Source organism: Triplophysa rosa, linkage group LG5 (genome assembly GCF_024868665.1).
Source record: "Triplophysa rosa linkage group LG5, Trosa_1v2, whole genome shotgun sequence".
In the NCBI taxonomy this organism is placed as follows: Eukaryota; Metazoa; Chordata; class Actinopteri; order Cypriniformes; family Nemacheilidae; genus Triplophysa; species Triplophysa rosa.
Window position 1 is genome coordinate 11,575,068 of NC_079894.1, and position 230,127 is coordinate 11,805,194.

Genomic DNA, 230,127 nt, shown 5'->3' on the forward strand with positions numbered 1-230,127 from the left:
TTTAATCACACCCACATGTAATAGCAGAGTGCTGGCACGTAGTAATAGGAGAAATTGTAAAGTGGCCAACTCCTCGGCACAGTAGAGTTGAATCAGTGTCACCGGCGGGTTACGGGAACAGCGCGCCTCCATTTCCTGCACGAATTAGACCAGCGAGCTGCTCCGGTGAGCAACATTAACTCAAGATGCACGTTTGATAGTAATGATGAAAGTACAACTTTATTTATATAGCCTCTTTAAAAACTTGTGTACAAAGGGCTTTGCAGAATACATATATATCCCTCTGGTGCACATTATGAGCTAACGGTGGAATATTTTTCCCTGTTAGATTTTTTTTGTTACATAAAACAGCTCCAATCCACAATATTCCAAAAAAGCCTACTGCGGTTTTAAATACAACTGAGATTTCGGGATTTCAAAGCAAAAGTATTTCTTTTATACTTGTGATAGCATATGATGTACAGTATATAGATCTTATATTGCTAACTTTTATATATTTAACATTTGATAGTCAGTTGTTACAGGTGATATTTTTTGGGGGAGCTGCTCTTTGAATCAACTTCTTTATAATCTTGTTCATCTTAAATCCTCTTTATCTTTGTCATTTCGCATAAACTTATTTTTTTATACTGTTTAGCAGTTTCTGCTGTCTCTGGAATTGCGGCATTGTTAATATTCTTGATTTCATTTCCTTAAGCTTTAGTTTGAATTTTTCTATTTCTGTCACCTGGAAAAGCAACTTCTAAATAAATAAATGAATAAATGTACATTTATCAAAAATATACAGTACTCTAACTAGCTGTGTTGTCATTGCATTGCAAAGCGACGAAGAAAACCAAATTATGTATCTGTGCAAAAAATCTAGACATTTAACAGATTGGACACAGGTTATGCAATACATATGTGATAATACAATGTGAATATTAAATAAAACTGTTTTTGCACAACAACAAATAGAACAAAAAAATGGTGTTACATACAGTATACGTAGAATCATTGTTTGTCTAACATTGTTCTTAAAAATCTTGCAGTAGAGTTGCCATATGGCTATGTTCATATGTTCTCAAACTATGTAGATGCCAAGTGATTTGTGAGCATAGATTCATTTATTAAAGATGCAGCAAAATGATTTGGCTTATGCCTCAGTCCCTATTTCCTTTCATTGCATGTCAAAATTTTAGTTTAGTTTAGAGCTTTATTAATCCCCTTGGGGAAATTTAATTCAAACTGTCGTGGTGCTTCACATACACAACCAACATTTAACACTACAGTACAATACATATTAACATACAAAACCATACAAAACAAAGGAAAAAAATGTCAGCTACAATTTGTTACATAAACGTATCGCTTCAGGCACAAAAGTGAATTTATAACGATTCGTCGAACATCTAATTGCCCTTAGTCGTCGTCCATGGGGCAGCATCTCAAAAAGATAATGCAAAGGATGTGTCCCGTCTCCTATTATTCTATGAGCCATTCTCAGCAAATACCATCAATATTCATTAATTTCCCTTTTTTTTAAAATAAAAATTAGATAGATTGAAATAACATAAGGTATGGGTGAGCAGAACAAATGATGACAGGACTCTCTTTTTTAGGGGGGCGAACTGTCCCTTTAAGTGTCTGAGTGTGCGTAAAATGTGATTTCTCATTCTAGTACGAGTCAGCATTCTTGCAGCTGCGTTTTCAACTCTTTCGAAGTGTTTGATGGAGCCAAAACACTATTGCAGCAGTTGAGCATAGATGTAACAAATGCATGAATGATTTTTTTCACTGTCAGCAGAGGAGAGAACTTCACAGAGCACCTTAGAGATGTTTCAAATGTGATAATAGGCTGTTTCACAAACATTGCTAAAACTCCTAAATTATTTGTGTAATTATAAACCTTTAGAGATCTAGAGTTAGACATGGCATTGAAGAATTTCTGATGACAAATATCTCTGTCTTTACATAGTTGCAGAAGGATCTGTAACATTCACAAATAATGCTCTCTGTGCAGTCAGACAATGTGCTAATTGATTTGTGGCCATCTGTTGCAAGTGAAAATAGAGTTGGGTATTATCTGCGTACTGATGAACGGCGATGATATATTGATTAATTACACCAACTAATTCAAGCTCATATACGTGAAATAAAAGACTTAACTGAGGTTGAGATATTTATGATCAACATCCTCATGTGTAACCTTTTAAATGACACTGTTACTTCAGTGGAACACTTAAGTTTACTTTAAAATGTCACAATTCAATTCTAATCATGACAAACTAAGATATATCACTGGATATGTCTAAGCCTCTAAAATACACATTTGACTAGTTTATTTAATTATTAATTATGCAGATAACATAAATAGTCTAAAATAACTTCCCCAGAATCACTATTTAAGTGATTTTTTTTGCATAATCTGCAATAACCTGCCAAGTGTCTTCTTTCAATAGAGATTGATTTTTGATCTCTATTTCAAAGCATGCATGAAACCATTTAAATTTGGATTGTTGGCTTTTCATGTGTATTCTCAACACCTGTGGGTTAGTGTTAAAACCAATCCTGCAAGACAACTGCCAGCTACATTCAATTCAATTTTATTTATATAGCGCTTTTCACAGTGTGCATTGTTCCAAAGCAGCTTTACAGGAGAAAATAAGAAGCTTAACAAAAAAACACAGAAAAGATAAAACACAGTACAGTGCATGGTGTTTGTAGAACAAGCAAGATCATTATAACGAAGCGATGTTAACGGAATTTACCCAACATTTAAACTAATCTAATATCAGCAGTCTCCCGGTGAGCAAGCCAACACGGCCCAGCGGCAAGGAACCCAAACTCCAATGATAAAGAAAAAACCTCGGGAGAAACCAGTCTCAGTCGGGAGGGCCAGGTCCCATCTGACATGTCACAGCTGCACTCAGTGACGTTGATTAAAAGTTAATGAGTAAATGTTTATGAATAACAGGGAGAGCCTATTAGTTGTGATTTTGACCGGTTTGTAATTTTATCACTTAGGAATGCTGAAATTGCACGTTTTAGAAAAGGGTAGTGATGTTTTAGGTTATGGGTTAAGCATCCTGTCCACTGTGGAGAAGATTACTCTTTTTTTTAGATCTTCTAGGACACTTCGGCCCGGTTTCCCAGACACAGTTTATCTTAAGCCAGGACTATCCCTTAGTTGAATTAAGATATTTATGTCGCTTTTATAAAAATGCCTTAGAAGAATACATTACTGGTGTGCAACTCGAGACAAAACAATGGCACTGATATATTTTAAGATATTTCTGAGCAAGTTATATTCAGTTAAGACAGGTCACACATTCATTTTAGTCTGGGACTAGCCTTAAGCCTTGTCTGTGAAACCGGGCCTTCATCTCATTATTTAAGTCATCTCATGAGAACACATATTTTCCTTTCAGTTATGAGATAAGAGTTTGTTGTACGAGGCCAGAATGTAACTTTTTCAGAACTCTCCAAAGAAGACCAAAAAGAGCATTTATTAAAACTAATCTGCCCAGTTACCGTGAAGAAACAAGGAAAGAAGACAGAGATTTTTGCCTTTTTATAATGTGTCTTCAAAAAGAGGATGTATTTTTTCTTCAAATGCACAGCAGCAGAAAAAAAATAATTTTAATCATGTTGCAGTGGAAGGGTGGACAATCAGTGTGAAAGCATTGTAAAAATTACAAAAATTAAATTACCCTCATGTCTGTCAAAAAAAGTACATTTAAGAACAATACAAGCGTACTGGCATGAACTATTGAATATCTGGCGGAAGTAGATCCCCTGGTACACAACTTGCAGTGGCCATGTCTTCAGTCATATTTTTCAGTGAAGTGACAACCAGTCTGAGGGGTCACTCTGAGGTCTGCTGCCTGGTGTTGTGGGTACCGCAGCTGTTTTTGTTGCTGTTGTTATCAGAGCTGTCAGATAAGCTGTCAGATGAAAGCATTTGAACCCCAGCGACGTTCACATGAACCCTTCCATTTCACCCTTCCTATTCTCTGTTCCCAGAAAACGTAAAGTTTGAGCTTTTGGCCAGTGCATGTAGAGGATAGCTGTGTATTTGAAGTGTATATCTACAATAGCATATTTCTACAATTTTTACATTTCCTACAATTTGTAAATTTGTCCAGTATGTGTTTGCATTGTTCCTCTTTGCATCTGCAGGTTCTTCTGAAAAAAATATTTATAGATTTTGTTTAAAACATGATATGATATACAAGAAAAATCATTGTGTCTGCACTTGCAGTTGACCCAAAAATTGAAATTGACATAAAATTATTTCAAAATTATTTCCATTTCAAATCCATACTGTTATTTGAAGATTTCAAGTAAATAACCTAAAAGTGAACCACAATGAAATTATATTAAAGGTCCAGTGTGTCATTTTTTGGAGGATCTACTGTATTGACAGAAATGCAATATAATATTCATGTCTTCAGAGGTCTATAAAGACCTTACATGCCGAAGAGTTATGTTTTTATTACCTTAGAATGAGCTACAGTATTTCTGTCTACATACACGGGTCCCCTTACATGGAATTCGTCATGTTGTTTCTACAGTAGCCCTAAATGGACAAACTGCTCTACAGAACGCGCATAGTAAATACATTATCTCCTTCGGCAAAGAAGCGAAAACGTGACGACATCTTAGTCCTGTGTCAGCCACCGTAGTGCTTCGAAAGAGAGGGGAGGAGTGAACTAGATCACCGCTAGATGCTGCTAAATTTCATACACTGGACCTTTAAAAGCACAGGGCAACTATTCTTTCCATTCTGTTTGTTTTAGCCACTGAAGATAATGAATATGCACTAACATCTTATCTGGATGGTGTGTCACTGTTAGCTTAAAGGTCTGTTTATATATCTGTGCATATTTAACAGGTATGCAGTGCCGTGCAGAACCAGGACTTCACAGTGATTGAAGACTACTGTTTAGGCCTGAAGGCACTGCTCTATCTGAAGAGCATAGAAGAGCTGTGCGATTGGGACGGCCAGTCTCCTCCCACCGTACGCCACCAGAAGGGCAAACCTGTCCCCCGCGTAGAGGAGCTCGTCGGAAAGGTGAGCGGCTCAGTGGCTGGTTGCCTAAGGCTAGTCTCAGCAAATGAAACGTGGTGTTTGCCGGTTAACCTTCAGTGATTTGTGTCGCAATTAAGCAGGCAAAATAAGCCTGATGATGGAGATAATGCTTCTTTGAGTCATGAAGGATTTATAAGGTTGTGGATGTTAGTAACATAGCCGCAAGGATCATGCTAACAGTCGTAAAGTCATTTTCTCGATTGGCATGAAACAAGCTCCGGGCTACCTGAGACCATTCGGTGACCTCGTGACTATTTGACCAATGGTGGCCCTCAGCTAGACTCTGCAGGAGTAGATGTATTTGAAAGTGCAGAGATCTAAATCTAACAAATACTGCACGATCAATATCAAATAAGGTTTTTATTTTTTCATTTTTGGCTCTGGTTGTGAATTACATTACTCACCGAGAGTATGTTATAAATGTAAGGGTGCTGAAATGTTAGATAATCACAGCTGCCGTGTTTTCGATTGGAATTACCATATATTTATTTTTAATATCGCAAATTATTTCAATCGCGATCATGTTCGTTGGTCTCGCAGTTGTGGGCAAACTATATAAGCGCTATATTTTCCCCAACGCTACACCGCATTCACGCACCGAAGAAATGAAAACATACGAACATATGCAAATGTCTCTCTCTCCATAAACAGCTTTGTGCTTCAGTAAAAAGAAATAGAAGGGAAAGCAGTGTGAACTGATAAGTGCTATTTCTACACTACCACATGAATTGGAAAAACATGAGGGGCGAAATCGCTCTCTCTCTCTTTCTCTCTCTCGCTCTCTGTCTCTCTCATTCACATGCCAACAGGGTGTCTGTAGAGCTCTGTCCAGCAAAACAAGCATATGGCTGAAACTGGGGGGTAAGCTGTGCCACTTCAAGTTGTCCTCAAGTCCTCATATTGCATTCAGAATCTGCATTCACCCTTTGCAGTAGCAAAGTGGAAGAAAGGTTTTAAAACATTGATAGCTGTTCATACATATAATCTATATATTTGTAGAGACTAGTTTTTAGACTAGTACAGTGTTAGTCATTTTTGTTAGTTTTTTTAACTAAAGAACATTTCTAATCATAAATTATAAACTGAAGCCAAATTTGTGCGATATGTGTGAAAAACAAGTTCTTTCAGCATTATAGAATTTTGCCAGAGGGGTGGTGACCCTGGCCCGAAGCACGGGAGCATCCTTGCCTCTGACTGAGGTAAGAGGATGTCCCGAACTTGAGCGGGCGTCTGGTAAAAGTGCCCAAAGTTCCCACCACTCCCCCTAGAGACGGGGAGGAAGACCCAACCCCGGTTACGGATTTAACCTCAGTTCCCTGATGGAGGGAACGAGACGTTGTGTCCTTCTTGCCACAACGCTGGCCGCCTGCCGCAGCGGTCGAGGGATGCTCAGGCTCCTCAGACCAAAAGGTGAATGACTGCAGCACGCCGTCTCCCTTTTATTCCCGGATATCCGGGGGCGGAGTCCGGCATGCAAATTTCATTCGCCAATTTCATTGGCCTTTTCTAAACTAGTCAGAAGTTGATAGGTTCTCAAGAGCGAACCCCATCTGTCGGCTCGACACAATGTCGAGAGACTGACAGAAAGGGAACTGAGGTTACATCCGTAATCAAGACGTTACTGTGACACATTTAAGAGACATTTTTTGGATGAACTATCCCTTAAAGGAATAGTTCACCTTCTTCAAATTCTGTCATCCTTTACACACCCTGTTGTTATTTTAAACCTGTGATTTTCTTCTGCAAAACACAAATATATTTAGAAAAATTTTGGTAGCCAAAAACTATTGGTCCCTATTGACTTCTATTGTATGGACACCAAACCAATGCAAGTCAATGGGGACCAACGGTTCCCCTTCTGTCGGACGAGGAGATCCTGAGTGGCCTGCCACCTGCGGTCGCTGAGACTATCTCTCAGGCTAGGGCCCCAGCCACTAGACGTCTATACGCCTTTAAGTGGCGCCTCTTCTCGTCCTGGTGTGCTTCTCGAGGAGAAGCCCCGCAGAGATGTGCGATCGGAGTCGTGCTGTCCTTCCTCCAAGAGAGACTTGAAGACAATCTCTCCCCTTCCATGCTGAAAGTGTATGTAGCCGCCATTCCCGCTCATCACGATCCAGTCAGTGGTAAGTCACTCAGACAGCATGATCTGGTCATCAGGTTCCTCAGGGGTGCTAGGAGGTTGAATCCACCTTGACCGCGCCCCATACCCTCTTGGGACCTTAACGTGGTCTTTGAGGGCCGCCAAAGGCCCCCGTTCGAGTCCCTCGGGGAAGCCGATCTTCCTCACCTTACGATGAAGACGGCTCTCCTGGTGGCGCTCGCTTCAATCAAGAGGGTAGAGGACCTACAAGCACTCTCTGTGTCCAACGAGTGCCTGAGGTGGTGAATCTGCAGGCGCTCCCTGTTGGGTAGGAAGACCCAACCCCTTCCGTGTTGTGTCCAGTACATGCCTTGCACCTCTACTTGGACCGCACTCAGAGCTTTAAAAGCTCTAAGCAGCTCTTTGTCTGCTTTGGAGGTCAGCAGAAGGGGAGGGCTGTCTCCAAACAGAGGTTGGCGCACTGGATCGTGGACACCATCACTACAGCTTACCGATCTCAAGATCTCCCGTGCCCACCTGCAGGGAGAGCTCACTCTACTCTGGGTGTAGCCTCCTTGTGGGCACTGGCTCAGGGCGCCTCTCTGGCAGACATCTGCAGACCCGTGGGTTGGGCTACGCCCAATACATTGCACGATTCTACAACCTTTGTGTAGAGCCCGTGTCAGCCCGTGTCCTGCACTGTACCAACAGATAGACTGGAGGCCGGCTGGGCTTAAGCCTGCGAAAGCGCCTTCTCCTCTTCGGGTGAGTCAGTGCGCTATTCTAGCTTCCCTGCTTCCCCTCTCGGAGAAGCACAGGCATTCCATCCATCACTAAGCACTTCTCCGGCAGGGAGCCGGGCGGAGTGGCTTCCTGCCAGGCCTGGTTTCGGTAGAGTTTCCCTAGTCAGGTGAACCCCTTAATCTGCGCTGGTGCTCCATACGTAGTGACTCCCCTACTTGGGTCGTCAGGTATGATGTTTTCTCACTTTACGGTTCCCCCCATTGGTGAACCTGTGACCTCCCCTCGGTGGAACCTCCACCTGTGGTTGTGCACCCGTTAGAGTGGGCCGCTCGCCTTCTTCCCATGAGTTCTTCCCAATGGTGAGACCATGCTGGCATCTCCACAGATTCCCCCCCATGCGGTGGGATGTGGTCTCCAAAGCGTGCCTCTTCTGCAAGAGGAGGCAGCGCTTCCCAGTGTTCCTTACGGTATCGGGCGGCTATCTAGCTATAGAGAACAGAAGGCCTTTGCCCGTACGGCCGATGGTAAGATCCCTCAGACTTCGTTAGTCCTGATATCTTACCTTTCCCACTGGAAGGTCACGATTCGCGTTAGCACTCACTGGTGACACGCTGACGCCTGTCAGTGTCGCTCCGCTAGAAACGGTGACACGGCGGAAGCGCTGTGATGTGTCATATAGGGACCCCATTCTGTTTCGACACAACACAACGTTTTCTGTTGCCAACGGTTTTCAAAATATCTTCTTTTGTGTTCTGCAGAGTAAAGTCATACAGGTTTGAAATGACAAGAGGGCGTGTAAATAAGGACATAATTCTCATTTTTAAGGCAAACTATTCCTTTAAGCATTAATTCCATACGGTTTGCGCCGCGGACCAATCGTTCATTTGAACCAGTTCTTTCTTTTAAGTGAACCGGTCGAACCAGTTCACCTGAATTGTTCGCGATTAGCGTCTCTCGTAAAATTAATTCAGTTCTTCACTTTCTGGTGTGCATGACAGTCCCGAGGACCAATATACCGGAGTTATTTAGTTACATCAACAGCACACACTGAACTGCTGTGTGAAGAAAGAATTTATGAGCACGCTCGGCTCTCGTTCTTGAGTCGGCAACAGATTTCGGATCATTCGTTTTTGGATCACAAGAAGCATGCTTTATCAATGTTTTGTTTTGAAGGAGAAAAGAAAACATATATCGCTGGACTCGATCGAGACCGACTAGAACATTTGGCGAGACCAATGACCAAGTACGAGTGCAAATACCAACAAGTCCGAGACCATAAAAAAACGTCTCTAGTCCGGACTCGAGTACTACAGCACTAGTTTTTAGACCTGCAAACTTGCATGTATAATATATACATTTTCTACACTGCAGGTACAATGTATATATTATACATGCAAGTTTTATCATAAAAACAGTATTGTGTGCATCTCAAGATTAGCCCTTTGTAAATCTGTGATGATGGGACAGGACCAGTTGTGTACAACACAGGTCCCAGCACACACACAGACACATATACACCCATACTGGCATCTGACTGTTTGCTGCTGTTCAGAAATGGAGTGAGGACATTGAGAAAAAGTCTCCATTATTTTTGCACCCTGATGAGAGCAGGCACAAAGAGAGATGTGTGGTCTGTGCTACTACAGTATTTCTCTGCAAAACAAGAGCAAATTCACTGCCTGTAGCCAATTAAAGTGCAGAGATCAATGCCCACCATGATACTAGCGCTGAGCTCCTTACATTAACATGAGCTCGGGGGATTATTGTTTTGTCATTTTTATTCAGTGTTATTTAGTAGCATTATATAAGAGGATCCCGTAAATTGAAAATGCGGCAGTGAACAAAAAAAGCCAAGCAGTTTAGACTTTGCTAAACTTTAGTCAAGTAATAAATTGAAACTGGTTATAGGCCACATTTCAGGCATTGAGTGCATTTACATGCACAGTCTTACTCCGATTATGCTTAATAAGCTGATAACAAGTAGGTCATGTAAACACGTAAAACAGTATTATCGGGGAAAGCTCATAAACGGCGTAAGCAAAACCCACTCGGCAGAGGTAGTTTTGTGTCCATTACTCCAATTTCGTGCTGCATGTAAACGCCTTTACCGGTTTTCTCTCAGTTTTGTTTGTGCGCATGTCTGACAGCGCAATAGTAAAAGTCCCAAACGGAAGTAATAGTAAAATAACGCATTAAAAGTCCACTCTCGAATCATGCAGTTGATGTAGAAACGTCGAAATGAAGAACTATTGTTGCATATGCAGGTACATGAGAAGAGATATAAAAATACAGCTTCTGACCATTTTCCCGCTGCATTTTTAATTACTAAACAGACTATCGACGGTGACGTCACTGCACGCGAGAAACCCGGCAAGTCTCAAACTTCCATGTAAACGCGGTTTTATACATAGCCGGTTTATTACTATGCATGTAAACACGTGAAAACAGGTTTCTTAAGCTGATTTTTGATAGATATCCGTTTATTTTGTGCATGTAAACGCACTCATTGTTTGGCCTCGAAGTAAAAGCAGCATTGTGGGGTTTTGTAGAAGCTTTGTATTTGTGAATGAAACTGGAGCACAAGATGGAGTCGGTTATATCTTTATATGATAATTCTGTTAGTACTGCAGGTCAAACCTTTCACAGGTAATAAAATCGTCCGATGTCACGGTTCATGACGCCCCAACCGGACTTGACAGGTTTCTCATTTCACATCCGGACAGCAATCACAGTTTCAGTTGATGTCCTTTTGAAATAGCTTTTCAACAATGTCTCTGGCATTTCTTTAACATCTCAAGTGTATCTCCTTAAGAGTTCAATAATGAAAATGCTGTCATTGTTTGCTCGATTTTCACAATTGTTCCATAAAAACAAAAAGAGAAAAGCAAGCCTCACAAATTTGAAACAGAATTTTAATTTTTAGCTGATTTGTTCCGATTACCAACCATTACAAGGCAAGGACAAAGATGAACGCTTCTCTCGTCGAATCCCTTGGCAATCGACATGATGCAACACAACATACGAGGCTGGGTTTTCATTCTAATTCTCGTATAATTTAAATAACTCAGCCCACACTGACATAACGTGTGCTCCTTCCTCCACTGCACTCTTGATTTACAATCCAGAGGGGAGATGGGAGAATTGACAAGCTCCGTGTTTTGGAAAGCTCTGCAATGCATCTAATTAGCAGAGGCTTTCTGGTTGCCCGGGACATGAGATTTGGCAGTGCGTGTAGATCCACTCATTAAAACAGCACTCCTCGTGGAGTGGACCCGGGGAAAAAAAACGTTTCCTCTCATTTGAAAGAAAGAAATTCCTCTTCCACAGACACATTTGTACAACTGTTATTTAGCGCTGGCGCTTTTATACACAAGTATTCAACCTGTCTGTTTAGCAGCAGCCCAAATCAAATGCCATTTTCCTTCGCTCGCAATTTCTTTGTAGAAATTTCTTTGTGACAACTCCCGTCATTATATTTTTTCTTTTCCATTGTTAAAAGTATCGCTTTGTAGACTCTCCTTTGAATCCTTTGAATGATCTTAGAGCAAATTAGCATAAAGCAGATACGCTGTAGCCCGTCACTAAACAACAGATAGAGACTGGGAGAGAAAGCTTAACTAATAGGGTTGAATGGGGTTGCGGTGGGTTTGCCTGACTGCAGTTTGTGTCTCTGGAAGACATGAAGTTCTAATGGGCGTCTGGGATTTCCGCTGGTTGCCATTTAAGTGTTCTGCGCTTACTCAAGACTGCTGAAGGCAAAATGGTGGTCAGTCGCTTTGTATGTGGTTCTGGGGAGATCTGAGGCTTGTTCAAGGGTTTTTGGTCCTACTGCTGTTTCTTGACATGTGCCTGTGTGTATTGTAACAGGTGTTTGTCCTGTTGAAGACTGTCTACTGAAAGTCCTTGTAATTTTTGGACATCAGATTAGCTCATATTTTAAAGGGGTCATATGGCGTGAAAAATAAGAATAGACTATTGTAGTACAGGGTATGTGCTATATACAGCAGAATGAATGAAATATAATTTACAGAAAAAAGTTGTAAAAAAATAGATAGTGTATTATCTGGAGGAAATAATTAATATTGCACTTAATTATTATTGCACAGGGTTATTAATTGCACGGTGTGTAAAAACATTTAACTGTTCAAGAGGTAGATGGCCTGAGGGAAGAAGCTGTTTTTGTGTCTGGTTGTTTTGGTGCTCAGTGCTCTGTAGCGCCGACCAGACGGCAGCATTGTGAAGAGATGATGGCTTGGATGTGAGAGGTCCAGGGTGATTTTCTGAGCCCTTTTCCTCACTCTGGATGTATACAGTTCTTGGAGGGTGGGCAGGGGAGCACCAATGATCTTCTCAGCAGTCCGAACCGTCCTCTGTAGTCTTCTGATGTCTGATTTTGTGGCTGAGCCAAACCAGACAGTGATGGATGTGCAGAGGACAGACTCTATGACAGCTGAGTAAAACTGTTTTAATAGAGTTTGTGGTAGGTTGAACTTCTTCAGCTGATGTAAGAAGTACAACCTTTGCTGGGCTTTTTTAGCAATGGAGCCAATGTGATTGTCCCACTTCAGGTTCTGAGAGATGGTGGTGCCCAGGAACCTGAATGACTCCACTGCTGCCACAGTGCTGTTCATGATGGTGAGAGGGGGGAGTGCAGGGGGGTTTCTCCTGAAGTCCACAATCGTCTCCACTGTTTTAAGCGTGTTCAGCTCCAAGTTGTTATGACTGCACCAGACAGCCAGCTGCTCAGCCTCCTGTCTGTACGCAGACTCATCACCATCCTGGATGAGGCCAATGAGTGTGGTGTCGTCTGCGAACTTCAGAAGTCTGACAGAAGGGTCCTGGGCAGTGCAATCATTTGTGTACAGGGAGAAGAGCAGTGGGGAGAGAACGCACCCCTGGGGGGCGCCAGTGCTGATTGTGCGGGTGCTGGATGTGAGTTTCCCCATTCTCACTAACTGCTGCCTGTCTGTCAGAAAGCTGGTGATCCACTGACAGATAGAGCCAGGAACAGATAGCTGGGTTAACTTTGTCTGGAGCAGTGATGGGATGATGGTGTTGAAAGCGGAGCTGAAGTCCACAAACAGGATCCTCACATAGGTCCCTGGTCTATCCAGATGTTTCAGGACAAAATGCAGCCCCATGTTAACTGCATCCTCAACAGACCTGTTTGCTCTGTAGGCAAACTGCAGGGGGTCCAGTAAGGGTTCTGTGATGTCCTTCAGATAAGCCAGTACCAGTCTCTCGAATGACTTCATGACCACAGATGTGAGAGCGACGGGTCTGTAGTCATTCAGTCCTGTGATTTTGGGTTTCTTTGGGATGGGGATTATGGTGGAGCGCTTGAAACAGGAAGGAACTGTGCACAGCTCCAGTGATCTGTTGAAGATCTGTGAGAAGATGAAGGCCAGTTGAATAGCACAGCTTTTAAGACAGGCTGGGGAGATAACATCTGGGCCTGGTGCTTTTCTTGTCTTTTGTTTCCTAAAGACTCGGCACACATCCTCTTCACTGATCTGAAGTGCAGGAGGTAGGGTGACTGAAGGTGATAGGTGTTGTGTAGAGAGAATGTCAGAGTTGGTGTGAGGAGTAAAGTTAGCATTTTCAAATCTGCAGTAAAAGTAATTCAGATCATTGACCAGGTGTTGATTGCCTGCAAAATTGGGGGATGGTGGCTTGTAGTTGGTGATGTCTTTAAGGCCTTTCCACACAGACGCAGGGTCGTTGGCTGAAAACCGATTTTCCAACTTTTTAGAGTAGTTTCTCTTAGCCACTCTGATATCCTTTGTCAATGTGTTCCTAGCCTGCTTGTACAAGACTTTGTCCACTTTACTGTAGGCATCCTCCTTGGCTTGACGAATCTGTCTGAGTTTTGCTGAGAACCATGGTTTATCATTGTTGTATTTTAAGGAAGTCCTGGTAGGAATGCACAAATCCTCACAGAAACTGATGTATGATGTTACAGTCTCTGTGAGCTCGTCCAGATCGCTGGTAGCAGCTTCAAAAACACTCCAATCGGTGCACTCGAAACTATTTCGTTGGTCCATCTTTTAACAGTCCTTACCATAGGTTTGGCAGCTTTTAGTTTCTGCCTGTAGGCTGGGATAACGTGAACCAGGCAGTGATCAGACAGTCCTAAAGCTGCTCTAGGGACAGAGCGATATGCATTCTTTATTGTGGTGTAGCAATGGTCCAAAATATTTTTGTCTCTGGTAGGGCATGTGATGTGTTGTCTGTATTTTGGCAGCTCGAGTGTAAGTTTTGCCTGATTAAAGTCGCCAAGAATAATAATAACAGAGTCCGGATGTTGTTGCTCAGTGTCCGTGATGTGATCGGCGAGCTGTTGTAATGCCACGCTCACGTGCGCTTGCGGTGGAATGTAAACACACACGAGAATGAACGAGGAAAACTCTCGCGGCGAGTAAAAGGGCTTACAGTTAATGAAGAGTGCTTCTAGGTCGAGACAGCACATCTTCTTCATCACTGTTGTATCTGTACACCACTTTTCATTGATGTAGAAACATACCCCACCACCGCGCGATTTCCCCGTTGAGTCTGCGTCGCGGTCCGCTCTGAACAGCTGGTAGCCGGGCAGATGTAGCGCGCTGTCCGGGATGAAGTTATTTAGCCACGTTTCCACGAAACACAAAACAGCCGAGTTTGAAAAATCCTTATTTGTCCGGTAGAGTAGAAGTTCGTCCGTTTTGTTTGGCAGAGAGCGCAGATTTGCCAGATGTATGTTAGGCAGCGCAGTTTTAAAGCCGCGCTTTCTGAGTCTGATTAGCGAGCCGGCTCGCTTCCCACGCTTGCGTGTCCTGGAGCGCTTTGTTAGCGCCGCTGCGCCTCCGACTACGATGTTAAGTAAAATGTACGAATAATCAAAAACCGGTAAAAGATCAGATGGTGTGCACTGCCGAATGTTCAGCAGTTCATCTCTTGTGAAACTGTTTGTATGGGAAAAACATAAAACAGGACAAACTAACAAAAACACTAAAACAAACTGGAGAGCTCCAGACCGAGGCAGCCATCTGCGGCGCCATCTTGGATTATCAGTTTCTTCTGCAGAACACAAAAGAAGATATTTAGGTCTTCACCTTTACCCTCAGCTTCTTTAGCAAGGCAGTGGTCGTCTTGGGGGTGTGTTTGGGGTCGTTATCATGTTGGAATACTGCCCAGTCTCCGAAGGGAGGGGATCATGCTCTGCTTCAGTATGTCACAGTACATGTTGGCATTCATGGTTCCCTCAAAGAACTATAGCTCCCCAGTGCCGGCAGCACTCATGCAGACCATGACACTCCCACCACCATGCTTGACTGTAGGCAAGACACAGTTGTCTTTGTACTCCTCTCACCTGGTTGCTGCCACACACACTTGACACCATCTGAACCAAATAAGTTTATCTTGGTCTCATCAGACCACATGACATGGTTCCAGTAATTAATGTCCTTAGTCTGCTTGTCTTCAGCAAACTGTTTGCGGGCTTTCTTGTGCATCATATTTAGAAGAGGCTGTCCTGTGATGACAGTCATGCAGACCAATTTGATGCAGTGTGCGGCGTATGGTCTGAGCACTGACAGGCTGACCCCCCACCCCTTCAACCTCTGCAGCAATGCTGGCAGCACTCATACGTCTATTTCCCAAAGACAACCTCTGGATATGACGCTGAGCACGTGCACTCAACTTCTTTGGTCGACCATGGCGAGGCCTGTTCCGAGTGGAACCTGTCCTGTTAAACCGCTGTATGGTCTTGGCCACAGTGCTGCAGCTCAGTTTCAGGGTCTTGGCAATCTTCTTATAGCCTAGGCCATCTTTATGTAGAGCAACAATCCTTTTATTCAGATCCTCAGAGAGTTCTTTGCCATGAGGTGACATGCTGAACTTCCAGTGACCAGTATGAGAGAGTGAGAGCGATGACACCAAGTTTAATATACCTGCTCCAGGACCGTGGCCAGGACCAGGGCCGTGAGGGAACCAGCTACGCGTTCCACCGGTCTCGCATCTCTCACGGCAGAGCTCGGGAAGCATAAAAGGAGGAGCGACAGCAGTGAAGGACGAGAGAGAACCAGGCCTGGATTTTATTATGTTTTATTATGTTTGTGTGGCCGGCAGTCGACCTTGAGGGAGCTGTCGGCACTTTCGTTTTGTTGTTTGTTTATTTTATTAAAAGTTTGGTTTTACGTTCGCCAGTTCCCGCCTCCTTCCTTACTTACTTTGAACATTGTTACAGGGAGCCATTAGCAAAACAATCCCTTTTGCGTCACTCAACTTTACGTAATTACCCATCATACATTGTGATACAGTCTGGTTCGTTGAAAAGATGTGGCGTATCAAGCTTCTTTCTATTGGGCACACTTTTTGAATTTGCAGGTCAGGGTTTACCAAACTTGAACTTTGGAATGCAGCAAAAATTCTGGTCTTCCGCATTTGTATGCATATGAAAGGAAGTCAATGGAATGAAAAGTCTAGTGTGACTGCCCCATCAGCCTGTTGTTTATTATTGAAAAAAATGCATTATAACATTAACTATGAACAATTATGAGTAATCACAAATCAACCTCAAACAGAGGTTTCAACATCAAAAACAAACGTTATGTGGCCCAAACTTCACTTCCGGTAGACCTCCGCAAAGTATAAATAACCATTGAGTAGTTTTAATTCAATTTATACAATTAATAAGCAATAAAATATTAACATATATTCATATAAATTAAATAATAAATACATTTTATTCTAACCACACACATACTGGAAGTGAACTTCGGGCAAGGCATGTGCATCCGATGAAACCATCTATATATAAAATTAAAAAAAGTAGTAACTTGTCACCAAAGTATCATTGAAAGTTGCTGTGTAATCATGGTTCATGCGCAAGCTAGTGTTCTCTCAATTTATTTTGTGACTGATGCACTGTTAATGACTTATCTCTGTCTAGCCTGTGTGTTTTTATGTGTGTGAGAATGCGTGTGTGTGTGTGTGTGTGTGTGTTTATCTCCTCAGCCCCCGATTGGCTTCCACAGACTGTCTGCTGCAGGGCTGGAACGCTTGATTCATTAGACTGTCAGTCTGTGCCTAAGAGAGTAATGCTTTTATGCAGGATTAGAACAGGGCCACCAGTGTTAGCTCTACAGGGAAATAAATACATGGAGGATGCGCCCCCCTAAGCTAGCCATTAGTCCTGCAGTCAACACCGCCACCATAGATTTGTTTGTCTGATTCCTCTGATAGGTCCTGGCTTAGGAAAGGCTTCTCTCTCTCTCTCTCTCTCTCTCTCTCTCTCTCTCTCTCTCTCTCTCTCTCTCTCTCTCTGTCACTCTCTCTCTCTGTTACATTTTAAAGAAAAGAAGATACAAGTGTGAAGTTTGACATGGACTGCTAATAACCAAGACCTCTTTTGCCCTGTTTTGATTATTGTTATTTTTTTGAGTCGCAGTGGAGTTTCTTCTGTCTGGCCGTGGTGGAAATGAAGGGTTACAGGCGGGTTTTGGATAACAGCTTTGAGAAGATGTGTGACTGGGAAAACGCTAGACTAATTTAAATGTCCTCTCATCGGGACGAATGGATTTGCCGTGGTTGGAAAACTGAAAACTGTTGTTTCGCTGAGAGAAGGGAATTTCAAGAAAATTCGGTGTATCTTTGAAAGTTTCAAATTATGAATATGATAATTGCCCCTCATTCATGAAAGAGCATTTATTCAACTTGAAAATATCAGTTATTGGAAGCGGTGGCCATCAGCAACCCATAAGTCCATTTCCCTCAAATTACCATTCATTACCATTTTAGTGTCAAACCATTAGTTTGACCAGCTAATCCTCGCAATTACCGGTAGTATTATACTATTTCCTAACAATTCATTGCAGATTCTCTTTATGGCTCCATTAAAAGGATGGCTAATTTTGTGGCGAACTTGATTTCTCGTCAGCATAGCCGGCATTTCCTGTTGAAAGGTCTTTGGAGAGCGAAGACTCGAGGCTTGTTTTATGACCAGCTCTCAGGCTCAGTGCGTCGGTATGGAGGTGTGACTATGAATACGAATAGTCTCTTTAGCCCCGCTGCTCTGGAGGGTCACGCGTGTGCAGGAGACTTGGAGGCGCAGATAGAACTGCAATCACCTTTGTTTTAAATGGATGTGGGACGTGATCGCAGAAATGTTTTTAGCACACCTTCCATTATGTTTGTGTAAAAACAACATGTTTAGGGTTTATTTGGATATATGGATATGAATTCACTTTCAGTGTATGCTGTCATTACAGTGGACATACCAGTAATAAGACATGTCTACACAAAAAATATCTACAATTAGATATAAAAATGCGTCAAATTTTATGTTTTTTCCTAATAAAGTGTTAATTAAGGAGTTTACTAACAATCATTTGCAGTTTTTCTGTGATCTTTAAATTATAGAGAAATCTGAGCATTTCAAGGCTTTTATAAATAAACTTATTTAATAATACTGTCTCGAACACTTAATTCTGATTGGTCAGTTGCAGCAACCACTAAAACTAACTAACACAGTGTTATCTGGGTACTGCGAATCATCTTGACTTTACAAATAATTTACTTACAAATAAATTAAATATAAATATGCCTGATTAATAACATGACATTATATTACAAAGGAACAAACCACATCGCATGTTCGTCTTGTTGGAACTTTGTGTCTTGCCTTAAAGCCGAAATGAAAACATGTTTTGTCGCCGAAGGTTTGTATTTGTTACAAATGAGCTTATGAAATATTTTAAATCAATATTTCATCTCTACTTTGTGTCAGAGTCCTGATCTAAGGGTTTATTCTGCCACAACATACGACTTTCTGTACATTATTGCTTACATTAAACTGAAGAATTTCATCCTTCAACTACAAAGAACATCTCTAAACAAGAAGCATCTTTCTCCTGTAATCCTTCTGTCCAAAAGAGTTTGCCGAGCTTTGGACCATACATGGAGAAGAAAACTCAAGCCATAGCAAAGTACAAGAAGAGCCTGACGGACCCCAGCGACAGTGTGGCCACGGATGCTAATGCTGATAGAGTTTACGTCCCCAAAAAACCCATCCCCAGTGTCCAGGTAAGACTGCAACTTCACATCTCACCATTCTGCTTCAGAGGCTTTACAAATGTGCACCGTTTACACAATATTTAGTATTTAGGCTGTATTACCAAAACATACTTATGTGTTAAACTTGAAAAGACTGCCCTCGATTCATCTCTAAAGCTCTCTTGTAGCACATGGAGTGTTCCTCCTCATAACATTAAAAGGCTTTATTCCTCGGGGTGATTATGCTGTGAGGGATCTCGAGGAGGAAATGGAGATCACAAACTAGCAGTCAGACATCAAATCTGCTCCTTCTAGTGCTGATTTAATTACGCTAACTTAAGACTGGAACGCTACGTTTCAAATTGAGTCTTTCAGTTTTTCTCGCTGTTTAATCCCCGCCTCTCATATCCTTCAAGGATGTGATCGCCAGAGCGCTAAAGCACATTGGTGCGTACCAGGAGCTGGACAACCAAGAACAAGTGCAGGCCCTCATTGATCCGGAGATGTGCATCAACTGCGGAAAATGCTACATGACCTGCAACGACTCGGGCTACCAGGTAACAACACGCACATTATAGGAACTACAATCAGATAATTAGATGAAACGCTGCCTCGATTCATCCCATCACATTTTGTTTAGAGAATAAAAGAGGTTTGTTTTCCGATTATATGTTGTGTTTTGAGGTCAGTCTATAATAGAGTTCACCGCCATTCAGGTTGGTCCTTTATGTTTTCAGTACAGGGCCAGCGACTGAAATTAATCAGGCTTGGTAAGCAAAGACGAAGGCCAGCTATTTAAGAACGACACTGTTGTGCTGTCATTGTTGTTGCTTTTTTTCGCAGCCCTGAAAAGCTCTCCCAGGAGTGGGGAAATCCTCCTATGGAGAGTCGATAATTGCTCTAATGTAATAGCTTTTTCCCTCCCCTTTCTCTTCTTTTGCAGGCTATTAAGTTTGACCCAGAGACCCATCTTCCTGTAATCATGGACAGCTGCACCGGCTGTACTCTCTGCCTGAGCGTGTGCCCCATCATCGACTGCATCAAAATGGTTACCAGGACAACGCGGTACGTGCCCAAGAGGGGCCTGCCTGTTAATCCCGTTTGCTAAAGCACACTGTGGCTCCACCTGACCGGAGAAAAAAGAAAGCGAGGGGCAGACGTCTCATTCAGAGCATTCGATTCCACTTATAATTGCTGTGTGAAAAATTACCTTTATTATGAAAACGAGTAATTAGCCAGAGAAAATAATTGCTTCATATTCCCAAACCGGTTATGCTTGAATAATTGCGCTGGAACAAAAAGTGAGTTGCATTATTTCGAAACAATAGACTGCAATGTTGTTGTTTTTCGCTCCCCCTCTCTCTAAAGATCTAGCAATCAAAATTGAAATGGATTGATCGGGATGGCTAAGAGCTGTTGCTTCTTTGATATAAATAGATACCATTCCAGGTAGTTTACTAATGAACAATATTGAAATCAAGTGAAAAATGATTCTTTTGAAACAGCAATGAATTATGTGAATGAAAATTGTGAGTATGTAATAATTATGCTATAGGCATATGTGCTTGTGTAATGTTTCTTAGCGATTCATTATATACAGTGGCTTGCAAAAGTGTTCAACGTTCATTTTATTCACATTTTGTTATGCTGCTGCCTTATCTTAAACTACTTTAAATGATTATTTTTTTTACATTAATCTACACTCCATGCACAATAATGACAAAACAAAAAACTGATTTTTGACAGCTTTGCAAATTTATTAAAAATAAAAAACAAAAATAAGTACATTGCATATGTATTCACACCCTTTTCTGGGACACTTGAAATTTTGCTCAGAAGCATTAGTTTTGCTTGTTAATGTTTATACACTTCGAGTGGAGTTAACCTGTGCCAAATTCAATTGAATAAGTATGATTTGGAGCGGCACATACCTCTCTATAAAGGGTGCAACAGCTGAAAATGCATATCAAAGTAAAAACCAAGACATGAGGTCAAAAGAACTGCCAGTAGAGCTTTGAGACAGGATTGTATCAAGGCACAGATCTGGGGAAGACTTCTGAAAACAATCTGCTGTATTGAAGGTTCACAGAAGCATGTAGCCTCCATTTATCCTCAATGAAAGAGGTTTGGAACCATCAGATCTCTTACTTGAGCTGACCTCCTGTCCAAACTGAGCCATCGATGAGGAAGGGTCTTGGTTAGAGCGGTGACCAAGAAGCTGATGATCACTCTGGTTGAGCTCCATGATCATATATGGAGATGGGAGAAACTTACAGAAGGACAAACATCACTGCAACACTCCACCAATCTGGGCTTTATGGCTTAGTGGCCAGACTCAAACCTTTGCTCAGTGAAGACACATGGAAACTTAAAATATGCAAAAACGTACTTCAACGAATCTTTCAAACTGTCAGAAACAAGATATTCTGGTCTGATGAATCTCAGATTCATGCATCATGTCTGGAGAAAACCAAGCACTGCTCAACACCTGTACAATACCGTCTCAACAGTAAAGTGTAGTGGAAACAGCATCATGATGTGGGTGTTTTTCAGCTTCAGGGACTGTACACAAAATACGGAGATAATGATCATGAAAACCTAGCCCAGAACATTCAGAACCTCGGACAGGGCAGAAGGTTCATTCTCCAACATGACAATGATCCTAAGCACACAACTAAAACAATGCAAGAGTGGCTTATGGACAACTCTGTCTATGTCCTTGAGTGGCCCAGCTAGTGCTTGAACCCAACTGAACATCTCTGTAGAAACCTGAAAATGTCTGTCTACTGATGATCTCCATCCAACCTGACAGAGTTTGAGAGGATCTGAAGAGAAGAATGACAGAGAATTGCCAAATGTAAAGCTTTTCACATCATACCCAAAAAGATTTGAGTCTGTAAAGGCGCTATAACCATTTTCTGAGTTGAGGGTGTGAATACTTATGCAATGTACTTATTTTTGTTTTTTGTTTTTAATAAATTTGCAAAGCTGTCAAAAATCAGTTTTTTTGTTTTGTCATTATTGTGCATGGAGTGTAGATTAATGTAAAAAAAATCATTTAAAGTAGTTTAAGATAAGGCAGCAGCATAACAAAATGTGAATAAAATGAAGGGGGTTGAACACTTTTGCAAGCCACTGTATTTATACCTGAAGAATTTCTTTCTCATGATAAGCAAACAATCTTTAAAATAAACATGCTGTTTTAAATGCTTTCAACTGTGAGCCTTAATTCAATGTAATGAAATATTCCTGCAGTATAATTGTGAGTCTCAGTATTTTAGTTGCAGTTATATAATGTCTCATTGTTTTGACTTTAGAAAGAACAGCTTTACTTTTCGATACAGAGACAAACCAAACATTCAGATTGTATTTATCAGAATAGCACTTTTAATGTCTCAATTGATTTGTTTTGCCGAACAAATCATTCAATGCAGCTACTACGAACACAAGTCTGAGATATCTGAACACTCTCTGTTATGTTAATATGATGTTCTTGATTGATGATTGTTACATCTGCAAACAAACATCCGGCTGCGTAGACTGGAGCGGTCTGTAGATGGACTTAATTAAATTGCTAGCATTTTCATCTCGAAGATACAGAGCGTTTTGTGTTTGAAATGTTGGAAAGCGTTGCATTTGAAAAACAGTAGCCAAACGTGTCTCGAGTTATTTCATCATTTATTACAACAGCACAATAACAAGGGATTAGAAGGAAAATTGGTCGTCCATAAATCTAAAGTTTGCACTGGAGCTCCATTAATTTGGCCACGACTTAACATGCTTTGTAAAAATGTTTGCCTCTGAAAAATTAGCAGCCGGGCCAGGCGAAATGACAATGTTCAGCAAATTTACTAAACTCCCTTAAGCATGCTCATTATTGACTGCCAAAACCCCATTTCAACAACTGAAATCGTGCATGCTTTTCAAAGAGCAGAGTTTTGATCTATTAACACTAGCCTAGCCTTTCACTGATTGTTATTCAGTTGGACTGTTTTTATTCGCTACATGATGCCAATTAAAGGGACATGTTTACACAGAGCATCATTAGGTCAACAATGAAGCAAAGCTTGATGCTTATTACAGTAAGTCATTGGCTAGAGTTGCACCAACCCACCATTCATACGCCACCGTGCATCAGCCCACTTCCTCTCTCTGATTGCAATTAAGAAATGATGTGCCTGGACCATGGCCAGCCGTGCCAGGTTAAATTATTCATGATTGTTAATAAGACGAGCGAGAGCACTCCCTCTTTTCCTCCTCCTGCTCTCCCACATAAGTGCTGTATTAGAGAAATAATATTGACCTTTCCATAGGAACGCCCACATGCGACACCAGGAAGCTACTGCTCTATCCTAATTTCCATGTCGTTTCTGAAGGCACACAGAGCGAGACATGCTTTTCCTTTCGTACACACTGAGCAAAGAAAACGCATTTCTGGAACCTTAGAGTAGGTAAATATTGATGTCCATTAGGAAGCAATAATGGGCTCATTAGGTTAATTCACATGGGGCTTTCCCATGGCACGTACAATTTTTCCTTCAAAGAATCTCGAAAAGCAAAAAAATCACTTTAGAGGTGAAAATCTTTTATGGACTTTCTGATGTTAAAAGATGATTCTTTACATATTAAATTACGATTATACAGCATTTACTCATCCTCGTGTCATTTCAAACCTGTATGTTGAAGAATGTTGGTAACCAAACAACATCGGACCCCTTGACTTCATTCGTACGCAAAACCACTGAGACATTTCTCAAAATATCTTCTTTTGTGTTCAACAGAAGAATACAGTCATATACAGGTTTTGAATAAATGATGATTGAGGTTTTTATTGTTGTGTGAACTATCCCTTTAAGTGTAAGTTCTTAATGTTAACCAGTAGAGGGTACCATGCTATGACTGTTACACTGGCAAGCTATAACTGCAACTATGGTTTAATTTCACCTCAGTAACCCCATAACTGTGTTATATTAGACCCAATGGTCCAAGTTAAAAATCGTTTAAATTGTATTTACGTTGGCTATGTTATCTAAGGGCATTCGTCCAGCAGTGCTTCCAATATACCGATGCCACTAACATTCTACCAGCTTCCGCAATAACATTTTTTTCCAAATTCCCCCCATGCCAACCCTGTTCTCTACAGGTGTGAACTGTCCCTTGAAATGTTTTATTTGATGGTATACTCAGCGGCCGGTACCTCCAAAGTTGTAAATGTGAATGTGACTATAATCATTAAAGCTATTAGCAAGGCGAGAGCGAATTGGAGCCACCGGTGAGTGCACTATAGAGCTCATGACCTCTGACCTGGGCTAATTGGCATTGGCAGGAAGCTGGCAGAGAGCCTTTCATTTCACTCCACTATAAAAGCATGGAGAGGTGAGAGACAATAACACTGAGCCACAGCGGCCAATGATTAGGTGCTTCACTGTGGGCCTAGCATGAGTAGAGTGGAAAAAATCACAAAGCAAACGCGGTCACTGGTTATTTACTATGCTTTTCCTTTTAATTATTCTATAGTTTGCTTGTTTTCAACTAGCAGGTGTTTATTGTTCCGTAAATTCGCGCCGCACCGGTGTAATGCCGAGAAATGCACCCCTACCAGATTATGCACCCCCCTTCCCCACAATGGTTAGGGTTAGGTGTGGGGACAGGGGTTTGGATTAAGTGTGGGGCGGGATTAGAATTAGCCAATCGGAGAGCCATGTCATTGAGGGGGGTGCATAATATGGTGGGGGCAGTGGTGTAGTCTATATTTTTGTAGTGAGAATACTCTGATTTCCCCGTCCCAGCCTACTCACCCGTCCCAGATCGACACCCCATGAGCACCACCACACTCACACATGCATAAGTATGCATCTATATGTAATCAAGAGCATTATGAAAGATTTATTGCAAGCAAGATTTCAATAGCCAATGACAGCTGGGGGGGACATGCTGGTTTTGTTAATCACTGTCTAAATCAGCCAGTTAAGCACAGGTTTTATCAGCTGGCAATTTTCAATGCACATTTGTGATCCATGTGAAAACCCAGCTATAAAGTTACGTATTTGTGATATACTAGTTCTACATAAACCCACCCTGCTAAAAATAGTATTACATAAATTCTGGTGGTTTACATTAAAATACCATTATGAACCACACATTTTTCTAATGTGCTGAAATGCAAACTTGCTTCCGAGTTTTGAATACAAAAGTACATCATCTCTGCTAAATACTTTTAAAACGTTGCAGGCCAGGTCGTCGTTTTCCCACAAACGCGTACACGCACGTGCACAAGCAGGCGCATACAGGACAAAACAATTAATGGCCCTTGTTAGTGTTTTCAATACAGTGGCTTCCTCCCAGTCATAAAGATATAAACTCTTGTTTTCTGCTTTAATTAAATTAGACTGGTGGAGCTAGGATGTCTGTGGAACACTGGCCAATGCTAATCTCATTTCGTCAGCCATTATGTCGCAGCTCGGTCTTGGCCTGCTCTCCCCGTGCATGCCAGAGTTGGATCCAGAATGATTCCAAAATGCACCTCCCTGCCAAGCCTTGGCACACCCCTTCAGCTTCACAACCGCCGTTAAAGCCATCGCGATTCAGGCTTCGCACCATCTCCCACCCCGGCGGTAAGAGACCCACTAATATGTATTTCTTCAGTGGGCGAGAAGTTAACTACCTACTGTACTGTCAGTGTAATGAAGACTCGAAAGCTCCCTCTCTGACGCTGGTCAGTCTTTCCCTGTCTCCCAGCGCTTAGAACGGCAGAAAGCAGACGTTAAATGATGTTCCCTTGACAAATGCAATGATAGATGGCAATGGAGGTGATTACTTTAAAAGGGGATCAAATGGTCTCTAAGCTACAGCCTATCAGCAGTGCCGGCCAGAGCAAAGAAGCCCGCGAGCGTACCTCTATTGCTCTCTTTGAGCCTGGATTTCACCAAATCAATTGGATTTCGCAGTTCACGAAAGCAGATACGATCCGATGGCAATCCTCGCTCACCATCGATCCTTACTTTTACACTGGCTATGAAACAGATTTTACAGCACTATCAAAATGAGCCCAAAATGAGGAATAGCAAGAATCATGTGTTGATCAACTTAAATTGACTTTATAATTTAGCAGTCAGCATCGCCGCTAGGATATAGCGTTGAAGGTTTATTGTCGATCTTTAATCGGATCTGCATCGAATCGTGGGGTTCTCACCTGGTCGTTTTTATCATCAAACCTAAATGAAGCCTACGGAGGAGGCAAAGAGAAACTTGGTTTTGTGATATATTATGACACACAACAAGCCAAACTCGAAATTCTGTACAATTTTTCCCCTCAAATATTATTGAGGTGCAAACAATTCCGGTTCAATTTTCTAGCTTTCATTCTGTGATCCGAGTTTGCAACCCCCTGCCTCGCATTCCCCCTTTCATATACTGTATATATTTATTTCTTGTGCAGCCTTTTTGCTGTTCTCTTTCTAGTTCTGAGGCTTGTACAATGCAGAGGAGTCAAAGACAGAAACAATTGTATGAATCACATATGAGCATTATATGTCCTTGTTTGTGCTTCTGTACTTGTTACTTAAAACAACGCATTCTGGCTCTAAAGAAACATTGTTTTTTGGACTGAAGTCATATTATAAAATGCTGAGACTGTCTGCTGTACTGTGTACCAAACTACATAACAAAACTGAATAGAAGATTAAGCTGTCACTTAGAATGAAAAACAGTCCTGCGAAGCATCTCTCCTTTTCTTCGTGTATCAGGGTAGATGGATTGATAGTGAGATATTATATTATATCATCTGACAGACCAAATCTGCCTGATTTATTCTTAAGTGAATTTTAAAGTTGTCCTGCTGGAGCCATTCGAATATGCATGTATACTCCCATTCTTCTGATGAACTAAATCAAGCTGTTGTATGTTGCATTGTCTCCGTGGTATAATTCAATGATTTGGATAGTGAAATTGAAACATTGGTGAGCTCTTGTCCACTGTGAACGTTTTGCAGCTTACAGCCAACCTCCTGAGTTATAAATAAATGAAAGAAAGCCATCACATCATTTGCATATAGATAACAGCCGTTTGATATGGGAAATCACTGGGATCATGGGAGATTTGGCTTTAATCTGTGAATAAACTTCCCATTCACATTTTTCACTCTTTATTTTTGCAGCTCTAGATATGTCAGAGTGCGTAAAAAAGATGTCACTTTGCAGGCCAGACGGTCACATTTCTGCTGAGCCCCCGAGTCGAGCTGTGAATGTAATGCAGTCAATACCATGTTCTGTCCTCGGTGACTGAGCCATTCTGTCATACACTGTTCATATACAAGAATTCACCTCAATGTCTAAACAGGCTAACACAAACTCTGCTGTACATACTCAACATTGAGCTATAGTAGTTTTGCTATATAATTACGGCATGTACAAATCTTGGAGAATGAGCAAAATTGCCAAAGTGACACATCTCTCAACAGGAAGTGATTGAAGGTAAAATTAAGTAATAAATGGAGAACAGTTGGATATGTATTTAATATATGGTGAGCCATGGAGTGTGTTGACATTTGGGTCATAATTACGCTATGCTAATTAAATCTGCTGAGTATCAGAGAGCTGTTTAATAATTCAAAGCCAGTGCAACCTCTAATACCAATGGCAATTTCCCAAAGTAAAGACAGTGGAATGATCATACTTGTCTCGCTTAAATATTTAATTCTCTTTGGGAAATCATTTTGACACTCTGACCTACAATGGCTAAGAAGGGCAGGACAATGACACTATTTTTGTGCTTACGGTGGTAAAACTGCTCTCAACCAGAACGGGCATGTGGAAATGTGAACACTACTTAGCGCTGCATGAATTTCCATTGTAGACATCCACAATTCTGCTATATTTATATCAGATGCTGAAGATATCCACACCATTTGGTGTGTTAATCAATGCTATGAGGTTTTTTTGTTTCGAGTTTGTTCACAAATGCAAGATCGCTCATAGCGGGGAGAACAGCAGTCCTTTTCTGCAAGCGTGAACATTATTAAAGGCTACGGTGGAGTTACAGATGGCCTTGCAACAACACAATGAACAGAGTGGGCTTGGATTGCTCAGGGGAGCTTTGACATACCCATTTCACAACACAATAACAAGATCCCAACGCTTTAGAAAAAAGGTTCAATTCTAAAATTTAAATTAGCAAATGTTCCAATATGGTTTGGAGAATTAAGTAAGGGATAATGTACAGGCAGCCGGATGTTATTTCAGAAATAAGCGCCGACAGAGAATGTGATCTTGTATCACACTGTAGGGGCTTATTTCGCGATAACAGCCGGCTGCTTGTACATTATCCCGCTTATTACATGGCTACTGGACGTGAAATGTTCATTTGAAATATTTTATTAGCTCATTTTTACCGAATGCAGACCTTCCGTGAGGAAAAGCCATTTACTTACGGTTTTAAGGTAAGAAACCACGACGCTCAGATGTCACAAACAGGCAATTTGGTTTAATCAGTTGTAAATATAATGTCATATGTTATTAAAAGATATATTAACATTACATTTGTCAAAAAAAACTGCCAACATTATTTGCTGCATCCGGGTTACAGTGTGATGTTAGTTTTGAGAGGTTGTTGTCTGAGCTTAACGAACCTGCAAACATCGCGACCTGCCAATCAGAATCAAGCATTTCAACGTGCAATAATGCTTAATAAATCACTCTGGTTATTATTCTCAAAATGCTGAAATTACAATTTTGTCTCTAGTCTACAGTATAATCCAGATTGATATGCAGTACATTTGTTCAAAATTAGTAAATAAAATGCCATTGAAATGATAACACTATTGATTGCAGTATTATAGTCGTGGATGAGGTTCCAAAATACAGGCAGTTTGGTGCAGTCTTTACGTCCAAACTGCATAATTTATCTGACATAAAGGCTGCTTTCTTCCAACTGCTGTTTTTAGAGCTAGCGGGATGCATACTGCTACCGACCACTCCTGGTGGTTCTTGGGTTACTGTAATATAAGACATTTAACGTTGACAACCTTATTGTGTTGTTCATGTCAAAATCTGAAATGGCATTGTCTAATGATTTCATAATCTCAGGCAGCGACACAATTTATTTTCCTTTTAATAGTAACAACACTCTTAACAAAGATCTAAATTAATTTAATCTGTGCATAAAACACGACCTGTGTTCCTATAGCTCAATCGGCAAAACATTGTGTTAGAAACGCAAAGGAAAAATGCACGGAGTTGATTCGGATAAAGGTGTCTGCCAAATGTAATGTTAATGTAAACTGCAAATTTACAAAATTTCGTTGTGTGCAAAAATAAACGATGACAATCAAGGCTTTCTAAATAGTATTGTAGCACATAATTCCAATTTCCCTTTCACTGCATCTCGCACAAATCTGTCATCAAGGTCTTTGCTATTCAGACACCTCATTGTTTCCCATTCAATCAAATTTCTCAAACAACCCTCCCTAAGATGCTTGATGGGGATAAATATCCGTAAACTTTCTATATGTTCAGAAGATAAAAGTAGACAAGAGTGATCTGTAGTAGATCAAAATAACGAAAAATACAGAATGACTGAAGATACAGATGACAACAAAGTGGAAAATTGACAGACTGCAAGTGCAAATAAAATCAACTTTAACTTCGTTTTACTCTGTATCTTTTAAGGTATGTTTTTTTTCCCAGCCTAGACAGAGAGCATGAGAAAACAAAGCTAAGTGAGATACAGTGGACAGCAGAGGAAGAGAGAGACAGCAGAGAGGCAGAGGTGAATGCAGAGCGAGAAGAGTTTATTCAGCATGCTACAGTGTAAAGCACTACACCACACAGGGACCGTCAAGCACAATCTTGGTAGAAAAATGAACTTTTAATTTTGCCATGGAACTTTACATTCCTAAAGATGTAAAAACTCAATTCATGTAGAAAACGTACAGAATGCCCCCCCACCCCCTCTAGTTCCCAGGCTTAAATCACAAAAAGTAATTTTGCAAAAATAAGTGTTACAGAGAGGAGAGGTCATAAGTGAGGGATTCTCCTTCAAACGAGCACAAAGACAATTAAAGATCATTTAAGTGATGTCTGATTATTTTGTTCAATTCATAAAAATATTCCTGGTTGACTAAAACAGTTTTGTACAATGCAGAATAAAGTAAGACTAAAGGCACATTTACTTTGGTCCCAACAGTCCCAACAATAATGTGACATCACGACGTCAAACATGGTCAATCTGACACATGCAACTGCCCAGATCCATCAGCACATGCTTTGATAAAAATCTGATCTCCATTTAAAAAATGGGTCAACAAATTCACTGAAGCAAAGGTGAGTGGAAAAATATCAAAGCAGGTCCTACATATTACACACTATGTTCCCCACTGTCATTGTTTAATCACAAGTTTCAATCACAGAAAGTACTTTGGGTGCCAGATCAAACAAACTCACTAGTACGGCCCCAAATAAAACGAAAATATACAAAGGAAATGTACAACTTGGAGTATAGTCCATCACAATCTGTAACTTGTCTGCAAGCTCAATTCTGTAGATCATAAATAATTGAGCATTTGCCTTTCAATCAAAGCAAGCTAACTAGATCTCTTGGGTTGGATTTAAAAATGGCCATTGGTCAAGTTATCACTAATACTACTTTCAAAACAATGTGCCTCAACTTCTATTATCTAACAACAGGAGCAAAAAAGATGACCCTATTTTGCTAAGTAAGGCACGCTTTTTGTCAATCCTTCCTAAATCTACTGCCTTTTTCAGAACAACAGCTGGCCAAAATGAAAACATTAGGAGCAAATACAGAGCGAATGTTCCGTTTAACTGGTGTTTTGATATGGCATTAAGGAATGACTGGTAAAAACAAATTAAATTGAGGCTCCTGGGGGAAAGAACGAAAAGACAGCACCGGATGATCTTCAGATAGTGGACTTTGAGAAGGACACTCTCAGGCGATGACCACGACCCATATCATAGTTGTGAAGGTCGATGAGTGCCTGAATTGCCTCTTCCACTGTGGCCATTTGCAGCAGAGCCATTTTGCGATCCCTGCAATTAAAAGCAATAATGACTTGGTATTAATGGTAAAAATGGCTTTAATGCACAAAAGATAATGGTTTTACATTAACAAAGTGGCTCAGCAAGGAATGGGGAGGGTTCTTACTGGAAAAACTTGAACGCTTTCACTGTTCCGCCAGAGTTTGAGAAAAGCAGTCGTAAATCGTCCTCGGTCACATTCTCACTAGAGGGGAAAAAGTAGTTATTAGAAATTCCTCACAAAGTAACATATTGTCATGATACATGAACCAATATAACAAAAAAGACACTTGAACTGTAAGAAAAGGCTGACAATTAATTAAAAAACATGGCCAACAGTAAGTAAGATTTATGCCCGAATGATGCACAACATGTCTTAATACAATGACAAAGGCACCCCTCGCTCAGTTTTCACAGCCATTTTACAAGCGGTTCATCGTATGAATTTAGGTGGCATCATCAACGAAGTGTGCGCTTAATCTTGTTCTAGAAAATGTATCACGGTCTCCTACAAACTTACGGGATGTTAGAGAGATGGAGCGTAGCTGAGGGGGGGAAGATGTTTTGGAAATTCTTAGATCCAGGTTTCTTGAAGCGATGCAGAGGAGAACTGGTAAAGTCTTTGGTCAAACCCTGATCATCTAAACCCTCTCTGGGCAGCTGTACCGTCTGGTGTTTGGAGAGGGTCACTCGAATTATCTTGCCGTACATCTTCTGCCCATTCAGATGGCTCATTGCTAGACAAAAGAGATACAGAAAGTGATTTATGTAAGATTTGCTCGAATGACACAACCTTTCAGCATGTTGTTAAGAACGTGTCAGCCTTACCTAACTGGGCCTGGTTTCCATCGGACATCTGGATGAGGGCACTGTCCTTCTTATTGTAAAGGATCTTCACGCGCTGCACGTCACCATAGACACCTTTGGTTAAGCGAGAGGCAGATGGAAGAGGGAGGGAAGGCGGGAGGGAGGAGGAGTGAACCAGGAAGGACAAGTTAGTGCTTCAGAAGCTCCGTTTCTGACATGAAAGGTGAAGATGATATACAAATCTTCCAAATTATCTACACCAAAGAGTCCAAAACAGTGTTTCTAACAGACACAACTTATTCTGATACGCCCTCAAAAACAAGCTCATGGTATATGGCAAAGTTAAAACAAAAGCCTACATGCAAAAGAATCCACCATGCATTAATATAAGCTGTACATGAAGAGAGACAGATAGAGCAAGATAGAGACAGAGGCTTCAAAAGCCAAGGAAAAACAAATCAAAACTATTCCATTTTCAATTTGGCATATAACTAACAAATTCAACTGGAAAAATGTTACACTAGTGCCAGATTATGAACTAGCCCTTAAATCATAAATGAAAGAGAACAAAAAACTGAAATTAAATAAACAATAGAGAAACAAAAAAAGAGGTAGATTGCTAACGATAACATACCGAAGAGGGTAAACAGACTTTGGGGCGTAACCATCTTTAGAAGGAGAGAAGAGCAAGCAGCGTAAGACAGGAAGAGAGAAGAGTCGAGGTAGAGCGGAGATGAACAGATCATCCATAACGGAGGGTGGTTTCCCGTAGAATGGTGAGGTGGTCATGGAGCATGGGTCAAGGCAGTTAATTGGGGCAAGTTGGTCCGAGGAGGAACGTTTGTTTGGTTCAGGCACAAAGCATGAATGGGTGGAGGGTGGGGAGACAGGAAAAGGGATGAGAGAGGGCCAACCAATCACAGAGGAGCAACAAAAATGTAAAATAAAAAAGAGGGAGAATGACAGGGAGAGAGGGTTTGGAAGCAGTGTGGGGTAAAAAAACACACATACAAAGGAAAAAGTTGGAAGGGGGGACAAAAATAATATACAGGTCAGTACATAGGAAATGCAGGAGTTTGGTCAGAAAATGGCAGGGTTCTCTTTATCTGTTTCTTCTTACGACTATTTTTTTTTACTGTGCCAAGCGTAGTCACCCGAGACTCAATGTGGGCAGGGCACATTTACTCAGCCTAAATGCAGCACAGAAGTGGTGAGAGGAGTACAAAGCATGCAGAGCATGTGGAAGGCGTTAGTATGAGAAAGCGTTAGATAAAAAACTGCTTATAGCTGTGAAGGCGCGGAGCCATGCAGCATGAAAACCACCTTGCAGAGTTATGGCATCAATAGAGAGCACGTCATGTTGAAAACTCAACAAACCCACAAGTGTTTTGGGAAACAAAAACCATGATGGGTAAATTACTTGGACACTTCAAAAAGACATGAAATCATAGTGAGAGAGAGTTTGAGACATGAGAGAGGCGGGTGGGGCTACCACGTTTCATACCAACTTTGAATAGCTTAGAGAGAGGCAGTGGAGCATCAGGAGAAGAAGAGAGAGATACAGCTTAGAGAGAAAAGACAGTTAGATATTACTTCCAGACAGAGCGCTCAAGAAAAGGTGCAAGAGAGAGAGAGAGAGCGAGCGAGAGAGGGGAGATGGGGAGAGATAAAGAGAGAGGAGAGACAGTGATCAAAATTTGCACAGAATGCACAGAGGAGAGACTGCAGAGAGACCCTCCATTTTGACGAGAACCTTACTGAGAATGCTTTCAGTATATTTCTGCAAGTATAAATGTAAAAATAGAGAACACAGAGCTACAGGTTTCAATTCATTAACGACTTAACTGCAAATATACTGAAATAACATTGAACAGAATACACTGAGGATGAAAATGAGACACAGGTCAATTTGAGGTAATGTCAAGACAAGTCATCTGCTCATTGAATGCATCATCATCTTATCCATGTTATAAGTGTCCTGAAATTAGCATTCTGGATGTTTTTTATCACCACTTTGAGCAGTTAAACTCAAAATGACAAAGAGGATGTTCCTCCTCCTCCTCCTCCTCCTCCTCTATGAACTTTAAGGGACACGCAACAATTTTTTTTAGCATTAGCTTCAATTCATCCAGCAAGACAGTCAACAATGCAATGTTGTTTATACGGGAACACTGTTTTAGGTACATGATGATGTGTGTTTAATAGTTTTTTAAATGACCACTATCCATAAAACAGGGTGTCCCCAATGGCCAATATAACGCCAGTATGTAAAATACAATTGAATGACAGCATAGAGGGTGTTCACAAAATAGCCGAATTAAAAATACCACTTATTTTACACAAAATACTTTTCAAGTTTACTATAACATAACCAGAATAACATTCGACAGGCACGGTAATCTGCTATTGGTAATAATGTCAAAATGATACTAAATGTATAGGCGTGGCACATACTGTATAACTAACATGTAGATTTAAATAAAAAATAATATATCAGAAATAGTTCCGCTTTATGTTGTTTTAATGCATTTCACACTCCTGCTAAATGATGATAAAAAACACAGAGGTCCCCCAATGAACTCAAAAATGACGAGGACCAAACATACATAGTGTACCGGTGACCTGATTGATAAAATGAAAAGACAGTGAACAGAGAGAGCAGGGTGTGTGTGCTGGCTGTGTTATGAGAGTGTACTGACCTCCTCGTTGAGATTGCTGACCAGTAGCACACCGCCAGGTCCAGAATGCCCCGACAACGCCACCCTTCCGGCTGCTGCCGCCGCCGCTGCCGCCGCGCTCAGAGGGCTGATGGCCCCTACAGCGTGAGAGAGAAAAGGAGAAGGGAAGAACCGTGTCAGCCACACCGCTCAGAAAAGCCGACAGCTCAGCATCTCAGCTGGATCTGCCCTCTGGCCATGCAGTCTACCTGTCTGCACCAAGCACATCCCAGCCAAAAACCACACACGTCTGGCAAACCCACATTCCAGAGCCGATATCTGCCGTTAGGGGGATCGCTATCTGTGTGGATTTCACACAGACTGGCACTCCGGAGCCATATCCGAAAACAAAATTCTTGCTTTTCGGGCCCCTTTTGCTCGTTGTAGTCAGCCGCTCAATAGGCCGTTCAACTTTAGCTTGAGGAAACTGGTGTTTGTTAGTTTGGATTGCCAGTCTGTCTGAAATACGGCCTCCTAATTAGTGTGCATGTCAATCTATTACGTCAGGCCCATAATGCAGAATGGAAGGGCTTATTGTTGCAGCTTCAGATTTATGCTTTGACAAATAGAGACACTGTTTATGAATCCAGCATGTCAAGTCAGGACAAATGGTTGGGGTGGTTTCAACATGAAAGCCCTGCCAATTCTGACAGCACTGGAGAAGTCCCTGTCCTTCAGAGGGAAGTGCGCATACAAGTAGGGTTAGAAAACAAAAAGGACAAATAAAGTAAATGGAGACATAGGTACCTAGAGAAGATGGAAACCCTCCACCACTACTGTAGGAAGTTACCATTCCAGCTGGGGTACCTAAGGAGAATGCGTACAGTCAAAGTCTTACGGGATGAAACACAGACTGGGGGCCGTGGAGGCGGCAAAATCTTAAAGCAACGTGTTTGAATGGCACATCAATTAGATGGGATTGAGATTCAGGCACCATTGACCCATTTTCCACAAAGAACTATAAATCATAATAAAGGGAAAGCATTCACACCCCTACCCTGCTCTGAAACTGAAACTATGCAGGCAGAAGATGGTGATGTATGTCAGAGAACGACAGGGAAGATGGGTCTTAAAAGGTGAGACTGGGAAATGATTTTGTGAGTGGGACACACGAAAGTGTCATTTCCGCAAGGATCCTTACCGAGCAAGGAGGTGGAGTCTTTGCTAAGAGCTGCGGCCACAGATGGGTCCACAGGTGGCTGGCCGTCTCCTGCAGGAAGCTCGGGGCGGGTGTAATCCCGACTTTTGTCGTTGTTGTACTTTACGTTCAGGTTGACCAGCTTGGAGAAGTCAATGCGCAAAGTGCAGCAGGAATTGTATATGTTCTGGCCATCCAAGGACTTTATAGTGGGAAAAACAGAAAGACAAGAAATCATTTGTTATTCCATGACAGGAGTGAAAAAGAATAATTACGGCGCATAATGTAGGGCACTGGCTAAAAGTAATAAAATGCTCCTCTACAAGTAATGACAACAAAAGTCATTTTATCACATAAATGAAAGAACGGTTCTAAAGCAACATATGATTGGATCATAATTTGCCTGTGGTCATAACCATCAGATTAAAAATCTCATAACAGTGCTTTGGCACGTCATTATACATTTAGGGAGTTTGCAGTGGTTTCAATTCTCCCCTTACCAGTTTGGCCTGCTGGGCATTCACTGGATCACTGAACTGCAGAAGAGCCTGGAACTGATTATTTTTGGTAAATGTGATTATCTTCATGACTGTCCCAAACTTGGAGAAGATCTATGGGAAATCAGTACAAAGTCCCGTTAATTCAGAGGCACGAGAGTGTAAAACTAAATTTGGCTTGTTTTTTAAACTGTAGTTTATTCCAGATGGATGACTGCTGCGGACATTGACCTGCTGGAGGACATCCAGGGTGACTGGGTAGAACATGTTGTCGATGATTATTCGCAGCACTGGACTGGGTGCGGGCGTTAACACACTCTCGCCCGCCGTGTCTGAGCTTGGAGAGCCACCCTCCTGGACTGCTGACACTGCCTGCAGCACGGCCTGAGCCCGCTAAAGAAGAAAAGCAAGGGAAAAGATTAGAACTGGAAAAGGGCAGCAAGTGATGTGTTAGGGGCCATTCACATTTCGCGTCTAAAACCACGCGAAAAACGCACTGCTTTCTCCTTTTTTCCAAAGCGCCTAGGAGTTTGCACTCCCCCGGCGTCTGTCGTTGCTAAGCAACCATGGCCACGCTAGCCGTTGAGATGAGGAGGTATAAACAAAGCATATATGGATTATATGCGACTAGGGGTGTGACGAGATCTCGTTGTGAAAGAGGGTTAATGCAAATAATGGGAGATGGAAACTAGGGATGGGCATTTTTCAATAATTTCATATTCGAATATTTGAGCTCATAAAAAAACGAATATTCGAATATTGGTTTATTTAAATTAAGTTAATAATGAGGTAATTTGTTACGTTTTTATTTATTCACAATTTCACATCAAGCTTATAATTATCATTAAATATTCATAATGCATTAATATTATATCCTGTATATCGTTTTTTATGTTGAAAAAATAGAAAAATACATAAAAACTGCATTTAAACCTGCGCGGAACTGTAATACAAAAAGAAAAAAGACACAACAAAACGAACAAAACGCAACGTATATTGACAGTCTGTGATATATAGTTATCTTGTTTTTTTTGTTTTACATGTTCTTGATAAGAAAAGCAATATAGATCTATTTTACTCTGGTGAAAGTCTGTTCAACAAGCCGACAGTTAACAAGCCGACAGCAGAGAAAACACGCTCTTCTCTAACTCCCGGAAACAAAACCCAGATCTGACAAGAATATCTGGCTTTATTGTTTATAATGTTGATAATAAATAAAGTGAACGGACTTGATACCTCATGCCGACTGTTAAGATCCTAAAAAATACCCCGCAACAAAGACGGAGCCATACTGCTTGATTCCCTGATTACGTGACCGTCATCTGAGGAAGATATTCTGCTGATCAGCACACATATAAATATTGTTTTCTTTGTCGTTCACGGCCAGTGTCTGTCTTGTTTAGCTTTGCATTGGATTTGCGTCTATATAAGGTAGGCCTATTTATTTCAACTAAGGTAAGGAATTACAGCGCGTTTTAAAACAAACAAAAAAAGCATCCGTGCGAATTTATTTACAGGGTGTAACTTGAAGGCCCTATTTGAACTTCTAGAAGGAAAATTCTTGCTTTTAGGTATGGAAAAAGGTTTGTTGACAAAAAACATTTGTTGCAGTGAAATGTACATTTGCATGTTTCAAGTTGTTGAAATTAGAATTACTTAATATATTTTTAACGAACGAATATGAATTTACTAAGAACAACCGCTCCAAACAAGTAATGGTAATAAATGAATTATTGTTAATCATTTAATATTACGTTGATATTTTTATACCTAATGTAAGTAATGTTAACGAATTCTGTGGCTCACCAGTTTTGAAACATTTTAATATGGTGATGTGAGCCGAGCATAAAACGTGATCCGGGCATCCAGTGTGTAAACTTAAAATATTTAAACTACCTTGCGATCTGAGTGAACAAAGATTTAGGAACAAATACAAATTATTTTTTATATTTTCTGTACATTAAAAAATAATTACAGAAGAAGTGAAGAAGCGTTAAATAAGACGTGACAACTGTAAGGTCTTCTGTAACGGTAAATTAACCTTGTGGTGACGCAGTTTTATTCTTATGAAAAATAGGAATATTCGAATAGCATTTTTAATATTCGAATAGTTATTGCGGATCGAATATTCGAATATTCGTGCACATCCCTAATGGAAACGCATTTGCCGAATAAATTCCTCCAAAAAGTCACGTAACTGCACCATGAGACGGCGTAACCTGACTAAACAGAGTACTGATCTTGTTACACAGCAGCAGAAATGTTCTTATGGTCATTCTTAAATTCCTGAGCAAAGTCGTCAAAGTATTTCTGTAACTGCCTCTTAGAACTGTCACGACTCCCAAACAGCAGGCATCCACAAAAGCACCGCATTTATTGTGTTTTGTAATCGTCTGCTTGCGCAAGTATTATTCTATATGAAAATCATTATATTCAGTGGCTTCTCTTACTTTTCTTACTGATATTTAGTGGCAGTTTATTAGGAAGTGATGGTTGACTAGTTGGATGGAAACGGTGCTAAATTCACAACTTTGGATAGAAACACACGGGCTTATCGCAGCGCAGCACGAAGCTGTGTTTTAAAGGTTGGTAAGCGATCAAGTTTATTGAAGCGCTGTGTATTTTCGTGTTAATAGTTTTGATAAAGGTAATTTCAAGTTTAAACTGCATTTATTATCAGAAAACGCTATTCTCGCATCTGACCTTAAGTTTGGTGATTAGGACTCTTGCATTCATCCATGATTTAGCTAAAGACAAGTTTTCGTTTTTTGATTTACTAACGAACAAAACTTACTCGCTTAACTATATTTGTTTTCATAGCCAAATTAATTCAGATTTATTATAGATGTGTGTCATCACTATATGGCTTTTACGGCATTGTTTCTGCCTTTTGTTCACACAGGGCGCTTTCTGGGACTGATCCTGTTATTAGGTCCCCTTTCCGGAATCACTTTTTGGATCAATCCGGGATGCTTTGCGTTCACACAGAAGGCACTCTGGCAATTTTTTGGCAATTTTCTGGGATCAGCGGGCTGTGTGAATGAGGTTCTAGATTCTGGTTGGCCAAACGAACCCAGGTTCTGGACCAAAGACGTTTCAGACGCTTGAGAGTAGACGCCTAAGGCCCCCCACGGAAAAAAAACTCTTTGGATTTACACGACTCACATACAGTGAGGGAAATAAGTATTTGATCCCCTGCTGATTTTGTAAGTTTGCCTACTTACAAACAAATGAAGGGTCTATAATTTTTATGGTGGGTTTATTTTAACTGATAGACACAGAATATTAAAAAAAATCAGGGGAAAAAAATGTTATATAAAGGTTATAAATTGATTTGCATTTCAGTCAGTGAAATAAGTATTTGATCCCCAAGCAAAACATAACTTTGTACTTTGTGGAGAAACCCTTGTTGGCAAGCACAGAGGTCAGACATTTCTGATAGTTGGTCACCAGGTTTGCACATGTGTCCGGATACATTTAGTCCACTCCTCTGTCAATCTTTAAGGTTTCTTGGCTGTCGCTCAGCAAATTGGAGTTTTAGCCTCCTTCACAGAGGTTCTATAGGACTAGGGTCTAGAGACTGGCTAGGACATTTAATGTGCTTCTCCTTAAGCCACTATTTGGTTGTCTTGGCAATATGTTTTGCGTCTTTGTCATGTTAAAGGCTCATCCATGACCCATCTTCAGTGACCTAGTTAAGGGGAGGAGGTTCTCGTCCAAGATTTTACGGTACATGGGCCCGTCCCTCAGCCCCTCAATGCGGTGAAGTCATCCTGTATACCTGTAGCAGAGAAAAAGCCCTAAAGCAGAATGTTTCCAACACTGTGCTTCTCTGTAGACATGATGTTCTTGGGCTCATAGTCAGCATTTCTCTCCCTCCAAACACAGGAGTCCATTTTGGTCTCACAGCAGTGCCAGCACTTTCGCCAAAGCCTTTTCTGAATCATTTTTATGTTCATTGTCAAACTTAAGACGAGCCAGGCGGGCCTTCTTGGGCAGGAGGACCTTGCGGGTGCTTCAGGATTTCAGTCTACTGTGGCATAGCGTGTTACCAATGTGTTACCAATGTTTTGCTTGCTAACTGTGTTCCCAACTGTCTTGAAATCATTAACAGGCTTCTTCCGTGTAGTTCTGGGCTGATCTTTAACATTTCTCATGATCATCTTTACCCCATTGGGGAAATATTGCAGGGAGCTCCAGAACAAGGGCATTTGATAGTTATTTTGTATATCTTCTATTTCCAAATAATCACACCAACAGTTGTCTCCTTCTCACCAAGCTTCTGTCTGTAGCCTATTCAAGGTTTGTGCAGGTCTCCAATCTTGTCGCTGACATCCTTTAAAACCTATTTGGTCTGGACCATGGTGTTGGAGAGGTTGAACTGGAAGATACAGATTCTGTTGGCAGGCATCTTTTATATACATAACAAGCTGATTTAGGAGTACTTTCTTAAAGTGACAGGACTAATCTGTGGTCCATATAGGCACATAACCAATCTGTGGAGCCAGAATTCTTGCTAGTTGGTAGGGGATCAAATACTTATTTCACTGACTGAAATGCAAATCAATTTATAACCTTTATATAACATTTTTTCCCCCTGATTTTTTTAAATATTCTGTGTCTATCAGTTAAAATAAACCCACCATAAAAATTATAGACCCTTCATTTGTTTGTAAGTAGGCAAACTTACAAAATCAGCAGGGGATCAAATACTTATTTCCCTCACTGTAAATGACCTATTTTTGATTCAAAACGGCGAATTTTGCCAAAAAGCAACTAGTTTGCAGGTATGTACAGCTCTTTACAAAAAGCTGTTAAGAAAACAAAGCATCAATTTTGTGCAATTACTGCCTGTCATTTGAGTTTGTGACAAAATTTTTTGCAGTATTTACATATTGTTTATTACTGCATAATATAATTCATTAAAATAGAAGTTTAATGTGTTTCATATAGTACAAGATGATTTTATAATGCCTACATATTTCTTTGCATTTTGTGTTAAGGTGAATAAAATGTTTCCCTATATATCTCATCATTGAAGATTTCTTTAAAAAAAGTCTAAAGATCTCGTCTCGTGAACCCAGTCTCGTGTCTCGTCTCATGAGATAAGTCTCTCGTCACATCCCAAATATGCACTGAAATACCTTTCAATAACTCTGCTACTAGATTTACTTATCATTTGTCTCCATCTTCACTGAGCTTGTCTATATTGGTTGGTTCTTGTCACATGACCTGCGGTGCGCGTGCGGCATTCTGTAAAGTTGAAATATTTTCATCTTGATGTGGCGAAAAAAAAAATGTCGCGACCACGTTGCTCACTATTTGAAACGTGAATGGCCCCTTAAAAGGCATAAAAAAACATAAAAAAAGATAAGGAATGTCTTTCTAACCTGGTTGAGAGCACTGTCAGTCTTGAGTTCTTTGTGGTTGGAGTACTGAATGAACACTGGGACATTACGCACTTGTGGTGTAACAGCTGTGTAGTAGTTCACCATGGTAACAGCTGCTTCCTCTGTTCCAAGCTCCAAAAATGCCTAATTGATGGAATGAATCCAAAATGAGACAACATACCGAATGGATGAGCAAACCCTTGTTCATCCAATTTCCCAAAACGGCAACAATCATTTTAGGCAGCTGAATTGAATTTCAGAATCCCGCAACAAGGCCTGGGTTTAACATTCCACACATACCTGGTTTTTGCCTTTAAGCATCAGAATATTGGTGACCTTTCCAAAAGGCAAACCCAGGGCAATGACCTCAGTCTCGGAAACCTCATTTGGGAGTTTCCGGATATGAATGACTCGAGACGGCGGACTGTCCATGCTGTCCTCCACCCTCAGTTTCTTACTGTCATTTCCATTAGCTGTCAAATAAATTACATGCAGCATTCACATTTGTTTTAGCAGTGACAGATTTAGTTGACATAATATGAAATCATATGTAGTCGGTACTTTAAAAATGCTTTCAAATCCTATACATAAGCATTTTAACTGACACCACATTGACTTCTAATAAAGTTGAAAGACACACAGACCAGCGTTTAACATACAATGCATTTACTTGGGCGGTCCGCCCAGGTAAATTTATGGCCGCCCGAGTATATTTGGCGTCACATGTTTTTTTTAATCCATCCGTGCTAATGACAGGTATCTGAGATCGAATAAATAGTGGATAAACAGCGCTTCTCTCCTTCCTGACTTGTTTGGTGTGAGTCAAAGCATGTGTGTGAAGCGGAAATATTTCTCGCGGAGCGGAGAGCGCCTTTCTGAAAATTCCGCTCCGCTCGCTCAATATACGCTCAGTCGCTCGCTTGATACAGGCTCATTTCAGTTAAAAAAACATTATAACATTTATATTTATTTCTCTTAAGACGACATTGTGTCACTTACCCAATGTAACAATTGCTTTTCTGAAATAAAACCTGAATAAACCTCGATGTGATCTCCGGAGGACGCACGCAGCCTTCGAAGACGCAGCTACTTTGTCCAAGTTTCTAAAAGTACATTCTAAAATGCTGTTACGATTGAGGTTTGACGTTTTAAGACCGCATTTCCCCTTGTTTTGGTCTATTTTTCTTTAGAGCCTGTTTCTTTTATTAACCCCAGTAATAATAAAGGTGTTCATAGTGCATTTCATCTTTTGTGCGTTTATTTGGAATGTTGCACTATGGCAGCTAGCTATATGTTCACGTAAATAAAGTAACGAAAATCAAACATACTTTATCAGTTATTATACAGTTATTTTAGGCAATCTTTAAATAAAAAATGACTAAAAATATTGGCTGTAATGTCACAGAATGTCGGACTGAAACAAATGCTCTTTTTCATCCTACTACTTAAACTGAGACATTTATTCAAGAAGTTTATTATAAACTGAAAACAATTAGGCTTACTAGACACATTTTATGTCAGAGGGGGATCTGAGCGGGATTTGGTTTACCGGGATTTGGTTTATCGGTGAGCGTAATGTGAGCGGAGCGTTCGCTTGTCCCGTGAGCGACGGAGCGAAGCGCACAGTCATTGAGCGAAATATCGCACACATGCTCTGGTGTGTGAGTGGAGCGTGGCCGCGTGCGCGTCGTCATCTTCCGTGTTCGAATGCACACTCTTCCGATGAGCTACATGTGTGTGCGCGAGTCCTCGGCCTCTCGTATTTAACTGTCACTTGCATTTAAAATCAAAGAAGCGTTCATAATACAGCAACACATTGTCTAGAAAGGGCAATCAGCATATAGCAGCTCTTTAATGTAGATGTACTGTATTGTGATTTTGTCCGATGATGTTGCGTTTATAAATCAGGATTTTAGCAGCGGTTAAAGTGACTGCTGGTGGCATCCCGATGATCCCGTTGTAAAATATAGTATAACGTGACATAAGAGAGTAGAAGAAAAACAGATATGTCACAAATATGCTAATACACCAGCGCCACAAGTCTATGAAAATTTTATGGGAAACACTGCAGACTAACTGTTGATGTCCATATTGATATCTCTTACCAGTGACTGAAGAGTTCGGACTGTTGTAGAGACTGCCAGACAGCAATTCATCTGAGCTTCTCTAGAAATACACAGACATACACTGAACAATACTGTATTGTGCTGTAATTGATCGTTCACATAACAACTCATCACAGAATAATATGGGCACTAAGGGAGTTTGCTCTTATAAATTTGTCGCATAATTTGATCAAATTTGTCAAAGTATTAAAAGTATTAACTAGGAGTTAGAAAAAAGAAACGCTTACCTTCACACCAACTGCAACATCGCTTGCAATGCTGACAGGAGAAAATATTAAAATGCAGATTAATGGGTCGCAGTTTCACAAAACCTAAACGATACCGCTACTGTAATTAACGTTACACAGAATGTGCTCAGTACACAAAATACAGTTATTACAGTATACAGCCACAATAAATCAAAAATATTTTCAACAACTTTGTAAGTACGTATAGCCAGCAATGTCAGTAGTCTATAATAATAAATCGTATAACATTCACTTAAAAAACTGAACCCAAGTATTAAACATTTTATTCCGTGATTTCACACAATTAATAATATTCAGCTAGAGGATGGAGCGATTGACCCGTTATTCCACACAAAGGACATCTCCCGAGCCCGTAGCAACAACAACGTTAGCCGCAAAACCCACGTAACGTAACGTTAATTTACTTCAGAAAGCTTAGATTATTGCACGCTTCTCTTATTCATGCAGTTGTAAATAACACACATGTTGTCGTTACATCACTCTGCGTGTTGTTTTAATGTTCGGCTTATACATATCGAATTTATCCGTATGCTAACGGTACTTGTTTTTGTTAGCCGCTGCTGGCTGATTCATCACCGGTCTGCACGCGCGGCCTTGCACGAGACGCTTACGATAGAGAACTCGTTTCAAAATGAGGTTTTGCCACTCTCAAAACATCATATTTGCTCTTATTGTGTAAGAAACACATACTTACCCGTCCATTGCAGGGAAAGCGTTCTCCACGGCGTGATTCTGATGGCAGGAGCAGAGAAGCCTTCAACACACACACACGTTACTATGCAAAATGGAGGAGAGCCTTTTTCACGGAATAACCCGAACACGGCCGAACCGAACCACCGGCGATCTGACGAGAGGACGCTGGGTGGCTCTACAAGTTTCAAATGCTTTATTTCTAAGAAAAATGCTATTATATAAGAAGAATGTGAATAAATTTTAATGTCACACCTTTGTTTTGCAGACAAAAATATAATTGTGCGAAAATATTTATTTTATTATAAAACTTCAATTGTCTTTATTTATGACAGATCCAATACCCATTGGTTTATGTGGATAAGTATGTGACTTTGTAATATTATTTCTACATTTAATCTTAACTTGATTAACAGGACCTGCATTATTATAAATACCAGCATCATCATATCATTATGTAGTATATTATTTTAAACAGATCTTTATAGACGGTTTCATCAGACGCATGCGTCTGACCACGAAGGAAACTTCTAGTCTGTGTTTAGTTATCAGTCTGGCAGCTCTGACTAGTGATACAACAATTAATTTATTATTAAATTTATCTGAATTTATATTAGTATTTAATTGTATAATCATTTTATTAAATTAAACTAAAACTACTCAACATTGATTCTTTGCGGAACTTTGGGCCATGTAATGTTGAAACCATTTGTATGGCCAATTGCAGTATATGGTCCAAGACATTATGTGGTCTCACTATATTTTTTAAATCTTGCACTTTAGTGGATTGAACTATGTTTTGTAACCCTTTGAGATCAATTAATCATTAAAATAAGTGTGGGCGGGCACCTTATGCTCCAAAATCAGCTTGAGTGAAGCGTTGTGTTTTGCTCAACAGTCGCAGCTCAGTGACCCTTTAAACGCTGTTGAAGATTGCAGTGAGATCAGCACACTTCACTCTTCTGAGAGCCCACGGGGAAAATACAATCATAGGGTGCACAGAGGGGTCCAGGCGGCTCCGACTGACCAAAGATGAAAAGAAGTTTACTTCACATTTCTTCACCAAATGTAACAGCTTGTCCTGAGCATCATTATATACCCTGTATTGATTTCCAATACTCAGCACATGTGACTGTTGCCTCTGGGGCCTTGGTCACCAAGTGAATTGGGAGCTTGCAGTCCTTTGTCACTGAATCAGATTATTGATGAGAGAATTGGGCCTTATGGCTATAGTGTTTCATATAACCTTTAGCTGACCCTCCCTTCCCATGTCCAACACTAGTTTGGCCGTTTGCGGAAAATTGCCAAGCCTTGCAGGTGTCCACTGTTTCTGTGAGCCTTGCAGAAACTAAGCAGAGCTAATGCTATTGTTAAGAGGTCACATTGTGAATATACATGACTCTGTGGTTACTGCAAGGTTTGCTGCAGGGCTCAGTCTGCCATGGTTTCCTGATATAGCATTTGCTTAATTATTCAAACAGCGCTGCACATCTCATTTAGATTGAACTCAGGTGAACTGTTCGATATGATGCACCCGCAGACCCCGCTGTAATGACTGCAATCTGTTTGCCACTGTTGGTTAAAGCCTTTTACAGCTTTCTCATAAGGTCTGTATGGACCCAAAGGACCGGGAAGGGTAATAACAGCAAAACAGGACCATAAACTTGGAAATAGGACTTTTCTCAAGCCTCGTCTTTGTGGAAACGTGTGCGCCTTTCGTCAATATTCATTTCATATAAATAGAGAATGCTTCTTACCCCGGCCTTTTAAATAGTTCATATTTAAAAAATTAAGAGACCATTTCAAAATAATTTTCAGTTTTTCTGAATTTACTATTTATAGGTACTGTTTATGTGACGTGTTTAGGTTAAATTATCATTTTTGTTTCATTCTGTGAAGTACTACCAATATTTCTCCCAAATTTCAAATAAAAATATTGTTTCTTCTGTTTGCAGAAAATGAAAACTGGAGAAACAGGTAAAAATAACAGAAAAGATGCTCTGTATTTTTTCAGACCTCAAATACTGCAAAGAAAGTTCATATTCACTTTTAAGCAATACAACAGTAATATGTATTTAGGAACAGTGTTGGGTGTAACTAGTTACTAAGTAATTAGTTACTGTAATTTAATTACTTTTCCCTTGAAAAAGTAAAGTAACTATTATTTTTTCTGTAATTTAATTAAAGTTACTTCTTATGTAATTGAACTAAATAGTGTATAATATATTCAATAGTGGAAGTGACATAAAAATAATAAGTCTAACTTTAAAATGTATGCTTTAACGTATCCTTCTCACATTTGTATACTTTGGTCAGTTAATAAGAATAATTTATGTAGTTATTTATTATTTATTTGAATGAATTAAATAAGTCATTTCATGTCTATCCTTGAATCAATTTTAATCAAGGTTGATGTAGGATATAGAATGTAATTAGTAATAAGTAATTAAATACTTTTTGGAGAGAGTAATTTCTACAGTAATCTAATTACACCACTGAATATGTAATTAGTAACTAGTAAGTAATTACTTTTTCAGAGTAACTTACCCAACATTGTTTAGGAAATAGTAAATAATGCATTTAGGAAAATCTAAAAATATTTTTTTAATGTGATATAACCTCGATTTTAATCACAGTTTTTATGTGTCATGTCATGCTGTCAGTCTTTCACATTGCTGTTGGATGACTTATGTCTATCCTGGGGTTTGATTTAGTTGAAATTCAACAGACACTGAACTGGAACTGCCACAATACATCTAGAAATGCTGTTTAAAGGAAAATGAAAAATCTCTTAATTTTTTCTATAATTTTTTGTATATAGCTTTTATTTTTTTATCCTCTATTCGGATCCATAATCCAGGTATTTTTCATTCTTCTGTTTATAACGTTAAAGCACACTGTTAAATGTAATCAAACCCTTGTTATTTGTGAACCTGCTTTTTGAATGCGACATATATTATTAGCTCTGATGTGAATTGAATTGTAAATTGATCATTTGTAATTGCTGGGAGAATTAAAACTTAAAACTTTTTAGAAACTTGACAAGAAATTAGTACTCGCATTTAAGTGATGCACAATTACTTTTAACTTTGGATCAAATGATATCAAGCCAGGAAATTACTTATAGATGTTAATTAAAGATCTCATTAGAATGCTCAATAAAGGCTTAATAATAGTTCACTTTAAAGATTAAGTTGTATCCCGTGCCGTCATTCTTCCACGCTCCATATTGAATCGGGTCTCACAGAGCCGAGTAAATTAATCAATCCTTTATTCCAATTAGAGAATCCAGCTCCTTTGTTTTCTCACTTTCTCTTAGTTGTTGGGCCTGTAGTGTAGCATTTTCCCATTGTACTGTAAAACCAGAAAATGTTTATGGTCAGCACACCTTTTTCTGATGGAATCAGTAGAAAAAAACAATGTGCAATACACAGATATTACACTCACAGTCTTGTTTAGCTGAGGTGGCCTTTGGGAGTGATGACTTGTGATTTCAGACGTGTCTGTTGAAATGTCAGGGCACTTCACATTTCCGCCCTGCTTCCTTCAGCAGGCCGTCACCTCATCTTGCAGACAGGACAGTAGCGTTCAGATTTTCTCTGTTGGCATGCCACACACAAGGCCTTCTCCGCTGGGCTGTAATGGTCTATATCCACTATGTACTTTTCTTGACGAACGAAGGTTAATGTACAGTACTAGTACAGCTGCTGAGAAAATGTTCTTTTTTGTCAATGTCAGGCATAAAACAAATGCAATAATATTGACTGCTGCTGCATTTCCAGATATCGATTCATTGTTCCGGGGATGAGAAGTTCAGCAGATTTGTGCATTTGATACAAAAGCTTTTAGTGGCATTTTCTCTTTGAAATATTTAAAATGTTAAAAGGTCTAGGAAGATTTCTGGAAGAAATTAGGCTGTAATACAACCAGTGTATTAAGAGAATTGTGATTTGAGATTTTATTTTCAGCTATGTTTTGCTGTGGAAAATCCACACATTTCCAATTCATTTCAACAGACAATGATTTAACATGACTGAAATGTCTCCACAATTTGATCTTCCTCAGTCTTGCTCGCTTATTTCATGATAAATATAGTCCAGATTGTCTTAGTTGTGGTAGCCTCTGTTCAAATGACAAAATGATGAATTCAACAGCCTGTTTCGCAAACACTTTCTTGCACATTTTTAAAGTTACGTGAGGCGTGTCTTGTCTCATAATTTACAACATGTAAACACGTCTTTATCTCCATGGGTGCGTGACACTGAGGCAGTTTCCATGGAGACATTCCGAAAAAAAAAACGTCGTACAAATAAACCTCATTAACCTCTTCACCTCTGCCTAAGTCTCTGGAGAACGGTTCTTCACAAACAGGAGCGTGGTTTCTTCGTTCTGCCACACAAATTCATTTTAAGCGCATTGTAACCAGACAGGGTGTCACACGGGGCAAGTGCGGAGTGGCAGACAGCTGAATGGCACGCACGTGAACTGTGCTTGCCGGCATATGATGCCTAATGGACGTGGACTCAATTGAATGACTTCCCGTCTGTGCTTGTTTAAAAAAGAGGCATTTACAAGCTGCCATCCACTGAGGAGGCTATTTGAAGACTTTGAATTATTGTAATGTTGGGACAAAAGCTTGAAACAAAAATGCTCAAACTAAAAAGCTGCATGCTTAACACAAAGTGTTAACCACCACAAACACAACATAATAATTCAGACAAACATAGCACATTACGTAGAGAACCAGAGATGTTATGTTATGCTCACTTGAGTCCGAGTGCATGAATAATGGCTAATATAAAAAGATCTGATGTGTACTCGCATGCATGCTTGTGTTGACACGTTCGCTTGTGGCCCCCACACCTGAAGGTGGGTCACCGGCACCCCCCGGGGGATGGGGAGGTGGCATTGGGGGGTAGCTGCTTGAGCACTTCTTGTTATCCTGTTGTGGGAGAAAGAGTGTGACAGCCCCTTAATCCAGCCATCTTTGTGCCAGTGCCCCTGACACCATGCTAAATTGTGTTTGCTTGAGCAAGCTCTCGGAAGCATCCAGTCTCCGCCACATCTGTGACCTTCCTGAAACTTATAGAGCAAACACCACAGAGAGCGCGCTGATGGGAAGCTCTGCCATCTCTAACGCGGCCGGAGGCTCTTTTGTCATAATTCGTCCATTGATAGCTTATGACGTTCCATCTTCCACTTGAGATGGCAAAGCGCTGAACTCATTTCCCCTTCCGAGAGGGCCGGCACCGTGGATCTGATGCTTCCACGGTGTGATTACGTGTGAGAGCGCCTACCATGGGAGTCTGTGGAGCGGAACGCAATACACCGACGCTGAAGGACTGCTTAGACAGGGGCGCATATCTGAGAAGGAAGGGTAATTTTAGACTTGGGCATTGCCATGGAGAATATATTCCCCAAGAGGGAAACTTTAGCTTGTATGTGTGGGTTCATTTTGGGGTTTAATGTTCAAGAGAGAAAAAGAGTTTCTATGAGCTGATCAATATTGCTTCTGGGTTGTGCCAGAAGGTTGTTGTGCACAGGGTTTCTCAATATTTTTTGTCTTATATACACCCACAACCACATCAGCATTCTTTTTACTCAAATTTAAATGAATGTGTTCTACCATGATTATTAAAAAATATTAATTTTCTATTAAAACAGGACATTGGGGCGAGACAAGGTGACAAACAAAATCTTCTGAAGGTAAAAAAATATTTTGTTTTTTTGCTTTTTTTATGTATATATAAAAAATCGCGTACACGAGAGCACTTAGACGCATGCGTGTTCGGTGGGGGCAGACGCCGACGTTCACCCGTAAGTGCAACTCTGTGTTTACAAGCAGTATATAATGATGTATATAAGCTGATCTTAGCAAAATGTCTGATGATTTCGATATTGAGGAAGACTTGCCCTGCGTTCCAATTCGCCTACTTACACTAGCCCTAATAGTAGGTACTGTTTTTGTTAGGGATGCACCGATATGTACATTTTGGCCAATAAAGATAAATGATCATTCTTGAACACTGGAAGCCAATAACCGATATAATGGCCAATATACAGTACCTAAATATTAATATAACATTTTCTGAGACTGAACATTCTATTTTTCCCCTGAAAATCATGTACCAAGCCTACTTTACACTTATTAAAGATTCTTTAACTTTTAATCTTTTCTGGTATAATGTTTATTTAATAAACAAATTAAAGATGTTCTTCCAGAGCAACCCAGAAAAATGTTCTCAATAGCCACAAGTCTAGCAGGTCTCAAGACAGAAAGCGCAGCAGTCGGCTTCAAACAATATGTTTTTGTTCCTACAATTTACACAATCATAAATATCTACATACTAAATCAACAATGTTTTGCTAATAGCAGTAAGTAAATGATCATGACAGAAAGAAAGTACTGTATTGGATTTTAACTGTGAGCAGCATGCAGCTGTAGTGGTTCAACCAGAGGAAATTATTCATAATTTATCACCTAGTATATCGGCCTAAATTTTATTATTGGCCAATACAGATTTGGCCGATAATTTATCGTGCATCCCTAGTTTTTGTGTTGGAATAGTACTTTTGAGTGCATGGCAAAAGAGATTGCACACACTGGGACATACTAACAGGAAGCGGAAGTGGTGGTTGTTGCCTAGACAACATTGTGGCCAATAACTGTCACACACATCAAAATACAGCTCTTCTTTCCATTAAGGTATTTATTCATTCATTATTTCATATGTAATGTTTACTGTAAACTTACATTTTTTAATTTAGTGATGCATAAGCTAAATAATTTATTAATGCAGTCTACTCGCGGTGAGTTGTGGGTAATATCAGCCGATAGAGAGTGCATCATTCTACACTTCGAATTTCTACCGAAAGTAGTAGACCATCCGGGAATCTTTGAAATACTATTTTCAACATACTATGATTAGGGACATACTAATTCTACTTTCGAATACTATTAGGACGGATAGTATGCTGATTGGAACGCAGGGTTGCACTTTTTTGACCAACCTTACAAACCGTATGCGCATGCGTCGAAGTGCTGTCGTGAAGGCGCGCCATACACTGACAAGACAGAGGAGAATATATCGATTAAAGTCGGTATTTTGGATTGTTTTTCGCACATAAAGCATTCTCGTCACTTCAAAAAAATCTATTGAGCCACTATGAGCGGATGGACCAATTTAACAATGTCTTTAGTACTTTTCTGGACCTTGACAACAACTATAACCATGATGTCTATGAGGAGGCCTGGATGTCACCTAAAGATCTTTATTTGTGTTCCGAAGATGCCGGGAGGTCTTAAAACATGTTGAACGTCACGTGGGTGAGTAAAAAATAACACAATTTTGATATGAACTTTTACTTTAATGTAAAGGTCCATTTCCAAAAGCACAAACAAAGTTCTTTTAAAAGTTTTAATAACTGGTTGTAATGACTGTATACAGTTTGTAAAAATGAAAATATTAAATACAATTAGAGAATGTTAAAAATGGTAACTACAGTATTATTTGTCATATCTTTTCATATTTGTTATATTTTTGTAGTGTTATGGAATTTTGTGTTAAAGGGGTCATATGACACGGCTATAAATGAATATTATTGTTTGTTTTAGATGTAATGCAATGTGTATACACGATTTAAGGTTCAAAAATACTGTATTTTCACATACCGTGCATGTTTGTATCTCCTCTTTGCCCCGCCTCTCTGAAACGCATGGATTTTTTACAAAGCTCATGGCTCTGAAAAGCGAGGTGTGCTATGATTGGCCAGTTAACCAGTGCGTAGTGATTGGTTGGATACTGCAAGCGTGTGACGGAAATGTAACGCCTCTTACCATATTTGGAACATCAGGTTCCAAAACAAGTGTACTGACAGGTACGCCACCTTACTTGCGTATACATTTGGGCGGTCTTAGTCAAATCATACCACGAACTGACATGGATTTGTGGGGGTGTGGTTACACGAAGCGTTTCAGGCAGGTCTGGGTGAGCATTCGCTTTTAGATAGAATGCATCTTTTGTTCCGACACTTTAATATTTGCAATTTTACGTGTCTAATACATGCATGGGCAACGTATAACACACCAAAGACACAGAAAAACACGTTTTCATGCCATATGACCCCTTTATTGCTTGCAATACTGTTTTGACCATTTGCAATGGTTAGTAGTGACTATTTTCACAGTGGACTTTAAACTTTATTAAAACCAGTTATGTTCAGTTTGATCTGCAAACAATATTATACTATTGTAATTCATTGCAATAATACAAAAACTCATTATTAATTATTTGCAACAAAAAAAGACAAAAATGTTTTGTCCCCGTCTTTTGATTGATTGAATATAACAAATGAAATTTCAATGATATTTTGACCATTTAACTAGAAAATGTTTTACTTAAAAAATCTGGTCACCTTATTGTAACCCCCTGTTGAGAATCTCTGATCTAGCAGAAGACGTGGAAGTTTTACATATGCTGACCTAGAGAGAAAGAAAGTCTGAATGGAAAAGGGAAAAACATACAGTGATTGCTTTTTTCCGCAGGTTGGTTTCTACAAGCATTCACCGAGCCGCAGGCATGAGAGACACATGCAACCAACAGCACGAACACCACGGCGTCTGCAGAGATGCAGTGAGACATCTGGGAACTAATGAAGCCCCAGATGAGCTAAATGTTAATTAAAGTTTCTGTAATAAAAATCCATATGGTGGCCGACTGATTAGCACACTGACGATACACTCTGTGGGTTTCATTATACCAGTACAAGGATGTTACTGTGCTTTCTCTTCGCAAAAGCATGGGAGCCATTCAGGGAAAACTGTGATCTGAAGCTTCTGCTGTGGAGGGGGGTTTATATATCCTCATAAAACTTTTTAATGTTCAAATTCTCTTATAAAACATCAATGTACTTTAAGATGATAGCATTTGTTCTTGCTTAGAACAGCTGGAATAAACTTGTTGGAATTCTGGATTTTTTTCAGAGCTTGATAGGAGGAGGCATAATGTAGACGAATCTAAATGTAATTTAATCTTAAGTGTAGTTCATGAGTCCAAGTTCAAGACATGAGTCCTAAACTATGTAAGCTTTAGTGCAATATTATGGTGTCTATTTTGCTCCTTTGTGGTCACATTATGATGTACTGTAAATACAAATAGCAGAAACTTTTTTTCTTAAATAGAACGCTGATTATTTGCATGGAGGTTTATTTCACCAGCTGATGCTGACTAGGCAGCGATTCTCAGAACCACGGTTGTAATAGCATCCAGCATTATGAAATAATTTCTGTTTGCGCCTTTGTGCTCTGTTAATACTTTCATAATATTTTCTTAATAATGTTTTTTGTTTGCTTGGGTACACATTTCTAAAATTCACAGTACAAGAAGCTAAGCAACTAAGAAAAAACAGATTGTTGACGGTGTTTGATTTTGTAGGGCTATTTACTCAATTTGATATTTTATTGAATGTGATTTCCGGTTATATCTAAACAAGAAATTGGCTAAAAAATGAAGATAGAAGAAAATATATATGCATCCAATCAAACTTAGCTTACAATGGCATGATATGCACCTATGAAATCCATTCATTACAAATAGTGACACGGGCAGATGGCAACTGGTTTCATTTTTTTTCACCCTAGAATCCTAGGCAGTATCAGGTTCTCACCGAGGCAATCATACGCACTGAGGGATGGGATAATTGCCATTGATGGCAGCCAACCTTCCAGAGACAGACATCATAGTTTCACAAATAGCACAAACTGACTTCATGGTCAAGGACTCAGCCAAAGTTTCACACAACAATCTGGCTATGGAGGATCATTAGAAAATCCATGAATGATGTGCAAAGTCCAAAACATCAGGTTACCAATATATTGTATAAGCCTATGTATTTTACGTATATTATATTATATTACTAATTGAAAACACTACTAAAGGACCTTTATTGCAGATTCAGTCTGTTGCATCCACAAAGACCCAAATTGTGGCCCCCTAATAATTACAAACCCAAACTAAAAATTGGACCTCCAAGTCCTCAAGAGTTGCTTAAATGAAAGAAGATTCGCTTGACAGCTGTTTATCCCAGTTAGTTATGTTCTCACATGGACCCCCGGAGAGGTGTCAGGGAGGAATGGTGTAATTTCTCCTAACAGAGCAGAAACGACTCATTAAAATGCTGATGACATGGTAGTGATGAGTGCAAGGCAATGGTCCACTCTCTCCCAGAATGCCGAGTTGCAGTCATTAGCAGGGAGGTTGGGCAGGCTGAGGAATGAGGTCACTGTTTACTTGGCTTGAGCGGAGCAGAAGGAGGAGAGCCACTCTGGCCAGGACCATAATGAGCACATTCAATGGCTCTGTGTGCAGCCTTTCACACTCCCACACATACACCCCCACACACATAATTTTTTTTTTACTCAGGAACTGAGGGATCTGGAACTATTTTGATCTTTAAGTATTTAGAAAAATGTATTTGGTTTTAAATGGCAGCTTTAAGCACTTGCATGGATTTGTGGGGCGAGATATCGAGTCCACTGTACAAAAAGGTGAATTCTGTTCTACAGTATGTGACATTTTTCTAAGGTCATTCGTTGGCCTTTATACAGTAGAGTCAACCAGAATGCCTGTCTATAAGTGATGGGTTTGAAGCATATCATACTGCACTGAAAATGTTACATTTTTAATAGGGGGCAGGAAGTCAGCAAATAACTATTCAGAATCAGATTCTGGGAACAATGAAACCATATGATATACAAACCCACATCACTAGTCAAAACAGAAAACATATCTATTTAGAAAGCTCGTGAATGTGTTATTGAGTATTTGGGGAAAAGCAGAATTGATCAAACTCAAGATTTTGAGCAATAATACAGAAAGGCCTTTAGAATATTGGAATCCACTATATTTGTTTGGTTTGAGTGCATGCTGTCCTCATATCTGTCAGAGCCGCAAAACATTCAGAATCTTCATGAAGCACTGCTGAAACTAAACAATGCTGCATATTGAAAAGGGGTTTGCCGGGGCCTGATATAGGTTTGTTATCTTTTGTAGACCTGGATAAACAAGGCTGTCAATTAAAAGACCAAAAGATTTTACACAAACTAAATGTTAGGCCTACCTAAACATCCTAAAGTAAAAATAATTAAACATTTTGCTTTTATTTTGAAATATCATATATTTAAATAATACCTGCCATCATTTCATAAGTACTTCTTTGGATATGTTCAATAGATTCAGTTCATTTTAATTGTGCAGTGATTGTGCAAGATTGTCAAGTTTAGAATTTTGGGCACCAGCAAAAAAATGAGAAGGAAAAAGCACAGCTGTGCTGTTGATAGTCAATGCATGTTTTCCGCTCACTTGGAATATAGAGATGAAAAAAGTCATCTTTATACTATAAGGACATATGTCAAGATTACTATTCATTCTATATCAAACTAAACATTTTATATGCTTCAAAAAGATATTTGTCATGTTGATACACAGGAAAAAAAATTCTGGCAGCTGGGTCGGCAGAAAAATACCGTAAAATGTATTTTTTCACATAAAATTACATGTCTTTCAAGTTTGCAGTCTTTTTCTGTAATTTAACATTTTAAAAAATAATAAAAAAGATGTTCACAATTTTTTTTTCAAAAATACGTGAAAAATCTGTGAAATAAAATTCTATAAAGTTCTGTAGAATTACAGGGTTTTTTACATTATATAGTAAATCTATTCCAAATAATTACAGTTTTTACAGTAAACATATAAACAATATGAAATTTTAAATATGTGTTAACAAATAAAATGTAGTAAAAATATAAGGCTAGTATTTTTAGATAAAACTGTACCAGACATTGTACAGTAGACTGATAGGCAACATCAATCAAGGTTTTAAGCGTTTCAGCCGGTTGTTATAGCAGAAATAAGCCCCGACAGTGTGATCAGGACCCTACGCAAAGCGGCTGCTTCCGCGAGGAAAAGACGTTTACTTTCGGTTTTAAAGTAAGAAACGACGTTCAAACGTCACAAACAGGCAAACTGGTTTAATCATTTGTAAATATAATGTCATATGTTATTAAAAGACATATTTATAATTCATTTTTGTGTAATAGGCCTATTAAACTGCCCCTCTTAAAATGATTAACAGCATCCGGGTTACAGGGTGTTATTAGTTTTGAGCGGTTGTTATTTGAAAATAACAACCCTTGGAATGTCGCAACTGGCCAATCACAATCAAGCATTTAAATGAGCCGTGTAATAAGGATTAATGGCTATAGACATTCGTTTTTAAATCATTAAATTAATCTTTTTCATTTAAATAAACTAATCTTAAAGTTAAATGAACTTGTTTGCAGCATTGCTTCCTAGCCTAATACAATTACAGTGCACCACTAATAAGTTAAATGAGCTGACCAATCTGACTGAGGATTTTATTCATGTCTGATGAAGGCGAACTCAACAAATTACCACCCGATTAAAATCTACCAGCACTGACAAGGAGAAAAATGTTACTGAGAACCTCAGAATGTTGTGATGATTAAAGCAATGATGCTGTGACCTGGCATTCAGCATGTATGAAAAAGAAAAACGCATTCTGCAGATTTTATTGTGTCAATCACAAAGGGCTGAAGTGGATACACAGTCACAGGGGAGCATTTCAAAATCATAATGCTTTGTCTGATATGAGTAATTACACAAGAGAGATAGCAATTAAAGAATGTTATCTACCTTCTCTTCTTGCCTTTCTCTTCCTTAATCACATTTAATTGAAGTCAAGAGGTTTGCAAAGGAAGGTAAGAAAAATGAAAGAAAGGAGGTTAAGTGATTTTCCAATTGAGTTTAGAACAATTAAGAGTTCAATAACAGAATTGATTCCTAAGTGTATCGTTTTTTTCATTTCTTTCTCATTTTTATCATGTTTTGAAATGAAGAATTTGTCACTAAAAACCTCACTCTTCTTCCTAGCAGCCGGGGTGTCCCATTGTGAAATGATTGCCTGTATATGATTTCGCTTGCTGATTTTCAGGAAATTCAATGTAAAATGCATGAGATATTCATAATATGCAACATCATGTCCATTTGTGTTTACAAAATCAGAATACTATCTGCTGCCGCCTCTATCTGGTGTTGTGTTTAGGCAGCAGATAGCAGAGTGTCATAAGTGAGCTGTTTAGCTGGCTATGTATAATAGCTCTCCCCAGGTGAGGAGGTATTAATGCAGATTTACAGACAACGACGGAAATTCGCAGTAACCACCCACATCTGTGCTAGTGGCTGAAATATAAAGTGCAGACACCAGCCTTACTACGTGTGACATGCAATTCCTACAATAATGTTCCTATTAAGTTTTGACTAAGAATGGAATGGTGACAGCAATGTTTCACCCAAAAATAAAAACTGTCATCATTTATTCAGGTTAAGTATCGTATTGACTTTAAAGTTATTTTAATTACTTATAAAGCCCTAAAAGGTTTAGCCCCTAAAGCTTCTATCACACTACAACCCATCACGCTCTCTAAGATCTCAAAACTCTGGATTTTTGATAACACCTAACTAAATCCACCAAAGGGGGTAGAGCTTTCTCATACGTAGCACCTAAACTCTGGAATAGCCTTCCCGATACTATTCGAGGATCAGACACATTCTCCAAATTTAAATCTAGATTAAAGACACATCTTTTCAGACAAGCTTTCACTTAATGCATAATATGCTAAATAAACCACCGGGAGACTGCGTTTATTAGATATTATTTACTAGAATGATCTTGCTTGTTCTATAAACACCATGCACTGTGCTGTGTTTTACCTTTTTTGTGGATTTTTTACAACGCTATGCACATTGTGAAAAGCGCTATATAAATAAAATTTAATTTAATTTAATTCAAGTGTCGTTCAAAACCAGTATCAGTTTCTTTTTTTTAAGTGGAACACAAAAGACGATATTCTGAGAAATGTCTAAGTGTCTTGTGTCCATATACAATGGAAGTCAAAGGGGGTCGGTGTTGTTTGTTTATCATGGTCCTTCACATGGTCTATGTCCTTAAATCATACAGGTTTGACATGAAGGTGAATAAATGATGAACAAATTTCATTTTTGGGTGAACATTCATTTAGTGTTGTTTAGTAACAAATATAGAAAATGTAAAGCGCATAGCTTAACTGGTAGAGCATTGTGTTAGCAACATCAAGGTCACGGGTTTGATTTCAGAGGAAATGCATAAAAAAGCAAAAACACCTGTATGAACTGTAAGTTGCAATGGACTAATGCATAAAATGAATAACAAGAGTTAAAGTGGAAGTTCACCCCAAAATCAACTTTGTGTGATTTTCTGTGCATCCGTGCATAGTGGCTCAGTTTAAAAAAAAATTAAGCGACAAGAATGCTTTATGTGCGAAAAACAAACCAAAATACCGACTTTAATCGAATCTCCTCTGTCTTGTCAGTGTATGGCACGTGTTCACGAGAGCACTTCTTCGTCTTCTTGGACGAGAGCACTTCAAAAGTAGACAGGTTTGTGTGCCGAACGCCACATGGATGCCAGCGCTTTGACTCACAATGCGGAAGCGCAACTCTGTGTTTACATGCAGAAGACGAAGAAGTGCTCTCATGAACGCGCGCCATACACTGACAAGACAGAGGAGAATATTTCGATTAAAGTCGGTATTTTGGTTTGTTTTTCGCACATAAAGCATTCTCGTCGCTTCAAAAAAAATCAACTGAGCCACTATGCGCAGATGGACCAATTTAACGATGTCTTTATACTTTTCTGGACCTTGGCAAAAACTGACACGATGTCTATGAGGAGGCCTGGAAATCTCTCGGATGTCACCTAAATATCTCTATTTGTGTTTTGAAGATGCCGGAAGTTCTCTAAACATGTTTAACGTCATGTGGGTGAGTAAAAAATCACACAAAGTTGATTTTTGATTTTTAAACTTCCCCTTTAAAAGTATCACGAGTGCCAGTTTGTGTCATGGAAAGCAGGAAAAAAATACTGTTGAGTGACATTGACAGAAGCCCAGTACATTCTCCAAAAGCACTGGAAAGGTCAAAGAGCTCATGCCGCTGAGACACTGATCTAAGCCGAAGCCCCACAAGGTATACCGCAGGTGCACGTCGCTTCCTATTTTCCACTCACCACTTTATGTAGGTTGACCCACACAATGCTACTCTCTCTCCCTCTCTCTCTCTCTTTAACTGCTTGAACCTTTAAAGAAGTCCCATAATGGGAAGACAAAAACTTCAATAATTTGAGAACAGCTTGTCATTGGGAATTGAGTAAAGTGTTATTCAAATGTAGAAATGTTCCTGAGACAATTATTTTAAATTTCCAGGGAGCATCTGTCAGCATTGAGGTTGAATTTTCTTACAGTACTTGTCAAAATGCATTGAATCTCCCTGTGAAATCACAGTAAAAGTTCCCTTTCAGCAAAATCAATTCCTTTGAGGCAATTTTTTTGAAAAATGACTCACACCCTCGGACATAGCCTTGTGCTTTTATAGTAAAGATAGTGAATTCAAGCATTCAAAGGCACTTTTTAAATCAAATCACTGCTTACTAAATAAGGGATCATTTAAAACCTGGTTGTTATACTTGTAGGTTGGAATTAATGTGTATTTTTCTTCATGTCAGAATGCATTTTTCATTCTAACCCTTTGTTGGTTGTTTTCCCTAAAAAGTGTAAACATATTTTGCTGTGATACTATCAAAACATTGCTCTGTTCAAAGGAACAGTTCACCCAAAAAAAGAAAATTCTGTCTTCATTTACTCACAACTTTTTTGTTCTAATGAACACAGAGAAAGAGATTAGAAAGAACGCTTGTAACCAAATCGTTTTTGGCCACCATTAACCACCATAGTAGAAAAAAATGCTGTATGAATTTCTTTGTTCTGTTGAACACAAAAGAAGATATTTTGAAGAATGTAGGAAAGCAAACAGTTCTGGGGCACTTTTGATTACCGTTTTAATTCTTCTTATATGGTAGTCAATGGTGGTCAACAACTGTTTGGTTACAAGCATTTTTCCATTATATAATAATAATAATATATTAATATCTTATGTAATAATAATATCATTCTCTGTATTCATCAGAACAAAGAAATTCATACAGATTTGGAACAACTCGAGGGTGAGTGTGACAGAATTTTTATTTTTGGGTGAACTGTTGTTAAGAACCCAACACTGGCCTATTCTTAAAAAATTCTACATTTCTGTTTAAAGCAAATTATTTATTTCCTAGAAGGTGAATCAAACAAAAAAAGTGATTTTATCAAATATGAAAAGTCAAATGTATACCTTTCATATACAATAATAAATTACAGTATAATTCCTTATTTTTACGCTTAATTTTTCTCCCTGCATCCAACCAAGAACTGAGAGGAAAAGCGCCTCAGGCAGATAAATGGTTTCTATCAGTTTTCAGCGTCTGTGTGAGAATAGGACTCATCTTCATTCTGTCTCTCAGAGAGCTCATTGTCCCGTTGATCCTCAGATCAGCTCCCTCGTGCTGGTCTGGAGTCAGTCACAGTCTCACTATTGCTTCGGTTTAGGTCATAACTGTCTCCTGCAGACAGGAGTGACAGCGTCCCGAAATAGAAACCAGTCCTGGAGATTCTACCGTCAATTGGGCAGAAAATAGGAGATGACAGTGGAGGCTGCCCTGCCTGCTGAAATAGATCGGCTCCCCGATGACTTTAATGTCATTATTACCTCTCAGATGCACTGTGCAAAATGCATCAGCCAGCTTAGAAACGCCACAGCGCATTACAGAGCAGGTAGTACATGCCTACTGCTGCGTGATGACTTTGACAGGCGAGTCCAGGGAGGCAGATGGTTTTGTGCAGCGTGGGTTCTGGCAATATTACACTCTGGCCTTCGCTTTCTTTATTTCTCACTGTATTGGATACAAGGTTTAGTCTGCAAACTTCCCTTTACTCCCTTTACAACCTAGCACCAGACATGGACAGATATTTGTAGATCACTAAAAAAACAGGGCGAAATGCAGTTGTTTTAAATGTGAAACATGCAAAAAATAGATGTTTTAAATAGTGCTTGACAGCCTGCGTGGAAACAAGTTCACATTTTGTGTGTTTGTCAAAGGCAAAAATAACAACATACAGGTTGAGATTTTTGGGAGAATTATTCCTTTAGAATGCCAGAGTCCAATCACATGACCCTCATGACATATATAAATCTTTTGGGATGGGGGAATTGAGAAACATAACAGCAAGTCGGGTTTCGCCTCAGATCAAAGTGAAGTCACACTAGCTAAGGGGTCTTAAGTCTCAGCAAGAGGTTGATGGGCTCCTCAGGAGCTCTGAAAGTGAAACTGGCAGGAGAGGACGTCCATGGAGTGCATTGGTGTGATACACACTCTCCATCATGGGAAAAAGAGCTTTTCTCAGAGGGGCGCTAGGGTGGGGGTCCAATCAATGATGTGCAACAGATCTTCTCAATCCAAGATGTATAGAGTAAAAAGTCAATGTTTACAAATGATTTTCTATCATTATTTTTTACTAGTCCTTTCATACGGCACCAAAATACAGTTGTCACACCTGTATTTGAGTCCTTAATACGGTTGTGTTCACACGCAGTTCAGTTATTTACGGGTGTGACAACCGCATTCTATAACCAAACTCACACCTGTACATTTTCAGGACTCGCAGCCGTATTTACGGAGAAGCCCTGCTGTGTGAACGGGTTGTCTGTGACGTCACCATCATGTCATTGTGTTAATGTACAGAGCACGAAAATGACCGTGCTGCAGAATTACCTCATAATGTTATGCACAGTCGTCCTCTTACATTAAACAGCAGCGCTATAATGCGATATTAAATAGGCCTAAGCATTCATAGACACCAGAGTGAGTGTAATGTCAGCCCTCTTATGGCTGGAATACACTACGAGACTTTTAAAATCTGAACAGACTTTTTAAAAACTAGACATACACTTGCAGACTTTTTGAAAGTTTCAGATAGAACACACTAACTGATCAAATCTGCAGACTGCACTCAAAAAAATGATTCAAGCCCGTCTTTCATAAGAAACATTAAAATTATGTTGACTTAATTAAAAAAAAATATATTAATACATGAAAATATTTCTTTATTCTGACATAAAATGAATAAATAGTGTCATCTATGAGATTCATTCTAGTATGACCAACTCAAATTAATTGGGTTTTGGAGGCTATGTTTGCGCATGAGCAAAATAAACTCAAGGAACAAACTCGAATGTGTGGCCGCCATTTTTCTGCTGTGGGATGAGGAGGGATGAGGAGTTAGGACGGATTCTCTTGCTGTTTAATTCGTTATTGGTAAGTATACGATTTTTTGACTACTAAATACTGTCTATGTCGTAATTTTGAGTGAAATATACAATAGCGTTGAAAGATAAATTAGGTGAATTGTTCTCCTCAGTCTCACTGCCGCTGCTTGCTTCATGCACATTGTGGCATTCACGCCCTTTTATAACCTCCTAAATTAAAAACGTCGCATAGCACCAAATCTAGCGTGTTTTTTGATAAACCTCAGTTTACATCTAGTGGGAAATTGTCGTCAGTAGTACTGCCCCGCAAATCCGAGGTCTCGCTTTCCCGCCGCACGGATCTCTTTCTCGGCGTCTACTCTGTGCCGTGAGCGGTAGGGAGAAGTACCACATTCAGTTCACATTACGGTGGCGGACACGTGAATAATAGAGTACAAAACGGCGTTTTTAAAACATGTCACTGTTATCGATTGTTTGGATATATAAACATGAACACGGATCGTCTGTTAATAAGAACAGGTTTAGAGGCTGTGAACTGTGAAAGAATAGCCTATAACGTTAGCCAAAATCCCCGCTTATTAAGATGTGTTTAGTGATTTTGTCAGACGGTTATAAATCAGTACTGACAACAGAAACGGAAAGAATGTAAGAACATCTTTATTATGCAATAATCTGTATTAGATTACAGACCGCTCAGATAGTAGAGGCCAAAGGGGTGGGTCTGAAGTTGCAAACAGTAAAACTACGTGATGACGCGTCATCCAGCACCGCAGTTCCACAAAATCCTAGCGGAAGCACTGGAATACATCAGTTGGTAAATATCTGTGAAACACTATGTATGCATAGGAATGTACACTAGTACCCGAGTTTGTCTTTGAAAAAGGCTGAAATTTTACAGAATTGCATGATGAACCAGATCTAAAAGTTGTATTTATTGTTCCCAAACTTAATATACATCTCTTTCACATATTTAAGAAAATCACGAACTGAACATCAGCCTTCTAGTGATAGTAAGTCATATTTGATCAAACAATCTGATTTACTTATTTTAAATATCTAATTTTTAATATGAAATCTAAATAATACTTTTTATTCTTCTTTCAGGATTGTGAATGTGGCAGTGCAAAGAATGCTCCTGGGCCTCATCAAATATCACCATGTCCTAGGCTTGTCGAACGACTTGAGGGTGAGTAATTCATAACATAATTTTTCTTTAAATGAGTAGTTCACCTCGAAAATGAAAATTCTGTCATCATTTACTCACCTTCTTGACATTTTAAACCTGTATGATTTTTCTTCTTCTGCAGAACACAAAAGAAGCAATTTTGAAGAATGTTGGTAACAGAAAACCGTGGGTCCCCATTGACCTGTATTGGTTTTGTGTCCATCCAATAGAAGTGAATGGCGACAAACAGTTTTGATTCAGTTCCATTCTTCAAAATATATTATTTTGTGTTCTGCAGAAGACAGAAAGTCATACAGGTTTGAAATGGGAAAAAGGTGAGTAAATGATGACAGAATTTTCATTTTGAAGGTGAACTACTCCTTTAGTGGGGAAATCATACACTTATCGTTTATGAAGTGGTGCTGCATAATGTTGAAACAAAGCATAATATATTTTGAGCAATAAGTGGTGCTCTAATCGAAATTGGAGTTATTTGTTGTATCAAACGTAACCTTATGTCATGTAATCTTCTGTGTTTTGTCTAGGCCTCAGCCATTGAGGATGCAGAAAGTGGTATTGCAAGCACAGTCATGGGGATTTACACAATCTGAGGAGAAGGTTCTACAAAACCAGATGATGTAGGAATAGTGATCGAGGGCATCAAGGTTTTGAGTAACCTAGACTGTGAGATTTTTGAATTCATCATGCTGTACAGTCTAATTTATGCTCTTGACCAAAGCTTTACTGACAACCTCAAGAACACATTTTTTAGGAGTTTATCCAAAAAATCATAATGAACTTGGATGGACATAAGATGACTACAAAGATTCAGCATATTAAAATTAAGCTGTTTGCATGACATGCTCATTTTTTGGGACATTTGTATAAATTGAGGATTGATGAGGATTTCTATATCAATGTAAAAACACCTGTTACATCAAATAGCCAAGGGAGGATTTTATGTGCATCGATGTTATTGTTTGATGTTTTTCATATATCTTGACTTGAAGTACTTTACATGCTGATAGACTAAAAGACTACAGTAAAGACAATACATGTATTTCTAGTTGGGTATTCTAGTCTAGGAAGTCATTAGGCTTCAGAAATGTTTTGTTTAAATAATTCTCTCTGTAGTGGAAAATAAAAAAGATTTCCACACAATTTCCAGTGTTTTATTTTGAGTTTGGCAAGCATAAAGATCACAGATAAACATACATTTAATTTGACAAAATCGAGTTGGGTCAACCCAATTGCATTTCATTGTATAAGTCTTTAAGTTTTATCTAAACTGTATTTATTAAAATTGAGTTGGACCAACTCAATTAAATTTTATTGAACGAGTCTGTTTTTTTATGAGTTGGACCAACACATATTTATTGGATGGAAATCCTGCCCTCAATTAAATAGAGTTCAAACAATGAATTGTTTTGAGTGTGGCACAGACTTTCTGCAACAAGTCCAGACAGAAAATCTGGGCAAAATCTGAGCAAAAGTCTTGTAGTGCATTTTAGCCTTTATGTAAACATACTGCACGCAAATGAATATTGCGTTTGATATTTACATTACGGACAGAATCGCTTGAATTAAGTGAGATATATGAAGTATTGCATTACGAAAATATAAAACCTTAAAAGTGATATTAAACGTTTAGTGTTACGTGTACAATTAAGCGCTTAATATACTGTTCAGTGTATGATAAATGTGTTTATTACGGCTAGTTGGACAGCTTGATTCTGATTGGCCTGTCGCGACATTTGCAGGTTGGTTATTCCCAGATAACCTCTCAAAAATCATTTTGACAGGTTTGTTTGACAAATTGAATGTAAATATATCTTTTAATAACATATATGACATTATATTTACAAATGATTAAACCAAATTGCCTGTTCGTGACATTTGAGCAACGTCTTTTCCTCGCGGAAGGTCTGCATTCGGTAATAATGAGCTAATAAAATATCAAATTCACATTTCATGTCCAGTTTTTTTCTCATCTGGCAAGTAGCCATGTAATAAGCGGGATAATGTACAAGCAGCCGGCTGTTATCGCGAAATAAGCCCCTTCAGTGTGATACAAGATCACATTCTCTGTCGGGGCTTATTTCTGCGATATAACAACCGGCTGCCTGTACATTATCCCTTACTTAGAAAGGGAGTTGCTGTTGTTTCAGTTTAATTATTCACCTGTAGATGACGGCAGCGCCTCGCCAGTCATAAAACTTTACTCTTGTAAAATCTCGCATGTACTACATGGGACTTCCGGCGAGTGGTTGGCTTGGTAAAACGTGCGATTCCCGTCACTAATGTTACTTTTAATAATTTTGCCGATTAAAATAAACTTTAAACATGCAAATCCACTTGTAAAGTCTTCCTTGCACGATGGTAAGTGTTACATGCGTTTACTTTGTACACCGCTAAGTCATTGCAAAATTTATGCCGTGTCACTATGGTTACAGGCGTCAAGTGCCGATAGAATACTGGCGTGAGTTCAGTTGCTCGTTCATTCAGTCAGAGCCATTATGATAGACATAAACATATAAACTAGACGCCGCATTGGCCGCTTTGCTCCGCTGCTGCGATACGTCAATGGCGCCGCCTTATTGGTGAGGGCAACAGTGCACTGAAGGCCCACTGAACCCAATGGGAGAGCTGCACTTAACACATATTTCAATGGTTTATGATATACGTATAGAGTACAACTTTACCATGTCTATAGTTCCTTCGTGTCTCGATTATAGCTACTTTAAAATGAATGATTGTCATAAGGAAATGTGAAATCCATTATTTGTGCCTGTTATTCGTGAGAATCCACTAGATGGCACCATGTTCAGTGATATGTTGTTGACAAGGCAAGCAACAGAATAAATAACCACGTTGCAGTAGTCGAGAATAAAACAGACATGTAGAATAGAGGTTGTTTCTAAGATTTAGTTGAATCATGGAACAAAACACCCAAGTTAATATAGTTTAATTTACGTGTTATATAAAAACGAATGTTTTTCACTGTGGAAATGGCTTTTTCTGTAGTAATTTTAGACGATAAAAAGATAAAAGATGTTCTTCTATTTATCCGGTTAACCCATTATAGCAGTAAAACATGATGTATGTGATATAGTAAACAAATAACACTGCTGTGCATTGCAAGTATGAAATAGCAGTATATAGTCATATAGTACGAATTGTTTTGATTTTTCCCATGATTTTAAAGTGAATGAGCTGTGTTCTGGTCATGTGCATTTAATATACCTCAAATTATTTCAAATTAGCGATGTGTACACACTTATCAAGCCTAAACGATTGCTTGAGGAGCCTGAGTTTTCAGGGGTTTTCCTGGCTCAAAATGAGGCTGAGGTGGTGCCATCCTGATCTTGTACACACACACACGTAGGCCTACCGTACCTTTAAGTGGCTTAACCAAAGTGACTTTGAGTTTGACATATTAAAAGTTCTAATAAAATTAGATGACAATTATTAAGTTATATAAAACATTACTTTTATTCAACCAAACAGAAATGTTTTTTTTTAATCAAATAAAGCTTTTTATCATTTCAACTAACTTTTGAGCCCACTATAGCCAATTGAATTAACCAGTCGTACTAAAATGACTAAAATGAGCAAAGCTCATTCACATCTCGCAATCTCTGTGGTTCACTTTAAATGATTCAATGATCTCTTATATTCGCTAGTGACTGAAATGTTCAATAGCTTAAATGAATCGGTTCAAATGAGTCATTCGTGTGCGAGTCGTTCTGAACGCAATGTGCGTTCATACTGGCGAACTCGCTGTGTACAGTATACGCTGATTCAACGATCCAACTGCACAACTAAAGACATTACAATGATGTACGTCATGTTATTTTAAGACATTTCAAGAAATCAAACGTACTTGGATGCAAAACAAACAGCCGCGAAACACAGCTAGCTCTAGTTCGGCAACTCTTTTTAGAGCCTCAGTGTGCTGATAACGAAACAGCGCCTCCACTGTGGCGTAATGCCGCAACTGCAGTTACAAATGACAGTCTGTTAAATGCATGCAGCATTTCTTGTGAAGACACCCGACATAGTTTTGGCGAGAGTCTGAGGCGGCAGCACATTTGACGGAGGCGGCCGCCTCCAAATTCTCTATGCAGGAAAAACCCTAGTTTTAACAGTTCCATATGACAATAAATACATTTTCAAGTCTTACCATCTTTAACTGGAGCCAAAACGTTTCTGTACTCTACGTAAATAGAAAAATATTGAAATTGGTTGAGAAATGAAAATGATGTGTTTTTATCCAGATAACTGCAGCTCCACCATTCACTTGTATGTTTTCATAGTCGGCTTTGCCCTCACCAATATGGCAGTGGCGTTGACGTACGATCCAGCAGACAATGCGGCGTCTACAGTCGTGGCCAAAAGTTTTGAGAAAGACACAAATATTAATTTTCACTAAGTCTACTGCTTCAGTGATTTTTATATGTTTTTGTCAGATGTTACTATGGTATACTGAAGTATAATTACAAGCATTTCGTAAGTGTCAAAGGCTTTTATTGACAATTTTACGCAAAGACTCAATATTTGCAGCGTCAATATTTTCAAGACCTCTGCAATTCGCCCGGGTCATGCTGTCAATCAACTTCAGGCCCAAATCCTCACTGATGGCAGCCCGTTCTTGCATAATCAATGCTTGAGTTTGCCAGAATTTGTAGGTTTTTGTTTTGCTTGAGGATTGACCACAAGTTCTCAATGGGATTAAGGTCTGGGGAGTTTCCTGGCCATGGACCCAAAATGTTGATGTTTTGGTCCCGGAGCCACTTAGTTATTACTTTTGCCTTATGGCAAGGTGCTCCATCATGCTGGAAAAGGCATTGTTCATCACCAAACTGTTCTTGGATGGTTGGGAGAAGTTGCTGTCTGAGGATGTTTTTGTACCATTCTTTGTTCATGGCTGTGTTTTTAGGCAAAATTGTGAGTAAACCCACTGCCTTGGCCGAGAAGCAACCCCACACATGAATGGTCTCAGGATGCTTTACTGTTGGCATGACACGGGACTGATTGTAGCGCTCACCTTTTCTTCTCCAGACAATCTTTTTTCCGGATGCCCCAAACAATCGGAAAGGGGATTCATCAGAGAAAATGACTTTACCCCAGTCCTCAGCAGTCCAATCCCTGTACACTGTAAAAAATTCCTGTTAATTTACATGGAAATTTAACAGCAAAATGCTGTTTTCGTTTAATAGCAGTATGTTACTGTTTTATACAGTGCATTGTGGGAAGACTTGTTCACTACAGGTTAGTGGTCAAACAACCACAGTATGTCACTGTTATTTAACAGCATTATACCATATTTTCCTATCTGCGCAAATTTGGATTATCAGCATGAGGTACGTCTGCACCTTTATCTATGGTTGTAATATCTTTAAATTAAATGTTAGATCTTAAATATCCAGTGAAGTTTTTATCATTTAATAATATTTGCTGTTTTAATCAGGCAAAGTATTTCTGAAAACAACGCTAAGATATGCTGGTTAGCGGAAAACTTCTGAAACAGTGACTGGGTAGCGTTATCTTAAACAGGAGATTCAAATGCTCGTGACTAAAAGGTAAGAATTACCCTAAATTCAATCCAACCTGTACGTTTTACTAATATCTGTGTAAAAGATGAATCGGGAACGATCTAAATCAATTACTGTTTTTGTGTAGTTACACTTTTAATGTGCGCTTTCTGTCCATGTAGGTGAGAAATATTTTATATTGTCTGCAAATTTGCCTGATTTTTCGTGTTATCTTAAAATCCATTTAATATAGTATGTTACACACTGATTTATTATAGATCAGTGATGCTATCAAGTATGTCTACAAATACCGCTAAGTTATAAAGATTCGGTCAAGCTGTTGTAATACATGCTGGTAAGCTTTCCGTGTGCATGCATTGATGGTAAGATACATTAAACAGTTAGTTTATTAAATATTATGTTTTGGTAACTGGGAAGGCCTATATAAGTAAAATCCCTAAATATTGTCTGATTACTGTGCATTCAAAACCACTGCTGGCTTGATTGCCACCTATGTGACCAAAATATATATTTCTTTCCAAGGAGGAAGTCTAATGGCTCACTTTGCAGAGAAGCAAGAAAAAAAATTTCTTCAAAAAAAATGTAAGTTTTTCTTTAAATTAATTGTGGTTGTTAGTTCTTATATGAACAAATGCGTAGGAATGCTTCAATCAAATATGACATATTTATTACTCATATGATTCGTATGACCATAGAAATGATGTCTGTTTGTTTCGTCAACACAAGCAGGGTACCTTAAAACTCTAAAAAGGACACAAGGGAAACCATTAACTTAAGACTCTGGTGATTTTTTGTGGTCCAAAAGCAGTCTGATTCCATTTACAGAGGTGGCCAAAATTATAAGAACACTAGTTTTTTTACCAGCTAAAAAAGGGTTTTAAGTCAGTTATTTCTATCTTTCGCTGTAGTCTGTCAGTACGAAATATCAGTTTACTAAAAGTATTCATTTTGCCATTAATTGTAATAATCCAGTGAGATTTTTGTTTGCACAAGGAGTCTGACAACAACCAGTGCTCTACATAGAGATCTGATCTCATCATCATCATCATCATCCAGTCTGTCTGAAATGACATGAAGTACCAGAACAAACGGAGACAAAGTAAATCCAGAAGACCAGTGGCAACGTCTCCAAGATGCTTCAAGAAACCTACCTATTAACTGTTGTTTAACCGGCTTGTATGTTGTAGACCATGTTTTCATTTGTTTGTTAAAGTGAGTTCACCCAAAAATGAAAATTCTGTCATCATTTACTCACCCTCTTGTCATTGTAAAGCTGTATAACTTTCTTTTTTTCTGCAGAACACACAGGAAGACATTTTGAATAATGTTGGTAACTGGCCCCATTCACTTGCATTGGTTTTTTTGTCCATACAATAGATGTGATTGGGTGTCGACGCTGTTCGGTTACCAACTTTCTTCAAAATATCTTCTTTTGTATTCTACAGAAGAAAGAAAGTCATAAAAGTTTGAAATAACCAGAGGGTGAGCTAATGATGACAGAATTAAAAAAAATTGGCGAACTATCACTTTAAACCTTTTTGTTTTTTAATTGAATGATTTTTTTATTAACTTTTTTCGTTTTAGGTTAGTGACATTGATTTGAAGCTACATTTGTATTTTATGTTAAGGCATTTATAATGCCTTATTGTGTCTTATTTGTTTTTGTTTAGTTGCTTTACGAAAGCCATTTTTGTATTTTTATACGTTATGGGTGATTTTTTTGTTGCGCCATAGTTTGTGCATTAAATATTATAATGATGGCTTGTATTTTTGCCCATTTTATGGCGTAACAAACAAAGCATATAAAATCTGATGTTGGAATAAAGAAAAGATGAAAAAAGAATAAGTTGGCTTCATTTGTTTTTTATCCACAAATATAAAATGCAGGGTATAATTGCATTACAATTAAAATAAGTTGACTAGTAAGTAAATTAACAGCTGTATGCTGCTAAATAACATTAGTATGCAGTTCTTAAAACAGTATCAGGCTGCCAAATAACAGTTGTATGCTGTAGCTAATAAAACAGTATCATGCTGTTAATTCAAATAACAGTAACCCGCTGTTATTTAACAGCATAAAGCTGGCAACCACAGCTGCCAGTAGATTACCGTTTTTTTACAGAATGTTTTTTACAGTGTACCTTTTGCAGAATATCAGTCTGTCCCTGATGTTTTTCCTAGAGAGAAGTGGCTTCTTTGCTGCCCGTCTTGACACCAGGCCATCCTCAAAAAGTCTTCGCCTCACTGTGCGTGCAGATGCACTCACACCTGCCTGCTGCCATTCCTGAGCATGCTTTGCACTGGTGGTGCCCCGATCTCGCAGCTGAATCAACTGTAGAAGACGATCCTGGCGCTTGCTGGACTTTTTTGGGCGCCCTGAAGCCTTCTTCACAACAATTGAACCTCTCTCCTTGAAGTTTCTGATGATCCGATAAATGGTTGATGTAGGTGCAATCTTACCAGCAGCAATAGCCTTGCCTGTGAATCCCTTTTTGTGCACCGCAATGATGACTGCACGTGTTTCCTTGCAGGTAACCATGGTTAACAGAGGAAGAACAATGATTTCCAGCACCACCCTCCTTTTAAAGCTTCCAGTCTGTTATTCTAATTCAGTCAGCATTACAGAGTGATCTCCAGCCTTGTCCTCGTCAACACTCTCACCTGTGTTAGAGAGTCACTGACATGATGTCAGCTGGTCTTTTTGTGGCAGGGTTGAAATGGAATGTTCATGTTTTTTTGGACTAAGTTCATTTTCATGGCAAAGAGGGACTACACAATAAAATTCAATTAATCTGATCACTCTTCATAACATTCTGGAGTATATGCAATTCGCCATCATAAAAACTGAGGCAGCAGACTTTGTGTCATTGTCAAAACTTTTGGCCACGACTGTAGTTATATTGTCATGGTCCCACCTTCTTGTTTCTGAATTTCTAGTCGTGTGGCGGGATCGGGGCAGAGTCCTTAGGTTCTATGTGAGGAAACCATGAGATGTTTATGTTTTTGACATCTCATGTGTTTTCTCGTGTCTTGTCATTGGCCCCGCCCCTCTCGTTTCTTGTATTGTTTCCCGGCTGTGTCTGATTGTCTTCCACCTGCCCTGTGTTGTTATCCCTCGTTTGTGTTTCCCTTTAAAGCTTCCTCATGTTCATTGTCTTGTGTCGGTTCGTTATGGTTGTTACTTGTGGTTTCATGTCCCAACTTTACATTGAGGTATTGTGTTTATGCTCAGTTTATCACCCGTTGTGTTTACCCATGTTCTTGCCCATGTTTTCCTTCAATGTTAAGACGTTGTGTCGTGTTTTATTTAGTCTGTTTTTGCCCCACCGTGGGAAGTGTTTTGTTTCAGTTTTTTACCTTAGTTCACCCATGTCCTCTTGCCCCCTCGTGGGTTTTGCTTTGTCTCGTCTTTGTTTGAATTAAAATCCTTGTTAACCCCTTCATCACTGCCTGCCTGCGCTTGGGTTCTCTTCCTGCCACACTCGTGACATATATATAATGTCTATGGTCAGAGCCGTCGTAAGGGCTGTGCCAGGTGTGCAACCGCACAGGGCCTCGTGCCTGCCCTGAAAAAAATCATTTTAGTGTTGTTTTTTTTAGTTTCTCACCCAGCAAAATAAAATTTCTGATGTGTCTTCTATATATAATTTCAAAACACGTGAAAAAATATATATTATTAATTTCAATATGTACATACTGCGTGCTCACTCCATGGAGTGCTCGTTCTATGCACGTAGCTGCTTACTCTGAGGAAGAATAAAAAATGTCGGCTGCAGCACGAGAGCGTGATCGATTTCGTCAACACGAGTCAGGGGGCGAAAAAAGGAAAAGAAAGAGTTCCAGAAAAAAACGAAGAGAATCATTCGATAAATCTGTGAAACTAACGTTAGCCACCATGAAGATGCTACGATCAACACTTCTACTGTTGCTACCGTGGAGCCGCGAGAAGACCTAGTCCAGGGTGAGTAATAAGTGTTCGTTGAAAACATTTATGAAAAGGTTTGACATTTTTAGTTAAATTGAACCACGCAATTTTTTTTTCTTAAAACTTATTGGGAACTGCCGCGTTACAAAGTGTGTTGTCTAAAAAGGTTTTAAAGTAAATAAACAGTCTGACAAAATGACATTTGTTAATGTCAAATGTTTGAACATCTGAATAATATATATGAATATAGCCTAAATATTGAGCGACATTAAGGTATGAATAGTTTTTCATCCACACTGCATGTGAGGCTTAGCTCTTTTAAAAAACATTATGTGTGGGATCATGCCTCTCTTGTCTACAAAATTATGTAAGAAGATAAACATATCCCCCACTTGCTTGTAGGATTTTCGTGTTGGGCTTGAAAGAGCCTATTTAGAATTCACAGAGACCGCAAGTGTGGCACTCCCCTAAATCCACTTTGACAATCCATGGAAATGTGATTTACAGGCTAAGTCAAATCCTGAATTATTAGCTCGTCCAGTCTAGAATGAAGAGAGTGCAAATCATGAAATGAATAATTGATTTTTTTTCTTTTTCATTTTTATTGCTGTTGAACTGTCAAAAAGATTACATTGGTGTTAAATATGCAGTGCGTATATGCAGTCCTGGAGCTCATTCTTTTATTGCAGTGTTTGTGGGAAATGAGTGTGCAGGACAATAAATGACTGGAGCAAAAAGAGTTCAAGACCCAATGGCTGTTGTCTGAACTCTAGAGAACGTGGCTGGTGTGTTTTGGTGTCTCTCCCTCTCTCTCGCTAGTTAGGAGCCTCACAAGAGGCTATTTTCAAGTAGACAGATTCCTAGTTGTCTCTCATTCAGAATAGATCTCCGCGAATGTCTAACAGCTCCGCGGGCTGAATGTGGATGCCAATCAAACGACCCCTCTCTGTGAGTAAGATGAGCAAATAAAAAATTGGCCACGACAAGAGCACCGCCGCTTTAAAAACAAGATGCCATTAGCATGTTGGCTGTAAAATTGGGAATATAAAAGCAAAGTCTGCCGTAAGACCCCTTTGTGCACCGTATCGATCCAATTTTATCGACCACATGACTCTCAATGGTACTACATTTCCACAGTCTTGTCACAATCAACTGTTTTGACTCGTATTGACGCTATTGCTAGCAGCGAGTTTACAGAAAGGCTAAACTGGCCGGGAAAAAGAGCTCTCCAACTGTAAGCTTTCCTGAAAGCCTTATCTAATGATCTTTCTCTCCCAAACACACCACTCTCAATCAATATGTTTGTCTGGACTGACAAGAGAAAGCGCACACCAAGTGCGACACTTTGGAGTTAGATGGCTCAAAGAGCTCAAGGTCTCTTTACCATGGCTGACACCTTCACCAGCTTTCATTCTGTGCAGTCTATGGCTTCTATTGCTCACTGTGTCATCATCAGACCAAGGCGGTTCAGCACAGCGGTACATAATGTCAAAGAACTCACTGCGGTATACATGCCAGGTGACATTGACCTTCTCTTTTTTTAGTACAGTATATGGACAAAAATACTTTATATTAACCGTTATCTAACAATACGTCTATATTGTCTATGTCTTAATTTTTTATACCCATAGGCCCTTATTTAAATCATTGTGTACTGTATTCTATTGTGTTATGGTCTCTGTGTACTGTTGTTGCTGTTTCTGTGTTCTGGATGCTCCTGTCACCAAAGCAAATTCCTTGTATGTGCAAACACACTTGGCAATAAAGCTCTTTCTGATTCTGATATCTTACAAACCCGTGTGTAGTTATAGGTTCTTATGTGAATGCTTTAGCCCTCTAGTGCTCCTTGTTTATGGGTCACACTCATATTCCTCTCGGTCAAAAGTGACTGAACACTTCAGTTTCTTCAGTGAAATCAATTTAATACATTTTTCTTTAGAAAATGAAATGGTTTTATGTACTAGCCTATTTATGCAATAATTAGGATCTATTTTTTTTCATTAAATATAATATTGTTATACTATTTTTTAAATTCCTATTAATTTCCTATGGCAGTCAAGACTAAAATGTGACTTTTCTAGGACCATTTAAACCCATTATTGGTTTTTGTGTACATATAGCAAGTGCCACAAGTTGTGTACACATACCAAGTCACCACGTTTCGTACCATTCCGATAAAGTGAGAACTTTTAGATTTTCCAGTTTCCCCTTCATTTCCTATGGCGGACACAAGTGTGAATATTTTTTAGGATCATTTAGCCTTTTTGAATTGTGTCCATACATTTTTGTATGCATGGTCAGTGCCACAAAAGTCACCATGTTTCTTACCATTCTAGTAAAAAAAAATTAAACGTAAAATTTCTTGGTCAAAAAGTGGCCAAGGACTACCAGAGGATTAACATTTGATTACAAATGTTGTTGGGTAAGCAACACTGGTCATGCATTAAGACAAGTCAACATTTTAATAAAGGTTCAATTTACCCAAAAGAGGTTGAATTTTGTTAGCAGGACAAGAGTATTTGCATTCATTTGTTTAAAATGTCGCTGAAAAGATATTTTAAAGTCACGCGGTGAAAGCAACTTTTTTTTGCTTCAGATTCGCTTCAGGTATTTTTTCCCTCAAATCAGTGTCATTAAACAGCAGGTTTCCAGAGTGACAACTTACCCCATAGTGTGAAAATATGCCTCACTATAGAGTGTTCAATAAACCCTATCTTTTTCCTGGCCTAGGCTGCAAATGATGAAAAATCTTTTCTTTGGATTCAAAACTTCTAGGAATGTGTCTAGACCCAAATAGACTTTCCAAAATAGTCCCACCTTGCGAAAAACTCACCGGGGTAGAAGTGTGCTTAGTGGATGTGGGGTAGAGTGTGCTAAATAGCCCCAGTCCCCCCACTAAAAAGCAATGACCAATATAACAAACATGAAATAAAGATGAAATTATAAGTTGAATGTTGTGTGTCGGTGCCGACAGGTAATCTACGTGTTTACAAAGACGGTTGCAACAATGGCGCGTACGACAAACGGCTCCTCAAAGGCGGCAGACAGCACCCGTTTCTCACCATTTTTCACATCCATTTTTATTTCTTTCTCCATCTCGGTCTCTTTGCCCCGCAAGCCTCCCACAGCTTGTTAAATCACAACATGTCACGCTGCTTGATTGCAACAGTCAAGATCTAACATATGCCACCTGTGGGTGTGCTTTAAAGCCTGTAAATTATATTAAGCCTATAAAAAAGATCAGCTATCACAGGCCCGTGATGGACTGAAATAATTACGGCGGGTCTCACTTTGACTGTAAAGCTCACGTAAGACAAGGAGGCAGAGGGGAAGAATGATCGAATAAAAATGTGTATGTACCCCAAGGAGACGACGTGTGTGATTCATTGTCCCGGCTCACTGTACTGAGACAGACGCGCCTCGTCACACAACCATAAACAATGGCTATTATATCATACCGGCTATTATATCATAAAATATGTTGAAACTGACATGAATTTGTTAAACATCTTAAACTGTGCCGTGTGCGCATGAGCCGCGGTCATTTCTGTCTAAGTAAGAGCGATTTGTGACATGGGTGCGGTTTGTTTGGCAGATCCATGCAAAATATGGATGCATACAACAAGGCACAAACATTTACTGTACCACGTACAGCGGTAATTTAAGATCAATCACAAATCACTCCTTATTGAGGTGTGACTGTTACAGTAGTGACATGATTTAAGGGTCAGCTCTGCTAATTAACTCTCATGGCACAGATTTCATTACCCATAATGCTGCTGGCCTGATGCGTCTCACACTCACACACATATGCCCTGGATTGCCATTGAGGAGGTGTGCTGGTCAGTACCTAATGAAAGATGATACAAGTATATCTTACATGTTAAGCAGCTCTAAAGTTGAGCTCACCTTAGGTTAGACACGGTTTCTTACAGCATCTCGCGCATGCACTCATGTGTAGACATTTTTAAAGTTCATAAATCAGAAAATGAGAGGAATAGTTAAATGCACTTTAAATGATGTGCCTTTAGAAAAAATAGTCTCTGTGTCTTAAAGAAGTATTGCAAGAGACCAAACATATCCAGTCCTTCGTAGTAGCCAACATGCTTTCAACAAAGTTGACTCAACCGACCACAAATTGATGCTGAAAGAAAGCTTGTATGTCGCAATAGTGGCTTTTAAAGAAAAGTCGGAGAGCAAGGCTGTTTACAGTTATAGCTTAGTCAGAGCAAAATACTTAGTTGTCGTTTATTTGACTCTTTCATGTGAAGTAACTTGCAGTACACTAATTGCAGGCACAGTCCCTTTAGAGGAACCTGAGGTTAAGTGCTTTGCTCGGAGGCACAACGGTAAGATTGTTATCTCATTAATGCTTCGGTTTATAAGTCATCCTTATTTCACACAGAACCTAAAACTCGGGTGTATGGATTGTCAGTCGTGAGACCACCACCACTCCACACAGGTGGCTCTTTTAACCTGCATTAGCTTTTAGTTGACTTAAAGGTCCAATGTGTATCTATCTACATACACCGCGGGTCCCCTTACATGGAATTCTCCATGTTGTTTCTAAAGTAGCCCTACAGGGACAAACTGCTCTACAGAGCACGTTTCAGAAATATGATATCTCCTTCGACAAAGAAGCGGAAACATGACGAAAGAGATACGAAAGGGAGGGGAGGAGTGAGACGTTGGTTGCAATTCGCAACCTAACCGCTATTTCATACACTGGACCTTTAAAGGGATCGTTCACCAAAAACAAAATGCTGTCATTATTGTACTTACTATTAATCCATTAAGCAAGTTGGGTCTTCTGCTTCTCATTCTTTTTCCATTTCCCAAAAAGAACGCTTTAACTAGATAGTTCTAAGTTTCACAATTAGCTCAGTTCAATTTTGTTAATTTAAGTCTGTTGCCAGTGAACTTTTTATGTAACCAGTCACTGCAACATTTTGAGTTGAGACCTGATTTTTTTTACAGTGAATGTCAGCGGAGAGTATGACAGATTTTTCATTTTTGGACCAAACTATCCCTTTAAAAAGAAAACATATCTTTTATCTCCCAGACAGAAAGAAATCTTGCAATGAATACATCTAATGAACACAATTATCCCTCCATCGCTGTGTTGGTCTTCTCCCTTGTTCTAAAAAATTAAATAAGCCATTCAAAAGGCATTCTGTACACATCATGTGAACAAAAAGTCTTATGTGAGATAATGGCTAGCATAATTTACCTCGTTTATACCGTCCTTGAATAAACCTGTCAATCACTTTTTTATAGATGGAATTAAATCTAGGGGGCTGTTTGTAGATGATGATTAAAATTTAGGTATGCATCAGCGCTTTAGTCAAACATGTGGTTAACGCCTCCAGACGTCTGTGCTACCTGTTTTCACATTCAAACTCGTCTCTCCCAGACGGCCAAAAAACTCCTGAGCACACGACAAAGTGAAAAAGCATCATCTGTTCCTCACTTAGATCATCTGTTATTCAAATCTACACGTGCTGTCACCTACAGTATGAGCCAGAGACTTAGACATTAATGGACACTGCAGTCTGTTGTGGGATATTCAATATTCAAATGATGCTCAGGTCATGAGGTCCAACTCATTATGAGTAATGAGAAAAGCACATTTGCATCATGTGTACAGCATTTGTGTTGCTGTCATTCAACGTGTTGCATTTCGGGCCTGTCCGTAAAGGGCCAGTAATAATAAACAGCTGCCAGGTCTCTCAGTAATTGCATTGTTGCCATAATTGCAGTGATATTTCTGCATTATGAAATTATAGTAAGCGCATCCAGAAAGCCCAGCAAATAAAAGCCAGAAGCCATTGCTGTAAGAAAATATTTCATATGAGGTTCTGGTAGAAAATGTGCATTTTTAGAAATTTGCCACCTGTGAAATTTACTTTTAGTGAGTCACCTTCGTGTGCAATTTGCATTTCATATATTATATGTCTCTACAAAAAGTGTGTTCTTATTCAAAAAGTCAACAGTTTGTTGTCCCTTCATTTTAAGGCATAATGAAGTATACTTGAGGATGCTCAAAAAACACACACTACCCTCTTATTCCTAGAAAAGGAAGGGGGGGGAAATGTCTTTGTGTTTTATGGTATATTACTTTTTTGTATATTTAAGAAGTAAAGTAACTCTGACAACAGAGATTTTGGCTGGAATTGTTCTGTCTTTACATTTTGTAGGCTACTGTATGTACTGTTACATACTGTTAGTATTGCATCACAAATGTTCAAAAATGGACCTTATATGATAGTATAGACCAGTTTGCAAAATGTAAACAAACAATGGTCTAGAAGCACTTCCTGTTTCAATTTTTTAATATTAGCCTACTACAAAATAACCAACACAAGATTTAGAACTGAATAGAAATGTTAAATCTTTAGGACTTAATTACTTTTGTGAAATAAACAAAGAATGAAACAGGAAGCGCTTTTCACGTGTCATTGTTACACTGACGTCATGACTATACAAACCTGATTTAGATATCTGTTGAATGTGGCTTCCTCTTTATCTTGTTGAGTGAATTTTTATATTTAATATAATAATGCAAAAGCCAAAAAAGCAACTAAGTCTTATCTGACAATACTAAAGCAGTGGTTATTTGAGAGGTTTTCTAATATTTTTCATGGGTGGGGCAATATGGCCCATCCAAGTTTCGTGGTGCATTAAATCCAGCCCACAGACTTCTGCCAGATGGATACAAATCAAAGTTGCTACATTCCGACACCGACCCTGGCGCAGAAACGAAAAGTAATTGTTTCTGATCGAAATACGCGGATATTTAAGTTCTGCCTGCTATGCAATTTCAGCATGCTGACAAATTTGTGCGTATCTGAGCATCTCAAAGCGAGGAGGTGACACATGTGAAAATGTGCCATTAAGCTGGCAGGTGGCTCAATTATCCTCTTCCCAGCAATTAGGCAGCACCGTCATCTTCAAGGGCATTGGCAAATATGTTTTCTCACTTGTTTTCCAGCACGATGAGTCAGCCGCTGCCAGCATAATCTTCCCCCAATTGTTTCCAAGCCTGAGAATGACATTTTACAAAACTACAAACTTCCGGCGTCACCCCTAACAACTTGCAGAGAGCGGACTGGCTTTTTGTTCACACCCTGCCAACAGCAAATATCGGACAAAACTGCCTATTTGCACTTGGCAGAAGGAAAATGTTCACACCATCCCCCGCACACCATGCAGATCTAACAAACAGTAGTTTATAAAATGCAGCACTGCTAAACTAAGGCTCATTTTTCCTGTCTGATTTAATGATGTGTTATTGTGAGATGTGTATGCTGACCCAAGAGGAGCAGCGGAGGGAAAATGATGTTTGGAATGATGTTTGGGATCCACAACGACTGATCTCATCAGATTGTGGTGAGAAGGTCGCGTGCAGTTATCGCTGCTCACGGGCTGCAGTAACCACGCTCTTGAGTGCACCGACCGCAACTCTCTGAGCTGCTTTTGGGCCCTCACAGAAATAAACGGAAACCTCTCGAGATATACGCATACAGAAATAGTAGGCACTAAATATAAAGCGAAAAACTCTCTCTTCATGTGATCGAGTGGAAGCCCCGCTTCGCTTATTATCTCAGTCCCAATTGCACTGTAATTGACTTTATGACCAGGGCCTCCTCGGGAGACCTTCGTGGCTTTGACCTCCACAGTAATGGCAATATTCACCCAGCATACATGATGTGCAGAGAGCCACAGGCGTCAGTTCTGACCATCTGCACTGTCCAGCAGAGCATCCAGATTCTCATCAGCGTTAGAAGCAGGATAACAGAATCTCCTCATACAGTAGACCACCAATAGTTCATTCATAGTCCTATGCTATTGCACACAAACTGGAAAGCACTGGAAATCAGCCATGACTTAGAAATAAAAGCACTGCCAAACTACCACAATGGTGTACAAAGTTTGCAGGTTAGTGGCAAGTGGTTCTTGACAAAAAAAGCTTTAATGCGGACAAAACTTTAGCCAAAATTTAAATTCTGCCTGCTTGAGATCAGGTTTATGACTTTATAACTGTGAAACAGTTTGCAAAATTTGCCGATTCAACAACAGATACAGGTGTCCTGGAGAGTTATTGGCCGAAACATCCATTTTGATCTTCAGTGTGTCCTTGAATTACTGTATTTTGGTCGCTGTGAATATGTGAAATCCTCAAGGTGAAGAAGAGAGAGCTTTCCATTAAATACACCCTCTTCACACAAAAACAAAACACATACTGTCCACTCACACGGATATCTGAAAATCTCTTATAAATATGTGACCCTGTGTGTGACCCAGGGTGAGGTCTCAAAATCTACTCAAGATATAACAAGCAACAAAGGTTTAATTTCACTATGATTTCAACCTTTGGCATGGCCTTACTCAATCAAAGATATGTCCTTTACATTATGTAGAATGATTTCATGTAGAGAAAAAAAAGACTTTAGCTGGGTTTTCCCAGGCAGGGTCACATATGTAACGTTCAAATCTTGACTGAGGTTGCCATAAATTCATGCATGAAAGGGTTAAGGGGCAACATTAAACGCAACAAACACACATCAACAAGAACTGAACAGATTTCACCAGAAACGGACACATCTGATATTACACCTGTCAGATCCAGATGGAGAGATTTAAAGAATAAATGTAATTCTCTATATGCAGACAAACAGTAGCTGTTCCATTGGGGACATTTGCTTGGGACCCATCTGTGGCTCTCCACTGCATGGCTTGTCAGATCACTGTGATTTCCACACACGTCACCGGATTTGAGAAGGATAGCTGTAAATGACAACAACAAAGAGACGGTGGGCAGATGGGAAAGAAGGAGGGGCCAAAAATGAGATAACCTAACATCTACACATTTTGCAAATTTATCTTGAATGGTGGTCCGAAACCTCACCACAGTTTTATGCTCCTTTTTGTATTTTTTCCCTAACTTTCTGAGCAGCTTTCTGTCTTTGGGTTACATGTTTGTTACACTGAGGAATACCCGAAAGAAATCACATTTGATGTGCGTACACTTGTGTGCTCAATAGCACAACATCGCCCTCTGCTGTTCATCCACACCTCATGCAAGTTCACAGCAAACACATTTTTACTACACAAGTTACCTTTTGGTCTCATTTAGCATATTTTCGCATCTATTATCCTGGAGTTGTATCAGAGCTGTCTAAAGCAAAGACACAAACAGGTAAAAGTAAAATAGAGACAAACTTTAAATATTTACCCAGAAGTTTTAACCCAGCCCAAGACAATAACAGTTGCAGATATAAAACCTATTTCCCAAATCACCATGTTTAGCCTCCCCATGTGTTCGCACTAAAGCAAAGACACTTCTTTCTCTTTTGTTGAATTAATTAACAGCGGATTTATCGCTCACCAAAAAGCATCCAAGGTACTCCAGTTTAATTAAAAGCGGGGCTCGCATTCACGCGACACATTATTCCGGAGTGTGTCTCTGCATGCAAACAAGCCAGTGCATCTTAACTAGTATGATAATTGGGAATATGAGCTCAATAATGATAAATCCAAAACTAATGCCTGGTAAAGACAGATGTGCACCTCTGCAACCAGATGGCATCAGAGCATTAACACGAGTCAAAATAATGATCCATGAGAGTCAACCTGACGCACCCCAATCAATTATTATTAAGCAGCATCTATTTATTTGTCTTTCTTTTCATTCAAGCTGTATGGTCGTAAGGTGCGGTTGACATCAGATCATGCTGTCGAGTGCCTCAACAGGTCAGGGGTCATACTGCATTGACGTGGGTAGAGTTGAACACAGTGGGCCGTGCGGTCCGTCCGTCGTGCCTCTGCATTGATTTGGCCAATGGAAAGCAGCTGGACAGAATTCCAAATGGGTGCTTTTAGCGAGAACAGGGAAAGCAAGGAATAAAAGTTGCAATTTGCGCAATTAGAATGTCATTTGGCCAATAGGTTTTAAGTTCATCCGGCCCTTTGTTCGTTTTAATTGGCCATAATTAAAATATTCAACAGGTGACAGGCGCACAGGGTCGCTGAGCTTGGCCTCGCGGCCTAGGGAAGGTAGAAAAGTGTGCTTCTCTTGTGGATCAAAGCCCTGTTTTAAAGTAAATGCCACTGAGTGGATGACATTTAACAAGCAGTGTTGTTTTGTAAGAACATGTCAGGGAAAAGGTCAGGCAAGGTGAATTATAGTTCAGAGTGGATCATTGTAAAGGGCGAGAAGGTGATTTTCATTAAGCCTCGTTAATTACATTAAAAAAGTAATTTCATGTCAAATGCTCCTTCCTGTCAGGCAGTAGGTACAATACGCAAAACACAAGATGACAGACGTACACGTACACATATAGCATGTGGATGTGGGTGTATGAAACGCAGAACTAAAAACAGTCTTCTTAATTAAAGTTGAATTAAGAACCGAAACTCTGCGTGCTTACTTGCCTGACAAAAGTAACTATATAAATTAAATTAGGGCTTTTCATTTGTTTGACGTACAAAGCCAACCATTTAGGTCAGCGAGTGTGCCCGATTCAATTTACAAGTTTTATTTAAAGAACATCTTCACACCCACCACACTCCTTCAAAGATTTACTTTGTCTTTATTGTATGAAAGAAAGACACTATATATTCAGTGCTATTCTAAACATTAAGTAATGAGGAAAACTTTGTACTTAGTGCTTGTTCTTATATTAAGGAGGAGATAAGATCGATGATTTTGCCAGGGATAGTTCACCCAAAAACTCACCCTCAAGTCATTCCAAACCTGTATGAATTTCTTTGTTTGGTTGAACACAAAGAAAGATATTTGGAAGAATGTTAGCAACTGATATTTCTGGGGCACATTGACTACCATAGTAGAAAGAATACTTGTATATTTTTGTTATATATTTTGAAGAATTTAGGAAAACAATCAGTTCTGGGGCTACTTTGACAACCCTTTTAATGGTAGTCAATGGTGCCCCAGAAATCTCAGTAGCTAACATTCTTCCAAATATCTTTCTTTGTTATGAACACACAAAAAAATTATACAGATTTGGAATAACTTGATGTTGAGTAATTCATGACAGAACTTTTATTTTTGGGTGAACTATCCCTTTAAATGAACTGATGCTTTAACTATAGCTTGTGTTTGCCCCATAGAGCTTAAACTCTGCCATTGCAAATGGTGATGCCTATAGTACAATTTCTTCTATTTACCGTTCCTAACTAGGGTTCTTTAAATACAGTTTGAATCCACTTTGGTGGTATATATTCATTTTTTTACAACTGCATTTGAACCCATTTAATATTAATATATACATATCACTGTGAACTAAAAACAAAGTAAGAATCTGGAGGGCAACCTGTATACAAAGTAATAATAAAAATGTCCTATTAAACATTCGCTTTAGAGAGATTAACACAAAATAGTTTCTCTCACTATAAATTTGAATTTTTTTCCAAAGTTTCATACAACATGTGAATATTTCCCATTCTCTTCAAACGGACATGCTGTGTATGTTAGACCTTATATTAAGCAATACAGTATCATAGTTTAATTGACTGTACATCAAAATGTATACCTTACAAGCATCTGAAGAAAATAAATATGGAATTCCATCAAAGCTGTAGACAGATGTTTAGTCAAGCAACACACACACAGTGTAGTTTGCGTTGTACGCCTGCTGTTCCCTGTTAGATAAGTGAGGACACATACTGGTTGTAAAGCTCAGTTAAACCGACAAGATCAAATTCCCTTTTGAGTTCATCGAGTGATAAAATGTCTTTCACTTCAAATGTTGACATCCTGAAAAAAGAAAAGACACAATGCACAGTGGAGTATTTATAATGTTCTAAATCATACAAATTTCCAATGTAAAAAGTTGAAAAAGCATCCTGGGCCTTACAATATGTTCTCCTCTAATGGTGGAATCTCACAAAGGACGTTCATCATTTTCTCTTTACAGCGTTTCCCAGATGAATCAACATCAACTTTCACAGTCTTCTGAAGGTGGATGTATTCCTACAGAGAGTTAGATTTAGTATGGATTCTTGCATATCTTAAGTATGCGTGCAAACGTGAAACATCTGCAAGTGCTGTGGAACCAAAAACAATACAAACTCTGGCTAAATCATGTTTAACAAATGTGTTTTGAGGAAAATAGCAATAAAACTTGCAATTAGGATACATAAAAAAGTTGAGTGTAAGAAACACAAGTAGTAGTAATTTAGTAATAAATTTGTTTTTCTGTTGGTCAACTGGTGAGCTTTGTACTAGCAACTAAGTCATCGGTTTGATCAAGGGTAAGAAATCACGTTGAATCTATCTAATATGCAAAATGAATAAATATATATCTTGCATCTTGAATACAAATAACCTTAATGTTTACAAAGATTTATTATCAAAGCATACTCTTACTTTAATGTTTTCCTTTGTCCCTTGCAGCAGAATCAATATCAGCTTGCCCATAAAGAGTCTACCAGTGAGACACAAATCTGAGGTCCATTTTTCAATCAGTTTAATGTATTTTGCTTTGGATCTCATGTGATCTATATGACGTAAAGCCATCCAAGATTCATCTTTAATGTATGGTCTGATCTCAGCTGAATGACAGCTTGCTGTGTTGATTAAGTCAGAGAAGTTTTCCTGAAGCCACAGTATTAAGTCATGGATCATAGGCTCTGCTGGAAGTGACCGGGCTGTGTCCAGTAAACTGTTTCTCAGGTCATGGCACTGTTTCCTCGAGAGATGGCTGGAGCTGATACTGATATCTGGAGGATTGTTGGGGTAGCCGGGAGGGATGTGGAAAATAAGACTCAGTGGAGTTTTCTCGTTGTTTCTCTCTGTCATTGTATTTATGCGGTACACAAGTCCAGTCTCAACTGATGTTTTGACACGACATAAGAATAAAATAATTAAAATAATAAAACTAACTAATCAACATTCACTGCCTTATAATGCAAACTAAACGACAACATTCGAGAATCTTGATTCCCTTTGGCTAACAACAAATAGCAACAACAACAATTTATTGACAGTCAAATTATTTAACAGTAAAACGAACAAAACCGTTTAAGAAGCTTTCTCCGGTTATTTTTTAATTTACTATAGACACAATAACTATAATAGCTTTTACTATTACCATTGTAAGTTTTAATGTGTGTCTAAAATAAACTAAAATATGAAACTCACCAGACTCTTCGAGAAGCTGGAATTCATCCTGTTCGCAGTAGATGGCTGATAAAACCGAGATTTCATCAAGAGCCTCATTTGGCATTTCTGTATCCCTTGTAAAAAAATTTTTATGTATGTTTAAATGACAGAAATTGTATATTTCTGTTACATGATAAAAGAGGTTCACATATGGCAATGTTTGTGTACGACAAATTAAATGTCCGGCTAGAAAAACTGTTACAAAACAACTGTTCCGCCTGCGTGCAATTCAATTTCGACGCAGACATGCAGTTAAATCAGATTTAAGAACTGATGTAAGTTTATTGCATAGAAATCTGTAAATCAACTAGACAGCTCAACTAGGAAAATTATAGTAAAATAAAATTTAGAGCTGAACAGTTTTTGCTTTCTGGAGACTCTAATTTTTTGTATTGAATGAATTGAACATGAGATTGTTATTGGTTAAACATTTAAAGCCATAACAGACACAATGTTATTAAAATATCAAAAAAACAAAGTAGTAAAGAATTAAGAAAAGTAAATTAAGAAAACCCGACCGATTATTTACATTTATTTTTTAAATACAGTAGGGACAAAATTGAAAAACCAAGGCTCCTAACAATAAATCAAACTATCACTGTGGATAGTTAACACTGTGGATCTTTTAAAATCTAACAGAAGTTAGAGATCATATTGACTGATCATATTGAAAAATCACACGTTTGAATGGCCTCATAAAAATGCTTCTGTACATGTTTGCTACCTTTTTATTTAACAGATAGTTAAATGCATTATTCATCTGTAACAGCACACAGTGCCCCAATGACCTGCCTAGCTAACGTCATTGAAAGAGGTCTTGAGCATATACACATAATAATCAAGTATGTGACATATCGTATGTGAGGTCGTCAGTCCGTTTTTCACCCAAAAAAAAGGCTTTTATGTACTGAACTGTATATTTAGCAATAAATATCCTACAGATCATAAAAGAGTCATGTTCATGTTGAGGTCCATAGCCACCAGGCCACTTTCATACGGTCCCAAACAGCCCCTAAGGAATCAAAAGCGGGACGCACATCTAGGATGGTGTGCTTGGGCAACTGGCTACCATCGTAGTAGTCTATTACATATCTGACCTCTTTTCCACACCGATCAACAATCCAGTCATGCCTGTCAAATGGTAAATCATGCCTACAAAACAAAAGACAAAAAAGACCTTATGATGATATCTGACATAATATTGTATAAAGCTCGTGATTTACTAGCTTTATTCTGGCAAATTTTGGGAGTACCATAATGTCATTATTAGGATTCATTCTGTTTGGTGCTTCAAGTGAAACAGAAATGACATGTTTGAAGTATAGCATCACTTACCCCATCCAGTGGCGAAACCTGGCTCTGGGTGAAAAGTCTTTTGCTTTTCCACCAAACCTTAAAAGAGCAGGTCCACACGGGCACTCTCTGTGAAGAACAACAGCAGCAAATCATAAATGATCTAATAAGCGGCAACTGAAGACAGTTGTATTTGGCATGTAACTTACTTGGAATGGAGTCTCTCCCATCTCAGGATTTCCTGCCATGCTTGTTCATTATTCTGGTTGTGAATCTTAATTATGTCTTTCATGTCCTTCTGGTTGATGTCATCTTTGTTCCAGTGCCATCTGTTGAGAATATAAGAGTCATGATGAGTAACCATCCATTACAGTTCATGATGCTATTTTGTTCCTAATCATCAATCGTGTCTAACAGACAGAGCAGAACACAAGAGAAACTCACCCTTTTCTCAGCATAGCATTCCAGAACATCTGCTCCGAAGGATAAACCCAATTCTGCTCAGATCCAGCGCGAGGAATGTTGGATTCCTCTCTTCCAACACACAAGGGAAACGGCTGACCGGGTGAAGTTTGCTGATTAGGTGGCGGCATCTATACAGGACAGTGCAGATGTTGTGTTATTCTACACACGAGTTATAAAACTGAATGGTAACTGAAGCTATTATAATCATACAAAAATATATTTTGGATGAATAATCCCTTCAAAGGTCACACATACCATATTTGCAGGATTAATGTCTGATATAGTAGGTTTGACTCCACTGGCAGCTCTCATAGGACACTCTACAAATTCATAAGCCCTGTCCTGATGTGCTGGTACATCTGGTGTCGTCTTCAGCTGATCATGGGCAGATGCAGACACCTGATGCATTGGACATTCTGATGGAGGAGCATCTGTTGCAGATGTTAATGACAAGATGCACATCTTTACATTACTGATCAGAATTAAGTGTTAACCAATCTTCCAAACTAAATAAATTATTATCTCAGTTACTGAAGTGATGAAGTCTCACTTTTTTTAACATCTGGATGCATGGGACAGCCCTGTGGCGGTGCATTGCCAGATATCATGATGCCTTCTGCCTTAATGGTACCCGTCGGGATGGACATGGTGCCTCCCATCAGCTTCCCATACGCAAAGAGGGATTTAAAGTCACCTGTTTTTTATTTGCATGTTATCGTTGACATACACAATGGTTATTATAATGCATAAAATAAAATGTTCTCTTGAAAATGCATGTCATAAACATTGCTGTACATGTTTTAAACTTAACTTGACATTCATTGCTGTCACTGTCACAATAAATTAAAAATATGACAACCAAGTGTCTTCCTTTAACGATGATCCCAGTACAAGGGTCTTAAGATTAAACGTTAAGTTCTGCATTATTTACTAGAAAAGAGTATTTATTTAAAGCTATAAAAACACGTGGTACACATGTCTCCACTCATACAAGCAGAATAAGCACGAATCTCTGTACATATAGCGTAAAAAATGATCAAGTTATTGTGTTTTTTATCTGCATCCACACGCTACATGTGCCAGACACTGTTGGTCAAAGATTAAACGATATCTAATTAAACAAAAGTAAACACTTACCTTCCACCTCTACTGTCAATGTCGCGCACTAGAAACTAGTGATGGGTCGTTCTTGAACGAACGAATCTTTAATGTGACACGGGAAGAACGAGTCGTCTTAGGGAGTGATTCGTTCAGTCGCGCATGCGCATTGCGCAACATTCTATGGGTCCTGTACTGGAATTCAAGAAGAACGAACGATTCAAACCCGAAGACTCGAGAGGTGAACTAATCAATTCTCTTTCCGGCTCTGACTGCATTGGTTTAGCTTACGACGCTGTCACGTGATGAACGAAGGAGTCAAACCCAAGGACTTGTCAGATAAGAGGTGTGGTGAGCTAATCATAGACTAAAGACCCAGGTAAACAATGAATTAATCTTTTCTGTTTCTTATAGCATTATAGTTTTGTATTGTTTGTAATGTGATCAACGTTTGCATAAGTAGTAGATGTGTTAGGAAAGTAACATGTAACATTTTAATTATATTTTGCTAAAATGAAGGAAATGAACGATATGACTCGAAAAAAGATTCGTTCATTTTGCTGAACGAGACTCAAAGATCCCAGTCAGTAAAATGATCCGAACTTCCCATCACTACTAGAAACATCCCTCATATCCCATAATGCTCTGGGTCTAACATCACACTCTGTGTGTGGCGCGCTCAGGGAGTCTGCCCCTAGAGCACTGGAGAGTTGTAGTTTTACCTAGTTTTGTTGTATTCGTTTTTAATTAATTGTAATCATTCATAAATATAGTAATAAATAATTTACTTATTACAATTACAAAACAGCCACGTCACCACGTGAGGGCAAACCACACAGACAAAACGTATTGCTTCTATATATCAAATGTTATATAGTATCAGAAAGACAGCACCACGTGGGAAAAAAAAATTCAGAATGAAAAATTATTTGTCACCCCACAGAAAACTCGAGTAGGTCTATTTAAACAATATTTATATAAATTGTTTATTTTAACGCCAAAGGTTTAAGGAACATATAGGCAAAGTATTGATTGACATCATTAATTGCTCCATAGTACATAAGATTATGTAAATAGTGATAAATACCTGAAATCTTATTGAAGCTTATAGGCTATTATAAACATTGTCGTTATTTTCAACCATCCAACAACATTTTACAAGCAAATTGTTTATACATGCTCAGCAAAATCGGCAGTGTTAAAAAATGTCAAATTAACACTCACACTGTATATATAATCAACACTTTGAGAGTGTGGATTATATATACACTGTGAGAGTTAATTTGACCTTTTTTAACACTGACAATTTTGCTGTGTGGCTGCTAAGATTTCAAGAAACATATAGCCTACCATTGTGTATAACCTGATGATTTCCATTCAAGACATACATTATTTTCTCCATACATAGTATATTTAAAATGGACATGGTTTCTTGAGTACACTGACCTTTTACACTTCTAAGAACACCCAGCATAGTTTACCCATACATGTAAACCATATCTTTACAAACGTTATATGGGCCATTATAGTTTTGATAGGCACATCACTGTATTTATCAACTATTACAGTCAGTACTGGTTAACAATGTTTTAAAGTTGTGTATCATGGGCTCCAAACACAGTGTGCATCTTAGTGGAATAGAAGATGTGGTGTTGCTTTGTCGATTGCATTCATAAAGGCAAGTTGGTTGATCTTAATAGCAGCTTCATAATATTTAGTGCAACCACAAATATAGTCCTGATTGTAGTACATATATAGTCAGTCTCACGCCTCTTAATCACCTGATTTCATACAACTGACACACTATGTGTGTCTATGATATAATTCCAGTAGAAAGCCCATATTTGAAGAATAAAACTAAAGAAACTATTGAAGTAAAGTAAAGTACTTGTATACTTACAGATAAGGATGTCAATAAATTACAGAACGTTAGACTAAAACTCACAGATATTTGACAGCTGCTCTGCAGCAACAGGATGAATATGATGATGAATATGATAAAGAAAGGAAAGTTTGTGCACTGATGTATTTGCATTTCCATCCGTCTCTTCACGTCAGTCTGTTTTTTTACTTTCCATCTCAGTTCCTGCGTTTCTCAACCAGGCATACCGAAGGACTTTCAGACATCCCCGGACGATTCTGCGCATCCACATGATGTTCATGATGTCCAGTGACACACTGGAAATAAGCCAGGCACAGCAGGCCCCCAAAGGTAACCGGTAAAAGTCTTCTGTCCCAAAGACAGAGTACATATGGCTGTAGTACGCTGGAATGACTGCAATCCTCACCAAGAAGAACATAGATGCCATAGCAATCCCGTTAAGTAGACTTGGTTTGGAAAGTTTGGGATAACCTAACGTATGAAGAAACCAACTGCAAAACAAACAAAAGAATTATATTAGACAATTACATTTTCTCTGGAGAAAACAGCATATAAAGAGTTTTGTTCCAAAATGAGATTTAAAAATGAAAAATGTTCAAAAATCATGTTTTTTATTATGTTATCATGTTTTTATTGTGTTAGTTAGCTGTATTTTTGAGTTAAAAATGCAGTTTGATTGATATTCAAAATTCACAGAAATTCAAATTTGTTGAAGCATTTTAGCAGGATTGTATGCTTTTACATGCTATAGATTTTTTGCATATACTACTTACCGCTGGTTCACAAAAGGAGTAGAGAATTCTGAGAGCAGGCGGAAGTTAGCAAAGTAAGGCAATATCCCTTGACTCTACACAAGAAAATAAAAGCACCACAAAATCCTCTTGAAAATCTTAAAAGTAAATGTGAATCATACTTACTAAATACACAACTTATTTTAGAACTCACTAGCACATAGTAGTATGCATAAAGAGCAGCAAGGTGGTGTAAGACAAAATATTTCTCTCCAATTGACTCCCATGAAGTAAACATGAGCAGAAGATCTGAAACGGCAAAAACATCTGTGGTGATAACTGGTAATATAGACAGAATTCAGTCAAAATGTCTGGAAAGAAGTCTAAAATCTCTGCTCTCACCTGAGAGGAGGTAACCTGTCGTAACGGCCACATTTAATTTGACCAGTGTGGCATCTCCCCTGTTATAAAAAATCTAAGTTAGAGAAGACATGCACTGTATTTCACAGTTTTAGAATTGTTCAAAATTTTTAAACATAAATTATTTCAAATAATTAAACTATAATAAAATATATAATAAAAGCTGAAAAGAATCATTTCTGCCTCTTCTGTGCTAATATCACTTCTAAATATAACTGCAAAATAAAATAAAATTAAATGAAATAAAATGTTCATGTTCTGACAGTGACGTTGAATCTTTGTCTTCAAGTGAAAACTTCATTTCTACCCTTAAGTAGTTCAAATTGTTCCAGAACATCAATAATGGAATGCATCTTTAAATCCTCACCAGACCGGGTCTTTCTGGATAGGTTCATCAAATATGTATGTGTAGAGACAGAACAGTCCCACAACCATGGCGTGGACTGTGGAGACAGCCCTTAAAAAAAAGAAAAATCATACAGAACATATATATATTGACTCGTTCACAGGCACATCAATAAAGACATTTAAGAAGACGAGACTGCTTTTAAAAGACGAGACTCAACTCAACTCAACTTTATTTATATAGCGCTTTTACAATTTTCATTGTTACAAAGCAGCTGTACAGGAGACACATTGACTACAAGCAAAACAATCAAAGTTGTACCTGCAAAAACAAGAAAAGGTTGAAAACACAGAAGACAGACACACCCACACACAAAACACTCCACACACACAACACGCACCAACACACACAGACACAGACACACACACACACACACACACACACACACACACACACACAACACACACACACACGTACGTACACGGACAAGTACGCACACACGCTCAGTGAGAGCACACATTTAGGATAAGGAGAGAGAAGCACAGGTCAAATATAACAGACTATAAATTCCTATATGCAATATTAATTAAGTAAAACTTTAAGATTCTAAAGCAGCCCCCCCGGTCAGGCAGATAGTGCAAAAACAGTATGCAAACGGTGGCGAGGAACCCAAAACTCTAATCGAGAAAAAAAACCTCAGGAGAACCCAGGCCCAACCAGGGGATTCCAGTTCCCCTCTGGCAAAAGCTGCTGCCTCTGCACAAGCTCCAGAGAACTTGCACAACAAGGCTAAATAAAATAAATAAACTTAATAATAAAATAAATCATAGTTTAAGATTATCATTAATAATCTAATAGCATTTGAAGTTTTGTGGTGAAGACATGTCAAGAGACCGCGTCCTTCTTTATCCAGCTCTATCATCTCAGCTCTTGTCAGGTCCCCACTTCCCATTCTCCGCTCTACCATCAGGTCAGGCCATGAACTGCATCCTGCTCGCTGTGGTAACCTTGGAACAATGAGACAAGACTGGCTGAGAGTAGAGTACTGTTCTGTACTCTTTGATGCAACAAGTACATCAGTTGTGTTTTTGGTTCCGGTTGATCTAACTAATGCAGCCTAAACCCTCAGAAGATTTATATTATGGAAGAGTAGTGTATGCAAGATTAAAAAGATGCGTCTTTAGTCTAGATTTAAACTGACAGAGTGTGTCTGCCTCCCGGACAGTGCAGGGAAGACTATTCCAAAGTTTAGGCGCTAGATAGGAAAAGGATCTACCACCTGCACTTGATTTTGAAATTCTAGGTATTACCAACTGACAGGACGCCTGAGAGCGTAATGCACGTGAAGGACTGTAATACAAAAGGAGTTCATTCAAGTACTGAGGAGCTAAACCATGAGACTGGCACCTGGAGTTCCATTCTGTCCTTTGAGTGAGGTTGAGCTTGAGGAAGCCTTTGCAGAAGAGCTGAGATACCCCAGGGCTACCTCTGTGGAACATCCACTGGAACCCAAGAAAGCTACCTGTTACAACCACCAGCACCTGCAGGCTGAGAGGCTCCATGCCTACTGAGCCCTGGAGAAGAAAAGAGAGATGGAAAGAGACATTTCTATTTAAATGTTCCTTATTTTACCTTGGCACATCATCACATCCACTCTTCAACCAAATCAAGTGTTTCTCACTCCAGACCAGTTGCAAGCACAAAAGCCCCAGTCATCACCTGTGTTGCCGCAGTACCTCTCCACTGCCAAATCGCCCCGTATACAGAACCATTTGCATATGTGCTGACACAGCCGCACAGCCATCCAGAGGTCAGCCGACTCAAACGCGTCTCGGATTGCTTTATCTGTGATTTATAGCAGAACGCGTGGCTTGTGCAGGCTGTAATGCATCCGTGTTGAATAAGTAAGAGAAGATTGAGTGGATTTGTGTTGCATATGCAAACTCTATCCAATGCAGAGCAAATAACGGTCGAGAGCATTTACATATGGTAAATACTATAAACGTTTACAGAATGGATACCATACGAAGTGAACCAGCAGAAAAGAAATGGGTGTGATCAATGTAGCATTGCCCTGCTCCATAGGGACAAGACCACACCTCTACTTTGCCCTCATACCCTTGAAAAAAGAATCAAGCTTCAATGTGTTTAGTATTTGATATCTTGGTAGGAAGTCAAGCCGGTATGACCTTGTCACATCTGAATTTCACTGCATCAGTAATGATCACTGCTCATCAGTCAAACAAAGAAGTGCTACCACATGCAGTCTTTATATTGTACTTTGAATATGATGGTTCAAACAAGTCTTTTTCAACAAACCTTGCAACAAATACTATTATTTCTTAACAAAACAAACAGAAAAATCCCATGCTTTGGTGACTGAAATTACTGGATGCTTAGTATACCACAAAATACCGTCAAATATCACACTTGCTATAAGTAGACTTACCCTGTCCGTTTTGAAAGAGCCATGTTGAACGGTCCATGGAGAGTACGCATGAACACAGCTGAATTCAAGAAATCAATGCAGAAATAATGAGAGTACAAGACATCTGTAAAGCTCAGATGTTTAGTTAGGCATGCATTGGGCACTAAGTGATTGGTAATGAAAATTCAATCCCTCTCTCTCCCTCCACTCTTCACAGTGTGCTTTCTCTCCTATGCAGTTGTCCAATGTCATTTTATATCTTTGAATCCTAAATTAGCGCTATTGCATAGATGAACCACTAGATGGAGTGAGACATCCAAATGAAACAGTTATGTTGCTTTTTCATCTAAGTTGTTTTTGTCTTTGGTAACAAACGAACTCTGGGCCCGGTTGCATAAAGCACCTTAAGTGTAATTTTCCCTTAAGTGTGTACTTAAGTGGCAGAAATGTTGCATGAGAGTTGCATGAGATAGTCTACTTTCCAAACAGTGACACTATAGCTGAACTTTGTTTATTTTGCAGGGGCAGTACTTTTTTTTCAATTTCCTGACTCTTAATCCTATCCCAAATATTAGCCAGAGCAAACAAAATAAACCCTAACCTTATTTAAACTCTCACGAGCGGTATTCTAGTATTTAGAGCAGTGATGGAGCTCTGATGCCAGAGGAATGCATCATTTTGCTAAAGAGGAATGCTAAAATTTAAAAGCTGTTAAAGTTCTGTCCTTCAGCTTCAGGTAATATCCCATATTGTAATTGAGTCTGTCTGCATGTTGTGCCTCAGGGATGAAACAACAAGACATTACTGTTTGATGAACCGTTCATGCCTAAAACATGCTGCTCATATGTGAAAATTAAAATATGTCACATCTTAGGGACATCAAAGGGATACTTCACCCAAAAATGAAAATTCTGTCATCATTTACTCACCTTTGAGTTGTTCCAAATCTGTATACATTTCTTTGCTCTGATGAACACAGAGAAAGATATTAGGAAGAATGCTTATAACCAAACAGTTTCTCCCCCCCCCCCATAGTAGGAAAAAATACTTTTTGAAGAATGTAGGACAGCAAACAGTTCTGGTGCCCTTTTTTTGACTACCATTGTATTTTTTCCTACTATGGTAGTCAATGGGGGGCTAAATCTGTCTGGTTATAAGCAGAAGTACGATATATTCTGGGTTACATAACAGGACACATAAGACCATTTGCCTGCTGTAGACAATGACAATGAAATAAAAACTCGAGACAGAATTACTGGAGACACAGGAACATGTGGAAATTCTGGGGCAGACCAACATTTCTTCTCACACCTTTTTGAATGAAATATTAATTGGTTTATGTAACTTGTTGATTTATTAGACAGTAGGCACTGCACAGGAAAATAATAAAAATCCAATCAGTTCTCAGGTCCACTTTTGTGTGGTGGAAATGGGTCTTGGGCTTGTAAAGGGATTCTTATCTTAGTCCAAATGTCTGGTAACAATCTTTTGAATAGGAAACACACCTTGTTTTCCAGCATTTTATTTGTTTCATCACTATAGTGATGGGCTAAACACAAACTTACTATATCATTAGAATGCAGGTTTTGGCTTGTCTTTAATTAATTCCACGTCTAGAAGCATGATGGTACTTTTCATTTTGTTGGTAAATCAAAGGGACTGAACACAGTTCTGTATGTCTGTAATGACGTGACATATTTCAGAATGTGTATGCATGCCAGGAAAAAGTGATGATAACATTCATTATAGCATCGCATAACCTGGCATGAATGCTGAAAATACCAGTTGAAAAGAAGAGAGAATGGCACTGAACACTCCTCTAGAAATATGTCATCTGGATTGATGGCACTGATTCTTTCTAGCGACAAGTCCTTATTTTTGACATTTACATTTAGTCATTTAGCAGACGCTTTTATCCAAAGCGACTTACAAATGAGGTAAGCAACAGAAGCAATTGGAACAACACAAGGACAACAAAAAGCGTAAGTACAGTAAAACTGGTCTCATATAGCCTACCGCAGTATACAAAGCTAAGGGTTTTTTTAAGGATGGAAAGAGTAGAAAAGAAACAGAAGTCAGTACTAATCAGTTGAGTTGCTGTTAAAGGGATACTTCACCCAAAAATTCTGTCATCATTTACTCCTTCGAGTTGTTCCAAATCTGTATAAATTTCTTTGTTCTGATTAACACAGAGAATGATATTTGATAGAATGTTTATAACCGAACAGACCTTGCCCCCCATTGACTCCCATAGTAGGAAAAATTACTTTTGAACTGTTGAACACAAAAGAAGATATTTTGAAGAATGTAGGACAGCAAACAGTTCTGGGGCACTTTTGACTACCATATGTTTTCCTACTATGGTAGTCATGGGGGGACAAAATCTGTCTGGTTATAAGCATTCTTCCAAATATCTTTCTCTGTGTTCATCAGAACAAAGAAATGTATACAGATTTGGAACAACTCGAAGGTGAGTAAATGATGACAGAATTTTCATTTTTAGGTGAAGTATCCCTTTAATGAACAGGATTATGCAAGGATCACCAAATACATGGTAGGAGTGTGGCCTGAGATGTGCTGTCTCAGTGGAGAATTTTTTTTTTCAAAGAAAAGATGCTCAATCATCAAAAAGGGGAGGTGCAACCACAAATCAAAAATACATACTTAATGAAAAAATGGTGCAACACTCACTCTTTTTAGAAAAAGTATACATTTTATTAGTTAAAAATCAATGAAGTTTCGGCCACTATCCAGGCCTTCTTCAGACATCCATTATAAAATGTGATACTTTTTCTAAAAAGAGGGAGTGTTGTAATCATTTTTTCATTCAGAGGGGAAAAATCATCGAACCTCCATTTATTTTAGCATTAGTGTCACAGCTTAAAGATTGCAAACATGACATTTCTGGTCCCTTTTGAAATGAAAAGCACTAGCACTTAGATTAGTCAGTGACAAAACATTAAATTGCAAAAGCTATAATGCCATTAAAATATCATGTTTTGCTTTAAATAAATAAGAGTCATAAATAAGAGTCAGTTATTTAATCAACAGTATTACTTTATTTATTTTTTTAAATCTCCAAAGGTTGGATCCGTGTCGTAAGACGTGTCTGTGTCAATTATGTGCAAATATTACGAATCATACAATGGCGAAGGATTAGCTAGTGAATATTAAATTAGGCATCCGATGTTGCTTGGTAACCTTGTAGCGTCAAGCGCGCAAACTAATTAATATTTATAACCACATTACCTCAGCCAATCAAGTAGGCGCAGCGAGTAACGTCACGCAATCTTATTAATATTCACAAGCCGTGTTTTCAGCATAGTAGGATTTGTGAATTTGCTCCCGCTCGGGTCAGCGTTTGCTTCTGCTACTTTTTAATTGCTCTGCTGAACAGAGGGAGTCTAGTGCATCCTCTGATCTGGGGCAAGTGGCAGTCAAATTTGACTAGCCAAAACTCGCCGATTTGTTGTTTCCTTGAATTGTGCATCTTTCCCAAAAAAGAAGGAACAAGTAAGGAATTTTGCACTCTTTGGTGCAAATCGAGGCGATGACTCAGTTCAACAAGGGCCCTGCATATGGTTTATCTGCAGAAGTGAGAAGTAAGGTAAGATTTTATGATAAAGGTGTTTATTTGCACGGAACGCGTTTTCAAGCGGCTAAAAGTATCAGGACACAATTTTGGATGTTTAAATCAAGCTGTTGTGCAGCAAAATGTTGTTTATGCCTTTATACTGATCGTGGTGTCTTGTATTTTTCTCTCACAGAGTACAAAAAGCACGCTCGGTTGTAATGCTTTTTATAAAATACCCAGATGCTTTATACTTTTGCAAATAAAAATCTGTCGTTTTTCAGGTTGCGTAACATACTTCTCAATGAATGAACTTTTTTACTCGAGCGACGACGTGTCTGTGTCTGTTTCTCATGCAGGTCGAGGTAATGCTTTGTAAGATAGGTTACACAACTTGACATATTTTTTACTGATTTTTTTTCTTCTGAAAATTTAAAATCTTTGCGTCATTTTTTTCGTCATTTGTGGTTTGCAAAGCTTGCCTGCGAGCTGTGTTCGTGGTCTTCTTTTGTTGAATTCAGGGTGGAGCTCCAGTTTGAGAGAAAGAAACGAGGTCGCAGATATCATACAGAGTCGAAAATGTTACTAAAATAATTGAAAAAGATGGACATTGTACCATAAGTAAGAGTCAGTTTGTATATGATAAAGATTTTGTTGGTATAATTTCTTTAATGTTTTTGCGGGAATGTTTTTGGAAACTTTGGTCAAGCTTGATATCTGTTCAGCTTTTTTCTTGAAAAATATTTCATAGTTTTCAAAAAGCCAGTTTGAGTGTTTTGCAACTGTTTTATGAGACAATAAGATGGTCAAAACTTCCTTGCAGTGTCTGGGGATGTTGTGCATTATTTTAGGACCTCTGTTTGTCTCTTCCTGTGTCAGCATTCAGTGATGTTCACAAATCTGCATCAGACATTGCAGAAATTGCACAAAACTGAAAACTAAGTAGACCCCAAATAAATAGCCTAGTTGATGGCTGTAATTTTATAGCACTAGCTAGCATTTCTTTTATACAGAAGTGACCCACACTAATGACAGTCCATCTGGTGCACCTGGGATTAATTGCTTTGCCAAAGGGCATGAATTACACCTCACTCACCTGAGTTTGAACCTGCAACGTGTGTAGTAGCCAAAACCGGACACTTACCTCAAACTGACTTATTAGCACTTGAATGGAGCTGTGCAAACATTTAGGAATAATGTTTGGAGTGCCAAACAGAGGCCCTGATACTTAAAGCAAAATCCAAGATTTATTTATCTGGAAACGTTGCATATGAACTGCTGCTGCTGCTAACCAAATTCATGGATTTATTGATTTGAGTTAAAACATTTTTTTTCGAGATTGTAATTCAAGAGGTGTAAACCTTGAAATTTAAAATCTTCGCGCGAGACAATGGTCAGTGCAAAAGTTTTTTCGAATGAATGAGTCCTAAGAGCCATGTAATGATTCATAATATGCACGTTTTTGCACTGCAACTGCAGTTTTTTTAAGCAGAATTTCTCGTGCATCGAGTTTTCGAAATGACCGTTATCTGTGGTAATTATCATGTGAATCAGTTGTTATGCAAACCGCTCTCTTTGCCTGTATAAACAGACCTTGCTCCCACGTTATTTTGTCTGCTTGACATTTACAAAAAACAAGATAGATTACTCGGCAGAAGCACCTGTGCTTCTTTTGCAGTATATGATCTTTATAAGAGTTCTTATCCAGCAAAGGTATTTTAGTCAGGACCAGTGCAGCTGCCTAATAGGTCTGGCTTAATTCCTCAAGTACTTTCTGTAAGTGTTCCATTTTTCATTCTCCTCAGTCTTTTACTCCCCACGCGATGAGTTTTGTGCACGAGGCAGCCCAACTCCAACATGTCCTTCTCACAGGGCCAAATACAGATGTTCTCCCTGTTTTCTATGAGTACAGGAAGTTCACTGGGCGCTCTGGGCCGAGCAGCAGTGAGGGTCTCTGTCTGGAAGTCAAACAATAAATCAATACACTCCTGCTTATTTTTACCCTTTCCCTTAAATGCACTAGTTTCAGGAACAAAAGCTCTATTGTATGGCAAGCAAACAGCATGTGAAGACACTATGTGAATGTGGTAGTTGCTATGCGGTAAATAACACCCTGAGATAACAGTCTGAGGGAATGTTAGACAGAGGAGTTTTGGGGGCTCCTCTCATTTGCCTTTATCTGGTGTGTGTGGTATTTGAACCCTGTTTTGGGCCTCTCCTTATTGTTGGTCTTTTATATCAGAGGGGCTTTTAAAGGTAAGAGCTAGTGGAATGAACCTTTGTTTTTTTTAGGTGAGTTTGTTTACGGTTGCGCTTCTCAATCTTTTTCAAGTAGTAGAAGTGAAACAAAAATGAACAGCTAAATGACATACCAGATCCCATTTGGGGGTCTCTCCTTTTCTTAATTTGCTAGATTGCACTTTTGTTATCATTTAATTTAATTTAATTTAATTTAAAGTGATAGTTCGCCCAATAATGAAAATTCTTTCATCATTTACTCACACTCATGTTTTTACAAACCTGTATGACTTTCTTCTGCAGAACACAAAATATATTTTTAAGAGCATTTTATAACCAAACAACATTGGCCACTATTGGCTTCCATTGCGTGGATATACATACTCATATAGATGTTTTGCAACATGATAAGGGGGAAAAATATATAATCACACAGCTTGTGGTGTATATATTTTGAGTAATGTAAACACATTTTCTCAAAGATAAGAGAAAATATTCTCAAATGAATTTTAGTCTAGTTTTTTTCATTTGAATGATCTAGTTTTGTTCCATCTAGTTTTTTGTTGTTGTTTAGTACTCAGACACTGTCTTACCTCTTGAGGTTACTGGATGTTGGTTTTTATTGTCTCTGGAGTGAAGAGTGTTGATGTCTGAAGAGACGGGGAGGGCGTCCTTGTGTTTATGCTCTCTTGTTGAACGATGTCCACATTGTTAACCATGGAAAAACACCCATGGCTTTCTGTGACAAGTGAAATGTTTTTGTATGTGTGTGTGCGTAAGGTACACTATACAACAATAGGAAGTTTATAATACACATTTAAATTCTGCTTGCCATGCATCTGTCTTGCACTCGCATTAACTCGGAGACCTTGAGAAGCAATGGCTGTACTCATGGCGTCACATGTACAGCTCTGCTGTCTGCATGTTTTACAGACTCATTTCCTACTATCCTAATGCTGACACACAGCTGGAGAAGACGTGAGTACAATAGGATACAGGAACAGGGTTGTATTTCCTCCATAGAAAGATTGATTTTTGTTTATGGACAATATATAAACCTATGAGAACAGACTGCCCATGAGTGTCAAGGTTGTTAAACTATATGCTTTATAAAGACGCATCCTCATCAGTGTAATTTCAGTGTGATTAGAAAAAAATCACAATGATGAACTGCACTACGCATAGTATTTGTTAAATGTCAACACAAAGTTGTGTGTCATTGAATTGTTTGAAAAGTCAGATTTTCTTTGTGGAGATGTCAAGGGGCTTGAATAAACTGTTTATTTAAAGGGGAACTCCGACCAAAAATGAAAATTCTGCCATTAATTACTCGCCCTCAAGTAGTTTAACATCTGGCGCAAATTAAGGTAGTTTTTGAAGCTTTCTGACTCCTAAGATCGCAACACAACCAATCTTCAAAGTGCTGAAAACTGCGTAAAGACATCGTAAAAGTCTATGCGACTCCGGTGGTTCAGTATACATTAATATGATGCGACGAGGATAGTTTTTGTGCGCAAACAAACAAAACTAACTACTATATTCAAAAACTTCCTGATTTGAGTGTTCGTTTCCAGCGCGCGTTCCCGAGAGCCACACGAAAGTGCATCCGGTGTCAGCATCGCTCGATGCATGCGCGTTCTGACGTAGTCATAGGGATGCAACAATACAGCTCACCCACTGTTCAATACGTACCTCGGTTTTTTACCCACGATTTTCGGTTCGGTTTTGATGGCTTGGCACATTAAAGTGTATTTTTATTATTCTATGCATATGTGACAGGAACAGTAAAAAGTTAAGAAAAATTTATATTTTATTGCAATTCTCTTTATTTTACTTATTATTGTCTTTAAAGGGGCAATGAATTAAGACCTCAATTTTAACCTGAGCTTTTGTTATATAAGAGGGAATCATATTCAAGCGAACATCCTGTAAGTGTCAGAACTGAAAACGCCCTTGTTACTGAAATTACAACTGTTATTGACACCAGGCCCAGCGAACGCCAGGTCCTGGAATGCACTTATCTATGACGTCATTGATAGGTTGAACACCACCTCCACAGAAAAATATCAACGACTACTTCTCTAGCCCCGCCCACTGGTTTGCGCATGACAGTACTGAAGTAACACAAGTTGCGCGGAACCAGATAGAGCGAGCAAGCAATAAACATGCTGTTAAAGATCGCAAAATATTGTGGAGTCAGTCCCTGGTTGTGGAAGAACACAGTCGCTGCATAACCTTCCTTCGGATTCCGACATTAGTAATGTGTGGTTGAAGTTTATCTTTAGAGGTTCCAGCTCACGTGGGTAAAACATTACCGCGGATTCCTTTGTGAACAAGGCACAGGTTGACGATGGATTTGAGGAGAGACTAAAATTAAAAAGCAGTGCTGTGCCGTCAATATTGGATCCGATAGAAAAGGAGCAGCAATCTTATGTGAGTACAACATTTTTGAACATTGCGTCACTATTGCTTTGTTAGAGATTGCTTGATATGCCCTGTGTAACCTAACATTACGTCTCTAACCAAATTCACAGCAGGCTCCAACTAAGTTTACTACGCAAACTGCTATCCAATCATAGCAGTGGGCGTTTACTTCCAAGTCTTCATGGCAGAACGCCCATTCAAACCGATCGTTTGTCAAGCCGGCCTCAAAACCCGGGTAGAAAATAGCCTATTACTTATTGATTTTGATGTTTTTGAATGCAAAAATCACGCGAAAGTCATAAGTAGACCTCATACAACAGTATAAAACAATAAACAAGCCCAGTTCATCACACCTTTAAGCAAAAATCTAATAAATGTAAAGATTTACACTGGCAGCTCACAGCAGTACTTGGTTTACTTTTCAAGAAACAACATTCTACATTTTGCTGCATATTCAGCTGGTTTATCAAAAAGTGTTTTAACATAAAAAAACACACATTTAACCTATAAAGACAAAAAGAGTTCTCGATTTCTATTTTTTTGGTCTGTAGATTGCTCAGAAGTATGACCCACAGAAGGAGGAAGAGCTGCGGTACTGGATCGAGGATGTTACTGGCATGTTGATTGGAGAAAACTTTCAGCTGGGTCTGAAAGATGGAATCATACTGTGCGAGTGAGTCTTCATTGTTATGTACATTGAGCATGATGGAAATCATTATGTGTGTTTAGATATAACTCTATGGAGCACAAAACTGTTAGGCTGAGTGTTTGTTTGGCTCTAAATAATAACTTGTCTTGTTTTTTACTTTAATTACACAAATTAAAAGGTGGTTATATACTTCAGGCTTGGGAACCAAAATGTCACGGCATGCTTGCCAAAACCATCTTTTGCTCTTATTTATTTTAACCACCTAGTCTGGCTTTCACACCTTCCAAGTCTGTCGCCCTTAAAGGGACAGTTCACCCAAAAATGAAAATTCTGTCATCATTTAATCAACCTCGAGTTGTTCCAAATCTGTATAAATTACTTTGTTCTGATGAACACAGAGAAAGATATTTGGAACAATAGTAGCAATTTTCAGTTCTTGGACATCATTGACTACCATAGGGAAAAGCTAAAATGGTAGTCTATGGTGCCCCAGAACTGTTTGCTTTCCTAAATTTTTCAAAATATCTCATTTTGTGTTCAACAGAACAAAACAAAAAAATACATTTTTTTTACTATGGTAATGAATGATGTCCCAGAACTGATTTCTTTAATTTATACAGATTTGAAACAATTTGAGGGTGAGTAATGATGACAGAATTTAAATGTTTGGGTTAATTGCTCCTTTAAGGAAACTTGCTTGAATAAATTGTTTTCTTTGCAGCAAAACAAAAGTTGAGTTCTCACAGAATATGAATGTTGTCTCATAGGCTCATTAATAAACTTCAACCAGGCTCCATAAAGAAAATCAACCAATCCAAACTTAACTGGCACAAGGTGAACGAGAATCGTTTGGTGATGTTTCAGTAGATTTCATCTTTTTTGTTGGATAAATTTAACTGCATTTTTTCTGATTCTGTTCACTAAAGCTTGAGAACCTGGGCAACTTCATCAAAGCCATTCTCACTTACGGTCTGAAGCACAATGACATCTTTGAGGCCAACGATCTGTTCGAGAATGGGAACCTGACTCAGGTCCAGACCACACTCCTTGCCCTAGCCAGCATGGTAAGATTAGTGGCAAGACATGGGAAGGAGATGATAGAGAAAGGATTTATTCACTTAAGTTTGAGTGTTTCTTTCTTTGAGGACCATCTTTGTTCTTGTTTAAACACTGTGTGATCCCGGTGTGCTACTTTCATTTGTTCATTCAAAAGGCGAAAACCAAAGGTATGGAAACGAAGGTGGACATTGGTGTGAAGTATGCGGACAAGCAGTCGCGCCACTTTGACAAAGAGAAAATGAAGGCTGGTCAGTGTGTGATTGGGCTACAGGTAGATAGGTCTTCTTCATTCACATTACTTTAGACTTTTGGGATTGTTTTCAGTAAGGACTGGCCTGTAAACTCTCCGGGTATTCATACTGTACTTATCCTAATTTTCTCAATGGTTAGATGGGGACAAACAAATGCGCTAGCCAGGCTGGGATGACCGCTTACGGCACCAGAAGACATCTCTATGATCCGAAGACTCAAACAGACAAACCCTTTGACCAAACCACGATCAGCCTGCAGATGGGCACCAATAAGGGAGCAAGCCAGGTCAGCATTACGATCTTGTAAAGGAAATCTAGAATGATTCTAGGTGGAATTGGTTAAAGTTATGTCATTCACTTGACACATTTTCTAACTATGTCTTCAACATTGAACTTTTTTCTTCCTCAGGCCGGCATGCCAGCTCCCGGCACCAGGAGGGATATCTTTGACCAGAAAGTAGCACTCCAGCCAGTGAACAACTCCACCATCTCACTGCAAATGGGCACTAATAAGGTGGCGTCTCAGAAGGGCATGAGTGTATACGGGCTTGGCAGGCAGGTATACGACCCCAAATACTGCGCCTCGCCCACTGAGCCCTCCATCCACAGCAACGGCAGTCAGGGCACCGGTACCAATGGCTCGGAGATCAGCGACAGTGACTACCAGGCCGAATACCAAGGGGAATATCACGATGACTACCAGGCAGTTTACCATGATGAATACAGAGGCCACTCTGACCACGGCACTGATTATTAAACTGCTCGAGAGGAATATTTTTGGGTCCTTGCATCAACAGAGCACAAAGGCTTTTCCCCCTCGCTGGCCATTTTTTGAAATGACAAAACAGAAACCGATGTTTAAAATGGAGCCTTTCCTTTATCATCATTCCACTATTGGGTTACACTGTATTTTTTAGGTAGCTTGAGAATGGAGTAAAAAAAATTTAATGAATTTTTTAAAAAGTTGAGGTGGGTTGGTGAAACAGTGCATGTATTTATCAAATGTCAATTATGACATCTCGAGCCCAATCTGTATCCCTACTCTTTGTATGTCTCCATTGAGCATGGTGCTCTGAATCTGATGTTGGATTTGGTTAAAGGGATACTTCACTCAAAAATGAAAATTCTGTCATCATTTACTCACCTTTGAGTTGTTCCAAATCTCTATAAATTTGATGAACACAGAGAAAGATATTTCTATTAATGCTTATAACCAGACAGATTTTGCCCCTCCATTGACTACTATAGTAGGAAAAAGTATAACGGTAGTCAAAAGTGCCCCAGAACTGTTTGCTGTCCTACATTCTTCAAAATATCTTCAAAAAAATGATAAAATAATTTTATCTACTATGGGAGTCAATGGAGTTCAAGAACATGTTTGGTTATAAGCATTCTTCCATATATCTTTCTCTGTGTTCATCAAAACAAAGAAATTTATAAAGATTTGGAACAACTCGAAGGTGAGTAAATGATGACAGAATTTTCATTTTTGGGTGAAGTATCCCTGTAAGCATGGTAATCTCAGTGCTTTTGAACTCTGTACGCAGCATTTAATAAATTGCCATACTGCCTACTGTGCACCAGGGGAGGGAGCAGACATCCAGAAAGACCGTACGGTTCCCAGGCTGATTTAAGCATTGGAGAATTTTTTTTTTAGTATTTTATGTGTATTTTTACTTCTTGCTTTTAAATCATTTGACCAAGCCATGCATTGCTAAATTGTGCCATAGGTCCTGTATGTGTTCACACGTCCAAACTCCTGTTCCCTGCCCCCTCTTACCCATCTTGTATTTATTGCCAAAAATGCTCAATAGACACCCCTGTTCTGTTAAATTGCTCTTTTTTTATAAATAAAGTTTTTAAAATTTTCAATCAATTTGGTTGTTGTTCTGGCTAAATCATGTCTTTAGTTTTAAAGCTGTTACTTTGGTCTTCAATGTTTTCTTTCTGGCACTTGATGTAAAAAAACGGATGAAGATGCATCGGTGGAATCTTTATATCATCTCTGAGCCATCCCGGAAATGATGAACCCTTACAGCTGAACAAAGGGGTATGAGTGAGTCTGAATGGTGCCTTGTGTATAGGAAAACTAAGTTCTGTGATTGAGAATGTCTAACCGAGTCTGGATGATCTCAGCAGTAGTGAAGCCTAGAGAACAAGGACTCGCCAGTCTAATGGGTTCATGAGAAAAGCACCATGTCTCCCCCACCTCCTCCCGTAAACACGCTGGTGCTGAATAATCCCTGCTTTGTGTGCCTGTGGAATTTGGCTCTGATAATGCGGCACTCAATTAGACAGGTCTCCCCTAGCAACGTTCTTTTTGTATCTCATGTGACTATAAGCAGATTGAAAACCTATACCTGTTATGGAAAGAGCTTCTTGGTGGATTTCCTTGCTGTGTGTAATTTTAACCAAAACTTAAAATATAATTTATTGCTGATGTGTTTGTCCGTAAAGTACGTAGTCTAATGGGAGAGATTTCTTTTTATCAGGCTCTGTTCACAAGATGCAGGGAAATGATCCTTATAAAGAAAATACAGGTTTCATGTCTTTTCCAAGAGCTCTAAAGATATTTTTTTACACATTATAACTTTTAATACCTACAAGAATCAAATAAAGGATACAGACAAAGACAAATCAAGTTATATAATACAATTTCCCTCATAAAGGTTAGACTTGGATAAAAATACCTAATGCTGCTCTTTCATCTAATGAAAATAAAAGCCGTGGGTTGTCCAAACATGATAAAACTATTCTGCCTGACATCTCGTTTTTTACAATTTAGAAGAAATTTTGTGGAAGAGATTAAGAATGAAGGGGATTGAGTAAACTAACTTATTATTTGGGTGAACGTTCACTTTAAGACAGAAGTTCAAAAATGATGCAAGGCAGCTCTGCAAGTATCTTCTAATGACATCAACCAAATGTTTTTTTTTAATTGTATGGAAAATAACTCTGCAGAGAAGAACAGTCATTTCTGTAGCTTAAGATATGTAGTTTTAAACTAAATATTCGTTTATGTGGTGTGAAATTTAAAAGCAGATAAATGATTTTGATAAACACCAGAGTTGTGCGTTTCTCTGTCTGATAATGTCCCTCTCAAACGCAGCGCTATTATTTTGCTTCAGAAACCTCAAGAGCATCTCTGAAAGCATTGAAGTAACTCTAAACCTGAAAAAGTTGAATGCCTGTGGAATTAGCTGCTCCTCTTCAATTACAATAGCAGAACTGTACATTCGCCAACCATTCTTAAGTCATCTCAATGAGTCTTTACACAGTGTGTGAATACATCACAGCAGGCCTGGCTTCACGTAAAAGAGGCTAAATTAGTTTTTTACCTCCTGATGAAAACTTTCCACTTGTGGCTCAAGGAGAATTTCAGCTGTATGCTTCTGCTGTCGGGGGACGTAGACTGGAAAATGTGTGTCACTCTGAGCCCCCTTCTCTCTTTTTATGTCTCCTTTCTCCTCAGTATTGAATTTTAGGCTTTGGACAGATATGACTAAGTTTTCTGCTTATTAATCATAGAATAGCAACTAAATGAAAACGTCACAAGACTGCCACAATATCAGATATTATTTTGATATTCAGGCCAGGTTTCACAGACAAGGCTTAAGGCTAGTCCCAGACTAAAATGAATGTGTGACCTGTCTAAACTGAATGTAACTTACCCAGAAATATCTTAAAATATATCAGTGCCATTGTTTTGTCACAAGATGCTCACCAGTAATGTATTCTTCTAAGGTATTTTTATAAACGCGACATAAATATCTTAATTCAACTAAGGCATAGTCCTGGCTTAAGATAAACTGTGTCTGTGAAACCGGGCCCGATTGCATTTTTAAGGAAAAACAATATTGGTCAAATTCATCTTTAATTTAGTTTATTTTGTGTTTTTTCTTTTTAGGCCAATGAATACCACTCAAAATGTGTGTGTAGTGAGGCAGAGAGAGAGAGAGAGCGAGAGAGAGAGAGAGAGAGAGAGAGAGAGAGAGTTTGTAACCATTGTGACTCTTAAGGCAAATGTTTAAACAAGTTCTTAATTATTTTGCGATATTATGTGTAAAATTAACGCAATAATCGATAATCATGGTTTTTAATACAACAGTTATTGTCAATAATGGCATATTGTGACAGCCCGAATTGTACATTGACTTTTTGTGTAGTTTGTTAATGTTATGTAATAAATGTAGATTTAAATGTGCACAGTCTGTTTTGTTCATGTCGAGTTGGGCAGTTGTATTGGATTTATATAGATTCTTTTGTTATTTCTCATGACTGAGTAAAACTTTAAATGAGGGTGGAATCACAGAGAGCACATCTGTAGCTATGTAAGGAAATATCGAGTCAACATTGTTCCATTGTATCTATTTGCTACTCTTATTTACTATGTAGGTAAGATTGAGGCATGAACACCTCACAGCAAACAGCAAATACAGAGCTGTCTCCAGTTTATCTGAGTTTCCATGTGGAAACTCTTACAGTCTCCACGTGCACTGCAGGATGAATCTGAGGAACAGATCAGCACAGTGAAGCAAGAGAAGCATCAGGGAAAAGTTTTCTCAGAAGTACGCTGCAGTCTAATGTTTCTATAGAAACCTTTGCTGACTGAAATACACTGTGCTAATTAAAGCTGAAAGACAGGTACATTTATACATTGTTATTATTATTGATATTTTTGCAGCTTTACATTCCCTTGTCCATATCCACTTTATTATATACTGTATGATAGCAGCTCGAACTCAAATGAATTCAATACCCGTTTCAGAGACGCCTGTGAACTGCATTCTTCTGATCTTTCTGGTGTAGTGCTCACGGGAGCTTGAAACAGGTAAATCCAGACAGCTCTGCTCCTGTAAACAAAAGCTTTAAGCTGTGAATACTGAGTTCTGAATGTCCTCTCTATAAAAAACTACATTATCAGCTGTTTGTTTATTTTACTTATGGAGGTTGATGTCCTCATGGCAACATATGTTGATGACCTAAGGACAATATTTTTATAAATAAAACCTAAACCCACACCAAACCCCAACCCTAACCATAACTTACCCCTAAAATCAGAGGGAAATGATAAGTGAAAAACAATGGTCTAGAAGCATAATCCTGGTTGGAAGATTAAATTTAAAATAAACTGTAAACTTATTTCTGAAATCTGATTGGTTGATTTAAATGTTGTTCCAGGGTCAACATGATGTTGCCCTAAGGACATCAACCACTTGGCAAAAACAGGAGAGCCGCATAACAACCAGGAGATGGCACTCACATAGCAAAATTAGAGAACTACACAAAACTGAAAAATGAGAACCATGTTTTGTTCGCAAGTTGATTTTCAGTTGAACAAGAAAGCAGAGCAGAAGCCACTAATAACATTTAACTTATCTGCAAAGCCAAAATGCTGATATCTGTGAGAATGTGCAGTCATGAACTTTCCAGGCAAAATGGGACTTCATCACTCGCTCCATATCTACACAGTAGAAAAACACAGCAAATACTGCACAATATCAGGCATAGTTCATTTGTAAACTGAATCAGAGAATGTAAATCATAAAGTTTTTAAAGATCTTGAAACTTGCGTTGTATTATTAGCCTAAATCTCCTGTTAGCCTAGTTGAAGTGCTGAACTTGTAACATGTTAAAACTTTTACAAGTTCACATGTTTTCATTTAACATTTAGAATAATTGCTAAGGAATGTATCTGCAATGAAAACTGTTCTTCTAGAGAAACATCTTGAGGCTTTTAAGACATGGGTACTATTTCTGAAGTGCATAGGTTTATTATGATAAACAGATTGTAGCAAAACAGTAAAAATGTATAAAATAAGAAAACATTCATTTGTATCAAGAAACTGAATAGAATTTCTATTGAATTGTTTTTTTATGAAAAAGTTGTGAAATTTATCCAAAAATTGATACCGCACAGTAAATTCTAAGAAACCTCTACCATCCATTATATTAAAACAAATGCTGTGTACTAGTCACATCCATTTAGCAATTTAAAAGAATGTGCAAGCTTTATTAACCAGTGCTAGACCTTTTAACCGCACTCTTTATATGTGATAAAAGACGTGTTAGCGGTCATGCACCTATGGGGTCACAAAGAAATGCTGCTGATTTTTCACGCAATAAGACATTACAAACTGCAAAACATCCTCCTTGTTGTATACTCATGTGTCTCATCATCAGTGAATAAGTGGTTTTAGTTTGGTACACTGGGCAGTTTCACTATAGCTCTGCAGTATCTGTCTCAGAGCCAAGCTTGAGCCAGGGTGGAATGCAGAGCAATGTGGAGGCTGCACCATTAAAGTGTGTTTTTCTGTTTATCATCTACATTCATCAGTGACTCCCCTTCTTGCCTAACCACCCCGAGAACAGTTAGCTGGTTATGAGATGAAATGGGAAAAATCAAAAAGTGTCTCTACCCTGAATGCTCTGCATTATCCTATTAAAAGATCAGTCCCTTGAGTAGACACATCAATAGTGAAATGGGAACGATTCCCAGTCTGCAGGGGTGTGATGGATGTACATGAGAGCATGGGAATCTCAGAGAGGGACTTTTTATGTCTTTATTTTGTTATAAGGTTTTCATTAAGCTATGTAGGATAGATGTTTTCATTGCGCTACATTAAAAAGGGCGCACTTTATGTGTATGTTAAACAAACCATTAAATAATTAAGTCTGGACTATTGAAAAGGAATCAGTGTTTCTTTTTCTTTTTTGTTTGTGGCTTCTTGGAAGCACACACTGTGATTATTTATCACGAAGGGTGTGGAGCTGAAATTACTGGCAGGCTGGTTGTCGATAACTATATAAACTATTTTTATAGTCATCTGTTCACAAACAATGTTTTATCAGGAGGTCAATAGCTTAATGACTTAAAGATTGTGTAGTTTCATTTCTATACCATAAATAAATATTTGTAGTTACATTTTTTCATATGACATCACATTTATTTTAAATAGAGAATTAATCAGAACAAGCCTGTTAGAGAAAATATACTGTAGCATTAGGTTAACAACACACACTCAATTATTTATATTTTACTCATATTCTTGCTGAGTAAAACAACGTAGACCTGCTTAAGCTTGTTTGCTGGTCTTTACTGCTTTACACCGATTTTAAGCCTGGTAAAGATGGTCTACAGTAGTTTTATTCATCCAGCCTAACCAAGGTGGTCCTCATGTGGGTTAGTCGGAAGGCTAGTTGAAAAATACTCAAGACCCCTCCAAAACCAGCCAACAGACCAAACTCACCAGCCTGGAAGAGCTAAATACTGTATATATATATATATATATATTCTTTCCTTTAAATCAGCCATTTCTCTGCTGTTTTAAATAGATACTGTCTACTTAAGCATACAAATTCATCACATTACAGCATCCTGAGCCAGAATAATGGCATATTGTCCAAGCAGATTTTCACACCTACACATCATTTAGCAGACTATCTCCCTGTAGAGGAAAGACACATTGTAGATATCAGGCCGACACTGTTGACAGATATGATCACTAATATCCTGGAGACAGGATAGGACAGACAGCTGCTCAGTGTCTCTGAATTTGAACTATTGCTCAATGTTTAGTTTCCTGTAATCTAGAATGGAGTCTCATTGGTTACTATAATGACTTCTCAACCTGTACAGACCTAAACCAGGAATGGAGATCGTAATTTTTAGATCTTTTGTATTAGATCGAATCATTATTCTCATGTACATGCTGATGCGTGTTTATATTGGATAAGTGGCCGACTTTTTGGAGTCTGGGATACATCTGGGATTTTGAAAGTTGTGGGGGCTGGGGTTTAGTTTCCCCTCTCCACAGTTAAATTCCTCAGCATAGCGGGGTGTTATAGCATATACAATTTTCTCATGTGAGAGTTGTCTAACCAAATTTGACTCGGTCACAGCATAAAATAAAACAATATAAATCAGGATCTTGTTATTTATCTGTTAAGGATGAAACTCGGTTGCAATATTTGACATGTGTCAGCAGGCAATAAGACACTAGTGGAAAAAGAGGAACTTTACGAGTTGAAAAGTTAAGTTCTTAAAAATAGCATTTAGTCAGAATTTGACTGGTTATTACCACAGATCTGAAACATTTATCAGACACAAAAGCTTAGAGTTACCAAGTAATGCATTAGTCAGAGAATCTCATAGAAGGAAACAAAAGCTGTTAACCAATTTAGAATCAAGCCACAATGTTTCATCATATTATGACATAAAATCTGAGAGGTCAACAGAGAGGTCTGAACTTTGATATACCATTCACAGTTGCAACACAGACATCTTTGTTAGTTATATTGTGTGCTGTATTCACCTATGTACATTTGACACAGTTGTTAAGATTAAACAAAAAAAATCAAGAGCATTTTATGGAATGAAAGACTCATTTGTGAAATCTGGGAGTTGGCTGTTGCTTATTCTCATCTCCCATGATATTTTCTTCTGGTAAGTTTTAGGATTGGTCACATAGCTTCAGGCAAACTGTGGGTATGACGACCTTCTTTAATGTGGTTTTCCTCTAGTCTGATACAGCACAGTATGAGGATAAAATAGATTGTGAAGATATTGTGAGAGGTAGCTATTTGTGGTCATCATGATGGGGTGTTGTTGCCATGCAGGGAGTCATGTGTTTTTGGGATTGGTTTAAATCCCTTAGTATAAATAATAGGAATACTTCATAGGAATTCATTAGGGTTGATTTGAAAGCCCTGGAACATGTACATGTATTTTTCAAAGTGGAATTTAATGTGATATTGGTTTTTGGTGAACATTGGGGATTTCACATTGTCATATTAACTTAATAGCTTGAGTAGCTTAAATTAAAGTAGGTAAGCGTCAGATACAGAACCATACTAAATGAGATTCATTTTATTGTGTAAATTTATAATGACAAATTAAATTGTATGCAAATGTTTATGAGAAAAAGGTACAGGAAAGGACCACCAGCCAGGACAATTCAGTCGCACAGTCCACTGTAGCATTGGCACTGTCTGCATTGGAACTGTGTGTATATTTTTGTTTAAACTAAACAAAAAATGTATCTTACTAAAAAATTGAGCTTAGCATTGTATTATTGTGGAATCAATGTTTCTATTAAAAATGTATACTGTTTACTGTACACTTGTGTGAAGAAATCTGTAACAGCAATACTACAAGAAGACACAAAAATTATACAAGGTATAAACAGAAATGCATAATAGTACACTAGAATAACATTATTCTTTGCTAGTGTGCCTTATTCTCACAACATCATATGGTTTGTTTATATGAGACCCATAACCAAAAGTGGAAGTCAAAGTCAGACTGCCCTTAAAGGTTGGTATTCATACTCCTTCCAAATAATTGAGACCAGATTTTGAAAACAGTTGTCATGGAAATAGCACAGCACACTTCTGCCATATGTCTGTCTACAGAAATGAAACACTTAGCTTTTACATTATTTATTTTTAAATCTAGATTTTTCAGAAATCCAGAAACAAGTAAATCTATGTTTTATGTTATTCTGCCCAAATGTTCTATGGCGTGATGACTAGAAAGTTAAATTTGGATGTTATTTCATAATTTATTTTAATTTTTGCTCAGTGCTAGTTCCTCATTAATTAGGAAAATGTGAAGCACCACATTAAAAGGAACTGCAATTTCCATTGTGTTTGTAGTTTAACAATCATCTGTTGCATCATTCTGGCTAAACAGTTCCTTTATATCTGTTCTATTCTGACGATTTCTGAATTAAAATCATTCATGAGTTCTCCTAGACTCAGGGTGCATATCCATCAACGAAATATTAAGAAATGCTTAGATGAACATTTTTACATTTTTATCTATAGATTTCCCTTATCAGCAATGATTATATTTGAGATTTAGATTAAACTAATTTGTCAGCATGACCAACACGTCAAAATCCCCTTTAAGTACTGAATGAACAGACATTTGCAATACCAACTACTTCCCAGCTCTAACATTCATTAAGAGCATTATGAGATTTTCATAGGTAACAATAAGTAACCGTGGGAAAAAATGAAGCATGGCATTAATCATAAATGTGATCAGGCATTCTGTATCACTTTCATCTGTATCATCTGTGACACTAAAAGTTGACTAAACTTGTGATGATGACGACAACAACTATCCACTAAGGGGAACTGCCAATGTACCACAGCAGATCATGAGAATATAATCTTGACACCCGCTGTGTTGCAATTAACTAAAGTCTGACTTCAGTCTTGTGAACCCACAATGAAGCCCACCGACGTCCTGTTAACCATGTTCCTGAAAATATCAATTCCTTTGTCATGTTCATAGACTGTCATAATCTCACTAGTGCGTGACTATCAAACCTTAGGTTTCACCAATGTCATGTTACACAAACACTATAAAAATACCCAGACTTCCACTTAAATTACAATTAAACAACCACAGGAAGCAAATTCCAAAATTACTCAAACTGTTTTAAGTAAGTCAAGTGTTTATCTGTTAATGAAATGACACTGCAATTTATACAGTAAACATTTTAATTCAGGTCACATAAACTATTACGAAGTCTATGCCGCCCTCCTTTATTTATTATTTATCGCTGTTTTTTAGCCACCAAATAACTCTTAATGAATGAGAGCTCAGAACAGAGTAAACAAAATGATTGTTTTTGTTAAGGCTAAGAGTTGACCGTATAAAAATACCATAATCGTGACTACAATGAGCTTTTAACATGTTTTAATGGCCAACAACAGCTTTTTCTTAACTAAGGTTTATAATAGTTTTGCTGTAGCCAAAATGATCTCATCTGTCATCTGTTCCCTCTAAACAGTCAGTCAGTTTTACTAAACTCTCAATTGTTGATAGAGTTTAAACATTAGAAAAATGACAGTCTGTGCACAAGTTTACTATTTAAAAAAGGGGAAATAAACATGCGTTATGGATCTGACAAAAAAGGGCATGTTTTTAGGAGACAACAAACTTTGTAGGATTTCAATGGATTAAAATGCACGAAACCAGAAGCAACGATACCTAACAAATGGAGCAGGGATGCCTCTTCATAGAACATAAAATAGTGACTATTTTAATTTTCATGTGCCCGTTTATGAGGAATATGGACCGTTATGGATGCGACAGTCCTGAAAATGGCACTTACCTGGCTATGAAAAACCATGCACTAAAAATAAAACAGATGCTTTAAAAACTTAAATAGAGACATCACATGGGCATTTGAACCACCAAATGTAAAAATCTGTGCTGTTAGTAAAAGCCTTTCTTAATTTTTTTCAGGTTGACATTTTCACAGAATTGCCCATCTACAAAAATACTGTTGATGGGCTTGAAAATCAGGAATTTTGAAACTATTGTTTTTCACAGCAATTCTTTCCTTGTTTAGTTTGGCAGGCTTCCACAGTGTCAGTTTAAATAAATGGCTATTTGTTCACTCAAGTTGGAGAATAACTCATTATTAGGGTCATTGTTGGCAAATTGCAAATGAAATAAGAGACACGAGCAAGTACAGAAAAGTGATTAATACTAGTCATAGTAAGTTTGTATTAAGCTTTGCCACAATTACATCATCCGCGTAAACCATTCCCTCAAGATGGCACAAGAGTGGAACATTTGACTAATTGAAAAAGCTTCCTAAATCGAGGCTGTAGTGCTGCATTATGATTTGCATAATATGTACCACCATGTAAAAATATTTTTTAGTGTTTATAGGGTCAGATGCAAATGTAAAGTTGCTTTTAGATCCTAGATGTATAGATGCTTATAAAATTAGCTGTTAATACGAATTTATTTACTGTATTTTAATACAGTATACATGTAGATAAAACAACACAAATGATCCTTAAGGGGTAAATGATACAATAGAATGAGAGACTATAAACTGTAACAAAGCGTCTATTCATGTTTGTCAGGCGGAGTACGTGCTTGGATTGTTCGATCATTGGCATTAAACCCGGTACCCGGATAACCATATATGGTCATAAAGCGCGCGTTTCGAGAGATGCCCAGCCAGTGACAAAATCCCACAGTTAAGAAAAGTGGGAGGAGCAATCTACGATGAGATGACTCATGGCGTCCGCACGCGCAGCCACGGCCGCACTCTTTATAAATGTAGCCGTCTGCTGTTGAAGTTGATGAACGCACTTAGAGGAGCATCCATTGGGAGTTTTATACTTTAATCTGATTATTTACTGTCGCAAACGATGGAAAGCAAGGTCACTATGTTTCGTGCACTTTTTCTTGCCTGTCTTACGTTCGTTAAAGGATCCCCAGGTAAGAGTTTGGTTTTAGATAAATTAACACCTTAACATGAATGTGAACAAGTTATTTATCATATTACTGCGGGAAACAAACATGACGATTTATAGTGTATTGTAGTATAAGTTAACCACTTTCCCACTGTATTGTTGTACTACTGACAATTCGGGTTTATTGTGTAGTACAGTCTAGCCTAGTTTAACAATAACCTGAACTCGAAATGTGTATATTTGTAGAAAAAGCAAATGAATCTCACACTGTCCTGTACTGTATTAATATGACTGTCGTATGTACTATTCAGCATCAGTAACAGTGGACGCGCTTCCTAAAGCAACAGATGTATTCTGGTCATCTTACAATTTCAAAACAATTTTAACATGGGGGCCTAAACCTGTCAACTACACATATACTGTTGAATTTTTCAGGTAATACCTACTTGCAGGTATTTCGTATCAATTATAATTGACATGAAGTAATGCACTTTAAAATGTTTGATTGTAAATTTAACCAACATCTCCCATTTTGACTACAGAGTTGGTAAGAACAGACAGAGAAACCCTCACTGCATTAGAAGCACCGAAACCGAATGTGACCTGACCAATGAATTTAAAGGAGACTTAAAGGGGGTTTATACTGCCGAGGTGCTTTCAGAACCCTTACCTGGCATGACAACTGATCACGAGGAGCTTCCCTTTACCAGATCAAAGACATTCTGTCCATATAATGACAGTGAGTGTTGTACTCTACATTCTTAACAATGAGTGTGGTGTTTTCTAAAGCAAAACAAACTGCTCTAACCTTTATCTCATTCTGTAGCTTTGATTGGAAGACCTGATTTCAAGTTGATGGTGAATGAAGACAAGAAGATTATGCTCATCATACAAGACCCAGTCACAGCTCTGGTCAAAGATGGCAAACCTCAGAACATCCGTGAAATCTTTAAGAAAAATCTCAAGTACAAGATTTCGTACAACAAAGCTGGAAGCACAGGAAAAGTGAGTATACTGTACTATTAAAGATTGCATGCCATACGTCTCTTATAAAGTTCCAGTCCTCATTTTGCTTTATTTGTTTACAGAAAGTACAAATCGTGGATGAAAATAAAATGGAGTATAGTAGACTAGATGAAAATCAGAGTTACTGCTTTAGTGTGGCGGCATACATCCCCTCCCGTAAAGGAGACAAACAAGTTGGCAAGTGGAGCCTACCCAAGTGCTCCCCACAGGAGCACAAGACTTTGTTTCAAGGCAAGTCACAGATCAATACTTTCTTCAGAACTTTCCTTTTGTCTTCCAACTATTACCAGTGTTGTAGGTCTAACTTTATTCCTGCAGTCAGAAAACACAAGAGGCAGGGGACTGAATAGTGGATTACATTACTCATGGATTCTGCCCCGATTTGTAGTTGGGGTGTGACAGTGCTAGCTTTCATGCGCCAGTCTGCAGGTTGTGGGGGGAACCAATTTCTGCAAGTGTGTGATACTTGCAGAACCAATTTCTGCAAGTGTGTGATACTTAGTATTTTACTTTTCAGCATCTTGTTTAGATTTGAAAATGTAGAGTAATCTAGCCTTATAAAAATGTAGTTTTTAAACAAGACTTGGTCGTCTAGAACGACAGTGTTATGGAAACAGGATGGTTGTTATGTGTAAAGAGGCCAGATCGGGGTCAGTTAACAGTGGTAGGAGAGATGAGCGTTAGTCAGATGCTGACCAGGAAAGCACAGCTGAAATGTGACTCCATTTAGTTGTGTGGAAACTTCTGTGTCTGCACCTGGAGTTCTCAAACTCGCAATAGTTCGAAGAAACTAGCACAAACCCTAGAACTGTAATCCTATAAATGCTGAGTTTATAAAATAACAAACTGCATGATGTCTACCACACAGCTAAGCTTTCACATAAGGATCATTTATTGATACTAGTTATAAACTGTTTTGTAATAATGACTTTTTTCTCTTTGTTTCAGAATATGGGTTGATAGTCATTGGAGGAGCAGCTCTCATTATACTGCTTTTGGTGATTGCTTTAATTGTTTTGATAGTGTTGTGCTGCAAGCATGCAAAACGATTGGCTGCTAAGGAAATCACAGTGGTCTAGACTACCATAGAGAAATATAATATACAGATTGACCTCAGAATGGGACATACAGCTGGACTGTATTAATTCTTATTATGCTGGGATGGACATTTGGGTGTCTACTATGTTAGACTGGTTTCTGTGAAACACTACATGATGCGTACATATCGGACCATTTTTGGATCATGAATGTTTAGAATATTTATTTTCTTTATTAGCTGCTATATGTTTATTGAGGTTTTATATGTATAGAGGGAAATATTTAATGTTCTAATATCTATTTTTTATGTAAATTATTTCACTGGGATTTACTAGCTACAGCAAATAAATGATCATACTTTATTCAGGGTAATGTAATGCTTCCTTTTTTGGTTGTTTGGTAAAACAAAAATCCTTGGGGTTGGGAGTTCACTCACATTGTGCAACAGAGAGGTATTTCTTTCAAGCAAAGCAAAAGTCCAGTATTCTCCTTACAGTAGACTATCTCAGTAGCTCACCCTTGTGGTTAACTTTGTGCACTAGGCTCAAACTTGGACTGAATGCAAAAAGCAAAAAAAATCCTTAGCCTGAACTTTCGTTTTGCAGGGTTGCGAGAGTAGACACATACGCAGCCAGGGTTATTTGTCAAACAAAAAAGAACATTATTTAAACATTATTTCCCTTGAAACTAACTAGTAACATGTCATTTTTGAGCTTCTCAGACAGACGTAAACTTTGATGGTATGTGTATGGATCACAGAATGACTCGAAAGAAGTGGGGGCATAATTATAACCCACAAAACCATATTTTTATGCAATTATGGTATATAAAAACATAGCATAACATACCAAATTAATCATAATAAAAATCCTACTTTTTAAAAAGAAAACAAACAAGACTCACATTTTTTGGCCTATCGATGGTGGTATTTTGAGAGCAAAATAAAGTGACCAGATCTATGATGAATTTTGTACTCTAGTACTAACTAACTATTTTGTGCTCTAGTAGTAATTTAATCATTAGTTTCATAGGTATTAATGGTGATGATATGGCACAAGTCACATCCACAACACATAGTAATGAGATCACAGTTGGTCAAAGCAGGTTAGCATAAATGAGCACTCAAAAAAGCTAAAGTGATCACCTTTTTGAGCTTGTTTATTTATTTTTTAATAATGATCAGTGGAGGCAGATTTATTTTCCATTTTTAAACTCCTACTGGCAAATTTTGCACTACAAACTGTGAAACGAAAACAATATAAATTCCTATTAAAGCTACAAAGGTTACGGAGTCAGCAGTGAGTGCTTCTCTTTCCATTTGATTGAGTCATTTAAACCACATAGAATAGCAGGAGGCTGCTGTCACTAATGTATTGACATCCGTTTTCTTTCTCATCTTTTTACGCTGACTTCAGACAAAAACGACCATGTTTATGACTTAACTCTGTGAGATGGGTGCAATAAGCTGTGAAAAAGTTCGAAAACGATTTAGATGCTTTAGAAATCGATCCTCGATATCTCAATCGCAGTTAGCGCGCGCGTCGCGCGCAGAAGTGGAGGTCTGATTAGATGATTTGCCGAAACAACACAAAGTTATCGATATTTATGTCACAGTCATAAAGATCCAATTTGTGCATGTCATATTTGTCATAATGGACTTAAAAGCTGCCCCCGCTTAGGCTTTATAAACGTACTCTCGATCCTGCCGACTAACGTACTCTCCAACGTGCCGTCTCCACTCCGGAAACCAAGACCCGCCCCATTTTAATTCTGATTGGCTAGTAATGTTGTTTGGTTGAGGGTGATAGCCGTGTTCCTCTCATACCATTGGTAGGCGAACTTATGAACTCGAACTGATATCAATAAGCTTTTTAAATGTAATATTTTTAAATGTAAATATTTTTTTCGCAGTCAAACGCCGCAAGCCGGAGATACATTAAGCCCTGAATTGTGCACACTGTATGCACAGTACATGTCAAGTCATTTGGTGTGCTTTAAACAAAAATTTCACACATGTAAGTTTTGTAATTTTGCTAATTCTGGTCTGCTTTTGTAAGGCACCGTGTATGCGCAAATATAAATATCTAGTTTACAGGCATTCATGCTTATTTATATCCTAATTAATTTTGCATGACATAAATAAGCAGACTTAAATAATACAGTTTCCACATAGCTAACTATACAAGTGGCACACAGCAGTATGTTATGGACAATTTCGAATAAAAAAACCCAGTGATGATAAAATTTAAGCGTCATTTCAATATTCTAGTTCATGTCGTCAAATCGAGGACCAATAAAAACACTACTTTTACATTACAAATGCTTGATTCTTAAATATATCAAACCCAATCTTAGCTTTATACACATATCTTTTCAGATAATGCACAGTACTTGAACATCTCCCTGAGAGACATTTTATCCATAAGAGTTTCAATCCTTTCCCTGAAATGAGGAAAAGAAGTTGTAACACAATGTATTGTATATATGTAGAGGGTTAAGAATCACAGAATGATATTGCTTCAGGTCCAAACATCTAGCGAAATGGACCTCCTTCATAAAAACATTCTGATATAAAATTCAATTCAGTGTAACAATTTACATGAGCAAAATTTAATCAGTAATGTACACAGAATTGTTTTCATGAATAAGACCCCATGTCATTATTATGAGCCAAACTCCACCGTTTCCTTTGTTATTGGTTTAAACTTGTAGTTGCCTCTGCCGTCCATGTGCAAGTAATACTGGAAAACATAGAAATAAACAGTGTTTTCACACATTACTTAAAGATTGTAATACATTGTGGAAACCTTACGATAAAAGACAGAAGGCAAAGTTCTACCTCGTGGTGTTTCCATAGTGACTTCCTATGGGAGACTGTGAACAGCGTGATGCCAACCTAAACAGATGCAAAAGAAGAATCCAGCGAAGCTCAGAGAAACATATTGAGCAGTTTTTTCATAAACTCCCATTGGAGCAGAGATTACATTCTTGACATTCTCACTTTTGACAAATAAAATGGAGCTGGTGAACATCTGTTGAGTCCCTACTGTACAGCATGTTACTAATCCAGTTGTTTGTATTTGCTTGCAATTGTTCTTTAAAACTAATGTTTTTGAATTCATTGAGAAGAAAAAAAGTCTGGTTACCTTCCGGCAGTGGCTGTAGATGAAGTCCTCCACATCAACGCTCACAGCACTGGTGCACTCATCCAGAATCGCAAACTGTGGCTTGTGGTAAAACAAACGAGCCATCTGTACAATTAAATAAATAAAAACTCTTGTTAAGATCTACACTAACCTAAAGACATCAATGTGTCAGGTTGACAAGGTTCAGAGCTTACAGCCATCCTCTGCTTCTCTCCTCCGCTGAGAACATCCATCCAGTCTTGCACACTTTCCCAGCTGCCTTCTCAGTCCAAAATATGTCCCAGCTGGACATTGTCCAGGTATTCCCTCAGCACCTGACCAGTCACATTATATATAATACTTTTGTATGCATGGCTGCACCTTTCCCAAACAATATTTAATGTTTTATTCCTAAATAAAAATTTAAAATGCAATTGTTCTGGTTGTTAATGCTGCATTCTATCCAATGTGAATATTTCTACCTAATATCTGTGATAGGAATTCCAATAACAGAATTCCATTGCCTGACATGTTGTATAAAGAAATTAACTGCCATGCAAACATTTGCTTTACAGATGTTTTATCATCAACAAGAAAGTTTACTAGCAACCAAATTGGAGTATGCAGTGCTAGCATTTGTTTTGCAGGCGTTAAATTGTCAACAGAAAAGCTCATTGTAATGTGTTTTACGTGCCTATTATATAATGTACAACATGTGCTTTGCTTAAGCATTTCATTCACTTATAATTTCATGTTTGTGTGTGAGTAACATCATATTCGACATTGAATTGTGGATTTGGTTTCTGTCGAGTTTCCAGCTTCTGGAAAACAGCTCCTAGTAGAAAGTAGTAAAAATACCTTATCAGATGTTCCTTTCTTCATTTGGTCTACATGTGTGTCTGGATAAATCACCTGATCTCTTAGAGAACCCAGGGTCATGTATGGCCTCTGAAGGAAAATAAAACAAAACATAAAAACAAATAAAACACATCAGAACATGTTCTCATTCACACGTCTGGAAATACTTTAAGATTTTAGCGTGAAAGTAAATCAAACCTGAGGAACATAGAACAGCTTTCCTCTCTCTGGTTTCGTGAGGCGTCCTCCATACAGAGGCCACAGCTGTGTTTAAGCAAAAAAACAATGTAAATTAATGAAAATCACGGAGGCTTCGGAAGTTCACACAGGCAGGGCTCTAGACCAACTTTTTGCACTGGTTGCACTGGTGCGCCTAACTTTTTTTCTTAGGTGCACCAGCACAAAAGTTAGGTGCACCCAAATTTTCGACCGCATCACATTTAACACCGCAGTTTTACCACTTCACTTTTTTTTTAAATCGCTGTCCATATAGGCAAAATTGACTTGTAAATGATTAACTAACAATCTGGTCAACATAAAGTTCTTTATTTGAAGCACAATTCTACAAGAAAGGTAACTTACTGAAAAAGTGTTGGTGCTTAAAGTGCTTCACTGAACTGAAACTTAAAACATCTCAAGATAAATGGACCAGGGCTTGACATAACCTGGGAGGTTGATGGCTCCTTGTCAGAGCATTGCTTATGATTTTCGGATGGATCAGGCCTTAACTTAACATTATTCACGAAAAAGTTGTCAATCGTTCTTTTCATCTTCTCTCATCATCCGCGCTACATCCACTCTGTTTAACTGACGGGCCTACAGGCTCCTCACCTCTCTGTCTGACTGCAGCACACGCATTTTCACAAGAACACACCAGAGGTTGCGCTAGACTTTTTTATTGTCCGTCATTTTGATTGACAGGCTCGTAAAAAATCTGTCATAATCTATTATTACCCGTCACTATGGCGCAAGGTGGCTTTAGGTGGTAATTAGTATGTTCGTGACGTCATCACGCTGTACTTGCGTCTCGGAACTTGTTGTATTTTTAATACAACTGAATGCCCAATAAAGCCGTTGTTGTTTATATTCATTTGTATTGAATGTTTTAAGGTTTATGTTCATATGTGATTCGATCTGGGAAAACCCAACACATGGTGCAAATTTATATATTACAGTTTTTGATACCATATTCAAGCCCTTTCCAAATCAGTTTTTATTTTGCTCATACCTTGTGTATGTAACAAAAGTTATGGCTGAGGTCGGCTGAAGCGCTATTTTCAGGAACGGAATTTGGAGGAAAACGGGTTTAAAGTTAAGTGATGAAAATAAAAGCACAACAGTCCAGTATCACAAGTAAAAGTCACTTTATAGTGGTAAAAGACTTACTCTAATAACAATTTAATAAAAAAACATTTCCTAGTGTTGAAGTCTATAAAAATACTGTACAAAACCGTTTGAATAAAACGAAAGTAAGGAAAATGGTGCAGGGCACACTTAAAGAATGAGAGCTCTGCCATTATCACTACACAAGGAAACTAGCAAACATTACGGACAACAACTAATAAGCAGTGAAGCAGGTTTTACGTTGTTTTATCATGTGCATAGTGTCTGGACTTTTGATCATCCCTTGTATGTTTTGCGATCGGATAACTCCCGGTGCTGCAGACGGGGAGCTCTGTCATCTCACGAAAACATTGTATAAAAAACTTTGCATGCCGTAGTTTACACAGGACTGGCCGGAAATGTGCATTGATACTCCTTCATTCTTCATGTTATGTGGTTTACTTCGATAGGTGAACTGTCTTTCCCGCGTCCCAGCACGACATCCGACGGGCTTTCCCAGATCGCATCACATTATGTCTAGTCAGTAACAATGACGGGTGAAAACGCGAGCATATCACGCTCTAATGAAGGGAAACGGGGAGTTACAAATTGCCCTCATTGTAATCCGTCAAAATGACGGACGGACGGCCTTCCGATTTTTACGTCAATGGTAAACATTTTTTGTCAATGACAGAGAATTTTCGGTTAACGCAACTTCTGGTACACACACTAACAGGAAAATCTGGACCACGGCCTTCACTATCTCTGATTGGTTTAGACCACGATATGGGCCTAATGTGTGTCTGTTGTTGAATCACAGGGAGACTTTCAGAGTCGCGGAGACTTTTTTTCTCCCTCAAAGGCTGGTCGCACCGGTGCAACCTCAGATTTTACTTAGTCGCACCATTGAGAAATAAGGTCACACTCTAGAGCCCTGACAGATCTACTGAATAACAATGCTGACCTCTCCTAGTACTCTAAAGAGTGAACTCTTTCCACAGCCATTTGGACCACAGACCAACACATTTGTCCCTGATGACACCTAGGAAAGGATGAAAGAAAAGAAGATGGAAGACCAAAGACTTGGCTTCAGAATTGACTGGCAAGTTTAGACTAGGATAGTTAACTTATGGAAACATTTACCTCAAATGATAAATCACGGATGAGAATGTCTCCATTGGGCGTTGCTAAAGGTATGTGTTCAAACCTGTGGATGAAAGGATACAGCTTAACCTGATGAATATGAAAGATATGCTCTGGCATATAGTCTTTAGTTCTATACATTTAATGTATTCAGAATTGCTTCCTGGAAAACCAAATGAGATAGTTATCATACTTTGTACAAAAAGGATTGGTTTATTTATTAGTGAAAAAAACTTTTTTAAAAACATACATCTGACAACTTGCCCCAGCCAAGTCTTAGACACCCTTGCCTTGAGAACACTAGCTTCATTATTGCCCGAAGACTGCCGACCTAGAAAGTCATTTTATTTAATCAGGTAACTTACTTTATAATGTTGTCAGCTATGAGGATTTCTCCTCTCCCAGGGATTAGAGGGACATTCTCTTCTGTCGTATCTGTGAAACAAAACCAGAAATCAAAACTGCACCAATTTCTGCACAAATTTAAAACACCATCTCTTATGGCATAAAAACATTTACGAAACAATAAAACACGTAATGCATGCAAGTACAAACCTTTAGCTCGCGCCGAGACCATGGTCCGTTCATATCTGCCTGAATTCAGCTCTTTGAGAACTTCCTGAATTTCTGTGATTCGTGCAGTGAACCTAATACATGGATTCAGTGTCAGACCCCCAAAGAAACATGTGTGCTCATGCAGATGAAAGACAGACAACAAAGGAGCCGATGAGATGAAGTAGATGGCATGAGAACAAGCAAAGTATGCAAAACACTCACCCGGACAATCTGGACATCTCTCTGCCTGCCAGGACGATCCTTCCCAGGGCCTGTGCCAAACTCATCAACATCCGCCCACTCTGGTAGTAATCCTGCACCATAAAAACAACAGAGGAACTTTTATCTTCAATGTAAACACTTCTCTTAAGAAATCCTTAATAACCCAATAAACCAATTTCAAGACAATGATGAACAATTACATCAGGAGAGTTCAAAGATTAACATTTGCATGCCAAACATTATCGGTTTTCTCGCTCACGCAGAATTTGCAATGCAAACCTCTGCTGTATCAAAGTATGTGGGATAAAATTGTGATTTACTGTAATGTGAACTGCTATTATAAGATATTGCTTTCTAAAACGCTCAGTTAACCTCTGTTCCAAAACCTAATGAGCTGCCTATAGAGGCCGCATTTAACTGTCATTTTAGTGCATCATAGACATGTTCCTAAAAATCAGGCAATACTTGAATATCAGTCACTTCTTACCTCAAGCCGCTCAGAATACGTGCTGTTACAATGCCGCTTATTTGTGACATCCAGGAATGGCCGGCTAATAACCAGATAACCCACCCCCATTGCTATGTCTGGAGAGCCATCAGAAAATGTGTTTTTATGAGAGTTTTGTAAAGGCAAGGCAAGTTTATTTAAACAGCACATTTTCATACACAATGGTAATTCAAAGTGCTTTACATAAAAATAATTAAAATAACCATATAAAATAAATTATTCCCAACAATAAAAACAAGGAATTTAAAAACTTTAAAAATGATTTAAAGTGAATTAAAACAGTTAAGAATAAAATGATTATACATGAAATACAGTGCAGTCAGTAAGGACATAGCACAGTGATCCTAGTGATCTAAGTGGTCTGTTATATTCAGTGAGCATATCTGCGATGTATTTCGGTCCTACGCCATTAAGTGATTTATAAACGAGTAAGAGTACTTTAAAATCAATCCTAAAAGTAACTGGAAGCCAGTGTAAGGACCCGAGGACTGGTGTAATATGCTCAGATTTTCTGGTTCTAGTCAGAATCCTGGCAGCAGCGTTCTGTACGAGCTGCAGCTGTCTAATGGTCTTCTTGGGAAGACATCATAACACAATACTTTTAAACTAGAATGTATATCCAAGCGATTGTTTCATTTGAAAATGTTTTATGCGGATTCTGCTGCCATCTAGCAGCGCTTCTACTCACATTTGGCTATGATGCTGTCCATGACGCCCATTGAGAAACGGAAGTGTATGAAACGACTCAAGTGGTCAACCTACAAAACATCAAAGACACATTGAAAGCGTCACTCACAAAGTATGTGAACAAGTTAATAAAGAAAATATCTTTACCAGTTTCTGGAAGATTGCATTAATGGTTTGCCTTTCTCTCCTGTTCCCATTGTAGAATGCAATCTCTTCACTGAAAAAAAGAAATGCAAAATTAAAAAAAAATAATAATTCAAGAACACAGACAAGAGACACAAGAAAGAGACTCACAAATACCTGTTAGTGATGAGGCGAGAGTTAATGTATCTGTACTCCCCCTCATAACTCTGCTCGGTTACCGTCATCTTACCGATCGGCCTTCGCAGTCTTGTCAGGAACAGACTGGACATAACCAGATAGCCCAACAAACTCGCAGGTCCCTAGAGAGAAGCAGGCAATTACAACAGTTTTTGAAATATCTGAAATAGTTCATTGAAATAGTAACGGAGTTCTTTAAAAGGAGACACTTACAAGAGCACCGATGGATGTGTTCAGTTTGAAGACGTAGATCAATATGTCTAGCAAAGGCTGCGGTAAAAGAGAAAACAAAGGAGGACTCTCACACTGACAATAGGTAGAGCACTTTTGTACTCATTTTTTTTTTAAGTTTGAGAGAACATGTACATAATGTGTTGATCTGTAACAGAATGAATGTCACTCCAGCATTACCTTGCTGATGTTGGAATAAAGATCTACCACACTGTTACAAAACTTCTCCACGTCCCGAGTTATCAGCTGGTCAGGGTTGGAAATGCGGTTGTCCAGATTGCCAATTTGGTAGTATGTGAACCCCCTATTGTAAGACATGGTATTAAAAACATGCTATAAAAGGATGTGCTTAAAAAACAAAAGAAGAAACATACGGCTGAATTGAAGCACAAATGAGCAAATAATCTAAATTTAACTTACATCAAGTATTCATTGTAAAGGTGATTGGTAAGTCTCACTCTGTAGCAAAGCTTCAGCTCATTGAGTCCCAGCTTTAGGAAGTTGTTTACTAGTGATATCTGTCACATACAAACCATGAAAATGTGTAGTATTGAAATATTGAAAATATTTACAAGGCTGCAGGGGGGAAAAATCAACCAGTTCATGTTTCATTTCGTCTAAACAATAAAACCCATCACTTTTTAGTAAGACATGATTCATTTATTTCATGAGTGAAAGTGTTAAATAACTGCTTTGTATATTTTGTGAGTAGGAAAACATTTGAAACGTACTAAACAACATTTAAACAATTCCTGTATGTGTAAATGATTTTAAAGGAGAGCAAAACTACTACTAGTATATCTTGCTGGGGATGAAATATATGATTCAACAGACTAATACAATTTGACAAAGAAACTCTATAGTTTTATCCACTCACAAAAGGCATGACTGTGATAAAGTTGACCAAGCATCTTTTGAAAGCACTTGTCGACCGTCCAATAATTGCACTGCAATCCACACACAAACACAGTTATTATGTCCTTGCAGTCAGTACACGGCACAAGGAAAACAGGCCAGACGACATTGAAGTGATCAAGCATGTTTTACTGGCACCGACAAGAAGTAGAAATTGCACTACTCTCAGTCCTCTGCACTGGACTACAAATTTAACAAGTTAAGGTTGAGATAGAGGACATGCCTCTTATATAAACATTTATGATCATGATTGATTTGAGGTATGATAAATATGTTTAATTTAAATATACAGACACATTCCTAAAAGATAAGAAACAATGTAAGATCACAAAACAATAAGGGGATAAAACGTTAGTCAAAACATTATGCGTTTTTGTGTCTATTATTAAGGATCATCGATGATCTTGCATACTGTACCTCTCAATCATGGTCCCATTATGGATCATCCAGACATCACAGTAGGTCCGAGCCATGAGTATGAATGCAATAAGCAGCAAATATCCTGACTGTAAATACAAACAGCCAGTTATATACACATTTATCAATAGCGGTCATAACAACATTTTGTTTTTGTTTACCTAGATCATGTGCCAAATAACAGTAAATACATAACAACTGACCAAGTACTTACTTCTTTGCAAATGGTCTGTGGCACTAGGATTTTCATGATATGACAAATGCGGATGAAGAACACCTTGTCCACAGCAGCCTTGTCTGTTTTCCCATCCTTCTGAAAATGTCATTGGATTTTTCAGTTTACACTCATGAGCTTATACTGACATTCAATATTTACGCTACAGAATACTTACATTATTGTCAAGGAGGGGTTTTGATGTCCCATTCTCTCTAAAAATCCCCACGTGGGAATGAGAATAAGAAATCAGTAAGCCTCGGATGCGTCTTGGGTGTCAATGTATCTGATAGCACTTTACCATTTGCATAAATGAATAACCCACCAGCCCTGCTCCCCCTGTCAATGATGTCTCAATGTCGAAAAGGTTACATCCAACCCCGAGAAAATAAACAGCAACACTAACAGACATAAGATGATCTTACCCAGTCGTGTCCGAGGACAGTCGTTGTTTCAAAACGTACAGGGCGAACAGCAGTGCACCTGCGATGGAGGAATTGCCGGCTGTCAGATACTTACTAACAGCCGCCATGTTCGCTTTGAAACCAGGAAGCGACGGCAGGCAATGAAGGACCTACGCTACGTTTGTTTTAAACGACACGCTCTCCGTGAAGCTTCTATAGGTACCCATGTAAGCATACTGTACACAATCACACACACCTTCGCGCAGTATGACACAAGAATGTACATACGCACATGTACTGCCACTATCAACCACAAGGCGTCGTCAAGGTCACGCCATTCTCCCAAGGTGCGATCAGTTTACATCCAACTAATATTTATGCTTTAATTTGACAGTGTTTTTAGTGCGATTTTTTGTAGTAATGTTTTCTATTCTTATGTTTTGAACAAAAGTGGTTTATAGTATTGCAAATCTTGAAAATTAATCTTAATGTTTATTACTTTATTAAAAGGAGCTTTATAGAGCACATGTTTTTACAGTTATTAATCCAAGTCCGCATCCTCAGTGATGTAACGTTAACTTAATGAAATCCCCTTCCCAGTCTCACTTCACGATCTTATGATTTACCATAATACACCCATAATAACCAGCTTTAAAGTGGAGCCAAAAGGTTACGTAACTCTGGACATTACTAGTATATCACCCCAATTTAAGCCTAACCGATTTAAAATGATTACAATGACTAATTTCGTTATTGTATGTACTTCGCCGTTTTTAGTCCTTCAAACAGCAAACAAGCGGATTGCGCTACCGGACTCCGTCAGCCAATAGGAAGTTAGCTGCGTGGTCACGTGAGTAAATTTTGAGTCAATCCCTCAGTAAGTTTCTCACCCGACTCGTTTTAATGTGGAGTGTTGTCGATTTGCCAGCGTTTCGTTCGAGCATATTTCATGGATTTACACAAGACTTGTCTTCATAACTCTGCAATATGATGTGTCTTATGAGATATTCAAGTAAGTGTTACTCTTTTGAGAGGTTCAGTATACATTAATTAGCCCTTAATATTTTAATTCTCGTGAACAGGGAAATTGGTTAGCTAACAGCGCTAAAATGTAAAACCGCTATGAACTAAAGAAGGGATTTAAAGTTTCACGATGAGTGAGTTAGTTGTAATATTATGTGTTTTATAGGGTCGTCACACTGGTGACGAGATAAGTGATATTAAATACAAAAACAGAATTTAATGCGAATATTAATAATACTGCGTAATGGTGAATCAGTGCTTCGCGTTGGAGGCGAATTTAAGTCAAAATTCATTGTTTAATTCGGACACAAATTATATTTAGTAATAATTTGTTTAATTTCTGTCCCTTAAGATGTCCACTCAAGACATCTTAAGAGTGTCAGTTATGAGTGACAGGTGTCAAGCTGTTAAACGATAAAGATCAGTGCATTAGTCACGTTCCACACGATTAACATAAGCAGGGACGTAATTACGGAAAACAGTCAACGAGTTTTCATATGATTGGCTGGAGATCCCTGGATTGATGGGTCACGTAGTTTGAGGTAACTTTAAAGGTCTTGAGATCGAATAGTTCATAGTTTGAAAGAGAGCACTTACTTACTTAGGCTTCTTAGTAAGTAAAAAAACATTAAAGCTTCATTGCTTAGAAATGCAATCTAAATAGGACACTTCTCCAATAGATGCTGATTAATTTTAATGCAATGTTTATTAAGCAAATGACAAAACACCTTTAAGTTGACACAGAAGTACAGCCTTTGCTTACCACTACAGGTCTTTAACTTTAGATTTCACCATCAGAAAGAACATAAGCATTGCTTTTGACTCTCCATTCTGCATCTGAAGTGATTTGCTTTAGTTGCTTTAATGATTATACAATTGTTCTTCCGCAGTGCTCCCAGCTCGCCACTGGCAGGAGGGTGCTTGGATCTGCGGCTGAGGTGGCTCAGTAACGGCAGAAGTGGCTGCTGGAATGTTTCGACAGGGCAGCAACAGTGGGAATAAGTGCTTGACAAGCGGTGCTCGTCTGTCCCACCCCAACGTTGTGCCTTTGGCTGTCGGCTCTAACAAAACACAAGATATGGGCCGGTGCTCTAAGACGAACCCCCTTAGCGCTATGGGCCTGGACCATGCCATCACCCCACCCGGAGGAGACCCTGACTACATCATGCAGTTGGTCAATGATGTGCGCAAGTTTTCTGACGTGCTGCTGAGCCTTGAGGAGGCTTTTCAGTCCAGAGGTGGGATTCTTTGTACTAGCGTGTATTCTAAGTGTAAGCTTGCTCTTTCAAATGCTGCCTGCCAGGTTCAAGTGCTTTGGTGCATAAAAATTGTGGTGGTAAAACTTTTAATAAGGTTCTTCTGTTTGTTAACATTAGTTAACTGGTTCAGTATCATAAACTAACAAGGAACAATACTTCTAGTATTTATTCAATATAAGTTAATATTAACAACTTAATTTTTTATTAATTAACAGTTATCAGTTAATATTAGTAACTGCACAATGGACTAACATGAATCGGTGAACAGCTGAATTTGTATTATATGGTATTAAACCATATTGTTCATTGTTGTTGTCTGTTCGTGTTCGATAAATCTTTAACAAATAGAACTTTATTGTAAAATGTTATAGCTGTGGTTGATGTGGTATCACTTGTTTGTGTCAGCATCTACTAAGCGTGCATGTGGGTTAACTGTCTCAACCCACGCAAATGCAGAGTGCTTGTTTGCTGTGTTAGTGTTCCTCATTCTCATCACTGGAGGAGTGCCACGTCTGTCAGGATGCCACGGGTAAACTCCTGGCCATCCTGCTGAGAGTGTTTCTTTTCTGCTGCACAAGGCATCTCTGATATTTGCCTCCCGATGCTAGAATCAAAATAGATAGGACTGCATGACCCACTGTGCCTGTAGAATGTTCTTCTGTCTTCCAGGTGCTTTATGTTCTTGTTCTGCACTGTCTGTAACAGCTAGAAAGTTGTGTTCCCTTTAGACTTTCCATTTTAGAAAAGCAGTTGCTTGCTGAGTTGATTTTCGACACACAGTGAAAGAGCGAAAGCCGTTGTCAAAATTTCAGCTTTAATGACAGAGTTGTGGAGTATAGATAGTAATGGGCCAATTATGGTTTGTGGTATTTACACATATAAATACTTCCCCATCTAAGAATAGCTAAAAATCCTATATTGGATTTAGTGAAGGTTGTGCTCGCCCTCACATTCTATGTGTCTTTGCAAAAACATTTAACCTAAAATGGTGATCGCCAGTAAAGCCTGTTTTTTACTTCTGCGTCAGACCTACGCCATAGCCTACGCAGAGATGCGTACCCTATGCTGTAGCCTGACGCGCACCTCCCAAAAATGTCGTCAATGCGACAAGGACTGCAAGCACTATGGTTAGTCTGCTTGAACCCCCTCCCTTAAGGTAAAAAAAACTTGCAATAGCGTCGGGTTTACTCGTATGCATTTCCGAATGAATTTTCTATGTTTTTCTGTATTTAACAACTCGAGCTGAAAAAGTGACTGTTTACTTGCTGCTATCACTGCTAAATACTTCTCAGACAGCGTACACAACGAACCGCTTCTTCCTCACAAGCAACACACCCGTGGACACTGACGCCTAGTAGAGCTGTAATCGGGCCTTAAAAGTTAGGCCCGACAGGGTCCGAGCCCGACAGAATTCGGCCCGAGCCCGACAAGTACATTTTGATTGACAGCTTTTTAAAAGCCCGAACCCGTTTACAGCCCGACATTAGGCTATTCAAATGTGCGCACGCACACAGCTTTTGTCAAGAATGCGTCATTTATACATGTTTTAACATAATTTATTAACGACTAATGTAGGCTATAGGCCACTTGGAAGTTGGAACAAAGAAATAAAATAAGTCCTCTGTAACATCGTAACATCGTAACATATCACATATCCCACTGGCTCATTATTCTCATTATGCACATGGTCAAAACTTTTCCTCACCTCAGACTTTGCTTTAGTTGCTGGTGCAACCAAAACGTAATCACCAGAGTCAAGCCTCCGTTTCACCTCCTCAGCATCCATTTTTGCATCTTTCTCGAGCTAATTGGAACGCATCACATGACCGCTCATTTACCGCACAAGCCCGAGCCCGTGTAAAATGGTAGAAATTAAGCCCGAACCCGACCGAAACCGTTGGGTCACGTTGGGTCCGTCTGGTTCGGGCAAAGATCTTCAGCTCTAACGCCTAGTGGCCATTGCCTGTCGACGAGGACAACGACGCACAAGTATAAACGAAAACCAGCATGTTGCCTACGGCGTAGGTCCGACGCAGAAGTAAAAACCCGCTTAAGTGTGGTAACTATAGATTTGCTGTTGTCCCGCTGCTATTTTAGTATCATTTCTAAGTACACTAACCTTCTCAAAAGAGGCTTTTTGGACATTGTTACCACAGTATTAGAACCTAAAATGATTGTGTTAGAATACAGGCAAAATGTATTAACACAAATACCAACAAAACAAATCGAGTGAATAAACTTGTAGTTGATTGCAAATATGCAAATATGAGTAGTTTCTACAATTAACAAATTAGTTGTATGATCAAAAGAAATTTAAATTGAGTAAATCCAAATCATTCATATTGTAATATTTATCATTCTCAATGGTACTTTTTGTTGTCATACATTAATTATATACAGACTTAGTTACTGCATGTAAGTCAAAACACAATGAGCAAATCAGATGAGAGGCATCTCAGTACTGGCATTAACATGCTCATAGAATGATGCAATAGACATCATGGGCGCACTTTAACCTCTCACAGCCTAAGCACATGTACCACTCTTCTAAACAATGGTAACCCTAAAATTCAAAAATACAACAAACTCTTTTAAACCTCAAAGATAAATGAACATTAAGCACAAACAAGTCTTTATCTTTACTAAAAAAACACTTAAAATAACACAAAATTTCGAAATTTACTGCCTAAATGCAGTCTTACACAAAGCATGCTGGGAACTGAAAATTCCCCTCAACCAGTCGTGTTGACTGTTGGATTTTGCGTTTTACTCAACAATGTTAAGTTGACTTGCCAAACACTTAAGTAAAGCCGACAGTACTAAATTTTTAGTATAAATAAAAATGTAGTTACTTGCATTCTTTATGTACTGTGAACAAGGATGGATTTAGTCAAACTAACAACAGCGACAGTTCAATTTTTTGAGTGTGCTGTGTCCCTTGCTTTTATTTCACACTAGTGTCTACAGGTTAGCCGGGGAAACGCATCTCTTTGCATGTTTACGTCTGCAGTCTAAATTCACAGCATGCTGAATGCCTGGTTGAAGCTTTGGTGCTAACTGCTCAAACGATTAAGTTATTTATCAGTTGTTTTCTTTCTGTGTTTTTTTTTGTTGTTGTTGCTGAAGTTAGTGTTTATGTTGACCGTAAGTATGGCTCATCACTTTGATCTGTCTGACAAAACTCTTATCGTCTGTGATTCCTCCTCTCTGCCATAACGCCCCCTCCTCCTGCATACCCTGCATTCCTCCAGAACAAATGTTCACTTGTTGCTATGGTGCCTTCGATTGACTGTTGTTAGGTGCGTGACACATGAAAAATGACTCTTCCCTGTTGAAATTTTAAAGATTTTTCAAAGGCATTTTTCACGCTGGCACGATTATTTGACACTATGCTGGCAGTCGCGGAAGTGCTAGTAAGTGAAGTGTTAAGTGCAAAGTTGTAATAGTCAAATTTTTCTCTGTTTAATGTTTTTTTTAAACCGGTAGATGCTATACACATTCAATAAGTTTTGTTTCTTTTATCAAAACACATCTAAGAGCCAAGCCTAGTGTGATATTTCTTTGAATCCAAAATGGAGATGTTTTTAGTGTAACGTTGAACTCCCGTGACAGTTGGATATTCAGAAGGGTGGGGTGTTTTTACTGGAAGGTCCAAATATCAAATAATTCCCCCTGTGTTAGGGGAGAACCACATCCAGAATGAGTAAATATATTGTGGCATGTTCACGCTCATCACGCGGGTTACTGAAAGAACGTGCTATTCTGTTGAGAGGAGGAGTATCATAGCTTTTCTTGAGTGCAATGAGTTTGAAGAGTACTGTGATATCAACCAGGAAAAGGCCATGTGGTTTGTGGCTTTCGGACCTTTCATGCATCTTTATTGAGTCTATAGGCTGATTTAGCATAGATCAGATAGCAGCGCTCTGTATTTTTGTATGTTTACTATGTGTGTCAGTGGTTTGAAATGTACATCAAATAGTCTGAATTACTTGCAACTACAGTATATAAATTAGCTGAAGTAATCCAACTGAATTGACTGACTCGTTCTTTATTTTACTAAAAGTTATCAAAACACAATTCCAACATGTTAATTTAAAACAAAAATGTTTAGCCTTTTAACCCAGTTTAAGCCAGTTTTTCTATGGTTTGCAAGATCCCAATTATAAATGAAAACATTCCAGTTTGCAATTTTTCAGTTCTGCCAAACTAGGTGTAAAATATCTGGAATTTACCAGCTTTTTTCTTTTATTTGCTGAGAATTTATGCAATTTCTGACTATTGTGAGATCTTTTAAAATGCGTCAGTCTATAATGAAAGGGTTAGATTTTTTAGACTCTATCCTGAAGCGTGGGAACTCTGAAGGATCTGAGTCCACACAGAACTAGTTTCAAATTAGTTCAGCTCTTTCACATTTCTTAGACTTGGTTAAAAAAGGCTTCCGACAGTGTTATCTACCTCCAGCTGTTGTGCTCTTATTGTGGCTCAAAACAAGGATAGTACACATAGAGCATGACATTAAAAAAAGACTACTGTAAGGGGGTCCTGAAAAGTGTGAAGCAAACGCGGGGTTGTTTAGATATAAAAATTAAAGATGCCAGATTTTAGTTCTGTTTTCTCATAGCTGGACCCAGAAATTGTTTTCTTGAATACACCAGCCTGTTGGAGGTCCTGGGGTGGAGGCCCCTTCAGCATATTGTAGTGGTGTTAATCTGGGGATGTGGACAAAACCCTTCAAATTGAAAAAGTGAAAAAAGACATCCCACCCTCGTGTAATGAGATTGCTTCAAAGAGTGTTGCGGGTGGCACTATTGCCAAAGCCCCCGTGGTAGGCCATATAATGGGTCGCTGCGCTTGTGAAGTGGAGGAGAGAGATTTGTTGGGCAGTAACTTTCCCACTGAAGGTGAGGGATGTTTTTGTGTGTGCCTGCGGTTGGGTAGCATTTCCTGGGGAGTGGATTTACAGCCACAGTTCAGCAGATTGGTCATGGTGATGTGCCAGCTGGCCCATGAAAATCTAGCAAGAGTGCAGGACCATCATTGGGTGAGGTGTGTTTATCAGGGTGCACGTCAACTTGAAGCCTCTTGATAGGGGTTATTTTGGTTTAGCTCATGAAATATGTGAATGAACTGAAATTAAACATTTCATATGTGATTTACCCATCTAAAGTGGTGTTTGTGGCAGTTTGTTTTCTCCTAATATGCTAACGGGACAATCCAGTTTCTGTTGTTTTCCTGCACTTCGAAGAATGGTATTTCTGTTCCCATAAACGAGAAGTGGGATGGTTTGAGGAAGGCTGACAGGCACAGCGTCAAACCCAGTGGCGTTTTCTCACCGATGAATCACAACAGAGTCGCTAAGCTCGGCTGCCGCTTTGGGCAAAGCACAACTAAGGCAGGTCGAGACGTGCCTATTGATTACCTGTTGTTAGCAACGGAGGAAATGCCAGCAGCTGTGCGTAAATGCTTTGAAGTGCATGATGACATTGTGTCAACTCGCTAGTTTTCTGGGAAACATTTGGAACATATGCTGGAAAATATACATCCCAGTGTCAGGAAAAGACTGATGTTTTAGTTTCCGACTATAGCAGTCTTTACAATCTATTTAATTGAGTATGTTTTTAGTTTGGCAATAGTTAGAACATGTTTTGTTTGCTCAAGATACTGAACTGAAGTCAGAAATTAACAGAGAAATTTAAATGGAAACCTTACAGTAGTTTTGTGTCTTTGAGAAGGCCTGCTTATTAATAAAAAAATATGCTTGAGTGCAAAGATTTGGTCAGATAAGTCACTTTTCATTTAGTATTTTGAAATTGAATTTTGCTTGCTGCATTCAATCTTTGTAAGCTGAGGAGACTCGCAATTTCAGTTTAAAAACAAACCCATCACCTTCAGCTTAGATCTGGAAAAAGCATTGTTTGTATCGAAATGATGACACCAGTTCCGAAATGAAAACTAAGTTGACATTCGAGTAGATGAGACCGAAATGCAGGATAGGGAACGTTATTGTGCTTCATTCTCACACTGCAGTGCGAGGCTTTTGGCAGTTGGGTGAGATTATGTTAAACAGCTCTGATCTGAGACGGAGGGGTGGGTGAAGAGTACTAGTGAAACATGAAGAGACTGAGCGTGAAGCGTGGCTGGGCCAGCACGCACGCTGAGCGTGGGAGGAACAGCGACTCGCTGCTGGAGCTCTCGCAGTGTAATGGATCCTGGACAGAGGGCCATCGGCAGGGGGCTCGTCCCGAACAATGCGTGTGTGCCTCTGTTGCATTATCCCCACCAAAACAATGTTCCTCAGTTCCCGTGAGCAATTTTCATGCATACTTTTTTAATACCATTGTTTTGACAGCACTGAAGTGTTTGGGGGCCCAGATCGATGCATTATTCATAACAGAGCGAGAGCGGGTTTGGAGACCACTGGTTGCTATGCCGGCATGAAGACGTCCTGGGACCCCAATCAGCTCCGACACATGACATAGTCCCCTGTGTGCTGGGCCCCCATTGGGCGGATGGAACATTCTATTTGTTCTTTTTGTGGGAGGGGGTGGAACTCACCCTGTCATTCAGATGGGCCCGTCTTGCATTTTGGGCCACACGTAGCTTCAAATCAAACACCAATCGATAAAAAGCTTCCTCAGACAGGAGTTGACTATACCAATATCAAGTATACTAGGTCTTTGATTTTAAAATTATGCCCCATATAAACAGTTAAAGTGTAATCGGAGCAAGGTTTCCCTCTATGACCTGTTGGTTGGGACTTGACCTCTCACCAGTAATTAGGAGGGCACAGAGAGGAAGACCTACAACACGGGTGGAGGATTGTGACGGAGGCCTTTTGTCTGTGTTCTCGGTGAGGGACACTTCAAAGTCAAAGAGGAGAGAGGACACTGACTGTCCCTGAGGCTAGGGCCTCCTCTCCTTTTATCACACTGGAATCTCCTAATCTTGCCGGGGAGAAGACCTGCACCTGGCTACCCAGGTGGAGTAGCAGGTCATTGTGTTGTTGTGTTTAGCATGATTTTAGGATTTGTCTAGAAACCCTTGCTGCAGGTTAAACAAGTAGGAAGGAAACACGGATGTAGGCATGCACATAATCTGCAGAATTTAAATGCCCGTCATTCATAAAATTCTACAGATTCTTTGTTCCTCTGTCTACATATACCCCAATATTGTTCAGCCTTTTCGCAATATTGAATATACAAATTCTGAATTTACTATTTAGATGTGTTTAGGTAAAATGTCAATTTTTTTGTTTCATTCTGTGAACTACTAACAATATTTCTCCCAAATTTCTTATAAATCTTTTTTTCTATTTGCAGAAAATGAAAATTGGAGAATAATGTCAAAATAACAGAAAAGTTGCTTTGTATTTTTCAGACCTCAAAAGCGGCAAAGAAAACAAGTTCATATTCACTTTTAAGCAATACATCAGTAATATTTGAACATTTAGGGAAAATTTAAAAATTATTTTTTTATTTGTCTTGTCATGCTGTCAGTCTTTCACATTGGTGTTGGATGTCTTTGTCACTCCTGAGATTTGACTTTGTTGAAATTCAACAGACACTAGACTGGAATGGCCACAATACATTTACATTTACATTTATACATTTGGCTGACGCTTTTATCCAAAGCGATTTACATTGCATTATACTATACATTTTGTTTCAATGTGCAATCCCCTGGGATCGAACCACTGAGCTACAGGAAAGACAATACATCTAGAAATGCTGATTAAATGAAAAATTTGATTGGTCTCTTAATTTTTCCTGCGGCCATATATCCAACCACAGATCAAACATCTATTAACCCGTGTGGTGTTCATATTTTTGTTACTCAGCCAGTGATGGTGGGTCTAGTGGACCCGCTGCAGTTTTGGGTTTTTAATTCAACACAATCAAACACTTTATGTTAAAATAATGAAAAGATGTTTACTTCATCCCAATTACAAGTAATCTAAACACCATATATGGTTAATGTTTGCCCTGTACCTTTGTTAGATCACATTTATGAATTGAAGTGCTTTTCACTTTTCACATTTTTTTGCGGGAACGGCAGGGGCAGAAACAGAAAACTCACATTTACACACACTCTCAAACACTCTCTTTCACACAAACGCACACAGAAACACACACAAACATACTAAAAGGAAGCCCAGACATGAAGAGGACACAATGAAGGTACACAGAACCTACAGTTTCCACAATTTTGTAAGCCCTGGGTCCAGTGGACCCGAACATGTAATATGTAATATGCAAGATGTAATATAAATGTGAAGAGGGGTGTACAGTGTGCGGTCATTGAAAATTTGTCCTGATATATGTTTTTCACAGAAAATAAACCAAGGCCAATGAGTTTGAATTAAAAATATATATATATTTTGATAAAAAAATGAAAACGAGTCCCACAGACCCTAACACCATACAAGGGTTAATGCTAGGCAACTGATGTAAATCTACAGTAAATTAGTCTGGATGAACAGCTTTTTAAAATTATTATGATAATCAAAATGTTGCCGGTGAAAGAATTGCATATACGTACATGCTTGATCACATTGGCTTGAAGGGCAGTCAAGAGGTCGTTGCAGTAATTTAGTCTTCATGTGACAAGAGCTTGGATTTTGCTTAACTATCAGCTGAACAAATTAAACTTTTATGTGTCCTTTTTGTTTTCCAGTTGAAAATGTATCTTTTCTTTGTGTCTCCATACACACAGACACACATACCTTTTATATGGTGCTTGCATAAATCTTCTGCCTCATCTCTGTGGCATGAGGTGGGGATAAAAAACAGATGCTGTTGTTACTATCAAAACCCCAAAACGCTTCACAATGTCCAGTTACAGTAGATGTGAAGTCGTCTGGTACAAACGGCATAGTCAGTGTATACCCTATCCACTTCATGCAAACATTCCTTCTGTCATTTTGTTGTTGCTGGTGACTTAGAGCCTGTTTTCACCTGGTATTATGATGCGTTTTGATCGATCGGATCATAAGTGGACGACACTAAATACAGGTGTAAACGGGGTGGGAAACGTTTTGAGCTTGTCCACTTTCGACCACTTCCAGAGGTAGTCGAAAACGCATTCGACCAGATTGTGTTCGTGGTGTAGACGCTCATGTGGTTGAATGTGTTCGAACAGGCACAAGAGACCGCTTACTTTCCATCTACAGATATGAAACACGCATTAGCCAAACATGATCTAAACTTTGCCAGCTGAACACCTAAATGTTCAAAGAGGAACAACGTGTCAAGCACAAGGTTTTCTCACCATTCCAAATTTCTAACACACACTTACAGTGTTCAGCGTGGTCTCTCGGCTGTCAGAGCAGAAATAAAAACGCTGCTCTCGTTTTTTTGTTTTTTTTCCGGTTGCGTTCGTAATATGTACATTGCATGTGATTATTTAGTCTTTAGTTTTAATGCCGACTACATTGTTACTGTACCCACATTGTTTTACAGCTGAACATGTCGAAGTAGCCGAGCTGACGTGTTTGTGGTCTCTTTCTGTTTTGTCACCCACAGAAAATCAAGAGTGCTTGCAGCACGTGGTCGACGAGCGACTCGACGAGCTGGTCCGCATGTTGAAGGCCGTCATCGGCAAGCACCAGGCGCTGAACTCTGCAGAAATTCTCGGTGCTGCAGGCACAGTTATTGCCAAAGTCAAAGGTGAGCGTTCTCCTTAGCCCCACCCACTTTTAAAAACTAAAGATCTGCAGCAAAAGACTCTTGCTGGCTGTTAATAAAGTGCCATTGGTTTCACTCGGTTTGACACTTGCAGTTCTGTTTTAGTAGTTGATGATGAACATTGAGTCAACACCAGGCTGAAGTTGAGGGGAAGTAGCTAGACAGTTCTCAAAACCTAGTTGTTCTTGCACAGTTTCCTAAACGCAAATAAACACTTTTGTTTTGTGTTTAAAATGAAATGGTCATTGTACTTTTGGGGAAGGGCACAATATTTTTCAAATGTACTTTAGTGCGGCTTGCAGCCCAGACTGAGGCTGCAGAATAAAAAACGGATTATTTTGAGTCATACAGAGATAATGAATGTGGCTTTTATTAGTTGTCCTAAGAATTCTCAGCTGATTTCAAAAGTGTGTTTTTTGAAATTGCTATTAATGTATCAGCTTGTGCCACTAGAGGGCCAATGACCCTTTTCACTGTTTCTATCAAAGGGAAGATGCTGTATGTGTAATCTTTTACAGCATTCTTGAGGCGTTTGCTTTTTTGTGACTGTTAAGATAGACATGTCTTAGAGACCAGCTCAACCTGAGTGCTTCAAGTTACCTGAAAGACCCACATTCCATCACAAAAGCTCCCCTACACAAACTCACTTTTGACTTCATGTCAGCCTGCCTTCTCTAGATGGAGCTTCAGGAAATCAGATGCACATTTTTTCACCCTTGATCACAGTCCATGAGGTCTCTTTTTTTTTAAATTCTGCATAGTTTTGCTGAAGAATCTCTCAAGGGCGCATCAATAAAAGTGTCAAATGTCTCAAGTTATTGAAATTCTTTCTTCCCCCACCCATGTCTAGAACAAGTCAGTGGCATTTGACTGCCTGTATTTTATCTCTGCTTCTCATCCGCAGGAGCCTCTGTTATCTCAGGTATTTTATCCTGCCTTATGACGCATCGCACCCTGATAGTGTTAAAGGCATGGAGATATTTTGGCAAGATTTTTATCAAACATCTCCTCAAACATCTGGTGTCGGGTTGAAAAAATATATGCATGTATGTTTTTGTGGACAATAGGACAACCTGTAAATTTTGACATTCTTTTGTAGGGATGATGATAATTAAGTTTTGGAACAGTGGTTTTATTTTATCAAAATGTGCAGCAACCCCATATATATGTGTTTTAGTTCAACAACAGTTCTTTCTCTTGAGATCACGGTTTTATGAAGACTTGTTTTACTCTCCAAAGTGACTGTCAACAGTCAGTTCTACTTTCGAGGATTTTTTTTGTTGAGAGAACTGATTTCTGGCTGACTGTAGCCGTTCTCATAGTTGAGCTGCGATGGGGGCAGAAGTGGAAGCATTGTTGTGGAACTGCAGGATGTCCTGAGGAAGAAGTCAGCGTTCCATTCCATTGCAGGGGCCGGCTGTATTCAGAAGCAGAGAGGCATGCATGAGGAGCCACGCACCTCTCACGCTCTCTTCTCCTGTGCTTCTGTCCTCCGTTGTAGCTGCGATCTTGAGTGGTAGTTGAGGGTGGGGATTCCCACCGTTGCCGACAGCCACTGTGTTTTCCGTGTCATCCATCCAAAAAACTGCGGAACTGGAAACTATAGCAGATGTTGTTTTTTTGGCCCAGTTTGTCAGGAAAAAGTGGAAGTCAAGCTTCATTGAATCATTCTAAACTGGGCTGTGGCATTAGTGTCAGGATAATTTTATCTACGCTTTAGCCGTGTTCTGTGCTTTACCGTATCAAACCTGGATATGATGGGACCTAAACTAAGGTGCGAGTTAAAACAGCTGGTAAGTTGGGCGAAAGTTCTCTGTCGAAATCCTCTGAATTTTTCTGAGAGTTTCCTGTAAAGGGGAGGAACAGCTAGCAGACAGGAAGTACTTGGTTAATGCAAGTTTCGTAGCCTCTCTGAGCCTTCACTTGCTGCCTGTCACATATCTTTTCTCCATTTCCTATTGAAAAGATTTGTATTTTGCTTGAAGATTTAAGGTCAAAAAGCTCTCAACTTCTTGTGTAAGTGTTCAAAACATAAGAAGCCAAAATAGCATTGGCATACTGCTTGAAACAATGTAATTAATGAAGATTATTATTAATGGTGATTGTAGTTGCTTACAAAGCCATGTTGCCAAAAACACAGTGGGCAGAAGAATTGTGGCTATCGTCTAATAATTGTTATTCTCCAAATCAAATGAGTGGACAAATTGTAATTTTGGGGTTTATTACTTTCCACAGGCTTGAACATCAAAGAAGTCAATAAAGACAACAAAGATACAATTTTTGGCGAGATATACACAACCATTGACAATTTGGCATTCACGTTTGGCAATGTGTGAGTACTTTTTATCTTTTTTTGGAGCCCTCTCTTTTGTAAGAATGCTTATTGTCCAAAAGTGACATAAAACTAAGCCCTGCATCGGTATATTTACTCTCAGCTTAGTCACTTTTGGTTTCTGTCACAAGTCAGCCGTGTATTTTGAAGGGATAGTTTACCCAAAAATGATCATTTACTCACCCTCAAGTCTTTCCAAACCTATATACATTTCTTCGTTGAACACAAAGAAAGATATTTGGAAGACTGTTAGCAATTTTCAGTTCTGGGACATCATTCACTACCAAAGTAGAAAAAAAATAGTATTTTTTTTGTTCTGGTGAACACAAAATTAGATATTTAAAAAAAATGTAGGAAAGCAAACAGTACCGGGGGCACCTTTGACTACTATTTTAATTTGTCCTACTATGGTGGCCAGTAATGTCGCAGAACTGAAAATTGCTTACATTCTTCCAAATATCTTCCTTTGTGTTCAGCAGAACAAAGTAATTTATACAGGTTTGGAACTTGAGGGTGAGTAAATGATTACAAAATTTTCATTTTTGGGTGAACTATCCCTGTCTTACTGACTGTTTTACCGCTTGTGCCATGATGTAACATTAAAAATGAATGTTCTGTCATTTACTCACCCTCATGTCATGACGTGACGTTCTCATACAACATAATGTCAAGTGAATGATGATGATAGGATTTTCACTTTTTGGTTAACTATCGTTTTATTTTTTCTCGCATAAAATAATCATGAAAACTAAGAGAAAAGTTAAGGCCAAAATATTTGATATGCAGTGTATTGACTGATGAGTCTCTCATTCCCATTTCAGAGTGTCTGACTTCCTTATGGGAGATGTGGACAGCGGCTGCAGGTTGGGGTTTCCCCAGACCAGAAGTCGTGTAAGTCATCATCACCTCCATTTTTTTAGTGTCTATGGAGTGAACAAACGGAGCTTGAACCTACTTATAATTAAATACATATATTTATATACCTATATTTAAACATTCTTTAAAGGAACAATGTACCCAAAAAGAAAAATTTAGCCATTATATACTAAATGACTATGTGGTGATCTTATAGTGGTTGTACAGATGTGGTTTAAAGGGATAGTTCACCCAAAAATCAACTTTGTGTGATTTTTTACTCACCCACATGACGTTAAACATGTTTAGAGAACTTCCGGCATCTTCGGAGCACAAATAAAGATATTTAGGTGACATCCGAGAGCTTTCCAGGCCTCCTCATTGAAACCATGGTGTCAGTTTTTGCCAAGGTCCAGAAAAGTATAAAGACATCATTAAATTGGTCCATCTGCGCATAGTGGCTCAGTTGAATTTTTTCGAAGTGACGAGAATGCTTTATGTGGGAAAAACAAACCAAAATACCGACTTCAATCTATATATTCTCCTCTGTCTTGTCAGTGTATGGCGCGCGTTCACAAGAGCACTTCTTCTTCGTCTTCATGGACCGGAGCACAAAGTTGATTTTTGGGTGAACAATCCCTTTAATGTAGTTCACTCTAAAAAGTGAATGGGGGCAAATTTTGAAGTGAACTACTCTTTTAAACCAGGGGTTCCCAAACGTTTCATGTGAGCACCCATCTATACGGGTATAATCTGTCTCAACATCCTCCAAAATATGGGGAAAATATACTTTTTTAGTAGAGCCATTTTATTTGTCATTGTATGAATTAAATCGAAGTTTAACCACAATACCAAAACACCTTATGGTTAGATATCAAAACGATTGTTATTTCTAGTCATTTATTGGGCTAAACTGATTTTTTTGTATTTTACCAGTTGAGTAAATTAAACCCACCGTTTGAAAACGATGATGGATTCTCAAAATACTCCTCTTGTAATCCACAGATAAAATAACTCCATGTGTCTGGAACAACATGATAATAATAAAAGATTTTTCCATTTTTGCGTGAACTGTACCTTTAAAGCTCACATGATTGTTTTGAAAATGATGAAACCTGCCTCTGTTATTAAAAGAGCAAGCTGTTTAAGGCTTTGATCGACTGTTGTCAGATAAAAGACAAGTGAAAACAAGCACAGATCTCATTCCTCGCCTCTGTAGTCCAACTTATCTAATGAAACATTTCTCTTTATCTCCTCTAGTCTTTTGAAAACCTCTCTGATGATTTGGGGGGATGTCATCAAGAGAGAAATTATCTGGCAGGTAAATCTCTTTTTCTTGCATCTTGTTTTCATTGTAAAACTTAGCATTCAGACTCATGCCGTTGAAGGTTTGCACGCTCCCCCTGAAATACAAATATCAACAAAAGTTGTCCTAGTTTTAATGGACCACACATGAAATGAGTTATTCTACCAAATACACAGATAAACAGTTATTTTACATTCGTGATATTTTTCATATAGCCTCACATTCTTCTTTTTTGCCAAATGGTTGACATTCTTTAGCTTTTTTTACGGTTTTGTGTGGAATGGGAACCACATGTGGCTTATTGGGCGGGGTGCCTGGATTCAGATGGAGCGCAGCTGGGCGGTGTTTATATATGTGTGTGTGGAGGGGGGTCAAAACGATGCGTGTCAGTGCATTTGGCGAAGGTTCAGCACAGATTTTATGAGATTATCTCGCACGCAGATGCAATGCAGTATTTTTATCGTACCTACCAGCGTGCGCCTTATAGTGTCAGTTTTAGAAAGATATTTTTCTTTGTCTTTTGTGCCATGGGGACGGTGAAGCATATTTAGTAATATTACAAGCAGTCTGCCACATTTTCACAGCCTTTAATAAAGCTAACCTGTTAAATTTGCCTTGTAACTTTTGGCCTATAAAGCGCAAAATTGTATAGTGGATTTTATAGTGAGTTTAAATGACAGAACCATAAACATCATCTTGTTCAAAGGGTACCTCATTTTGAACATCTCTTTTTAAAAGATGTGGAAGGTCTGTGTATGTTTTTGTATGTGTGTATCAAGTTTGTGTTTGTGTGTCCAGATCCTGCTTTGTCCTCTCCAGAATTGTCCCCTGTGGAACAGGTGGACCTGCTTCTGCTGAGAAATGACCGAGGAGTAGAGTCGGCTTTACTCTTTGCTAAGGCCTGGTCCAAATACACCAAAGATGTTCTAGCCTGGGTAGAGAAACGCCTCAGCCTGGGTCAGTCTGTTCATAAAGCCTATTCCTTCTTGCTCTGAGTTGCTAGTCAGCTTTATGTTGAACATTATTTTGGTGTTTTACAGACATGGAATGTGCCAAAAGCTTTGCCAAGATGGCAGAATCCGCAAAGACAGTTGCAAGTCAACAGGTACTTTTTAGTACATTATTTTGATTTAAACATGGTATTTACATTGTCTTTCTTGTTTGGCCGGTGCTCTAAACAGCATTCTAATGAGATTATTTTTATTTATTGTAAAGGACTACATGCCCTTTCAGGATATTTATGTCTCTGCCTTCAAAAATGAGATTGAGTACAATCAGGTTCTGCTGCAAACAGCTGCGGCTCTACAAACTAACAAATTCATTCAGGTAAGATTATAAACGGAGAGGGTCAAAATCATAAATACAATTATACATCTTTTCCATCCAGTTTTGACCTAAAATTACAATAAGATAAATGTAAATATAACTTTTAGTGATTTGTTTTATAATTATGCATGTAATTTGTATATTCATGGGCCAGACTATTATTTATATCTTTGATTTAAACATGTGTTGTGCAGTTCATAATAATGTTACATTCCAACTCGTAAAGTGATAATATAATTATTTACTTTCCACATGCAGTTTTACTTTTATTTGGTGCTTCATGAGTGTTAGTTTTGGACTTTGTGTATAGACCTCAAGCACAATCAACTCCTTATAAAATAATCCTTAAACCAAGTATTTAACAACACGTTTCCCATAATTCCCACAGCCACTGCTGGCCCGCAAAAACGACCTGGACAAGCAGAGGAAAGAGATTAAAGAACAATGGCAAAGAGAGCTGAAGAAAATGGTACTAATGATAATTTAAATTCTCTTCATTTCATTGTTTGCGTTTCTTCAGAACGTTAACATTTAATAATGCGTATGTGTGTTCAGACCGAGGCTGAGAACGCTGTGAAGAAGGCCCGTCTGCTGAAGGTGCAGAAGAGGGAGGAGTACGAGAAAGCCCGCAGCTCCACCAGCCGCACTGAGGAGGAGCAGCCGGCCACAGGAGGCAGAACTCTGGAGAAGAAACGAAGGGTGGAGGAAGAGGCCCTACAGAGGGTACTACACAAATGTAGAACCACACTATAAAGAATTGTAATGCTCTACGTTGAATTCCACCACCATCACAGACTGCACGAACACACACGCCCTTGTGTTTATTGACCTGGTTTACTGGGCGCATCTATGTGGTGATGAGAAAAACAGAAAAGGGTTTGTGGGAATTAGTTTAGAGTACAACATCTGCACAACATCTACTTAAAATCTGGTTGATTTATTTACACCTACATTTTGAATAATAGTTCGGCTGTAACAGTCTGATGCTGCATCTACTATCTATTATCATAAAGCATACAAATGGTATTTTTGTCATGATATATAACTATAAAAAAACGAAAATTGTAAAACTACTTGCTGTTTTGTGAAGACTTCTTTTAGTCTTTGAAAGCTGCTGTATGTAATTTGTTTAAAGTTCCATTGCTGTCCAGTTTTAGTCATCGCAGTCTCCGTTAAAGTGATAGTTCACCCAAAAATGAAAATTCTGTCAGCATTTACTCACCCTTTTGTCATTTCAAACCTGTATGGCTTTCTTTCCTCCTGCAGAACACAAAAGAAGATAGTTTGAAGAAGTTGGTAACCGAACAGTGCCGGCACCCATTCACTCCTATTGTATGGACACAAAACCAATGCAAGTCAATGGGTGCCAGCAACATTCTTCAAAATATCTTCTTTTGTGTTCTGCGGATGATTGAAAGTCATACAGGTTTCAAATGACAAGAGGGTGAGTAAATAACAGAATTTTCATTTTTGGGTGAACTTTAATATTTTTTAAACATAGTTTGACATGTCAATTTCTGCCTCAGCCATTTGGAAACCTATTTGGAAGGGTCGTTATTTTTGGTGCACATAAATTGCACACTAACTAGAACATCCGACAATTACACTGTGCTTCTGTTTTGTTACGTTTGGCTCACAATCTATGTTTTTGTGGTGACTCCAGGCAGAGGAAGCACAAGAGCAGTGTAAAGCCAGTGTGGCTGATCTCGAGGCAAGAAAGGTCGGCCTCTCCAACGCCAAGAGTGAGATTCTCGCTCAGATCCGGAAGCTGGTCTTCCAATGTGATCTGACCCTTAAAGCGGTGTGTATCCCTCCTGACACCATTACTATATTTACTCAGTATACCACAACCTCTCTTTAAAAGCAAATGTTTTTATTGTAGTACACTGACTTCTCTTCTGAACTGACTGTAGGTGACGGTGAACTGGTTCCAGATGCAGCAGGCTCAAACTGTGCCTCTGCCGGTTAACTATCAAGCTCTGTGCGAACAAGCCAAAAAGTACGAGCCGGGCCAGCGTTATTCTGAGTTCGTGTGCAGTCTGCCCAAAGAGCGTGTGTGGCTGGAGTCTCTGTCTCAGGACATCACCGCTCCCTCCAAAACTGGGTTAGTCTGCACTCGCAGCAGAGCTCTGGTTTCCGTGCGGGCCGGAGAGGGGCGTGTATTGTTTGCATCTTCCTCAGGAAGAATGTTGAATGAAGACCCGGGAGTTTCTGTAATCGCTGTCTTGTGTAAACTTCGCTTAAAGCTTGACCTCTGAAACACACCGGCCTCATACACGCGCACCTGTACAGATATTGGCAAGTTCTATCCAGTCCTGTTGCGCATTAAACACAGGCTAACCAATGTCACATCTTTTCAAAACTGAATTGTTTTAAACTTAAGAGCATTTTAGAAAACAAGAAACCTATTTCACAAAATGCTAAAAACAGCCAGCTATGTTCATCTCTAGAGCATGTTACATAAAGAATTTAAAATATTGAAAACAATATTCAAATTTCTTTGCGATTTCTTTCTCTGCTAATTTTAATGTGAATAGTTGTTGTATTCAGATGTATCAACACATCATGTCATTATTTGGATTGATTGACAGCCCTGGTATTTTTATGTTTATCCTTTTCAGAATGTCCCTTCATAAGAGGTCTGTGAGCAACACCCACTCTTCCCACGGGAACCTGTCACAGGGCTCAGTCACTTCTGGAGATAATCACAGCGCTGATGAGATTGAGGGGACCGCACCGCCCTCCAAGACCAAGATCGGAGAGAGACGCTCCAATAGCAGTGTAGACATAGGTAGGTATACCCAAGATTTGAGATGGAAAGTTTATACATTCAAACCCTGCAAAGGAGTGGGTGGTTCTCTGGCATAATGCCCATTGAGCAACACACATAACCTCATACTGCTCCAGGGAGATGAAAGCTGTAATTTTACCTGCGTTATGTGACTGTCTGTGAAAACAGGTTCCAGATAAAGATTCTGAAGTATTCTCAGTTCTTTGAGCTTCACTGACTGTAATTATACTTTCTTATTGATACTGTGTGATGTGTAAGGTAGCCAAGTTAACCACTAGCGGCTTCAAATGGACTAGCAAAAATTGCTTCCACTCAACTTTCCCAGAAAAGCATTGTTGACAGTGCCAGTGTTTACATTCTATGGGGAAATCAGCATACAACTGGCACATTTATAGTTGTCCTTGCAAATTAAGCTGAGAAAGAAACTTTATTAGCATTTCGTAGACTCTAAAATTCCAAACTTTTACTTTGCTCCAATAAAAACAGGATCTTGAGATGTTTTGCACTTCAAGGCACATTTTGTTTTGGCAAGCTTTGGCAGCCTGTTAGTTTTAGGCCTGACGCATCTGTTTTAGGTTTTTAACATCTGGCCAGCACTGGCTGTAGAGTATCTGGACAAGGACTGCCAGCAGTCAGGATTCAGGCCCAAAACCCAGATCGGCCCTCAGCGACCACAAAAACCCCTGATAAAGTGATGTGATTAGGCTGCTGGATCATATCCTGAGCTCATATTTACAACAGCATCCAGACTCAATTAAAAACCATGGCCTAGATATGAGCTGTGTTATGCCTTTTTATACTTTCAGGATTTTTGAATAAATCGTATGCAGGAATATAATTATTGCTTTCAAATTTTACTAATTTGAATGCAGTAACAAATTCAGTTATGAGAGCAGTGTTGAAGACAATACTCAAAGCCATGTTTTAGGTTTAAGAAATGCTGTGGCCAAGTGATATTTTGTTAAAAAAATTTGAGCAGTTGTAGACTGTTTCATCTTATCAACATCAACAAACGTTACTGCGCATTCGCACTTTTGTGACCCTAACTTAACTTCTGGTACACATTCACAAACAATAGAGTGCCTGTAGATTATTTCTGATAACAATCAAAAGAAACCGAGAAGAACGGTTACTTGGCTAAACTCGTCTCTCCAATACTTTGAATTTAGACTCCGATACCAAGCTCAACCACTAGATGTCAATGTACCATGCGGTTTGATTAAATGCGACCGAACTACAGGACCCATTCAACAAATTGTTTATTTAATTAAATGAACATACGACAAAATTCGCCAAATAATTTATTTAATACAATTATTATACTGTAAAATAATAATACAAATGAATATTAACATAAATAAAATATAAATAGTTATATTATTAGACACTAGCCAAACACAAACCGGAAGTTTACTGGGAGTCATGCGCGCGTCCAATGAAACGGTCTATATATACGTGTGTGGACATTTAGTTTTTGTTTTGTTTTGTCAAGTGATATTTAGCGTAATACCATATGTATGGTCTGGTTTCTCGAGTCGCAGACACTCCACGTAGTATATTCTTAAAGGGATAGTTCACCTAATAATAGAAATTCTGTCCTCATTTATTCACTCTTTATGTTCAAAAACCTTTGTATAACTCACTTGGTGAAACGCAAAAGGAGATATTTTGAGAAACGTCTTCATCGGTTCTTCAAAATATCTTCTTTTGTGTTAGAGTCGTATGTACAATATGAACAATATAAGGGTGAATACAAGATGAATGAATTTTTGGGTAGACTGTTTATAAGTTTAAGCCTTACTGCTGTCATACACCAGTAGTGATTGTGAATGGTTTATGTGTTGCAGCGGTAAGGACGCAGGGCTCTCAGCGGGTCTGGAGCTCAAGCAGTGCTGGTGGAGGAGGGATGTGCAGTGACTCAGAAAGCGCTGGAGGAAGCAGTGAGTCTCGCTCAATGGACTCTCCCACTGCCAGTCCAGGTACATTCTCCAACATCATTCCATAAATGTGTGCTGGTTATGCATGTTAGACACCTAAAGTTATAACCTATTTTAGCAACATATTTTGTGTCAGAAACACTTCCCCCTCAATAAATAATTCAAATTTGACTCTTTTTCTTTTTTTAACATTGTAGTCTTTAGAGCTTTTCACACTTGAAATCGTTAACCCCGGGTTATTCTAAACCCCAGGTAAACAGAATCCTGGGTTATCTGTTTCACGTTTCACACTGCTTATAATTTACCAGAGGTTAAGAGACAACCCTGGGTATTCATAACCTGACAATTCGCACTGTACATCATTAAACCCTGGGTTAACTTTCTTTTTGCATATTTGCAGTGTCAACAGTCATGATTGGATAAATACTGCAACGTCAAACTGACTGAATAAAAATAGTGCGTGGTCCCTTTAAATAACCGAATACCTTATTGTTCCGCATGCAAGAAAAAATGACACCTCGCACCTGCTTCGGAGTGGGGTTTCATAACCCCGGGTAAAATGCGGGGACATCCCAGCTTCAAAATTACAAGTGTGAAACGTTTGTTTACCTGTGGTTAAAAGCGGGGTTTAGAATGAAGATAACCCGGGGTTAAGCGCAGTGTGAAAAGCCCTTTTATGTAGCCACTATAAATGCTTGTTTTTCTAGATAATATTACCATGATCATATATTTTATATCAGGATCCACAGAACATCATAAAAACACCAATTTAATCAACAAATGATTGAAATGTTCAAATGTGCAAATTTCATAACCCGACCCTTAACTGTTGAACCCTGTTTAAGTTACCAGTTTTTTAGACACTGAAAACTTTACTCTGTTAAAGAGTAAAGTTTGTAAGCTGTTGTTTGATCTAGTTCTCAGTGAGATGGATGGAGAAGTAGAGAATAAGAGAAGTCCTGTGCAGAACAGAAGTGAGACTAATGTGTGTGTGTTCTTGTTGCAGGGGATTTCAAACGCAGGCTTCCCAGAACTCCCTCAACTGGTACCATGTCTTCTGCGGATGACCTGGATGAGAGAGAACCACCTTCCCCATTAGATAATGGTTGGTAGTACACTATGAAGCGTGTGCTTTTGTGGGTCGGTGTGTTCACGTAACCTTTTAGTTACAGTTTTACTGTATTACATAAGTGCTGAGTTTCTTCACATCCATGTTTTTGCTTGTTATGCACAGATGGGCGGAGTGTTGATACTGGCAAAATGCCACAGTTAACACTTCCTGTTTCTCAGTTTACCTCACCATGAAATGTTTTATAACAATAATAATAACGGCCTCAATTATAGTTAACTACCTACTTTTAAAAAACTGTGTTTTGGAGATTAGTTGTTGGTCTGGCACGTCACTGATTAGACTTCGATTTTTAAGCATTTTTTTTTTTCAATTAGACTTAGAAACTGATGACGTTTGCCCTTCCCAGGACATGCTGAGATTGTGATGGTAACAGCCAGTTCTCCTGGACCTTTCCGAAACGCTCAGATGTCAAAAGCCGCTCACACCCACAAGTTGAGGAAACTGCGTGCACCCTCCAAATGCAGAGAGTGTGACGGCCTGGTGGTGTTTCACGGGGCTGAATGCGAGGAGGTATCTTCAACACCCACATTGATTCTGTTTACTTTAATGATAAGTAGAATAGCTTGTCATTGTCATGATTTCTTATTACATAGTGTTCCTTGGCCTGTCATAAGAAATGCCTGGAGACTCTCGCTATTCAGTGTGGTCATAAAAAGCTCCAGGGCAGACTGCACCTGTTTGGGATTGACTTCGCTCAGGTAGCTAAGAACAGTCCTGACGGCATACCTTTCATCATCAAAAAATGCACCTCGGAAATCGAGAGTCGTGCCCTGAATGTTAAGGTAAATGGGCATAATTGAAATGTTACTGGAAGAAGAAATGAAAAGGTTTCATTTTCCGAGTCATTTTTTGTGTAACACCTACTTTCGATGCAATTCAAGGGCATTTATCGTGTGAATGGGGCAAAGTCTCGTGTGGAAAAGCTGTGCCAGGCCTTCGAGAACGGAAAGGATTTGGTGGAGCTTTCTGATCTACACCCGCATGACATAAGCAACGTGCTCAAGCTTTACCTGAGACAGGTGTGGTGAGACAAATGAACCTATCCCAGTTTTGTAGTATTAAAACATGAAACTTTTTTCTTTTTGTTATGAAACTTCCTACTTTCTTTGCAATTCACACCATCGTCATTTTAATGTCTCAACCTAAGATTTTCGAAAAAAGAAAAAGTTTGAATCTTTGTCTTTCAGTTGCCAGAACCGTTGATTCTGTATCGGTATTATAATGATGTCATCGGGCTGGCGAAAGAGACTCAAAACGTCTTGGCGGATGAGCCTGGTTCAGCTAAAAGTAAATCATCAGGAGAGCAGCAGTGCCTCAGCATTGAGCTCAAAAGAGTCGTCTCTAAAATCAGAGATGTCCTTCGCCAGCTTCCCGCAGCCCACTACAGAACCTTGCAGTTTCTAATCGCCCACCTGCACAGGTACACAACCACTCCAACATTTACATAAACAAAAGGCGGTGTCATGCACAGAATCAAAAATACACCTTCAATCTGTTCAGAATTGGAGAATTTCATTTTCTTTACTGTACATTGTTCTACAGAGTATCCGAGCAAGCCGAGGAGAACAAGATGACAGCTAGTAACCTCGGTATCATTTTTGGTCCCACACTTATAAAGCCCAGACAGCTAGAGGCAGAAGTGTCCCTGTCCTCTCTGGTTGACTACCCCCATCAGGCCCGCATGGTAGAACTGCTCATCAGTCATCAACAGATGATCTTTGATGTTCCCCTCAGCCCCATGTCTCCCACCAACCCAACGGCCCCACATGTTTCTATTGACAAAGAACCAAAACTCAGTCGCCACTCACGTTCTCTCATGGATATCAAAGAGGTGAGTGGAATAGAGGATGGAAGCTGTGACACCTCATCTGGCTTATTTTGGCCTTTTTGTGGTACAAACTTTTTCAAAATATGCTTTTTTTGTATTTTTTATTTAGAGCGCTAAAGTCTACAAGAGACACTCATCTGTCATTACCTCACAGTTGTTGGCGGAAGTGAAGGAAATGAAGACGGGGGCCGATAGAGCACAGACGTCTGGTTAGTATAAGTGTCTCGGGGCACTGTGAAATCAAAGTTGACCTTGTGTACTTTAGGTATTTAAAAATGAGGCTTTGCAGACAATCCAGAAAAAGTGTCTTGAGAATGTTGGCCTTTGTAATATTATAGTATGTTAAAATGTAATTACTTGCTTTGCTATTCTTAAATCCTGCTAATATTTAATTGTAACTCTAGTAATTCAGATTAAAATGAAAGTAATAAAAATGATGGCAATAACAGATAGTGTTTTTTATCTCCAGCAGGTGTCGGTTCAGACATCAATGGGGTTGGTCCAGTGGAGGCACAGAAGACCACATCTGTCTTTGGCCGACCCAGTGCCAGCACCCCAGTGGTGCAGATGCGCCCCCCGAGGTCTAAGCAGGTGTCCCGACCCATCAGCATGCCCGTTGACCGACTGCTTAATGAGCGTAACAGCCGCAACACCGCTGAGCAAGAACATCCTCCCGCTGCCATTCAGGAGACCACCGAACCAGAAAAGCCTTCAACACCACGACTCTCCAGCTATTACAGGAACCCCTTCATAGACACCCAGATGCTAAGAAGGACCTGGGACAAACAATACAGGCATTACAATGTGACGCCCAGAACTGCAATGATTGTGGCCAACCTTCCGTCGTCTGATGTGACTGACTCAGTAAAGTCATCCGCTGAGACTGTTTCGGGAACACTGGGCAGCGTCAGTGTGACACCCAACAGCAGTCCTTATATAACTGGTGCTGGCCAGTCCAGCACAGCTCCAATATCTTTCAGAGCACCACGGACATTAAAACCCCCTCCTGGAACTTTCTATAAACCGGGAAGCCAATTCAGGTCGTTCGACTCGGTGGCGAAAACTGATTTGACTGCATCGACCAATACCGCAGGAGTAATATATACAACAGCCATTACTATAGTAACAACAGCGGTCACCGCAACTGTAGCGACGATTGCCACAACGGTGGCCACGCCCCCTACCACACCTACATCATTGATCACCCCAGCTACAACAGCGGCCAAGCCGAGCGTTACGACACTGACGATGTCAGTAGGTTCTGTATCTGGAGGAGCGGAGGAAGGACTGTCAGAAAGTGAATCGCTAAGCCCCACCACGCACTCTCCCCCTCAGTCCCCAGGCTCCAGCGCAGAAGAGCTCAGTCCCACGGAGGCCAAACCCCTCTATCAGAGACGCAGCCGCCGTGTGCAGGAGATGGAGCTTAGAGAGGCTCACTTTGTTTAAATCAGAGCTGGACATATCTCTTAGCTGGCCTATTGGCCTGTGGGTCACTCTTTGTCATGCTTGGTACAATATAGCATGCTTATTAAATGACTGAATTGAGACTTTTTATGGTCATTTGGTCATTTTAATAGCATTATCAAGACTAGCGGACCTATCAATGCCTTATTTTATAATATGTATGTATTTGTATGTAAACTGTCTTTGTTGTGCCATGCTGTATATACTGTATGTAATTGTTTTTTATCCCTTTGAGAAAGGGCAAAATATTAAGAGAGAGATGAAATGCACGCAAAACGTCTCGGTGGTTTTCTGGATAAATAGCAGTTGTCCGTTGTCCTGTTAAAGTGATAGTTCACCCAAAAATGTAAATTCTGTCATTTACTCACCCTCTTGTCATTTTAAACCTGTATGACTTTCATTCTTCTGCAGACCACAAAAGAAGATAGTTTCAAGGAAGTTGGCAACATTCTTCGAAATTTCTTCTTTTGTGTTCTGCAGGAGAACGAAAGTCAAACAGGTTTGGAATTACATGAGGGTGAGTAAATGATGACAGAATTTCTATTTTTGGGTGAACTATCCCTTTAAGCTACTGTTTGAGCCAGCAAAAGCAGCAGAGGTCCAAAACATTTGTGACATTCACCTGTTTTGTGATTTGTTTGGGGTATTATGGCCATTACTTTTGTCCTTTTTCACTGTGATAACATTTTATTTTGAACCATTCAGAGGGTATCAATAGAGACAATACTATATCAGAAAATAAAAAGTTATATTAATGTGTTATTCAGAAAGTTTCACGTGAAATATTGTTTGTATGATATGAAATATGTATAGTATTGTCTGTAATGTCATGCTATCATGCTTATTGTGATGTACTTGCGAAGCCTAAAAGTCAAAATTGTGACCTGAATTTTTAACATACTGTACTTTTAATGCTACACCACTGCTGATGTAATACAGTTGCTGCCAGGTATTTTATCTGTTGTGTAGTTTGGTTCCTGGAAACACAGTGCTGCTCATGCATGTTTTAGGCGGAGCAAGTGCACCTTCTTCTGTTTTCTAAGCATTTGTTTACATTTTCTACACCAGCTGCCATACACATCTGTCTACACAAACAATTCCTGAAAACATGCAACATGTTTGCAAATTAAATATTTAGTTACAACTGTTATTGTCAGCTTTTTGCCTGTCAGTTCACATTTCACAGCAATTTCACAGGTTTTGTGAAGAGAATGTTGTCACCATGTGGGTCATTGCCAGGATATTGTCATGCATTTACTTGACAGTTTTTGAATGGCTTTTTACATGTTGATATCATTTGTGTGTCATCAAATGAATAGTTCACCCAAAGGCTCCGTCATCATTTTCTCATCCTCGTGTCATTTCAAACCTGTTTGACTTTCTTCCACGGAACACAAAAGAAGATATTTTGAAGAATGCCGTTAACTGGCACCCAAAATATCTTATTTTGTGTTCTACAGAAGAAAGTCATACAAGTTTGAAACGACAAGAGGGTGAATAAATGATGAGAGACTTCTCTTATTTGCTTGAACTATCACTTAATGTTACACATTTTTAGAAACGAACCTGAATCTAAGTGTTCGCAATAGTAATACTTATAATTGGTGAATGTAAAAACAATGATTATTACTCATGTCAAGGTTGATGTACTGCTGTATTGTAGGACAAGGCTACATCACTCCCTACATGCATGTGTATGTTTGCTTCAATGACAGACTGTCTCTCCTCATCCCGTATTAGTCACGTCACCTGAGCCTCAACGCTGAACTGCTCAGCCCTGACTCATCCTGCACATGGATGCACGAATAAGATATAAATGTAAGATGCAACACAAACCTTTAATGTCAACGTAAACAATACAACATGCCATCAATATCCCACAATGCCTTGTCAGTCCCGCACATATGCATGAGGAGGTCAGTAACAGTCTTTAAAATGAAAGGCTTTGCTAAGGGCTAAGTAAACCCTGCGGATTAACACAATCAGATTAGTTCAATCGCTCGAGTTAGTCTGGAGCAGCAAGTTTGGCTGTATATGATGAATATCATGGACTGCAATATATTTAGTTTATCATGTAAATGTTGAGGGATTCGAACCTTTTCAGCACTGAGGTAAGTTATAACTCTTAATTACAAAGTTGTAACTGATATACTGATATTCATCTTTGTTCATACAGTAATGCACTTTTGCTGTCAAAAATACAGTTTGTGAAATAGCTATCGAATTGTTTCAGTAAAATTTAGAAGCTGTATTACTAGTAATTTAAAACCGCTGTGATTGTAGATATAACATATAATGTGTTTGTTAGTCATTCCATAGGCTACTCCAAATTTATTGCATGTGTTATAACCTTAAAGAACACACGGTACACAATAGTGTTTATGTGTGTCTGTCTATGTTAGGTTTTGTAAGATTAAACGTGTATGTCAGCCTGAATTCAAAGAGCTTTAATTAGTGTTTGCGTAAAAAGATTACTGCGGAAAACGAGATGCCTTACAGACATAATAACAGCTCACGTCTGTACCTTTGGGCTTTTTGTCTCTCTAGTAGACTGAAAATAGCTCTGTGGTTTAGTGCTAGGCCTACATTTTCCGCATGTGTGACTTAATTGTACACGACTAACTCAAAGTTTCTACGTTTGAAATTGACGTCTTGTATAACAGCGTTCCTTTTTGAAGTATAGGCTATATGTGAATGATTGGTATCACATATGTGTATGTCATTGTGGAGGTAAATAGACCTGGGCTCATATGTAAAGCTCTAATAGTGCTAGAAACGCATGATCATCGTTCCAGCCAATGTCTAATCACTAAAAATACAGTACGTAAAGCAGTTTTGCCTTTGACAGTTATGTGGTTGTTAGCGTTGGTGTGTGTGCTTTCACAGCTTGGTGACCCCTACACGGGGTGAAGTTCTGGAGCGATGAACACAAGCAGCCAGATCCGTCTGCTCCTCTGGAAGAACTGGACACTCCGCAAGAGACAAAAGGTACCATTAGCCCATTCACTGAGATGCAAAACAATGATCAAGGGCTGTACTTTCCAAAGCCTCAACACAGCATCTATTTTGAGTGCTTTGTTTATATCACATGACACAAACCTCAGAAATTCAGTTCAAGCACAGGCATTACACTCACATGGCACACAAAACCAAGATAAAAGGTGTAGAGGCTTGTAAAACACTCGAGGAGATCTGTTTGTTTTGCTACCAAAGTACAATAAATTTTATTTCTAAATCGTATCTTTAATCTGATACATTATATAACCGATGTTATTTGTTTAACATCCGAATAGCAAAGTCATTGCTGATATACCCATTTCCCCCCAAAAACTTCAGTCAGTCTGACTTTTTCTTTGTTCTTTGTTTCTCTTTTCATGTGTGAACAGATTCGCTTCCTGGTAGAGATTCTGTGGCCTGTCATTTTATTCAGTGGACTAGTGTGGCTACGAGGAGCCAATCCCTTGTATCGCCAACATGAATGTAAGAATTTGATATTTGTGGTTTAGAATCAGAATCAGAAGGAGCTTTATTGCCAAGTATGTTAACACCCACAAGGAATTTGACTTGGCGACAGGAGCTTAGTGCAGAAGAAAGTGTACACATGGTGCAAACAATAATGCACTATATACAAAAAGTAAAAAAATAGACAAAAAACAACATATAATTTTTTATTGATATGTAATTTACTGTAATAATATAGCATTTCCAGTCCACAAGCTGTTTCAAGTGTGCTTTTTGTACATTAAGGCCCAATCCCAATTCTATTTTCTACCCCTTCGCCTACCCCTCGCCCCTTCCCCTTGCCTCTTGAAACAAAGTAGCAAGGGGAACGCCTACAAATTTTCCGCTAAGAAATGGGACACCACTACTACACTGTTATACGTCATCATATACGTCGTTGCTAGCTCGTCACGTCAGAGGACATGTGCCGATGCACCGGGTATATGACATAAAAATATATTTTCTAGTATCATGTCCGCTAGCAAACATTAGCGATTTTTTGCAAACGTTAAAACAACATCACCGTAAGTGTAATACCACAACTTTCTTTTTGCTGCTGGTATTGGTAATAGAAGTGAGCAATATTTGACGCGTAAACATTAAAGTCTTGGCAATCGGATTTAAATGCCATAGTCTCTTTATTGCGCTTCAGTAAATAAACATTGCTTTAAATTGCATCCTGTGGTATCATTTTGTTTGTTTATTTTTCACCGAAAAAGTCCACAAATTCCATACCTTGTAGGTACTGGCTACTTTTCCATTTGGGTCCACATAATATAAAAAAGCCTGTTAACCTCCTGAAGCACGACCCAATACGGTCAAAAACTATGTGCTTCCCTACTCCAATCCACCTGGCTCATCATCTCATCACCCTTATATACGTGTGAATTCACTCAGAGTGCCACCCAATGGACAAATATATTATTACAATAAAAATGGTTACAACAGTAAGTACTAACACAAGATTGAATGTAACATACATAAAAGGAAAAATTGTCATAAAAATCCTTATTAATGGCAAAAATTACTTACATTTATGGGTCTGCTTGCTCGAGTGAGCGGCCATGTTGGAAATTTCTCTTAGCCCTTCGTTTGAAGTGAGGTCCCGAACAATCTTCGTTTGAAGGGCTATCTGGCCCTTACCCTTACCCCTAGCCCTCCAACCAAAAGAGAATTGAGACACCACTACCCCTTCACGTGAACGCGCCAAACGGAGGGGTAGGGGAAAGTGTAGGGGTAAGGGGTAGAATTGGGATTGGGCCTATATATGGATTGTATCTGTTCACTTGCCATACCTTAGTTCTACACTATTAGAAAAGGATGGGTTGTTCCAGCCCATGGTTGGGTCAAATATGGACATTTTCTTGATTGATTTAAACCAATAGTTTTGGCTTTTAGATGGTCTTCCTGATAGTATCTATCCTATCCTAATAAAGTATATTGGCTAACACCGTGTCTACACCGGACGCGACAGGCGCGACTCGACATGACAACCTGCTTGTTCTTAATAGATTTGTCGTGCCACGCCGCATCCAGTGTGGACAACATTTAAAATTATAATGGGTTCTAATTGCGTCTTTTGTCGTGTCATATTGCGTCGCGCCGGTCGCGTCCAATGTAGACACGGCGTTACAGATCTAAATCAGAATGTTGAAACAATTTGACGATTCCCGTCATTTCACCAGTTGTAAATTATCCATTACCGTCTGTCTTTCTGTTTAAGAATTTGCTGATCTTGTTTGTAAATGCAGGTCATTTTCCGAGCAAGGCTATGCCCTCTACAGGAATCCTGCCTTGGATCCAAGGGATTTTCTGCAATGCTAATAACCCTTGTTTTCGTCACCAAACTCGAGGAGAGTCAGCTGGGGTTGTTTCCAACTACCATAACTCTATGTAAGTTAAACGCTATTCAGAATTGCCCATAAAATCATAATAATCTAAAAGATTAAGCTCGGACACATTTCAATTATGAAGGAAAAAGTTTACATTATTGCCATTTTTTCAGGAGGTTTAATACCTCTCAATTCAAATTGTTATTTTATTTGGTCTTACTTCTGAGCGCTACATCCAAAAATGGCGTAGGGTTGTGTATCATACAGTAAACTACAGTTTTTCTTAAATGTCTGCATTCTTAGACTGGCACGCTTCTACGCAGACTCTCAGGAGCTCCTGTTCAATGACACAGAGCTCCATCAGCTAGGTCGTCTATGGCAAGAAGTCTCCGTCATGAGCGACTTCATGGAGACACTGCGCACCAATCCTGAACTGGTAGCAGGTATTTAGGGTGGAATATTTTTTTGCTCTCTGACCCACTAACCCTTTCCTCAGAGTAACTTGATGGGATCTCTTTTAATGGATCTGAAGGATGGATGGAGTGGGCATTTCCTCTCTTATACTTCCATACCCGTTTCCCTTTTCCTGTTCTTTTACACGAGTCGATGACTGACTCGGAGAGTGAGTGCAATCCAGAGTTATATTCCTGTGAGGTGTTTTTTTATCTGGTTATTTTGCCAGACAGGATGTGTTTTCCTTGATCGACATATTTTGTTGGTACTTGAATAACATTCTTGTAAAGCAAAAACAGTTTTATGAAAATTATGGGATAGGTTGGTAAGAACTGGTTTGATTTTCATTCTTCTGTGTAATCCCATTTTGGGATTGAAGAACCAGTACAATATGGAATCAACATTCTTTCTTCAGCCATAAGACAAATCCTGAAATCTGATTGGTCGATACAAATGTTGTTCCAGGACAAACAAAGAGTTTAAAGAAACATGCTTTACTCTAAATAATCATTGTCATCTTTTATTTCCTTGTACTGTTTAGTTTTATGATTTTAGTTTCATAAATATATGATTTGTACCAGCAACTGCTCGAGCAACTTAGATACTGTATTTGCTGTTGATTGACACATCCTGTCAGAAAGGAATTCAGTACTCAAGTGTTCCTTTGAGCCACTTTGTCATTCTCACCGTGAATACATTTCAAAGTCATTATACATGTTGTTCAGCAGACGCTTGCTGTTAAGAGTGCTTCATTCAAGAAGGTCTGGGATGAATTTGTCTCATTTCATGTGTATATAGGTCATAGGGTGTAGGGACAATTGTATTTTTTCAAACCTGTTGGAGACATGGTTTGTAAAGTTTAAGAATAAATACATTTAAGAATAATCTCCAAATCTCAAGTCATTCAGTTTCTTTCCCTCTTCTCCTTTAGGTAAAGGGCTAAAGGTTGAGCACATCCTCAAGGACGATGAGCTTCTGACATCATTCCTGCTGAGGGACGCTGGACTTTCACAGGCTGTTGTAGATGATCTCACAAATGCAGAAGTGCGGGTGGAGCAAGTAAGCCGGAGTAATACTTCTGCTTTACTAAAAACAGATAAATTGCTTCTGTTTTGAGGAATTCGTTTTTAGAAATGTGATTTTAATGTGAATTTGTTCAATCAAAAAAAGGCAAACTAGATGTTTTCAAAGATAGAGCAAAATGTAGTGGATTTACGGTGTGTTGTCTTGGCACTAAAAACCCTTCCTGAGGTTTTATGTCACTGTCTTGATGACGTAAGTCTTTTGTTTCATGTTGGCCCCCTACACATAGTGTAATTTATGGACATAGTTTCATTGTCTCAACAGAATCGTTAAGTGGCCTGCTTTGATCCTATAACTGAGTTTCTGCAACACCATTTATTGTAATGTATATAGATCCATAATCCTGTCTTTGAATTCTGGAATACAATAGTACAACATTTCTTTAGTAATTTCAAGGTTTGAAGAGTCAGGAATCTATACATCTGAGAATGTTTATGCATGCACATATTCGGAAAGTTCTGGTTTTATTCTGATTTGGCTCTTTCTCCTGTGTGTCCAGTTTGCATATGGAGTCCCGGATCTGACTCTAAAGGAGATTGCCTGCAGTCAGGCTCTTCTAGAGCGATTCATCATCTTCCCCAGCCGCAGAGGGCTGTACGGGGTCCGGAATGCCATGTGCGCTCTTTCCCAGCAGAGGCTACAGGACATCGAGGACGTGCTTTACGCCAACATTGACTTCTTTAAGCTCTTTAAGCTGGTCAGTCATAACACTTCCTCTGTTATTCTGATGTATGGAGAACTGTGATGTAGATCATAAGATGTGACCATGTTTAACAACTGATTTGATTTGGGATTTCCCAATCCCTGGGACACGCTCCCCTGGGTGGCAAAACACCCAGCAAAATGGCTGAGGAGAATAGGAGAAACAAAGAACCTGGGACTCACACATGCAATTATTTGATGAAATTACAAGCAGCTGGACTCGATGGTGATTTTGCAGCCTACGGGGGCACGCTCTGGCGTGCTCACGTGGTAAATTGACGACACGTCCCTACCCTCTATTGATAATTGTGAACTGGACTTGTTTAAAGGTCTAGTGTATGAACTTTAGTTGCATCTAGTTTTTTTCATGATTTCACATGGTACCTAATATTGGAAATATACAACAAGCAAATTAAAGCAGTGCTAACATCCTAATATAGAACATTGCTTTACCCATGGTTAAAAGTGGCTTTAACCTGGTCTTTAAAAAGAAGATAACCCAGCGCAGTGGGTCACATGCTTTAGAATTATAGAATAGGTGTTCTTAACACACAGCACATGTTAGCTGGTGGTGCATACTTTACCAATCTAGGAATCTGGATTTTGGGCCAGACCTATTTATCTGTTGTTCAATTTCAGGACGACTACAATATGACTCTATATATTGTTCACCTGTCTGTTTCTTCTGTCTTCTGCTTTGAGTGCTTCACTCTGGTTTAGGTGGAAGCAGATGGTATTGTAGTGTTAACATGATGACACACTACTTGGCCTTATTTACTAATCAGATTAAATCGGATACACTCTCAGGTGGTTCAATGCACTTGCTGATCATCGAGCAGATTTGCTTTTTCTCACGATGATGTTGGTTTTTAAACAGAAGTTTCTGATTTACTTTTGCAGGGATTATAGACTGTTTCAGCGGCAACAACATAAACGTTATGTGGCCCAAACTTAACTTCCAGCACACCTCTGCAAAGAAACTGTCGTTTTAATTTACTTGAATACAATTAAAATAGAAAATATTAAAATCAATTAATATAAATTAACAAAATAAATTGTTATATTATAACCAACCACTGGCTGGAAGTAAACTTCAGGCCAGGCGCATGCATCCACTATACGTTATCTTTTTTTGCTTCACAATAGTATAGTCCCAGTGCTTTATTAACATAAAGCATATTTTTTATTACAGCGTAATGAATAAACAACAGATCAATAAATGATAAGTACTAAATAAACAAAGAGTAAATGAGTTAGACTATGATAATTCACTTGTTTCATTTTTGTCAAAACACAGATATCCAGAAATTGCCAAATGCTGAAAACGTTCAACACAATCTCACAGCAATTTGCAACTATTTTACGAGGTGGCTAAACCGTACTAATTTGTACGATCTCATTCATACATTTTAGTATGATTTGTTTTCATACCAGTGACATTAGTTTTAGGGGTGGTGTTACGGAAGGGGCTTCCGTATGGCAGTTTTCTTTTAATCGTACGTTTTTGTTCAATTCACATCACAAGAATTGATACGAATTTGCCACCTCGTAACATTGTTACAAATTACTGTGAGATCCGGATAAAAGGTTAGGTTACAAGAAGAGTATATGATACAAATGCAGAGAAGAAATTACATTACACAATAAAAAATGTGCGTGTGAATTTTTTATTTTTATATTTGACTATTTTTACATCATAAGGTGAGTTTTCCTCAAATTCTGTGATATCATGAAGAGTCAAAATATTGTTAAATTATTAAACGTTTTGAGCATGTCTTCTACGCCCTGGCTAAAATAACAGGGAACACATTCAGTAACTGGTAAATTGTTTGGTAATATAATATATATGTATGATAAATGTTAATTAAATATACATTTGTAATTGTTAGTAAATGTACTGTATCTGTCTATTTGTCTTCATATTTGTTTAGTTGCCCATGGTGCTGGATAGACACTCAGCTGGGATAGACCTGCACTTCTGGGGACAAGTTCTTTCAGCAGTATCTGACAAGCTTCTGGAGGTAAAACTGTCTGAGAGCGTTCAGTTCCTCTCCTTCATTCTAAAGCCTTATTTTAGCATCCAGGAAACTCTTCACTTCCCTTTCACTCTTTAGCTCAAACTCAAGGAGAGATGCTGGGAAAGTGTGTGTTACATCCTTGTGTGATTGTAATAGTACATATGAGGTTGAACAAGTCACAAATATCTCATTTTGTGTATGCTAATGAGGTGAAAAGTGCTTATATGACCAACTTCGCAATAAATGTGTATACATGCATGCATGCGATCACATCTATGTTGAAAGGACATTCCACTGAGCTCACATCCTGTAGGTGGAGCAGAATTCCTTCCCTTTGCTTGGGTGACAGAAAGCCTGGCCAACTAATGCTATCACCCATCACTACATCCATCTCCCCTGAGTGTGTGGGTCTGTGTGTGTGTATGGGGAATTCAGAAGGAAAATTATTTATTAAGCCGTCCGCAGTTGAGCAATGACTCATTCTTTATAATAAAAGCCTCTGTGGAAATCAAAATGTTTTCTCCTAGTTATCTTGACCTGGTTTTACTTCGAGTTTATGACCTGTTAAAAAGTGCTGGATCTCACGTTCACCGTGATAGCCTGCTGGCCTCATGTTTTGATAAAGAGCAGTGTTTGCTAGCCTCAACCTAGAGATGAATACAAGTGTAGCATCTGGAAAAATATCTTCATCTATGAGAGGATATCTGCACCTCCCAGGAATTCTGTGTGAATAAGATCCCTTAACCCAGTGTTAACATTAGAGATAACATCAGATGAGAATATGTTTTTAAATACCTTTTTTATGATATTGTTTTCGTGGTTAAGCACTCTCTTGAGAAACGGTATGCTGAAAATATGACCTCACTCTCCAATCCTGTACACAGCAGTAGATCAAACACACATTTACTGGAGGGACGAAGAAATTTGCTCTATAAATAATGTATAGGTTTGATTTTTATTAAAAAAGCAGCTGTGCAGCTGAGTGCAGCTGTAACATGTCAGAGGAGAACTGGCCCTCCCGGCTGGGACTGGTTTCTTCCAAGGTTTTTCCTCCATTTATTCATCATTGGAGTTTTGGTTCCTCGCCACTGTGCTGTGTTGGCTTGCTCACCGGGAGACTGCTGATATTAGATTAGCTTAGGGTTTTGTTAACATTGCTTTATTAGAATGGTCTTACTCTTTCTACAATAGCATGTACTGTATTGTAGTCTAGCTTTTTCTGTGTTTTTCCTGTAAAGCTGCTTTGAAACAATGCAACGTTGTAAAAAGCTCTATATAAATATAATTAAATTGAACTGAACTTTGATAAAGTTGCGGGTTCCCAAAACGTTATCTTTATGCTAAGCATTCCTGTAGCAAATATAATTCACTACCTTGCTTGCTATAAATCATCATAGAAGTACTCTACCAAAACCATATGCAATTTTGACATTAAATGTGGCATTAATTTAAATGAAATGAATCGTTTGTGTGCTTTTGGTCGGTCTAATTCATACGCAATAAACTCGGACAACAACCACTTTCGCAGCTTGCAGAGAGGCAGAGCTCCAAAGACTTGATGCGGGCGATGTCCTCCATCCTCCAGCCAGGAGGCCCCTCATCCTTCAGCCAGTTGATGTCCACTGTGTCAGATCTGTTCTGCGGTTACCCCGAGGGTGAAGGCACCCGGGTCTTCTCTTTTAACTGGTATGAGGACAACAACTACAAAGCTTTCTTAGGCATCAACAGCTCCAGAGGACATGACAGCTACAAATATGACAAGACTGCAAGTAAGAGCACTTTCATTCCATCTTTTCTGAGACATATAATTTGACCTGTTATTTGTAATATCTGGCATGTGAGGGCCGCATTTACTTTATTGTTTTTTCTACTCAAATATGTTGACCAGAAGGGATATGTTCAGTTTACTTAGTTTTGTCGTGTCTACGACATATCAACTTCTCAGAATGTGATAATATGTTAGGGCCACAACAAAACTTGGTGAATCAGACATATCCCTTCTTGGTCACGTACACACGCATTCTCTAACTTCTCACTCTGTCAACCACAGCCCCATTCTGTAATGCACTGATGCAGAACCTGGAGTCAAACCCTGTTACGAAGATCGTGTGGAATTCAGTGAAACCTCTCCTGATGGGAAAGATCTTATACACGCCAGACTCCCCTGCTGTCAGAAAAATATTAAAGAGTGTAAGAATAAATATCCTCTTGCTTAAACACATGCGCAGTAAATGTAACCTTTGCTAATGTAATAATACAGCCAGTCCATGTGAGGCCATTCCAGTTACAGTTTAAGGAAATTAATCATACACGATCTTGATATAGCTGTGACTTACATTTACATTTTGTTATTTAGCAGACGCTTTTATCCAAAGTAGGAGAAAACAATAGAAGCCATTTGTGCAACAAAAGAACAACAATGCATAGGTGCAGTACAACTGGTCTCAGTTAGCCTACCACAGTATACGAAGCTAAAAATCTTTTTTGGGGTGGATAAGAAAGTATAGAAAAGAAGTAGAAGACTGTACAAAAGGGTCAGATGTTGACGGAAGAGATGTGTTTTTAGCCGATTCTTGTTGCGATGACTTTCAGCGATGACATTTCTGTATTTCATGTTTCAAATTATTTCAAATGTTAAATCATCGGGCATGAAGAGATATCACTTTATATTAATGTTCGGTGATAATTATTTGATTGTTTACTTATCCTCATGTCATTCCAAACCTGTATGCACTGCTTTCTTCTGTGGAACACAAAAGAAAATATTCTTTTTGGAACGCTATTAACCAAACAGCATTGGACCCCATTGACTTCCACAAAACAACAGAGACCTTTCTCAAAATGTTTTCTTTTGTGTTTCACAAATGAAAGTGTTATACAGGTTTTCATATGACACGAGGGTGAATAAATGATGACAGAATGTTTTATTTTAGGTGAACTATCCTTTGTTCATTTAGCTAATGCATTAACTAATGTTAACAAATGGGACTGTAAAGTCTTGCCAGTAGCTCTTATGATCTCTTATCTTAAAAAATAAAGTGTAGAAATGATTGCATGGACCTTTTAAGCTACAGAATGGCCCTAATTCTTGTTTAACAAAAGATATTGCATTCGGTAACACATGCATTGTGCTTGTTTTTGTGTTCTCTAGGCCAACACTACATTTGAGGAGCTGGAAAGATTGCTGAAGATGGGGAGGGCCTGGGAAGAAGTAGGACCCCAGCTCTGGGATTTCTTTCAGAACAGCGTCCAGATGAACATGATACGGGTAAACCCTGTTTCTTTATGTCTCAAACACACACGCGTGCACGCACGCCTCCTGCCTTTTTTTGTTACTTTACATGACACAATGTCAACAATCTCCTGAATACATCAAGTTTATTGATCTCTTTCAGTTACCTTGTGATCCCCGTGGGATTATACTGTACTGTATATTCACACATGATATGGAATTTATCAGAGATTATTTTGCGAATAGTCTTTGTCAGATGCTAGATTAGCAAAATATGATCAAGCTTTGTGTATTTAGTTACATGATTATACAATTGTGTACTATTAGATTTCTAATGTATTGTATGGCATGACAACAAACACCACACCCGTATATGTTATAGTTTAACAGTTTAATTCAACAGTATCAACATCAGTGAGGTCAAACACTTGTGATGGGTGATGAGGCCGGGAGTTCCAATTCATTCTAAAGGGGCTTAATGGGGTCAGGGTTAGGTTTTATGCAGAGCTATATTCTTCCACACCAAACCCAAGACCATTTCTGTATGGATCTCATGCTGGAACAGACAACGTCTTTTAGAAGGCAATGAAGGCATTTTTCCACGGAAAAATGAAAATTCTACCATGAATTACTCACCCTCAAGTCGTTGGACAAGCCTAGGACATCCGTTCATCTTTGCAATGCAAATTAAGATAGTTTTGATGAGGTTCGGGAGCTTCCTGGCCCCCGCCCATAGTCAGAAAGCTCCTGAACCTCATCAAACGGATGTCTTAGCTTGTCAAACGACTTGAGGGTGAGAAATTATGGCTGATTTTTTTCTGCAGAGTTCTCCTTTAACAAACAAATGTGCCATTTTGTCATTTTACCGTACAGGCAGTGTAATAATTGTAACGTAAACATATACTGTATGATGTAGCATTATTATGTGACTTCACTAGAGTTACTGCAATCACCAAACTAGTTATTTAGAAGAAAGTTTCACAAATTGTGCACGATTGTGTGAATTTTGTGTAAATATTTTCCAGTGCGCCAAAATATGGGGTTCGTTTTTATAACCAAAATGCGCATGCTCTTTTTCCTCCCCACTGTAGGACACACTCAGAAACCCCACAGTGATGGACTTCCTGGACAGGCGTCTTAAAGACACAGAATTCACGACAAAGGACATTCTTTATTTCCTCCACAATGCGCCAAAGGAGCACAGATATATAAACATGAATAACTTTGACTGGAGAGATGTCTTCAGGCTCATTGACGAAACCGTACGAACGATCAACCAGTACAGTGAGGTGAGACCATCCCTGCTTCCGAAACTGCCTACTTCCATACTATATATTAGATGAAAATCAGTATGAGTCATGAATAGTATGTCCAAAACCTCAGAATGCAAAACACAGTAGATGAGAAATACCCGGATGGTGTACTGCCTCTGCCGAGATTTGTAAGTGTGCATTGGATGGACACTATTCTATCCCACAATGCCACGAAAAGCTGAATCGAAAAAGTAATCAAATAAAAATAGCAGATGTCTGTTTTTCAAATGTAAGTACCGATAAATGAATTTCTCGTGACTTAATTATGCTTTTAACAACGCCTATGTACAGACTGTTGTTAATACGTCATAGGTCAAAGAGCATTCGGGTCACATGTCAATAAAACATGGTGGATGCAGTATGTCCGAAATACTACTTACACTCATACTATATAGAATGTACTGTTTTAACGGTCGATAGGTAGGTACTTAATTTAAATCAGCATACGCACAGTATGCAATTTCGGATGCAGCTTGTGTTTACCTCTGATGTTCAATCATCATTCATGTTGCCATAGCAACAACAACCTTCACAGATGTAGATTTTAAAAAGAGCACATAAAGTGCCTTTTTATAATGACACATAAGTGTACATAATTCTGCTTATGTTGCCATCAGTGTTTGCTACAGAAGCTACAATAAATGATCAGTTAAAAATATATAATAAAGATACAGAGAAAAAAAAACAGACATTTATCGATAAATAATTTGTCGAAAAATGTCTGAATTAAAAATATATTTCACATCAGAAAGCTCATTGTAATTATTATAGCGTTATATATCTGTGACTATTATAGACCACTTTGGAAAACGTAAACAACCCTGGTCCAGCAGAACTTCTTAACACTGCACAAACATCTGAACAGAATTCAACCAACAGAACATCTATTACTGAATCAAAATGTTAAACTAATACCTTCAAGACTGAATTATATATGTAAGATTTAAAAAATCAAATAAAAATGAACCCGAAGTGCTGGTGGACCAGTGTTTACATCTCGCAAAGTGGTCTATACAAAGCATTACTTTCATTAAGTGGTGACACATGTCATTCTTGCTTCAGAGATATAACCTATAATAATATTTCAACTTTGGATCAGTGGATATATATTAGGAGCTGGGAATGATTTCATGCTTTGTTTTATTTAACCTGAGCAGCTAGTTATCTCAGTCCAGGCCTGCTGATGTCTGTGTGTAAAGTATCTCCTCAAACCAGCACTGGTCTGTTCCTCACTCCACAGAAAGAGACTCTTTAGCTCTGAGCACTACAGTTTTAATTCTGCAGAGTGCTGATTGCTCTCAGCACATCCCCACGAGAATGACCACTTAGCACAGCTATACAGAGCCCACCGGGCCAGATGGGTGAAAGGGAGAAGAACAAGCAAGCTGTCAACAGCATGCAGGCCCCTCTTTTGTATGATTGTGATTAAGAGGGGTGTGGGTGGGAGAAAACACCCTTTGCCAGCGCTGTGTTGTTTTTGCGGCGGGGGGCTTCATTGATGAATGAGGGGGCAAATCGCTTAGCTTCTCTCTGGTACGGTGTTACCTCACCACCTGGACCTTTTCGTAAGCCGGAGGCCCGCATCTTGATTTGAGTGGAATGGTGATGGTGGGAGACGGCTATCATAAAGTGGCGCAGCCCCCCTTTGTCTGGATCAGAGCTGCGAGGCTACGTGCTTCACAAACAAATCCAGTCCGTTTAGCCTATTAGCTATAGATGTCATCACTAAGCCTGACTGAAACTTTAGATGTTATTGTGAAGTGCTGCACCCTTATAAAGAAATATTTCTGTCGGTTTAAGATTTTTCTTATTTTGGTGGTTTTGTTGAGATGATCTCAAATGTATTGCCTGTGAAGAACATGTGTAGTAGTGCCCCAAGAGAACGTAATAGTTCTATGGGGGGTCCCATTGAGTCTTTCAATTCTCTTGTGTATTCAGACCTCTGGTGGCAGTATACAGTATTGTCAATGACTCTATTAGATATGGTGCACATGGAGGCCTCTCGGCTGTAGTGTGGTGACGTTTTCACTCAGCTATTGTCTGGACAATCTCTAGTGAAGGGCCAACACAGGCTCTGTGATTTTCCATGTCAGTGGAGAGCTTTTAGAACGAGAGGCCCACTGTATGGAGACTTTCTTAGCAAACACCCATTGGCATGTGGGCAATTCCGTGAAAATGTCAACCTTACCATGAAAAAATTAAGTTTTTACCAGCAGTTTTTACTTTGGTAACAGCACAGATATTAACATTTGGTGGTTCAAATACCCATGTGACATCTCTCTTCAAAATTGTAAAGCATTTGTTTCATTTTTAGTGCATGATTTCGCAAAGTCAGGTAAGTGTCATTTTCAGGATTGTCACATCCATAACGCTACATATTCCTCATAAATGCACACATGAAAATAAAATAAAATAACTACAAAGTATTTCATGTTCTATAAAGACTGGGATCCCTTCTCCATTAATTGGGTACTATTGCTTCAGGATTGTTCATTTTATTTCACAGAAATCCTATAAAGTTTGTCGTCTCCCAAAAAACGCGTCCTTTTTTTGTCACATCCATAACGCGTGTTTATTTCCATTTTTTAAAATAGAAAATTTGTTCATAGACTGACATTTTTTTATGTTTAGACTCTCAACAAGGGTTTAGTAAAATATAAACAGATGGTTGAATATATTTGTAACAAATTCATTCTCTGAGCATTTTTATGTCACGTCCATAACGCAAAATGTCACGTCCATAACGTTGGAATTGCCCATGTGCATTTGTGCCTAAGCCGGCATCACTGTTTCTATTGTGCATAGTAATAGTGTTAAGATTTGAAAAAATCATATGACACTCTGCAGTGTTAATAATAAATTAATATAATAATGAGAGGTTTTTACGGCATGTAGCGATGAGGTTAATTGCATTCAAAGATGTCATCAGTTTTCGCTTCTTTGCTGAAGGAGATAACGTATTTATGAAACGAGCTTCTTTAGAGCATTTTGTCCGTTTAGGGCTACTGTAGAAACAACATGACGAATGTAAGGGGACCCGCGGTGTATGTAGATAGAAATCGCTCATTCTAAGATATTAAAAACATAACGTTTCGTTATGTAATACACCTCTTAAGACATAGTTATGTATATTATATTGCATTTCTGTCAATAAATCCTCCAAAAAATCACAAGGCACCTTTGAATTTGACTCTCACAAGCCTTACCTGTATACAATTCAATTCAATTTTATTTATATAGCGCTTTTCACAGTGTGCATTGCGTTGTAAGAAAAACACAAAAAGGTAAAACAGAGAACAGATCATGGTGTTTATATAACAAGCAAGATCATTCTAGTAAATAATATCTAATAAATGCAGTCTCCCGGTGGTTTATTTAGCATATTATGCATTAAGTGAATGCTTTGCTGAAAAGATGTGTCTTTAATCTAGATTTAAATTGGGAGAGTGTGTCTGACCCTCGAATAGTATCGGGAAGGCTATTCCAGAGTTTAGGTGCTACGTATGAGAAAGCTCTACCCCCTTTGGTGGATTTAGTTATTCTAGGTGTTATCAAAAGTCCAGAGTTTTGAGATCTTAGAGAGCGTGATGGGTTGTAGTGTGGTAGAAGCTCTGTTATGTAGGTAGGTGCTAAACCGTTTAAGGCTTTATAAGTAATTAAATAACTTTAAAGTCAATACGATACTTAATGGGTAACCAGTGAAGGGATGATAACATTGGGGTTATGTGATCGTATGTTCTGGACCTGGTTAGAACTCTGGCAGCTGCATTCTGAACTAACTGTAGTTTGTTTATTGATGCTGCAGGACAACCACTAAGCAGTGCATTACAGTAGTCAAGTCTTGAGGTCACAAATGCATGAATAAGCTTCTCTGCCTCAGCAACACATAGAATATTTTGTAATTTGGCAACATTTCTAAGGTGGAAGAAGGCTGTTTGTGTCACATTTGAGATGTGATTTTTAAATGACAGGTTGCTGTCTAATATAACGCCTAGGTCTTTAACTGCATTTGTTGGAGTAACAGACAGCCTTCAATTTGCAGGTTATAATCCGAAATATTCTTTTTATGTGTCTCTGGTCCGATAAGTAATATTTCTGTTTTATTCGAATTTAAAAGAAGGAAATTACTAGTCATCCAATATTTTTTATCTTCGATGCACTCTGCCAATTTGGATAGCTGGAAGGAATCATCTGGTCTTGATAAGATACTGTATATAGCTGAGTATCATCTGCATAACAGTGGAAGCTAATTCCATGTTTTCTAATAATGTTGCCAAGGGGCAGCATGTATATGGAGAATAGCAAGGGTCCTAAAACCGATCCCTGAGGTAATCCATAATTTACTTGCGTTATACACATTCATGTTCTATATTGTGTCTTATTTCCTTACACTGACACTATCCCTTTATCTCATCAGTGTATAAGCCTGGATAAGTTTGTGGGTCACATGGATGAAAACTTGATGACCCATCAAGCTCTCCACTTGCTGGAGGAGAATAAGTTCTGGGCAGGCCTGGTCTTCATGGACATATACCCCTGGACCACAGACCTGCCGCGCCACGTCAAGTTCAAGATCCGAATGGACATTGATGCCGTTGAACGTACCAATAAAATCAAAGACAGGTGAATCACAGCATCAATAAGTGGCTCCTTGTGTGATCATTGCTGTGTCATTGTTTACCTCAACTAATAAGGTCTTTAAGTCTTAAATAGTGTAATAATGTAAGGTTGAATATAGAGCTGAATGAACCTTTTCACCCATCAGACATTTATGCTGGATCATGGTAAAGCATAATTAAAATAGTCTCTCTATGGAATAATGAGATTTTACGGCTCCAGGGAAGGTTGAAAGCTATTTATAATGTTTAATCAGATTTCTTCTCCATTGTGCTTAGGGCCGAGGAACATTAAAGGAACATTATATTTAGGCTTTCATCTCAGCCTTTTACAGTACATGTTTAGATACAGATTTTATATAACAGGTGATTGTGTAAGATGAGAATGAAAGATCTTCTTATAATTGTTTGTTTAAGGTATTGTGACCCAACACACTATTGTTATTGTGTCATAAGAGACAGAGCAGCACAATCGTATGTGCTTCATTTGTGTGAAAAGTGACACCACTTATTTGCACCATTAGAAACACTAAACATGCCTGCAGGTGTTAGACTGGTCAGATCTCAGTGTATTGAGACAAATAGTCAGAGATTGAATGACACTGTGGGCCTGTGGGTTCATTGTGTGTCACCATGTGGGCATAATGCAACGCGCAGCCAGCATAAACAAAGAGTGTGAATTAAATTACAAATCGTGATTTATGGATCAATGTTAATTTAATTCATTTAAGCGTAGTACTATGAAAATTCAACCAAAGCTGAGTAAATAAAGTGCAGTGGTCCCCCAAAATATTTGAACCCTTAAACTACACTTTTTTAGGTGAAATTTCATTTGATTACAAAATAAAGTTGCAGGAAAAAAGAGAATAGTTTTTCTGAATTTATAATTTATAGCCATGGGTTTAAGGAAAATGGTCAATTTTGTTTCATTCTGTGAAGACAACCTTTCTCCCAAGTTCTATGAAAATATCGTTTATTTGCATTTATTACCAAAAAAGTAGTCAAAACAACAAAAAGATTCAATGTTTTTAGATCTCAAATACTACTAAGAAAACAAGTTCATACACAAAATAAAACTAATAGGCCTATTTTACATGTACTTTAGGATCAGTTCAAAAATGAACATATGATGGAATAAACCTCTAAGTCTTTCACATTGCTGTTGGATGACTTTATCATTTCTGAGGTTTGTTTCTGTTTAAATTCAGCAGACACCTGAATGGAATGACCACAACACATGTAAAAATAAAATTAAAACACAGTTAAAACAAGTGGTGTCTGCAAATGATTGCTCGGCTAAGATATTAAACAAGTTATTGCCTAAACCTACAAACTTGTAATAAGCTTGCATTCTTTGTTTTTCTCTCAGATACTGGGACCCTGGTCCCAGGGCAGACCCTGTGGAGGACCTTCGCTACATCTGGGGAGGTTTTGCCTACCTGCAGGATATGATTGAACATGGTATCCTCAAGTTACAGACAGGTCATGACTGGCCTTTGGGTGTTTATCTGCAGCAGATGCCCTACCCCTGCTATGTGGATGACATGTGAGTGAGGATGAAGTTTAATGGCAAATTTCAGATTACCTCAGATAACTTCACCTGCTAAAGACTAAAATCCTTCCTTACTCAGCTCAATTTTTCTATGATGCCAGATTCTGATTTTGCTTGTGTGTTTTTGTGTGTGTGTGTGTGTGTGTGAATGTGATGAAAAAACATAAAAGTTCAATCACATTTACGTATCCCAGTGTTTAATGGAACCTGTTTGATTTTTGTTTGATCAAGGTTTATGCTCACCTTAAACAACTGTTTCCCCATCTTCATGGTGCTGGCCTGGATCTATTCTGTGTCTATGGTGGTGAAGAGCATTGTGCTGGAGAAGGAGATGAGACTGAAGGAGACTCTAAAAGCTATGGGCGTATCTAATGGAGTCATCTGGTACACCTGGTTCATTGACAGTTTCCTCATTATGGCCACCAGCACTGTTCTGCTCACGGGAATGATCATGGTGAGGAGAAAATGTGCCTGCTTTGAAACCTTGTTTATCATGGATGTCAGTGTTTTATTGTGACATCTGCTGGGTGTATGTTGTTACTACTCTGTCTTTCTTTTTCTCACTCTTTTATCTGTCACAAAGTCCAATGCTAAATCAGCCTATAAAAAATGTTATTAAGTTGCTACAATATGACTACAACAACTATCACTATGTTCATGCGAACAAATGTCTTAGTGTAGCAACTTTTTTAACTTCACATTGGTTTCAAAAGTTATGTTTGAGATATGATTTTGTGTTTTTATAATATACAGGTAGATAGAACAAAACATGACAGTGTCTTCAAGTAAAGTTAACGGGATAGTTCACCCAAAATAAAACTTCTCTCATTATTAACTCACTCTCATGTCATTCCATACCTGCTTGACTTTTTATCTTTTGCAGAGCACAGCTTATATTTGGAAGAATGTTGGTAATTAAACAATTTTGGCCCCCATTGACTTCCATTTGAATGGAACATTTCTCTAAATATTTTTTTTTGTGTGTGTGTTCCACAGACGAAAGAGTCATGTAAAGTTTTAGAAAGGGTGAGGGTTAATAAATGATGACGCAATTTTATTTTTTTGGATGAATTGTTTGAACCACTATTTTAAAAATACATTCCACGTTGTATCCATGATTTATGAACTTTCTTGGCTGGCCCATGAGTCAACATCATGAGTTTTCATAACACCAAAGAACAACTGTATCTATCCTGATAAATCGGTAATTTTGCTTATTTTCCTCAGGCTGGAAAAGTGCTGAATTACAGCAATCCCATCATCCTCTTCCTGTTCCTCCTCACATTCACTGTGGCCACTATCATGCAGTGTTTTCTCATGAGCGTGTTCTTCAACAAAGCCAACCTGGCTGCGGCTTGCAGTGGCATCATTTACTTCACTCTTTACCTTCCTCACATTTTCTGCTTTGCCTGGCAGGACCGCATTACCAAAGACATGAAGTTAGCCGTGGTGAGTTCTACCTTTTGGTTTTTGAACTCACCGAACCTGTGATTTTGTCAAATGGCAGTATAAACCAACAGAGTTCAGTCAATGCATTTAAGTTGTCAGAATATTAAAGTGTTTAGAATCTTACATGTCTGCATACTGTCTTCCAGAGCTTGCTGTGTCCAGTGGCCTTTGGCTTTGGCACAGAGTATCTGTCCCGCTATGAGGAGCAAGGCCTGGGTCTGCAGTGGGACAATATTCGCACAAGCCCACTCGAGGGCGATGAGTACTCCTTTTTTACCTCTATACGCATGATGCTATTAGATGCAGTTCTCTATGCTGTCTTGGCTTGGTATCTCGACAATGTTTTTCCAGGTCAGGTTCTTTCATTATACTGTAATTCTGCTCAGTGTGTTAACTATGTTTTAATTGTTTAATAACTAACAGAGAACATGCTTTTGAATGCAAAAGTATAATATAATTTATTTCTATCATATTTCTTGCATTTCAGGCCAGTATGGCATCGGTCGGCCATTTTACTTCCCGCTGCAGCCCTCGTACTGGCTAAAGCTGACACCCCCACCATCAGAGAAGCCTGATCCAGGTTTGTTTAAACTTGCATTGTATAGGCATCTGACTTTATTTCTGGGTTTACTACATGGTACATTACATTCATTTTGAGAACAAAATGTTTCTCTGTAGGGCCTGAGGAACCTCTTGTAGATAACACGGAGAAGCAGGAGCACATGGAGTATGTTGGTAGTTCCCCGGAGCCGAGAGAATGCAACGGTTCCAGCAGTAAGCAATGCAAGCACAGGGAGAAAAGAGAGAGGAAGGAGAGGGAGCGCGAGGAGCAGCTAAAGATGCAGGATGAGGGAGAGATTGAGCAGGAGGAGACACAGCCTGTGCAGACCGGTAAGAATCTGTGTTCATTGTTTTGTCTCATGCTAGGCTAGTTAAATTCCTTTGTTATGTTTATGTGACTGCTTTGAATTTCTTTGAATTGCAGTTCAGTACATTCTTAAGTAAAGTTTTGTCATTCCAGTTCTATTTCAAATGTATGAACTAAAAGGGAGCCACTTCTTTTAGCCCCACCCTTAAAGGGATAGTTCACCCAAAAATGAAAATTCTGTCACCATTTACTTTACTTCATTTACTCCCTCAAGTTGTTCCAAACCTGTATTGAGTTCTTTGTTCTGTTGAAAGATATTTGGAAGAATGTTAGCAACTGACATTTCCGGGACATCGACTACCAAGTGGAATTTTTTTTCTGTTGAACACAAAATAAGATTTTTTGAAGAATTTAGGAAAGCAAACAGTTTTGGGGCAACTTTGACCACCATTTTGTGGTCAATGATGTCCCAGAACTAAAAATAGCTAACACTCCCAGGTTTGGAACAATTTAGTAATTTGTAATTTAGTAATTTAATTTTGTAATAGTAATTTAGGTGAGTAAATGGAGACTGAAGAATCTTAATTTTGGGGTGAACTATCTCTGGTTTGCTGGTTTTTCTAATTGTTACGATTTACAAACCATTGCTGTGGATGTGAACCTGTAATGAATTGTTATTGTCATTCAGGTGTGTTTGATTGAGTGTCTGTATGGGTCTTGTCCCCACAGGGAATCCATTGTTTGAGTCAGAGCCAGACGGGCTGTTAGCAGGTGTATCAGTGCAGGACTTGGTAAAAGTGTATTCTAGATCTTCAAGACCTGCAGTGGATTGTCTCAACATGAACTTCTACGAGAGCCAGATTACTTCTTTCCTGGGTCACAATGGGGCAGGGAAGACCACCACCTTGTGCGTCCTTTGGTTTTCTACATAGTTGTCAATGACAAAACTCCCATTAAGTCTGTAACATTATAGATGCTTTCTAACATATCTCACACCAGGTCCATATTGACTGGATTGTTCCCGCCCACCTCTGGAACTGCTTACATAAATGGCAAAGACATTCGCACAGAAATGGATGCCATAAGACAATCGCTGGGCATGTGCCCCCAGTACAACATTCTCTTTAACCAGTGAGTCAGTTTTGACGCACTGTATAATGATGCATTGTGCAATATGATTGCTGTAGTAATTCATGCTGATCAAACATGTATGTTCTATTCCCACTTTGATGTACTGGATCCAACAACCACGTCAGTCTGACCGTAGAGGAGCATATTCTCTTCTACTCTATGCTGAAGGGTCGAAGTCGCAGGGAAGCAGAACGGGAGGTCGAGGACATGTTGGTGGATCTGGGATTGCCTCATAAAAGAGACGAGGAGGCACAGAACCTTTCTGGTGGGTCTGAATGTGAACGTGAGATCTGTGTAGAACCAAGGCCCTATCGATAGCTGATCTGGTTTAAGGGTATAAATTAAACTTCTCATAGGTAAAAGTAGTTTTTTTCAGAAAAAATCTATAGCACAAATACAGTGATATTTGAGCTTTGACTCTCTGTTTAGGGGGTATGCAGAGGAAGCTGTCAGTGGCTATGGCTTTTGTGGGCAGCTCTAAAGTCGTCATCTTGGATGAGCCAACTTCAGGAGTGGACCCCTACTCTAGACGCTCGATATGGGACCTGCTGCTCAAGTACCGTACAGGTGCTGCCTCCTTCAGGCTAAAGTGAACATTACAGGCTTACATAGACTATCACATCATAGCTTTTCATAATTCAATTTGTCTTGAAAAATCCAAAACTGTTGAAAACATGCCAGTCTCTATGATCTCTCACACACACATACACATATTTTTTTCCAGGACGCACAGTAATACTGTCCACTCATCACATGGACGAGGCAGACCTGCTGAGTGACAGAATCTGCTATCATCTCTAAAGGTAAACTGCACTGCAGTGGCTCTCCTCTCTTCCTGAAGAACTGCTTTGGAGTGGGTTTCTACCTCACACTGGTGCGTCGTATGAAAGACAAGCGCAAGAAAGAGGTGACACTTCTGTTGTTATTAGAGTTTCGAGACCAAGATCTCTCGCAGTAGGCTAGTTACTCTAAACCTAGGTATTAAACTTTGGCACACAACTTGTGTCCTTCGCAATCTCATATCAATACCCTTGATTATGTTCATGATGAGTTTTTTGACTGTGCTCTTCAGAATGAGTGTGACTGTGCGTCCGAGTGTTCATGCACATGCACCACCTGCACCAAATATAAAGAGGACAGTCAGACAATTCAGCCTGAGAGAGTTCTGGATGGTCAGTCTACTATAAAACCCTTATATAATCAGTAATGTACTGTAATAATCTCTCTTAAGTTGATCTCTTAAAAAATGAATGGTTTTTCCATCTCTCTGCACAGGGAACGTGGATAGCATCACTACCCTGATTCATCATCATGTACCCGAGGCGAAGCTAATAGAAATGATTGGTCAAGAGATGACCTACCTGCTGCCAAATAAAGGATTTAAACACAGTGCTTACGCCAGCCTGTTCCGAGAACTGGAGGAAACACTGGGTGACATGGGCCTCAGTAGCTTTGGAATATCTGACACCTCTCTAGAGGAGGTTGGATGACATTTGAAGCTAGTTACCATGATATAGTTTTTTTGTAGATATTTGTATAAAAGTATATAGTTCCTGTCAGGTGTCAAATTTATCTTCAAAACTTCAGGAAATAGCCAAAACACTCACACATTTTTTAAAGAATTAAACACAGTGTTGTCAAAGTTAAAGGTCCAATGTATGACATTTAGTGACATTTAAATTGGTTTCACACTGCAACAAATGGTTCACTCAACTGCTCCCCCTCCATTTCGAAGCAGTACGGCGGCTGACACAGAACTAAGATGTCGTCACGTTTTCGTTTCCTTGCTGAAGGAGAAAACGTTTTTACGAAACGCGCTCTGTAGAGCAGTTTGTCCATTTAGGGCTACTGTAGAAACAACATGGAGAATTCCTCGTTAGGGGACCCGCTGTGTATGTAGATAACACATTAATTAAACTAAAATTAATGTTATAAAATTATTTTATTACCTTAAAATAACTCATTTTAAGGTAATAAAAACACAACGCTTCATTATGTAAGGTCTTTATGCACCTCTGAAGACATAGTTATGTATATTATAGTGCATTTCTATCAATAGATCCTCCAAAAAATTACACACTGGACCTTTTTATTTTTTTTAAATGGTTGAATGTTTGCAAATCCCACAAACAAACAGGAAGGTTGAGCAATAGTAATGATTTATGAAAGAAGATAAAAATCCTGAAAGAAAATGAAGAAACAAGGTTTCCACCTGACAGTGACAATATTATGCTTATGCTGTATGGATAAATCTGTGCTCTCTAATGATGTTAGAATTTATATATGTCTAGATTTTCCTGAAGGTTACAGCAGATGGAGAGGCAGCTAACAGCTCTGTCACACCAGGTAAATAAAAAAGCCATTATACCTGTGATATATCGCCATCTCCACAACAACAGGTTGCTGTACGCTGGGCCAGAATTTAAAAAAATATCTACATTTGTAAATATAACATTCATAAAACGTGTTTACAACTCGCATAGGAAACTTGGAATAATAAATTAAATTTAACAGATAACCACACACAGTCTACAATGAGATCGAATGAAAGATTCTAATGCTAACTGTTTTCTGTCGAGTGTTTGATTAAACCTACATTTAAAGGAATCTCGAATGATGCTAAATGATCTTCAAACTTACCATTTATCGTTCTTAAAGCTGAAGCACTTTTCTGAAACCTGTAGTCTGTGACTTCTTGTTTGATTGTGTGGTCCCCTGCCCCCTCAGAGCAATGGATGCTACAACAGAGGAAAAATGGCAATGGTGTCTTGAGGCACAGTGCAGCCACTAATAGTACGGATGGCCCAGAAGGTGAATTAAGATTTCAGAGCTCAGCTTTGCTTAAGGCTCATGCTACGACATTAATGCAAAGTCACGCTTTCAGGCATAAAATAAGATGAGGTGCTTTGCTTTAAGCAGAGATAAAGCATTTCAAGATAGCTCTTCACAGCAGCGGCTTTGCATACTGATGAAACACCTACCTGATCCAGCCTAATGTTTGCTGGATAGTGCTAGTTTGTTAAAGGACTAGCTTGACAGGTTGCAACTGGATCCTGGTTAAAATAGTGGTTAAGTGCATCAACTAATGCGGGCTTGCTGGTTTGCATTTCGAGCTGGCCAGTTATCAATGGTTAATATATCAAAACAGCAGTCTGGCGTCCAAAATAACAGTTTTGATATACTTTTGCTGTTGTTAAAGCTATTAAGATGTACCCTTCTTATGCACCCTGGTTTGCAGAAGCGAATGGTACGGGAAACCCTGCAGAGTCTGACAACAGTGCCGGTAAAGCTTCCAGGCAGGTTAAAGGATTTAGTTTGGTTCTAAAGCAGTTTCACGCCCTGCTAGTCAAGAGATTTCAACATGCCACACGTAGCCACAAAGATTTCCTTGCACAGGTAGGTGACGGAGTCTTTTATGTCACTTCTGTAGCAAGTAGTGCTTTTATACCGTTGAGTGTCTTTAAAACATGCACATTTAACTGGTTTTGGTACTGATATTGATTACACTTGTGTTAGGTAACATCCCTTACAGAAAAGACACATGAATTTCACATGTTTTTTACATGTTTTTCGCATGTGATCACATGTATACAACATGCGTTTAACATGTGCAAAAAACACATGTGATCACATGTGAAATGTGTGTTTTTGGAACATTTTGGTGTGAATTCCATGTGAATTCCCACGTGAAACCCATGGGATAACATGTAAAAACCCATGGGATGACATGTGCAACATGTGGTGAAGTGAAGAACATGTGATCACATGTGGAGACATGTCGCATATGTTATCCCATGGGATTTTACATGTTATCCCATGGGTTTCACGTGGGAATTCACATGGAATTCACACCAAAATGTTCCAAAAACACACATTTCACATGTGATCACATGTGTTTTTTGCACATGTGAATTTCGTGTGTCTTTTCTGTAAGGGATTGGTTAATGCATTAGCTAACATGAACTAACAATGAACAATACTTATACAGAATTTATTCATATTAGTTCATGTTAATTTCAGCATTTACTTGCACATTAAAAGTTATGAACATTAGTTCCACATGAAGGATTGTATTGGCATTAACTAACATTAACAAATATGTGACCCTGGACCACAAAACCAGTCTTATGGGTCAATTGTTCAAAATTGAGATTTATACATCACATGGAAGCTGAATAAATAACCTATTGATCTATGGTTTGCTAGGATAAGATCATATTTGGCTGAGACACAACTATTTGAGAATCTGGAATCTGAGGGTGCAAAAAAATGAGAGTATTGAGAAAATTGCCTTTAAAGTTGTCCATCAGAGCAGAGGTGCTGTAACAGACCATTGTTAAGAAGAAACAGGTTTGTTTTAATGCTTTACATCGTTACCAAACTGGGTAATTCACAAAGAGCGGACATCAGCGAGCGAAGTTTGTGCAAAATTCTGTTTTAGGCTTTTTATACAATGTTTTTTGTTGTTGTTTGTAGATTGTTTTGCCAGCCAGCTTTGTGCTTATTGCTTTAATCTTCACCATGATTGTTCCACAATTTGGAGAGTATCCAAGCCTGACCATCTCTCCGTGGATGTATGGAGCACAGTTTACCTTCGTCAGGTGAAAACTCCTCTCACAAACAGACCCATTATAAAACAATCAGTCTTTTTTGGAGATGTCATTCATTTTCTTTCTGTTCTTGTGCGTCTCAGTAATGAGCAGCCATCTCATCCAAAGATGAAGTACTTTATACAGACGTTGCTGAAAGACCCTGGCATGGGAACACGCTGTATGGTGAATCAGCCATTGGAGTGAGTTTGGAAACTGTTTTATAAGCATTCTTGACTCATTATGAGAAGGAAAATAAACGTTATATTTCTAGCCAATGAACACAAATGTATACTTTTATCATTTTACACTTTGAAGATAGAGCAAGGTTTCCAGGAATAAATCCCATTTGTTTTCGTCATAGAAAATGTTAAGCAATGACAAAAAACATGCACATAACAATGTCATTTAAACTTCAAAAAGAGTAAAGAAACTGTTACTTCCAGTCAATTACAGCAATACCAGTAATCCCAAAGAGAGATTCAGCATTCTGAGAAGTGGCTGTTGATATGCAAACAAAAATCACTGCTCAGTGACTGCATATTTCGAATGTATTTATTTATATAATGCACTATGTGCACAGGGACCTCTTTACCTGTCTGAACACAAGCTCCGATTGGGAAGCGCCTCCAGTATCTCCTGAGGTCAGCAACATCTTATTGAGTCCCGAGTGGAACGTGAGAAACCCCTCCCCGTCCTGTCAGTGTAGCACAGATTCAAAGCTCACCATGCTGCCAGTGTGTCCGGCTGGAGCTGGTGGACTGCCACCACGCCAGGTCAGGAGGTCATCTGGATCTTGAAGTAGTGATTATTAAAACTGATTTAGGCTGAGAAACCTTGGAATGTAGTATGCATGTTTGTGTCGTAGAGAAAAGAGCCGACAGGAGACACCTTGCTTGACCTGACCTACAGAAACATCTCTGACTACTTGGTGAAGACTTACCCCAGTCTCATCAAGACCAGGTGAGCGATAAAGAAGCTAAAATGCGTTGGTAGTGTTATCTTCATGTAACGTTTGATAATGACTGCTGTTTTTCTTCATATGCAGCTTGAAGAGCAAATATTGGGTGAATGAACAAAGGTAAAGTTAGTCAAGAACCAACACATCATAATCAAACGCTTTCTTGCTGCAGAATGTCTCAGGGATTTTTGTAGTAGTTCTGGATTCAATTTCTCTTTCACAGGTATGGTGGACTCTCTGTTGGTGGGCAACTGCCGATTCTCGATGTGGACCCTGAGGAGATCCAGAACGTTCTTTCGCAGCTTGGACGTATGATGAATATTTCAGGGGTATATTATTCTGTTTGCACAGTTAGAATATTTATCAGCTTATGAGGCATTTTTTAACATTAAACACACAAAGCATTGAGTATGAGTGATTTCTTATGCTTAGGGTCACAATTCGAAGTTAGCCATGCAAGAAATAGGAACTTTCTTGCGCTACATGGAGAGCGAGTACAATGTTAAGGTACTGTATGCTAATCCAAATGACCGTACATGTCACTTCAGGACACTTCAGTCACGGTACAAAATCTATTGCGTAGATATGAATATTAACACATTCTATTAGAAATGAACTGATATTAGAATAAAATGATTTGCTGTCACTTTGACGGAAATGATAGTGTCCATCCAAATACTTTTTAAAGCGTTGAACGATATATAAATTGTATTGAAATACATTTTAACATGGAGTATTGTTTGAAATATACGTTGTTTGACGCTATCTTTTAAATATCTGGTGAAGACTTGATTATGTTCTCTTTTTCAACTGGGTACAGGTGTGGTATAACAACAAAGGTTGGCACGCCATGGTCTCGTTCCTAAATGTGGCTAACAATGCTATTCTGCGAGCGTATTTGCCACCTCACGTCAATCCATCAGAGTACGGCATTACTGCCATCAACCACCCGCTCAACCTCACGAAAGAGCAGCTCTCAGAGGTCACTGTGTAAGTGTCATATTAACATATCACTTTACTGACTGTTTCAGTCAATCCGTCTCATTCAAAACTTTGAGAGTTGCAAGAATTGACTATGTTTTGTATAGTAAAGCTTTGACTTTTCCACAGTCTGACCACATCAGTGGATGCAGTGGTGGCCATCTGCGTCATCTTTGCCATGTCCTTCATTCCAGCCAGCTTTGTCCTCTACCTCATTCAGGAACGTGTCACCAAGGCCAAACATCTGCAGTTTGTCAGCGGAGTCAGTCCTCTGGTCTACTGGCTTGCCAACTTTTTCTGGGACATGGTGAGATTTATCAACATTGTGTGTTACAGCATTGGTTCTGTTATGTCTCTGATAAGTCAATTGTCGAAATATTTTTGGATTGCCGATTGATAGCTCATATCTCTTGCATTTATTTGTGTCAGATAAACTACTCTGTCAGCACAGCGATGGTTGTGGGTATTTTTGTGGCTTTTGACAAAAAATGCTACACATCGCCCGCCAATCTCCCAGCACTGATTGCTTTGCTATATCTCTATGGGTAAGTCAATGGATAACATAGTCTTTATGAGCTACATGTGCTATATTGGACTACATTAAAAAGCCATACAGTGATTTCTGTTTATGTTGTATGTAGGTGGTCCGTGACGCCTATGATGTACCCCATGTCTTACATCTTCAGTATCCCCAGCACAGCATACGTGTCGCTCTCCTGCATTAACCTGTTTATCGGTATCAACAGCAGTGCCATCACCTTCATCTTAGAACTCTTTGAGAACAACAGGGTAAAGTCGCAATCACTCCTCCTGTCATTATTCGCATACAAAATGATTGTTTTGCTTAATGATGCCTTGAAGTTACATACAGCAGACAACGAGTTTTATTGAAAATACATGTTCCTTGTGTTATAATTGGCTTTTTGTTCTTAAAACTCAGTCTTTGCTGATGTTTAATGCGGTGCTGAAGAAGGTGCTGCTGGTCTTTCCTCACTTCTGTCTCGGCCGAGGTCTCATTGATATGGCCATGAATCAGGCTGTGACTGATGTCTACGCCCGTTTTGGTGAGTCTGTCTTTAAAGTCCCCCGTGAATCGATCGTTTTTTACTTCCGTATTTTGACGCATTTCCGAGTGAAATGGAATTTCTAATGAGAAAAATGGTGGGCGTGGCTTTCGTCTTTCTCTGCGATTTGATTGGATGTATAAAAACAGCCGTTGCGTTTTGAAATGGAACTGGCAGCAGAATGACAGTTGAAGGGGAGGAGTTAATGGATGCTCCGCCCAAGCCGTCTAACACACGTCATTTAAGATGGATAGTCATTACAGGAAGGAAATGTATTTTCAGACATTGACTGAAGATTATGAGGGCACACGAATTTTAAAAAGAGAATATTTACAATAAACGCTGCAATATTTCATGAAAAAATAGGCATTGTAATTTTTTATTTCACTGGGACTTGCGTGTGTCACAGACAACCCATTATAGTACATCCTTTTAAAAGTCTTGTACGAAGACAAAATTTCTTTTTTTTTTGGTTTGATGCAGTCTGAGAGTCGAGGGGAGTTTTAAGAGGCTTTCTTCTAGTGTGCATTTATTAGCATAAAAGCTTCAGTAGTGTTTTTCAGCATAAGCTTAAAACTCTTTTAGACTGCGACACAATGATTTGTTGTAAGTATGCGTCACCACGTGTAACACTACTAGGTCAATGTTATCCCTTTTTTAATATTCCTGAGGTGAAGTGATAAGGTTTAAAATGTATCTTTCAAAGAACATATGCTTTCTTGTGATGGCTACTGTACCTGAAAGGGGTAATAAGTACAGTAAGATGGTGTTCAGACGCCTTTAGTGTTTTTTTATTCTCTTTTGTGGCACAGGGGAGGAGTTTTCAATGGATCCGTTCAGATGGGACTTTGTAGGAAAGAACCTGGTCTGCATGGCTGTGGAAGGTTTTGTGTATTCCATCATTAATCTGCTCATCCAGTACAAATTTTTCCTTGATTACTGGTAAGGAGAAAAAAAACATTACTAATATTCTGAAGACATTTATAGGCTTTGCTTACTTTTTTAATATTTGCACTCAGACATTTTCTCTGCAACTTCAAATGAAATGTCGAACACAGAGTTAGTACCTGCTTTAATATTACTTTGTGTTTACTGCATAAAACTACATGTGACATTCTGTATTATTTATGTAGGCCGTCTGACTCTGTGAGGGCTCCTGTTAAAGATGAAGATGACGATGTAGCTCAGGAGAGAGAGCGCATTTACAAAGGCGGAAACAAAAATGACATTCTTCTGATCCGAGACTTGTCAAAAGTAAGTGACTGAGCAAAACAGTATCAAGATCAAAGTCTCTTTAGGGAACTAATTCAGTTAAATTATAAAAAATAATGGACATTCTAAAGTTTACTGCCTTTTCCTAGACATACAGGGGCAGAAAAAGTCCAGCGGTGAACCGAATCTGTGTGGGAGTTCCTTCTGGAGAGGTCTGTTTTGTAATCCTTTGTGCAACATTTTGTCAAACTTTAAATGAATCACTAAATGTGACAATTAGCAAATGTTTCTTGTAGTGCTTTGGGCTTCTTGGTGTAAACGGTGCAGGTAAAACGACAACCTTTAAAATGTTGACCGGAGACACAGATGTGACCTCAGGGGAGGGATCAGTAGCTGGATACAGGTAAAGATTAAACTAATTTATAAATACAAACATGATTACAATTAACAAGTATAGTGTGAATGCAATATTAAATACTTTATGGACAATTTTTTTAAAAGTTGCATCATTATTGTCTACACTTCAATATTTTCAATGCAAAAATCGCATTTACTAAACTACAGTATAGCCATGTGATAACTGTGCTGAAATGTTGTCATTCTAGATATTATTTTAATTACAAAGCGGTGATGTGCAAATAAACAACACTGGCTCAACTAATTCTTAAGGAATTCAATCCTTTATGTTGGGTATAAACACTAAAAATGAACTGTGCTTCTCCCCAGTATTCTCAGTAGTATCCTGGATGTGCATCATAACATGGGTTACTGCCCTCAGTTTGATGCCATAGATGAGCTGCTGACGGGGAGGGAGCACCTGTACCTGTACGCTCGCCTCCGTGGGATCCCAGACTCTGAGATCGGCAGAGTGAGTCTCTTTCCCACTTTTACTCACCCCTGTGTTGTTCTGAACCTGTATGACTTTCCTCCGTAAAGCATACAAGTTATCACAATCACAGAGGCTACCTTTTCATGCAATCAAAGTGAATAGTAATCAAAGGGGATAGTCTAAACAGGACAAAAAGTAACATTAGTCCATATAACTTGTGTGCTAAAGTTTTTTTGTGAGTAACATACCAAAATGAACTTTATATAGTGCTATATACTGTACTTTAGTGATACTATTTTGAAGATGGACAGGTGCTGGTCACCATCCACGTTCATTGAATTGATCAAAGCAGTGTAAGTATTCTGCCTCACTGTCTTTTGTTTCATGGAGGAAAATCAGGTCTGAAATGGCACAAGGGTTATTTTCCTTGTGTATGAATGTATGATTGTATGTTTTCTGTAGGTGGCAGATTGGGGTATTCAGAAGCTGGGTCTGTCTGAATACGCAGGCCAATGTGCTGGTACCTACAGTGGTGGAAACAAGAGAAAACTCTCTACCGCTATTGCCATGATTGGCTGTCCTCCTCTAGTGCTCCTGGTATGTGTCACCTCATCATTTTCCTCATAGGCGTTAAAATGAAAAAATAAAAAATAAATAACATGGATCTAATTCACCAATGTACTGTCATATACAGGATGAGCCCACTACAGGAATGGACCCTCACTCTCGTCGGTTTCTGTGGACTGCCATTCTGAGTATCATCCGTGATGGGAGAGCAGTCGTTTTGACATCTCACAGGCAAGAGCAGCCCTCATGTTTGATAATATAGTCATTCTGGTGTAGTCAGGGACCTCAAACATATTTATGATTCAAAACCTATGAAACTATATCATATTGTTTTAGTAACGTGATTCTCATTCACAGCATGGAAGAGTGTGAGGCTCTTTGCACTCGATTGGCCATCATGGTCAACGGCACATTCAAATGCCTGGGCACAATCCAGCACCTGAAATACAAGTGAGTACAGTATGTTCTCTGGTAGTTTTAATCTGGTGTCTCATTATCACATTACCCATACCAGCCTGTTCTTCTTGCTCCTGCTTTACAAGCAAACAAACACTATTTCTGACATATTTTGCTGTGCTTGTGGACAGGTTTGGTGGTGGCTATGTGGTCACCATGAAGATCAAGGCTGCAAAAGCAGGTTTGTCTCCTGACCTGCTCCCTGCCGAGTCCTTCATGGAAAGCAACTTCCCAGGATGTGTACAGCGGGAGAAACACTTCAACACTTTACAATACGAAATCGCTGCTGCCTCGCTGGCACGAGTCTTCCAGCTAGTCATGGCCAACAAAGAGAATCTGAATATTGAAGATTATTCTGTGTCTCAGACTACATTAGACCAGGTAACTTGAAAGTATTTGTGCTAAACAAGAAACAGTGTCATGGGCAATTTGAATATTTGTGGTTGCATTTAATACCGATACCGAGATACTAACTGCTGATCTGTTCGTGCTGCCTTACAGGTGTTTGTGAATTTTGCCAAGCAACAGTCAGGCGAGAAAGATATTTCCCCCCCTCAGCACCGACCAGGAGGGTCAAAACGCGATAAAAAGATCTCGCCTCTAAGAAGAGTTGTGAGCCAAAACAGATAAAATAAGACCAGACGATGAATAAAAGACTGAAATAAAGTGATGCTGACATCATGTTTTACTGTTTTGTTTAAAAAGCTTATGGTTTTAAAGTTGTTTACAAAGCAAAACTCTTAATATGATAAAAAGAAAATGCTCATTACACCAGTGGATTAAATGATATTGGTGAATTTATGCAGTTCAGATAAATTAATCGTTCATTTTCTTGAAACAGCTTATAAAATGTTGCACTTTAGGTGCAATTTTGCTACTTTTATGTATAAAAGGATGCAAGGACACACAAAAAAGATTTCCATACAGATTTGCTTTGAGATTTCTGTAACCTAAGAAATGTGTTTATACTTCTGTAAATATCAGCATTACAGTTTCTGTTGTACAATTTTTTCTTTGTAAAAATGTAATCAAAGTTTATCTGCGTGCCTGAGTATTTACCATATGTACACTTGCTGAAACTCGGTACAATTTCCACTTCAGTACAAACTAGAGATGCTCCGATAATCGGCATCGGTCAATAAAACTGATAGATGATGATCAGGGCCGATATATCCTGTCAATCAAAAGAGGACTGGAAAATGCAATGAATTTGTGCTGTGCATTTAAAAAATTTTAAGAAATATCACAAGTTCGATGTTCAATATTAATAGTCATTGAATAAATTTACTTAATGCAAGTTAATACAACCACCAAACTATCTGTATTGGCAGATATCACTCTGAACAAGTGCATCTCTAATATAAATATTTCTAACTCAGTGAAATATTATTTTCAGTTTTTTTGTCAAATGTAATTCTGTTTCTCAGAAAATGTATCTATGCTTATGCCTAATAATTACTTGTGTTACTTTTTGTCAAGATCAGTTGGCTGATACGCTTTTCTCCAGAAACGTAGGTCTGCGTGTGGTTGAAGTCCCTGACTATTGCCCCCTCAATAAACCAATGATCCATCACTTTAACTGCAGACACAGTTAGTGTCTTAAAGTCAGACTTTGTGAATAACTGAAGCATAACAAACAATATATTTTATTATGACAGCCTTTCAATCATAAAGTCACTTTCAGAGTCATAACATGCTGTAACACAACAAATGAATTTTAATAACTAAAAACACTATGTAAACAAAAAATGTATTTAAGTGGTTTTACCATTTAACATTTTTTAAAAATTCAGAGCAAGATACGAGTAAAAATGAAATTTGCCATACTACAAGCACACATGTTAAAAAATGTACTGCAATACAAAACTTAGCTTAAATAAAACAATAATGTGCTGTATGTCATGTATTGTTCATTTTAATGGTCTATTAATGTTCAGTATCGTGATTCAGCTTAGACTCCAGTCTCTCATGTTAAGACTCCCTGTTGCTGAAGATTGCAAGCTATATATTCCATTAAGACATCAAAAACGTACTAACTTATATGTTAACAAGTTACTAAGTAGCAACTCTTTGTCTTCCCCAACCTTGCCTTACAACTTTAGTCTTTTCTCAGTATCCTCTCTGATAGTTTTTCTCCATCCATTTTACACATATCCTAGAATTACGTTATCACTCTCAAAACAGTCTCATAATATAACACAATTAAATTTGACTTAATAATGAAGTGCTGCGTTCTTTTTAGCTAACACACTTTCAACCAAATGTTATCACAAGCTTAAGTTTCACAGCGATGTGGTTTCTCAAAATGTTTGTAGTGATTCCAGAAAATTATATATGAAGTCAATAGAAGTTTGTTTAAAAATAAAGTGTTTTGAACGCATGTCCTGTACTAAACATCTAAAATGGATTGAGAAAAACTGCAAGGCACTAGTAAGAACCATTTGACACATCAGCAAGTACATCACATAAAATGAAGAGTTTCCAGGCCTTATGTTTGGTGTGGCATCCATGGCAAAGTGCATGTGTGTTAATCCTCCGCTGAAGCGATCTAGAGGAACAGTGGAATGATGGCTGATCTCAGCACAGGATAGTCTTCAAACTCTTCGATGTAGGTTTTATGTTTCGCTCGAGCCCACATAGTCATCTGAGCAAAACCCAAAAATGCGAAAACTCCAACTGTGCAGATGCAAAAGATTGATTATTGTTATCAGGCTGGGGAACACTCTTACAAAAATAAATGTGTGTTCAGAGATTACTGCGTGTGATGGAACACTGTGTACCTGGAACACATTGTGTCATGACTGTGAAGCTAAGCCACGATCCCACCTGGAAATAAGTGCAGGTTGTCTGTTATTGACACAACAGCCAAAGCATTCCACAGGACTCTTTCTGGCAGCGTCTTCCAAAAGCTTTCACATGCTGAGAGAAGCACTCTAGAGGTGTGAACACAACCCCAGCCGTCCAAATGTTCACAATACTGTTGTTTTTGACACAAAACAGGTTCTTTTGTAAACTTGACAAACCTCATATGTGTAATTTGGGCAGGATACGAAGAAAAATAGCCAAGTGAGAGGATTCCTTGTGGGATAAGGGATCTCTATAGGCCTGGACCCTGTCAGTGTGTGAGAATAATGTGAAGTTACGCATGAATGAAAATGGTAATTCGGTTAAATACTGCTCACAAAACTAAAAAAAATAGCAATTTCGCTGTCAGGCAAATGCTCGTTCTCTGAGCCAGGTTTAAATTTAATAGAGATCATTTGCTCTCGCAAGCCAGCACACCACACCTCACAGTGCTTTATCAAAGAAACAAAGCATCCAAAAATCAAACCTTTTTCATACAAATGATAATTAATCGCACTCATTCATTGTTTAATACGCCCACGTGCAGACAGAATCTGATTAAAACTCACCAATACAGCTGATTTGATTCAGAACCAAGTGAACAGAGAGGTTTCCACACTCACAGATCTGTATGACACGAGAATGCAAACAAAAAGATGTTGCAAGCAAATGTGACTGTCCCGAATTGCATGGTTATACAACTTATTACTTAGAAGATGCAGAATTGCAGATAAACATACCAGAAACATTGCCAGTGCAGAGTAGATTTGAAGTTTCCCATAGGCTGACAAAACATTTGTTAAAAGGAGAACACAAACCATCACATTCTCTTTAAAAAGATAATGAACACTTACTTGCTGGGGTGTAGAGCGGATGGTTGATATAATAGGCCTGCCATGCTGCGAACCCCCAGTAGTATAGACAAATCTATAGTGTGATTAGGTATAGATGCTAATGTTAAATGCCTTTAGAGTAATTCATTCCTTTTCTTAAATCCCAAAGTGAATGATCCCAAATCCCCAAAATGAATAATTTCGCACACTTTGTCTTTGGGGCAACTTTCTGTGCTTTCTCTGTTCAACCAAACAAAGAAATGTATGCAGTTTTATACAACTCTTCTTTGCAGCTATAGGACATAAATAGAGCTTTATAGTAAATATTTCGTCTCAAAGTGACAAAAGAGTGAACGACGGCAGAATTTTGAGTGAATTATCTGTTTTGCATGTGTAATGTACATTGGTGGAAAGAGTACTTGAAAATTTGTACTTAAGTACAAGTACTGTTACATTGCTGAAATTGTACTCAATTACAAGTAAAAGTACTGGTGTTAAAAAAAGTAATTGAGTAAAAGTAAAAATTACTCAGAGTACTAGTTAGGGCTGTCACGATTATTAAATCATCGTCTCATCGCGATTGTTTGACCTCATCGCGATGGTTTCAGATCATCGCAATTATTGCACATCTCTATAGAAGACACTAGGGGGAGCTGTGGTGCCTGCATATTACATATTTTAGTGTATATATTGTTACTAAAGCATGGTAATACTTGTAAAATGTACCACCACAACACAATAAAAAAAAAACTAATACAAATAACCTGCAGTACAATTTAATATTATTTAAACAAATCTCAGTGTGAAAACCAGTCTACCAAAATTTCGTTAACACACAAGTAACATTTTATTGTAGTCTTGCAAGTGAGAAAAAAACAGACTAGAAGCTTTTCTATGACTGATGGCATTTTAATGGAGGCTTCATTTCACTCCTGATCAATTTACTTCATTTACAAGTATTTGGTGTTTGTATTATTGACAGTAAAAGCCTAAACCTTAAATATATGATGACCCAATTTTTTCCGATTTATTTCCAAGAAAAAAACAGTCTTGTATTCAGAACAATATGGTCGTTTCAATCGCTGAATCAAAAATGTATGAGAATTAAATGTCAAAGCTCAAAAACAGACAATTAATCGTCACAATCGTCAAAGCCCTAAAACAGACAATTAATCGTCATAATCGCAATGATTTATTAGACAATTAATCTTCAGTCAAATTTCATAATCCTGACAGCACTAGTACTAGTTACTCGTTACTTTTTAGGCGGTGTTATTTAATGAATTAAGAATACTTATTAATAATCAGATTTGGAGATTTATGTAGAAAATAGCCACTTTTAACAAAACACATCTTTACCTTACTGATAAAGCATATAACTGCATACAACTCAGACAAAATAACCATTCAATGTGTTCTTCTGTCTGTCTATCATGAGCTCAGTTTTCCAGTTAAAACCATTTACGCACTTCCAACACAGTTCAATCATGTGTACTAGGCCCCACAATGCAGAAATGAATAAATAAGAGCACCAAATACTGCATGCAAAAAAATGATAAACATTTGTAACCTAAATGGCATTGGATTAGCATTAACAGTCATATCTGTAGAGGAGCTGGCTGATCAATTACTCAAGCTCAAGCCATCCAAGATGTATGTGACATTATTTCTTAGGTAGAACAATAAAGACTTTTACCTGGAGTTGTGGTCCATGGTTTTTCATGGTTCATGTCTTTAAAAGTTCAAAATACAGACAGAGGCAACATAAAAGTAATCCCTGCGGCTTCTTTCGATGTATTAATGACGTCTTATTTAAGCGAATCGATCGATCTGTGCAAGAATCTGAACGTTATTTCTATTGCAGTGGTGTAAAGTATTGGAGTAAATGTACTTAGTTACTGTACTTAAGTATCTTTTTGGCTACTTTGTAGTTGTACTGAGTATTAAAGATATTAGCAACTTTTACTCTCTACTTGACTACATTTTTGAACAAGTATATGTACTCTTTACTCCACTACATTTGTAATGACTAATGCAATTACACATTACATTTCACCTGGTACCCATCATTCTTTTGCGGCAGTTTATTTTTGATACAGAAGAATTAATATAGCCATTTACAAGGCATTGAAGGTACTATATCTTGTGGGTTTTGCTCTTACTTACTAAAACTTGTCAACATGGCTTCTTTATGTGAATAAAGAGTGCATTATCAATTAGGGTTAGGATAGGGTTATCAATGTCAATCGCTGGCGGTTTATGTGAAATGAGGACATGACAGCAGCTGATGATGAGGCCAAAACCAGCATGCCCAGTTTAAAAAGGCTTTGACTTTTTAATTGGACTTAACATTATTTTATTTATCCGTTATATTGAAGAAACCTTTTGAAAGAGTTTGGTTTATTATGATCACTTGAGCTTAAATGAGACTTGAGTGTTATGGTGTCCACCATGATTTGTTGCAATTTTGAGGTGTTCAGTCTTATTTTGATTTAAGAAAATAAATGGATTGCTCACCTCAGCAAATCAACTGTTTCTTGTTTTTCACTGACATGTCTCTTAAGTGTTCAAGGACTAGTGCTGCTTTGAGCCTACATTCAGTACGAGTAAAATACTCAAGTACTGTTAAATTCAGATACTCTAAGACTTTTACTGAAGTCATTTTTGAATTGGTGACTTGTAACTTGTAATGGAGTAGTTTTCGCTGCAAGGTATCTGTACTTTTACTTAAGTATGGTTTTCAGGTAATCTTTACATCCACTGCGTTATTTACAACATTATAACTGGTAATGCACAGTTTGCGAAACTGCTTCTCATGCGTTCCAATCGCATATGTTCCCTACTCACTTATAAGGGCAGAGCATTTGATGTAGAGACTTTGGAGAGAGATGGACAATTTTATCTCATGATATAGCCGTTTGGATGAAACTTGGCGAACGGAATGCAGGAACTCAATATTTCTCCATATCTCGGACGAGCCTTCGTGTGGTGTCCCTTTCCCGCAGTGACATTCAAGTGCGCAAAACCGCCGTTTGATACGCGCCCTGCCTGCAGCACACGTTCCTCCTCCATGATTAAACTAAATTAGCGGCAGATGTCTTGAAATCTGTGTGACGCAAGTTTTCTGTGCGCGATTTGAGTGGACGGGGTCACGTGACGGGACTGATTATTCTCCTTAGCCAATCACAAAATTAAACATATAAAGTAGCGACGACAATGTGAAGAAAAATAGCGCGGTAAAAGTACCGATACAGCATTAAAAATGTACTCAAGTAAAAGTAAAAGTACACTGTTTTTAAACTATTTAAAAAAGTACATTTCCTGAAAAAATCTACTCAATTACAGTAATTTGAGTATTTGTAATTCGTTACTTTACACCACTGGTAATGTAAACCATTATCACATTCACATGTGCGGGCAGTATTTTGTATGTCTGCTCCAGATGGCCAAACCATATGCTTTCTGGATTGTTAAATGATATACTAGGGAATATTATACCAGGCAAGAGGACGCTTAATGGCAAGCAGCCAAATACCCCCCAACCACACCATATTGACACCTTGGAATTTGTGCTCATGTCATAAACACTTTTCTAATGTTCCAAGAAAGAAAATATTATGACAATAAAACCGTAGTGCATGTTATTGTGGTCTCAGTTTAGCCGTACAATATACTGTGGAACAAATGCATCAATTCAGATTCAGAAATGTTAGAAACCTGAGATAAACATACCTGCATGATAGTGCGTAAAGGTAAAGTCCCATCTGAAAACCGATGGATGAAAATAGTTTCCACAAGTTTCTTAATGTAATGAAGAGTGTGGCACCAGCAGGCTAGTCTGTATCAGCAGAGTCAAATATACACCGCCGGTCAACGGCTTGCCAAAGCTTTGTAACATGCATCTAAACTTTATTTATTTGTTAAATGTGTTAAATATTCTGTTGAACACATTCATCTCATATTCACTTTATACTCACTTGACAACTTTGAATGGACTTTGTGTGTAGTCGTACTCAGGGCCGTAGATGTACGGAAGCCGAAAGTAGAACAACAGATAAATAAAAAGTGGCCCAAGACACTCTGCCAGAAATACCTACAGTTAACCCCAATGACATTTGTTTTTTTTGTTAATTTTTTTACGTCACACTATTTGAATGTATATCTGTATGAACTAAGCTCTCGTATCAGATGACTTGCGTTACCATAGTCCACCCTAACTGTGGGCCAAGATCCTGAAAGAACATTGTTGCAGTTGTACCGACTGGTAGGTCTTCCAGCACGTCATCATCACTGAGGGCTTTTCCCTCTAAAAACGTATTAAACATAAAATAATTACATAAATGCTGCATTATATAAGCACTAGACTATTGCTTTGTCTAGTTTTGGAAGTTGCACACACATATGGCCAGCAGCTGTTGTAGATCTAAGTTTGTAACAACGTCTGGCTACTGTATTAGACTTCAGTATTTTAAGTAGCATTTTGTATTTTACCCTTTTCCTTAGTTTCAATCAATGCATTTACTGGCTATGCTGTTTTAAATACATAAGATTGCAACAAAACAAGTTTACCAGGGTGCAGCTTCAGTGCTTGCCTTGATGGATAAAACTTGGGGTCTGCAGATATTGAACAATGACAAAAGGTGAATAGTTTGAAAAGTGGCATACAATTTAAAAATCCTGATGTACAATGAAAATCACTTACAAATTTTGTGCAACAGCGTCTTAATCTCTGCAATGGTGGCATTGGGTTCTACCTGAGACAGAGTTCAAGAATTGCTTTTTTTTTTAAATTTTTTTATTTTTTTGTTTTTTTTTTTTTTCTAAATTCCCCCATCCTCTCAGTGTAAAATGATATGCAAATATAATCTTTAGAGACTTTAAACATTTGTGGCCCAGTGCAAAACATATCTACTGCATTTGGCAGACTTACGCACCTTATCCAGGTAGCAGAGCTGCACTTTGCTCTTGGGATCCACAATCTCCACCTCGAAAAAAACATAATTCTTATCCTTCGTGGTACTTGCTTTCAGGCCATGTTGACACCTGGCCTTTATGAACTGAGCTACGGTGAAAAGATCTCTTAAATCCAGACATTGCATGATGTCTGCTGTGGGCTATAGGTGAGCCCTGATTTTGGTGGCGGGTGCACTGATGCCAGGGGCAGTAAGGCGATCAGATCCTTTCACCCACGTGGTAAGAGATGGCATGTTCATGATGACCTCATGAGCATATCCAGTTTAGTATCACAGCCAGAGGATCTTGTTGACATAGTTACATAATTTCTCTCAGGTTACCACATTTTTGGCTTTCAGACCGGGTCAGTCTAGATTTATAATGTGTAAAACACTGTCAAAGATTCAGGATGCACTCATTTAATATTTCCAGAACAATAGGCCCTAGTAGATGATAAGCTGATTCTGCACAGGGAAAATAAAAGCTGACATTGAAATGGGCACACCCTTGAAAAGACATGAGGGGCATGTTTTGGATTCTGAGTTGTATGCTGGTCTAAATTTATATCTGACACTGAGGGGCACTTCATCAGCTCCTCTGCACCCTGCTGCACAGACTTCTGAAACTCCTTAACACTGTCAACTATCATTTCATTCACATTCAAGCCTTGATTATCAGCTTTAAAGGAGAAGTGTGTGCGATTCATGTGCATCAACAAGCAAAGCATAACACAGTGGGCGATTTTGCCAAGTTGGTCATGTTCCCAGATCAACATACAGTACTTGATGATCCTGAAACAACATTCTATCAACCAAATGTCAAGATTAGGGGCTTTGTTATGGTTAGGCTTTGGGCTGGGTTCATACATAATTCTTTTCGAAGTATAACTTCTCTCTGATTTTAAAGGTTTCCTTTAGGTTAGGAATTGGGCCACCATTTTAAAAAAGTACACCTCAAGTGAGAAGTTTAGTGAAATATTTGAATGTCAATGTACTAGTATCATACTTGTAAGTGTACTATATTTCTAAGTGTACTATTACTAATCTAAATTGGCCCACTTTTTAGTTTATCAAAGTACCTTTAAATACACTTTAGATGTAACAGTAGTAAACCTTGAGAACACATCGAGTTTACAACTTACACTAACGTACCCAAAAAGGTACAACATTACATTATGTTTTGTATACCTAAAGGTACAGAAAAGAACTGTAGGGTCCCAGCCCAGCGACAAAAAAGGTACAGTTTTAGGCCGTGTTCAGACTTGACTTCTTTTTTGACAAGAAAAAGTTGATAAAGGTGCTTTTTTAGTAAAACAAAACGCTGGCAGCGTTTGGTTACAAATAGCAGCCGAACGCCATGACTTCGGAGGCAGCGTCTTGTGCACGAAGGCAGCCCAGAGAAACAGATAGGCAGCGTAACGGAAGTCTATTTGTATTATAAACAGAGAGCGTCTTTGCAATAACTTATCACATATTTTAAAACTGTAATACTAATTTCTTGCTAGAAATGCAAAGTAAACAACTTGGCTAGTACTGTAAGTTTTCTTTAAGTGTGGTTAATACTTACAGCTTACCGTTTATATATTATTATATGTAAACTTAAACATGTAAGTGTATAATACAAAACTAGAAGATATACTTGAAATATTTTATTACTTCACTTTAAAGTATATCTTTATCAAAAGAAGTAAATAAAACGTAGACTGAAAGTATTGCAGGAGAAAGTATTATTTTGTATAGTTTATAGGTATCACACTTAAACAAACTTCTTTATTTGTAAGGGTGCGTTAAGTAGGATGTTAAGCAGGGATTGTTTTTATGACAGGAATGTTGTTCCGGAATCAGCAAGGATGTTGATTTATTGAAACACATTGTACATGGCTTAAACACGCAAGCATCACCCTTGAGATATACAGTACAGTATATTCTACAGCTAGATCTCAGAAAATAACACACTGCATCATTTAATAACACAATTAGCATTTATCTATACAAAATCCTAGTTTACAAATACAACCAAAATAAATAAATGTCATAGTTTACATTAAAAAATAAATAAAAAGCAGTTCATTGTATGAAATGATTTACCTCAAAATAGGCAACTCTATTAATGGACCTATGTCTTCTCAAGTCCTCCAGGTAAAGATAATGCNAGAGCTTTATAGTAAATATTTCGTCTCAAAGTGACAAAAGAGTGAACGACGGCAGAATTTTGAGTGAATTATCTGTTTTGCATGTGTAATGTACAGTGGTGGAAAGAGTACTGAAAATTTGTACTCAAGTACAAGTACTGTTACATTGCTGAAATTGTACTCAATTACAAGTAAAAGTACTGGTGTTAAAAAAAGTAATTGAGTAAAAGTAAAAATTACTCGGAGTACTAGTTAGGCTGTCACGATTATTAAATCATCGTCTCATCGGGATTGTTTGACCTCATGGCGATGATTTTGGATCATCGCAATTATCGCACATCTCTATAGAAGACACTAGGGGGAGCTGTAGTGCATCTGCATATTGCATATTTTAGTGTATATATTGTTACTAAAGCATGGTAATACTTGTAAAATGTACCACCACAACACAATTAAAAAAAACTAATACAAATTACCTGCAGTACAATTTAATATTATTTAAACAAATCTCAGTGTGAAAACCGGTCTACCAAAATTTCATTAACACACAAGTAACATTTTATTGTAGTCTTGCAAGTGAGAAAAAAACAGACTAGAAGCTTTTCTATGACTGATGGCAAGTATTTGGCGGTTGTATTATTGACAGGTAAAAGCCTAAACCTTAAATATATGATGACCCAATTTTTTCCGATGTATTTCCAAGAAAAAAAACATAGTCTTGTATTCAGAACAATATGGTCGTTTCAATCGCTGAATCAAAAATTTATGAGAATTAAATGTCAAAGCTCTAAAACAGACAATTAATCGTCACAATCGTCAAAGCCCTAAAACAGACAATTAATCGTCATAATCGCAATGATTTATTAGACAATCTTCAGTCAAATTTCATAATCGTGACAGCACTAGTACTAGTTACTCGTTACGTTTTAGGCGGTGTTATTTAATGAATTAAGAATGCTTATTAATAATCAGATTTGGAGATTTATGTAGAAAATAGCCACTTTTAACAAAACACATCTTTACCTTACTGATAAAGCATATAACTGCATACAACTCAGACAAAATAACCATTCAATGTGTTCTTCTGTCTGTCTATCATGAGCTCAGTTTTCCAGTTAAAACCATTTACGCACTTCCAACACAGTTCAATCATGTGTACTAGGCCCCACAATGCAGAAATGAATAAATAAGAGCACCAAATACTGCATGCAAAAAAATGATAAACATTTGTAACCTAAATGGCATTGGATTAGCATTAACAGTCATATCTGTAGAGGAGCTGGCTGATCAATTACTCAAGCTCAAGCCATCCAAGATGTATGTGACATTATTTCTTAGGTAGAACAATAAAGACTTTTACCTGGAGTTGTGGTCCATGGTTTTTCATGGTTCATGTCTTTAAAAGTTCAAAATACAGACAGAGGCAACATAAAAGTAATCCCTGCGGCTTCTTTCGATGTATTAATGACGTCTTATTTAAGCGAATCGATCGATCTGTGCAAGAATCTGAACGTTATTTACAACATTATAACTGGTAATGCACAGTTTGCGAAACTGCTTCTCATGCGTTCCAATCGCATATGTTCCCTACTCACTTATAAGGGCAGAGCATTTGATGTAGAGACTTTGGAGAGAGATGGACAATTTTATCTCATGATATAGCCGTTTGGATGAAACTTGGCGAACGGAATGCAGGAACTCAATATTTCTCCATATCTCGGACGAGCCTTCGTGTGGTGCCCCTTTCCCGCAGTGACATTCAAGTGCGCAAAACCGCCGTTTAATAACGCGCCCTGCCTGCCGCACACGTTCCTCCTCCATGATTAAACTAAATTAGCGGCAGATGTCTTGAAATCTGTGTGACGCAAGTTTTCTGTGCGCGATTTGAGTGGACGGGGTCACGTGACGGGACTGATTATTCTCCTTAGCCAATCACAAAATTAAACATATAAAGCAGCGACGACAATGTGAAGAAAAATAGCGCGGTAAAAGTACCGATACAGCATTAAAAATGTACTCAAGTAAAAGTAAAAGTACACTGTTTTTAAACTATTTAAAAAAGTACATTTCCTGAAAAAAACTACTCAATTACAGTAATTTGAGTATTTGTAATTCGTTACTTTACACCACTGGTAATGTAAACCATTATCACATTCACATGTGCGGGCAGTATTTTGTATGTCTGCTCCAGATGGCCAAACCATATGCTTTCTGGATTGTTAAATGATATACTAGGGAATAATATACCAGGCAAGAGGACGCTTAATGGCAAGCAGCCAAATGCCCCCCCAACCACACCATATTGACACCATGGAATTTGTGCTCATGTCATAAACACTTTTCTAATGTTCCAAGAAAGAAAATATTATGACAATAAAACCGTAGTGCATGTTATTGTGATCTCAGTTTAGCCGTACAATATACAGTGGAACAAATGCATCAATTCAGATTCAGAAATGTTAGAAACCTGAGATAAACATACCTGCATGATAGTGCGTAAAGGTAAAGTCCCATCTGAAAACCGATGGATGAAAATAGTTTCCACAAGTTTCTTAATGTAATGAAGAGTGTGGCACCAGCAGGCTAGTCTGTATCAGCAGAGTCAAATATACACCGCCGGTCAACGGCTTGCCAAAGCTTTGCAACATGCATCTAAACGTTATTTATTTGTTAAATGTGTTAAATATTCTGTTGAACACATTCATCTCATATTCACTTTATACTCACTTGACAACTTTGAATGGACTTTGTGTGTAGTCGTACTCAGGGCCGTAGATGTACGGAAGCCGAAAGTAGAACAACAGATAAACAAAAAGTGGCCCAAGACACTCTGCCAGAAATACCTACAGTTAACCCCAATGACATTTGTTTTTTTTGTTAATTGTTTTACGTCACACTATTTGAATGTATATCTGTATGAACTAAGCTCTCGTATCAGATGACTTGCGTTACCATAGTCCACCCTAACTGTGGGCCAAGATCCTGAAAGAACATTGTTGCAGTTGTACCGACTGGTAGGTCTTCCAGCACGTCATCATCACTGAGGGCTTTTCCCTCTAAAAACGTATTAAACATAAAATAATTACATAAATGCTGCATTATATAAGCACTAGACTATTGCTTTGTCTAGTTTTGGAAGTTGCACACACATATGGCCAGCAGCTGTTGTAGATCTAAGTTTGTAACAACGTCTGGCTACTGTATTAGACTTCAGTATTTTAAGTAGCATTTTGTATTTTACCCTTTTCCTTAGTTTCAATCAATGCATTTACTGGCTATGCTGTTTTAAATACATAAGATTGCAACAAAACAAGTTTACCAGGGTGCAGCTTCAGTGCTTGCCTTGATGGATAAAACTTGGGGTCTGCAGATATTGAACAATGACAAAAGGTGAATAGTTTGAAAAGTGGCATACAATTTAAAAACCCTGATGTACAATGAAAATCACTTACAAATTTTGTGCAACAGCGTCTTAATCTCTGCAATGGTGGCATTGGGTTCTACCTGAGACAGAGTTCAAGAATTGCTTCTCAGATTAAAATCACTTAATCATCTGGATACGATACACTTCCAAAATCCCCCATCCTCTCAGTGTAAAATGATATGCAAATATAATCTTTAGAGACTTTAAACATTTGTGGCCCAGTGCAAAACAAATCTACTGCATTTGGCAGACTTACGCACCTTATCCAGGTAGCAGAGCTGCACTTTGCTCTTGGGATCCACAATCTCCACCTCGAAAAAAACATAATTCTTATCCTTCGTGGTACTTGCTTTCAGGCCATGTTGACACCTGGCCTTTATGAACTGAGCTACGGTGAAAAGATCTCTTAAATCCAGACATTGCATGATGTCTGCTGTGGGCTATAGGTGAGCCCTGATTTTGGTGGCGGGTGCACTGATGCCAGGGGCAGTAAGGCGATCAGATCCTTTCACCCACGTGGTAAGAGATGGCATGTTCATGATGACCTCATGAGCATATCCAGTTTAGTATCACAGCCAGAGGATCTTGTTGACATAGTTACATAATTTCTCTCAGGTTACCACATTTTTGGCTTTCAGACCGGGTCAGTCTAGATTTATAATGTGTAAAACACTGTCAAAGATTCAGGATGCACTCATTTAATATTTCCAGAACAATAGGCCCTAGTAGATGATAAGCTGATTCTGCACAGGGAAAATAAAAGCTGACATTGAAATGGGCACACCCTTGAAAAGACATGAGGGGCATGTATTGGATTCTGAGTTGTATGCTGGTCTAAATTTATATCTGACACTGAGGGGCACTTCATCAGCTCCTCTGCACCCTGCTGCACAGACTTCTGAAACTCCTTAACACTGTCAACTATCATTTCATTCACATTCAAGCCTTGATTATCAGCTTTAAAGGAGAAGTGTGTGCGATTCATGTGCATCAACAAGCAAAGCATAACACAGTGGGCGATTTTGCCAAGTTGGTCATGTTCCCAGATCAACATACAGTACTTGATGATCCTGAAACAACATTCTATCAACCAAATGTCAAGATTAGGGGCTTTGTTATGGTTAGGCTTTGGGCTGGGTTCATACATAATTCTTTTCGAAGTATAACTTCTCTCTGATTTTAAAGGTTTCCTATAGGTTAGGAATTGGGCCACCATTTTAAAAAAGTACACCTCAAGTGAGAAGTTTAGTGAAATATTTGAATGTCAATGTACTAGTATCATACTTGTAAGTGTACTATATTTCTAAGTGTACTATTACTAATCTAAATTGGCCCACTTTTTAGTTTATCAAAGTACCTTTAAATACACTTTAGATGTAACAGTAGTAAACCTTGAGAACACATCGAGTTTACAACTTACACTAACGTACCCAAAAAGGTACAACATTACATTATGTTTTGTATACCTAAAGGTACAGAAAAGAACTGTAGGGTCCCAGCCCAGCGACAAAAAAGGTACAGTTTTAGGCCGTGTTCAGACTTGACTTCTTTTTTGACAAGAAAAAGTTGATAAAGGTGCTTTTTTAGTAAAACAAAACGCTGGCAGCGTTTGGTTACAAATAGCAGCCGAACGCCATGACTTCGGAGGCAGCGTCTTGTGCACGAAGGCAGCCCAGAGAAACAGATAGGCAGCGTAACGGAAGTCAATTTGTATTATAAACAGAGAGCGTCTTTGCAATAACTTATCACATATTTTAAAACTGTAATACTAATTTCTTGCTAGAAATGCAAAGTAAACAACTTGGCTAGTACTGTAAGTTTTCTTTAAGTGTGGTTAATACTTACAGCTTACCGTTTATATATTATTATATGTAAACTTAAACATGTAAGTGTATAATACAAAACTAGAAGATATACTTGAAATATTTTATTACTTCACTTTAAAGTATATCTTTATCAAAAGAAGTAAATAAAACGTAGACTGAAAGTATTGCAGGAGAAAGTATTATTTTGTATAGTTTATAGGTATCACACTTAAACAAACTTCTTTATTTGTAAGGGTGCGTTAAGTAGGATGTTAAGCAGGGATTGTTTTTATGACAGGAATGTTGTTCCGGAATCAGCAAGGATGTTGATTTATTGAAACACATTGTACATGGCTTAAACACGCAAGCATCACCCTTGAGATATACAGTACAGTATATTCTACAGCTAGATCTCAGAAAATAACACACTGCATCATTTAATAACACAATTAGCATTTAACTATACAAAATCCTAGTTTACAAATACAACCAAAATAAATAAATGTCATAGTTTACATTAAAAAATAAATAAAAAGCAGTTCATTGTATGAAATGATTTACCTCAAAATAGGCAACTCTATTAATGGACCTATGTCTTCTCAAGTCCTCCAGGTAAAGATAATGCCACTCAATGGTGTCCCAGCCACTGAAAGAATCAATGTTTTCATTCAGTCTGTCCATATTACCTGCACTGACCATAACCGTTCATATCTGTCCTTGTCTTTGTAGAATGGGATGTTATCAGACCACTAAATATCTTGCGTTGAATCCTAATGAGAATGTCAAATGGGAAAGTAACTGCTCTCCTCTACTGGAAATAAACAGGCAGTTTTCTCCTGTGATCAATAAGATGGATAATTAGCCAGGGAATCAGACATACATCAAAAGGTGCTGAGGATGGACAACTGGTAATTAAAGGGGACACCGCTGACCAAAGTTTCTGGAAGCAGAGATATAATGCTGTTGGAATTGGATGTTGTGGCTCAAGTACACTGAGTGATGGGTCAGTTTAAGAGCAACATGATGATGCTTTCCTAAATTATTCGTCAATTTTGTATTTGTCTTTCTTTTAGACAGTTATATTTTTGTGCATTTCAAATAAAAGAGAGAGAGAGAGAGAGAATTCTGATGATGACCCCTGTGTAGCAGCTTTGAACTAATCATGTAATGCAGTCTTAAGCCGCTAGGAGGCAGCAGACCCTCTCTTTACAACAGTTTCTCAAATTATTAAATAAAAACAACAAAAACAAGCATTAAACGATCTTAAAGAATTAAAAAACAAGATTCTTAATTGTTTTGTTGTTTTATAACGAATATGCATGTTTTCAACTATGCCAAGGTTTCAATATATGTTATTGGGAAAAATTTGCGAGTTGGCCCATGCCTTCGAATATTGTTGTGTGAGAGCTCCTTAGAGTCAAAAAAATGTTGAGATCCACTTCTTTACATAAAAATGCAATTGTGTTTCTCTAATGTGGCACACAGTGATAATTCTCAATATAATTAGTTTACTAATGATTAATATTAACAGTTGCATAAACGTACAGAAGGAAAGACTCTTTTTTTATAGAGGGTCTTTATAAAGTTGTTATTTGTGTTTATTAACAACATTTCAGTAATTACATATTTAATTTACATGATGATCACATTAAAAAGTCTTAAAGTTTTAAAACATCTGAGCTGACCACCTAAATATTTAACGAAAGTAAATAACAGGCCTACAAAGAAATCAAAAGGGCCGAGTTATTTTCCAAATTATATAAATGTAATGGGAAACTAATTAGTTTGATATCCTAATCTAAGCGGACCTTACCTCAGGGTCATTGTCAAAAGCACCCAACAGACATTTTTTTCCCTCTGGGGATCTTTCTTCAGCTATTTTGCATTTAGAGTGCAGACAAAATGCAGATGCTTCTGAAAGATGATACATGAGATTTTAACAGCGTTTCTTTTCACTGACCCTCATTTCCATGGCCAAAGGGAATGAAAACATTCAGATATGCTGAGAATGATTTTGGTCAGCTTCATATTGGTGTAGCCAGAAGGGAAAGGTTCAATTAGTCAACTGGAATTTTGGATATTAAAAACATTTACAAAGAGACTGACTTGCTATATTTGTGGCCCTGGACCCCAAAACCAGTCCTAAGTAGCACAGGAATATTTGTGGCAATAGCTAACAAAACATTGTATGGGTCAAAATGGTCCATTTTTCTTTTGTGCCCAAAATCAGTAGGATATTACATTGCATTTTGGCAGACACTTTATCCAAACATTGCATTATACTATACATTTGTTTCTAAGTATGTGCAATCCCTGGGATCGAACTCATGACCTTGTCATTGCTAGCGCCATGCTCTAACCACTGAGACACAGAAAATAGAACGCCATTAAATAGACATCATGTTCCATGAAGATATTTTTTAAAGTACCGTAACTATATAAAAACTTTATTTTTGTGAATGGATGCTACAAAATTGCTATCAAAAATGGTCAGAAACACGACTAAAAACACCGCTCGCTGATGCCCACTCTTTGGGAATTACCCACTCAAGTAAGTTTATGTAAAGCTTAGAATTTCTGCTTTTGGGTTCATCTACTCTACACAACGTCATTGCAGAGGTAAGCCGACAGAGGGTGTAATAAACTAGTTTCTTCCTAGCAACGGCCTGCTACAGCGTCTCTGACAGACAACTTTAAAGGCAATTTTCTCAATATTTAGATTTTTTGCACCCTCATATTCCAGATTCTCAAATAGTTGTATCTCAGCCAAATATCACCATATCATAACAAACCATACATCAACGGAAATGTTATTTATTCAGCTTTCATGTGATATGTAAATCTCAAATTGGAAAAATTGACCCATAAGACTGTTTCATTATTTAGTTTCAAAAAAGTCACACCATCCTTAGTATATGAAACTACAACACATATAAATATGTCTACATTACCTAGAAATATATTGATATATGCACAGAAAATGCTAAATTATGTAAAGGGTTCTTTAAATTGTCATGTATGTAATGCTTATGTTAGGTTATTTTCAGCTCAGCTTTGGGTCAAAAGGGACAAACCCAGACATTGGATTAAATCAAGAAACTTATTTTATTAACAGTTGGGCTTGTCCCATCTTTGACCCAACGCTGTGTTAAAAATAACTGGATTTTGGAGCTGAGTGCATTACACAGCTACTTAAAAACTGACCCAATAACACTTAAATAAATTGTCACTAAGTAAATAAACAAATTAACATTATTTAGTTTCAAAATGATACAGGACATTAGCACAACGATCTCACTACAGCATATGCAGTACCACAGAATGTTTGACCAATCAGAATCAAGTGTTTCAGAGTGATGTACAAAAAGTCTCAAAGCGCTCATAAAAACATGCAGTGAAAATTCAAAACCTGTAATAAACCATCAAGAGACAGTAAAACATTTGTCATTGTATTTCAGACTTCAGTGGATATTCATTCAAATGCAGGTCAAAGCTAATAAGTGCACATTTTGAGCGGTGTGAAACGGTATCATTCAGCGTGTGCAATGTATTCAAACCCATTCACACTGACACCAGACAACCAAAGCGGACTGAGATGCATGAAACACCAACAGTCCTGATGCTGGGTCACAGAAAATCCATTTATTCACATTTGCTCATTTTGACTGCATTTCTCTCTATCGTTTTGACTCAGTTCTCTTCTTCAAAGTCTGAATATATGGCTGCCTGCTAAGAGGGGTGGTGAAAAGTTAATTTTACTGTTGGCCTCATATGCTGTGCTTGGCCTGTATCAGTCAGCACCTGCCTTAGCCTTGATATGGGGTGACAGTCTGTCCAATTCATCTGCCCAGGATCTGTCAGTCAAACGTGCAGCAGTGGGCATCCTAGTCAACAGTGTGACACCCCGGAGCATCAGGCTAACCAGACCCAGGTCACAGATGACAAATTACAAGGACACCCTCCTTCATTCTTTTCTATAATGAGATGATTCAGAGTAGACACATCTTTAATTTGACGTGTGAAAAGAACCGAATAAGCAAATGGTGGCCAGGACATTTGCTTTATATTAAGTACAAGTACAATTATAAAAGAACATTAAAAAAAGCAAGAAGCAAAAGTGCTATATGAAATATGAATATGTTAAAATTCCATTAAATCAGAGATACAGTATTGCAAAACGTTTTAATGTATTTCTAAGCAAATGCTGAATAGTTTTTCTCCTGCTGTGCTTCATACATTTTTAGGATATTTTTAGAGCACAACTGGATTGAATGTTATTCACATATGAAGTCCGTTATTAACAATTCTGATGATGTAAAAAAAGATGATGATGTAACACTTTTCTAATTTGTTTTACTCTAGCATATTGTAAATTATTATTCTCTGACAAACGTATATGTTCTCCTGCAGACTTGCACATTTCACAGCAGCCAGCAGGGATGTTGACTGACTTCAGGAGACTTCAGCTTTGTCATTTCGGTTGTTTCTGAATCACCAAAAGTGATGCGAAACGTGACGTGCTAAAGACAGAATAATGACTTTAAAAAACTTTGTTATATTGACAGTTAGAAATATTAATAGACCGTTGTCTGGCAAAGAACTGACTTTGAATTAGAAGTGTTTTGAAAACTGCAGCATAATTAGCTGTTTTGTGTGAATGTGTGACTATTCAGAATCATCAATTTCCCCCATTGAAAAGGGATTGAATGAATGAGCATAAACAGAATGCAGGCAGCCTTTGTTATATTTTCTTTTTTGTCACTGAATGAATAGTCTTCTATCCGCATGCTCGGAGGTAATTCATTAATGCAGGAAAATATGAATGTGTTTATCTGGAAACAACGGAAAAAGTATTGACTCAAAGGCTTCAGAGAATTTTTAGAAAGATTTTTTTCTGAAGGAGAAACTATAAAGCATGAACAAAACCAGAAAATGTGGTAAAGAGATATAGCTGGGTGGCATTTTTGATCAAAGAGACCACAGATTGGACTGCATGACTGTGCATTCTATCACTGGGAAAGTTTATTTGTGTTTTAATAATTTTCATTCATTTAAATTACTTAATACTATTACAACTTATATTATTTTTATTTTCATAAAATGCATTTAGATTTAATTTATATACATATTGCCAAATCAGTTATAGCAATATTTGGACTATTTAGCATTCATATTAGAGCTGTCAAACTATTAATCGGGATTAATCGCATCCAGAATAAAAATGTTGTTTACATAATATATGTCTGTGTACTGTGCATGTTAATGTTGTATTTATATTTAAGAAAAAAATAATAAACATTTATATATAATTTAAATTATTGGTAAATATAAGTAAATAAATACATGTAAATATTACCTAAATATATTGTATGTGTATATGTTTACAAAATTTATATACACAGTACTCAGACATAAATTATTGTATGCAAACACAAACTTTTATTCTCGATTTAAAAAAAAGTGATTCATCGTTTGACAGCCCTAATTCATATATTTAATATGCCTTAAACACAATTTAAAAAATACTATATATCAGAAAAAATATGTTATTAATCACTCAAAACATTTGCATGTTAAAACTAAACGATACAGTCTGATAGATCAATGCAGACCGTACTTAATGTTATGTTTCCAGTGTAAGTTTGTTACATTCTTTGTTGATCAAGTATTACAGCTACATCATTGTCAAGCAGGGAACGTTACACACTCAACTCACAAAACATTTAAATAGCACATGAAAGAATCCTTATTGTCCTTGTTTTGAGTCCAGTTTAAAACTGGATCATGGTTAGGTCACAAATGAAGCAATGCTTTGAACTCAAGTAAAACAATAATATCTCCAGAGGCATTCTAACCTTTATCTCCGGAATATGATACTCAGTTTTAGATTAAAATATTCAGTATACATCCCATTACACAGCAGGAACACAGAAACAGAACAGTGTCATTTCAAAAACAATGCCAGGAAAACTTTCCAGAAAGGTCTTTTATCACCTAATCCTTCAGGATTCATCATCAGTTTTAATAATGTGAAACAGCGTGACATTGAACAGTACCTGGTGGCCATTATTCCAGCCATAAAGTGCCCGATCCCTGGCATTGTAATCCAGCATGGACATATGAAAGTACTGGTTATGGATGGGGATGTCCATATACTCATAGGTGGAGGTTTTGGTGGAATACGAGTAGTATACTTTAGCCCCGGTCAGATGGGAATTGGTGATGTACAGCGTTCCACAGATCATGAAGGATTCACCCGCATTGCGTTTGGAATATTCAGTGTTCCAAGAGTTCAGGATTTGGATGGTCAGAGGATCTATTTGGCTGATCACTATGTTTCCTGCATTCTGATTGGTGGCATAAATAGCCCATAAGCCAAGCTCATCGGCCATCAGGTCAATGTCAGAGAATCCACCCCAGGTGTATGGGTAGACGTTGTGGAAGCCGGCAAACTCTAGCGCTCGCTGGGTCATGACCCGGCCACTGTCAAAGCTGTACCTGACAATAATGTTGCTCTGGTATTTGTTGTAGTAAAGGGAACCATTGTAAACCACGTGGTTAGTGCCCGCCCAGTGAAAAGGAAGATTGTAGGTTCTGGACTCAACCCCAGATACGAAGTCACTAATCGATTTGTACTCACGGACAATCTTGTTGCTTGTATAGCTGTCCATATACCAAACCTGTAGAACAGTACAACAAGATACATAACATTTAAAATGTTTGAACTATTTGAATTGCAAAGGCTATATTACATACAGTATATCATCAGAACAGTTTCTGAAGTACAAATTCTGTCATTTCTTCAATAGAACAAAAAACATTTTCACCCCCCTAAAAAGCCTGCCATTATAAATTCACCCTCATCTCATTCAAAACCTGTGTATGACCGTTTCTTCTGTGACACACAAAAGAAGATGTTTTGAGAAATGGTTTTGTGTTCGTACAATGGAAGTCAACTGGGACCAGTGTTGTTTGTTTACAAATGTTCTTAAAAATATCTTCTTTTGTGTTCTGCAGAAGAAAGAAAGTTTGAAATGATATACGGGTGAGGAAATGATTAAAGAATTAATACATTTTTGGATGAACTATCTTGTAAACAGACAGACCAACCTAGGTTTTTAAGTGATGGTATATGCTTAGCAGAAGCTAAGTCAGTTTTATTACATTTTAATTTTGAAGAGATGAACTTATCAGAGAAATCACTGCTACAATTGAAAAGAAAATTGCAGCACCCGCTTAAAATTTTGCAATAAACATAATTAAATTGATCTTTGAACCTAAAATGAGTATTTTTGTACTGTACTGTTAATTTTGTTTGTGTAATTCACAGTTCCAATATAAAAAGAACTAAAGTAAATAGTCTTGTATACCTGGCAGTTTATTTTTTTGCTTCATATCAAAGTTTGTATTTTAATTAATCTGGTTTGTTAAGCTCCTATCTTAGACCTCTTTTTTAAAGACTCCTTTGAAATGCATATGGAGACAATAAATAAGAAAAAAATATTACAAAATACTATAGATATATCACATGCATACACACAGCTTACCTTGTTGTTGTTAGGTAAAGCCTGAGGGTCTGTCATCCACGCTCCAAACCTTGTACCTGACGTCTTTACGGTAATAGGCCCTGTGATTTTCATCAGCTTACCACAGGCTGACAAAACAGAAAAGTAAACAATGTCATTAAAGCCAAAGGCAAATTCTCACATAACTTGGTATTTACATATTCATATATATTACATTTTCAACCTCAGGACATTTACCATCATTACTGTCTAAATACATTTACTTCTGATGAATTACCACATAAAGTGGTAAAACAATATTGAAACTCACTGAGTTTGTTCATGCAGTTCCTCAGTCTTCCCTCTAAGCCGAGAAACTGCTGATGAAGTTCTTCATAATCATACGCTCCTATCTCCTCCTGAATGCCAGTCAGCACCAGAGACAGATTCCTGATCTCCTCTTTGAACTGGGAAATTAGCGTGGCGTCCGTCTTATACTGATCCAATACTGGAATCAGAGGTTGAAGGTCATTCATCCGACCCTTCAGCTCCTGGCAAAACAGAGAAAGCAAAATCTTATTAAGTAGAAGTTTTACACTTCCTGGAACGATGCACTTGTGATCATTAAAAAAAACCGATGGCTAAAGATGGAATGCTTTCAAGCCAGATTTCATTCTTGATTTTTGCAGAGTAATGGACAAGAATGTGGCTTTTCAAGCCGTTCTGTTCACATTAGAGAAGAAGATTGATTTTCTCGGAGGCATGATTTTAAGCTCACCTGAAAGTTTTTAGTCAATAATGCTCTTCGGTTTGACTCGATTTGTCTGATCTTTGATCGGAGTCCTTTTATCTGGCTTTCCATTTTCATGACATACTGGAAGTCCCTTTGGGTCCGCAGGTTCAGAACTTCTATTGATTGCGACATGTTCTGAATCTTAAAAAGAGGAAGAGGGGCCAAAATTAAGTTAGGTTCAATTAATCATTCCTTGAACTGCAAAGGGGAGTTGCAATATACAGATTTTGAATTATTTTCCAACTGGTGTAAATCAGCCTTGGCAGAACGTCTCGGAGGATTTCGACATTTCCATAATTCCAATGAAGACAACTTTGAAGGCAGAAAGTACCACAGCTGAAACGTCTGAAAATGGACAAAAATGTGACAGCTTACAGGTCTTTCATCTTCATATGCATTAGATAACCCAATTACCTCACAATTCACTGTCATCCACCAAACAAAGGACATAGCGCTGTCTCACGGGGCAATAATGATCACTGAGTGTTAGTCATAAAGCAAAGGAACCAAAGACACCCTTCTGGGCTTTTTGCATTATCATCATCTTTATGCTTCTCATCAGTCAGCCGCAGAAAACCCTGTGGCATTCTTAACAGATGAAAATTGTGAGCAGTCAAGCATTAATGCTTTCAACACACCATCGTTTTTGTTATCCGAACCAGATCTCGATATAAAGCGGCTTTTGGGTGCTTAAAGACACATTGTGTGTGCGTGTGAGTGTGGTGCACATGCACCTTCTCCAATAACTGGCGGAGCTGTCTGCTTTTGGCATCTCTGGAACACAGGCTCTGTTCTGGTGCCACCACCGTACAGATGCAGCGACCATCAGCATCCTGTGCTGAACTGTACACCTGCCATCCTTCCTTTGGCCCAATGGTCTGTACACAAACACAAACAAAGCACATGCGTGTGTAAGGTATCTCAGCTGTTTTTGTTTACAAACAGAATAAATATGAATTTTTAACATTAGGCGATGAATTTCAATGGCCCACATAATGTTGACATAATCAGATTTGAATGCTGCAAGCATGCTGCAAGCAACACGGTCTGCAATAAATATAACGTTAGATGGCAGGAACTAATTCTTTTCACTGCCAGTATTACCACTGCCATGAGAGAGATTTTTATTCTTAGTTTTTTTTTACAGATTTCCCATAGCACTTTTTTTATTGTGGAGGGCAAAGAAGACACATATACAGAAATAATATTGTTGTGTACATGAATCCTGGCAGGCCCTCATCCATTGTATTTCATTAAGGTCACCTCAACCACTGACCTTAAAAGGACAGTTCACCCAAAAAAATAAAAATGGTGTCTTCATTTACTCACCCTTGAGTTTTGTATACCCAAATTTGTATACATTCTTGGTTCTGATGAACACAGAGAAAGACATTTGAAAGAATGCTTATAACCAAACAGTTTTTGGCCACCATTGACTACCATAGTAATACAAATTACAATGGTAGTCAAAAGTGCCCCAGAACTACATTCTTCAAAATATCTTCTTTTGTGTTCAACAGAACAAAGAAATGTATAAAACCATTTACCTACTATTGTAGTCAATGGTGGCCAAGAACTAATCAGTTACAAGCATTCTTCCAAATATTTTTCTCTGTGTTCATCAAAACAAACAAAAAAGACACATATTTGGAATAACTTAAGGGTGAATAAATGAAGACAGAATTTTCATTTTTGGGTGAACTGTTTCTTTAAGATCAGTCAAGATAATAATCTTGAAAAACGGCTGCATTTCAAACAAAAAAGAAAAAGAACTGAGGAAATACAGTATAACTAATGCAGCTTCTTTGTAGTTCACTTAATCTTTAGTTAATCAGTTGAGTTGAATACAATTCATCATACGTTCATCAATACTGAAACCAATTCAAGCATGCTTTTCTCACCAGCAACCAAAAGTGACTATAACAAATACACACATTCGTGAGAATGCCTCGCATTCATCCCCCCCATTCTCTGCAACAATGACAGAACTTTGTAAACACCCACATTCATTTTTTCTCTCTCTCAGTGGTCTATGAAAGGCAGACGAAGGACTTGCCTTTTGCAGGCAGGCTGGAAACAAGTCTTTTTACACACACTCTGACACACTTCCTGATGCTGCTGCAACCAACAACCAACTGCAATATCAGCAAATTGTAACATATCCAAGTTGGATGGGCTCTTCCTGCTATTCACTTTCATTATGAGATATGAGCAGAGGGATCCTGCTCCTAGAATAAGACCTGCAGCTGGGTTTATTATCACTGCACGAGAGATTTCATTTTTAGGAGAGATCTTTCTTTGATTTTCAGTTACAGATTACACATGGCCTAATCTTAGCCATGCAGCTTCCATCATTTTCTATACAAACTAACTAACAAAAAACTGGTTTTATTATAGTAAAAGTCTGGCATTTTTTGGCAGATTATAATTCTATAAACATAGTGTCACAAAAAATATCCTAATTTATTTTTTACATTTTAATAAGGGGTGCATGTATTCCTCTCAAAAACCTTAACTGACTTCGATACAGTAGCCTATATAAAAATAAAACAAAATTGGTTTCACAGAGACCATGTTTAAAACACAAATGAGACACAAAAGACATATGAGACATGACAGAAAAGAGAATCTTTTCTGAAACTTGTGTACAGTAGCTCTATCTGCAATTCATTGTACATATAACAGAACCCGTGTTATGGTAAAAATGCTGCAATCCTGAAGGAAGTTGCAGAAAACAGAAACGTGACTTTTTATCACTTTGCAAGCATCAACGACAAAGCATTCCGTCCATGATCTACATTTCTTCAAATCTTAATTTAATTTTCATTAGATTTTCTATTCCTCATCTCCCTTTTCTCACTACGTTGTCACTAAAATATATTACGCACATTGCGATAAATCATAAGAATATAAGCCCTAGTACTGACAGTCTCTATCGCAGTGCATACAGTTTTTATACGCCGCATCCCCGGAGTTTGAATGTAACAACAGTGAGAGGTGCAGCAGCACTCACCGCGGACGGGCACGAGCCGAAGAGCGCGAGTAAACACAGCGGTTTCAGCACCACGAGCAGCAGCCGCATTCTGCCTCCAGTCTCCCTCTTCGTCTCTATCCGAGTTTTTCTTCTTCACATTCAACTTCCCGACAATATCCTGCGATCATACACAAGCGACACAGACGCCAGAAGTGCGTGCGCTGTCATCTCCGCTCCGGGCGCATAAAAGTTTGAGCACGAGCTGAGAGGTCTGCGGCGACTCGCGCTCAGCCGATATTACATGAGTTACATCAGTTTCTGCAAAGGGTCTTTCACTGGCCAAGCTTGATATCAAAAATAACTCTGGGATAAAACATCCTAATATCTAAAAATATAAAGGAGAAAGATAAAGCATAACCTTATAGCAATGTGCTGTAGATGTCGCTCACATAGTGTGTGATGTAACCACCCCTTATAATAACTTCATTAACGAGAATAATGCTAAAAATTGTTTATGCTCATATTGTAAACTGTAAAATGTCGTATAATGTCAATATATTAATTTAATATTGATATTAAAGGGATAGGTTCTACATCACCTTCATTCACTCTCCTTCAAGTTGTTCCAAATCTGTGTAAATTCCTTTGTTCTGAGGAACACAGAGAAAGATATTTGGAAGAATGCTTGGAACCAAAGAAATTCTGCCCCGCATTGACTCCCACAGTAGGAAAAATTACTGCATTTTTTGTAGAATATAGGACAACAAACAGTTCTGGGGCACTTTTGACTATACCATTGTATTTTTTCCTACTATGGTAGTCATGGGGGGCAAGATCTGTCTGGTCATATACAGAGGTTGTACATCTTTCTCTGTGTTCATCAGAACAAAGAAATTTATACAAATTCAGAACAACAAGCTTTCCTGTGGCTCAGTGGTTAGAGCATGGCACCAGCAATGCCAAGGTCATGGGTTCGATCCCAGGGGCTTGCACATAGTCAGAAACAAATGTATAATACAATGAAATGTAAGTCGCTTTGGAAAAAAGGCTCTGCCAAATGCGTAAATGTAACATGAAGGTGAGAAAATGATGACAGAATTTTCAACTGTTGTGAAAAGTTGACATGGTAAAAATCATCTAAACTGGATTGCTTATAGCAATTATTATGTCAACTATATGATTATTATTAAAAATAGGATTAAGATTTAATTAAAAAATACTCCAGTTTTGTTAATCGCTTTTCTAATCATTGAAGGGGATCATGAAAGGGATTAGTAATAGGACCTTAAATATATACTTTCCCTTACACTGTACCTTCATATGCATATAAAAATGTTCCTAAAATCTGGACACTCAGATAAAAAAGCATCCCTGCATCTGCAGACACATGCTAAAACAGCCTCATCTAAAGTTAGAACGTAACATCATTGCACTTAGCTCACACTCTCAATTAGTTGCTTGGCAACATGCATAGTTAGTCTGTCCTTTTTTTAGAGGTAAGCACCTCTCCTTATCTGTTCTCTTATGAAAGAGAAATCCATTTTTACTTCACTGTATACAGTAGACACTCATTTAGAGAATCCTCATTCAGAGATATGACTGAACAATTAAAAACAAGTTGGGTCTGAACTTAATGATTATGTTCATTTAAATGCTCCATTTAAATCTAATGGCACCAGCTGGGAACAGAAACAGACATCTGAATAAGCAGGGTATACCTTCATTGTTAGTCTGTCATGTTAGATATGCGTTTGTACCAATGAATTCAATTTATGTTCTGTTTAATGGCCACTTTCATCCAATTATCTGCACTACTGTATCTGCAGCACACATTTATAAGCATATATTCTCATCAAAGTCCAATCTTACTGTACATTCTAAAGGATTACCGAAGATGTATTTCAGACGTCCATTATTTGTTACGAGAACTGCAAGAGTCACCTTGGTCTTGCCGGGAGGTGCCCACCCCCTGTGTACACATCAGTCTAACTATGTCTCAAACCTCAAAGCAGCTAGCCCACCAAAGTTATCTTCATACGGCAAGCATCCAACACGAAAGAAATCAATATCACTGCCTAAATGAGCACATTTATCCTTCTCATTAGTCTATGAATATACATACAAGAAGTTTTATCACTAAGATAACTGAAGAGATGAACTATATGTCGCAGTAATGAGCAGATATAACAAATGTGGTGAATTACACTGAATAAAGTGCAGGCCTAGCTTATACTGTTAACCTTTTATTTCGCCATGTATTTAGGCCAAGAACTGTTTGGTTACAAGCATTCTTCCAAATATCTTTCTCTGTGTTCATCAGAACAAAGAAATTTATACAGATTTGTAACAACTTGAGGGTGAATAAATGAAGACAGACTTTTTATTTTGGGTGAACTGTCCCTTTAAGTGCAGCTTCATGCTAGAATGAAAGGTGTTTCCAACATACACATACACATGCAGACTCAAAACATTCCCATTCACACATTTTATGAACAGAGGTTATTCATGTATGACCATCTCACCAATCACTGCGCTGTCTCAATAAAGGCAAATAAGCTTTGCTGATTTATTTTAGACACTTTATGACCTTGTGCTCATGGAATATTTAGCTATAAATCCATTTTCAGAAGTTTTTATGACCGCTGCTACAGCTCCTAAAGCTAAGCATACTGTATGTTGTTTTCAGTATTTTCCTTTGCACCAATATTCAGACTCAAGAATGAAAAATATTGAGAACAAGGCTACAGAATAGATTTTCATTCTTAACGAATTAAGATATGGGAAAGGAGGAGCTCAAACTAAAGGAATTAGTCCTCTGCCAGAAGTTTGTGTCCTGTGAAATGAGTTTACTGTAAAATATATCATCCATGACTAAAAGCAAAGTGTTAGGATGATTAAACAAGTTCCAGATCTGAATATAAGAAGTGACTCACAGAGGACAGATAAACACACTTATCATGTGCAGTTGCTCATCGTTTACTTTATTCTCCTCCCCCAAATCTGTTGTCTAACTTCACATATTTGATCAGTTCATTTCTGTTTTCTGTATTCATTCTGTTTTGCTTTGAACTTGCAAATTTAATGCATTAAGAACTGTGAAGTCAGGCCAAGCTAGTGTATAACTGGTAGGCCAGTTAATCTTACCAGCCTGACCAGCTGTCAAGAGCTTAATACCATCAAAACGTTTTGTTTTAAAGGAGTCATATGACACAGCTAAAACTAATATTATCGATTGTTTTAGATGTAATGCAATGTGTATACACGATTTAAGGTTAAAAAACGCTGTATTTTCCACATATTGTGCATGTTTGTATCTCCTCTTTGCCCCGCCTCTCTGAAACGCGCAGATTTTTAACCAAGCTCATCGCTCTGAAAAGCGAGGTGTGTTATGATTGGCCAGTTAACCAGTGCATAGTGATTGGTCGAATACTGCAAGCGTGTGACAGAAATGTAATCTTACCATATTTGAAACATCAGGTTCCAAAGCAAGTGTACTGACAGGTACGCCCACCTTACTTGCGTATACATTTGGGCGGTCTTAGTCAAATCATACCAGGAACTGACGTAGATTTGTGGGGGTGTGGTTACACGAGGCGTTTCAGGCAGGTCTGGATGAGCATTCGCTTTTAGATAGAATGCATCTTTTGTTCCCACACTTTCATTTTTGCAATTTTACGTGTCTAATACATGCATGGACAACTTATAACACACCAAAGACACAGAAAATCACGTGTTCGCGCCATATGACCCCTTTAATTCTAGGTTGCCTTTTAAAATTAGCAACAGATGAAAATTAGGCTGTGGGCTAACTCTGGCTTATTTACAGTATCTGTACTGTTGATAAATGAGTACTGTCCCTTAAAGGGGGGGTGCCACAGTGTTTCATGCATTCTGACTTCTTTACACTGTTAAACATGCTGTCTTCTCATGCTTGACATGGTCAACTTGTCAAAAAACGAGTTAGACGTATGACTTAGTGTTTCTGTGCTCGATACACTCCCCAAGTGTTCGTGTAGGTTTCGGAAAGTTTTTTTCGAACATGAAATTCCCTTACATAACAACTTTTCTTAGTCCCTATTTGGACGATTCTCCCGGAAAAAGCACGCCTATGCGTGAGAACGAGATGAAAGAGCACGCCCACGCGTCAAACTGCGAGAGCGAAATGAAAGAGCACGCCCTCGCCTCAACCAGGGAGAGCGGGAGAAGGAACATGAGCACACGTCAACCAGAAGCAAGGAGCAAGAGAGAGAGAGCACTGCGTTCGCGAAGTTCAGCTGTGTTTGTTTGTTCACTGCATTTCAGTGAGGAATGTTTTATAAACGGTGGATGAAATGCTGGATTTGGAAATTGTTTGAAACTGATAGATGGAGCGCTCCCAGCGTTATATGATGCCGGACATGAAATGAAACAAATGAGTCATATGTCTGTGTTTTGTTGTGTTTTCGGAAATAATCATACAGCTGAATCTGTCTTTTATAAATGTGATCAAACTAAAGAGTCTTCGAAGATACGAAGTATGCAATACTACTGTATAGGTATTCAAGATTAATATGAGATTGGCAGAAACTGCGCATGTTACGTCTGCTTTAACAACAAATAATAAAAAAACAGCAGGGCTTGGAGAACAACTGACCACCTTGGCATCGAACAATATACTATTGAATTTTAATGCTTTTGAGTCCACACATTAAAGCAATCCACTGTGGGTGTTGCAATCAAAATGTTGAACAGGTGTTTTGCAATACAGTGTTACTATATATTTGAATTTGGTATAAAAAAGACAGGAGCAGAATTTTGTTGAATTATTTAATAATGTTTAATGAAGCAGTTGAAAAACAGTATGCAGTGAACATATGCCTCTTATAGATGTGTCTCACAGGCTCAAGGATACTTCTTAAAGTCGAATATTTGAGGAGACTGAAGTGTGATTGCTTTTTATAAAGTGATCAAGTACCTTTGAAGTTTAAGAAAGGAATGAATAATGCAACAAAGGTATTTTGCATTTATTGGAGGCAATCTTTCACAAATAGCTGTCAGGACCTTTGATGTCACATCATGCTGTATACATTTAGGTATTGATTATGCACTACAGATGATGACAGGGACAGTAGACTTATCATGCCAGAGGTGTAATTTTCTGTGAATGCTGTGGCTTTCGTCTTTCTCTGCGAATTGAATGGATGTATAAAACAGCCGTTGCATTTTGAAATGGAACTGGCAGCAGAATGACAGTTAAAGGGGAGGAGTTAACAGATGCTCCACCTAAGCCATCTAACATATGTCATCTAAGGCGGTGTTTATACTAGTGCGTTTTCCTTTAAAAACGCATAACTCTAGCTACAGTTACGCCTGGCGTTTACACTGCTCTGGAGTTTTTCGACCCCCAAAAACTTTTGGAAACGCTGCAGACCCCGGTTTAGTTTGAAAACTCCGGGGTTGCGTTTCTGTGTAAACGGACGAAAACGGAGACTTTAGAATACGCAGGCAAGGTTGCCCACATTTGCATACTGATTGGGTCGTCTGCATCATTGTGTTTGCTTCCCTGATTCGTTAAGCCCGTGTCATATGAGCCATTGCGCTACCTGAAGCGACAATGACCAGCCTCGCAAGGACCGTGTAAACAACAGGCTTGTTTAACTTTAAGTTGCGCTGAGTACACGGATCAACACGGTGACATTACAGCAACACGAGAGAGAATCGAGAGCTGTATGCTTTTGAATAGCTCACTCAGTACTGTGATGTCATCCGTCGATCGTTCTGCGTGGCGTCAGGTGAAATCAAACAAGCCTAATAACATGGATTACCTCATCAAACGTTATCCACGTGTAGATGTCCTTGCTTTTACTCGCCATCATGTTCATTTTGTACTGGTCGTTCTGTGATAGTAACCAACTGTCATCAACAACCAACTTTTGTATGCCCATACAACTGTTTACACATGTTTGCGTATGCCCAGCGTGTCTGAATGGTCATGTGACATGCGTTTTCCATAGTGTAGTGTTAACGCAGATTTTTTTCTAAAACGCAAGTGGAAACGGCAGTATAAACGAGGAACGTTTTCATTTTAAAAAGCCATTTTCAACGGGCTAATGTAAACACCACTTAAGATATAGTCAATACAGGACGGAAGTGCATTTTCAGATTTGAACTAAAGATTATGAGGGCACACGATTTTTAAAAAGAGAATGACTCACACTGATAAACTGTTTACAATAAACGCTGCAATATTTCATGAAAAAATAGCCATTGTCATTTTTAATTTCACTGGTACTTTAAATGTGTGGCTTTGGCAGTGCAATGACAGGTGAATCCATATCCATTGCACTGCCAAAGCAATGCTCGACAAAATAAGCTACAGTAATAGAATTTGAAAGAACATTCTTCTACAGTATATGAAAGAAGAAACATTACATTTACCACGTTAGCTTATGTAGCACATCAGAATTCTAAGTAGATTTATGGCTTTATAAAAAAAAACATCTTAACATTAGTACCAAATTAGGCGTAGAGGGTGTGAATGCATGTCTAGCATTTGAATGATTTACTGTATTCTGGTTTACAGTTGGAAATTATTGTTACAGTAACCATCACTGTTTCCAAACACAAGTTTTTATCTTTTGACAGAAGCATGACCTCAAACTATGCAAATTCAATTATACTACAAAACATCAATCAGAGAGCAGAAAGACAAACAGAAAAGCAAAATGTTGATCCAGTGCCAGGTCCTTGAATGTACCCCTGTAATTCAATTATATTAGTTTTAGAAGTATGGTGAAGCTTGAATTTAGGCGGTCTGCATGCACTGTACTGTCTCATGATAAATGAAGGCCATCATCAAAGCCTCAACCGCTCCTCAAGTTAAAACACACAAGCATCTGCCTATGGGCATAAGCCCTCTCACTCTGATAAATACCAAGTTCATTAAGCCTGTGTTCACTGATTTCAATGTAATTGCATTTTAATACAATAAAATGTGTTTAGTTTTTGATGAGTTTGACATGCCAGGTTAGGCTTAGTATGAGAATTTGTATGAGATCACTTATCAAATCCGTCTGTTTAAGCAAAATGACTATAAAACCTAACCACGCATTGACCTGGGGAAGAAACCCCCCTATCAGGCCACAGGTAACTGCTCAAGAGCCATTATAAAAGTTACTCCCGCTGTGGCAAATCAAATCTCTCTTGACCTATTTTATATGAAGGTTGATAAGATGGAAGCTGTCATGTTGTGCTGTTGTTTAATTTTATTGACAATTGATAAAAGTTCAAGCTTGTGTTTTGGATTGGTATTAGATGAGCAGACGTGCACTCTTTCTTTAGGACTTTAGAACAGAGAGCAGCTGAAACAACTGCGTCACATGACGATAAACGCGTCATCGTTTTTTAAACCCCTCCGTTTTCCTCATCCACACTACAACGTCTCAGTGTGGACGAAAGGCCAAAACGGAGAGAAAAAGATGTGTTTTCAAACTGAACCACATAAGTGTGGACAAGCTCTTACAGTCCAGCATTGTAAATCTGCAACAGTATACAGTGCAATGACCTATTGTGAAAATATTCCGTTTTATTATTTTGACACTGGATTTAGACAGATTTTTGCTGTAATTGTCACATTTTACTATAGATTTTTCTTTGATACAAACAAAGAACAGAAGATTGAAATGGCTTGAATGTTGAAGTCTGTAAGTTTGCTTTTGGTTATGAGGAAATTAATATGTATAGAATGTTATGTGCTGCCTTTTTCCAAACCAAAACATTAAAAAGAAAATCTTTAAGATTTAATTATATACGTATATGTGTCAAAGACAAAAAAGGGTTTAAGCATAAAAACAATAAGTGTAATACTGCTTTAAACTGTTGTTGTTCAAAAAAATAATTAAAAAGTTTTCCGTTTAGTTTAATTGCATTTTTGTTTTTCTGAGCAAAAATAAATATCATACACTTTTCCCTGATTACAGAGGACGCCCACTAAAATGTTATTCAGTGTAACAATCTTGTCAGGAATATTTACAACAAAAATCAATTTATGACATTAAAAGACTAATTACTTTCACCCCAAATGCTAATTAGTTGTAATTTGACTTTTTTTTATTTGCCACTATCCTAGGTTTTGCCCATTTGCCAATAAGATTTTTTTACTCATTTAAAGCATTACAAGAAAATGTAATATGCTCCCTTATTCTTTTGTACATTTTAATATGTACAAGTCAGAACACACACGTTGTTTGAATTTGTACATAAATATTGTGTTACACTGAATGACAATGTAACATTATTTCAACCAAATTTTTACATTTTATTCTCCAAAAACTTAGTTGAAACCATAAAGTAGATATTTTACTTACATTTAATGTGATTTCTATGGACATAAAATCACTTTTGTAAATTTCTTTTGATGGGGACATCTTAATGTCTTTGACCCATATAAAGGAAAATAAGATTAAAAAAATAAAATAAAAAATGAAACCGAAAGTGAAACCATCTTGCGAAGTGTTCAATAGAACTACACTGATATAAATGCTTTTAAAACCTATGTTTGTGATAAAAAGGTACATTCCACCCAAGAGATCTACTCAAGAGCCATTATAAAAGTTACTCCCGCTGTGGCAAATCAAATCTCTCTTGACCTATTTTATATGAAGGTTGATAAGATGGAAGCTGTCATGTTGTGCTGTTGTTTAATTTTATTGACAATTGATAAAAGTTCAAGCTTGTGTTTTGGATTGGTATTAGATGAGCAGACGTGCATTCTTTCTTTAGGACTTTAGAACAGAGAGCAGCTGAAACAACTGCGTCACATGACGATAAACGCGTCATCGTTTTTTAAACCCCTCCGTTTTCCTCATCCACACTACAACGTCTCAGTGTGGACGAAAGGCCAAAACGGAGAGAAAAAGATGTGTTTTCAAACTGAACCACATGAGTGTGGACAAGCTCTTACAGTCCAGCATTGTAAATCTGCAACAGTATACAGTGCAATGACCTATTGTGAAAATATTCCGTTTTATTATTTTGACACTGGATTTAGACAGATTTTTGCTGTAATTGTCACATTTTACTATAGATTTTTCTTTGATACAAACAAAGAACAGAAGATTGAAATGGCTTGAATGTTGAAGTCTGTAAGTTTGCTTTTGGTTATGAGGAAATTAATATGTATAGAATGTTATGTGCTGCCTTTTTCCAAACCAAAACATTAAAAAGAAAATCTTTAAGATTTAATTATATACGTATATGTGTCAAAGACAAAAAAGGGTTTAAGCATAAAAACAATAAGTGTAATACTGCTTTAAACTGTTGTTGTTCAAAAAAATAATTAAAAAGTTTTCCGTTTAGTTTAATTGCATTTTTGTTTTTCTGAGAAAAAATAAATATCATACACTTTTCCCTGATTACAAAGGACGCCCACTAAAATGTTATTCAGTGTAACAATCTTGTCAGGAATATTTACAACAAAAATCAATTTATGACATATTAAAAGACTAATTACTTTCACCCCAAATGCTAATTAGTTGTAATTTGACTTTTTTTTATTTGCCACTATCCTAGGTTTTGCCCATTTGTCAATAAGATTTTTTTTACTCATTTAAAGCATTACAAGAAAATGTAATATGCTCCCTTATTCTTTTGTATATTTTAATATGTACAAGTCAGAACACACACGTTGTTTGAATTTGTACATAAATATTGTGTTACACTGAATGACAATGTAACATTATTTCAACCAAATTTTTACATTTTATTCTCCAAAAACTTAGTTGAAACCATAAAGTAGATATTTTACTTACATTTAATGTGATTTCTATGGACATAAAATCACTTTTGTAAATTTCTTTTGATGGGGACATCTTAATGTCTTTGACCCATATAAAGGAAAATAAGATTAAAAAAATAAAATAAAAAATGAAACCGAAAGTGAAACCATCTTGCGAAGTGTTCAATAGAACTACACTGATATAAATGCTTTTAAAACCTATGTTTGTGATAAAAAGGTACATTCCACCCAAGAGATCTGACAATGCTTCCATTAGTCCAGGGTTACTGGACATGCTTTAAAGGGGTCATATGGCGCGAACACATGTTTTTCTGTGTCTTTGGTGTGTTATAAGTTGCCCATGCATGTATTAGACACGTAAAATTGCAAAAATTAAAGTGTCGGAACAAAAGATGCATTCTATCTAAAAGCGAATGCTCACCCAGACCTGCCTGAAACGCCTTGTGTAACCACACCCCCACAAATCTACGTCAGTTCGTGGTATGATTTGACTAAGACCGCCCAAATGAACACGCAAGTAAGGTGGGCGTACCTGTCAGTACAATTGCTTTGGAACCTGATGTTCCAAATATGGTAAGAGGCGTTACATTTATGTCACACGCTTTCAGTATTCGACCAATCACTACGCACTGGTGAACTGGCCAATCAGAGCGATGAGCTTTGTAAAAAATCCGCGCGTTTCAGAGAGGCGGGGCAAAGAGGAGATACAAACATGCACGGTATGTGGAAAATACTGCATTTTTGAACCTTAAATCATGTATACACATTGCATTACATTTAAAACAAACGATAATATTCGTTTTAGCAGTGTCATATGACCCCTTTAACATTCAGAGTACCATATGTGCAGATGCACTTAGCCTTGAGCTTCAGTGTAGGTGAATTACAAGTCAGTTTCTGCTCCTGCGACTGAACAACTTCTGAATGCACTGTACCTACAGCACCATAGCAACATCGCAGTTCATTTTAGCATAAAGTATTCTATGAGGTTCAGACAGATAAGGGGCCGTTTC

General features: G+C 38.4%; 12 protein-coding genes across 19 annotated transcripts in view; 5 read left to right on the top strand and 7 right to left on the bottom strand.

Annotated features, from left to right (window-relative positions):
* dpydb (dihydropyrimidine dehydrogenase b) overlaps positions 1–23,872 on the top strand; it is a 159,364-nt gene extending 135,492 nt beyond the window's left edge. For both annotated transcript variants that reach the window (XM_057333891.1, XM_057333890.1), the window contains 4 exons: positions 4,877–5,056; positions 18,810–18,959; positions 19,346–19,486; positions 19,873–23,872. In XM_057333891.1, the coding sequence (XP_057189874.1) occupies positions 4,877–5,056; positions 18,810–18,959; positions 19,346–19,486; positions 19,873–20,037 (636 nt within the window). In that variant the 3' untranslated portion in view covers positions 20,038–23,872. The remainder of the gene's footprint in view (positions 1–4,876; positions 5,057–18,809; positions 18,960–19,345; positions 19,487–19,872) is intronic.
* A 5,901-nt stretch (positions 23,873–29,773) lies between these two features.
* On the bottom strand, positions 29,774–44,711 carry ptbp2b (polypyrimidine tract binding protein 2b). 2 transcript variants are annotated; one of them, XM_057333893.1, is made up of 15 exons: positions 44,579–44,711; positions 43,864–43,894; positions 43,616–43,676; positions 41,811–41,983; positions 41,511–41,654; positions 36,352–36,513; positions 36,124–36,234; positions 35,627–35,825; positions 35,233–35,292; positions 34,468–34,583; positions 32,403–32,436; positions 31,790–31,882; positions 31,482–31,698; positions 31,089–31,166; positions 29,774–30,973 (listed from the first exon to the last, which is right to left on the bottom strand). In XM_057333893.1, exons 1-15 carry the CDS (start codon positions 44,584–44,586, stop codon positions 30,844–30,846), a joined length of 1,617 nt encoding a protein of 538 aa, XP_057189876.1. In that variant the 5' UTR covers positions 44,587–44,711; the 3' UTR covers positions 29,774–30,843. The 2 variants fall into 2 exon arrangements, with proteins under 2 accessions (XP_057189876.1, XP_057189877.1); XM_057333894.1 differs by lacking the exon at positions 35,233–35,292.
* A 39,356-nt stretch (positions 44,712–84,067) lies between these two features.
* On the bottom strand, positions 84,068–86,818 carry rwdd3 (RWD domain containing 3). Of its 2 annotated transcripts, none has more exons than XM_057333904.1 (4): positions 86,639–86,818; positions 85,865–86,217; positions 85,353–85,468; positions 84,068–85,252 (listed from the first exon to the last, which is right to left on the bottom strand). In XM_057333904.1, the coding sequence occupies exons 1-4, from the start codon at positions 86,721–86,723 to the stop codon at positions 85,141–85,143; spliced, it is 666 nt and encodes a 221-aa protein (XP_057189887.1). In that variant the 5' UTR covers positions 86,724–86,818; the 3' UTR covers positions 84,068–85,140. The 2 variants fall into 2 exon arrangements, with proteins under 2 accessions (XP_057189887.1, XP_057189886.1); XM_057333903.1 differs by having other exon boundaries at positions 85,865–86,328.
* A 357-nt stretch (positions 86,819–87,175) lies between these two features.
* On the bottom strand, positions 87,176–89,625 carry LOC130554336 (holocytochrome c-type synthase). The gene is made up of 7 exons (XM_057333901.1): positions 89,555–89,625; positions 88,968–89,111; positions 88,673–88,848; positions 88,397–88,545; positions 88,162–88,281; positions 87,995–88,081; positions 87,176–87,811 (listed from the first exon to the last, which is right to left on the bottom strand). Exons 2-7 carry the CDS (start codon positions 89,074–89,076, stop codon positions 87,619–87,621), a joined length of 834 nt encoding a protein of 277 aa, XP_057189884.1. The 5' UTR covers positions 89,077–89,111; positions 89,555–89,625; the 3' UTR covers positions 87,176–87,618.
* A 214-nt stretch (positions 89,626–89,839) lies between these two features.
* Positions 89,840–109,718, top strand: cnn3b (calponin 3, acidic b). 3 transcript variants are annotated; one of them, XM_057333897.1, is made up of 8 exons: positions 89,840–89,894; positions 91,599–91,727; positions 104,107–104,228; positions 104,972–105,038; positions 105,131–105,268; positions 105,418–105,534; positions 105,654–105,800; positions 105,924–109,718. In XM_057333897.1, the coding sequence occupies exons 3-8, from the start codon at positions 104,173–104,175 to the stop codon at positions 106,269–106,271; spliced, it is 873 nt and encodes a 290-aa protein (XP_057189880.1). In that variant the 5' UTR covers positions 89,840–89,894; positions 91,599–91,727; positions 104,107–104,172; the 3' UTR covers positions 106,272–109,718. The 3 variants fall into 3 exon arrangements, with proteins under 3 accessions (XP_057189880.1, XP_057189878.1, XP_057189879.1); XM_057333895.1 differs by lacking the exons at positions 89,840–89,894; positions 91,599–91,727 and adding an exon at positions 98,642–98,929; XM_057333896.1 differs by lacking the exons at positions 89,840–89,894; positions 91,599–91,727 and adding an exon at positions 103,019–103,790.
* On the bottom strand, positions 90,541–95,545 carry si:dkey-10f21.4 (Transmembrane protein 56-B-like). The gene is made up of 7 exons (XM_057333902.1): positions 95,344–95,545; positions 94,302–94,468; positions 92,916–93,005; positions 92,531–92,589; positions 92,343–92,437; positions 92,171–92,244; positions 90,541–91,888 (listed from the first exon to the last, which is right to left on the bottom strand). Exons 2-7 carry the CDS (start codon positions 94,454–94,456, stop codon positions 91,570–91,572), a joined length of 792 nt encoding a protein of 263 aa, XP_057189885.1. The 5' UTR covers positions 94,457–94,468; positions 95,344–95,545; the 3' UTR covers positions 90,541–91,569.
* A 7,897-nt stretch (positions 109,719–117,615) lies between the features above and the next one.
* Positions 117,616–120,164, top strand: f3b (coagulation factor IIIb). Its single transcript, XM_057333900.1, has 6 exons — positions 117,616–117,770; positions 118,057–118,180; positions 118,288–118,484; positions 118,572–118,750; positions 118,834–119,002; positions 119,720–120,164. Exons 1-6 carry the CDS (start codon positions 117,701–117,703, stop codon positions 119,848–119,850), a joined length of 870 nt encoding a protein of 289 aa, XP_057189883.1. The 5' UTR covers positions 117,616–117,700; the 3' UTR covers positions 119,851–120,164.
* A 787-nt stretch (positions 120,165–120,951) lies between these two features.
* abcd3b (ATP-binding cassette, sub-family D (ALD), member 3b) lies at positions 120,952–131,027 on the bottom strand. Its single transcript, XM_057333892.1, has 23 exons — positions 130,754–131,027; positions 130,507–130,543; positions 130,329–130,427; positions 130,115–130,203; positions 129,660–129,729; positions 129,203–129,300; positions 128,963–129,086; positions 128,765–128,821; positions 128,531–128,673; positions 128,378–128,447; positions 128,232–128,301; positions 127,523–127,620; positions 127,036–127,127; positions 126,814–126,905; positions 126,624–126,693; positions 126,259–126,322; positions 126,080–126,157; positions 123,991–124,056; positions 123,793–123,882; positions 123,150–123,269; positions 122,956–123,060; positions 122,649–122,705; positions 120,952–122,550 (listed from the first exon to the last, which is right to left on the bottom strand). Exons 1-20 carry the CDS (start codon positions 130,858–130,860, stop codon positions 123,219–123,221), a joined length of 1,665 nt encoding a protein of 554 aa, XP_057189875.1. The 5' UTR covers positions 130,861–131,027; the 3' UTR covers positions 120,952–122,550; positions 122,649–122,705; positions 122,956–123,060; positions 123,150–123,218.
* Positions 131,028–131,629: 602 nt separating this feature from the next.
* On the top strand, positions 131,630–158,818 carry arhgap29b (Rho GTPase activating protein 29b). 3 transcript variants are annotated; one of them, XM_057334523.1, is made up of 23 exons: positions 131,630–131,744; positions 132,646–132,993; positions 142,536–142,679; positions 144,933–145,029; positions 145,851–145,920; positions 147,145–147,205; positions 147,989–148,147; positions 148,231–148,295; positions 148,406–148,516; positions 148,905–148,985; positions 149,072–149,239; positions 150,180–150,317; positions 150,430–150,620; positions 151,138–151,307; positions 153,155–153,286; positions 154,251–154,349; positions 154,723–154,886; positions 154,970–155,158; positions 155,258–155,395; positions 155,564–155,796; positions 155,919–156,207; positions 156,314–156,413; positions 156,674–158,818. In XM_057334523.1, exons 2-23 carry the CDS (start codon positions 132,726–132,728, stop codon positions 157,648–157,650), a joined length of 4,044 nt encoding a protein of 1,347 aa, XP_057190506.1. In that variant the 5' UTR covers positions 131,630–131,744; positions 132,646–132,725; the 3' UTR covers positions 157,651–158,818. The 3 variants fall into 3 exon arrangements, with proteins under 3 accessions (XP_057190506.1, XP_057190507.1, XP_057190508.1); XM_057334524.1 differs by having other exon boundaries at positions 156,677–158,818; XM_057334525.1 differs by lacking the exons at positions 131,630–131,744; positions 132,646–132,993; positions 142,536–142,679 and adding an exon at positions 144,044–144,490.
* Positions 158,819–159,666: 848 nt separating this feature from the next.
* abca4b (ATP-binding cassette, sub-family A (ABC1), member 4b) lies at positions 159,667–194,596 on the top strand. The gene is given in 52 exon segments (XM_057334147.1): positions 159,667–159,779; positions 160,555–160,656; positions 161,055–161,148; positions 162,921–163,062; positions 163,305–163,444; positions 164,386–164,513; positions 165,037–165,234; positions 167,171–167,260; positions 168,786–169,026; positions 169,308–169,447; positions 170,409–170,525; positions 171,581–171,778; positions 176,220–176,425; positions 177,788–177,964; positions 178,202–178,424; positions 179,198–179,419; positions 179,566–179,770; positions 179,907–179,999; positions 180,098–180,310; positions 181,017–181,194; positions 181,287–181,418; positions 181,544–181,683; positions 181,848–181,985; positions 182,143–182,204; positions 182,206–182,325; positions 182,491–182,590; positions 182,694–182,899; positions 183,710–183,764; positions 184,146–184,229; positions 184,657–184,814; positions 185,895–186,019; positions 186,112–186,210; positions 186,591–186,783; positions 186,876–186,970; positions 187,056–187,088; positions 187,192–187,297; positions 187,401–187,475; positions 187,789–187,958; positions 188,079–188,256; positions 188,379–188,494; positions 188,591–188,738; positions 188,890–189,013; positions 189,826–189,955; positions 190,147–190,267; positions 190,375–190,437; positions 190,522–190,628; positions 190,952–191,093; positions 191,517–191,651; positions 191,749–191,852; positions 191,979–192,071; positions 192,209–192,458; positions 192,579–194,596. Coding segments are annotated over 51 exon segments (7,002 nt in total). The 5' UTR covers positions 159,667–159,779; positions 160,555–160,590; the 3' UTR covers positions 192,708–194,596.
* A 13-nt stretch (positions 194,597–194,609) lies between these two features.
* Positions 194,610–206,719, bottom strand: tecrl2b (trans-2,3-enoyl-CoA reductase-like 2b). Its single transcript, XM_057333538.1, has 18 exons — positions 206,523–206,719; positions 206,291–206,342; positions 206,158–206,202; positions 205,791–205,894; positions 205,566–205,681; positions 205,321–205,426; positions 200,689–200,868; positions 200,457–200,508; positions 200,324–200,368; positions 199,957–200,060; positions 199,732–199,847; positions 199,487–199,592; positions 195,776–195,848; positions 195,662–195,705; positions 195,491–195,548; positions 195,101–195,189; positions 194,858–194,903; positions 194,610–194,753 (listed from the first exon to the last, which is right to left on the bottom strand). Exons 1-18 carry the CDS (start codon positions 206,685–206,687, stop codon positions 194,626–194,628), a joined length of 1,629 nt encoding a protein of 542 aa, XP_057189521.1. The 5' UTR covers positions 206,688–206,719; the 3' UTR covers positions 194,610–194,625.
* A 4,239-nt stretch (positions 206,720–210,958) lies between these two features.
* On the bottom strand, positions 210,959–219,699 carry olfm3b (olfactomedin 3b). Its single transcript, XM_057335217.1, has 6 exons — positions 219,379–219,699; positions 217,100–217,243; positions 216,351–216,506; positions 215,904–216,123; positions 215,615–215,721; positions 210,959–214,747 (listed from the first exon to the last, which is right to left on the bottom strand). Exons 1-6 carry the CDS (start codon positions 219,445–219,447, stop codon positions 214,070–214,072), a joined length of 1,374 nt encoding a protein of 457 aa, XP_057191200.1. The 5' UTR covers positions 219,448–219,699; the 3' UTR covers positions 210,959–214,069.
* Positions 219,700–230,127: the final 10,428 nt, after the last annotated feature.

Excerpts from the sequence above, each read along its gene's own strand:
- ptbp2b (XM_057333893.1), bottom strand. Across the intron at positions 34,584-35,232 it reads AGGGTTTCCATCTTCTCTAG|GGGCCATCAGCCCTCTGAGC; the intron begins GTACCTATGTCT and ends CTCACGCTGTAG. Across the intron at positions 32,437-34,467 it reads TCAGCAATCTCAACGAGGAG|ATGGTTACGCCCCAAAGTCT; the intron begins GTCAGTACACTC and ends CTCCTTCTAAAG.
- rwdd3 (XM_057333903.1), bottom strand. The coding sequence starts at position 86,723 with ATGCCAAATGAGGCTCTTGATGAAATCTCGGTTTTATCAGCCATCTAC. Across the intron at positions 85,469-85,864 it reads GGACAAAGGAAAACATTAAA|GAATACATCCACCTTCAGAA; the intron begins GTAAGAGTATGC and ends AACTCTCTGTAG. Across the intron at positions 85,253-85,352 it reads CCATTAGAGGAGAACATATT|GATGTCAACATTTGAAGTGA; the intron begins GTAAGGCCCAGG and ends TTCTTTTTTCAG.
- LOC130554336 (XM_057333901.1), bottom strand. The coding sequence starts at position 89,076 with ATGGGAGGCACCATGTCCATCCCGACGGGTACCATTAAGGCAGAAGGC. Across the intron at positions 88,849-88,967 it reads GCATCCAGATGTTAAAAAAA|ATGCTCCTCCATCAGAATGT; the intron begins GTGAGACTTCAT and ends CATCTGCAACAG. Across the intron at positions 88,546-88,672 it reads ACATTAATCCTGCAAATATG|ATGCCGCCACCTAATCAGCA; the intron begins GTATGTGTGACC and ends TGTCCTGTATAG.
- si:dkey-10f21.4 (XM_057333902.1), bottom strand. The coding sequence starts at position 94,456 with ATGGAGCCTCTCAGCCTGCAGGTGCTGGTGGTTGTAACAGGTAGCTTT. Across the intron at positions 92,590-92,915 it reads ATCCAGAAAGACCCGGTCTG|GGGAGATGCCACACTGGTCA; the intron begins GTGAGGATTTAA and ends TTTTTATAACAG. Across the intron at positions 91,889-92,170 it reads ACTCCTTTTGTGAACCAGCG|TTGGTTTCTTCATACGTTAG; the intron begins GTAAGTAGTATA and ends TTTGTTTTGCAG.
- cnn3b (XM_057333895.1), top strand. The coding sequence starts at position 98,873 with ATGACTCAGTTCAACAAGGGCCCTGCATATGGTTTATCTGCAGAAGTG. Across the intron at positions 104,229-104,971 it reads GATGGAATCATACTGTGCGA|GCTCATTAATAAACTTCAAC; the intron begins GTGAGTCTTCAT and ends GTTGTCTCATAG. Across the intron at positions 105,269-105,417 it reads TCCTTGCCCTAGCCAGCATG|GCGAAAACCAAAGGTATGGA; the intron begins GTAAGATTAGTG and ends TTCATTCAAAAG.
- f3b (XM_057333900.1), top strand. The coding sequence starts at position 117,701 with ATGGAAAGCAAGGTCACTATGTTTCGTGCACTTTTTCTTGCCTGTCTT. Across the intron at positions 118,751-118,833 it reads AAGCTGGAAGCACAGGAAAA|AAAGTACAAATCGTGGATGA; the intron begins GTGAGTATACTG and ends ATTTGTTTACAG. Across the intron at positions 119,003-119,719 it reads GCACAAGACTTTGTTTCAAG|AATATGGGTTGATAGTCATT; the intron begins GCAAGTCACAGA and ends TCTTTGTTTCAG.
- abcd3b (XM_057333892.1), bottom strand. The coding sequence starts at position 130,860 with ATGGCGGCTGTTAGTAAGTATCTGACAGCCGGCAATTCCTCCATCGCA. Across the intron at positions 130,544-130,753 it reads CTGTCCTCGGACACGACTGG|AGAGAATGGGACATCAAAAC; the intron begins GTAAGATCATCT and ends GGGGATTTTTAG. Across the intron at positions 127,128-127,522 it reads CGTATTCTGAGCGGCTTGAG|GATTACTACCAGAGTGGGCG; the intron begins GTAAGAAGTGAC and ends TTTATGGTGCAG.
- arhgap29b (XM_057334523.1), top strand. The coding sequence starts at position 132,726 with ATGTTTCGACAGGGCAGCAACAGTGGGAATAAGTGCTTGACAAGCGGT. Across the intron at positions 132,994-142,535 it reads GGAGGCTTTTCAGTCCAGAG|AAAATCAAGAGTGCTTGCAG; the intron begins GTGGGATTCTTT and ends TGTCACCCACAG. Across the intron at positions 154,887-154,969 it reads ACGGGGCTGAATGCGAGGAG|TGTTCCTTGGCCTGTCATAA; the intron begins GTATCTTCAACA and ends CTTATTACATAG.
- tecrl2b (XM_057333538.1), bottom strand. The coding sequence starts at position 206,687 with ATGCAATGTCTGGATTTAAGAGATCTTTTCACCGTAGCTCAGTTCATA. Across the intron at positions 205,682-205,790 it reads CACAGTTAGGGTGGACTATG|GTATTTCTGGCAGAGTGTCT; the intron begins GTAACGCAAGTC and ends GGTTAACTGTAG. Across the intron at positions 194,904-195,100 it reads GCCCAAATTACACATATGAG|GTGGGATCGTGGCTTAGCTT; the intron begins GTTTGTCAAGTT and ends ACTTATTTCCAG.
- olfm3b (XM_057335217.1), bottom strand. The coding sequence starts at position 219,447 with ATGCGGCTGCTGCTCGTGGTGCTGAAACCGCTGTGTTTACTCGCGCTC. Across the intron at positions 217,244-219,378 it reads TCGGCTCGTGCCCGTCCGCG|ACCATTGGGCCAAAGGAAGG; the intron begins GTGAGTGCTGCT and ends GTTTGTGTACAG. Across the intron at positions 214,748-215,614 it reads CTTTACCTAACAACAACAAG|GTTTGGTATATGGACAGCTA; the intron begins GTAAGCTGTGTG and ends ACTGTTCTACAG.